Here is a 288,358-nt window from a genome sequence, read left to right as displayed (position 1 = left end):
TGTTCTTGTACATGCATCTAAATAGCGACAGCGTGACATACTGCAGCTACAGAAAGCAAGACGAAAAAATGTATACAATTTATTGTTCTAGTACATATATACATATACCCATATATGCTTACAGGGATACATCTCAACTAAAAGGCTACTACTTTCATTTAGGTACTTTTATGCATATGTCCATAAGTTTAAGTGGCTGTTAAGCAGAGCCCCCATAAGTTTGACGGTGCGTTATCATGGTGCAAAATTCACAAGTTGTTTTTTCCATAAATCCTTCCTTTTTGGTGAATTTCAACACCGCGATCATTGTTTTCTTTTTTGGCTACAAACGACGGGATTTTTTTGGTCTTGGTTCAGTGCTCACCACTCAATCGCCTGATGTCTGAATTGTGTGTCGTACTCGACAGCCAAAGTCTCGTCTCCAGTAATGATAGGTTTGGCGAATGTTGAATCGGACTCAGCCTTAAAAATCATGCCTTTGGCGATATCAACGCGGCCTCTATTTTGCGTAAAATTCAGGTGCTTTGGGAACAACTTTACAGCAACATAGCTCGCACCCGAATCATTGACTACAATGTTCTGAATGGATTTAAAAGCAATGTTCAGGTCTTCAGTCAGCTCTCTGTTGGGTAATTTGCGGTTATTGATCTACTTTTCTTTCACTTTATTGATGCTTTCATCAATTTATGATGTCGCCGGCCTGTCACTACGCAGGCCGTTCGTCGTCCCCGATAGGCTCATAATCTCTCTGAAGCGTTCATACCACTCGTTAATGGCTGTTATTTTAGGATATTATTACCGAAACAGTTTTAAAGCAAAATTTCATGCAAACACATTGTGGTGAATTCTAATCTATTTTTAAAACTGTAGTAAATCGAAAATACTTGCATAGGTAGATTTACTCAAGACGGCGAGACTTTTACAAATTCAAGCAATTGCGATCAAATTTTGAAAGGAATGTTAATCACAGATGTAGCAACATAACAAAAACAGAGCTCAAATCAGTTGACTTTGAGCGTCAACTGGCGGTTGTTCCGGGTACTTTTAGATCAAGGTGGTATGTAGCATATTGTGATGGCAAGCGCTAGGCAAGAATATAAGTACATTTCAAGAAAAAGTCAGCTCAATAGAAAGATGCACTCAACAGATAATCAACAGAATGAGCGCAACACAAATGAACACATCCATAACAACAGAAGCAAAGCTTTAAAGCTTTTCTAGGGATAAAGATAAATATGCTTAAGTCGAGTGATGCATTAGGAGAAATACCTTGAATCCATGAAAGGACACAATATGTATTTCAGGTCGCAGTGCCAAGCCCCTCATAATAATAAATGGAACAGAGGTTGGTTAATGCAAAAAAGAGAATGAAAATCTGGAAACTAGCACCTAGAGTACTCTTATAATATGGAAATATTGCTTATCATTGCTATTGAATAGAGACACTGGTGACGCGTGTGATAGAGAAGTGCTAAAATCGATGTGGAAGTATCCAGCTCAAGTTCTTCCCCTCGACAAAGACAACCTGAGCATAGCGAAGATGTGTCAAAGACAATAAGACCACTGCAGCCAAAAATTTGATATGATAGCAAATACTTCAATATTAGAACCTAAGTGCACTCAGCCTAATATACATGGAAGGTGATCCTGCAGTTAGGCCTCATTGATATCACCTAGAAAGTTTTATCGCTAATACTGTGCATATGCAGTCAGTTCCTGGCAATGAGGAAAGGGATACTCCAAGGCATTCGAAACTGAATGAGGTATTAGATTTGATCGACTTCTTCAATGTAATATTCATGACACAGAACATAGTTGGCCTAAACAGATATCTGCGCGGCTGACCACTACCTAGTATGAAGAAAGAAGCAAAAAACTTGACTTAACGGTTAATGAGAGCAAGGAAAAGTACCGTGTACCTACCTATAAAATGCAAAGTGCTTCGATGTATGAATTAAAAATCATCTTTTCTGTTGAAATTTTCTAGCGGAATTAAAAACACGCATCGTTTTATAATATTTGGAAGACAACGTGATTTGTGGTTTCCACCTATTCCACGATCCCACCGAATAAAAATATTTGGCGTCGGATTTCAAATGTAATCAAATGTTTCAAATGTAAAGTAAACGAATAAATCGTCACGAAATTAGTGTCACAAATTTAATGCTTCTACCGTTTTTTTTATTTGTAGCTTTATGCCGTTGGTCTTTTGTGCAACTAAATGGGTATTTTTTAACCGATTTTTTTACAAATTCAGTGAAAACTTATTTTATAATTCTATCAAATTCCTATCTTCACAACAACACATCAACTTTTAAATCTTGTGCATAATTTATTTAGTTTCTATTCAATGTTACTGAATTTTTATTTTATTTATTTAGCATCCCGTGGAACGAAGTCTCATGCAATATGTCAAACGAAAAACGGTTGGTTTTCAAAACTTCTACAACCGTTCTTACAATAGATGCTATTTCTTTTGGTATGGCTTATAAATAAAAGTGATGCATATAAAATTCCTACAATAGCACCATTTAAAGGTTTACATAGGCTTACAAACATTTTTTTTTATTATGCTTTTGAACTGTATAATGTATCCAGAATGCTTTCCCGTAGCTCTGCGTCAATTAGAGTACAAATTTACGAGATAGAGCCTTAGAAAATTGCCCTAACTAGGTCAAATCAGCGTGGGGAATGCTTGTATCACAATTTTCTCAAAGCTCTATTTGCGAAGTCTACTTTGAAAAAAATAATAACAGATTTTGCTAAAATTGTATACATTTTTTTAAGATGAGTTTAACAAGTACTTAACGATTTCCAGCCAAATCGCCATTCATCAAGATAAAAGCAAAATTTATAATGCGAACTCTAAAAGAATTTATTCACGACAGATACTCGTATTAATAGAAAAAATTAAAAAAATAGTTTGACCTTTTTTTTCTTAAAATATTTTCAATAAACAAATGAAGAGTGTGATTATAAAGGGTGGTTCAGTTTCAAGGGCTGTTGATTTTGAATCAAATACAATTTTTTTAGGAAATTATTATCATTTCTCTTTATTATGATAATAGTTGTATGGCTCAATTACGATACTGTTGGTATGGAACAAAATATCGGCCAAATTGCCGCCCCGGCCTCGGCGGCACACGTCCATCCGACGGTCCAAATTTTCAATGAGGCTGAGGCATAATTGAAGTTCTATGCCGTTAATGTGCCGAACTATCTCATCCTTTAGCTCTTAAATTGTTGCTGGCTTATCGACGTACACTTTTTCTTTCAAATAACCCCAAAGAAAGAAGTCCAACGGTGTCAAATCACATGATCTTGGTGGCCAATTGACATCGCCGCGACGTGAGATTATTCGGCCATCAAATTTTTCGCGCAAAAGAGCTATTGTTTCGTTAGCTGTGTGACAAGTGGCACCATCCTCTTGAAACCACATATCGTCCCCATCAATATCTTCCAATTCGGGCCATAAAAAGTTCGTTATCATCTCACGATAGCGAACACTATCCACAGTAACTGCCTGACCGGCCTCATTTTGGAAAAAATACGGCCCAATGATGCCGCCGGCCCATAAACCGCACCAAACAGTCACTCTTTATGGGTGCATTGGTTTTTCGGCAATCACTCTTGGATTATCATTCGCCCAAATGCGGCAATTCTGCTTATTGATGCATCTACTGAGGTGAAAATGTGCCTCATCACTGAAGATGATTTTCTTCGAAAATTGGTCATTCAGTGTTGCCATTTTCTGCCACCATTTTGACCATTGACGAAGCCTGAAATGATCAAGAGGCTTTAGTTCTTGAGTCAATTGCACCTTGTAAGCGTGTAAATGCAAGTCTTTATGCATAATGTTCATCGATGACAGAGGTGCAATTGTTGGGCACGACGACGAGTTGAGGTGGACGGCTCTTCAATCACACTATCGCGAACAGCAGCAATATTTTCTGCAGTACGAGCTGCACGAGCATGCACTGGTGTTTTCACATCTCCTGCAGACCCGGTTTGCTCAAACTTTTACTCAATTTTTCCGATTCACGAAGTGCGCGATATACATTTTGATTTGAACGCCCGTTTTCATAATAAGCCTGAATTACTTTAACGCGTTGCTCGATTGTGTATCTTTCCATGGTTCAAATTGAGTTAGTCTGAAATTGAAAAATGTCAAATGAAATGCAGAAAAAAACTTGACGTTTAGCTGTGGTTTACATTCAACATCGGCCCTAAAATTTCACCACCGTTTATAGTTTTCACTTTTTTTCAAGATATTCTTGCCCACAATCACTGCTACTTGTTCTACAGGGGAATCTAAAACAATAACTGTTTGCTAAAATACCCGTGCAAAAGTATGGACAACGTTTTCTAATGCTAATTTTTGCACATCCTGCAAATGGCTTATTTTATTATGGAGTTATGTAGCTTTTTGCCAGTAATCTTTATTAGTAAGTAGAAGCTGCCAACGTAACACATCGTCTTCTTTAGTTTTTACTGTGCATTGTATAATTTTCCAGAAAGCGTTCGCCACTCTGCGAAATATTCCAATTTAATGTTTTCCGTTTGTTCATCTAAATTCGAGGTATTTATAAATACATACATACATCGGCTAATGAAAATAGGAATTTTTTTAATTTTAAAGAAATTTATCATGCATTACACTGATAACGCAAGCGAAACTGTCATACAAACTGAGGTCCTAAAAGTAAAACTTTTTAAAATTTGCAGCAAGAATATAACAAAATATTTGTCAATTAGTTAGCTTTGATATACTGAAAAATTGTTTCATATATTAGACAGAGTTTTTCTAGAATATGCTATTTTTGCATTCGATACTTGGGCTGCTAAAATAAATAATAATAACTCAGACGCAGGAAAAAAATATTTAACATTTTACTGCATGAATTAATAAAGCGTTAAAAAAATAGTAACACGCTGAAAATAGCTTCATTTAGTTATCAATAAGATATAATAAAAGAGAAATAATGAAAAAGATTTTTTATTATATTATGGTTTTTTACGGCAACTTATATAAAACCTAATTGTAAAGTATAGCAAACAGTTGAAAAGCGGAAAAATTATTATCCATCGAGAAAGATCGGCACCATGATAATATTTTTCTTTGTCAAAAAGTACTTACGTTTTAATCTGTTATCGTTTTTTTAATGAATGAATCCCTCACACTTAAATTCTGCTTTTTCACCCACTTGGACAAAAGTGAGGTTACTTTGAAATGTCATAAATCATAGAAATTTGTGTATCCGTTTTATTATTGCTAAATATATTTTTGATGTATAAAAGTAGTTTGAATTATTTTATAACACTTAGTTTCGAAATAAAATTGAATCAATACTGCAATACCATATACGGGCTCTTAGTCGAGGGTCAAATGCTTGTCATTACAAACTGCGCCCCACAATAAACGATACCACATCAATACTATTAACAGTTTGTCATTTTTATTTTTAATGTTCATTATTTTTGTCTAAAAAAAAAAAGATTCCAGGTCAAAATCCCGAAAACACATGCCCGAATGGACATTCACCCGAAACCCAATCACCCGAAAATAATTACCCGAATAAATTTGCCCGAATACGAATACCCGAATCTTATTAATTTTCCCGAAAAATGCCCGAAAAATGCCCGAAAAAATAAAAATAAATTTTATATAAAAATGTTAATAAATAATTAAAATTCAAAATTAACCTTCACTAATTCCGCTTTCGCTGTATCCTGATTGGGCGGATGTTCATGAGGAGATTTTTTAGGGCCTTTTAAAACTATTAACTCAGAAACTGTCTGCAATGTAATTGCCCGCGCTTTGCATTCTTTTCTTCGAACCAATTGACAGTCCCAATAGAATTGATTATTTTTCGACGGTTTGGATCTGACATAAATGTATCCTCCGATTATTAATTTTTTTCCGACAAGTTGTCCCACTTCCTCAATTTCTTCCATTTTTATGAATAATTAAGAACGAATGACTGACTGATGAATTTGACACAAGAATTTTGACAACATTTGTTATGAATAAATAAAGGAATAGCACTCTTTTGTTCTTTTCTTGCATGTACTTCAAGTGTATACTAATTCTTAATTATTTTAAATTTTTTTTTCTTTTCGGGTAAAAGGATTCGGGCAAATGGGTTCGGGCGAAGACGTTCGGGCAAAAAAATTCGGGAAACTGTCAATTCGGGGAAATATACATTCGGGCGTGTGGATTCGGGCGGGTGTTTTCGGGCGTTTGGGCGTAAACAAAAAAAAAACAAATAAATCCAAATTTATATCAGAATATGAAAAATTTGAAAATTTTCACAAACTTTTCAACCCAATTCTATATTTTCATTACCATTTCTAAGAAGATTTTTAGTATGTATTGTAAATAATAGGACTATTCGTGCGGTTTTTTTTCGAAATTTGAAACTTTATTGACGTAAAATGGTTACAAATTTAATATTCAAAGTATTGTCCATCGCTTACTACTACTTTTTCCCATCTTTCTGGCAATTCACGGATTCCCTTTGTGAAAAATTCGGTCGGTTTTGCCGCAATCCACGAATCGATCCATTTTTTGACTTCATCGTAATTACGGAAGTGCTGGTCAGCCAGGCCATGTTACATCGATCGGAAGAGATAGTAATCGGATGGCGCAAGGTCTGGACTATACGGCGGGTGGGGTAGGACATCCCATTTGAGCGTTTCTAAGTATGTTTTGACCACTTGTGCAACATGTGGCCGAGCATTGCATTGTTGCAAAATAACTTTGTCGTGTCTATCGGCGTATTGCGGCCGTTTTTCTCGCAGTGCTCGGCTCAAACGCATCAATTGTCGTCGGTAGACATCCCCCGTAATCGTTTCATTCGGTTTCAGTAGCTCATAATACACAACACCCAGCTGGTCCCACCAGATACACAGCATAACCTTCAGGCCATGAATATTCTGCGCCGACGTCGATGTTGAAGCATGGCCAGGGTATCCATACGTTGCCCGACGTTTTGGATTGTCGTAATGGACCCACTTTTCATCGCCAGTCACAATTCGATGCAAAAAACCCTTTCTTTTGTGCCGTTGAAGCAGTTGTTCGCATGCCATAAAACGGCGTTCAACGTCTCTTGGCTTCAATTCATACGGCACCCAATGGCCTACCTTTCGGATCATTCCCATGGCTTTTAAACGTTTGGAAATGGTTGATTGATCAACTCCCAAAGTTTTTGCAACCTCTTCTTGCGTTTGAGCCGGATCTTGATCGAGCAATTCCTCCAATTCGGTATCCATGAACTTTGGCGGCGCACCCTCGCGTTCTTCGTCTTCCAAGCCAAAATCACCACTTTTAAAGCGTGCAAACCACTTCTGGCACGTTCGCTCAGCTAGAGCATGCTCACCATAAACTTCCACCAAGATACGATGACTTTCGGCTGCTTTTTTCTTCATATTAAAATAATGAAGAAGAATTCCCCGCAAAAACACATTATTTGGCACGAAATTCGACATTTTCAAGTGTGGTAAAAATATTGTTGTTTACGCTTCAAATAAAAAACTTATACTGACGTTTGTGCCTTACGACAGTAGCTCTCCAATGAATGTTTGGAAATGTGGATCGATGGAATAATAATCAAGTTACGCCATCTGTTGTAAAACCGCACGAACTTATTCATAGTCCTAGCTTATTAAATAAAGTGCGAGTTAGAAATTGCTACAAAGTCCCGTTGGCTTTTTATATTTTTCCCCCTGACGGTGTTGTGCATTTTTCCTATACAAAAAACTGTGATTACGCGACATTATTTATTCATACAAAATTTCAGAATTGGATTCATTTAATTTTTATTAGACAAGGAGCTACATTTTTATACAAATATAATGAACATTAAAATAAAGAAAGCAAAAAAGGTCAAAGCTGTTCAAAATATTGATGTGATATCATTTATTCGGGCTGTAAATTTCAATTCATATTGGAGCTAAGAAATTTTTTAGAAATAAATACGTCAAACACGTTTGAAAGCAATTTTAATACATATAGTTGTTAAATGTCGCCTAAACCAAGATAAGCTTAGCACTTCCTTGATCATGTTACACAATTATAAATTAGTTAACAAATAGCATTGAAATTAGGCACTTAAAAGAAAAAAATCACAAAAAATGCGTAGGGTAAAATAATGTAAGGAAAAGTTGCAAATCTTTAGTAATAAAAAATCACTTTGCTCCCAAAACAAGCGTACCAAGAACAACATTACTTTTTGTTGCGAGCGTATCCTTTTTATTTTTGTTTTTTTTTTTTATTATATTTCGCTAATGCCTTCTCACTTTTTTATCTTGTTCCTTAACAAATGCTTCTGTAAGTCTAGTTGTTATTTCGCATATCGTTTGGGCGATAAAATATGTCGAAATACCGGAAATTCCGGTACTGACTTGTTCTAACCTAAACGCCGTTGCGAGCTGTCAGTCTAATCCCTTTACTTAGGGCAATTAATTAAATCTGATAAAGCAAACAACAAAAACATTTGCAACACAAACGCAAACAATAGTAAAACATGCACGACATTAAGAACGACATGACGAACATTAAGGAAAAATGCAAGAAAAATAAAACGAAAACCATATAAACGTCGCCGAAAACCGAAAGGGGTGCGTCAGCGATAGATAGATACGGTCAAGCGAATTCTTCAAAAATGGTAAGGCCAAGCCAATCTACTTGTGCATATGTATGCATGTATGTATAATGTAAAAGCAATGTGCGAAAAGGGACTGCAAACAAAGTAACGAACAAAGTGAGAGAAAAAGAAGGGCGAAATTTGCATAGCGTGCGCCCCTTAGAAGCATGTAATAAAGGAGTGTCAAATGGTTGAACATTTATTAAGTTTTTTTATTGCCACATTCCCTGGGTAAAGGTTATTTGAGAATTTTTCTGTAAATAAAAAGGGTAGTCCAAATACAAATATTCCAATTATTTTTAACTCATATCTTAACTCATTAAAAGTGGGAGTCGTAGTACTACGATTTATCTCGACTGCCTTATCATTGACAAAAAAACCGAAGATGTAGAATAGATGGACATTGAAGAGCCACGACCTGGTATATCAAACACGGCACCACGGATTCCACAATATAAAATTAATCCGAATTGGACGTCTTTTGCTAGACATTAAAAAGCACAAATGAATTCGGATAGAAAATAAAGGCAAAAAGCTGTATGCCAAACGAAACTACGCAGTTTGTGGGGCACATAAAAAATGAAAGTTAACTTGCTTCAAATGCGAGTTTTGCAATGCAATTGCATCTTCACCTTGGCGAGTGTTATCAACATTATCACATTCATAAAAAAACTAGATTCGTTTTATAAATATGAACTTTAAAACACTTTTTGTAATTAGTGTTTAATTCTTTTACAATATTTCTTATAGTTTTAAGAGTTTAATAAACTTTTCTAAGCTAAAATTTTTTTTATGATTACACAAAATCTCGCCTGTTCTAGGATGAAAAACGAGACGAGAGGGTCGCCGCCTCACTTAGCATACTTTTGTCAAGGTCCCCCGCCTTTAATCTGATAAAATTACCAGAGCCAAAAGTCTCCTTCTCCGGGCACCCCAAAAAGGTGAATGGTAGGTAATCTCCTGTTAGGCTATGTAAAAGAAAGCGCTTTCCTTCCAACTACACGTCTTCAGGCTTTTTCTAATGGGAAAAAATTATTTCTAGCAGCATTTTGAACAAAATGATCAATCCAAAATCCTAACGAAAATGTCACTTCCTATGTATTTATGCACTGCTTATACAGAATTTTTATTTTTCAAAATGGTTGCTGATACGAAAATGTAACTCGTTAGACCAGACAATTTTTCGAATAAAGTCGACGTTCAATTCGAGTTGATTGAATGCCGAACTGGAAAGCTATAGTATGAAAAGCTAATGGAGTTTTGCTTTCAATTGCTGAGTAAATATCAGCGCGTAAGCAAATGTTTAGTTTCTGAGGTTAATGAGTAGCAGATCGCAAAAGCAACATTCTGCTAAGAATTGGAAGCGTCCATATGTGAAGTCCTCTAGTACGCGAGTCCTACAAGCTTTTGACATAAATTAGCGTACAAAAACTGCTATATATACTTGTATAATATATATACATATACAAACTTATATAAACTCATATATTATATATAAATATGAGTTTCCTATTTTTAGTGCACGCCTTAATGTTTTCCCTACCGCAGAGGGTTTTTTAAGAGCAGCTCTTTCATTACATAAATACTCTTGGAAGCCATTGGCTGCCTGTAGCATTATTAGAAAAAACAATTGTAATATCATTTGGTGTTTTACGCCCAAAATACGAATAAAGAAACATTTTTCGGGGCTCAAAGTTCAAGCTGCTAGTTTTTGAGTAACCCTTTACACACTTTCACTTTTAAGCTTGCCCTTAAATATAATAAAGGAGAATTATTTGCAGAAATAATAGGAAAAAATGCATGAACACACTCCTTGCTCCATGGTATACCCAAAAACGCAAAGTATTTTTTACCCAACGCTGGTATACGCAGGATTGTTCAAATTTTTCCTGCTAACACTAAGTGTTTACCAGATGTAGCAGAAGGTGTACTCGTTTTAAGAACAGTTATAATAAAGAAATGTAAAATATAAAAAGAGGTAATAGAATGGGTTGCCGTAGCCAAATGGTTCGTGCACTGACTACCATTCGTTAGACCCCGGGTGCGAAAATCTAGTTAGAGCTGCCTCCCGTCGACAGACAATGGCAAACTACCGAGAATATTTCTACCTTGAAGAAATCCCCACATAGAAAACTACTTTTCGTTTTAGTTTTCTTACTTCGATGTTTCTTGGATGTTCTTATCGCAGTTAGCTGATGCTGTATGAAATCATTTGAGTTGATTTTGCCAGGTGCAATCGAGAATAAGACACACGAACTATAAACAACCCTGCAGTGTTATTAACTTTTTTTTATTCACCAGCCGAAACACAATTTCAAATTCCATAATTTGTTAGGTTGGTCAATCCTACCTAAAGAAACTCATAAAAATCCAACTAATCTCATAATGATCGCTCCTCAGGCGGCGCAGGCATCAGGCGGCTTCCACATACTCTACCCATTCATATACATATTAAAGGTATAGTAAATCTGCTTCCAGAATTAAAGCAGCAGGCCTGCTACAAGAAAACAGGCATGGTCACGCATCAGTTCTACTAGTTGTGGAATACTTGTAAGACGCATTGAAAACAGACCATCTGGTTCTTAAAACAGATCTGAACAAAGACTATGAAATAAGAATACCCGACAGGAAGGATTGACAGACCAGAGCCATATCACATAGTGAACACCACAAATATACTGATGGCTCAACGAAGAACAATGGCACTGGATTGCGAGTGTAGTCGGAACAATTATACTCCCAGTCGAGTGTAGTGTCTTCAAAGCTGAATCCTATGCTATAGACAAGGCAGTAAAAACGAGTAATACTAATGGACTTTCCTGCGGCAAACCTTACCATTTTCCTTGATAATCAAGCAGCGATCAAGGCACTGATAAACGCGTATCATGATAATTCAAGATGTGTTAAAGAATGCAAGAGGTCGCTCTCGCTTATCCAACAACACAACACCATACTTCGTTGGGTCCACGGCCACTCTGGCGTGGAGGAAAATGAAAGAGCGGATGAGTGTGCAAGGTAAAGGCTCTGAGCTTGACCTTCAGGGAATGGTGGAGGGCATTAGTATTCCTCCAAACAAACTGTATGCTGCAATTGACTTGAAAAGCACAAAATGTATGCTTGGATTCAACAGATTACAGCACACTATTGGTACCCTAGCCAATAAAATTGATGTACTTCACAATGAACTCTACAGGATTTGCGGAGATAAAAAGGAAAGTAAGTCGATATCACACCTCTTCTTTGAATGTCCTGCACTTCAAATAAGCCGTGCTAAATATCTTGGCGATTATTTCTTTCAAGGCCTGGGAAACTTGCAAAATGCCTCACTGGTGGGACTAGTTATATTTTTAAAATGATCCAAGTGAGTAAGCAAGTAAGTTAGGGGATGAAAATCAAATTCAGGTATCAATTAGTGGCAATGGGCCTCAGGGCCACCAAGCGTCTTGTCATAGACAAGTGACCGGGCTAGCCCAACCTAACCTTTGAAATATCCTTTAGACTACATACAGGCAATAAGTGGAATTTCAGTTTTATGGTGCTCCGCACTCTTTCGATTTCAGCTTTTCTAAAAAGATGGACAGAAATAAGTTGCCATATCTCAGGTAGTTTGTGACCCTATGTTTCTTAAGTTCTATTGTTTCTATTAGTCGATACTATTACCTCCTTAATTATTTTACATTCTTTTTTTAACATCCTGTATATATCAATACCATTCGGAGTTCACACAGAGAACGTAGGTTCAAACCTCGGGGAAACACCAAAATTAATAAAAGCACTTTCCCAACAACGGTTGCCCCTCGGTAGGCAATCGGAAATCTATGAGGGTATTTCTGCTATGAAAAAGCTTCTCATAAAAAAAGCCGTTTGAAGTCGGCTTGAAACTGTAGGTTCCTCCATTTGTGGAACAACATCAAGACGCAAGCCCCAAATAGGAGGAGGAGTTTGCCAAACACCCGAAAAGGGTATACGCGTATATATAATATGTATGAATATACCTATTCAAACCTTCTCCGTTCGCTCAAAGTTCTATCCTATAATACAATAACTGGTAAACATTTTTTGTTTTTCAACTAAAAGCGGTGTACTTAAAAGTAGTTAGGAAAGGAGCCCCACCTTCCTTCCTTTTAGCGAGTTAGAGTTTTTATGAATTTTTCTTCGGTTTTTATGAAATTCGTGACAACTAAAATAAGCTGCCTTATAGTTTCAATATATTTGTAGAACCTATGCTAGACTACAATACACAACTTAATTTTCCTGACATCTGTTCCTCAATCGATTTCACCGCGCCGTGTCGGAGTAGTGCGTTCAAATTCAGCTTCCCGTTCTTTTCCACCATAAAAAATTCATTATAATTTCAAATGCAAAATTCGAAGTCTTTATCAGTGCGAAAGAAAAAATACTCAAAGCTGTTGAAATTAGAAAAAAATTTTAAAAAAGTTTTAAGCAAATTTTCTAATTTTTTTTTTCTGAAAGTAGAGAAAAAGTTCGGTAATAAAAACTAATTTCCTTATCTCTTAGACCGACTATTATGTATTTGACTTTTAACTCAAAGAAAGAGGGTTGGCACAAAACCATTACAATCCGGAAGGTAAGTGCCGAAAACTCGCGAGAATGCACTAAAAAATTGTGTCGACGGAATGGGATATCATAAAGCTCTTACTTTAATGAAGCAGTGTTTTGCTTCCAATAAAAATGAAAATCATTCAAAAATTATGAGGCGTTTTTTATTTAAAACCGAATTAAATTTAAATCCAAACGCTAGATGGACCACCTTATATACACCCAAATACGTGTTTGGCTCAAAAAGTGTTATTATAACTATTTTCAGCTTTACGTACTTATTTTGATTACACTTACGGCTATAAGTCCACCGAATTTGTTAGATTTTGCTCGACTTTGTACCATATTTATAGTTCTTTATCTGTGAACTTTTGGCAAAACAGTATATATCGACTGAGCACTTTCTAATGATCAACCATGATGATGATCTGGGTTTGAATACAGCATCTAAAATCAGAATAAGTTGCTAAAGCACAGTACCGTTTTTGGAAAAAGTTCACAGACACGTATGTAAGCTACACACACATTCGTTTACTCATACTTATACTTGTATATACAAATGAATGGAATTAACTACAATCTTGATTAATACTACTGTTTTTTTTTCTATTTTCCATACACAGGGTGCTACAGGGAAACCAGGTGAACGTGGTGCCCCCGGTCCCAAAGGTGACCGCGGCGATAGGGGCGATCCTGGCTCCCGTGGACCCGAGGGTCTGCAAGGCCATAAAGGCGAGCCTGGCGTCGACGGCATGCCCGGCGTGCAGGGACCACCTGGCCCGCCGGGACCGCCTGGCTTGCCCGAGAATTACGATGTAAGTATACATTTGTGGTGATTTATTCTTTAAAAATTATATTTATTTTGTACCGTACATCGCTTAAAAATTGCTTGGCTATTTAAATATAACTTTATTAGTTACTTTAAGTTTCTGTTTCAAAAATTTCTTATTTTCAACTACATACTACAAACGCACCCTCAAAATGATAAACTTAATTACTTATATATTATGGAATTTGAATACAAATAAAGGCACTATCTTTGGTGTTTATTTCACACTCAAAAGTTAGTAAAAGCGATTACTGAAGTGAAAAATTAATAATAATAAGTGAAAAATTAGTAAGACAGAAAATCTGAATAAGTGCATCTTAAAAAACGGTTTGTTTAATGTAAACCATGTACTGCACTTTACTCTACCAGCTATTACTTCTCTGTTAAGGAAATTTCCTATTTTCTAGCTTCCGATTTGGATTTTTGCTAGTGTTGCGATAATGTTGTGTAGAATCAGTTGTTCAGGTTGGTGAAAAGAAATATGACTGCTTACGTAATGCGTGACTATCAATCGGTAAGACCCGGGCTCGAAGCATTGTCCATGAAACACTATCCAGTACCAATCATCCCTTCGCAGACAATGGCAAACCTCTGGGTGCTATGAAAAGGCTCCGTATACAAAAAAATCATCTGTCCTCCGATTGTAGAAAAACATCAAATCGCATACCTCAAGGGTAGGAGTAGCTCGACCAAACACCTAACAAAGAGTGTATTCGTCTTTTGTACGCCTATTTATATCGAGAACTTGCTTTGATTATTAGAGCTCTAATTAGCTTAACGATATGTCTTCCTATTAGCTTCAATAATTTATTTTCTGTCCAATTTCCCTGTTTGATTTAGAGTAATCGATTTCTCGTATTTGTACCAAATATTTTTCATGTGGCCCAAACTCAAAGCCTTTGAATTGACGCCGAAAGCAACCAGATTTCTATTCATTTATTCGTCACAGTCTTAAAGGCTTAAGAGCAATTAATTTAGTGATTTCAATTTAAAGTTTACAAATTTAAATAACACTATAACTTTGTTTGTTTTACTTTTACACACACAGTGAAACCTCGAAATAACGAGCCTTGATTAAACGATAAACTCGAAAAAATTTTCAAATCAAATTTTTCTTGCAGAACGAAGATATAACGAAGAAATCTTGAACTAGCAAAACTTTCGAATATATTGACGGTTAGAATCCCTTTGGCAAAGACCTTCATTTAACGAAGTGTTGATTCATGCTGACATGGAGAGTTCTGAAATGTAGCGAACACCACCAAGCCTTCTAAACCGCATTATAATGTATTTGAGGATTTGGCCTTTGTGAGAAAATCGATTGATTTTTCTATTCAAAAGTTGCTGCATCCTGTACTTTATGTAGATAAAGTTATAAAGATTTGGCGGCAGGCTAATCGCCTACCCTGTGAGAAATCAAATAGATTAACGAAACCAACGCAAGACTGAGTCTTGTCGAGACCCTGTGCTCCCGAGTAGAGGGAACAAGGAAAAAAAATAAATAAAAATTTCTTTCGATAAAAAATAGAGATTTTAAATATTTACCCCTAAATAGTTCCCCTGGAAATCCCTCTAAATTAAAAAAGAGTTTAAAGTTATAATATAAAAGCAGATATATTCTACAACTTTTTTTATTTCTTTATCATTTTTTCAACATCTTTGAAGGGAAAATAAAAGAAGAGGTGAATCAGCAAACATTATATTTTATTTTGACTTATTTATTTATTTAAAGTGCACGTTTTCGTAAATAAAATAAATAAATAAACCGCGATAATTGAATGGTGATTTTCAAAGCATTGGCGGAAAGTAAAGAGTATTTCAAAAGACACTCCGAGATGTTGTTTTAAAATAAAACAAGTAACAATTTCCGGTTATACTATTTTTATTCCAAATGTGGCTCTCAACAATTGTATGTGCAAAATGACATCACTTAAATGTCGACAGTCATAAGAGAATTAAAATTTTCAAAGACTCGCTCATGCATTGAACTCAGCAATCTCGCTCTCAATGTTCTGTTTCAGCTCTATTGTTCGATGTTTTTGTTTTTGTGGATATTTTTGAAAAGCAAGAACTATGTGAATAATTGAAAACAAAAAATATGGGTAACTAATTTGTTTTGGACATGAACAACTTTAGGAAGTAGCATCAATAAGAAACGTTTGTTTGGTCCACCCTGATGTGTACTCGTATATACATGTATATTTAGACTTGTACTCTAAAGGACTTCGGAGCAAGGAAAAATTTAGTAAACAAACTGCTACTTTGTTTTCAGTAGAATTTTCCAATTCTTGCTGGAAAGCTTTTTAATTTAATTTAAAACCTTACAAGCAGCAAATCTTTACCAATTTCATTTGGTCTCAAATTTAAGTTAATCTATATCTCGATGTCTCGAAAATTTTAGTGTAATCGTTTTAAAGTCCGAAATTTCAGGACTTGGAATATATTCTCAAAACGAGCAGATTAATTATAAAGCGCTTGTGAATCCATGACTAATTTATCAGACTTATTCAAATATGATATTAATCACTCTTAAGAATAATTTAGACATCAGAATAGACCCACAGAATACTCGTAATGCCGCGTGTGAAACTTGCCCTTATTTATTCTTTAAGTAAGTATTACCTTATTTTTATCGCTACATATTTGGTTATTCGAACTCAATGCGTTGTGCGTTCGTCTAACTCTCCATCCTGAACTTCAATGTACATAAATGGCAGCTGTCAAGCAACCACGCCACATGGCTTACACGGCAATCGGTCCTACGTTACCGGAACTACACGAACTTATATCTGGCTAAAAACTGTCATTCCATGTATGGTGAACCGTACATGTATGGAGAACAACAACAACAGACAAAAAAACTAGCTACAAATCAAAACAGCGGTCCTAATGAGACACGCTATATATTAACAGATACAGTGGTTACACAGTTTATTCGTACACTCACAGTTTATAATCAGATACACAAAATTTTGATAAGTTCGTAAAAAATAACATATTTATTCAATATTTAAGGAACAAAAACTTTCAATTTCATTGCTGGAATTAGAGAACTTAAGGCAATAACGAAATAAGGCACAATTTTATGCAAAATATTATTCATACTATACATAGCCATATAAGGAATATTTTATTAAAAAAATAATGAAAAAGAGTATTTAGTACTTTGTTGGGTCGCCTTTAGCTTTAGTAATTGCTTCGAAACGTCGTTGCATACTTTTTACCAATACCTTGGTTTCATTAGCTGCAATTTTCTCCCAATCACACTTAAAGCTGTCTCTAATGACGCCTTTGATGTTATTTTGTGCTTCCTGATTCTCCTTTTTAAGAGCTCCTAGACATGCTCAATTGGGTTCAGATCCGGTGATTGAGGTGAATATTTCAGCTGCTTACAGTCGTAAATAAGCCATTCTTGCACGAGATAAGATGAGTGTTTTGGATCGTTGTCTTGTTGGAACAAGAATTCTCTAGCATTCAGTCCAAGTTTAACGGCACTATCATGCAAATTATTCTTCAAAATGTTTACAACATGTAACACATCTGTAATGTTTGTCCATTTTATCATCAACAAAAACCATTTTTCCTACTCCAGATGAAACTATGCACCCCCTAACCATTGCATTTCCTCCTCCATGCTTAACGATAGGGATACGATTTTTTTCATTATGTTCTGTACTTTCTTTTCGCCAAACTTTTGTAGGTCCATCTGATCCGGAAATATTAAATTTCGACTCATCACTGACTATGACGTTTTCCCCATAACTGTAACTGTAAATCCGCACTTCGTCCCATTTTGCAATTTTCAATCGAGATGAAACTGAATTGGCAATAAAAACTAAGAAAACACAATCTTATTTCGTTTTCAACAATATTACAATTTTTTTTGCTACTTTTGTAGCAACAATATTATGAACTAAAAGTGTACGAATAAATGTTCTGCAGCATTTTTCTACGTCGGCCCGCTTTCCTTGGAATCCCTCAGTGTCAGTTGAAATAACGGGAGTTTTGTTTGCAGCAATTTATCAGGAATGTAACATTCTTACACTGACCAAAAAAAAAACATTTATTATAACAGCAAATATTTTGGGCAAAGCTTAAGTTTTTTACGTACTACGCAAGGTATACGAATAAATTGTGTCACCACTGTTTATATATACATACATACATTCTTTTGCACCTTATGTGACTCTGCAACAGCAACTTGGAAGCTTACCTCACAAACAGAAAATGTTACATCGATTCCAATTATTTTGCTACAATTCTCACAACATTCAGCAATCCTTTGCGTAAATGATGATGGGCTTCAGCTCTCACATATTGCATATACAGTTTTTCGAAGTACGGATCGAATGTAAATGATATTTTGTTAAAATTTCACATTACCATGAACTTAATATACAAAACTACATCTGCAAGGTCCCAGCCAAGCAGAAAAAAATTAGAAAATTTATCAGAGAAATGCTGCCCAGCGTAGGAAAGTGACTGGCTTATGCGGCGCAGCGGAAAATAACAACACAAATCAGGTGGGTGATAATACAGTGCAAATCAATAATACTGGGTTTGCTCACTCCCTCAAAGAGCTTTGGCAATAGGTGAAGGAAAATAGTATTAAATTACACCAGAGCTCGATACTTGCCAAAATTTAATCAACGGTATGCCACCCAGAATACATGTGCTTCTAAAAGCGAATGGTGGCTGGCTAGAAAACACATTCGGAATCAAAAACAAACAAAAAAGTATTAAATTTGAATTACCAAATTCTAATTATGCTTTATACTTGAAAAAAAAAACTACTTTTTCATAAGCGCGCGTATTTGTGCAAAGCATAGACACCAAGTAAGGAAGTGATAAATTCGTTCCGGACCTAACTTTAAAATGTTAGATAGTAGCCGTGTTCCAATCGTCAATGATCGTAAATTCTATTTAATTCATTTAAAATAAGAAAAAAAAATTCTGGAATAAACTCAGTGAAGCAACAATTTAACACTTTTCTGATAAATAATAATTTTGATTAATTATCATAAGAGGTATTTTGTAGACTTTGTCTTGAGTCTGGCGAAGGTTATAAGATTTGCAATTATTTCTGTGACAAAAGGGTTTGAGTGCGATTGAAGTCGTGTGTTGTGTGAAGTGGTGGGTACTTTGAGATCACGATGAATTCGTGCACTTGTGCTTTAAAACGGGCGTATGAGATCATGCTGGGGGTTTTCGACATGAATCTTTAAAGTATTTTGATATTGGAGTTAGCTGCAGTGTACCAAAATAGAATGACATATGCCCATTTATTCCTAGAGTCTTCCGTTTAATGAAAATTTAGATATTATAAGTAAGTTTACTATCAAGATGCATGCCGAGATATTTTGTGACGTTTGTTTCGGGGATTATTATATAAGTAGTATTGAACTTAACGGGTGGACAAGTTTTTCGATTTAGTGTAAGAGGGACTTAGGAACGTTTTGTATCTTCCAACTGTGGTTTCTTCAGAAGATGGCAAGTAAAAGGATGGGCACGTAATGCGGCCTTAGGGCACAACAACTGAACTTTCACAAAGTTCAGACTGTTCGTTGCCTTGTTTGACAATAAATAATAAAAAACAACAATAAACAAAAATAATAAAGCACCTATTTTCGAGGTAAGATACCCTTAATTATTTATCACTAGAAAAAAAGTTAAATCTCACAAGGTAAAAATTCACAATTCAATTATCTCCTTCTCCCGACTTGGAAAGTTGAGAACTTATTGCCCCCCCAGACATCCTCGTACTCGCTTATTTTCTACTTATGACATTTTTTTGCTGAAAAAAAAACAGTATTGCAATATAATAAAATAACAGTATTGCACCTATAATAGTGCAAAACATAAATCTTGCACTGACTTTAATATTTAATAGCTGCTGTTCACCGAAAAACGTTTATTTATATTTATTTATTTAACTGTGGGACACAAAGGTTCAATTTCCTCCGCAGAATCTTTTCCTCAAATACTCCAAAAGACGACTTATCGGATATTGTCAATTTTCAATAATATCAACTTTGACATTATTGAGTTCAATTAAGACTCGCGCAATGGGTAAATTCTTAGTAAAATTGAATTTGTTCAATTACATATGAAAAACGTCAAAATAGTGTAAAATGGTGACCGGTATATTGAAAGGTAATCTTCCAATTAAAACGCATTTTATATAAAGAGAAAACGATCTGTTTTGATCTATAAAATTTGAACCTACATCTGCATATCTCGGCATCTTATTTAATGTAATGGGGTTATGTTATTTATCGAGAAGAAAGTATTTTCTTTTGTTTGCTATTTAGTTAAAATATGTATTATAAAATTTAGTATGAAACGGGATAAAATTTTTTTAGTAGTTTTTCTTTTTTTAGTAACCTCATAGCTTAGACGAGTTTCAGTTTCGTTTTTCAGGTTCCAATCTTTCCTCAACTCATTATTGGCCATCATGCAACTACTTTATAAATATGTGCAGTTGTATGTATGCATAGTAAACAAGTACATTTCTTAGACGACATTTGTGTACTTTAATAGTCACTTGGTTGGCTCCACAGTATGCCCAACAAAAATTTATCGAGCATTAGGTCACCTGCCGTGACCAAGAAAAATGCATATCTGTTTGTATATTTACATTTAACTACTTGAAACAAACCGGAACCCCAACAAGCTCTATCGTAGACACCAACTGGCTGCACCTCAGGCAACCAAGCATTCGTGTAAACATGCCACAAAGTGCGAATATGTGAAAGCACTTGGTATGTACTACGTGATTTGAGCAAACACTTGTTCCTGCAGCCATGCAGGCGTTCGCTCTGCGCGGCAGTAAATCGGACTGTGCTCAAATTAGCGCAGAACAAATTTGTGTATTTAAGGTCGGCACCAGTTTACACTCAATTGCCGTTAAATATCTACAACTGGGTAATAATGTTTTACACTTCGCCTACCTTGGAATTAATTTAGTGACAGTCTCAATACATGAGCAGGTACATACAGGCATACACAAGATTTGTGTTGCGAAACCAAGTAGCTAATATTGCAATCCATTTACGTTTTGCAAAAACAGGAGGCCAATCGTGAAATGGGTAATGTAAAACTAGTTATTTTTTAATACTTTCAAATATGGGATGCTACTGAAAGGTACATGACTGCAAGATTAAATGGCTGTAGAGGCTTTGGAAAACCAAACTGCTAAAATGAAACGTTTGTGGATCCAGGCAGTGTAGGTTCAAGTGCGCTTTTCGGTGGCTTTTGCATTTAAACTTGAGGTTTTAGCAATTATCATTATCAACCTGATGGCATGTTACCAACTACGCTACCGTTATTCGCAGAAGTACACAACAGAGTAAACAGCGGAGTAAGCAACCAAGATAACCGCGACATAACTGTAATTTCCTTGTGTTGGCGAGTTTAAGGCTTGCGTGCAAAGCGCGCTTAAGGCGTTTCCTATTGTTTCTTTTTTTTGGTTTTTATTTTGTTGTTTAGTAAGCAGTGTTAACCAAGTTGGCGTGAGTAAACAATGCAACAAACATTTACATTCAATTTAAATTTGTCAGTTGCTTGACATCGTCGCTCCCTAGTCAAAGACAACAAACTTAAGCTACCAGAGTAGGTTGCCGTGGTGTAGGGCACGGTTTGTAATTTTGTTTGTTTGCATGCGCCTTCTTTATGCCAACGAGCTTAACGCATAGGAAGTTACTTACAAAGTTGCTACATTTCTGGTTTGGTTGCCGCTGGTTGTAGTCGCTACAAATTTGCGCCCTAAAATGGCAAGATTGCAATTAAATATTCTATGCAGTTTACCCCTGCACTGATCTTATTTACTTAAATCCTTTTTCGACATATTTAGTCTACCCTTTTTTACTAGCTCATGCGTCCCATTTTTCGCTTAAAATTCCATTTATTTTTACATTTTTTTTCTTACCTATTTGAATAATTTTTGTCCCTTGTCAAACCGTAACTAAAGCTACAATGAGGTCAACACAAGTGCTGTCAGTTCATCTTAAAATTCTTTGTCGGCCATTTGAGTCTAAGGTAGCGCTTACACAATATTTGCGTTTCCTTTCATAATTTTTTTTTTACTTGCTTAAAGAAGAAATAATAAAAGGCGGCTACTAAGAATGAAGAAAAATGCTACTAACTTTTTTTCTGGCTTATGGAAAGTTAATTGTGCGACAGCGGAAAATTCGCCCAGTTTTTCCCCCTCATTGATTTAATTTCATTTTAAACGAAAACTACGTTTTCTCCTAATTTTATTTCATTGTTGTTTCCGCCAAATTCCTTTTTAGATACCTGCATTCATTAACTCTGTTGGATATATATTTGCATATTCTCGGCACTTGGTTCATTATCAGTGTCCGCCGTAGTATATCTCCATATGTCAGGGGTGGAGAATGGAGTGAGTTTTGTTAAGGAGACATGTAAAATTATTAAGTTACCTCTCTAATTTTGCTCACCGAATAATGAAACGAGTGCCGATAGTGCAGATATAAAAAGCTACATTAAAAATGATTTGCTAATGATAAAAATGTATTACATAACTATTAGAGAAGGCAAGTGCGGATTTTATCTTCTAAAAATTATTTCCTATAAATGTTAACTGTTACGCCGCATGCACTCTTAGAATCGGTTCTCGGGATGTCGGGATGCCAGTAACCTCACGGACGATACTTTTTTTTAGTGCTAAGATGGTTGCTGCTTTTGCTTCCTGCGCTTTACTTTTGAGAAAAAAATTCACAGGGGTGTTCAAGTGACTCGGGAGTCCAAGATATATCCACGAAATGTTTTATCAATCTCTCTCTCTCTTTCTCTGATCATGTGTGGTATGGTGCCGTTGTTGACAGAAAAAAATGATCTAGAAAAATCGCCTGGCCTCAAGGATTGCAAAATTATTCCATTGCGTGGCAATGCAAACCAAACCGTTACTTTGGGACTGTGAAGTGGCTGTTGTTGTATTAATACTGGATTTTTGTCCTTTATGTGGCCAATAATAGCAATTTTGTTTATTTACACTTCCATTTCAATGATAATGGGCTTCAGCACCCCAAAATATAGTATTTCCCTTACGAAACCGTACCAATATTATCTTAAAGAAATTGTTATCGCTAGGCGTAAGGGCTTTCACGATTTCAATTTTGAATGTGTGAGGCCCAGGATCCTTCCTCAATATTTCATGTACAATAGTTTTTGAAATTCCTAGGGCAGCCACTCTCTTGAACTTGAACTGAATATATCGCGAATACGGTAGATGTAGTAGCAATTCGAAGTTAACTTAATGTAGTTTTGCCATTGTTTTGATTGACTTAAGTCAATAGTGAGCAAACGCGGCACCCACTTTTAACAGAGCTTTCTCACAGTCAAATTTTCATGCAATATAAACCAACACGTTTTTTTGATATCTTTATGATGTCAGTTAGCTCACACATCTTTTTTGTGTATTTTGTTTTTTTTTTTGATGTTTTCTGGTATGCCTATTCGGTGTTCCTACTACCACGTACTAGCCGAATGGCTTAGTGGGTGACTACTATTCGGAATTCAGGGAGAACGTCGGTTCGAATCTCGGTGAAAGACCAAAGTGAAGAAAAAGTTATTTCTCAAGTGGTTGCCCTTCGGCAGGCAATAGCAAACCTCTGAGTGTATTTCTGCTATGAAAAAGCTCCGTTTGGAGTCGGCTTGAAACTGTAGGTTCCTCCATTTGTACAACAACATCAAGACGCACACCACAAATAAGAGAAGGACCTCGGCTAAACACCAAAAAAGTATACGTTGCAATTATATATACGTAATGGTCTCTGGAATCGTAATTGGACTGGAGCAGCGAAATTTTACTTCATTGATGCATTAACGATATTCGAGCTTTCAGAGATCTTAAAATGCGTAAAAAATTTTTATACTTTATGATTTCCTAGGAAGTTTGAATGAAGTGAGTTTGAATAATTTTCGCTGAGGATCTATTTTTATTTTTACAGAGACCACCCTGTTTTTGCATGTTTCTGACAAGTACAGAGGTCTGCGTTGGTTGTCCTCTTAAAAACGAATTAACTAAAACGAAAGCATAAGTGGGTTTCAAACACTTTTGCTCGATAATGTCTCGAGTCTGGACAATAGTATGGCATGACTTAGAAACAAATTTTAAGAAAGTTCGGATGGAATAAATCTTTAGTCAAAAATAATAATAATTTGCAAAAGAAGTCTAAGGAAAGGCCAAATATAAGTTTCAAAGCCATTGAACAGCGTTAAAATGACGAATGAATGAAAGATGAGTCCTGAATAAATGGATTATATAATTTATTGATTTCGAGTTTTTTTCTCGCTTTGCCGATCACTTTCAAATATCTTTGGATAAAAAGGAAAAACTTTTATTTGATTATACTTGCGGTATCCCAGCTGTTGGACCGCCGAGCCATTAATAAAACATAATTCATTTAGTTTAAATTTTTTTTTTTTTTTTTTTTGTTTGAAACAGAAAAATACCAGATTTTAGAAATGCAATGGCAACTAGTTGTGCTGCATTGTAAGAATAAAGTAACGCTTTCTGTACCAACGGCCACGAGCAAATTAACAATTAAGCAAGAGGTCAATAGGGCATGGAGAGAGACCGCAAATAGATAAGCAGAAGACAAGGGAACTGCTTAAGCTCTCAAAAGAGAATATATCTCGAAGGCGTGCCTTGTATAACCAGCCATTGGCTACCTGGTAGGCATTTCTTTAGATTAGGAGTTTTCTCCAATGAATATTGTAGGAGTTGCAGAGATGAGGAAGAGAAAGGGAAGAAACAGTTGAGCACTTCCTTTGCAATTGTTCAACCTTAGCTAAAATCAGAGCAGGTTTTCTAGGTAGATACTTTTTCAATTCAACTACAAGTGATGAACAATATGAGTGCTCTTAACTATACGTAGATATTAAGGTTGTGGGTAGCAGATACCAGGAAGGGTGGTGCGCAGGTATAATGTCAGACTATTTCTGGTTGTTGAAGAGAGATGTAGCGGTTAGAAAGCATACGAAAAAAGATTGAATAGAAGTTTTAAATTTGGTACAGAAATTACCGCAAGTCTTGTTTAATTAACTTAGGGGTACTAAAAAAATAATAATAATAATTAGCTCTCACACCCTTTTTTTGTGTTTAGTCGAGCTACTCCTTCAATTAATTATGTTCGTCTTGATATTATTCCTCAAATGGAGGAGGCTATAGTTTTATGCTACATCCATATGGCAGTTATGTTCTTATGAGGAGCTTTTTAATGGCGGTTTGTCATTGCTTGCCAAGAGTCGACATCTATAAAACAAACACTTTTTCTATCATTTACTATTTCATGGTCCGAGTTTCGAATTACGTACCCAGTCATTCAATACGGCTTCCTAAAATACTTAAATATAATTACAATAACTTTTGAATAGAAAAAACTTCTGCATAAACTAGTTTTCGTGTACAGAAATTTAAAATGTTCGGTACATCAACCGGTAGGTAATCTCACAAACAAAGAAAAACATACAGAAGATATATTTGAATCAATATCCGTTCTCTTAAACTCTTAACTCTATACTTAATTTAATTTTCCAAAATATTTTATGTATGTAAAGTGGGACTATTCGAATAAGAAATATCCCAAGAATTTGTGCCTTCGAGTTTTTTTACATTCCTCAGCAATATTTCCATTTCATACAACATAGAAGTTATCCCATTGCTTTCTTTTACACCAACGACAAAAAATCCGTTTAAAAAAATACTTTTGTTACGTTAATTAAACGCCACAGCTTTGACCAAAGCAGCGGGTCAATGCACTCATTTTCAGCAACTAACGCCACTTTGCTAACCAACTGCGGGCAATGAATGGCTGCCACCGCAGCTGTTACCATATCGGGACAAAGAAGGAAGCCAAAATTGCAAAAAATTTGCAACTAATCTATTTTTTTCTATTCTATTCGCTATATTTCGGCCTCCGCCCTAATTGCAAAAATTTTAGTGCTGCAACAGCAGTTTAAAATATGTAGGTGTAATTTCGCAGATTTCAACTTGCCTCCAAAACTCTAAGATAAAAATATTCTGTGGTCGAAAATTATATTTGTACATACATATATATGACTATGTAATATATTTTACACTCGTTTTTGTTTCCCCTTCGTAAAACTGATTGGAATAAGTGTAGAAGCAAAGTGTGTTAAAAGAGTTTAAGTTGAATATTCTGAACGTTAACTATATTCAGCAAATTTTAAAAACGTCATTACAAAAGCGTTGTTCAGACTTGTAAAATGATTGCCAAACTTAATAAAGTAACTACTGAAAAATAAATCCATTCTTATAGCAAATGCACTTTAAATCTGTCTAGATATTGTACTTGATCACATAAAATATACAAAGGTAATTAAAAATTAATAAACCACCAGATTCGAACACCATTTATTCACTGCATTAAAAAGTGCTGATTTTTTTTATACTTATAATCGAAATACTACGTTTTTATACCCGCATGGACTTGTAAATAAGGGTATTATAATTTTGTTCACGTACGGGTTTTATGTAACAGCATAAAGAGACTGAGATATAGACATATACTAGTATTTTAATGAAATCTGCTACACATATTACTCATTGTCCGAGGATGATTAGTATTGAAAATCGTCAAAATCGGTCAATAGCCATAATTCAAAGCTATTGACTAGCTCAATAACAGTAATTTTCAGAAAGCAATAAAAACGTGATATACCTATTTCTATTAACAGAAAAACCAGAATCAAAAAATCGGACCTTTGGATTAACATTTCAAAGAAGTTGACAAATATTTTTTTAATAACCTTTGAAATCGGATATCTCGAATACAGTAAAATTTTTGGTATCACGTCATCAATATTAATCAGAAAATACTTAAATAAAAATGTCCTTAAGTATCTTGGACGACCTTCCTGGTAGTCTGCATAAAGTTCGGTCCGAAGCATTCGGCCGTACTGGTTAGAACAGGGCAGGTTTTGGTGATAGTCGGGTTAGAGTCGCCAACTCACTTAGACCATGTATGTAGGTCTTTTGTGGTACCGCTATGTAACACAATTAGATGCTCTTATGAAGCGTAGGGTGGGTTTTATTCCAACACCAGATTGTTCCATAAAAGAGTAAAAATAATATTTTCCTAACAACCTTGCTCTACTCCTGGCTAAGGCTCGACAATTCTCGTCCCTACAACTTCTACAGTATTCATGCGAAATTAGAAATACTCCAAGCCTATCTAACAACCAATGACTTTCCAGATGTTTTCTCCTGAGAGGTTGAATCATTCTTCTGATTTCTTCTTATCTATTTGCGGCCAACTTATCCTGGTTGTAACAGAAGTATTTTCTTCTCTCCATTACCTATTGGCCTCCTGGAGAATATTATTTTGTATCCCTAATTTGGAAGTTGCTAGAGATATCCCAATATTGCTTCTGTTTTCAAGCAGTGGAAGATTAGTACCCTTTCTGGCCAGCTCATCGTCTCTGAAATTTCGTTCAGTATCTCTATATGTATATCAGAACCCAAATAAGGCTGACCTGGAACACGATGCTAACATCATTTACAGCTGGCAGGATTTCTTGAACAACTTTTGACCTCAGTATAACTGCCTCAGTTGATTTAATGGCCTCCTTCCGAAAAGATATTTAACGTAGTTTTTATTACGCCGTGAGTGTTAAGATACACAGTTACCTCCTTTATGGCCAAGACTTCTGCCTGATAGACGCTATAGTAGCCCGGTAGTCAGTCAGATAACCCGTATGCTAATTCTTTCGAAAACACTCCATAGCCTACTTTATTTTCTAGCTTGCATCCATGCGTGTAAAAATTGATTTCCCCCCTTGTCCATGGTCTTTGAGTTTTCCACTCTCTTCTTGACGGGATGCTAGTCTTGAAGAGGATGTTTAAGGTGGTTTTAGGGAAAAAGTAGCCGATTTCTTGATTATAGCACCTCGAGCGCTTTATTAGGGGTCAGCCCTGAAGCGCCGGTGATGCATAAAAACGCAGTTGATGGCCACCACACAAGTATTCCATACAGTTAAATAGGCTAAAGTGTCGAGGTGTGAAGCTAGTGTGTGATTTGAGGTATTAATTTCCATTTGATTTCGACCGCTTTTTTGCATGTGTGCAATGCAATGTTGGGCTTTTGAACCCTTTTCTCAATATTAGATATCAACGTAAGTGTCCTGTCCTGCGCTGCCGTAATATGAGTTCTAAGTAAATATTAAACATTTCCCTTCAAAGGAATCTCCACAACCTTGAAAATTATCGGGGAGACTGTTGGCGGTCTATGTTTCCTTTTAAAGATAATTAGTTCAGTTTTATCGGGGGGTATTCTGAGTCCTCTACTCTCTGTTAGAGCGCAGAACATCAATGAGCGTGCTTGGATATTTGTCACTAACCGCGTTTGCCAAATCGTCAGCGTAAACTGTGGCATGGCAACTGCCTCTCTTTAGGGGCCTCTCTTTAGCAGCAGGGAGTTCAGTCTTTACTTGTTACTCTTAATGTATAATTTTACAGTTCGTGACACTGCTACATTGTAAATTTTTTATTTTATTTGCGTTATTTTTTTATCACAGCTTGCACAGACGTAAGTATATATGTATAGATGGTACAACAGATTATTTGTCTCTTCGCTCTGAGCAATGCCGTCAAACCTCTATTAGCAAAATTTCTCACACCCTTTTCACATTCCTTGCTTTCACTCGACTGGTTTTGCCTTATTTTCCTTTTTCAGTTTTTTTCTGCGCTTATTACATTGTAATGCTCCCTATTTTTTCAATTTCTGCATCCATTCTTTGATTCAATTCCCTTGTGGAAGATTCGTACATTGCAGCTAATACGAAAAGGAAATTGTCGAATTGCTAATAAGTACATACATTTAAGCCAAATTGTGGGCTTTGCCTGGGGTAGGAAATAGATAGCTGGCAGACCGGTTGGCCGAAAAATTGTGATAGAAGCAAGCGCAAATCTTTACAGCAATAACGGTACGGACGGGTGGCCAAACGCTATTTAAAATCTCAAACGAAACTGAAAGAAGAAGGAAAACAACTAAAAAACGATCGAAACATTGTTTGCAAAACAAAAACAGGAAAAAACAATCAAAAGCATTGCGTTAAATTAATTCGAATTCTTTGCCTCGGAAAGTGTTCAAGCAGAGAAAACGTGTATTTTTACCCGGTACCGAAAACATTTTTCAAAGTGATATTTTCACTTTTATTGTGATGTTTAAAGTTCAGTGCGAACGGAAACCTCCCTGGCTTGTTACTATTGGATCAAAGTATCAGCGTGTTCTCCAAATAAATATGTATTATGAGGGAGGGTAAGAAATGGAGGAGTAGCAAACGCGAAAGGCATTTTTTTCGATTATTGCCTAGAAACCAAAATTATTTATAAGCGACATAATCAGGCAAAGAACATGGTTAAGTGAAAACAATTAGCGGACAGGCAGACTGATTAAGTTGCCATCCCAAAAAACATTTCCTACTGATGAACGCTTGAAAAATTAACAAACAGCAGAGGTGAAATGGAATATTACCTTTCATCATTTTGGATATCACCCAATAACATTTCGGAAAGTCTGCCGCCTGCGCTATATGGGTGTCGGGAATGCTCACACCTCACCAGAATACTCACACTACTCAAGAAAACCCAGGCACGTAAAATCCGATCTAATATAGTAGCATTCTAGTACAGAAACTGGTATTTAATAGACCAGTTGGTCATTGACTGTATTAAAAGCAGTAGCAAAATTGTCAATCTGTCTACAAATTAGTTGACAAATTAGGTAAAAAGATTTGAAACTCGCGATGTTTAGAGGATTATTTAAGGGTATAGAAAATACCGAATGCAGGTATTCTAAAAACACTATTTCAAAGTGCATCATTTTCCTACAATTTATGTACTTTATGGTATATGTAGTCTCGCATCATAAGTCAGTAAAGTCAGATTTCTGAAAAGTTAAGTTGAAACTTTCAAAGCCAAAAGAAATAATTATTTCACGCCATTTGCGCATGGGAAACTTTTTCGCAAACACTCACAACTTATTTACAGAAAAATCCTCGCAGCACGGAATCCATAAAATATTAATCTGAAATTTACATAGCATTAATTTTAGTTGTGTTCCTAAAAGAAATACCTTAAACTTTATTTATTAAGCTTTTTTTTAAGATTTGTTTGGGATTACTTATGGTGTAAGTAAGCAATAGAAAGACCTCTCAACTGGCATACAATGAAGTTAATGGTAAGAAACTCAGCTAAAACCTAAGACTAAAACTAAGACTGAGGTTGACTGGACAATTCTCACAAAAACTTTTTGGTCACAGCAACATTTATGGTACAGGCGCCCGCCGTAGCCGTATGGGTTGTTGCGTACCTAGCATTTGGGATTGCTTAAGTTCGAATCTCCCTGCATGAACATCAAATAATACTTGTAGTAAAAGTTTTTTCTAATAGCTGTCGCCCTACGACAGACAATGGCAAATCTTTGAGTGTATTTCTGCCATAAAAAACTCCACATAAAAGCCATTTGCCATGCGGAGTCGGCTCAAAACGGTAGATGCCTCCATTTGTGCATCAACATCAAAACGCACACCACAAAGTGTACGTGCTAATAATTTATTTTTTTTGTTTTTTTAATATACAGGACATACCTATACCGGAACTACCTTATTTTAGAAGTAAACTTTGGCAAGATGCTTGGTTTTGTAAAAGAACAGAATGGCTGGCAGAAGGGCTTAGAATACAGTTACCACCTATATATAATCTCTTTACATAGATCAAAAATGACGAAAGGGATAGAATCACCTGTCTTTTGCGCTCAATTTAATGTTCAAAAGTCTTTGGCTTCCCAATCACTCTAACATATTTCAAGCTGAGATCTATGATGAAACCAAAGCAACTGAATTAGCCTTGAAATTTATTTCTCTGGACATTCGCACAAACATCTTCATCGATAGTCAAGTTGCTATTAAAGCAGTAATAGCTGTAATGACTATGAGTAATCCGCGCAATACTGTAGATTCAAACTAGATGAGCTCTGCGGGAATAAACAGGTCACAATTTAATGGGTAGCAGTGCACAAGGGAATAGAGTGAAATGAAAGAGTTGACGAGGTTGTTTACTTAGAACTCGAACATATATAATCCACTTTCCATTTTGAAGACGAAACTAGACAAGGAACAAGGAATTCTGGAAGCACAGTCTATATGTGAAGCCGAGACCTCCTACAGGATTTCCAAAATAATGCTACGAACTTACAACACGAAAACAACCAACTGTATTCCATCACTCCTAAGGAAGAAATGTAAAATACTGATTGGAATATTGATAGGACAATGTCTCACTCCATATCACGCAGCTAAAATGAAATTGGTCCAGAGCGAAGCATGTAAGTGATGCGAAGGAAAAAGGGGTACATTACAACACCTCCTTTGTCACTGCCCTGCTCTAAGCAGAACTCGTTACAACTGCCTTGGATCGGTAAACTTTTCTTATCTGAAGGATATTGCTGACAAAAGTTTAGATTGTTTATTAAAGCTCGCGAAGCCATGTATCATGAACTATGTTTAACACGACGCAACAACAACAACTGGTCACAATACGGACCCTTGTGGTCTATGTGAGATCTATTGGGATCAGCCGGATATACCTAACCTAACCAACTAATATGTAGTTTACATAAGCCCGAAACGGTTTTTGAATGTTGAATCAATTTCCGTACCTGAAAGAAGTTTGAATTAATTTTTAGAAATAACTGTGCACTCTTTTAGTACTAAAATGAATAGTTTAAATCTTGGAAATGGAATGGACGTTTTTTTATATATTATATATTAACTCGTCCAAAACTGGTTGTTTTAGCTACATACCTGACTCAATTTTTTTTTATGCATGATGCAAGATCGGATAATTGGCAATTCGAGGGAGTTCGCTGTATCGCGAATACCACTTACTAGAATGGAAAATAAAGTGAACACGAATTAGTTGAGCTAGAATTAGTTGACAGTATTTTAGTTACCAACTAATATTTTTCCCTGCAGAGGCTGCGAGTGTTCATGGGAGTTCTTAAATCTGTGTAGCGGGAACAGAAATGATTTTATCAATCAATTTAAAACAGAAGACGAAATGAGAATTCATCACTATGAACCCACGTCTAAGCAAGAGCCTTGCCACACCAAAAATGATGCCCCCCTTAAGGAATTCAAAGGGACACAATCGGCTGGGAATATGATAGTCACTGTTTATAGTCTGAAAATTATGTGAGAATACTACGGCAATTCTACACAGGAATGAAAAACACGTAGATATAGTCCAAATTTAGACCCATCATATTATTGTTCGGCCGCCGTAGCCGAAAGGGTTGGTGCGTAACTACCATTCGGAGAACGTATCTCCGGTCCGAATCTCCATGAAACACAAGAATAAAGAAAAAGTTTTTTTCTAATAGCGGTCGCCCCTCGGCAGGCAATGGCAAGCCACCGAGTGTATTTCTGCCATGAAATAATATCTCCCATTCGGTGTCGAGTTAAAGTTCTTCATTTCTAGAACAACATCAAGACGCACACCCCAAATACGAGGAAGACCTCGGCCAAACACCTAACCGAAGTATGCGAGCCAATTGTTTATTTATTTTATATTATTATGTATATTTTGAAAAATGAAGAACCAATTTGAAAACCAAAGAAATGGCTCATCCTAGTATACAAAAATTTATATTTAACTTTTAACTAACTTTTTAACCAACCTCTTGTATATATGTAAATGTATCCACTGCACTGAATTTTGCTAATTTATTTTTTTCACGGTCATTGATTTTACTGAAGAGATTTTAGATAATTTTCTTTTCATTTAATATGATTTCATTTCCTCTTTCCACTTGCAACATCAATTCACAGCTCACGTAATCAGCGTAAATGTGTTGGTGCATATCATATACATACATACATGTATTTATATATTTCAGAGAAAAGAGAAGAGTAAATATTTTGTTAGATAATGAGTGGGTTCAAAGTTTTTGCAGCTATGACGGGGAGTGTTATTTGTTTTTCTCCATTTGAATGAACTGAATTTGTTGGTTGATTAGTATGCGCCCGCCCAGAAAATTGGTAGTCAATCGCACTTCGAGTTCGCAATTTACTTTCACCCTAGCTGGATGTTCGTCTCTTTGTTGTTGTTTTTGCACTTTCGGGTCGATTGCGTTAAAAGTGTTTTCATTGACATGTCTTTTGCATTTTTATTGAAAAGAAATTTCCACTTTCATTGCGTGTCATTGCAGATGTAGGATTTTATTACGATTGTTGTTTTATTGTGCTTAATGAGCATTACCGTTAAATTATGCAAAGCCGAAAAAGGTCAGCCATCCGTGGGTGTATTTTAATAGTTTCAGTTGTCGGTGAAGGAAAAAACAAAACAAAACAATTTTTTTGCAATTTGGGATTTTATTATAGTAATACGTATCAGATTTAATGGTGTAAACTCAGAGAAAGGCAATTGACGTGCGCAGTCTAATTGGAAAATATATGTGCATATGTCTGCAGCGTAATGTTTTTACACATAAGTATATGTATAAGTATGTGTGCTTGCAAATATTCTGTACAGAGTCGGTGATGAAAACTGAAAGTTGTATGAGTATATGTGAAGTAGCTTTTTGATAATTAAATAATTCAGGCGCTTCTAGAACGTAAGCATTCACATATTTGTTTATTCAGATGATGCAGAATACTTTCTTTCAAATGGAATATCACTATATGTGCTCTCGATATGCTATCGATGAATATAGCATCGGTCTTTCAAATAAATATAATATTTAACGAGATCGGGTGGCTTGTTGCCACTCCCCAAGGAAACAACAGTTTAGATAGCGTTGTTGTCTTATGGCAACAGCTATGCAGTGGCAAATGAAGTATTCAGCGCTCCCCACCTCCTCCTCGTTCCTGCTGCGACAAAAGTGATTTGAGAGAAACCGCATACGTTTCTCTCGTGTTTTCAATTAGGCAGTGCTCGCTGATGATACCAATATCTGTACTAATGAAAGGTGATCTAGATTGATGGGAACCCAGTTTTGTCACAGTTATGTTTGTCTAGTTCTCCCATCAATGGGATCCGTGGTCCAGCTACTGTTGCAGCTTGCTTGAGGATGAAGCGATGCCTACATATTATGTAAGATTGATTGATTTAGGTTAGGTTAGGTTAGGTTGGTATGGTTGCCCAGGGTATGAGCACACTTGGTGGAAGGGAAAGACGGATGGGATGCAGGGGGAGGGCGGGGAGAGTTGATGCTGGGATGGTTAGGAACGTGCAGATTACGAACGATAACTATGTTTGCGTCAACCGCTTTGTGCTGCTAATGAAATTTATCAGATTTTTAATGCCAGCGCCAGCTATATCAGCAGGCGTAGCAAAGAAGTAAAAACCAAGATACCTCGGATCTTAGCCCCGCCAGAGCAGGGCAGCTAAGGAGAAGGTACTGAGATGAGTCCACCTCATCCTCCATACATCCAGCGCAAAAAGGACTCGAGATGATTCCAAGTCTCACAACATGCATTCCTCGCGTATTGCGTCCTGTGAGAGAACCCGTTAGACTAGAGAGCTGATATTTTGTCAGCCTCAGAAGTTCGCCCGAGCGCCTCCAGTCCACACGTGGTCCGAAGGATTTCGCGACCTTACACGTGTGTGTATTTGCCCAGCGCTCGCTGAGTTGGCACGATGCCCATCTTTTCAGGAGCATACTGCAGGTATTCAGGGGGATCCCAATTCTCTCCCTTCGCAGGGGAATCACCTCACATGTCCCTTGTCTGGCCAGCTCATCCGCCTCACAGTTTCCCGCAATGTCGCTGTGACCAGGAACCCAGATGAGGCTGATATCATAGAATTCGGATGCAGTTGAAGGTGAGGTCAAGCATTCCTTGACCAATTCCGAATGTACCGTCATAGACCCAAGGGCCCTTATTGTCGCTTGGCTGTCGGAGTAAATATTTACTTTCTTGACTGTTAGTACGCATTTGAGCAGCCAATCAGCTGCCTCCTTGATTGCAGCTACCTCTGCCGAGAACACACTGCAGTGGTCCGGTAACCTGAATTTGAGTCTGATGGGGAGCTCCTCGCAAAAGACTCCTCCGCAAACCTTTCCTTCCAACTTCGATCCATCCGTGAACAAGTTCACCAGGCCCTGCCCCCAAGTGTAGCCCTCCGTCCACTCTTCCCTTGACGGAATATGAGTGGAGAATGTTCCGGTTGGACTAAACGAGGGTATACACTGATATGTGGAGGGATGAACTTGAAGTTTCTAAGGATGCTTGAATGCCCATAAGTGAGGTTGAGCTTATAGCTCCAGCCCCTGATTGACTGATTTAAGTTCAGTTTTCCTCTTGGCCAGCTCATCCGCGGTGCAGTTTCAGGGAATGTCTCTGTATTCAGACATCGTTCGCGGTGCACCGCTCAGCCAGCTTCTTTGGAATAGTTCTGCATTCAACTACTACTTTAAATCAAGTATTTGGGTATTTCCGTTTTTTTGTTATTAAAATCTGGTAGATAATTTCATGGTATTTATTTTTGGGTTTTGATAACCGGCATATATCAGTCGCGGATACGAGTTACATGATCTATTCGATCAGTCCAACTTTTGACTACTTCTTCCAATGGATCGGGCCTTATGGTATCAATGGCCGATTTCAGCTGCCAAACCATATTCTCAAATCGATTATTTAGTTAAAAAAGAGCAAACTTACACAACTTAAAAAATTAAGTAATATAAACAAAAAATAAAGTATTTGATTAAATATAAAAAAATATAAAAATTATAAAAATATGAATTTATTTCACATCGGAAGCGCTGCACATAACATTACAATACGGGTTGTTGAATTGACGAAAACCTATACATTAAAGCCTAAAAATAGGAACTGCCAAAAATTGCGTGACCTTTTCGATTTGGCTTGAGGCGTTATACGTGAGCTTAAGTTTTTACGTAACGTCAGGTAAATTTACGTATTTATACATTTTTCTACGTCTAAATTACATCAATAATTTCACACATAGAACTTATTGCCCCAAAAGTACTCTAAAATAAAAATTAAATTTTTATTAAAAGTTCACAGGTTTACTGGGTTAATCAGATATCACAATGGGCCCTAGGCCACCGAGTGTCTTGTCTAAGACAAGAAACATGGCTAACCTAACATTTTACTGACTCAATTTTTTTAATAAATACAACGATTAACCCTTCTCTCTCCCAACTAATCCGTATGGCATACAGATCATTATTGTTTTAACGCCGCACTAAAAAGGCAGTAGTTTGTTAAGCGTCGAGATTTAAAATTGTCCAGCTACAGAAAAAATAAATTACCTGCTTAAGTTTTGAAGTGTGATATTATTAGAGAGGATTGAAAGAGGTCAAAATTGTTTTGTTCACAGTTAAAAGTGAACCCGATATCTCAAAAATGGCATAAGGATCGAAATCGTTTGTTAAGGGTGTAATTTTTATGCATGCATGGTTTTCAAAAAGGAGCCCTAAAGTCTACTTGAATACTTTAGTTTATTTATACGTTTGGCAATTTTAAGATGAAAGATGACTTAAGTAATTTTTATAAAAGTATACTTTAAGTTATTTAGAAGGATTATTACCATGCGTCTCTATAAATAGTTACTGAGAACTATGGTCCAAAATTTAAAAAAATAAAACAAAAAAATATTAATAAGCCTATATTTTGAGGGTGCTGTTTTTCTTGTTTTCCTTGTTTTTTTTCTTTTATATGTAGCTAAACAAAGGTTTCAAATAATGAAAATAATGACACAAATGTTAAATTTGTATATATTTTTTAAACCTTAACTCTTCATTTTGTGCACATGGCTAGCCATATATATTTATATACACTTGATTACTAAGCATCTAATTTTCTTAGACAAGTGATTTTATTAAAATATTTTTATTCAGATTAATTTAACTTATTAACTTTAAACTAAATCTTTCCAACGTCACAATATTTTAAATATCTAAATTTTCTTCGAATCTCTATAAAAAAACACATTCCATAAAAATCACATATAACAGATTAATTGGAACCCCACCAGGACTTTCAAGGTATACATAAATTAACAATAAATCATTCATGTACGGTAAGACTATTTATCAAAAGGAACAGAAAATTAACTTAATAAAATCCTTGCTCATCTAGAAATATGATTACAATTTATGAAAGAAATCGAAAATAAGCAAATCCGGGCACTCGATGCCACTACAACTACTTGAGAAATTAGTGAAGCTATGAAAAGAGTTAATATTTGTAGTTTATTAAGAATTTTTCTTTCGTTTGCTGATGAGTGGTTTTTAAGTAATATTAAGTGAAATTAAAACTGACGGGGAGAATATCTAAAAATATACATTAATATTTTTGGTAAACCTACAAGCCTGCGTCAATAGGAACACTACAAATAAGTTAGTGCTTACTTGCCCACTTACGCTAGCTCTAAGAGCTCATTTGCGAGCAACAGCAAAAGTTATAATATATCAGACATTCATACACAACTTTAAATACATTTTAAGACGTCCAAATAACAGCAAAATTGTAGGTTTAATATATATGTGTATGTATACTCGTCTAACCAAATTTTTTAGTTTATTTTTAAATCGCACACTTCGTGCTGAGCTGTTTTGAACCAGTAATCTTTTAATGCACAAGGCTCCTAACTTCCACACGCATAGCTTGAATACAGGCACAACTATTACGAGCAAATACTTATCAGCAATAACAAGTAGATACCAGATCATGTAGCAGGCATGGGGAAAAGTTCTGATTCCTGCGTGAACTAAGGAAGCACAAGATTTCTCATGATGCCCACAGACCTGTTTTGATTAAAACTAAACATCAGATCATCACATTTTTATACGGTGCCTTGTAAAAGAACAGTTAGGTAGCTAATTATTAAACAAACAAAAAATATATTTCTTCAGTGTATTGGGAAATTTTTCGTGCATGTAGACCTGTTTGATGCTCCATAATGCAACTGGCGTAATGGGATGCAGTCGTCTGCTATCTACTCTTCACACGTGCCATCAATCAAATATAAGGGATGTTCAAAAATATATTTTTCTTTTCGCTATCTTCGTTAAATAAATGAAAATGGTAAATGACAGTCAGCTTACAGTAGCCAACTCACTTAGAGCATGTAGACCGCTATGTAACACATGAACCTTACTATCCATTTTCTTCATGGAACCGGTGAGACTCTCTTATAGTATGAAGCGTAGCAAAGGTTTTATCCCAATACTAGATAGTTCCGAAAAAGAGTCAAAATAAATAGTATTAAATAATAGTATAAATAATTAATAATTAACAAATAGTATAGTATTTTCCTAAAAACCTTGCTCTACTCGTAGCTAAGACTGCACAATTACAGAATAAACGTTCTACTGTTACTTTTCCTCCCTCGTCTCTACAGTTATTCTGCAGTTTTCAAATGAAACTACTTCTAGCCTAGAAGAGTCCCTATCTATCCCTATCAGCCCATGACCGGTGACACAAGCGACCTTCCAGATTTTCTCTCTTTAGAGGTTGAGCAATTCTCCTGATCTTTTCTTATCTATTTACGGCCAAATTAACCTGGTTGTAACACAAGTCTTTTCTTCTCTCTATGACCTATTATTCTTTCGGAGAATGTTATTTTTCAACCTTAATTTGCAAGTAGCCACCGAAATCCCAATATTGTCTCTGTTTTCAAGCTGTTGGAAATGAGTACCCTTTCTAGCTAACTCATCGGCCTTGCAATTTCCTTCAATATGTCTATGTCCTGGAACCCACGCCAGGCTTTCCTGAGTAATCTTTGATCTTAGTATAACTGCCTCCATTGATTTGATGGTCGTCTGGCTGTCCGAGAAGATAGTTATCGTAGTTTTTATTAAGTCGTGTGTGTTAAAGAACACCGTTACCTCCTTTATGGCTAAGACTTGTGCCTGGTAGACGCTATAGTAGTCCGGCAGTCAGACAGACAATTCTTATCCTAATTCTTTTGAAAAAACACCACAGCGTTGTTTAGTTTCTAGCTTTGATCCACCCGTGTAAAAATTTATTTCCCCTCTTCTCTATGGCCTTTGAGTTTGCCATTAGCTTCTTGATGGGATGCTAATCTTGAAATGCCTGTAGAAGGTGGGTTTAGGGAAATAGTAGTCGATTTCTTGATTGAAACTACTCATACTCTTCATTACTATAAAAAAGTTGGCTTTATTCCATAACTTATAGAACACCGATGTCGATGTTTTCTTAGTACATGAAGTAAACAGCTCAGAAAATTTCACGGCTTTAGCTGTCTACATGAATAAGTTGTAACATAAAACCCCATATCTGAGTAATCAGTTGTATGTGTACGATATTTTATAATGGTCTGGCCAGAGAACTCTTAAAACTGTGTTATCTTATATGTCTGGGCTTGCGTTGAAAGAGGCAAATAGGAGAACAAATGGACACACAAACGGACATGGTTAAATCGACGTATATAGTCGTTCTGATTATTTCGGCAAAAATTCGTATGGATACATCTGTTTTTCCTCTTATAATTAGAAATGTCGGATGAAAATTAATATACCATTTCTTTTTCACGAAAGATACAAAAGGTAAAATTTTGTTTAATTTTAGAATCAAACGTAATCTATGAAAATTTATATTAATTTTTCTAAATCTAAAGGGCGATTTTTTAAGAGCTATAGGAAAGTTTTTCAAAAAAACACACGTAAAGTTCAAAAAAAAGCCTGAAATTTTTATTTAAATCGATAGTACAGTCCATATAATTTAATGTTTAAAGATTATTTCATGCAAATGTTGACCGCGACTGCGCTTCAAATGGTCCATCCGCTTAATCCAATTTTGGCATACTCTTTCCAATGTTTCAGTCGGTATCTCACATATAAATGCTTTAATGTCGTCTTCGTTGCGTTATTTGATGCGTTAATTGAAGCAGGCTTGTCTGAATAGACATGAGCTTTAACATAGCCCCACAAAAAATAATCTAAAAGCGTTATATCGTACGATCTGGGTGGCCAATTGACAGCTCGCGAACGTGTAATAAAATGTTCACCGTGGGGCATGTGGCACCGTCTTGCTGAAACCTCATATCATGCAAGTCAAGCTCTTGCATTTTGGGCAAAAAAAAGTTGGATATCATTTCACGGTAGCGCTCACCATTCAAAGTTACGTTACGATTCGCAGCATCTTTACGGTCCAATGATACCTCCAGCCCATAAACCGTACCAAACTGTGACCTTTTCTGGATACATTGGTAGCTCTTACAATTCTTCTGGCTGATTTTCACTCCAAAATCGACAATTCTGCTTATTTACGTACCCATTGATCCAAAAATGAGCTTCGTCGCTAAACACAAATTTTCGATAAAAAAGTGGACCTTCGGCCAACTTTCCAAGAGCCCATTCACCAAAAATTCTGCGTTGCGGTAGGTCGTTCGGCTTCAATTCTTGCACCAGATGTATTTTGAAAGACTTCACACCTAAATCCTTTCTCAAAATTTTCCACGTTTTTGAGTAACAGAGGCCCAATTTCTGCGAACGGCGACGAATCGATAATTGATGGTCATCATTAACACTGGCCGATACAACTGCGATATTTTCTTCAGTTCGCACTCTACGTAAGCGTGTTGGTGGTTTGATGTCCAATAATGTAAATTTGCTTCTAAATTTAGTCACAATAGCTCGAATAGCCGCTTCAGTGGGTCGATTAATCTGACCATAAAATGGAAGAAGCGCGCGATAAACTTTCTTAACAGAACACGAATTTTTATAATAAAATTCAATGATTTGCAAGCATTGTTCGTTTGGTTAAGTTATAGACCAAACTGAAGATGTTTGACAGTGAAATAAAACACAAAACGTGCGTCAGCTGTTTAAACCAACTGTTTAAAAAGATAGTAACTAAAAAATTACCCGTTATATCCATTTAATACCTTATCCAAAGATGTGTTTTTTTTTAATGTGGGTAAACTTCGAAATTTCGATTTCTATAATTTTTTTAGTAGAATGAACTACGTTTTCGTTCAAAACTTGTGAAAAGGAAATAGGAAACAAATAAATTGTCAAATCTTGTCAATAAGTCACAGTGTTATAATTATTCAATGCAGTATAGTTTCTGTTTAAAAGTAGTCACATTAAACTTCAAATTCTGCTACCATCATAAAGCTGGAAATTTCGCATAAAATTTGGCAAAAATTTGATGATTTTCAAATAAAACCTCACACAGTGAGCCCGAATTTTGTATTTAACTAAATGTATTTAAAATTTAATTACTTAATTAACTTGTTGAAATTCTGATCTATGCAAAACTTGTTTCTTTATACGGACCACTTACAATATACAAGGTGGCGTAAAATTAATCACCCTATCGGAAATTTATTTTTGCAAATGACGTCGTATGTCAATCACATTTGAAACTCGTGAACTAGAATGTGTAAAAGTCAAAATAAAGATTTCCTTCACTCAATTAGTGAAAAATGTATTCAAAAAGATAATTGGATGATTCATTTTGCGCCACTTTGTACAATTTTTACATTTTAGTAATGGACTAATCTCCGCTTGTATTATCAAAATAAAAGTTGTTGCCTATGAAATCAGAGACCACGAAACGACCAGGCAATAAAATGGAAAACAAAAGCGTTATGGGTTCTAAAATACGTGTCGGAAAGTGTGTTTAAAAGTGTGCAAATTTACATACTCGTTCATACATCCATACATTCATAGTTTTGTGGCATACCCTATTTTTATATTTCCCATTTGCTACTGTTCGCACTTTAATTTTATATAGGGTAAGTATATTTATACAAGTTTTGATTATGTATGCGTGGAAGTTATGAGGAACGTAGAATAAAAATAGCTTTTTATACTTTTGCTGTTGCTGCAGAAATATTATATCACTCACACATCATATATGCGAGAACGTTTGCGGTGTCAGCGAATGCGGATGGCAAAATGACATAACTGTGGTTGTGGTTGTGCGGCGGAAATGCCATGCGCTATGCCATGCATCTTTATGTGGCTGCAAGTAGGTATGCTTTTGTGTGTAACATGCTAGAAGCTGAAGTTGCTGACAGCCACATGCAAATGCATAAATATACAAATATAAAAATGTGTTTAAGCCAAATAAAAGTGTTGCATCGACGATGTGAAGCTGGAAGCTGTGTTGGCTGCAGCTACATATTTTTTTTTGTTTTTTTGCTACGCTTATTATTAATATTACCATTGTAATATTTGTTGGTATTGTTGTTGTTATTGTTGCCGTTGCGGTTACAGCTTGTAACATCATGCAATATCATTACTATTATTATTTTTGCATAAACGCGTTGTGCTACATATTCATACATATACATATACATATGTAGGTATACATACTGTATAACAGTATAACGTATAACGGCGCTTACATCCCTTGTTTAAATGTTTGGCGAGGGTTCTTCTTCAAGTTATGTTAAATTTGATATATGGAAGGTCCAGCAGCTTCGTATCGTCTTCGAAGAATAGATTGATTTTTTTATGAAAAATTTTCTCGTAGCAGATATGCACAGAAAGTTTTGCTTGTCCGAGACCAGCTAGCCAGTTTTCTTTAATTACATATTTCACAGTGAGCATCGAACCGAGGATCAAGTGAACGGTAATCACTCACTCGCGCATTCGATTTCAGCAAGCACTACACGTCCCAATAAAAATGCAGAGAAAAACAAAACCGAGCGACAAATATTGGAGCGTATCCTATACATGTGAACATACGTACATACATACCCTTTATGAATTTACATGTACTTATATACGTATATGTATGTATGGTTGTGGCATTTGATATTTGCCGCCTTCATATTCTTCGTGTTTTCTCTCTTCTTTATGGCGGTTATTATCCAAACAAATTAACCATGTCTGCTGCACCGTGATTGCCCACATTTGATCTGCCATTCACGAAGTCATTATGGAAGTTTCAACTACCGTTCTTTTTTGTCCTGTCTGGCTGTTTGAAAATTGACTTTGATATGCGTTTATGGCAGAACTGGTATTTTTATACCATGCCCGTTTGTGTACAAGGGTATTAAAACTTTCTTCATATAACGGTTGTATGTAGTCAGTTGTATATGTAAATGAAATAATAAATATACCAGGTGAAGTCCAACACAAACAAGACTGGCGTTATAAAAATGTTTTTGATGGCGTCATCTTTTTAGTGAGTTACTGCGTTGGAAGTTACATCCCTAACTGACTTCCAGTGAAAGCTTGGGGACATTCGATTTAGTGGAAACGAAGTTATTGTGTCTGAAGTGTCAGTATGTTTGTCTCATTGGTACAAAAATTAGTTCGAACAAAGAGCTAATATCAAGTTTTGTTTTAAAATCGATAAAACGTTTACCGAAACATTTGAATTGATACAAAAACCTTGTGATTGTCTGTGTCGTGCCAGAGTTCATGAGTGGCTTACACGTTTCAGAGATGGTTATGAGTACATAAATGCCAATGAACATACGGACCGCCCAAAATCAGTAATCACCAAAAACCCATAGAAATTGTTCGTAAATTTATCAAAAATAAACGGAAATCATCGTTGAAATTCATGGAATCGGAGTTTAAGATATTCAGATCATCGATTTTTTGCATTTTAACTTATCATTTGGGCTTATGAAAGGTCTGTGCACGTTTCATTCCGCACAAGTTAACAGTTCAGTGCTCAGAATTCAACATTCGAAAGAGCTCATTAAAGAGGGGAGAGAAGATGAGAACTTCCTTCACAACATTGTAACTGATGATGAAACGTGGAGTTCCCAACATGAACCTGAAACTTAAGGAGCCGAACAGAAAGCCCCATTCGATCCACCACCCAAAAAATAGCGTTTGGTGAAGTCAAAAATCAAGTCGATGCTCATTTGTTTTTGCGATACCAAGGGAATTGTCCACTAGAAGTTAGTGGCAATGAGCCAAGCCGTCAATGCAATTTTCTATCTTGGCGTTTTGAAGCGTTAGTTGCATCGCATTTGTCGAATTTTCCCTCAATACCACGAGGGAAGAAGCTGGCGTTTAATGCATGATAATGCACCATCTCATTGATCCACTCTTGTAATTAATTTTTTGACTAGAAATCGCATTTTAACCATCAATCACTTACCGTATTCTGAGTGATATGGCTCTCTGTGATTTCTGCCTATTCGTAAAACTGCATTTGGTCTTGAAAGGAAAACGTTTTTCGTCCATACAGCCCATCCAAAAGGTTTGTACCGACATCCTGAACGACATTCCGGTCAATGACCTGAAACACTCTTTCGGAAAGCTTTTAGATCGCGCAAAACAGTGCATCGAGGCCAGAAGGGAGTATTTTGAATAAATAAACTCGAAGTTATCATGCTAAGTATTGATCATAGATAATATATTTACTGCATTATAAATAGCAGTAGTTAGCGTTGCGCCCGATCACAGCGTGGCTCTATAGACAGCATCTTTTCTTTCTGCGGCAGCATGACATTCCTCGTTGTAGAAACTGTTTTTTCGGACTCGTCGGAATCCGATTTCTTCGTAGGCGGCGGTACGTAGAGAACCAGAAATGTTGCTCCATTGCTCGTGCATGCCGGTCTGTTGGGCAGTACTCCCTGAAAGCAGAAGTGAGAGTCGAGTGATGAATCTTCTGGCTGTCCGTTGTGATTGCAGCTTTTCGTTTTGGATCCTCGGATCGTGCGTACATCTAATACACTAGAAGCGTGTCACAACATGATCGATCGGGTTTCTCTCAGGATAATTTCATGATCATTCGATCAGGAGACATCCAGGTAGATTGGTGTATCTTTTTATGCTGGAATTTTTTCATGCTGCAGACTAGCATGCTTCGCACCGTCCAAATGAGCGAGATGTTAAAAAATCGCGCTTTGATGCGGATTATTGAGAGGCGCTGGTCCACCGGAGTGAACGACAGTACGAAGTCTTTCTCCCACAACAAAACCAACACCGAATTTGCGCTTCCTTACATTGCAGCTGTAGTAGACGTCACAAGCTCCTATGTTTCTCTTGCCTTGCCCCGTCCATCGCTTCTCTTGAATGGCAGTGATGTCGGCCTTTACTCTCACGGGGACATCAACCAGCCAGGAAAAGGCACCTTCCCATCAATGGACCGGACATTCCAGTTGCATGCCCTCAAATCGTAGTCCTTATTTCGTTTGCAGGGGTCGTCATCAGTGTAGGAAGTTCTCATCCGAGGCTTTGTGTATGTTTTCATTGGGAGAATTTTCAAGTGGTGGGTCCCAAACCCAGCGCAAAACCAGCTACCCTGGGATGATTCGCCTTCTCACGTTGACTCACTCCCGAACGGGTGTTCGGAAGCTACTCAGAGAATACTTGGGCTAATCCCGGGAGCTGGAGCTGCTTGGAACAAATGCAGAAGAATCGTCCTGGCCACTCCCAAGTGAATGGCGATCAGTAACTTTCCCCATTGCGTGGGCTGCTACATATGGAACCATCCTCCCAGTCAAAGATATTGATGGTGGTTTATTTTCATTTTTGCTTAAGTATGTAAACGCATTTATAATATACTAGCAAACCCGGCCCCCTTCGCTGGGCACACTAAAATAGAATAGATATGGTTTAGAACAGAAAATATATGGTTTTCATATTATTTATTTCTTTATTCTTTATTCAAGCGCTTTGGCATAAGCAATATTTTTTGTTTTTCTATTTGTTTTTGAGTGAATATAAAATATAAATTGAAAATCAGGAAAAAAGAAGATTGTTTTTAAATTTCAAATCAACGCATATGAATAACTAAGAAACAATCGTCTTTTTTCCTGATCATCCATGAATTTTTCGTTTCAATTTATATGTTTTATTAAGCATTGGAGCTTTTTTAACCATTATTTATATTTTTCAAAAAAAAAAAACGAAAAAAATTGTTTTTTCCACGAACACATAATTTCATTCGGATTTCACATTAAATTCTCAAATTTCGTAAGAAATTATTCACTGTTCCAAAATCCACTCCAAAAAAATTCACAAACAATTTTTACATGTTGCACTTACGTTTTTTCCTTATGGCATCCAAATCAGATAGAAATATTGACACATTGTAACTCACACTGCCAATTTGACAGTTCAGTTCCGCCCCAAGCGTTAAAAAAGTAAGCGACATTATGGCTGGCTCAAAAGAACGCTGTACCCGTTGCCACTGCTCCGAATTACAACCAAACTTTACGAAACCTATTTTCAATACTTACTTAACAATGTGCATAAGTTTGGTTTAATTCGGTGCAAAGACACGGCGGGTCCACGTTTTGGCATATATTTCGAGACCCTAGTCATCAATAGGTATGAAAATTACCCCGTATTAAAGCACTTATCAACAGCTTTCATTTGATACCCATATTGTACATACACGTCCGAAGGTTACCCGGGTCCACGTTTTGACCTATATATCGAGCCCTATCCACCGATAGGTATCCAAACTATACGGAAACCATCTTCAATACCTTCTTAACAATGTGTGTAAGTTTGGTTTAATTCGGTGCAGACACGGCCGGTTAGCGAACACACACAAAAAGTTGACTTTATTTTATATATAAGATTTTTTTCAGTTTGTGTCCGAAAAATCCAAATATCTTACGGAACCCTATTTTTTTCCAAAATAAAATCTAATCCATGTTACTTGTGGATAATGTAGTTTTCGAATGGTGAAAGAATTTTTAAAATCGGTCCAGTAGTTTTTGAGCCTATTCGTTACAAACAAACAAACAAAGTTTTCCTCTTTATAATATTAGTATAGAAAATATTTACTTGCCAAATCCGTTGTGATGCAAATTTAATACAAAATTTACTTGGTTCTTGTCTCATATACTAGGTAAATGTGCAAATTTGCACCTGTGGGAAATAATTGTTCAACAAGAGAAATGTTTTTTTCTTGTAAAAAATGCATAACATTGTCCATTTGATAGAACCCACTTTTTTCCAACAAAGGTAGAAGCTTTCATTTCTGTGCAGTTCCTAATATAATTTTAAATATTTTTATGTATTACACTGCACAACAGCATTTCTGATGATTGGGTTATGATACATGTTTTTAGTCCAATTTTTAATGACAATTTCAAATTCCTGTATCAGCTCTATATGACTCTATATGACACATTTGACTTTTTGTAATAAAACACTATAGATTTAAAGATTATTTTATTTTATTGCCTTCTTAAGTTTAAAAAAATTTTCTTTTATATGATTTCCCTGCTGAAGTTGAAGGCATAGAACTGTGGTTAATGCTCCAACAATAGTCGGCCATCATGTGTGTGTTCCAGTAACCTTGATAGCGTTCCTCCATTGTACGAAGGTCCTGGTGGAATCACTCGCCCTGTCCTTCGCTGAGATCCCCAAGATTGGCTGGAAAATAGTCCAGATGGTTGTGAAGAAAGTTTAACTTAATGATCATATTACATCCAACCCTTTGGAAGTGAGCCATTAGTTGTTCGACGTGCTGAGAATAGTCAGAACTTTTCTTATTTCCTAAGAAATTTTGAACAAGCCAAACAAACTCATTCCATGCCATTTTCTCAATAGTGTCTATGAAATTTGAGTCTTTTATTAACGACCTTATCTGTGGCCCGTCAAAAATACCCTCTTTTATCTTTTCTGCACTAAATTTTGGAAACTTTTTAGACAGAAAAAGAAAACAATTTCGATTTTTGTCAAGAGCTTTAACAAATTGTTTTATAAGCCCCAGTTTTATATGTAACGGAGGTAAAATTATACGATCCCTTGATACTAAAGGTGGGTTTAAATCATCTTGGTTAAATGGTTTTGGTGTTCCCAGGTCACAATCAAAGTCACTATCGCTATTGTCTGTTTTTGCCTCAAAATGTAAAAGTTCTTCCTGTGAAGCACCAGGTTGAGGTTCAGATGACATCGTAGGGCTCAAAACACGTCTATGTGCCGATCGTATGGAAGGATATTCCCATTTGCCTCGATTTTTTCGGTTAATGCCAGTTATTTTTATCATACAAAAATAAGAGTCGTCGTGGTGGTTCACAGGTTCAATCCAGATCATAGCAGTGTCGTATCTAAATGTATTCCTTTTCTTATTCGTCCACAAACGTAGAAACTCAACGCACGTTTTGCATACCTTTTGTGGAATCCAAGGCTTATTTTTCATTTCCATTGCGTGACCGAAGTAATTTTTATACGCCTTATTTACGAACGATGTCACATTCAAACGGTTTTCTTGAAACATATACTCTCCGCAAATAAAACAAAAACTATTCCGGTAATTTATACAAACTCGTCTTGACGATGCCATAACAAATAATATTAACAAAACTTAATATTTGTTTAAATATTCGTCAATTAACACTGAAATATAGTGATTTTTTTGTGATAGCTATAACTCGTAAACAAGAGCTGTTACAAAAAAAATTAGGGTATATTTAGAATCAGCGTTGTCAAATTAGTAAACATCAAGTATCAAAAGTCATTCATCAGACGAAAAGTGCGATTTTGTTTTTTTGTGTTATCAAAGAAAGAGGGCTCCTAAGTTTTCCTTCAAATACAAGTATTTTTGCTAATGCTGTTAGATCATGGCTTGCTTTGAAAGTTATACTTATTCTTCTTTGTGGTCTTCCTTAGTCAATATGACCACTTGGTATATGTAAATACTCATATACCACATGCCTACTTCAGCAAAAATAATAATAATAAATATAAATGTTAGCAATGACTATCGGATATATAGATAAATAATATTTTTCAGATTATTACAGCAAACATTATAATTTAAATTAAAGGAGAAAATTAAGGAAATAATGTTTAAACCTATCATTTTACTAGTTGGTGATGATATCTAATGCGGTAACGGTTAAATGCGACATAAATAAAGGGTTATCCGATCACACGTGACTACTGTCAAACTAAATGCATAATTTTTTTCGGTATTAAACAACGTTTACGAACCCTACAATTCTATTACAAAAATCGACGCTCTGTGAAAAGTGTTCATTGCGTGCTCAGGCCAACTTATGGTGTACAGCGATGTGGCCCATTTTTGACTTATTGGAAAGGATTATATTTAAAAAATTAATGTCATGAGTGGTTCTACACAAAAGTAATACAGATTGCCCAATCAATTTGAGTTTTCGTTGCTTAATTTCAATTTAAAATCCGATATCCTTAAATTGATCACCCTTTATTAATAAGATCGCAAAAAATACCACGCTTTTTTTATATGTTACCACTAAATTTCCACCCGTCCGCACGTCTGATGCTACAACATTGACTACTGACATTTACTACGCGCTTGTCTGATTTGAAAAATTAAAAGCCAGTCCAATTGCCGAACCGCATTTAGGACTGCCTTACTGTTTTTTTCCTGCGAACGGAATATTAAAATAAGAATATGAATTGACTAAAATTAAAAATCACCATAGCAAAAAGTCAAAGAATTGCAGAAATAAAAAATAATAGCAGACAATTGAATAAAAATATTTCATACTTACCTGTATGCAGAATAAATTTTCAATTCCATGCGCATTGTAGCCCCATGTCAGCTATTATGGCTCAAATATGCATATGTATATAAAGTATACATATATATACACCTACACAAAGCTGTACCTATATGAGCTCTTCTTTGCCAACCACCAATGCTAATGTGATCGTTAGTGTCCACTAGAATTTGGAAAAATCAAACTAAAATGACAAACAGGAAAATTCGCCACTTGAACCCATTATAAAAAGGCTTAATTGTGATAGGTTTGCACACAAATTTCCACAGGGAATGTGAACTTTTTTCCCTACCATAAATACCTGATTATTTCCCAAAAGAAAGTCACAAAAAACATGTAAATCCCTCAGCACAATTACAAGGGCAAACACATTCATATTAGCAGCTTTGTAGTTTAAAATTAAGCGTCATTCCCTTGTCAACAGGCGGGCACACACAATGCGTTCCATATAGTCCCTGCAGGAAAAAGCCGAACTTGTGTGAAAACATGCCAGCTGGTATTGGTTAATAGATAAAATCATACCAGCTCGCTATTGATTAGAATAAAATCAATAGTAAAATGAGTAACGTGTCGTCTGCAAATTGGTTGATTTCTTTTTTGCTTTTTAAGACAAAAAAAATTTAAGACTCCTCTGCGGATGCCCTGATGACTGACAATGATTAGATAATTATTTATAAATAAATAAACTGATGAATATTAATATTTGAAGAACATTATGTCGAAGTCTCTCATTAATATTTGCATTAAATGTATTTACTTTATAAGCCACATCACATCAAAAGTCAGTAGGATTAGAGGAACGGATTTATAATAGTTTAAGCTTTAAAACGTCAAAAGCAATAAGTATGTATTTCACACCATTTACGTACGAAGTGCTTCCATACACTTTTTTATTACAATGTAATATTCACTATTTTTGCCACAGCTATAGTTCTGTTTTGCAAGCACTGGAAGCAATTTAATTCTATACTTATTCGCAGAAAAATTCTTGTAGCAACTGAGCACTTAATATTTAACTAGCCGACTACCATTTGGAGGTGCGTAAGTTTGAATTGAAGAAAAACTTTTTCCTAATAGCGGTGGATCATAGGAAGGCAATAGCAAACTTCCGAGTGCATTTCCGCCATGAAAAAACTTTTCATAAAAAATATATGCCGTTTGGAGGCGATTTAAAACTGTAAGTCCCTCCATTTGTGGAGCAACATCAAGATGCATACCACAAATAGGATTTACTATAGTGTAAGTTTGAATCGATTTTGAATGTTGAACCAATTTCTGTACCTGAAAGAAGTTTGATACAATTGAACGCAATTCTGTGTATACCATTTATATGAAATAGAATGTTTTAAAGCGTTAGAATCGAATAGAATGGACTTTTTTATATTTTAACTGGTCCAAATCTAGTTATTTTAAAAACATATTGCACTAGAAGTTTTTGTCTAGTACTGGTCGGAAGTCAGGTATCTTGATATAACATGATACTTAACCCCAAGCTCCCTTGGAAGCTGCACATTGAAAATCGTGTTGGAAAGGCCAGTATAGATTCTAGGTTCAGCAAAAAATGGGGTCTCAAGCCACGTGTCATACTCTGGATGTGCAACTTAGTGGTTCTACCAATTGTGTGGTTGCCTCGTTTGGTGAGTAGCTCTTCGGAAGGGTTAATAACTACTAAACTTAATTGGAGAGAGTTCAGAGGTCTGTATGTATTGAGATCACTGAGGTGTGTAGGACATGCCCCACTGCCGCCCTTAGCGTCAATCTGCACTTACTTTCCGTTGATATTCAAGTTCAGTGCATTGCTGTTCAGAGTGCTATTAAGTTGGATATGGTAGCCTTTTGAGGAAGATTTCTTCTTCCACCTCTGTACTTCATACAGATCTCTCCATCCGCAAACTGGATTTTGAGGGTTGTGCTAGGGCTATATTTCCAAACAGTCTGAATTGAAAGAAGGAAAGAGCATGACCGAACAAAGGTACCTCTGTTTTCACCGGCAGATCCAAGTTGGAATCAGCCAATATTTTAGTATCCTTTAAACTGCCGAAAACTAGTAGTATTTTTCAAGTAGTCTTCACGAACCTGCGCCATGCAAAATGCTAAGGGATCGTTGTTGGAAGGCGGACATAAATATCTTTTCCAATAGTCAAGCATCGATCAAGGCCTTGTCGCTGCCATGTTACAGCTCTACTCTGCTCAAATCCTCTAAGGAGAAGTTTAAACGTCTCGAACATTCAGGAAACATTTCTCTTATCTGAGCTCAAGGGCATATAACATAGGGAGAAATGAAATTGGGATGAACTTGCCAGGAAGCGGTCAATGGAACCGGTTTCAGTTTTCGCCATCTCAGACATCGGTGTCCTCTTAACCGCTGTTAAAAAGAAACTTCTTAAGAAAGCGTAAGACACATGAAGTTATGTCTCTAAAAACACTTTGGCTTCAGTACGGCAAAAGCAGGCCGCTCAAAGTGCTCGCGATTCCCCGCCATTCAATTTCCAAACTCATAGCGGTGGTTACCCTCACTGGATGATGGGAACTCATGTAGAGAAGCTTGAGCGTCCATACAACCGCCATTGCAGACGCTTTGGGGATCATTTAGGGAGATTATTGGCCACTTTTTTTGCAAATATCCGAGTTAGACGGCTAGGCGCTTGAGATTCCTTAGGGTGTCTTTCAGGGTGCAGCTCTCCAGCCTAGATCCCTTTTCTTTCCTTCGCTACATCAACAGCACTGAATGGCTGTAGGTGGTTTTTCTTAAATTAAGTTTTAGAAATTCTCGCAGGTAGTGATCTACATTATGGTATCCAAACAGCACTCTAGTGCTACTTGTAGTGTACCTGTGATACTCCTACCATCTAACTGCCTACCTACTTACAGGTACTTAGCTATTATTTTGCTGTGGCGTGGCAGAACAATTGACATTTCATAGGTCATTTAAAATAGGACATAAAAAAGAAAGAACACGAAATGCTTGTGATAAAAAGTAAACTGGTAGTATTCTAGTTCACAACAGATATTTTTCCCTGCAGGGGTCTGCCAGAGTTGTGATACTCGAGTCGGCGTATCGCTGCTTATGTGTACTTGTATGGATAAAAAGGTTTATTGGCATAGTTTGCTCGGTTGGAGGCAAACGAATTTTAAAACAAGGGCTATATGCTTTAGCTCTGAAAGGTTGCTAAAGTGATAATAACAACGGCAGCAAAAACTTGCTGAAATAGTAAAGAGAGATTTTCTTGTGAATGCGGCATCATTAATCAAAACGTGCTTATCGTATAGCACCGAAGAGTTTCTTCGAACGAACAAAAACAAAAAGAAAAAAATAAAGCCTCTTTGAGAATCAAAATTTACTAATAACAGCAACAAAGACCACAGGGATAAAACATAAAACATTGCAAATAGGTAAATAGGTAGTAAAGCAAAAGCCGGTAAAACCGGTAAAGCCGAGGATGGTAGAGATTATTATAGCAAGGAAAACCTCAAAGCATTGGTAGTACGATGCTGATATGTATGTATTTTAGTGTATGCGTACGTATGTATGTACAATAGGTTAAAACGACCTATACCACAAACTTTATTTTACTATACTAATTCGTGCACCTGTTGTCTAGCAAATTGTACTAACATATTTTTCTTATTATTCTACTTTCCCAAACACACACCTACACACCGGCACACGTATCCTGCTCACACTTACAAACAAACCAACAAAACTATACAGGAATCTTTAATGGGCAATTCAATGCGTCCGATGCGTAGCTCCTCGCCTGGACCCAAGGGGCCACCTGGTGATAAAGGTGATGGCGGCACACCTGGCGAACGTGGCCAACCGGGCCAGAAAGGTGAACGCGGGGACCCCGGAATGACTGGCGAAAAAGGTGATAGGGTAAGTTGAAAAATATGCCAACATTTATTTGTGTTTATGAGAGTATGCATGTATGTCATTGGCGTGAGATTATAATATGCGTGTGCTTATGTGATTGACATATTTTGATTCTACTTTGCTCGCTTTATTTGAAGGTTTGAGTTTAATAAGAGGCAAACTGTAAGCATTTCAGGAATTGTCTAATAATTTGTGGATTAGTTCAGTGCATAAGATGATAGTTTAGAGTTTTTTGAACTGAAAGAACATCTTCGCTTTTGCTTAATATTTTTATGAAGAGAAAACTTTATTACTGCGAATAAAGTACTTATATAAAAAAATATTTGGGAGAAGAATCGCTGCACGTTCATAATGGGATCGCTTTAACATTTCGAGTTATATTCATATATGGGTGAAAACGGTCAGGCCATTTAAAAAAATCATCGAAATTGTTTAAGAAAAAAAAAATCAAATAAGTTTTTTACTATAGATACGTTTAATTTTAAAAATCTAAAAACAAACAAAAATTTGTATTTATTAAAAAATAACCCATGGTATTATTTTACTTCAGAACACTCTATGCCAAAATTTTTAAACTTGAGTAAATCTCAAAACTATTAATTTGTTCTTCAGTTAACACCTTTTCTTTACTAAAGCCTATTAAACAAACCAATAATTAGAAGAATCGGCGACAATCTTCAATATACTTGGTTCACTTGATATGGAATTACTCATACAAAAACTACCTCTTATTTTTCTGGTATTACACAAATTAGCGGCCGCCGTAGCCGAATGGGCTGATGTGCGACTACCATCTCGAAAGTGTGTAGGTTCGAATCTCCGTGCATGAAACAGCAAAACGATAGAAAGTTTTTTCTAATAGCGGTCGCTCCTCGGCAGACAATGGCAAACCCCCGAGTGAATTTCTGCCTTGCTATAAATTATGTGTCAAAATAAATTCCGTTATTGCTGCTTTTGTTCGTATGTTCGATATTTTCTTATTATTATTATTATTATTATATTTAGTTTCGTGGCAAATTTCGCTCGTTAACAAAGGAGTGGGGAGCTTGGAAAATCGCATAGCAGTGATTGCATTGTAAATATTTTACATCACTCAAGTAAAGATTTACATCACTCAAACACACTTTTTTTAGTAAAAGTAAAAAAGTTATTCATAAAAATTAAAACAAAAAAAAAATAATAATAATTTCAGCTTCGAATTAGAAGCAGCTTCGCCAGATTGTTTAAAATATGAGCTATCAGAAATTTTTCTAATAAATATGGGGAAAAAATGCACGATAAAATTTTTCAGAAAAGTATGCTTAAAACTCGCAATTATGCCTTAAAAATGAAAATTATGTAACTTTTTCTGGATATCTAACATTATAAATTTTTCGCAAAATATGTCGCAATATGCTCTAACAGGGTTTATTCTTTTCGATTTGAGTTACACTGCCGATATGTATGGATATATATGTATAATTAACCTTGTGTTTGTAGAGGAAAAACAAGTGTGTATTTAGTATTTACCGCCTTTATTGGGTATTCAATCGGGTTCCTCCTCTTGTTTGTAGTGTGCGTCTTCATGTTTTTTTGCCACAATTTTACGCCACCTCCAGATGACTGTTGGCTTTTCGTGAGGAGATTTTTCATGGCACAAATACGCTCAGAAGTTTGCCATAGCCATAACTGAAGGGCGACCGTTATAAGAACCCGGGCACTACCAAATGTTAGCCAAACACCTACCCACTTTGCTACGGCGGCCGCCATGCATTTGCAATTTTCGCCTTGCCGTAATAATATCGTAGTGCAATTGTTTCGAGTTAGACGATAAAAAATAATCGCGAAATCTCGGGATTAAAATAATGTGATTCGGAAAATTTTGGTATCGCAAAAATTGAAAAAAAAATCACATTTGTATTTACTACTAACTCTTGATTCCATATCTAGTTATCATAATCAGAAAAGGTCATATGCAAGGCAATCAAATGATGGGTATCACTCGTAAATAAGTCGTAAAAACTCCGATTAAAAGTTTTTATTACACAGTGCGATGAAAATCAATTTTTGTTTTTTGTTTTCCAGGGCTAACCACCGTATTTTAAAGTACAAAGCCGGTTATTAGTTTTCTTGGAAGCAACATATTTTGTGCATTTTTAATTTTGCAGGTATAGTAATTCAGCACACTCGACTTCTAATTTTCTTAACAATTAAATTTTTCAAAAGGCCCTTAAATTTGAAAGGATTAAATTTTCAAGAAATAGTTTTAAAGAGCACCATTTTGTTCACTTTTTACCAGGTCAAATGAATTTTTTATAGATCATCAACTATCAACTATTTTTTATACGTTTTTATAAAACAGCAAAAATAACGAAGTTGAGACATGTATCACTATGTATATGTACAAGATATATCCATCATATTTGTCCTGCAAAAAAAATACGCATTTTTTATTATCTGGGTATTTACTCTTTCGATTGACATCCATATTAATATCAAAGAGTGAGTAAAAAGTATTTGTGACTGATCCCCGCGGCGTGAATTCGTCAGAAATACTTTTTTAATGCTTTGTTTATTCGCAGTATGTACGAGTATGTACATATGTCCCGCTGACCTGACTGATCAGAGAATAAAATTTAAAGCTCCGGGCAGCAGTTCTCTATGGCAGACATACGGTAATATAAATTTACAGTTTATGTCAGAAGTAAAGAACCGGTTTTTTCTTGTAACTTCAAGATATACTTCGTTCTGTTTTTTGCTGCGTAATAGTTCTACTCAAGGGCTACGATGCCAGTGCTAACTCACGTTAGTGTCGTTCGAGACTTTCCCGTAAACGCAACCAAGCAAAAACGAGTGAGAAGTACGCGAAGCGCCTCTAGAGGTATTTTTATGCACGCATTCAAAAGGACCGAAATTATATTACACGCGGCTGCAAAAGTAATTAAAAAATCAAAAAAGTTTGTTGTGATGTGGAATCAGCGGTATAAGGTGTACAAAAATGTTGATGACTTTTTCGAGCGCGGCTTGAAGCGGGGGACGACAACAAAGAAGAATAAAGTGATGGTCCAACTTTTTAAGCACGACCCTTCTTTGTGACTCAAATAGGTGTGAGCCACACCCATTGAAAATGTGTGGGAAACTATGAAAACGCATCTTGTCGGAAGGCGAATCCATGATTTGAAGCAACTTGTGCGTAAAGTTCGCAAAATCTAGTCCTGTTTGTCGACGAGCTACACAGAAAAGCTGGTTCAAAGCATGAAGAAGATGCCAGGCTATACTCGACATCGAAGAAGACTACACAGCTTATTGAGTAATTGCGACTCGTAGTTTGTACATACTTTCATATAAAAATTTTTTAAATATATATCTTTTATACTTCAAGAATAATCACGGTTCCTTTTTTCTGACACAGACTGTATATAAAAACAGCTCCAAATACAGCTCAAAAGTGTGTATAAAATGTGCAAGTAAAGAAGAATACAAAATACAAAAAAATTGAATTATCCAGCTTACTTGCTCATACACATATAAAACAAATCCCAATATTACATTGCGGGAAATTTAAAGTAGCAAATCACAATGAATCGCAGAGAAAAGTGCATATGTACAGCGGCAACCATAACTGATTGCAATGTTTTTCTAGTAAGAAATTTCTTGTTTTTTTGTTTATGTTTTTTTTTTTTGTACTGTGCATTCTTCCAAGAATATACAACAATTTTTGCGCTTTATAAAAAATTTAAAGAAATTCAACAAGTTTACATTTAAGTTTCGAACTCTTTAACTGAATTTTTCAGTTTGTTGACCAAAATCATGTACTGAGTGAATGCACAACCATCTATTTTAAACAGATTTTTATCTACATCATTTATCTTTAGCTTTGCACAAACACAATTTCCGGCTCACTGAAGGTTCAACTGTTTTTTTTTAAATCTCCATGAACCATTGCTAGTAGTTTATCTCGGCGAATAAACATAATCTAAAGCTATATTGCGGAAATTCCAATTCAATGAATTGTAAGAGCTTCCTAATAAATATTCTAGCTGCTAAACTAGCGTTTGCTGGAAGACATCATAATAGTTCGAGGGAGATGAGAATTATACCTGTGACAAAATTACCAACTCGAGCTGCATGCGAAAGAAACATTCTTCTAAATATTAAGGAATAATGTTTCAAATAAAGCGTTATCAATTTAGATGTATCGGATTATAAGTTCAAATAACACGCCGAAAATTTTAATCAATTTGGCAGTCTTTATTATTTTGGTGTAAAGCCATTTGGGGCATTTATTTTGTAATGATAATAACTTTCAAATGTTGCCCGCAACTGCGCCGTAATTCGGTCATCCGTACACACTAACTTTGAATGACTCGTTGGAGGACTTCGGTCGGTAACTCGTAAATAACTTTAGTAATGTTGGCTTTCAATGTCTCAATAGAAGCTAGTTTATCCACCGAAACGACGACGCAGCAAACCCATGATTTCACGGGCTGTATGGCAAGTAGTGCCGTCTTGTTGGAATCAAATGGAGATCACAGGCTTCAATTTCGCCATTCATTGTTACATTGGCGCTAGGCTCCTCTTTGAAGAATATAGGCCGCATATAGATGTAATGGCTATTCCTGAAAGGACTCGGGTTGCTCTTCAGCTTTAATACGGCAATTTTGCTTATTGACATAGCCATTAAACCAAGAATTGGCCTAAATATCTCTGCATTTTCTAGGTATAAAAAACCTTTCTCACAAACAATGACAAGTGATGTTATATGTAAAGTTTTAAATAGCAACTTGCATCTGACACAATTAATTCTTAGTATGGTTACCCTTGGCATCTAACAAACATTGTAGGCACTCTGGGCAGGTTATATATAAATAGAAGGCACAACTGCACCCTATTTTCCTTTTGCTTCAGAGTCTCCTACTCATATGTTTCAGATGCAACCCGATATCATAATAGACAATTTTCCAAATTTGACAGTCAATTTGATGTTACGACTTTCTAATGCTGTTAATGTTTTGCGCCACACTCTTGTCGGTTCGTCGTTTTAATATAACATCATTTTATTCTCATCACAAAGTATGACGCCATCCCAATAGTTCATTGGATCAGATATTAGCATCGCAGTAAACGCAAAGGGTTTTTTAATATTTTGTGTAGATAGCAATGGTTTCTTACATCTTGAAGAACATTTATGATGCAATACGACCTGGATTGCAGTTATGTAAGAAAAAACAACAAACTTTTCTTTGAGTTATCTCGCAAGAATACTGGTTAAAATCTGAGAATTCCGTACGTTCGATTATCTTTGGTTTAGGGCCACTTCCATGCTTCGACTTGATTCTACCTTAATTTTCAGTGCGATTAATGGCATTATATCTTGTCTTCCGTGCTACAGAACAGATTTCAGATAACTCTAATATACTTTTAGCGAAAGCATTGAACACAAAAGGATGATAGATTGTAAGGTTTGACCATACGAAGCACACTTGTGAGAGTAACTTTGGCTGCCACGTCTTAGGGAATTCCGCCTGCTCATGTCACATGTATTCTTACACTCGTTGAATTAGTGTTGGTTCAGACGGCGAAAAAATAACATGAGCAGTGGTTGCGTCGATTTTTTCGTATATAACCAACCCAATCTCAGTTCATGCCGACCTCTGTTGTAAACAAACCGCCTTCTATGTCAATAAATCATTTGATTCATTCAAATCGCTGAAGGCCAGCTAATGGTCTGTATTGGCCACACCTCTCCAAATCTTTTCACCATGTACTCGTATGTGCCAAGTGGAGGTGGAGATGTAATAGTGGCCGTTTTCGATTCGCCATACATTAGCGAGTGACGAATAGATGAAGCAACTGGTATAAATAAACATATGTTATTAGCACTAAAAAAGTTGGCAGTTATTTTCCACACTAGTTAGGGAAACATTACTTACTCGCACTCGTTATTTGTGATGCTCGTGCTCTGCCAGTACCTTTTCGTGTTTGCGTTCTACTTAATATTGTTGTTAACTGTAGACTAAAAGCTAAACAATGGTAAGTAAGGCGGGCGCCACTAAAAGATAATTCCCTGTATGAACGCGGTCTTAGGAAATTTGCCTAATATCAGAAAATAGAGTTGGCAACATTGAGAATAGTGAGCTGTACCAATTTTATGAGGCTAGGGGCGAATTTTGCTTGATAACTTTGGTGTTGACTTCTCATGTAAATTATTCGTCAAGCGAGCTGATCCGAAACATAGCGAACAGAGAAGTAGAGAATCGATTGAGATTGACACAGCCAAAGCAATTGCACAATTCCTTGTAAATAGATTTATTTTTCATTTAGCCGCTATGACCGGCGACGAAATCAGATCTCAGTGAAAAATATAAACAAAGTTTCTTCGTAAAACAATATTTAAAACTTTGATATGTATCGATTAATTAATCGAAAAAATTGTGTTTTCATCTTTTCACTTTTGATGCGAGTTTAGTGTTGGTTCTGTTTAACTTGACAAAATATTGTAACAAAGGCCATCCGATGGCCTCACTCCATCCGATAAAGTTCGTTCAATTTTTGATTATGTTTATAATAGGCGCCTTCGATTCATCACTTTTCTGCTCCGTATTATGGTGAATCATGACAACGATTTGAGAAATCTAAGACTGGTGGTGATATACCAACAAAAAATCAACACAGCCTACGCTAATGTTCTTTTATTGCCGTCTGAACAACGTCTGGTTGGACGAGTACATAAATACGTTTTTAATGAGTGGGCAGAATTGTGTTGCCAAGTTCCAAGTGGCGTGGCAGCAGAAGTCGCTCAATTTAGTTTTTCACTATAGCTGAAGGCCAATCCTAGTAATCTATCGTTTTTGCTATATAAGCACTTATACGCAGCGCTGTAAAGTTGTTTGTATGCAGTTTGTTCTTACTTTGCAAAAAACAAAAAACAATTTTTTACTAGACAGTCCAGGATAAAAATGTATCTACTTCGAAAACACCTAGTACAGCTACTGCGGCAAAGAAATCAACGTCAACATTTGCAGCATCAGTAGTTTTATTGTTGCTGCTTCCATGTAGGGGTGGGACTATTCGAATAAAAATTATTCGAATAATAAAATCTTTTATTCGAGAGGTATTCGTAATTCGAATAATATTTATTCGAATTTTTTATTCGTTTATTCGAATAATGCTATTCGAATAGTTCATTATTCGAATACCTTACTATTCGAATACCTCACTATTCGAATAGTTTACTATTCGAATAGTTTACTATTCGAATACCTCACTATTCGAATACCTTACTATTCGAATACCTCATTATTCGAATACCTTACTATTTGAATACTTCACTATTCGAATATTTTTGGTAAATATTTACTTAGATAAGCGGACTACTAATCGGTTTCTGTACAAGTGCATGTACCTATGTATGCAAATTCAAAAACCACGCAAAGGCTTATATTAACACGTTCCCTGTCCCAATACAAAAATGCAAAATTGACCGTCAAGTCCAACAGGGTTTTTTGAAAAATTTGTTTTTTTGTAGTCATAGGATAGCTTTAGTAATAATAATAACTAAACAAAAAAAAAAAACGGATGCAGGGTATTTCTACCTGAAACACATATGGTACATGAGCGTAGAGGGACATTTTTGCTTCTGTACGTTCCTGAAACACATGGAACGTATCAGTGCTTATCAGGCGCACGTTTACTGAACCATATGTGGCTAAGCGTACAGGGAACGTGTTAAATGAAAATACTACCTACTTTTTATTGTGTCGGCGCTTTGTTTTTGTTTCATATTTTGGTAAATATTTACTTAGATTAGCGGACTCCTCTTGCTTGAGGCATGAAATTATTTTCTTTTAGGTTTTTTGCTTTTCGCAGTACTATTATATGCACATATGTACATACATATACCCATATACTCTACCTGCTACTGACTGACCTAAGCCCGATAAACGAGTGCAGACAGTCCTACGACCATGCATACGCTTAGGTAACTGGCGATGAGAATTATATATGTATATGGACATTTCAGGCAATAAACTGCATGTGACACTGAAATACGTAATCTATTTCAGACTTCTTTTTAAGAGAAATAAAAAATATATATTTTATTATCGAATTAAAAAAAATTGTTTACTTTAAAAGGAAGAGCGTTAGCAAAAGCATACGTACATAAATACTTCAAAAACCATTTACTATGATAATTATTTATCACAAATAGTGTCTTATAACTAAATATACAAAGAAATATCTACCTACTATTGACCACTCAGCAGGGTAGGTACATGTACATATACATACATATGTCATGTATGTATCTGTTGTTGTTGTCATGTATCTGTTGTACACACATTAGCAACAAAAAGTAAGTGATATTTTTATTTAATTTTTTCTATCGCGTAATTTTTTGAATTTACATACATACATAGATACATACACACATGCATTTGCGCATCAATCCAATTTCAAAGCAATCTGCATGTGTACATAAATAAGTACATATATAATTCTATCCTATTATTGGCCTTGAATAACTTCTAAATCTGTAGATTAAGCAAAAGAAGATTTTAAGGCTCCATATTTATCGTTTGAGAGAAAACCATTATTTCGATCCGTTACCGAGAATGTTAAAACCGATGCGGACATAGAAAATGTGAAATCATATTTCTCCATAGAATTTATATGGGAAATTGAAAAGTGCGGTGCGGGCCACCCTAATACTAATATTAAGGCGTCTAAGCACAAGAATTGTTACGAGGGAAAACCAAATATTTTTTTAGAAACGCTCTGATGTTTTTATGCACATACATATAAGTATGTATACCTGTCGATGTTTTATCAAGAACAATACCAAAGAAATATTATCATATTAGCTAATTGAAACATGAAGCGGTCAAATCAAAAAATCACAATGTTCAAAATTCGAGAAAAACTGATTAGCACCATGAGAAGGGCCAATGTAATTTTTATATTTTTAAAAGCATTTTCTCCCTGATATAAATGAATATATGTATAGTGAGGTATTCGAATAGTAAGGTATTCGAATAGTAAAGTATTCGAATAGTGAGGTATTCGAATAGTAAGGTATTCGAATAGTGAGGTATTCGAATAGTAAGGTATTCGAATAGTAAACTATTCGAATAGTAAACTATTCGAATAGTGAGGTATTCGAATAGTAAGGTATTCGAATAATGAACTATTCGAATAGTGAGGTATTCGAATAGTAAGGTATTCGAATAATGAACTATTCGAATTATTTGAAACGAATAGTATTATTCGTTTTATTCGAATAATGTTTATTCGAATATTATTCGAAAATAATCCCACCCCTACTTCCATGGTTCGATGCTTGCTGCAGATCTTATGCTCTTCTATTCAATTTCACAGTTAATTTGATAAGCGTCCAAAGTGTACGTTTCGCTTCACTAGCAGAAACATGTTTCCACATTTATGTATCTGTCTATGTACGAGTATATGTCTGCAATATGTCTGCTTATGCGTGCTTATGTGATGGCATGCGTAGCATATCTTCTTTGCTTATGATAATGATTTGTTCGGCTACGCTGCATCTGAATACTTTAGTGATTTTTCTGCTATGTCATGTTTGCTCAGTTATCTATGTATGTAGGTGTGACCATTTCAGGCTTTACTGTTAGCGCTTTCCCTTTCATTACCTATGCATTCTTCTCCTTGTTTATTTTTTACATTTTCCACACAACAACACTGATGGTGCGTCTTGCATGCTTAATCACCCAATAGGCGTATAAAAACTTACTTTACCGTCTGCTTTGGTTTGGAACTATGTCCTGCTGGAGAATGTGGCAACAGTAACATCAACAACAAAACTAGCATAATACTGCTAAATGGAAACGGCTATAGTAGGACGAAAGAAAAAAACTTATGTAAATACAAAAGTTTGCGTGTTTGCTAGCTGAACTTTTGCGTGCCTCTATTTGCAGGTCCGTTTTAGAGCCTTTTTCAAAATAAAACAACATCAGCGAATGAGCTGTAGAATAGCCAATCTACTTATATAATCAAGAACAGGGTGCAAACCAAGAAACATTATTTAAGCTTACCGATCACTTAATAACAACAATTTTCGATATGATATTGCAGAATGTGCTTGTGTACATATGATCAGGCGTGGAAGTTTTTAAAGTTGATAATAATATATCTTTCTAAAATTTCATTCCACATTTGAGGTGCCAAAATGTTGGTATGAGGAAAAGTGCTCGTCCATCCCAGAATTAATTAAATGGTAACCACGCCTAAGTCCACTCAGCTATGAAGGCTGACTTATCATGATTTATGTATTATATTAACCTTCGGTACACACCTTTTTTTAAGCAAACGACACCCTGGGGTAAATTTCACCCCAATTCATAAATTTTATTCCACAAAGAGTTAAATGACAAGTTTGTATTTACACTTTGTATTGTAAGTTTTTTGATAAAATACATTGCTAAATTTAATTTAATTTAATCAAAAATATCAGATAATATTTAATTTATTTGGATTTTATTCGCACAAAGAAAACATTTACCAGAAATAGGGCTTGCGTGCTAAAGAAAAAAAAAATATATTGCACTATTAATAAGTCACAAGAACATGAGAAAGTAAAACAACAAATTCAATAATTAATTTAGTTGCATTATACGGTTTTTACAATGGTATGAACTATATTTTTTAATAAAATTAATTGGAAATTAAAAAATAAATAGTCAAAACTTAGTAATATGTGCCGTACAATTTCCTTTGATGCTGACCCTACTCCGCCCCCGTAAACGAGGTGTCGCTGCTGATAGTATTTTTGTGTTCGCTCTTGTAATACATTGCTGATTTGGAGGTGTGTATGTGTGGTCTCGATCGCAATAGTTGACATTCGTTTTAAATGTAAAAATCCTTTTTTATCTGACGTCAAAAATGTTTACGTTCGTCCCGAAAAAACAGCATTTGCGGGAAGTCGTGCTTTATTAGTATGCTTTAACGAAAAGTGCAGCTGAAACGTGTCGTATATTGATCAATAGTTGCGATCACCACGGTCGATCAAATACATCTTATAAAGAGTGGTTTCAACGCTTCCAAAGTGTCACCGAAAAAGATCGAGGATACTCAACTACAACAATTATTGGATAAAGACGCATGTCGAACCCTTGTTTGTCTAAAAGGTTGGATGTTGACAGATCAACCGTCGGTAAACGTTTGCACATGGTGGGAATGGTCCAGAAAGCAGGTACCTGCCACACCAATGGAAGGAGAACGATATCGAGAGACATTTGGTGACGTTTGAGATGCTTCTTGAACGGTAGAAAAGAAAAGGTTTTCTGCATCGCATCATTTTTGGCGATGAAAAATGGATCTATTATGATAACCCTAAGCGTCGAAAATTTTGGATCCCGGTCCATCGACAGCGAAAAAAACTATTCATGCTTTAAAGATGATGTTGTGCATTTGGTGGGATCAGATGAGTGTCATCTATTATAAACTCCTTAAACCAACTAAAACCAGCACTGGCGATCGTTACCGACTGCAGCTAATGCGTTCAAATCGAACTCTTAAAGAAAAGTGCCAGGAGTGGGATGGTAGACCTGACAAACTGATTCTGCAGCATGACAACGCCATGTCACACGTTGCTAAATCGGTTCAGAAATATTTAGAGGGACTGAATTGGGAAATCTCGCCCTACCTGCCGTATTCCACAGATATTGCACCTTCGAATTACCATCTGTTCCGATCAGTGCAGTCAGACTTTATTGGAGAGCGATTCATTTCTTCAAACTGGCGCAATAAATAGATCTAGTCAAAAAACTTGAATTTTTCGTCAGAGTAATCCGTATACTGTCTGATAGAGTTGCAGGTTCCAATGGCACATACTTCACATAATATCATGCATTATTTAATTGTTTACATAATTCGTAACTTTGGCTAAGAAAAGTCGGAACCTTATCCCCATACCCAAGATTTAACGTAGTTTTATCAGAAGGGAATTTTTCCTCATGATTCTATATGTAGAAGTCCATTCCATATGTAGAAGCTGGGTTTGTGGCCCGCCACTTAAAAATTCCCCCCAGTGAAAATATACCTACACAAAGCCTCGGATGAGAACTTCTTACACTGATGACGACCCCTGCAAACGAGCTTAGAACTACGATTTGAGGAAATTCATCTGGAATGACCAGTCCCTTAATGGGGAAGGGCCCTCTGCCCGGCTGGCTGATGTTCTCATGAGAGTAAAGGCTGACATCACTGACATTCAAGAGTTGCGATGGATGGGCACGACAAGAAAACCATAGGACCTTGTAACGTCTACTACAGCTGCCATGTAAAGGAGCGCAAATTCGGTGTTGGATTTGTTGTGGGAGAGAGACTTCGTCGCCAAGTACTGTCGTTCACCCTGGTGGACGAGCGTCTCACAATAATCCGCGTCAAAATCCATTTTTTTAACATCTCGCCCACGCCCCGACGGAAGAGAAGGACGATGCGATCAAAGATTCCTTCTATGAGCGCCTGGAACACTCCTATGAGCGCTGCCCCCGCCGCGACATAAAAATCGTGCTAGGCGACTTCAACGACAGGGTGGGCAAGGAGGGAATTTTTGGTCCCACAGTCGGAAAATTCAGCCTGCACAACGAAACATCCGGTAACGGACAGAGGCTGATCGACTTCGCCAGGGCCCGAAACATGGTAGTCTGTAGCACCAGATTCCAGCATAAAAAGATCCACCAAGCTACTTGGCTGTCTCCTGATCGAAAAACGCGAAACCAGATCGATCATGTTGTGATAGATGGAAGACACGCTTCTAGTGTATTAGATGTACGTACGATCCGAGGATCCAACATCGACTCGGATCAGTACCTTGTTGCAGCCAAACTGCGCACCCGTCTCTGTGCAGCAAAAAACGTACATCTACCTACGCAAAGAATGTTCAACATCGAAATGCTGCAATCACAACAGACAGCCAGAAGATTCGCCACTCGACTCTCACTCCTGCTCTCAGAGACCACTGCCCAACAAACCGGCATACACGAGCAATGGAGCAACATTTCTCGTTCCCTACGTACCGCCGCCGAAGAAGAAATTGGATACCGGTGAGCCCGAAAAAACAGTTTGTACGACGAGGAATGTCATGCTGCCGCTGAAAGAAAGGATGCCGCCTATAGAGCCACGCTGCGATCGGGCGCTACGCGAGATATGTGGGATCGCTACCGAGAGCTAAGAAAGGAAAAGAAACATATTATCTGAAAAAAGAAACGAGAGGCCGAAATACGTGAGTACGAGGAGCTTGAGATGCTGGCCAATAGGAACAACGCCCGAAAATTCTACCAGAAAGTTCGGCGGCTTCCAGAAGGTTCTGGTGACTGACATCCAGAGCAATCTTAAATTACCTTCTCGAACCTGTAAAATATTTATAGCTGCGCATGTCAGAGAGAATGTGAAAATCCCGATACTCCAATCGTTGATTACGGAATTGTCGTTCCGCTACCCGACCATGACGAGGTGAGAACAACGCGTCTAAAGAACAAAAAAACCACGGGCGCCGACGGACTGCCGGCTGAGCTATTCAAACATGGCGGCGAGGAGCTGGTAAGGTGCATGCATCAGCTTCTATGCAAAATATGGTCGGATGAAAGCATGCCTGCCGATTGGAATTTAAGTGTGCTCTGCCCAATTCATAAGAAGGGCGATTCCGTAATCTGTGCCAATTACCGCGGGATTAGTCTTCCAAAAATAATGTCCGAACCCCCCACCTTATAACTGTCATACAAATAGTACTATTTTGGTAGTCACGCACGCCGTAGACATAATTAAAATAGGCATAGAGAAATACGTGTACCAAGCTTCATTGAAATCTTTTTAATTTATGTTCGTGTTATCATACACACGGGCGACAGAGATCGACTTACCTCATCATTCTGAGCATTTGGGTCCATATATGTCTACGAGTTTATCCCTTATAGATTCCCTTATATTGTTGCACACAGCCGTTATGAATTATTATTGCCTTGCTCACAAGCGCGTAGGTGTAAAAGTCCTGCGGACTTCCTTGCTATTCAAATGTATGAGCGAGCAGGAGCAACCGCGAACTCGTCAAAAGAATAGTTCGAATTTGTTGACTTCTGCAGCTTTTTTGTTTAGTGTAAAATAAAAACAAAGGTGTTTACAATAGTGAAACTTTAATCATACAAACTTTCAGGAACATAAAAGATTGAATTACATGTACTGAAATCTTTAAAACTGTGCTCGTAGCTTCATATGGAACACAATTTTGAGCTAATTCGATCAATCAATGTTTATGTGGCAGCACCATTCCGATTCCAAACTTTGTTGTTTTAGAAAACGTGTTCAAAGTTTGTGCTCATAGTCGACTCAATGCAAGATGTCCCGTCCATGGGTTGTAGTTCTTAAGGGGTTATATTCAGTTGGGCCGAAGAAAAGCTAATTTCCCAGAATTTTTTCTGAAAAAACTTTTCAATTTATTGATCTAAAAATTTGTACACATATTATGTTATCTTTTAGCTGTATTTTAAGACTTTGCATTAGTAAAAATATCCATTTGGAAAAGAGCTATAGCTGATCTCCGGGAGCTCTTCTCAAAAAACGATGTTTTGCGGTGACCACTATGTCTCTGGACTGGATCCTCGGAAATTAAAAAACCAAACAGATTTCGTTAAAGTGATGTTAAATCTAGTAATTAATCGAAGAAATAAGCAAAATAAATTTTTTTGAAAAAAAAAATCAATTTTTGACCAAAATTTGATTTTTAGCCAAATTTTAGACTAATCGGTTTAGCCGTTTTCGAGTACTGTTTGTCACCGACTTTGAAAACACAATTTTGAGAAAAAGACGTTTAAAGTTTTAAAAGCAATTTACTTTACTTTCAAGCACTCTGAAATGCCTTTCCAAATAAACGTGTTACTTTGAAAATATTCACCGGAACGATATTGAATTTTCTGTGTGTATTATATATATATGTGGATTAAGAAAAAAAATAAAATAAAAATGATTTTTTTGAAAATTCTAACTGTATATAACCCCTTAAACGGCTTTGAATTTCGTCTTTGGATTTCGATTTCCCTGGATTCACCTGGTTTGGACTTACGGTATACAATTTTTGGAATTCGCTAGCCAAAAGTGCATCACCTCTACCCAACGTCTCCAAAACAAAATCCTGCGGATCATTCTAAACGCGCCATGCTATATGAGGAGTACCGACCTTCGTTGGAGTCTTTGCCCAATAAAGTTAGGAAAATGGTTAGGACTCGTTTCCTTCAAAGATCTGAAAACATATTGCCTTACTGTATTCAACAGACAATAGGTGACATCCCTGGTATTGCCGAACGAGAATTCCACGTGGCATGTAATAAAACTCAGTCCCAGAAAGCTTCAGACCCGAATGGAATACCAAATAAGACCATGAAAGTCATGATTGACATATTCCACGGATTCACGGTATTCCAAATCTGCCTCAAACAAAGCTCTTTCCCAAAGAGGTGGAAGATGCAAACCCTATCAATTACGTAGAGGAAATAAGAATTAGGAATAATTGAGGGTAAGAGATGGTATGGCGGGGATAGAGAATACAGCGCTGTGGTAAGTCTGGACGTTAAAAATGATTTTCACACAGCTAGAAAGCCTCATAAAAATAAGGCTTAGTTATATTACCAGAATAATTGGAAAAAATTACAAAAGCCATCAGATTCGCGGCTAACATCGCGATGATAATAGTGGAAATATCCATGTAATATACAGTGAGTATTACCAGTGATTCAGTAAGTAGGATCAAGGCTTGGTTAATGGCCATGAACCTGAAATTGGGTCTAATAAGTATCAGGAAAGCGGTGATCGGTAGATGGCCACCAATTCCTTTCAGACATTTTTGGTGTTAAAAAAATGTCGATAATGCCTATAAAATCAATGAAATAACTCTTTTTTCTCTCATAGTTTCACTCGTCTTTGGCTCAAATTTTATGTATAAAATTTATATTTTTTATATCTGCATATTTAATGCTAAAATATAGCCAATAGTTGTTGGGTTGGATATTCACAACACAAAATTATAAAACAAATAACAAATCTGTTTCCATCCTTTAGTCTGGATAATGAATTTAACTGAATTATTCCCGTGTGTTATTTTCACTGGTCTCAAGATTTAACATTTTATTTTCAATTTAGGAAGGTTTGCTATGTAAATATCTTAATAGATACCCTGTATGGTTGTGTGAGAAAAATAAGCCCTTATCCTGTGTACGTGTCAATGCGTCATACGCCTGTGCGGCTTTATCTGCACAACCACGCACCACTTCAAATATATCTGTGGAGTGCGTGTGTTTATTATCCAAATGAGCTTTTCATTTTAACTTTTACGGCCTTTTAATGTTCCGTTTACTTTGCTATTTTTATGTTTTGTTTCTACTTTAGCGCCAACATTTCTGGTTTAACTCGCCCTTTGGTGGAGAGCAACTGTCATTTGTGATCTAGCATTGTCTTGAGACGCGCTTGATTGCTGGCAGGTGTTGTAGGCACTTCGCATGCTTTCTTCAAGGACACAAGTGCAGATACACATAAACACAAACACAATGGCATAGGCAGTGTTTTGAAATTTACTTTGTTTTTGGTTTTTGTTGAATTCTTTACGATTTTTCTTCCTCGCTTTTGCTGGCAAAATATATACTTTTTCTCTGAAAGTAGAAAACATTTCGTACCGGCTTTAGCTGTATACATTTGTCAGTGCTATTATCGTCTCTCTTGCGGTTACCACAGCCACCACACAATGCCATAATAATCATTGCAGCTCTTAAGTTTCACTAAATGGGCGTGAGTTGACTTGCAGTTGTTAGCTTTGCTTCCACTTCAGAAGTGCCTAGATATACTCGTATGCTTCATATTTTAATGTATTTTCACGCCTTCTTTGTTTTGACTTTTTGCTTGGTTCTTCTAAGAGCTTTTGGTCAAATATGCTTGCCACTCGCAATTATTATGGTTACTTGCTTATCTGGTAATTTTTTGTCCGTGGTAGAGAATTTTGTTGGCCACAGCTTTTAACTGCTGCTATTTATAAAATATTTCATTTTTTCCGTGCACAACTTTTTCGTTCCTAGCCGTAGCCTTCCACTAGTTATTTATGCTTAGGGCGTTCTAAAAAAATCCCCCAGCTGTTGTGACATCTCAATCTTAATGCGACATCATGGAGGAAGATTTATTTGACCTTTGTCACGTTATTTATTTCACTTTTTGGAAAGTTTAAAGTTTAATTCGTTGCTCCACCCGCAATATTTTTTGTTTGTTTTTGGAACGGTAGAGATTTAGGTTTGTCTTTATTCCTGCGCCACTTGGTGGCAGTTGTTAATTTTTTAAAATTAAGTAAACATTAAATTATTGCACTTCGTTTACGCAAACTTAGTTGACACGAATTGAAATTTAAATATTTGATTATGACAATTTTCGGGCATAAACGCAATTATGTTGGTAAAGAAAGTGTTGTTTAACACTTACATCCTTGCGTCGCGTGCTCTTCATCCTTACTACACAAATATATATAAAACTGAAGCTTGAAATAAAATTTTAATATAGGGATAAATACTATTTAGAGGTACATAAAAAAATATTTTGAGAATCTTCCGAATTCATTTTCAAAAATTCCTGCATCATAGTGGGGAATGAAACAACTCTCAGATAAGCGTAAAAGCCAAAAAAGCAATGGCATTAAGCAGTAACTAAGAGAAAAAAGTGTATCCTAGTGCTGTTTTAGTACAACTCTGGAATAACTTCTTACTATTTACTATTTGCACTTCATACTATTTTATTTTTAACAAAATAAATTCACGACAAAGAAGCCGTAAAACGTAGTTCACTCAGAGTTAATACAAGGTGGCGCAAAACTAATAGCCTTATTGGAAGACTCATAATTTTTGCAACTGGCGTCGTACGTCAATCATATTTGACACTTGTGAATAAGTCAGTTGCAATATTCAAACAGGCAGGCAATTGAGCGCTTAAAGGTCAAAATAAAAAATTTCCTCATCACTAGAAATAATTTTTTTTATTTAGTAAAAAAGTTATTCAAAAACAAAATTGGACGATTAATTTTGCGCCGCCTTGTATTTATACTCTTAGGACAGTTTCTGGTTTTCAGTTTCTTTGCTTGGAACAAACAAATTTTAAAAAATTTGTTCGCAAAAGTACGTGGAAGAAAAAAGTGATAATGACTTAAAAGAAAATTCTCTGCGTTGAGAATACACACTGTTAACTAAATTTCACTTGAATTTTGTTTTTTTTTTCAATGCTTGTACTCATATATCCGAGTATGTTACAGTAGATCTGTAGCAAAAGAAAATTACCAGCCTCTGCTTATGTCGTTTCATTGGTGTCAGATCAATAGAAGACACGAAACTCTTTTTCTCGTGAGAGCGCTGAAAAATGTGCATTTTTCATAACATTCGTCAGTAATGTCACACCGGAAAAAAATGGAGAGGGCATTTTTTAAACAAAAACTAGGATTAGGATAATTTAAATTATTACGTTTCAATCGAATTAATTTAAAGAAAAATAATTATAAACATTTCAATTGCATCATATTAAGCAAAAACGAACTATTTTCGTCAGTTATTTCTGGCGCGTTCTTCTGGTAGCCCGCCATTTCGCCTATCAGCTGTTCATCATCCCATAATGTGTGAAATGTGCCAAATTTGGAAACGAGCTCATGGGCGCGCTATCTCTCAAAATGAAAGAGTTTCGCATACCATAGATAATCAGCCCTATCATAGAATCCATCATAGAAAATCTTCGAATACGAATGTCTACTACGAATACGAAAAAATTGTAATCGTGGGCTTCATGTGAACACGAAAAAAGTGCTGCCAAACTCAAATGTGAAATTTTAATATTTCGACAACAGCTTACTTCAATGTAAACAATACAATTTAGCAAATAATCCTTAAGTTTTTGTCAAGTTGGTTGAATTTTCAAATTAAAATGTATTCCTTGAAGGAAAGTGAAAGAAGCAAAAGGAGTCTCTAAAATGAGCGAAAAATATTGAGAGATGCAAGCAGCCCTTTCGATATGGACGAATGTAAGTGCTCGCCTTTTTGTTAAAGAAAAATTTTACTAAAAACGGTTTATCAAAAGTTACCGTTTAAATAAAGCTGCATTTACATGTGTTTTGAGTTTTATTGAAGACAGCGCAAGCTCAGCGAGGTCGTCGTGCAGTCCTCCGACTATCCTCTGTTTTTATGGTTTGTTGCGGGCAGTCGACATTTAGCTATGTACTAAAGGGCATATTGGTGTCACTACAAACACGATTGTGCCCTCAGTGCTTAAATCTCAACATGAGTGCCAATGAAAAACGACAAACCAAGATGGAATTCTATCAGAATCATCATTTTGTGTGTGGATGGGACGCACATGAAAATTATTTTCTCCACTGAAGAAATATTCCTCTACTACAACCGGAGGGGCTACTACAGTATCAATGCCACGATTAATATCTCTTTTATTAGCTCTAACAAAGTGGCATACGCTGCCGTGTTGTTACAACTTTACACCTGTGAAAGTCATATAAAAGTGCATATACTATACATACTTCAAAACATTCTTTTTATTTATAGTTAAGTTAATATAGGACTTAGATTTTACAGTGTTTTTATTTGTTTCCTTTTAAATATTCTTTTTTTTTACTCGTTCTAATTTTTGTCCGTTAGTCTAACGTCGTCGCAGAAAAATTGTACGAAACTCTGCGATTTGACTTAACGAGTGTATTCGGTGAATGTCACTCTACGAATTTCGAATGTACGTTCGGAGTTATTCGAATTATATGGTTACAATTTCTTAGTTTCTACGAAAAACAATCTACGATGAATTGCATTATAAGGCTGAATAAGTATGGTCAGAACAATGACTGATTTGAAGAGCGTAATGCTGAAAACAGTGAACGACGTACGCAGTCCCTTACCGCAACCCCTAACGAGCACAAAAACTCATCCCGTGAGAACAACTGCGTTCTTTTAATTACATATTTACACAATACATCGGTTTGTGTGTGTATGTGTTTGGTTGTATCTACACAATGTTGCCATTGATATTTTTGCTTACACACTTTTTCACACATCCGCGTTATCAGTTACAATTTTTTATTGTTTAATAAACCAAAGCCAAAAACCAACAAATGTAAATAGTTCATTTATCCATAATTAGCATTATTCAACAGTATTTTTAAGTTATTTTAATAAAAATTATAATTTTTCTGAGTTTATTTTGTAAATGATTTCGAAATGTACTGCTTGGCAACATTGTGTGGTGAGAGAGCAATCAGCTGCCAGGGTTTTATGGGAATTTTGAAATGTCGTGAAATAAAATCTACTATACTACGATACGGAAGCAAGGAATGTTTCGTTTACATGTGGTTCTCATTAGTTTGATCGTAACAGCTGACAGGGGACTGCGTTTATGTCGTTCTCTGTTTTCAGCATAAGAATACGTGTATTGAGTGTACTGCTGTCACGAGCAAGCTTTGCCGACCTCTAATATATGGTGCCCACACTCACCGAAGGCACATATCAGCTGACACGATGAAACAACGATCTATGATACTACGGAACGCAACTGTGGTGAGAATTGATTTACATGGGGCTCTCATTAGTTTAATCGTGTCAGCTGATACGGGCGTACGTTTACGTAAGATATTCAAACTTTGATACCACGCATTTGCTCGATTATCATGCGTATAATTATAATTAATTATAATTAAAGAAAATATGGGCTCTTTAGAATTGTTGGTTTCACATAATTTTTTTTCAAAATGTTACTGTAATATGATCGCTCCCATACTCTTTCTGTCCAAATGCCTTTCTTATTTCATTGGTAATGACATAATTGACGTCTGTCATTTCACGAGCTTCCCCATGCATGACATAAATTCCTATATTAGACATATCATTAGCATGAAGTCTACAACATACCTTTATTGTCTAGAACACGCAATACATAAACCTGGGCTGAGAAGAAAAAACGCCTAAGTCTGATTTGGTAACTTTTCAGGAAAGAAAAAAAGTAGATCATATTTCCGATTTCGTTTAATTTCAGAATATATTTGGAAACAATATACATTTTAAGACACGAGTCATAAAACTTCCGCGGACATGAGTCAGAGATGGGACTTGTGGGCTAAATTTTTGGCCCCGATAAGCTTTAAAATTGGGAAATTTTCAACTACTCGATTCCGCTTATACCGCACTCGTACCATGTATATATAAAGGGTTTTCCAATAAGGGGTGTTATTTTGATATTCAAAGAAAAATGCTATTTTTTAATATAAAGGATCCATAATCGAATTGCAAAGTGGCGGCCCTAAGTCCTCGAAAGCCGCACGAATTACATCTTTGAGATCTTGAATTGCCATGGGCTGTTGGCGTAGACCTTCTCTTTCACGTCGCCCCAAAGAAAAAAGTCACAAGGTCGAGAGATAAAACGGTTAATCATCTCTCGATAGTGCAACCCATTTACCTGTATCACCTGTTATTAGAAAGCCCTTTAGTATACTTAAATCATTTCTCTCTATCAGTACTTGATTTGTAATCTAAATCGTAATCTAAATTACTTTCACTATTTTCAATATTTTGATAATTAGTTTAAGAAAATTTCAACTACATAAGCGTAATAGATAGATAGATGGACTGGTAGTGACATCCAGGAATTATTAGGGTAAACTATTCTTCAAGCACTAACTGGGCCATTTCTACTTTTAATATCAATCGTATTTTCTCACTATCACTATTGGAATACATCGATTTTTTTCTCTCACTAAATCAGGAGTTAATAATACAAACTAACTGTGCAACTATTAGAGTTAGTGATAGTTAACAGTAACTCACTCAGTGCACTTTATTCCTTTCTGACGTAAACGCGAGAAAACGCTGCAGAGGAATTGAGCCTTGGGAGAAACATCCAACCATTTTTTCCCCCCGATTTTTTCGTATATTAATCACACACCCTTAGTTTTTTTCGTAAACAAACCGATTTCTAACCCCGGCTATGTCAGACCATCAGCTGATTCTATCAAATTCGCTTAGAGCCAAATTATGGCTCACCTTTGACATCTTTCACCATGAATTTGTAATGAAATTTTATAAAATATATAGTGCATTATGTACTCCAAACCTTCTTCAAAGGAATACATGTATATGTACCAATGTTCATTGTTAAAGAGAATTGAAGTACATTGGAACTCATTGGCCTCTATTAGGAGACTTTTTCTAATCTAGACTTTCATGTACTTGGAGTTAAATCACCAATTTCTTTGTCTGTCTGCTTAGGATGACAGACAAAGGTTATATGACTATTAGGTCACGCAAATCTTTGACCTAAAACTAACAATTTATAAGGCTATCATCAAGCCCATCCTATGGTGTGGCGCAGAAGCTTGGACGATGACAATATCCAATGAAGCGTTTCTAGGAGTGTTTGAGAGATCGATTTTGCAGAAGATTTTTGGACCTTTGTACGTTAGCGACGGCAAATATCGCAAGCGATGGAATGATGAACTGTATGAACTTTACTTCTTCTAACTGATAAAAACGCTCCAGGCCTGAAAATTTTCGATGCAATACTAACTGGTTATAGCAAGGGAAGATTAAGGTGGAGAAGGGCTTTACTTCACTTGGTATTTTCAACTGGCGTCGGTTAACACGAGAAAGAAACGACGGGTTAAACTCACTTAAGCTTTTATCACGCCAGTCAAAAAGAAGAAGAAGAAAATATATTTGACCATAACTACGCTATTCGCTTCCTAGGTAAAAGTGACTTGTATTTTGTACTGCCTAAAAAAAGGCTTCTCAGTTTCTTCGACAAACATCGCCAATCTATACTAAACCTCGGAATATGGTGGTATTCCATGATACCGGAAAAGCAGACGAAAACGTAAGAAATCGAGTTGAAATATATAACTGGGATTAAGGTGAAGGCGGAGTAGATCACCTTCTCTCTTGTCTCTTATCTCTCTTGCTCTTTGGCCAACACTCGCTGAACGTAACTTACAGGGACACTCACAGACGAGCACACGGCTTATTATGGTAATACTCCTGAGCATAACAATGGGCTTTCGTAGCCATTAAATGAAATGGTTTTGAGAAGAGCCCATTGCACAAACCATGCCCGCTGACATATATGTACAAGTTCTTGCAAAAACCGTTTTAGGCATTTTTTGCTTTTAAAGCATTTCAAAATAATCGACATTCATTTGTGCGCCTAAAGACCGTTGTAGTAGGCAATATTAATGCAAAACTCATGTCAGTCGTGTATTAAAACTTCCATGAAACAACAAAATTTCGCGCACTTTTGCATATTTCATGGCACATTTCATCAAACCGTCAACAGCGTCAATACGAGCAGCGTTATTGCATTCATGTACACACAAGGCTCTAACTCCCAAACACATAACATAAACAGTTCACTCTGCTTTTGAATAGTTCAAGCATATGGATCTTAATGCCTTATGTTTTCGTTTTCGGTTTTGTTTACGCTTTTTGCATTTTGTAAATAAAGTACTTAACATGTGGCATTTTGGACTGGCAGCACGACTGAACGGCAATCAGAGTGGTTGAGTGGCTCATAGACATATCTGTCAGCACTTGGCGCGCAAAACTTTTATGTGTTTCGTCATATTTGCAAGGCAGCGGACGAGGTTGGATGAGGACATATTTCAAATAGTTATACCCGCGTCCATTCATGCACAAGGGTATTATAATTTTGTTCACATAAGGTCTGTATGTAACAGCATAAGGGAATCTAGATAATAGACATATTTAGAGCAGAGTGCTTAGAATGATGCGAGGAGTCGATGTTTGTCGTCAATGTCTATGCAAACTCGAATATAGGTTAAAATATTCGAAATAGGTGAAATCGGTCGCCCACCTTACATACAATGATAATATTTATAAAAGTAGAAAAAAGGTGATATCTCTATTATGAAAGAAGCGAAATTATGCGGATCTGTTACAAATTATGAGCCCATAAATAGAAATTAGCCGAGCCACGCCCACTTTTTCATAATTACGTATATCGCCAGTTGTAGTTACTTTTAACATATCAGAGGTTGGCGACGCAGGCTTAGATGCAGCAGCAGAGCGTATTCAGCGTATTGTTCTCATTGTGAGCAGGCGGACACCGAACAGAAAGAGGAGAGAGCGAAGTGTTCTCATCATTTACCAATTTATTTTCATTTGCACTGGCGAGAATATTGGCAGAATTAACAGCAAAGTTTTTAAGATTTCTTACCCCAAGAGTTAGTGTGGAGAGCGTGATATCTTTGACTTCATTCTTAGAGTGTAAAGAGCGAGTTTCTGCAATGAGGTCATCTGAGCAGGCGGACACCGAACAGAAAGAGGAGAGAGCGAAGTGTTCGCATCATTTACCAATTTATTTTTATTTGCACTGGCGAGAATATTGGCAGAATTAATAGCAAAGTTTTTGAGATTTCTTACCTCAAGAGTTAGTGTGGAGAGCGCGATATCTTTGACTTCATTCTTAGAGTGTAAAGAGCGAGTTTCTGCAATGAGATCATCTGATTTTTATAACACAATAGTTTTTTTTTTTGGTCATGTAGGACTTTTACAGTAGATAGTATGCGATCAGTTTTTGTTCTAAGCGCAGCTATTTCTTTGACAACAGCAAGAAATGTAATCTGCTGCTTATTATTATACATATTTGTACTCTCACATTCATTATTTTTTACTGAGAACGGAGGAAGGAATAAAGTTTGAAATCGAATAGATGAACATCTACGGTTTATCAGATGAAAGCAAAAAATCTACATCTTCCTGACGATATTTATTTAACTTTTACTTTTTTGTGGTTTTAATTCAGACTATAACTAAGATTGCTCCTAGTATAGCTCAAAGTCACTGCCTTATAATTGATTGAGATCGACACTACAATGTTATTTCATTTAATAACAAAACCACTTTAGAAAAAAAGAAATGCAGAGCGATGGGAAACACGTCCGATTAATAATCAATATAATAATCAAATCCGTTCGTCTCTCTGATGTTGCAACGTATAACTCACATTATCGCGGTCAGATCAATTTAATTTTACTAAAATGTGATCAAGTATTTGAAGTTCGGTCCGAACCGAATTGAGCACATCCTTCTTGCATTTACGTGAACGCCAATAAGTATGCAAGTGTATGTATGCCGCTTTTCACTGTTGCACACTGCCATTGCATGCTCACCCATACATATCTACGTACTACATAAAATGAAAAGTATTCCATACTAAATTCATAAGTTTCCACTGCAAACGCAACATTCAGCCCACAGCCATTCAATTCGTCAAACTACACCAAGTCATTCAGAGCAAGCGAAACCTGCAACTTGCAACATGCATACAGCGGATCAACAGCAACACGGCATACCAAGGCCGCAGCATAAAGCAAACTACTAACTGCAGCCTAACTTCATTGCCAACATTAAAGTTTGCTGGGATGTTGTTTTTATTTTTTGTTAGTGCGTGTAGCTAACGGTGTACGTTGCTGTTGCAGTTGCAGTAGCAGGTGTTTTTGTTGCCGTTGCTGTTGTAAACATTTTGATGGCAGTTGCATGTAAATTAAAATGGCAATCCGACATTGCTGGTTCGAGTAATAACTATAACCAACACACGCATGCACATACACACACGCACATCCGAACGCATTTGAAATACACACACACATAAGCACTTGCTTTTATGCATTTACAAATTTGCTTGTTTGTACGCTTGTGTGCACTTTGGCATGTTAGTGACAAGTTAGAAAATGACATTAAACTTTCTTCAAAAGTAACTAAACTTTAATTTACGGAAATTTGTTGCTAACTTTTCATTGGTGTGCTTTGAAAATGTTTTGCATACATAAAAGTTACTCATATGCCATGTTGGCGGCTAGTTGCTAACGAATTTCTTTTAATGCTTGGCTGCTTATTTTGGTCAATTACTTACAGAAGAGTAATAACTTGCACAAGCAAGTAGTGGGATCACAATTATTTTGGGTTACTAAAATATTATTCGTTGGCTCACTTTCTTAGTAAAGCAAAAACTCTAAATTATGATCTTATAGGTATTCTTTTACTAAATTGTTGCCAAATTTTTAAATACAAAAACCTTTACATTCAGTCTACTTTAACCGTGTAAACAAAATCAGTAAAGGGATTAAACAAGTGTCAAGTTGCAACTCCTAGTCTCAACTGGCGAACATTGTAAAGAAATTTGCCTATTAGTCGCATGTTAGGACAGGACTGTCTGAAAAGTTTACAGCAAACGCAATTTTAACAGAAAAGGTTGTTTATTGATGTAAGCCAATATGATAAGTCGACTGCAGTAGCCGAATGGGTTGGTGCGTGACTACCATTCGTAATTCACAGAGAGAACGTAGGTTCGAATCTCGGTGAAACACCAAAATTAAGAAAAACATTTTCTAAAGACGGTCGCCCCTCGACAGGCAATGGGAAACCTCCGAATGTATTTCTGCCATGAAAAACCTCCTCATAAAAATATCTACCGTTCGGAGTCGGCTTGAAACTATAGGTTCCCCCATTTGCGGAACAACATCAAGACGCACTGTGGCAGTTAAGAGGAGAAGCTCGGCCAAACACCCAAAAAGAGTGTGCACGTATATATATATATATTATATATATGTATATAGGCGACCATCCAGTGACCGGTAAGCATAGGTACACGTTTGGAAATTAAATGGCCTGGAGTTTAAAGGCCTTTCTGAGCCCTCTGTGTATTGTACTGGGGCCAAAGTGTTTCCCAGCTCCATCCTTTCCTGAGAAATAATGTTTGCAGTTCCCCTTTAACAACTATCAGGGGGATGCTGCTGACCTGGTTGGAGGGCTCTGAGTCCCTTTCTGGCAAGCTAATCAGCAATATCATTTCCCTCTATGTTCCCATGTCCTGGAACCTAGATCAGAGAAATGTTACCTGCACACTCAAAAGATTTGATCTCTTCCTTACAGAAATTTACTAGTTTCGTTCTGCACCATGGCGTAGTCAGAGCCTTTATCGCGGATTGGCTATCGGAGAAAATTTTAACATCTCACTCTGTCCCACATTCCCTAAGCATTTTGCATGTCTGAAAAATAAAGTATTCGGTACTATAAAGAATAAAGATAAATTGGCTGATTTAGTGAAAACCCCTGTTCCGACTCCGGTTCCATCTTGGAACCGTCAGTTAAAACAGTAGTGCAAGCTTCGGTGCAGACTTTACCCTCGATCCAATCCTGCCTATTTGGAAAGATTGACTTAGCATGACCTTCAAACTCTAGTTTGCGGATAGAGAGATCTATTCGAATTTGGGAGAAATGCCACCATGTCCCTTGAGGGATTGCTTTCAGAAGCCAAATTCCTTTAACCTGATTGCACTTTGAGCTGCAATGGAAATAACGTAAAAGTCGATGGAAAATAAGTGCAAAACGACATTGAAGGCAGCACTGAGGCAAGTTTTACATTATTCGGTTATGCCAAAGCATGCAATCCTTTGCGCCCTCCCCAGTTTTGTGATATTACAGTCCCTCGGAAGAGCCTCCCACCAAACCAAGCATCCATACGTTAAAATTGGTAAACCATTACATTGAAAATCCACTTCCTGTGGCTTAAGGGGAAGTTATTTTTATGGCCTTTTTGGTAACGACATCCAACTGAGTATTCCAGAAGCGAGTTCTATCTCGCACCACACCTACATATGTTGCTTTCTAGAAATTTCTGATTCTTGTATTCCCTAAAGTCGGTTTTATCATGAAAAGTTACCTTCTTAGGGTTAATGAATCTTTTTTGTACTTATAGAATCTCCTTTATTGTCACACCATTTCTGAATGAAACGCCCATATTTCCCTGAGGTGTGTAATCCTGTGTGTGAAACTCTTGGTCATTCAACATGTATAGGCGTTTGTCTATAACCTGTTCTTACATAAAAGGAGGGAGTGCACTCCATGAGAGCATCCTCGGCCATTATTGATCTGTGTCCCTTCATTTGCTCATCCTTGAGTTTTCTCGTTGCGAGCATGAATAACACCCAGTGACTAAGACTAAGATTTGTGCACCCGTTGAGCATGGCTTATTGCGCTGCTTAATAAGACGTGTGACCCCGAAAACTCCCGAGAGGGCAATGCAAGCGTGCAGGGACTAGACTTTAGAGTCTTTTCTACTTTTATAGTATTGCTTTGCATTGCAGTCTCTTTGCCCGATTGGTACGCAAACTGGTTCATGCTGAGATATCGGTCCTTCAGATTTACCTCTATAATGCGTTGATCCAGGATTTTCTACATTTTTTTAAGAAAGAAACAACTGAGGCTAATTGTTTAATGTCTACTATTTGTCCTGGTTTCCGTGGCTTCAGTAAAAATACTCCATTCACTTCTGCCCCTTTTACGTATACAATCCAGCAGAAAAGGTGCTGTATATACTTTGGCTGAATATTTGATCTTCTGCTGCAGTAATAGACAAGGCTATACCACAAAGTCCTGGCGATTTCTATTGACTGAACGTAGAAATAGCCTATTAACTCGCTCTACCATGGCTAGTTTAGTTCCGAAGCTCTTTTTCCGTCTGAGAAGTATCATGGATCAACTGATGAGCTTCGATTGGGGAATGTTGCTCCAGTTATAGTTTGAACGAAAGTAAATATTTTTCCTTGATTTCAATTTTTATACGCACTTTAAACTTGACATAAATATTGGTCATAAGAGCAAAGTTTGTAATTTGCTTTTGTCTCATCGCTCATCCATTGAGCCATTGTCAAATCGAACGATTCATTGCTTCCGCAAGCCAGCGCTCGAATATCAGTTTGTCATAACTTTTTATCAACTGACCCAAACACAAATCAATTCAAATTGCTTTCACAGCTTCTATGCTCCCACACAAATTTGTGTAATTTTGCTTGCATTTTGCGCTTTACGCTGTCAAATTCCGAACTTTTTTCCATTGTTTAGTTCATAGCTTTACCATTAAAAGCGATTTATGGTTTATTATTGGTTACTTTTTTTCATCCACCCCATTTGATCAAGCGTTTATTATGATTTGACTCAGTCTTTGAGCGTGTGTTTAAATGATTGTGTCTTATTCGCATAAAAAGTTTTTATGACTTTTTGAAACCATAGCGCGTAGCGAGCAGCGCACTTGAGATACACTCATTCATCACTTCCAGCTCTTGCTTGGCACTCGTAAGCTATTCTGTGGCTCTTTAAATGCAATTCTCAGCAAATACATATTACTTTGCCATTTCTACTCTTGTTGTTATTGTTTGGTACTTAAAACTACATTATTGCGGAATATAAATTGTCCCCTTATTTTTTTTTTAACTCGCAGTACTGAGCGTTATTTATTTTATATCAACAACGAAAATATATTTTGCAATTTATAAGTGATTAGAAATTCATCGACATTTCCTTGCTCCCACACTCACATAGATATATTGCGATTTTATTCAGAAAGTCTTTGTGCAACAAGAAGGGGAGAACCAGTAATTAAATTAAACGTCCATCAAAGAAATTGCGTCGTTCGTAGGTGAAATGGTTGAAGTACAGATTGGCCCTCCCCAAGTATCACTAAAGGGTCATTTTGATACCGTTTTGAGACCTCCAACGAGCAGATATCTGCGGCCAACCAGAGCAGTTAATGTAACGGAGAAGGTTGACGGCATTTAGGTTAGACCACTACCCCAGGCTGTGACCTTAACCGTCCAGCTGCCAAACCCGGACATTTACAGAGAATGCTTCAGTGATGGGGATTGAATAGTAAACTTAACTTTGTAATATAGCTACCAGTTTGGAAATTTAAGGCGCGGAGTCCTCAGAACTTTCTGGGTCTTTCATCTATTACACTTGGGCCAAATTATTTTCGAAATAGCACACCAAGAAATTGAGCTCCATCTGACCTGTGCTTTTTTGATAATTTGTTCGATTCCCTTTTAATAGCAGTCAAGGGTCTGAATAAGAGACCTCTGAGACCAATTCAGACGAACCGTTCTTGGCAAGCTCATCAGTAATTTAATTTCGCTTTATATTTCAATGTCCTGGCACACTGCATACCCAAGAGATTTGATCTCCTCCTTACAGTAGTTTACCAGTTTGGATATAGACCAGGCATCGTGAGAGGCTTGATCGAAATTTGACTATCGAAAAAAATGTTAAGACCTCCCTCGTCCAGTGTTCCCTAAGGACAAAGTCCTTTAGTCTGATTACACTTTGATCAGCGATCGAAATAACGTAAAAGTCGATGGGAAGTAAGTACAAAAGGACATTAAGGGCAACACTGGGACAAGTTCTATATTCTGTGGTGGCAGCAATACTAGCACTCCTTTGCATCCTCTCCAATTTAGTGATATTATAGCTCTTCCGAAGAGCTTCCCACCAAACCAAGCATTCGTGAGTTAACATTGGCAGAATCGCAACGTTGTACGTTCAATTTACTTAGGTATAACTTGTGGCTTAAGTCCCAATTTTTTGCCGCACATTGATTTACAGGAGTAGAAAGCTATGCTAAATTTTATAATTCTGGCAAATTTATCCAGAGAAACGCTAAAAGAAAATTTTAGAAAACGAATTTAAGAAAAACCAATTAAGGAAGCTTATTTCGCGAGAAACCGACATTCCAAAATCTATAAAATATTATAAGTATAAATTGTTATTTTCTTGGTAAGAAAAAAAATTTTCATTTCCAGAACATAATTTAAACATTTAAATTTTGCTGCAAAAATTGCAAATCTGCCATGGCAGCACCAGCTTGAAGCACCAGATGCAAATAGTATAGAATTACTCCACAATTATTTTTTTTTAATAATTTTTTTTTTATTTATTATTAAAACTTTAATAACAAACTAATTGAGCAATGACCCAGTCCAATTTTACCTACTTTTTCTAATAAGTCTGAATAATACATTAAAATGAACTTAATCAACGAATATGTGTGAAATGATAGTCATTTGGCTTGAATTCTTGCACGAGCTGTATTTTATAACGGGTAATTTTTTAGTTATTATCTTTCTAAACAGTTGGTTTAAACAGCTGACGCACGTTTCGTGTTCGTTTCACTGTCAAAAATCTTCAGTTTGATCTATAATTTAACCATGAATCTTCTTACAAACGAACTTCGCTTGCAAATCATTGAATTATATTATAAAAATTCGTGTTCTGTTAAGAAAGTTTATCGCGCGCTTCTTCCATTTTATTGTCAGTTTAAGCGACCCACTGAAGTGGCTATTCGAGCTATTGTGACTAAATTTAGAACCAAATTTACATTACTGGACATCAAACCACCAACACGCTTACGTAGAGTGCGAACTGAAGAAAATATCGCAGCTGTATCGGCCACTGTTAATGATGACCATCAATTATCGATTCGTCGCCGTTCGCAGCAATTGGGCCTCTGTTACTCAACAACGTGGAAAATTTTGAGAAAGGATTTAGGTGTGAAGTCTTTCAAAATACAACTGGTGCAAGAATTGAAGCCGGACGACCTACCGCAACGCAGAATTTTTGGTGAATGGGCTCTTGGGAAGTTGGCCGAAGATCCAATTTTTTATCAAAAAATTGTGTTCAGCGACGAAGCTCATTTTTAGATCAATGGGTACGTAAATAAGCAGAATTGTCGATTTTGGATTTTTGGATTTTGGACCGTACTTCTTCAAAGATGCTGCGAATCGTAACGTAACTGTGAATGGTGAGCGCTACCGTGAAATGATATCCAACTTTTTTTTGCCCAGAATGCAAGAGCTTGACTTGCATGATATGTGGTTTCAGCAAGACGGTGCCACATGCCACACAGCACGCATAACAATGGACTTGTTGAGAGGCGAGTTCGGTGAACATTTTATTTCACGTTCGGTACCTGTCAATTGGCCACCCAGATCGTGCGATATAACGCCTTCAGATTATTTTTTGTGGGGCTATGTTAAAGCTCATGTCTATTCAGACAAACCTGCTTCAATTACCGCATTGGAAGACAACATTAAAGCATTTATGTTTGAGATACCGGCCGAAACATTGGAAAGAGTATGCCAAAATTGGAAATTGGATGGACCATTTGAAGCACAGTCGCGGTCAACATTTGCATGAAATAATATTCAAACATTAAATTATATGGACTCTACTATCGACTTAAATAAAAATGTCATGCATTGTTTTTGAATTTTACGTAAGTTTTTTTGAAAAACTTTCCTATGGCTCTTAAAAAATCGCCCTTTAGATACGTAAGCCAAATCCCTATGTAAAATTCTTCACAACCTCTTCACAAGCAATACGGAATGGCCCTCAATATTTCGGCTAATTTCTTACTTTTCTCCATGGAGTTCAGCGCGACCCAGTAATGTTGACTAATGGTCTGATCTTCAGAATTCAGTGGAAGTACACAATAACAGGAATATCGAAAGAAATGCAACAAGCAGTCCTTTAAAAGGGAGGGTTTCTAAAAAAATTGGAACGTGTTCAGTACGAAATATGGCAGTACGAAATTTTTTGCAAGCTCTGTATTGATTAAATGCTCGTTGCTCTATTCTTACGCGTGACATTTTTCTTGTGAAGCACTGTAAATACGCATGAAGGATGTGGCTATTTTGATTTGTATGGAAAAGAAGGATGTACTGCTTTCGCCAAACTGCTTCCGGTAACTGGCTTCCTGGCATTCGTCTTGTTATTTCATTGCCACACCTCGTATAACAGTTTCAGATTACCGTTCAATGGAGCTACCTCATAAATAGGAATTTATAGTATCATTCAATTTATTTTAAACAAATTTACGCTTGATGGTTATTGAGTTCTTTTTTTTTATTATAAAACCATAAATTACCTTAAGTTTATGTAATACATGAACGAGTATTTTGAGAAATAATTCATATATTTAACGACTAGCAAACCCGGCCCCCTTCGCTGGGCACACTAAAATAGAATAGATATGGTTTAGAACAGAAAATATATGGTTTTCATATTATTTATTTCTTTATTCTTTATTCAAGCGCTTTGGCATAAGCAATATTTTTTCTCTTTCTATTTGTTTTTGAGTAAATATAAAATATAAATTGAAAATCAGGAAAAAAGAAGATTGTTTTTAAATTTCAAATCAACGCATATGAATAAACAATCGTCTTTTTTCCTGATCATCCATAAATTTTTCGTTTCAATTTATATGTTTTATTAAGCATTGCAGCTTTTTTAACCATTATCCATTTATATTTTTCAAAAAAAAAAAAAAAAACGGAAAAAATTGTTTTTTCCACGAACACATAATTTCATTCGGATTTCACATTAAATTCTCAAATTTCGTAAAAAATTATTCACTGTTCCACAATCCACTCCAAAAAAATTCACAAACAATTTTTACATGTTGCACTTACGTTTTTTCCTTATGGCATCCAAATCAGAAAGAAATATTGACACATTGTAACTCACACTGTCAATTTGACAGTTCAGTTCCGCCCCAAGCGTTAAAAAAGTAAACGACATTATGGCTGGCTCAAAAGAACGCTGTACCCGTTGCCACTTCTCCGAATTACAACCAAACTTTACGAAACCCATTTTCAATACTTACTTAACAATGTGCAATAGGTATGAAAATTACCCCGTATTAAAGCACTTATCAACAGCTTTTATTTGATACCCATATTGTACATACACAACCAAAGGTTACCCGGGTCCACGTTTTGACCTATATCTCGAGACCCTATCTACCAATAGGTATTCAAACTATACGGAAATCATCTTCAATACCTACTTAACAATGTGTGTAAGTTTGGTTTAATTCGGTTCAAAGACACGGCGGGTCCACGTTTTGGCATATATTTCGAGACCCTAGTCATCAATAGGTATGAAAATTACCCCGTATTAAAGCACTTATCAACAGCTTTCATTTGATATCCATATTGTACAAACACATTCTAGGGTCCACGTTTTGGTCTCTATCTCGAGACCCTAGTCACGGAGCGGATGGAAATACTCTGAACTAAAGCATTCACCAACAGCTTCCATTTGATACCCATATTGTACATACACAACCAAAGGTTACCCGGGTCCACGTTATGACCTATATCTCGAGACTCTATCTACCAATAGGTATTCAAACTATACGGAAATCATCTTCAATACCTACTTAACAATGTGTGTAAGTTTGGTTTAATTCGGTTCAAAGACATGGCGGGTCCACGTTTTGGCATATATTTCCAGACCCTAGTCATCAATAGGTATGAAAATTACCCCGTATTAAAGCACTTATCAACAGCTTTCATTTGATACCCATATTGTACATACACAACCAAAGGTTACGTACGGGTCCACGTTTTGACCTATATCTCGAGACCCCAGTCACGGAGCGGCATGAAAAATACTCTGAACTAAAGCATTCACCAACAGCTTCAATTTGATATCCATATTGTACAAACACATTCTAGGGTCCACGTTTTGGTGTATATCTCGAGAACCTAGTCACGGAGCGGCATGAAAGATACTCTGGACTAAAGCATTCACCAACAGCTTCCATTTGATACCCATATTGTACATACACATCCGAAGGTTACCCGGGTCCACGTTTTGACCTATATCTCGAGCCCTATTTCCAAAATAAAATATGATCCATGTTACTCGTGGATGATGTAGCTTTCGAATGGTGAAAGAATTTTTAAAATCGGTCCAGTAGTTTTTGAGCCTATTCGTTACAAACAAACAAACAAAGTTTTCCTCTTTATAATATTAGTATAGAAAAATGTCTGCCTTCATACAATCACAAATTATCTTATTTCTTGATTTACGCTGATTGCAGTATCAAATTTGCTCTTGCCAGTACTGCAGAGCTTGGGACTGTAGATGCAACATTATTGGCTGCCGCGTTATCGCGCTTCTTTATATGGTTTATTAATAATTCGTTATTAATAATTGATGTGAAACCTTCAAAATCACCCACGCAAACATGGATGTGAATGGAGGAGCAATGGGGTATGCATATGTATGTAGGTGAACACTTATACTCCAACGTACAGTCGGCTTTGCTGATACGCCGCACCCTGGTGTAGGTAAACTAACCACCGCTACAAATAGCACAACAAGGCAGAAACACTCTCACGATGATGAAAGGATCATAGGATGGCTGGTGTGATGCACGACAGAAGAATTGACTACGTATTCAAGCCAGCACACATATTGATGTTTACATACATACTCATGTAAATGCATAAGTTATATACTCGTATACATACAACAACTTATAGGTGCATGTGTATAAATGAGTTGCCAGGCAGCGGACGTGTGTGGATTTATGGCAAGTCATTTGAATCATGGCACTTGGACGATATGTAAACTACCATCACTTACTCTCTAACGAACGTTATTTGCTACACATATTTAAATACATCGACTATATTTCGACACATAAAAGTGTATTTATGTACGCAAGTGTGTGCGGATGATGAATTTTGGTTTTTTTCTATTGTCGGCAAAACTGTACGGTGCTCATACATTCTGTACTCGGTCCTCTCTCTGTCCCCTTTGAAATTTGAGCATACATTTATTTGTGTTATATCCTGACCGGAGTGGCGTGTTTGGGATGATTTGATTTAAGCAAGAGGAAAATTGAATTTGAAAATTACACACGTTGCGCGGGGGGGGGCGGAGGGAATGCGCTTTTGTTGATATTATTACACGGGAGCGAGGAATCAAGTGAGTGTTTCTGAGTGTGTAAGGTTAAATGATAACAATAACACATTTTCCCAAGCATCGATTTTCATAAATACATTAGACCTATTTACATACATACATACGCATGTGAAAATGTATTTATTGATGTACATATGAATGTACATAAGCGTGCATGGTTGTGTGAGTGAGCGCTTGTTTGGTGATTTATGCGGCGTTGAGCATGAAAACGAGCAAATGAATATAAAAGTATTTGAACAGATGTACAGCTAATTTTTTTCTAGCCTTAAAAATTAAAATTTTTAAATTTTCTCATTCTAGGGACATCCAGGCGTGCATGGCCCTAACGGTCAGAAAGGGGAACCTGGCCAACCAGGCGTACCGGGCATGGCAGGTGCACCAGGTGCACCTGGCCTGAAAGGGGATCGGGGTCTACCTGGTGAATTGGGTCCCATTGGGCCGCCTGGTCCACCCGGTGAAGTTGTATATGCGGATAATTCTTTGAACGGTACAAATGCTGCAGCGGGAGGACAGTGTCAATGTCCAGCCGGACCACCTGGTCCGCCGGGAATGCGTGGCCCACAAGGCTATGAAGGACCACCCGGTTTGAACGGCGAGCCTGGTCCAGCTGGGTCGAACGGTTTGACCGGCCTGCCTGGCTCCAAAGGTGAGAAGGGCGAAAAAGGTGTGCGAGGCCTGAGCGGCCCGAAAGGCGATCGCGGACCCGAAGGACCGCCAGGGCAGGCCTTTTTCGCTGGCGGTTACGAAGGCATGGCTATGAATGGCACCAAGGGCGAAAAGGGCGAGAAGGGTATGCGCGGGAGACGCGGCAAACCGGGCCAAGCTGGACAAATAGGACCGCCGGGCAAACCAGGTGCAATGGGTGATATCGGGCACTCGGTAAGTTGAATTAAAAATATTCAGATTTTTACCATTATTTTAAATAAATATGTAAACAACAAAATTTTTTGTATCTCTTTTTTTATTTTTTTTCTTTTGTATAATTCCACTAAACGTGTTATTTTAAATAAACATTTAAACAACAAATTTTTTTATATTTGTTTTAATTTTTTTTTTTGCAATTCGACTAATGTGAAACAAACCTTCATAGTTTAAAAATAACTATACTATTGATCTCATGCCTCATTTGACGCGGACCATACATATGAGATCATTGGGCACTGATGGAAATATAGCAAAAAATTCACGTTGCTCATCTGCCGGCTTCAACACATTTAATTTGCAAAACACTTTGTCGGCTACAAGTCAAACTTTCAAATTCACATTCAGCTAAAGTGCTCCGAATATGCCATAGTTCTCCAATAAAATTCATGACGCTTTCACCCCCATTGCCACAATAGACTAAGGCACGAGGCTCAGGAACAAATGCAACCACTAAAACCGGCAACTCCATTGCATAATTCCGCACTACTCCAGTTCAAAATTTCTTTGCTGCCGGGCAGCAGTACAGAAGTTATTCTTTTTCATATTTTTATTTACTGGCAGCTTCGACCTATTTTTCGATTTATTTATTTTTCACTTTCAACAATGAATTCATGAAACTTGTTTTCACTTAGCTCTTTCTTTTTTAGTTTGGTTGGAAACTTTTTGATGCTACTAACCACAGCCGTTAGAACTGCGTTTGAGTGGCTTGCAATTCCTTTTTATTTCACTTTTCAACATTTGCCTTTATTTTGTGGCAAAACCAGGCCGTTTGGGACAATTTGTATCGGAACTTGCAAACAATTTGTTTTCTTTGCTGATAATTGAATATTGTTAGAAGGAAAATGGAACAAATATTCCTGAATGGCAGGCGAAAGCCATTCTACTGACATCCAAATACACGTAATCGAAGAAATGAAGCATTTTATGAATAGTAAAGGAAAAGCTTGCAATTTAAAAATTTCCACTATAATTTTTTCATATTTTTATATATTTAAATCACTAAACGTATTCTAATTTATCGCTTGCAGGGACGACCTGGACTTCTAGGCCCCAAAGGTGATATGGGCATGAAAGGACAGAAGGGTGAAACTGGCGGTCGAGAAGGCGTAAGTACATTTTGCTTATTTACTAGCAATCTGCACCTTCTTTCGCAAAGGTTTATCTTACAAAGAAACTAATTATAAGTAAAGAATTATAATACAAAAATATTTTTTTTTTAAATGAATAATGAGCTCCAGTAAATCGTGCTTGAAAACACCAAATTTAAAAAAGTTTTTTCTAATAACGGCAAGCAGTGGCAAATTTCCGAGCGTATTTCTGCCACGCAAAAACCACTCATAACTAAACATCTGCCCTTCACAGGCGGCATAAAACTTGAAGTCCCTCCATTTTTGTGAAAAAAGCATCAAGGAGCACACCACAAATCAGCCTTGTGCTCGGTCAAACACCGAACATAAAAGGATGTAAGCACCAATAATATATTTTTAAGGTCAATGTGCCAAGTGCCTATTTTCAGCAAATTGTTAACCAAAAGTACATTACACTTCTGCAAAAAAAATAATTCCCATATATTTTTTAATCTCCAGTGTATTCATATACGGCCAAAGGTGAGATATTTTCAAGAACGCGTTCACCTTCTCAACAAGTTGTAGTATTCATTCTTGCCCTTACATACATACGTACACCGTGAAAATAGTGCTTTTGATTGGAATTTTCATCAGAAAATTATAGCCCATTCTACTCGCAATGCATTCCTAAAATACAACGAATATTTGTCTAGCACAAAGTGCAACCAACAAGTGCTGCAAGTCTCTTTTTTCTATTCGATTTAATTGAACCTTACTGCTTTTCAATGCGGTAAAATGACTTTGTCTGTAGCAACACAACAATAAATTAGCAGGCAAAATTTTTAGAAAATTGTTTTCCCTAATAACACTAAAACGCAAAACAACATCAATAGAATAGAAATGAAAAATCACAATTTCGTGACAGCGTCAAACGCAAAGCACGAAAAAGCAGAAACAACAAAGCTAATTGGGAAATGCGTGATCACACATTTTTCATTTTTGCTTTGCCTGCTTATTCCCACTGAACAAAACTCGGCACATCTGGCACTCAGCGAACATACACACAAACAGATATTTTATTAAAAAATGTCAATTTTTTTCCGAAAATTGTTGTTATATTAAAACATTGTCAACTAATGTTATTGATGTAGAACAAAAGCAAATTTCAAAGTTTAACACAAAGAAGAAATATTTCAATTGAATGGTTAGCTTTAGATGAAAGACTCCTTCAAATTGTATTAAAATTAACCTTAGACAGAAAGAAATGGAAATAAATAAACTTTAATATGGAAAAATCCTACAGTTTTATGCCGTCTCCGAAAAGCAGATGGTTTTTTATGAGGAGCTTTTTTATCGGAAAAATTCACTCTGAGGTGTGACATGTCTGCCGAGGAGTGATCGCTTTAAAAAACAAAACTTTTTCTACAATTTGGTGTTTCGAGCCTGGGGCTTCGAACTCATGCACTACCAAATGGTAGTCACGCACCAAACCAACCAACTGGTTCAACGGCTGAGAATGGCGAACTGTGTTGATATTTCTGTTTCGTAAGGTTTAGTAAGCCATGAATCGTTTAATACCAGAGCAACGCTTCCAAATTGTGGTAATTTATAGATTGTAAGTATACATATATATTTATATTGCGCAGGGCCATATAACGAATATAATAAATCTTCGCACAAATGATGCAATTTTGTTTGTTCCAACCGATTATTAAGTAATGCGGGCATTTAATAATTAATTAAGTTAATTAGATATTTGCTCCTTGAAATATTCACAAATAAACCGAAAGTATTCAATATTCACAATTTTTTTAAATTTATTTTATTTTAGTAGTTTCAAATAAGCATTTGATTTAAATATCCGCAAACTGCAAATGAATCCTTACAGAAATGAATGAATCCAAGTAAATCCTTACAGAAATAGGAGCAATTTTTTCGCTTTCTATTACCTAAATACATAATCATCATAATCATCCACTACTTTTTGTTTTAATTTAAGCAAAGAGAGTTCTCACTTAGACTAGAAAAGCGTGCACACAAAATACAATTTTCACTATTTCGCAAGCCAAACTTTATTCGTAAATAAAATATTGCTCTGTAAGCAAACCACTACACTAAATAGATGAGCAGAGGAGCGTTCAAGAGTCGCCGGCAAGCGAGCGCACAACTAACCCAGCAACAATGTGAGCGAACAGAGCGAACTTAATAAATGATTTTAGCGCTAATGTTTGACCCCAACGAATGCAGCCAAGCCCATTCTACTCGCAATGCATTCCTAAAATACAACGAATATTTGTCTAGCACAAAGTGCAACCAACAAATGTACCACCCGCAGGCGTTGAAGTTGCAACTGAATTAAAGTGCCAAGTAAGGGGCACTATTCTTTGTACATACTCGAAAGTAACTATTTCAGTTCAGAGCGCTTCAGTCTATGGGGCGAGAGATCTGCTGTTTTTTTTTTCAGAAAAAGTGCCAATTTTTAAATTAAAAATACCCGAAACTTTTTTTGTTATACACAACTTGTTGAATTGCCTATTTGGTATTTTTTGCTACAGCTATAAAAATAAGAAGATAAAGAATTTTGACCCAGTGTTGCTATTGTCGTGTGTCGTATCATACTAAGTAAAGGGTTCTTCAAAAGACGCACCTCGATGTTGTTTTAAAATAAAGCAAGTAAGCATTAAGAATCCTTCACGTTTCGCAATTTTTTTTTTAACGGCTCTTAACAATTTCGTGTGAAAAATTACATAATTTAATTGCCTACCATGAGCACGCACACAGATAAAATCCGCCAAACGCGAATTAATCAATGCCTAAGTATTAAGAACATCGAGATATGGATATTGGAGATTGCAAAGCATCAGTTGATGGTACAGCAAAATATTCTCAATAATATGTGCTACCGTTTTTGGTCTTACAGCTCTTTTTCTATTTCCGACAGTACTAGTGTCTTGAAACTTTTTCACAAACTTGTAGTTGTTAATTCATTCGGATGATCATTTCCACCATTAAAATCCCGATTTTTGCGATGTGTTGTTCTTAAAGATCGTCTATTTTCATAATAAGTTTCAATAATTTTATTGCGTCGTGTAAAAGTGTAAATCTGTCTACTTGGAAAATGTCAAAGATGGCCCAAGAAATAAAGAAAAGTTACCGTTTCACTACTAAAATCTAGGCGCCACCTTTGAAAAACCCTCTACTATTATTGCAATTGAGGCAAGCGTTAAAAGGCGCAACAATGTAGAATTCATTGACCAGCAAAACCGTTGGGCAGCACTTAGCCCAAAGTAAGTGAAATTTCCGCAATACAGAAATATAATATATATAATATGTGCATATGTGTGCATATATATGTGTGTACAACACGGAAACATGCAAATAGCCGGTGAATGCTGGCTTTCATGAGTTTATGGACGTTTATGAGTGGAAGTGGTTATAAATATAATGGCAGCTGCTTATAAACAAATAACAAAACACTTGTATTTATGCACATATATAAAAAAAGTTAAAAACCTAGGAGTTCAAAGGATTCTTTTCGAGGATTTAGTGCACACCATATACATTAAATATAAAATTGAACCCTGCACACTTTTTGGGTGTTTAGCTGAGCTCCTCCTTTTTGTTGCGTGTGTTTTCATGTTGTCCCACCAATGGAAAGAAAAACAGTTTTTAGCTAAGATCCAGCAGTTGATAGTAAAATTGGTTTTAAGCAAATTAAAATCAAAATAAATTTGCGAGTGTTTGTGCACTCAAATATTGAACACTTATAAAACGTTTTCATTTTCACGGTAATGAAATAAGTTTTGATATAATAAAAGATGAATGATTGTTAAGGCACTCTTATCCGAATGAGTAGAATAGAAATGTTGTTTATTAACAAAAAAAAAAAAATTATCAAAAATATTCGCGGATTTTGAGCCACTTTAAATTGCCACTTTTTGATTTTACACAAAATTCAAAAGGTTATACAACTGCATACTTGAAAACTTTCTAAAAGTTCTGATTGAAAAATTTGAAATTTTTATGAACATTTTTTAAACTTATTTTTTTTTTTAATTTCATTTAAAGTGTGAAACTTTGCATATATGGTCTTCGATGTTGTATGAACTTTATTTTTATAAAAAATTAAAAAAAAAAAATTAATAAACATCAAAATGACAATCGACCATTTTTCGCAATATGTCACGTCGCTCTTATTGTAAACGCGGATTATATATGTAGCGAACGCGTGCGCGCTCTTCGATGTGTCGTTTTTTTTTTTTTTTAATTTTCTTTTTTATAGCATTTTTAATTCCGTAACGTTGTATGGCGGACCCTTTACATACATAGTACTTGACTTTACTTTAAGGGGGGAGCCTGCTTTAGAGGCTTGAAAAAATCGATTTTTTTTTTGCATAAATGTCTTCCCAAACTATCCAAAAATGTGTCCTCAAAATTTTAGAAGCATATTCAAAAGATTTTCGGAGTTACAGAAGAAATTGTGAGCAAGCGTCGAGCAGGTATACGAGCAGCCGGTATAATGTCGAGACTCGATAGCGGTAGATCTAATGGAAATATTGAGGGAGCTTTTGCTCTCTGTATCATAAGATAGTGGCAGGGGGGTTGCCACATATATACAATACATAACTTTATTTGAAATTTACTTTTCCTCTTCTGCCGTTTTAAGTTTTCAAAGCTAACAGGAAAACAAAAATATTTGAATGTAAAGGTATAAACATAGCTCTAGAATATAGCAGATTTATAGTATATCAAACCTGGTTCTTATTATAACATAGTATCGTCTATTTTTTAGCTGCATGAGAACCATCGATATCGATAACTATGGTTTAACAGCCAAGAATAACAAACTGAGTTGACATTTCTGTTCAGTTAAGTGTGGCAAGTCATCTTGAATCCTTTAATTCCAGCACAATGCTTCCAAGCTGTGGAAATTTACTTTGAAAAAATCTATTTCATAAATCAAATAAACCAATCTCATGGAGAACTTTGCCCCCTTTTACGTATGGCTTGCACGCAGGCCACATCACCGGTTTTTATTTCTTTCAGAATAAAAAAGGAGCTACCTTGTGTATGGTGAGCGCTATTGAGCCATGTTGACGACATTTTTCTTTCCAAAAATAAATCAACTAAACATCGACGACAAGACGCTTCAACTTACATACATAAGAATCGATTTATCGCATTATTCAAGTCACCAGTGACGCCAGATTTACTGAAAAAACTAGTCAAAACTTAGACTGATCGGATGGAGCATGTAACTCGTGACTCAAGGAGACTCCCAATTTAACTATACTAGTACAGAAAATAAACCCAGTTCCAAATATTTAGTCCTAGTTTAACTTAATGCGGAACTATGAATATGCGGCAAGATGTTCGCCTTCTCTGAAGATTTTAATATCGCCCGTCCTCCTATCCGCCAAGCTCTCTGCACAGCAGCGACCGAATATCGATTTTAAAGGCCGGACCTAATCGAAACGAATCGAAGATTTTCATGGACTAAAGTAATAGAGAACCACAAGCTTTTATGAATTAAGTATGCTTTATTAAAGAAAAGCAAACAATGGTACATAAGCATGAATTACATTAATTTCAATAATTTGTAAAAATAATAAAAAAGATAATAAAATAAACATTTTTACATGTAAAAGGTGGCGCACAAATAATCATCCCATCGGAAGATTTATAATTTTTTCAAATCGCACTATCTGTCAATCATATTTGGCACTTGTGAACTAAACAGCTGCAGTATGCAAACAGACAAGTAATAGAAAGCATGAAGGTCAAAATAAAGATTTCCCTCCTGTTTGTATTTTATTATAGGTTTGCAACTGTTTTTCTTCACACACAATTTACATATGTATGTATGTGCATGCATAAAACATTATGAACATAAAAAATGTTTTTATTTTTGCACTTCCTTTGATATTGAAACCCAGTTTTCTCTTTGGTGGACAACCCGGCCTCGGCGCTTACACCTTTTTAGTGGGTATTTGGATGATCTCCTCCGACCTCCACCGAGCTATTCATTGCATTATATTTTGCACTAATGGAGGGATCACACCACTATAAGTATATATGTAGTATATTGTTTATATATTATATATGTATTAATCGTTAATATCTGCTACCATCTATCGAAAACAAATATTGCGATTGCGCATTACATTTTCAAAGTATTATGATGTTAGTCGCATCCAACTGCTCATTGATAGCTGATAATATTCAATCTTCCCCCATACATACATACATACACACGTGAAAATAGTGCTTTTGGTTGAAATTTTCTTCAGAAAATTATGTGGGAAACCAAGTACTGAAAGTTTCACTTTTCCAATTCGATTTAATTCAACCTTACTGCTTCAATGTGGTAAAATGAGTTTGTCTGCAGCAATACAGCAATAAATCAGTAGAAAATCACAATTTTGTGGCATCGTCAAACGCGAAAAATGGAAAAGCAGCAAGCAACAATGCTAATTGGGAAATGCGTGATCACACATTTTTTCTCATTTTTGTTTTCCATGCTTATTCCCACTGAACACAGCTCGACACATCTGGCACACAGCGAACATTCACACAAATAGATTTTTTATTAAGAAATGTCGCTTTTGTTCCAAAAATTTTTGTTATATTAAAACATTGTCAACTAATTTTATTGATGTAGAACAAAAGCAAAGACAATTTCAAAGTTTAACACAGAGAAGAAATATTTCAATCGATTGGTTAGCCCTAGATAATTGTACTACATTTTTGCATATTGTCACGTCTCTTTTAAAGACTGTTTAAAATTATATTAAAATTAACCTTAGAAAAAAAATCTACAATTTCATGCCATCTCCGAACGGCAGATAGTTTTTATGAGGGGCTTCTTCATGACAAAAATCACTCGGAGGCTTGCCATTGTCTGCCAAGGTACGACCGATATTATAAAAAAAAAAATGTCTATGATGTGGTGCCCGGGATTTCAAACCCGTTCACTTCAGAATGGTAGTCACACATCAACCCATTCAGCTACGAGGGCCGCCGTACTAAGTTAATATTTTTCTAAGCTTCTAATAATCGAGTGCCTTTACTGGATTCCATATCACGCGTTACCATGACAGCGGGATAATTATTCACTTGAGTTGGGGATATTGTAGTTGCTAAGTTTCTTACCTATCCAAAATAGATCTGGGCATATTTAGCAGAACATACTGCATGTTATCCACCCTCTTTCTTTAGTCAATATACAACCTGTACAATATTTGAAATTATATAAAAAGTTTCGTGGGTCTGCTATTAGCAGGGTTTGTGTAATGCTCAACAAACTGAATTTGTATGTGGGTAATCAATGAGCGGAAAATGTGAGCTACTACTATGCGGTTGAGCTTGTGCTCAATGTAGATATGAGGCATCACATTATACTCGTAATAAGAATTTGGTGGTCAATCACACCACGGCGTGCAATGGCAAACCACCGATGGTATTTCCATCTTGGAAAATATTCTCATAAAGGTAGTCTTATGGCCTGGCCAACACCTAACAAAGTATCTTTAGCTAACTAAATAATGCGAAAGAAAAATAAACAGTATTTTTGATTTTAAAATTTCAAATTTTTAACCGTACCATTCATTAAAAACACGCAGACGCACCTTACAAAATCGTTCAGTTCGACCACGGTGTAGCTTTTCTTTCCTGCAAGCTTTTATATGTCAAACTAAAAAGGCGATTTGGAACATAACCCAACAATTGGATAATTTGGAGCTACCTTTATTTATATATATGCATATCAGCGTGCCCAGCCTTTTCCATTGCCGTCATCTCACTGAAAGTTTGCGCGCTGCGCTATTAAATGCAGTGACCTGTATACGTATAGATTTGCTTTTACAGAAGGAAGCCTCAATGACGGCAAAAGTGACAACGTTGGCAAGCAAATGCATAACATTAATTAGTGCAACTGAAGTAGCTTTTCACTTTGGTTACTTATCCCTTTACCGCCGCATGCCTGCCATACTTCACGCCACTTACAGTGTTCCAAATTAAAATTTCACCCCTCTAACGTCTCAGCCATCGTATAAATTTCTGATGCTTTATGTTACTTTTATGCACTTAAATATCTGAGTCAGCAATAAATTTTGCTTCATTGCACGCTTTTGTTGAGCAACTCAAAGATGGGCAGCCGTTAAAGGGATTACTTTAGTTGCTGCTGTTCGCATTTTACCTTTGCCGCACAATCATACTCAGCAGTGAAGCCCTGGAAATGTAATTTTATGTACTCAACTCTTTTTATTATTATGTTTTTCCGTCATCTTTGCTTACTTATTCCAATGCTTTTGAAATTTCGATTGGTTTTGCTTTTGTAAGCGTTTGTTGATCTACACAACAGTTAAAGATAGCGTTAGTAAGTACTACATTTACTACTACTATTAGATTAACTTCTTTTATCTTGTGCGTATTTAACTGCAGCTTTCTAGCTTTATTATTCATAAACTTAATGTTGATGTTTGCCACGCGTACTTTTGCGCATAGGACTACTATAATTTTGCTCGTATAACGGATGTATATAACAGCATAAAGACATCGAGATAGATATATGGAGATATATACTTATATATACCAAAATGTTCGGAATGATAAAAGGACTCGATCTAAATATGTCTTTCGTACATCCATCCGTCCATCAATCCATGCCTACGATAACTCGAGCAAAAACTTATGGATTTCAGTAACGCTTGATGCACGTTTTAATTTTCTTTCAAGGCAGGTTCGTATTGAAAACGTTGGAAATCGGTCAAGCAAAAAACAAACCGGATTTCTCCCTTTTAAATTAATCAAAATTGCATAAATTGAAGAATTAAACACAGAAATAGCTTATATAAAACATGGGCTGAAAAGTCACTTGCCTAACAAAAAAAAAACACTTTTGTTTTGTTCAAAATTAGCTTCTTCCCATGAAAAGCAAAGCAATCATTCCAGCGCCGCTGTAACATTTCAATACCACTTTTGTAGAACGACTTAACTTTTAGCTTTTGCCGCAAAATAGGCCTCAGTTACAGCGATAACCTCTTTATTTGAGCGAAATTTCTTCACGCAGAACATTTTTTTAGGTATACTAATAGTCAGCAGTCGCTGAGCAATTCAAAGTTCAATTCATGTGGTTTTGTCATTGTTTTGATTGACTTGTGGTACTGTACATTGTCTTTAAAGTGAGCACCCACTTCGAACAGAGCTTTCTCACAGTCAAATGATCATACAATATAAAGCCAACATTTTTTTTTTTGATATCTGTACATTGACAGCTAACTCACGCAACTTCACTTTTCGATCACTCAAAACGATTGCGTATATTGTTTTTTTTTATATTTTCTGGTGTCTCATTTGGACATCCACGGCGTTGTGTATCATCGGTGCCTCTGGTCGTGGTCGCACGTTTGAAGTCAGCAAACCATTTTTTTATAGTTGTTTCAGATGGAGCGGATTCCCCATGGCACTTTTCAATCCATTCATTCGCTTGAATGGTATTTTTCCACACCATGGAACAGTGTAAAATAACTACATTAACGTCACTCTTAGCATAATCCATAAGGAATATCATGAAATTACAACAGCTCTCTTTTTAAGGTTAGTAGATGCAAGAGATGAATACAATAAAACCAGTGGCAAAAGTCAAAGTCAAGTCTTACAAGATCAAAAAGTCGCATGAATTCACACTAAAGCAGCAACAAGTCAGACTTGAGAAAGCGAAGGAGTTGCTTCACTTGCCCGAAAGCGGTAAACTTCCAACCATTGTGTTTTCTGTCGAAAAAATGTTTCAAATTGAGCAATTCGTAAACTACCGAAACGATAGGGTTTATTTGACCGACGATACGATGATACGAGAATTTGAGTCATCGATTGGACACCAGAATGCAGCACCCGGCACAGGTGATGGTTTGAGCCGCTGTAACCGCAGATGGGCGATCTCCAATCGTTCTCATCGAGCCTGACGTCAAGGTAAATGCGAAATATTATGAGGAAAGTATTCTGGAGGTTGCTTTGTAGCCGTAGGCAGCCAACATTTCAATGGCTGACTATGGACGTTTCACCAGGACTCGGCACCGTCTCACAAAGCTCAAGTGAACAAAGAATGGCTAAAAAACAACGTTCCGAACTACATAACGTCCACGCAATGCCTCTTAAATTCACTAGACGCGAATCCGATGGACTATTCTCCTTGGGCCATTTTGGACAACAAGATCTGAACTAAAAGATTCAACAATCTCGAGGCGCTGAAAAAAGTCATTGTCCGCGAGTGGACCAAAATACCTACGAGTCACTTTTGGGTAGTTTGCAATTCGTTTCTGGACCATCTCAAGTCCCTAAGCGATGTAAAAGGTGGTCAAATCGAGCAAAAGTAAATAGATTCTTAATTTTCTATTATTTTTACAAATTGTTTTCTTTGAATTGAATAAAAGTAATTTTCCGAACTAAATTTATGGCCGTTTTAATTGGTTACACTTCGAGTGCCGGACCTGTATAATGAATGGGTGAGCATCACTATTATTATTATTATTAGAAGGCCATTACGCACTGCGACCAGAGCTGATCTATTGTGAAAGGCCTATTTTGTAACCCTAGAGTTTTAGGCTTTTTAAAAATTTTAGCACAATTCTGGGTTTGTTGTTCCAAAGATTGATTGGAGATACTACGATACCACTAAGGTGGTAAAGTCTCTGTCTGCCCAACGCAGGACATTCACAAAGCACATGTTCTGAGCTTTCTATGTCCATTTCGCAAAAGCGGCAGACATTGGTCTCAAATAGACCAATATTATTTAGATGGTACCTCAGGCTGCAGTGACCTGAAAGGTATCCTGTTAAAAGACGCAGATCTACTCTGTTTAGTGAGAGAAGTTTGTCAGATATTCCTTTGTTGGGACTTAGGAATAGTTTGGCTTGACGCTGACCGACACAGTTTAGCCAGTGTGCGGCAACTTTTCTTTCTTCCCATTTCCTAAGGAATTAATTAATGTGGCCTTTTGTCAGTCCACAGAAAGGCTCAGGACCAGTAAAATGCATATTTCCTCCTTGTTTTGCAAGGTCATCAGCCATTTCATTTCCTTCATGTCCCGGAATCCAGCATAGTGTTACTATGTTGAGGTTTCCTAACGTTTAGGCAATCATTTACCAATTTAGAGGTGATAGTTGTTGATAGAAGGGCTTTTAGAGCCGTTTGGCTATCTGAAAGTATGTAGATGTGGGTACCTCTCATTTTCCTGCTAAGGCATTCTCTCACATATTTCAATGGCATGTATTTCTGTCTGGGATATTGTTGGATAGGATCCCATCGGAATCGATTTTTTGAATTTGGGTCCATTGTTTCCCGCCCTTGTTCTACCATTTTCCAATTTGGGCCCATCAGTAAACCAAAGCTGGGAGCCAGGTTTGAAAGTGATAGAATTAGTTCTCCAGTCTGTTCGTTCATTAATTATAACTTGGAAGTTCCTGAAGAATATTGGTTTGGGTGATAGTATATCATCCCTATGAAGAATGGGACTAAATAGGAAGTCTTCCAAGATCTTTAAATGTCCTTTCATATCCCCACTTTTAAGTTCAGATATACCTTTCAATCTTAAGGCACTCGAGCGAGCTTCCCTTTCAATTAGAATTGGAAGCGGTGGCATGTTCAAGAGCACACCCAATGCATCCGTGGGTCATGTTTTCATAGCCCCTGTAATAGTCACTAAGTTGACTTCTCCCATTGTTCTGAGAATTTTGGTATATATATTTATCGATATCTATCTAGATTTGTTTATGTTGTTACATCCAATCGTTTTATGAACAAGATTAGTATATCGTTGTGCGTAAGTAATATAGGACTATGAATAAGTTCGTGCGGTTTTTTTTCGAAATTTGAAACTTTATTGACGTTAAATGGTTACAAATTTAATATTCAAAGTATTGTCCATCGCTTACTACTACTTTTTCCCATCTTTCTGGCAATTCACGGATTCCCTTTGTGAAAAATTCGGTCGGTTTTGCCGCAATCCACGAATCGATCCATTTTTTGACTTCATCGTAATTACGGAAGTGCTGGTCAGCCAGGCCATGTTGCATCGATCGGAAGAGATAGTAATCGGATGGCGCAAGGTCTCTTCTTGCGTTTGAGCCGGATCTTGATCGAGCAATTCCTCCAATTCGGTATCCATGAACTTTGGCGGCGCGGCCAAAATCACCACTTTTAAAGCGTGCAAACCACTTCTGGCACGTTCGCTCAGCTAGAGCATGCTCACCATAAACTTCCACCAAGATACGATGACTTTCGGCTGCTTTTTTCTTCATATTAAAATAATGAAGAAGAATTCCCCGCAAAAACACATTATTTGGCACGAAATTCGACATTTTCAAGTGTGGTAAAAATATTGTTGTTTACGCTTCAAATAAAAAACTTATACTGACGTTTGTGCCTTACGACAGTAGCTCTCCAATGAATGTTTGGAAATGTGGATCGATGGAATAATAATCAAGTTACGCCATCTGTTGTAAAACCGCACGAACTTATTCATAGTCCTATTATTATTATAACAAAAAAACTACAACGTCATGCTACAAACGATCAACATTTAACGTGCGAGTACATAGAGCGACAACAATAAATCGTACAACTTCATCAAAAACGAATAACCACAACGGATCGCTTGATAATTCATAGTAAAGTTTCAAATTACTCAGCAGTTACTTACCGCGCTAACAGAGCCAAAGATGGGGCGAGTAAGGCTGCTGTGACTCTAATTCTCTACAAGTACATTATTGCTCGGTTGGTTAGTTTGTTGATGTTGCTGGCGCACTCGAATTGCAACATTGTGAATAGAACGTTTAAGCTGTCCGTAGTGCGAATGATGATGAAATTCTTGACGATAATGGCCAATATTGTACGCTTTCAGTAGACAACGACACTCTGGGTCACAATAGTGCCACAAACTTGCCCCATTATTATTGTCAATTAGTATGTAACAAGCAATGTTGATAGCGTATGTATGTGTATTTACTTGTACATATCTACGCCGGCAGCTCTACGCAGATGTTGGCCATTTAAAGTCTGTGCAAATGTAGCAATCAACATGCATACATATTTCTTTACAAGTTTGTGCGCATATCAAAAAACCAACAACGCAGTGTCCAACTCAAACTGAAAGCGGAAGCATATTAAAGCAGCAAACAATCCAATGTTTACAACATTAGGAATAACATAGTGCAAACGACAGCACAAGTGCGTCACTCCATAAAATAATCTTCATAAAAGTGCCATCATTATTAACAGACATACGTACAAGCAGACTCCCAGACTTGCAGTAAAGACCATAGCAAATTGAGATATTGTACCAACAAATACATGCATACGTCTAGACATAAATATTTAGTTTGTGCTTCAGAAGTAGGCAAAAGCGAGCTTAATTTGGAGACGTCTGTTGAAACTTAATTTCTCTAAGTAGGATACAATTTTGCGCGTCTATAAGTGTATTAAATGTTTCTCTTTGTTGTCAGGATAGACATGACAAAAAACTAAAAGAATTACAAAAAATATGAAAAATAATCTGTTCTCCATTGCGTGCACAAGTATTTAAATAAAATAGTTAAAATATAATGTCCTCTAATTGTCATTTTCTTCGTTCACTTTATTTTCTTTCATTTCCTCACAGCCAAAAGGCGACAAAGGGGATCGAGGTCAGGATGGGCGTGATGGTTTACCTGGTCCGCCTGGACTACCAGCAGCAGCCGGTGAAGGTGTACAATATATACCAATGCCTGGACCACCAGGACCGCCTGGTCCACCTGGTCAACCAGGCATGCCCGGTTTGTCTATAACCGGCCCGAAAGGTGAGCCTGGCATGGATTCGCGCAGTTACTACGGCGATGCGTCTTACTATGGACGGCCGGGTATGTTATTATTTTTCGCGTTTTTATTTTTATCATTTACTTCATTTACATAGCTATTAAAAGTTACTTCAGGTTGCAAACTCAGTAATAGTCATATACACACAGTAAAGTTTTGCATATATATATTGAAGTAATGTAACAGCTTTGTTTAACGTAAAAGAAGTTTAAACACCTAAGGGCCTAAATGGTGTAACTTACATACAATTACTACTATTTTTATCTCAGTGATTAAACAATGTTTTGTTAAAAAAGTACTGCGTTTAATCCAATGCCAATCAAATCCATTACTAAGTCTTTTATTTCTATTTTTTTTTGTTTCCAAAAAATTTTTGCTAGTTCTAATACCTAACCATGTATATAAACGTTTCCACATTTAATCCCATAATTTTAAAACAATGCCTTTTAAAAATGTAAATGCTTGGAATGACTCAACAACAAATAGCAAGTGGACGCTCGTCTCTTGATGAAATCAAAGCTTTGCGCGAACTACAAGACTTAAGAGATCGTCCAGACAGCACATCTGGTAAAATATTAAAATAGCTAAAATCTGGAATAATAGCACGCATTTTTGAATAGCTTTGAACTTCTTTTTGTAGTTCTTTTTCAAATACTTCCTTCTTTTATTTACATATTTATGAGTAGAAAAGTTAATAGCTTCCATTCTTATGCTTGCCCATACTACCTTCGCTTATTTATAATTACGTAGTAATACACTAAACAAATATATTAAGTATTTACAAAAACGTAATTTTTATTACACCGAGGATGTTACCTATTACCAAATCCCACATAGGAAGTCGCATTTACAACAACTAAGCAGCTTGTCCGCTTATATTTTATAGTATTATACGACATGGCGTATGAGTAATATTTTGACACATGGGAAAGTTTATACTATAAGTAATTTAGGATGGAAATTACTCTGTTGAACGCGGCAAATTCCACTGTAGAACAAAAAACAAAATAAGACTAAAAAAATTGATTGAGATAGGGAGGACAAAAAAATATATGTTCATTGGCTATTGGAAGCTCACGTCTGATTTTTTGTTGGATGTTAGGATGTACAAAGTGATTTACTTATTTATCTATACGAGGTGTGTTCAAAAAATATCGCGAATTTTGAATTTTCGCATGTTACGTATATTCGAATTACGATTTTTTTGTGGCGATATGTTGGGACTCATGCCGACGAGTTCGGCCATTTTGAATGTTCAGTTAATTGTTGATAGCTGCTTTGCTTGCACGTGTTTCGGCTCCTCTTCTATTTTTACCTATTCAAAAAGATGGCTCAAAGAACCTGTACCAAAATTTGTGCGCGGATGCATTCCCAATGTTGACTGTGTCATACGGAGAAGCTACTTTGGACCAAAGCAACGTTTATCGGTGGTACAAAATGTAATATACCAAAGATGTGAACGAGCACATATGAATGGCTAAAAGCGTGCCGGACACCCGAGCCCTTCAACTCGACGAAAAAATGGATGAAGTGAAGAAAATGGTATTGGCCAATCGTCGAATCACCATTAGAGAAGTTGTTGAGGACCTAGGCATATCGATTGGCTCAATCCATTTGATTTTTTTCAATTATTTGGGCATTAGACGCCGCAAAATTCGAACAAAACTGCTCAATTTCGACCAAAAGCAGCATCGCATGAACATTGCTAATGAGATGTTGGACTCTGTCCGCGACGACCCAAATTTGCTCCAGAGGGTCATAACTGGTGACTAATCGTGGGTTTATGGTTATGACGTGGCAACCAAAATTCAATCATCTCAATGAAATCTGCCGGACGAACCAAGACCGAAAAAAGCTCGCCAAGTTCGGCCGAATGTAAAAGTTTTGCTTACCGTTTTCTTCGATTGCAGGGGCGTTGTGCATCATGAGTTCTTGTCACAGGGTAAAACGGTCAATAAGGAATATTTCCTGTTTTCGAGAAGTAATCCGCCAGAATCGCCCGAATTTGTGGAAGAACAAAAATTGGCTCTTGCACCACGATAACGCCCCTGCTCACACATCGTACCTTGTGCCCGACTCTTTGGCCAAAAACAACACACTACTGTCGCCAAAGCCACCGTATTCCCCTAATCTGGCCCACTGTGACGTTTTCTTGTTCCCGAAGCTGAAGGAACGACGCTATGTTACGATTGCCGAGATAAAGACGGCATCGAAGGAGGAGCTGAACAAGATAAAAAAAAGGACTTTTTGAACTGCTTCGAAGATTGGAAGAAACGTTGGCACAAGTGCATAATATTTCATGGGGATTTCTCTGAAGGGGACAAAATAGATATTAATGAATAAATAAATAATTTTTGAAAAAACACAAAATTCGCGACACTTCTTGAACACACCTCGTATACTTATACATTTATATTCAAAAAATAAATGTCATAATTATATAACCAGATAATAATAAAAAAATTCCAACTATATTTCTATTTTGTTTTATCACTTAAAGTTCTAAAGCTCTTAAAATACACGCCACACAATGAAATAGTTTGAATTTGAAAAGGTCGAGCCAAGGAGCACCAGGAGATTTGGTGGCTCCTAAAACACTCAGGCTAAAAAGCCCACTGTATTTAAAGCTCTGGAAAGGGGGTAGATAGTCAAGGAGGGAGGGAGAAAAGTATCAGAGAAAGAGATAGGAAAGAATAGAGACAGAGATAGAGATAGTTAGTCCTGTGAGAATTTTCCAGATTCTTTGGCGAATCTGTAAATATCCTCCAGTTTTAGAGAACGAATATCACTCATTCCCATAACATCTGAACCCAATACCCGTAGTCGCGCTCTAGCAAAGGCAGGACACTCACAGAGAAAGTGCTCAGTGCTATCCGCCTCCTCCAAGCAGGACAGGCATACCGGGTCCTCGATGATTCCAATGGTGGTCATATGCTGACCCCATGGGTTGTGTCCCGTAATGATGCCGACCATCAACCGAATGTCTTTCCTTCTAAGTTTTAGTAGAAAGTTTGACAGTTTTCTGTTCGGACTTGTCACAAAACACTTTGCAGTTCTGCAGCGTTCTAGACCGGACCATCGCTCTTTATGTAGATTGCCTACATAATCGTTGATCCAATTCTTGATTCCTGCGGGACTGATTCCGATTATTGGCTCTGGCCCCTGTGGGGGCACCGCTGATCCACGGTTGGCCAATTCGTCGGCGATTTCGTTTCCTTGAACACCGGAGTGTCCTGGAACCCATATAAGTACAAGCCTGTTTTGTCTTGCGACAGAATTAAGCTTCTTCTTACATTCTTGAACAATCTTTGAGGTTTGCTTCGCGTTCTCCAGGGCCTTCAATGCAGCCTGACTGTCACTGAAGACTCCAATCTGTTTCCCGCTCCATCTCCTCTCGATTATCCATTCGGCTACTTTTAGGATGGCAAAAACTTCTGTTTGAAAAACAGTTGCCATTCCCCCCATAGCATAGTGATACTTATAACTATCGTCTAAGTGCCATCCGGCTCCAGACCCTATTTCAGTCTTGGACCCATCGGTAAAGAAAATATCCGTCAAACCTCCCTGCATGCATTCTGGATTGCTCCATTGCTCACGCAATGGAAATCTGACATCAAATTTCCTTCCGAATGAAACTGTGGGTATCAGGTCATCTTTAGGTGCCAAAAACAGTGGATACTGCTCCGACAGCAACTTAAAGATTTCTCTGTGTCCCGTAGTTCCATCTTCGTGCCAGAAACCATATTTATGGAGTCTACACATTGCTTTTATTGCTTCCTGTTGTATCTTAAGATCCAGGGGGAGCAAATTAAGCATAGCATTTAGGGCATCACCAGAGGTTGTACTCATGGCACCCGTGATGCATAAACATACACTTCTTTGCAGCCTGTATAGTTCCCGGATTGTGGACTTAACCATGCTCCGTCGCCACCAGACCACAGAAGCGTAAGTGATGATTGGTCTGATAAGTGCCGTGTATATCCATAGGACCACAGCAGGTTTCAGGCCCCAAGTTTTGCCAAAGGCTCTACGGCATTGCTGAAAAATCTTCAATGCACGATTCACCTTCAGTGAAACGTGTGTCTCCCAGGTCAGCTTCTTATCCAAGATTACTCCTAGATATTTAACTTCGTTGGAGAGACCAAGTGTCACACCTTTCAGTGTTGGAAGACTGAGTCCATCCAATTTCCGTTTTCTCGTAAACAAGACTATGGTTGTTTTGTTCGGATTAACGGAAAGACCTTGTCTCATGCACCAATCATCGATTTTGTCAAGGATCCTCTGCACTTTCGTGCAAAGCCTCCTTAAGGATTTATCCGATGTTAGCGCACAGACGTCGTCCGCATATGCTTGAACGTGAAATCCGAGTTCCTGCATCTCCGCTAATAGGGAGTCTACGACGAAGCACCACAGCAGCGGAGAAAGAACACCCCCTTGGGGACATCCTTGCTTGGCCCTGACTGTGATTTGCTCGTCGCCGCTCCCACCAGCGGTTAACAGCCTCTCAGAGAGCATGGAGTATATCCATTTTATAATGGCTTGATTAACTCCATGTCGTTCGGCAGAAGAACATATCGAGCCGAAAGTGGCATTATCAAAAGCCCCCTCAATGTCCACGAACACGCCCATTGTGTATTCGTCAGCTTCCAGCCCAGCTTCAATCTTGCTAACAAGATCGTGTAAGGCTGATTCACATGATTTTCCACTCTGGTAAGCGTGTTGGTTTCTACTAAGTGGACTTCTCGGCAATACCCCCACTCGAATATGTTTCTCCACCACTCGTTCCAGACTTTTCAACATGAACGATGTCAAACTGATTGGTCTGAAACTTTTTGCTAGGGAATAGTCATCTTTTCCTGGTTTTGGAATAAATACTACTCTTACGCGTCGCCATTGGGATGGTATATAACCAAATGCAAGACAGGCTGTGAAGATCCTTTTCAGGGCCTCAATCAGCCTGTCTCCTCCTTTTTTAAGCATTACTGGATATATTCCGTCAGGTCCAGGGGACTTAAAGTTCTCAAAGGAAGATAAGGAAAACCTTATCGATTCCCTTGTCACTATCCGACTAGCAATATACCAGCTGTACCTAGAGGTTCCACCGTTGCCACCGTCATTGTTCATGCCACTCTCAGCTTCAGAGAGAGTTCTACTACCCGGAAAATGGGTTTCGAGTAGAGCATTAAACGTTTCCGATTTGGAAATGGTGTATGAACCATCAGGTTTTCGAATGGAATCCAGCCTTACTGAGCGGTCTAAATGAAGGACCTTACAAAGTCTCGCTGTTTCCCTCATTTCTTCGACGTTACTGCAGAAATTTCTATAGGATTCAAGTTTGGCTTGCCGTACTTTTTTCTTATATTCTCTCTGTGTAAGTCGATGATTGGCCCAGTCCTCTTCTGTTTTGGTCTTCAAGGCCTTATTAAGAAGTTTCCTGGACCGTACACGAAGCTTCGACAGTTCAGGGTTCCACCAAGGAACCGCTTTCCCCTGTCTGCTTTGCCTGAGTGGACACAGTTCCTCAAAGCAATTGATTAAAGTACCTTCTAATTTCTTAGTAGCATCTTCAATCATTTCTGCTGATTTGAGTTTTTTCAGGTTTGGTAACCGCCCTGTTACAAGCTCACCATACCTGTCCCAGTCCACATTTCGAGGATTCCTACCGGAAGGTATTGATATTGTGTCAATTCCCAGTCGGAATTCGATAAGACGCTGATCAGAAAGAGAGTCCTCTTCCAAAACTCGCCATCGGTTGATTTGATTTCCAACTGACCTATTGGTAAGTGTTAAATCAATCACCTCTTGTCTCCTTCTGGTCACAAAAGTTGGTTTGTTACCAGTGTTTTGGATGACCAAATCGGATGACAGGATAAAATCCAGTAACTTGAGACCTCTGGGGTTGCATTTGCTGCTTCCCCACACAATGTTCTGTGAATTTGCGTCACAGCTCACTATTAGCCCCAGATTATTGGATTCTGCGTACTTGACCACTTCTCTTAGCTCCCTCGAAGGAGGTGGCTGTAAAGAGTCGTAGGGTAGGTAGGCCGAAACTATGATAGCTTCGACACTGTTCCCACTTTTCAAGTACTTTATTTTTGCAGCAACGATATCTCCAGAGCATAGCTCTTTTAACATCGTGTGTTCGATCAACCTCGGCATGATAATACATGCTCGCGGTCTCACATTCCCTTCACAATGAAGTATTTGTCCCCACGACATAGCACTTAGACCACAGATACGCTTGTGACATACCCATGGTTCTTGTATAAGTATTATGTGTGGGTTTGTTTGCAGTTTTGCATGCCTACGGCACAAGAGAGCCGTAGACGCTTTGCTATGCTGCAGATTAATCTGTGTAAATATTACTTCAGTCATGAGACTGAGTATATTTACGCTTTGTCCTCCACCTTATCCTGGACGCGGAACTGGATCCGCCCCAGATGTAGGTGAGGACGGCACCCGTACTTCGACTTAAGCACCTTGAGGGACCCAAGATCGATACCCAGTACCAGGTGGGAACCCGCCTCCGAAGTGGTAGCGGATTTCTGCCTGGTGCACGAGTATACTCTCCAGAGAGTCGTGTCAAGATCCTTATTCTGAACACGGATGCGTTTGAGGAGTTCTGCTGAATTACAGGAAGGACCCGGAATCCAGACACTCGCTCGTACCAGCCTTTCTTTGCTACTCTCAACAAGAATAAACTTGCTGTTTTCGCAGGCTGGAATCTTTGCTATAGCTTTTTCTAGCCATTCTCGGGAAAAAGCATTGGAACAGTGCACCTTTACGATGCCGTCCACCACGCTTTTCCCCTCGCGTCTTTCGACTCACCGATAGCTTTCCAAAGATAGCTGTCAAGATAGTCTTGTTGCCCTTTGGACAATAGACCATCTTGTTTGTCGGTGTGTATCTCCACCGTCATTGCCTTTGCTGCCATTCTCGCGAATGTTTCGCCAGACGTTGACGGAAGAGTGTCATTCGACATTTGAGGTCCCTTAGCCTCTGCCTTGTCAGGCAAAGGTTTGTCTGCCTTGGATTGGGTCGAGGATGCAGGCATTTCCGAATTCCGTCTCTCGACTTTCCTCTTCTTTGCCTTTCTCCTCTTCCCGGTCGTTGGCACAGACCTCGTTTCGTTTCCGGAAGAGCGCAGCGCTACAGAGGAGTCCTCTGTTCTGCCACGCTTTCCCGTTTCCGTTACAGGTGTCGAAGTTGACGGAGCTTGAGTCTTTGCCTTAGCTAGTGCTTCGGCTTGCCTCGCCTTCTGTCTTCTTCGTTTGATCTGCCTTGCGGTTAGACCAACACCTGCGTTCGAATCTCCAATAACTTCGGTCTTTTTACCGTTACTTACCTGATTCGCACCAGGTTTAACCGTTGTCAATGACTTACTCGGTACCAGAGATCCGTCTGAGTCTACTGAGAGATTGTCCGCCATCTCCACATCCTCCGCAACTTGTTCAGTTGCTTCCGATCGTTTCGACGGCGGTGTATCGCTCACACTCGCTCGGCTCTCCATTGGCATAGCCAATGTGCCATGTTTCACCACTAGTAGTGCGCTTCCTCCGGAACCCTGGGTGTCAGTTCCGGTCATAGGGGACTGTGGGGTTCGGGCCTGCACATCCGATGCCCGAGCCGTCGATTGCTCGACGGGAGGATTTCCCAAAAGTGGGTTACCTCGTGCAGAAATATCCATGTTTAGCCTCCACATTAAATAAAAGAAATGCATTTTATCCCTCCTGCCAGGTTGTCGGTACGGTACTCTCCACATAGTACTTGGGTGGCCACCAATTCCGCCGTTCCGCGGATGAGTGGATACCCAATTCCTATATGAAGCTGCCCTCTTAGTTCGTGGTAGGTTAATCTCCATAGGATGGGGTTAACTCGCCACTTAAGCCTCATCCCCGCGGCAAGGAGACCGACATGATAAGGATGAAATAGTTTAATAAGACATTAAATATGTAGGCTTCTGATGTTTCGTCTTCTAAGCAAACTTTTAAATTGTCGCTGAGTGAATTATATAAATAAATATGAACCATTCTCGTTAAGTATTTTTGTTGCAATCTGTCAGAGATCTTGTGTGACTGAATTCGCTGCGACGTCTTGTCACGAGAATATGCAAACAACAGGAAAAGGAATTACTTTTTTGTGAAGAGGAGAAGCAGGCGAAAGCAATAGAAACTGCCAAGACATTATACACACACACACATAAAATTTCTTTCACATATCGTGGAAAATTTTTCATATTTTTACACCTACAAAAGTTAAAATTTTCAATAAAGTTAAAGCGGAAAGGTAAAATGACTAAACCGACATTCCATGAACATAATCTTTAAATAAAATAAATTAATTAATTATAGCTAGTAATAGTTGCGAGTCTGTGTGGCAGTCCGTGACGTTTGTAAGCGCCTGTGGCTAATCACATTTTGATCGCTTATCGCATCTTATGGTTCGAAGAATCTGGTGGGAAGAGACTTGGTACTTAATGATTTCGATTTAATATCTCACAAGTCACTTGCGAGATTTAGTAAGTCTTTTGAGAGAGAACGATGCAAATGAAATGGTAGACAGGATAGTTCAAGACGAGAAAGAAATTCAACACAGCTCTATTATTATTCTTCTTAATTGGCACGATAGCAGCTTCGGTTTGGCCGAATTTAACAAAACGCGCCAGTCGTTTCTTTCTCCCACGCCAGTTGGATACTCCAGGTCTTTCTCCATCTGATCTGCCCAACGTAGAGGAAGCCTCCCGCTTCCTCTGCTACCACCAGCTGGTACCGCAACGGATAATTTCGGAGCCACAGCGTTTGTATCCATTCGGATGGCATGATCTTTATTCGCTGCGCTATGTCTATGTAAACGTAAAGCTCATACAGCTCATTATTCCATCGCCTGCGATATTCACCGTTGCCAACGTGCAAAGGCTCAAAAATCTTACGCAGAATCTTTCTCTCAAACACTCCAAGCGTCGCTTTATCGGATGTTGTCACGCAGCTCACTTAGATAGGTAATATTATGCGCTAACTACGAAAACCCGTCGGGGAACTTGTTTCGGGTATCGCACTTTTTTTTTGTAGCTTTCCTACTAACTATAAGTTTTTAGTCAAAATTTGTCTCAAAGTGTTTTTGCGTTCTTGACATTTTCAGTAAGATACGCTTGCTTTAAGCGAATAATTATAATCAAAAACTTTCACTTTGGTCGCAAAGACGGAAATAAAATCTGTATAGTTAAAACAGGATAAAAGAAAAAAAAATCCGAGGAAATAAACAAATTGCATTGGGCTTGTCCTCTCTGATTAAACTTTGTTTTTGTTATTGCCAACTGCATTAACAAAATCATTATCATTGTTCTTAACAGTGTTGCCGCACAGCCAACAGAATTGCAAACAGTCATGATAAAGTCATTACATTAATGAGTAAATGGCATTTGCCGCATTCCCGACGGAACTTCATTTCTGTTGGCGGCTTTAACGCCCCGATTCATCGCCAACAACTACATTTGTGCACTCACTGCCCTTCGTAGTGCTCTTTTGCTTTTTCTGCAGCTCTCGCATTTCCTTACTTTTAGTTTCTGCATACAATAATAATGTTATTGTTGTTGCACTTCCGCAACGCTGCACGATTACAATCACTACTGCCAGCTGGTTTATGCTTCTCCTTTTCGTTTTTCATCTTTCTTTCTGCAGCAAAGAAGAAAGGTCGTAAAGCACATACAATGCAATAATTTAATTTATAAAAAGGGAAATATAAATACAAATATACATATTTATAAAGAGAAATTAAAATCGCAATTATTTCGAACAAAATGATTTTTTCAAGATGGTGAAGAAAAGGAAGAAGCTTTGCATCAAGCATATTTTCAAAATTAATTTTTTCATAAACTGAAGTGAGTTAATACAGTCACCGCCATTAACTACAGACTCATATAAATATCTACAATATTTAGCAATCCCTTGGTCACCAATGTCTGGAACGGTTGTTACGGAACTCTGGTTAATTGTTTCTTCTTTCTCTCATCTATATTTTGCCTTGCTTACAAGGAGAGTAATCTATTTATTTGCCATTTCATAAGTCAATTGAGAGGTGCAGAGCATGTACAGGCGAATGAAATGGTAATTCCACGAGCGAAGAAAGCTAAATTAGGTCTGAACCGAACTTTCTTTACCTATCCGTTAAAAGAACGGGCGGAGATTTAATCTTGACATATAAAAAGTCAGCAAGGATTTTATCCAATTTCCAAAACATTTATCCACTTTATTTCTTCTTTCTCTAGTGAGTTGAAAATTTTATCTCGCCCAACAGATGGAATCAACTCATGAAAATATTCGTGCTATCGTTTATCACGATTTCCTACGTGGGTTATCTAAATAGGAGTGCATTGATCGACTTAATTCGATTTATGGCTTTAAAATGCCACACTTAACCACTGTGAGACGAGTTAGCTACAACGAGTTCAACCGTGGCCGTCGTTCCTTGCAAGATGAATTTCGTGAAGGCCGTCCAAACAAGGTTATTGTGCCAGAAACAATCAATGTTGTACATCAATTGATAACGCAAGACAGAGGCATCCTCTGGCATTAATCAGGCGAGCATATATTCAATATTGCAGGCACATTTGGTCGGTAAATTTGTTCTCTTTGAATACCGCATAATTTGACAATTACTCAAAAACGGCCTCGTAAAAGAAATGCTGAAGAAATTCAACCAGCTGATGTAAAGTAAATATGTGGCATCGTAACAGATGACGAGTCTTGGATCTATACATGTGAGCCGAAAGCAAAACGGCAGTCGTTCTCCTTACTGTTCCAAAACGAGTTGAATCCAAGAAAAGTGGTTTGCGGAAGAAGAACCAACCGCAAAGCAAATGTTCGCTTCGTGTCTGTTTTATTGAAAAATCTGGTCATATCGCAACTACATCACTAGAGAAAATTAAAACAGTCAATTCTGATTGGTACACAACCATTTGTTTGCCAGAAGTATTTATAAAATTAAGGAACCGCCAAAGACGAATCGTCACCAAGACAATGCGAGCTCTCACATATCGCTTCACACAAGAGAGTGTTTGAGTACTCAAAAGTTTAAGTTAATAAGTCATCCGCCTTACGGCCCTGATTTGGCAGCTAATGATTTGTTTTTGTTGCCACACATCAAAAACAATTTCCGAGGTCAATATTTTTCATTGTTTGAAGAAGCTGTAAAAGCCGTTAAACTTGAAGCTCGTTGTGAAAGTATCCCCTTCTAAGAAGCAAAAGTGCTTTTGGAATTAGTTCAAGCGAATGCAGAAGTGTATTGGCTTTCAAGGAGATTATTTTGCAAAACAGTAAGGCCTTGTTCATTATTATTTTGCATTGTGAAGCACAAAACTTAAAAGATAACCCTCGAGCCTGTGGATACCTTTGGTTGACTAGTGCAATAACATTTGCAAGCTTGGAATCAGAGTTTACTGCGGTCTGTAAAATAGTTCACGAAACAGTTGGAGGTAGACTAATTCTGAGTATTGCTGAATTTCTAAATATTGCTGTTGTTTAATGGTGAACCGTTGATTATAAAGGTGACTGATTATGGTGCATTTTTAAAAAAGCTATTTGGTAAAATTCAGAGTCATCTATATAGTGGATTATGTTTAAAAATTCAAACAAATTAAGGGAGCCTGTTTTAGAGGCTTCAAAAAATCATTTTTTTTTTTGCATAAATATCTTCCCAAACCATCCAGACATGTGTCCTCAAAATTTCAGAAGCAAATTTAAAATATTTTCGGAGTTACAGAAGAAATTGTGAGCAAGCGTCGAGCAGGTATACGAGCGGCTGGATCGCTCGAAGTGCGATTCCTCGGTTTTTTATTTTTACGATTTTTCCTAACTGGCGGGAAAGATAGGGAAAAAGTTAAACGTCCTATCGGAACGACGAAACATTAATTGTATTTGGAATTAAATTCTCATCTAGTTGCACCTAAAAAACCTTAAGAAAGTTATGATTAACCCACTTTTTAAACAATCCAAAGTGAATTTATTTTTTCAAAAAAATTATTTTTGTTTTAGTAAGCGAAAAATTGTTGAATTTCTCACTTTTTTTTTAATTTTCTTGGTTTAACTAGAAGCTGTACTATACTAAAATAAAATTTTTTTGGTGTTTTTGGTTTGAAATGAAAATTGCGACCTGCATCTTTCTCGCCGCACGACACATGCACACTCGAAGCGCCTCGGCAATATGCTTGTACCAGGCATAATATGACATAAATTTTAATGAAAAAATGAAACTGTTGAAATATATAACAACAAAACCTGAAAGTTTCGTTTCAATCGAATATTTCTTTCCTTTCCAAAAAAATCCACGAAAAAATCGATTTTGTGAACCCTCTAAAGCAGGCTCCCCCCTTAACAAAAAAAAAACCTTTTCAATATATTTTTGATTTATTTGAAATAACAAACATTCTAATTATACATGAAACACGATTTTTTCATGTGGCTAAAATAGTAGTAGCGTACTCTGTTCACTCAGTTAACTGAGATCCTAGTGACGCTTTCTGGAATGTTTCCAGATTTCGCGAATTGACTGCTCGTCATTCGTCTTAGAAGCGTAAATCGTTAATCGAGGCATATCTTATACGATGGGTTGTGGTGTGGGAATTTGGGACTGGGAACTTCGTTGCTTAATTTTTGTAGGAGCCAGGTGTAGAGCTTCACGCATGGAACATTTAATTGTTGGGATTGTTACCTGAGCAGTTTGTACATAGCGTGTGCGAAGAAGGAGGTAAATTGGATGAGGAGATAAATTCCATGAAATACCTTTGCACTAATTGCTCTTGTGGCCAAGGCTTTGGCAAATCTTACACCGCATTGAGTTGGTGCAGTAAGGTTGCATTTTGGCATTTCGCCAAGTTACTTCCGCTCTTTCGGGTCAGAAGTAAGTAAGACAACTTCAGTGGATTGTGAAACACCTTCTAAAGTTTCAGAAATTTATTGCACTCCGACTGCGCCTTATTGCCTTATGTTTTCGATTATTTCTTCATTACTCACTTTTTAGAGGCAATCTGCATAAATTGTTGCCTTTACACTACCAAGCCTCACATGATATTTTATATCAGTATCACAAAGGCCAGTTAACTTTTTAAATGATTTAATAATTTTTTACCAGCAGCAGAAAATAGCCGGTGCGTGGCTCCGATATCAAAATAGCTGATGTCCCATTTGCAACACTTTATGCAAAGCGAAAGTAGAATATTTAGAAATCGATAATAAATTTAGAATTTTCGTTTTTTGTCTAAGACTACTCATGAAAATTAAGTGGGGTATAAAAACATGGCTATCTTTTTGATTGAAACTCAAGTCCATTATTCTTGAGATTAAACGTGCACCTTTGCCGGATGTCTACTATACGAAATAGACAAAAGCGAAACAGTAACTTAAACTTTAGCGAAAACACGTCTACTCAGATCGAACACCTATCAGGAGCTGATGAGCAATCATACATAAATGCAAACTGAAATTTATTTAAATATTAAGTAATGAAACAATACGACTGAAGCGTAATCATATCTTAGACTTGCCATTTCTCTAATTTTGCTGAATTAAATTATTTATCCAACACTAAATAAAAAACAAAATACATAAGTTCCTATATGAAGATAAGCAACTCATTAGTACAAATGAAATTTAATACATTTAAAATACAAATATCGTAATTTTATATGTGGTTTTGCATTTGTGCAAATACTACCGCTGCTATTAGATTATAAGACCTAATTTGCTGAATATCATTGTATTAAGATAGATTGCAAATAAAATATTTACACAAAAAAGAAACAAAAAAAAAATTATTAAGTTAGGTATTATGTGTGTATGGCCCCTATTATGAGTTGCATTCGATCTTCGATATTCGCTGGTTGTCGAAGATCGAAAATCGAATGTCAATTTGGTATTATGAGCGGTGCAACCCTATCGAAATTTTCGTTGTTTACCGAATTTAGAGTCGAATGCAATTTTGCTTTCGATTGTGTAGCGTATTGTGGGAAAACTTGTTAAAGTGTAAGTTGTTTGCGATTATTTATGGTTTTATAGTAACCATATAATAAATATATACTAATTTTGTTAATTTTATGCAGGTCGAAAGTCGTGAGTACCAAACAACAATTAGAAAGGCGAATCCACAATTCGCAAAAGGGATTTGCACCAAAGTTCAAGCAGCAAAAAAATGGGAGGAATTTACAGGAGCTGAATTGCTTGGGACCACCAGTGAGAACGGCAGCAAAATGGATTAAGCTTAATAATCGTTTTTTTTTGTGATGTTTATAGAAATACATTTTTATTTTCCCTTGGTAGGTATGGGCTGAAATACGTAGAGGAACTGAAATACATATTTTTTCGAATGACGAATAATTGAATAAAGAAAATTTATAACAAAAATAAAACAGAAACTGTGGCGTAAAGGTTTCTATATAATACTTTTTAGATTTTTCTATAATATTCTCAAAATTTAATTTGTTATGTTTTCTACTTCTCCGTTATTTGGCTCCACTTCAATATCTTCAGCATCATCGTACACAGTGGGCTGAGCAAGTCTTAGCATACCTTGATTACCAATACTCAATTGGTACGATCCCTGAGCACAAAATCGCAGAACTGTGGCTAGCTTTAAAATATTTGGAATCAATTTGGCTCGGGTGCACTGCTGCAACTGGTTTTCTGTACTGGACAGTAGGTTCACCAACGCCTCTTTAGATAATCTAAAGTTCTTTAAAAATCTGTAAGGAAATTTCTGTAATATTAAGTACGTCAATACATTTTGAAAATTCTAAATTTACTCAGTGGAAGCCATTTCTATGGGGTTGGATGCGTCCCTCAACTGTTTTCTACTTCTAGCTAGTTCCACTAATCTTTCATGGTCCGATGAATCGTCGCACCACAACTCCGTTGTACTCATTTTCACAAAAAATACTTTTTTTAACTTTTAAAAATAATGTTAGCAAAGAATTTCAACATAATCGGTTTTCCTTTTATTTTAATTTGCTGTATCAGCTGAGAAAAAATTATCTATTGTAAATGCATCGAGCGATCGAAATTCACAATAGTCCTATTCTTCAACGAATGAGCACCATAATACCAAATGAAAATTCGTTCGATCAGCACTTTCGACTACAGTCGAAGATCGAATGTTGCTCATAATAGGGGCCTATATAAATATATTACAAATGTGTATATACTTTCGCATGATCATTATTTGTACTTTTACTCTCACACCTACATTAACAATCAATCAATTACATACGAGTACATTATTAGTATTATATTTTGCCACTATTACGGAAAATTTTTTTTTTGTAACATTTGTTTTTGATTAGCTTAGTTGGCTTTATGATATTGCCACTAAAATAATTTTCTTTATTTACATAGATCACATTTTGAATTATTCTCTTGTTCTATTTTCCTCTCAACTCAATGCAACCCTCTGCTTGTCAACGTCTGTTTATCTGAATATCTTAAATGGGTAATAAAAATAAAACTTCATAGGTCCACCCGGTCCACCAGGTCCACCAGGCCCACCCAGCCACTCGCGTCATGACGATGAGGAAACACCATATTTTTCAGCATCATCATGGAATATGCGAATTGTACCTGGTGCGGTGACATTCCCGAATATCGATGAAATGACAAAGGTAAATATCGTAAAATATTGAACAGAAATTTTATATTGAATCAAAAAATAAATAGGAGAACATTATTGTAGAACTGTAACTTGTAGTACTTCCCAAAAATTTAATTCTTTGTGAACTTAGTTCGCTTTTAGCTCCCATCGCTTAGTCTGTATAGCGCATAATACTGTGTTCAGACATGCACCTTAATTTCACAATTAGGCACTTTAACAATTAGAGCCTTAGTTGAGCCCAAATTTACGATACAAAATCTTAATTGCACATAAATTACGGCAGACTTCTCAATTAATTTTGTGTAGTGCATTTAATGAGAAAAGTCTGCTCCAAAGATTATGTAACGAAAAAGGAATCGGGAAAAATAAGTAGTTGTTGTAAATGTAAACAATTTTTATATAAAATTATACGAAACGCATACCTCTAAGGCGCAGCTCTAAAGTCAATTTCGAACCTCCTAAATTTAGAAGAAACTAACTTTTATTAATGCAAAGCTAATATAAAGGCTCGAATCTTCGTGTATGAAACACCAAAATTAAGAAAAAGTTTTTTCTAATAGCAGTGGCCCCCCGACAGGCAATGGCAATCCCCCGAGTGTACTTGTGCCATGAAAAAGCCCCACATAAAAAATCATTTGCCTTTCCGAGTCGGCTTAATCAGTTGTCGATCAGCCCAGGCATCGGCAATTCTGCCAAGTATTGAAACAAGTTTCAGGGTGCGCTCTCATACAAAATGAGAGAATTTCGCATCTTACTCGTATTATCTATGGTTCAGACGGCAGTGTAGTATCGTGAAAAATGGCTGCATTGATGTTTTTCGTATATCACCAACGCAATCTCAAGTTATTCGTAAGTAAACCACTATCTTGAACCCGATTACGTCAGGCAATCAGCTCATTCATTCTTTATTAGCCGGTTAACGGCCTGATGTTGGCCACACCTATGCAATCTGTACATCGTGAATGGAGCCGTTACGCTTTGCTTCCGTATGCTGTCTGTAGAATAAATGAATGAATTCGAGTAAAAACAAAAAATTCCTCAGAGGAAGTTTGAAAGGCTTAAAATATTCATTAGTTTGTCAAAATGAAAGCAAAATTAGCTCATTAGAGCGAATCCTTTTTTTTTTTTTGTTTTTACTTTTGCGTTAATATTTGGTCCGATTAAACTGTGTAACTATAGCGTGACTATTATTACGATTTACTTTTATGCCTGTATGCCTGTTCATCATTTATCCGCGCGACAGATGTAGTTTCATATGGAACAAACAAAATAACATATGTTCTATAAGCGTATATACATTCATATACAAACACACAAAGTACATTGTGCATATGTATGTTCATAAGAATAAAATATTTGTCTTTTTCCGCTATAGAAATCAGCAATGAATCCACCAGGCACATTGGCCTACATCACGGAAGAGGAAGCGCTGCTGGTGCGCGTCAACAAGGGTTGGCAATATATTGCGGTAAGAGTGTGTGTTGGCGTTACATTTCTGCATTCGTATGTCTGGTATTTTTTATTATTATTATTATTTTATTTTTTTGGCAAGAATGGCGGTAGTTATGTACATTCATAAAAATTACAAACAAGAAAGGTTTTACCAGAAATTGGAGACAAAAAATTTAGACGTGCAAATAGGAGAACTGTGCCAGAAACACAATATGTGGCACATTTATATGTTTATGACGTTTTGGCGCCTATGATATGAAAAAAAATGTATATGCAGTTGTTTGCAGAAAAACTATATGTACATATATATGCATACATATATGTACATATATATTTAGTTTTTTATGATTTTTTTATATGTATTTTCCTTTGAATAGGAAACACCTGCTCTGATTATTTTTTGTATACGGCGATACGCAGAAAAATTGTGCGTGAAAAACTTCAATAATTAACAAAAGTAATTTTAATTTGTATTTCAGCATATTTCATTGACAACGGCGTGTTCTAAAAATATTATCCTTTTTTTTAATGCCTGTTATTAAAAAAAAAATAGTACTGTTTTTTTAATGCTCCACATTTTTTGTAATGGCATTTATATAGTAAAATGCTGGTAAAAATTAAGTTGTCGCGTATTAGGGTATTCATATTTGTCAACTTTCGGAAGGTAGCTGCGTCGTTCCTATTACTTAGCTATACATTTTCAATATTTTTTGTAATATACAAATTAAGTTTTAGAGGTCGCTACTACATATCAAAGTTTGAAAAAATAATAATATGCTTTCGTACAAATAATTATATGCGAAATATTTGAATTACTTATATTTGTCGCTGTGGTTAGTTCTTCTCCCCTCCTCCATAAAAATTGGCACGCCCCTGTCTGCTCTGTTCTGTCGCACCCTGAAAAAGGGGGTAAAGAGCACGCGTGTTTTGGTTTTCCGAGCAGTGAAAAATTGCAGATAAAGATACCCAAATACAGAGAAATCTATGCTATTACCATAAAAGACTGATCTCTTTGTATATTGTTCTTTTTTAAATTAATAAAAATTCTGAATGTAGTACCATTTGAAATTTTTTTATTTGCTAGAAGTGACCCCGAAACATGACTATAAAAAAATTATTTGTCGGCTGCCTATGATTGAATTACAGAATGTCAGGTGAGTAGTGACGAAGGAGTTTTGCAAAAGGGCAAAAAGTTCTCCCTTTCTTGTCTTAAGGTAGTAAAAAAGTACGTAAGCTAGCTAACTAGTACTGTAAAAAAAGAAGTGAGTGTATTGGTTATATAACCTGCATTAAAACAGAAAAACTATTGCTTTCTTTTAACGCAAATGTACGAGCGGACCTTTTTCAACTCATATTCCCTGGCATGGCAACCATGTTCACGGATGGCTCGAAGTTGGACGAAAGGGTTGGCGGGGGAGTATTCTGTAAGGAGCTTCCCATCAAACTCAAATTCAGGCTTCCGGACCAGTAGTATTTTCCAAGCGGAGGTATCCGCAATTAAGGAAACAGTAGATTGGTTGCTCACCTCCGTAACTATCGTTAAGGAAGTAAATATTTACTCCGATATCCCAGCGACAATTAGAGCCTTGGGCTTGTTGTTTGTGCCTTCCATATTGGTCGGGGAATGTCTGGCTTCTCTCTCGATTGCATCCGAATACTTCGACATCGGGCTCATTTGGGTTCCCGGTCACAGCGGCATAGAGGGAAACTGATGGGCTGATGAGCTGGCTAGAGAGGGAGCTTTGGAGACGGTTTCGTCGCAAAATGAGAGGATTGGGATTCTCTTCAGAGTCTTTGGTCTACTCCTGGAAAGATGGGCCTCGAGTCAACTCAGCGACCGTTGGGCTAGTGCGCAAACGTGCAAGCTTGCGAGATCCTTCTGGCCACGGGTAAATCGGGGACACTCGCGGGAACTCCTAAGGCTAACAAAGCCCCAGCTCCCGAATTTGGTGGGTATCCTTACCGGACATTGTCCGTTAGGTGTTCATGCGGAGAGACTTGGGATTGCCTCAAGTCCGTTCTGCAGAAGCTGTCTTGAGAAAGAGGTGGAATCATAACAACACCTTCTTCTCAGCTGCCCTGCTCACGTCTGGCAAAGATTTAGACTTCTGGGCTCTAATTTTTTCGCTACGCATGCAAATATGGCAGGTCTAAATATGTATCACAAATCTGGTGAAGTTCATCAGTAGCTTGAAGCGGCTAAATACGAACGTAAATCAGCCACCGTCGGCGTCGTCGTAAACGCATGGTCATCATCGTCTCTAATCCCAAAGCTCCTTCTTCCTTCTCTTCTCCTTTCTCCTCTCCCCTGTATGGCATCACAACGGACGAATTTTTGAATATGTGCCGAAGTGTGACCTAGCTAGGGCTGCCTTTTAACCTAACCTAACCTAACCTAACCTAACCTAACCTAACGCAAATGTAATACTTACAATATTAAAATTTTTTTCGATTTATATATATCTAGCAGTATTTGTGAGCTTGGGCTAGTAATTTTTCGGTTGCGGTGTAGCTGGACGATATCTTGTGATGCGAAATAAAAATTTACGTAATTTTAACGCAATCGTAGCAGATTAGTGACTATACAGGAGTAATCTATTCAGGTCGCACTTGTGTGGGTGCTGAAAAAAAGCCAATAAAAATTACTCGCTTAAGCTTATCGTTTTTTAATACTCGAAAATACTAGCACGCGATAAATATGCTGCTTCTTTCAATAAATTTGAACATCTGGTCAAAATTTTCTATGTTTTATGTGAAGTTTCACAACGACTCGTTGCTTCACTAGATTCTTACATTAAATTGTCCACCTAATCGAAAGACTAAGGCTAACAAGTTGAAAACAACGCTGAATCGACATTTCAGCGTCATCTTCAACACTTCGTTCTATGAACTTAACAAACAGGTTTATTTTTCTCAAAGTGAATTTCCACAATTTTGAAGCGCAGTTCTGGCTTTAACGATTTCTGATAACTTGCCAAACCTTACTGAACAGAAATGTCAACACGAGTTGCCATTCTTAGTTGTCGAATCATAGCTATGGATATCAATAGTTCTTCATGCAGCGAAAAAAAACAGCTGATACTATTAAGCAAAAAGAAGAAACTGCAACAATAATTATTTAAAAACAAAATATTAACCTTCGGAAGATAAACTTTTTCCACAAATAGAGTTACATTTTATATTTAGTCTTTTTTGGCTTTAGACTTTGATGGCAATTTCATAAATATTAGTTAGTGAATGAGGTGGAAAATTTTTTATCTGATTTGGATGATGAAATAATGGATTTTGATGACAGTGTCGTAGATGTTTCCATATAAGGTGTACACTTTCTTCTGAAGTTGACTGTATATGCAAACTACACACTGGGGTAAATTTAACACAGTCACTTTTTTATCTGCATAAATTCGGTGCGCATCATTACTAAGATTTACTGCATAAATTCGAAGAAGAAAACCGGTATTGCTAAAATACAGCTGAAGGTATTCTTAGTTCTAGGTGCAGATGTTAGATATAAACAAACCGCAACCCATCAAATATTTTGTATGGTGAATCACACCCCAGTGTGCCTACCGAAGGTTAAGTGTCAAAAATACTTCCTGGTGCCTACACACTTACTGACTCCAAATCAATGACAAAGGAAATTACAACAATTTAACGAAAACATATTAAATAAAAATTGCTCCCAAAGGCTGCATTACTTTATTGACAATTCAGATGATTTGACGTGCCGGGAACGACAAAGGCAGCAGCAGCGAAAAACAAACAAACAAATAACAAGCAATGGAATTACTGTAAAAGTTTGTAAAACATGTGAAAAAAAAAAAACAATATAATGATTTTGGGTGCTCAACCCTGTATACAAAACTACACATCCTACTATACCCAGCTCAAAGTAACCCCCCATTCAAGTGAAATTTCTAGTAGCGCACGCTTGTTGACTTGTTGTATCGATAAAATGAACAACATAGCGCTGCTGGCGGCAATAAAAACAACAACATCAAAGGCTATAATAACCAAAGATTGCCTTGACATAACGATTGCTGTGATTGCTTGAAGATTTTTATTTGCTTATCGACTACACTTGAGAAAGTGAGCACCAACATCGACTTGAAAAGACTCAAACGCAATGAGTTTTTTACAGTTGAACATACTGGAAAAAAATGTAAATAAAAATAACGATTGAAAAAATTGCCAAGAACCTTTTACGCTTCCCTCGTGTCAGCGAGCATATAAATTGACAAACATTGTAGTTCGATGGCTTGCACATTTTGTGCAAGAAACAAATTTGAGTACGCAAAAAAAGGAAAAAGTACACAAAATAAAGCACTTGACTTAGAAGCGTCAAACAGCTTTCCATTTTAGTATCTACACATTCAATTTCCTACTTTTCTAGAAAATGAACTTAGGAAATCTCCGGAAAACTGCTTTAATCTCAAGTCACTTTCGTTCTTCGTTTTACTGCTATATATACTTGGACGAAAAGTTTATATTTTCAATCATGTCATCTTTATCCTTGACAGCCATCTCTTGAAATCTCAGCGATCAGCCTATTGACTGCTATTTGCTCGTTTTAGCTCAACTTGGCTATTGCTTATTGCACAATAAAGTTGACATTTGTTACTTAAGTGTCAATATTGTTTGTGTCCTTGCACTCGATAAATGCCACTTGAGAGCAGCGTGACGCTTTTCTCTGCTACTTCTTCACATTCTCAATAAGTTTTCCAGCAGTTACAATACTACTTCAAATGAAAACATACACACACATGCTGCACGAACCGAAAAGTATTTGAGTAGTAATAAGTAAAGCCAAGATGGTTAGGTAGTTTCGTGACTTTTCCTACAGCAAACTACAATAACCACATAATCAATTAGTTGCATTACAACAGCAATACAATGCAGCTATAAAAACAATAATATGAAATTCAAAAATACGTAATTCTGCGAGTAAATGAAACTATTTAAAAATATCCACCTATTTCATGGCGGTAGTGGTATTATATAAATTCGCTTAGCTTAGAAAACTCACTATTTAGATAAATATATAACATTTTTGAACACAATGAAACTTGGAATTGATTTGTGTGATGCAGTAATCAGGTCTAGTACATCTGTCTGCGTCTATCATAAATTAGTAGTACAAAATACTAATTTCTAGTTCAAAGTATACCGATAGTCGGTTCTTCGTTACCGGCCAAGGACTGTCACTCCAGTAGCACTCCTTTAACATCTATGGGGCATGTTTATGCTGCTACAATAACAGCAACTAATTTCTGGTTCTCTCAACTAATATTTTTGTTACCGAGAATTTGCCTTCTCCAATTCGCTCATTCAAATTTTCCATGCCGATAACCAGTTAGCTTCTTATGTACGCCGCGTCGTATGAGTAACATTCGCGTTTAGCTTCGATAGAAGTGTAAAGCGCAGCATAAACATCACCTCCATGCTAACTGACTATGTAACTATTTTATGCTAACTTCCGAAATGACTCAGTGACAAACTGTCTTGGCAGCTGGTTGACTGCCTGAATGAGCTGCTACAGTCGCCAGCAACCGATTGTGAGTGACAACCCACAAATATCTAACCAAAAGAATCATACAGCATTTTCATTTGCTGCTTTTGCCAGTTTATTTCCATGCCACATGATTTTCTGCCATTTTCACAATCTTCGTATTCTTATTATTCGCTTTGTTCGCTTAGCTTACGCTTGGATTCTACATTCGATTTCCGGTTTTTTGATTCATACAATCGCTGAGTCGTCAGCGCATCGTCGGTTATGGTATGGGAACAACTGCGCTGCAAGATGCTGCTATACTTATTTTTAGTTGTTACTTTATGCCTTGAGATTTCCTATTTCATACAGATATATATGTATGTGTCTATATTTTCCATGCTGTACTGCCATATATTCGTTTATGTGTAATCGCACTCGATTGCTCGCTCTGCCTATTCCTCTTTCACTTTTGTTACTACCACTACGTTCAACACGTACGTGTGCCTCTGCTCTTGTGGAGAAGAAAACACACTGCTTCCTGATCTTCTTTAAATTTTGCCAAAAAGTTCACATCGATTGTCGTGGTAAATTTGTACGTTCGTGCGTGTTCTTTATTTTGAGGTCTTCTCAGTCATTCTATTGTATGTTTATGTGTATGTGTCTAACCTTGTACGCGTATCAAGGAAACTACAGCGGAAATTATTTCTAACGCAGCAATTTTCTACTTCATTTACTTCATATTTTTTAGATATTTATAAGTTCTTTCCTTTCACGTCGTAGTAATTTTTGTTTGGTTTTTTGTTTCTGTTTTTTATTTTATATTTTTTATTTCATCCGACCATTCATATCATCCTTCAGGCGATAGAATTTGAAAGCCATGAGGAGTTTCATAAGTATTTTTTTGAGAAAACAAATCTACTATAGAAACGTAATTTTCTCGTATTCACCATCTTTTGCATGGTAGCTTAAATTCGAACTAGTTCTTTGAAGTAATGTATAGTATATATTTCAGCTCCACAGCTGCGATCTAAGCATTTGATTTTATTTTTGTGTGATGTTTGTATGCTTTGAAGTTAAATAACGAAGAGGAAAAATCCTTCAAATAATTCAAACTTGGGGCACTTGCATATTCAGCACCATTTGCAATTAAATAATTCACGGCTGGTCAGATCGGAGGTACTTTTACCAATAGCGTTTTTTGACAAATCACGCGTGACTACTGTCAAACTAAATACATAATTTTTTCCGTATTCATTAATATTTTAGCATGGAAAGACTTACGCCTCAACAGCATTTACAAATAGTACAATCGTATTATAACTTGGGCGATTTTAAGCAATGATTTTGAAATCGAAACCATTCAAACACAACCATTGAAAACAACCGTTTGAGCGGCCTAAGAGTTGAAGGAATCATAGGCCCACATTTCTTCAAAGACGAAGCTGGCGCCAATGTCAGAGTGAATGGCGAATACTATGGCACCATGATAAAGAACTTTTTGACACCGAACACTGAAGCCCGTGATCTCAAAAAAAATTGGGTCCAATGAGACGGCGCTACTTACCATACAATGGATTTGGAACTGATGACACAGTTTCGGTAAGCCATTTATCTTTCGCCTCGGACTCGTGGATTGGCCACCAAGACCGTGTGATATCACACCTTTAGACATTTTTATGGCCATATGTAAAGTCTGAATGATTTGCGGAAAACCCAGCTCCGATTGAGGCAATGAAAACCAACATTACTAAAGTTATTCACGAGACACCGACTGAAGTTCTCCAGCGAGTCATTCAAAACTGGTGCTTATGGATGGGCGATGTGGCCAACATTTGAAAGAGATTATCTCTACAAATTAAATTTTTGAATGGTTCTGCACAAAAAAAAGATTGTCCAATCAATTTGAACTTTCGTTGTTTTATATCAATTTAAAATCCGTAACCTCTAAATTGATCACCCTTTATAATGTTCAACCCATTTTCTCTCAATCGTCATGAATTGAACTTTTGAGTAGCAGTCAAGCTGCACTGAAAGCCGCTGCTCTTCGATATTAGTCGGTGAATTTAAGACAAAACTGAACATTGTTGCAAAACATAACAAAGTTTGTCTTATTTGGGTGTTTGGACTCTGCTGTATTACAGGGAACGAGTTGGCTGACAAACTAGCTAATGAAGGCTCTGCAACACACCACTGGACCCTGAACCCTTCCTAGGGGTTAATTCTGCATCGGTTCAATTATGGATTGAAGATTTTATGAGGTCTACACATAGAAGGTGTTGGTCTAAGTTGGACTCCTGCAGACTAGCCAAGTGTTTGTGAAAGAACCAAACAGGAAATTAGCGACCTTTCTCCTAAAACTTAGCAGAAAGGTCCTGAGAATACTGGTAGGTGTAATCACAGGGTACAACGATTGTGGTCAGCTTATGGCTAACATGGGAATGATTGACGCCCCAAAATGCCTGTTTTTTTGTGAAAATTAGAACACTGCAGAGCACTTTCTTTGTAGCTGTCCGGCGTTCTCTAAAATCGGACTTAGGCTGTTGGGGTGCGTATTCTGAGCATGGATAAAGTTCATACTCTTTCTCTTCCGGTTCTCTTAAGATGCATCAATCAATCCAAAAGATTCGCGGAACAGTGACCCCCAACTAATTTGCCCGTCTTACCATCCATGCTGTATCTATCCTGTATCTCTATTCCTTCCACTGTAGTCTATCCGGGTGTAGTACAATGGTCTTCCTGACTGAGTGCTTGGACATGTCCAACACCCCACAAATTTAATCTAATCCTACTACCGCACTCTACTGTCAATCAGAAGTCAAGACACTATAGATATGTGTATGTCGCTTTAAGATAGATATCGCTGCCCCAGCTCGCCTTAAATCTTTTCCGAATTTGCCTTGACCCCCTTTTATATTGTATAGTTTGCACTTTTCTCTTATAATTAGCTTAAATTCCAAAATTATCAAGTAACAAAAGTTCCACACTCCTTGAAATAGCTCGTCGTTTTAGTCAGTTCAGCAATGATTATTTCTGTCCTCCGGGGATGTATTGCAGAGAGCAGCAGACTGCAACGCTTAGATTTACAATTTTGATGAAATGTATCAAAAACGAGCTATTCTTGTTCTTCGCACAAGCGCATTTTTCAAATTCCTTGCATTCTCCGCGCCTCACCACTGCATAGTTTGTTTCTTATACTAATTTCTTTAGTGCAAACTTAAACACCTCAGCTGTTTACTGGCTGTGGCATCTTTTTCGATATGCACCGCCAAAAAGTTAAGTCCTTGCATAACGGTAATAAAGACCTTCACAAGTCATGATTACGATTTTATGAGAATTTTGTGGATAATTTTTAATGCTTTCTAATATGCGGCCTCAAAAAACTTTCGTAACAATTTCTAGGCAAATCTACACATACCAAATTTGTGGGTTTTCGACCTTCTTATACGGATTTTTGGTTAACTTGAAAACTGACAAATGTTATTTTATTTAGTTGAGCAAGGCAAAAAAAACACACCCCCAAACTGCTCCTGAGCTTTGCTCAACTTTTTGCAAGCAAAAACAAAACAAACACCCAAAGCTAAGCAGAAAGACCAAAGCACGAGTGTGGTTATGCAAATATGTGACAACTAAATTGCATAGTTACTGAAATAAATTGAATGACAACTTGTAAAAATGCAAATTACTTCTTAGTTTGATTGTCCCATCACAACAATGTGCGTGGGCTACTGAACCCAAATGTTTCCCTTAGACTCAGAGCTTACAGGAAATTATAGAAAAACGTTTTCGGCCCAAGGTGATAACCTCAGTGCCACTTTGGGCTAACTATGCGTGTAGTAGTATTTGGATAAGAAGAACGTGAATAAATAAATAAACAAGGCAATAGCCAAATAAGCAAACTTTCATTTCCGTGGCATTTGTTATTCAAATCACATTCGTTATTTAAGCCACGCTATTTGTCTATTCAAATTAAATATCGAGGCTAGCAGCCAGTGGTCATAAATGAGCAGGCAAAATGCTGATAGAAAAGCATACTCGGATTTATGTATTTTTCCCCTCAAATTTTAAATATTTTCTACGTGTATTTATCTGAGACATTACTAATTAATTCAGCTGAAGTTTGCTAAAAAAATTTAAATGGTTTAATTCCAAAAATGCATGAAAGTATAAATAGAACAGTGTGATAAAAAATTTAGGCATTTTTTTGGAGCTCTATTAGAATGCTATGGAAGAAATTAACTACATTAGTTATAAAAAATTGCGTGAAAACTACTCAGCAAATTATTTTAAAAACTAGTTTTCTCTTTACGCGCAATGAATTCCAAATTTTTTGTCGTACATATTTGTTGCGAGTGTCAATTTACAGTGAGAGCGGCAAATTTTTTTTCCTCAAATAATTTTTAGGACAACCACAACAGTATTAGCGTAAAGTGCAAAAAAGACAGAAAAAAATATTTAAAAAACGCAGGTACTATCTGCAACGCATGATGCCTTCGGCCTTAATTCACAAATTATTCTGGAAAACACGGAAATAAAATTTCAATTACCAACTAAGGTATGATTAAAAATTAAATCGAGTTTAATTTGCTCGGATCACAAAAATTATGCTGCAACAAAAATATATTATATTTTACGAAATATACGGTATACTCGTTACTACCAACCAGTAGAAAACTAAAATTAGTAAAAGCTCCTATCATTCCTCAAATAGCCTACTTTGAATTGGCTAGCTAAATTACGAATTAAAAATAAATTAAATTCAGCTTTAAATAGCTGCTAGATTTATATATTGTAAAAGTAAGTTTGATCCCATTTCGTCGAACACTAAAAAAGTTCTTGGTTTAAGCTTTGGAAACTATCTTATTATTTCTTTTTGAAATTATTAGATATCACCAACCACACTACCTTTTCCGAAAAATAAGCTTTGTTCAATTTTCTCACACTCATCACATTGTTATCCCAAAATAGCAAACACTAATGGCATCGTGACTATTCCTTTTTAGTGCTATTAGACTATGGAGTTCTTTAACAATTTGTATTAGAAGGTTGAAATCAGAACTATGCTTCCAAACAGGAGTTGCATATATATTTGATAATAACCTACATAGAACACATGGCCCCGGGCCTAACAAAGAAAACATTTTTTTTTTGTTAAAAATTATATTTATTCATTAAGTTAGTTCGTGAGTTATAGCGAGTTATAGCGTCGCAAACATGGAGCAAAATAAAGAGAAAATACGGCATATTTTACAGTACTACTACGATAAAGGCAAAAATGCATCTCATGCTGCCAATAAAATTTGTGCAGTTTATGGACCCGATACAGTTTCCATTTCCACCGCACAACGATGGTTTCAACGTTTTCGTTCTGCTGCAGAGGTGATCGAAGATGCACCACGGTCCGGAAGGCCTGTCGTCGAAAATTGCGATAAAATCGCTGAATTGATCGAAAGAGACCGGCATAGTAGCAGCCGTAGCATCGGCCAAGAGTTGGGCATGAGTCCTCAAACCGTTATAAACCATTTGAAGAAGCTTGGATTAAAAAAGAAGCTCGATGTATGGGTGCCACACGACTTGACGCAAAAAAACATTTTTCCCCGTATGGATGCAGGCGAATCGCTTCTGAATCGCAACAAAATCGACCCGTTTTTGAAGCGGATGGTGACTGGCGATGAAAAGTGGGTCACTTACGACAACGTGAAGCACAAACAGTCGTGGTCGAAAAGTGGTGAGCTGCCTAGACGGTGGCCAAGCCTGGATTGACGGCCAGGAAGGTTCTTCTGTGTGTTTGGTGGGATTGGCCGGGAATCATCTACTATGAGCTACTCCCCTATGGCCAAACGCTCAATTCGGACCTCTACTGCTAACAACTGGACCGCTTGAATGCAGCACTCATGCAGAAGAGGCCATCTTTGATCAACAGAGGCCGAATTGTCTTCCATCAGGATAACGCTAGTCGGAAGTTGTCCACAAGAGAGTCCTGTGAAAATTGGCTCTCCGAGTTTTTTGACAATAGGGAAGCGAGCTTCTATAAGAGGGGCATTATGAAGTTGGTATCTCGTTGGGAACTCGTCATCGAACAAAACGGCGCATATTTGACTTAAATCGCATTATTATAACCAATTTTATGAAGAATTGAAAATTCAATAAAAATACCGCAAGACTTTTTTGACAACCTTATATATGGGCATTTCTCCAATGTCGAATGCGACATTCGTACGCATTCAAAGTGAAAAAAAAAACATATACCAAAACATTATTTTATTTTGACAAAAGGCGAAAGCTATAGCACTTGATTAGCACTATGATTGGTGCTAAGGTTGATTTTGGGAAATTGTTCGTTTTCAAGATAATTACAAAAAATCAAGCCATTCGCATGCGACAAAAACAGAAGTCGCTTTCAAAGCAAAAAAATCAAACACTTTTTTCAGCGAAACCTGAAGAAATATATTAATGCGACTAATTTTTAAATGTTATGCATTGATGTATCTTAATAATGCTTTTTATTTTATTCAAAAATATTAAGTAGTTTATTTTTTATTTAATTTTAATCACTGTCGCATGCGACATTTTGTTCCATCATACTTTTTATATTTATTTTTTTACTTTTTATGTAATTAGACATGCAAAAGATGATTAAAAATGATTTTTAATATATTCAATATATTTATTTTCACAACCAAAATTATAAACTTAATAAAATATCTTCAATAAAGAAAAACAAAAATAAGTATATTAATCTTATATACTATGTAAAAAAAAAGAACGGAAACTAACTTAACTGAGAATATTATTACTAATGTCAAATAAAGTTCTTTTAATGGAATATGCAGTCCTAGCTGCTTCTAACTGTTGGCCATCGCAACAAAACGAATGCAACTAGGATATACCTGGAATATTTTTCACTTCCTTCCATTTTTCGTCCAACTTATAATGAAGAGACAAATTTTCAATTTGAGCAGATGGCATCAAATACATTTTAATTCCATTTGTGTTTCAGAGTAAAACAAGAAGATTCATATTCATGTCTCAAACCAATCAAAGCAGGGGTTCCCCAGGGAAGCGTACTTGGCCCTTTATTGTATTTGCTCTTTACATGTGATCTGCCATGCAATTCAAACTGCGTAACAGCTACTTTTGCCGACGATACAGCTATTCTTTCGATAGGAAACACGGAAAACACATCGACATCACAATTACAATTAGCGATAAATGAAATATATGACTGGACCAACAAATGGCATATTAAATTAAATGAAAGCAAGTCTGTGCAAATAAATTTCACCCAAAACAAAATCAAATATGTTCCAATATATTTAAATGGTAGACAGGTTCCATACTCAAATACTGCAAAGTATCTGGGCATAACTCTAGACGCCAAGCTAAGATGGAAAGCCCATGTAAAGAAAAAGAAAGAGGAAATGGAATTAAAATACAGAAATATGTATTGGCTTATGGGAAAGGAATCAGCACTATCCACCAATAATAAAATGATTGTATACAAACAAATTCTGAAGCCTGTATGGTCCTACGGCGCACAGTTATGGGGTTGCTCCAGCCAAAGTAACATTCAATCTATACAAAGGCTCCAAAACAAAATTATTAAATGTGCAGTCGGTACTCCGTGGTATATCCATAGCTCCGATCGTGAACGCGACCTAAATATTGACTCGGTGGTAGACACGATAAAAAAGATAGCAAAAGCCCATGATGAAAGGTTAAAAAACCACGTCAATACGGAGGCCACTATTCTCGCTAATCCAGCTAATTTGAGAAGAAGACTGAAACGCAGAAAGCCTAAAGACTTTATGTACTAACCACACCTTAGCATTAACTGTTATATATACCTTATTTTCTAAATTCTAAACACATTGCTCGTTAGTTAATAAAATTTTTTGTTTGTAACTAGTCGCAATGTAAAATAAAAAAAAAAAAAAAAAAAAAAAAAAAAAAAAAAATTTGTGTTGTTTTGTGCACATTGATAAAACGATAGTGCATCTGGTAAAACAACGTTTTTAGATTTTGTTATTTGCCACACTTTTCTTTTAATGACGGCTCCAACTCCATCAACGGCTCCCTTTCCGTGAGAACTGGCATTACTAGTTATTAACATAAAGCGCTTAGCTACTAATTGCCTTCAATTATAATGTCGTCTTTTTTTTCCGAAGCTTGCACACTAATATTATCATTCTGATAAAAAGCATTGATGGCATTAATTAGGCTTTCTGGTACGGTTCTGTTGGATTATTTAACGTTTTTCTTTTCTTCAAACTGCTTATATTTTTTTACCAGGACTTCAAGAACTTTTAGCCTTCTGTGCATGTCTTTTGGCATCGCTTTCTCCACTTTTTTAACAGCTTTCGCCAAGGTTTGTCTACATTCGTAAGATGCGTTTTGGCTTTGACGTGCATATGACATTTCATTTTCTAAGAGTTTTTGGCGCCTCTCTCGTTGTCGTATGCGATTATATTTCCGTTTTTCTTGAATTATATCTTCTTTGCCTTCAGCCAGTGCTCTCCACGTCTGTCTAGCTTTACGCATTCTTTCCTTGTTTCTTAAGGGGGGGGTAAGGGATAAAAATCGATTTTTTTTTTTGCATGTTATTGTAGTAAAACATTTCAAAAATACCGTGTTAAAATTTTAAGTCAATCCGAGCAAAACTTTTTAAGTTATAGAGCATAAAGCCGAGCCGCCTCAAACATCTGCCGAGACGCAACAGTTGCGCGCGTAGTCCGTTACAAACTTTAAACGCGGTTTTCTCGAACCTTTTCTTTTAAGTGCGTAGTCATTGACATTTGAAAACAACTCAACCGATCCTTTTGAAATTTTGCACACATATTTTACATATAAAAAACCTCTCCACAACGTTTTTTTTCGCCATTTTTTTTATATTAAGGTGGTTTTACACCTACAAAATGGCGGCATTTTTTCGTCAAAAATCACTTTTTACTTCAAACGACTACCAAATGGCTGAAAATGAAAATAAATCGTCAAAATAAACGTTGGGGGAAGTTTAACTCATACTTTAACTAAATTATTCGATTTTTTTGATTTCAGATGATTCTACGCTGAGATATGCTGACTGCTGCAAAATGTATTTTTGAAAAGACGTCTACGTAAATGTGCTCTCATTCGCTCATTTTGCAATATTTTTACATGAAAATTTTATCAAATATTCTTGAAATGTTACTTTATAATATGCAACAACTTTTAATAAACTGACTTGAACCGTTTCGCTACAATAAATTCATGAAAAAAGTGTTTTTTTTAGCGTTTATCCCTTTACCCCCCCCCCCCCTATAATATATCTATTTGTTACTAATATTTGATGCAAATTGTACAACTATGTACCTTCGACTCACTGATAACAAATGTTATTTTTCAATGTCGCACGCGACATCGAGTTATACGGTAAATCAAAGAAAAAATTTACCGTAATTGCCAATCGCATCGTTCCTTTTACATTTTTCTTACATTCTTTACATATAAACCGAGATTTAAAAAAGTAAATGTCACGGCATAATATATCTTATCAAGATCATTAATTAAAACAAAACATGCAACATAAATGTTTAAAATGGAACTTTTGCACTGGTTCGACTTCGCATTTGAATATTTCAAAATGTGGTTTGTACAAATGTAAAATTTGTTTACATTAGTTACATTTGATAGATTCCCTATAAAAATATGTTAAAACAACATAATTTTATAGACTTTGAATTTTTTGGCTTCGGTTGACATTTCTGTGGAAATGCCCATATACTCTTTCATAACTTAACAATAAATCTAGCATATATGTAGTGGCGAAGGTTGCGGAAAAGTAATAATTTCTGCTCTGTAAGTTCGGCAAGTCATTCGGAATCGTTTCAACCTGAAACAATGCTTCCAAATTGTAGAAATTTACTTTAAAAAATCTGTTTGCGAAGTTCATGGGGCAATGGCGGCAGCATCGATCCCTATTTCTTTCGAAATGAGGAAGGAGGTGCCGTTCCGATGAATGGCGAACGCTATCGACCCATGCAGACTGAAATTTTGTTACCCCAAAGTAATCAGCAAAACATCGACAACATTTGGTGCCAACTAGACGGCGCAACTTGCCGTCCGACGCCATTAACAATCGCTTTATTGCAATATTGAAGCCACTATAAAATGTAGGCCATGTACTATATAGCCGCGGCGAGCACATACCGGATATTTATTCAAAAACAAAAGTGACATGAAATTATCTACTATATTATAATAAAAAAAATTCATTTGAACAATATTTCTGTTTTTATTATCAATTTGAGTTCCCAAGCTTTTAAAAAACACCCCATATGGCGAGCAAACAAAAAGTGGTACAATGAATTTTCTCGTGTTCACTCTTCGCCCACCGACGAATTCCTGAAGATCGTTCAAAACCATTTTGATGTGCAAGAAAATAGCAATGGTGTGCGCGAAATTATTAAACAAGACGAGTATGGCATGTATTTGCATCTTATCCCACACTACTTGAAACACGCCCTAGAAACACAACTGGACAAAGAACTTTGAAAAGTGGTTCTAATTGATGCAAGAGTGAATTGGTCCTCATAGAGAATATTTTGAAAAACAACGCAACCGTTTTCAACCGTCAAAGTTCCTTTGTTAGGCCAAAAATATAAATAAAAACCCTCTTGTGTTACCAGAGCTACTTCCGCCTAAACTAGGATTGTTTCATCTACATATAAAATGAGTTCCACAGTTCCATCTTCGAATTTTTTCTAAGTTTTTCAATAATAACTTATTAATTTATTCATTGTAAATGATTAAAACGGTTTTGATGACCTCTAAATATTTACTTTATTTTGTGTTTATTTTGCACATTTCCGAGCGCCTAGTTAAAAAATGCCAGTCCGTTTCGAATTAAATCCAAAAAATGTACCAAGAAACGATATATGGCATTATTGACTAATATCACCTAAAATAATGGTTTGGCAAAAAATAATACTAGGAACACTTTTATGAAAAATAAAATCACGAATATAAATACTTAAAAAAAGTTGTCAGTTACATAAGCTTTATTTTGTTTAATGGAATGTTCAACATACTTTCATTAAATATATTTCCTTCTAAAATATTACAATATATATAAATTTTTGCGACCATAGGAAAAACTCAGAGTGAAAAAAATGATATTAAATTTTTTTCTTAACAAATTTCGGGAATAATTTAGGTCAACAAAACTTTACAACTATAAATTATGCATGCAAAACATTAAAACTATTATCGAAATATTTTTTTGCTGTTTTTCATCTAAAAAATTCGAGCATGAACTGTGTATCAACAAAAACAAATCTAAAAAAAGCAGTGTTACTGTGTATTCACGTGAAACTTGCACTTCGTTATACTAAAATTCAATGGACTATAAAACTGGAAAGCTAAAAGAATAAAAACTGAAGGTTACAATGAAAAAAGGCCAGCCCCACTATGTGCGCATATTTGAAGTGAAACTTCTTAATTTCTTGATTAAATTTAAATATTTTAATGAGGATTGAAATTATTTTTTAAAAATTTGCATACAATAATAGTGGATAATATTATTATTCATTTATTTCAGAAATTTGTACATTTGTCGGTGCTTCAATAGCCTGAACATTTTGTATTGATGGTGCAATAGCAACAGTCAATACAATCGGTTTGTGGTAACTGAAATTGGATATATGTATGTATTTGTTTTTGACTCGATTGTATCGAAATAGCGGGAAAATACGGCATCTATCGTTGTTCCTCATTTGGTTGTTGAAATATAGCGGTCATTGCTCATTTGTAAATTCAGTTGATGTTCTAAAAATTCTATTAATTTCATGCATGTGTCCGATGCAAAATTTACACTGAAATCTCGAGACGATAACTCGTTGATATGTGAATTCGGAGTTACGTAGACACCTACAATTACTGTGTTTTGTCCATTTATCGCACGGCACACTGAAATACAAATATCACCGACATCTTCTACTATAGCTGCATTTGTTGGTGACTGTACGACGGTAAATCGTAAGTGTGGTGTGAGGACATTCACGGTATCATTTTTGCTGTGGTAGATAGCGACTCCTCCGGTTCGAACATTACTTCTTTTACACTGGATGATGCAATTAAAATTCGGTTAACTGATTTCCTCGCCTTCGCACAACCAAGTCTCATGAAAAACTACCACATTGCATTTTCCATAACTGGATTCAATACGTCAGTAGCATGAGCACATAGACTTTGACAATGAAAAGACTATATCGGCAATCCTTCTCTTTGTTGTCTAAATTGAATCATTTCTTGATCAAGAGTTTCCAAACAATTCATCGACAGTCTTCGAAATTCTGCTAGCAATGATGCCATTGTTGTTGATGATCTCCGGCCATGGTGGAATCTCAAATCATCATTGTGTGTAAATATAAACAATCCATCAATGGAAGTAACACGTGACAGTGCAACATAAACTAGCGATTGTGACTGCTTTTTATAGCATACATAGACTATTTCAGAATATATACGGCCCTGAGATTTATAGTATGTATGGTACTGGCACATGCACAAACTACAGGAAAATGTGTACGTTTTGCATTTATAGTTTTATTGTGATTTAATGGTATTGCAGCTGATCGTCTAGCTATCGGTACTGCTGTTTTACTAATATTGCTAGTTATCAAATGTGCACTGCATTTCTTTCGAAGTTTTTGCCCCGCTTTCGGAGTATCAGGAAAGTCAAGCCATACAAAACTCACTTCTCCAGCGTTGTCATAATCTATATGCAGTAGTTTACCAACGGCTACATCAATGCTACGAAGCGGAGAAAGAGAATAGCTTGTATGCCGTAGTCTTATACATTGTGTGTCGATTTTTCGTAACGCTAGGTCGTGTGTCGCGGCCTTGAAATTATACTCTGTCGCGCGTAAAGAAGTTTCACTTCAAAAATTTAAAAATATTGTGTGAAGTTTGGCACTTTGCTTTATATTATTGAAGTATGAACTATATTTTTATATACAAAAGTTTACAACGGCTATATGCATATATGAGAAGTGGTTACTGTGGTCAAGAACAAATAGTGGTTACCGAGAGTTTAAACATTTTTGATACCATATAACTAATAAAAATTAAAAGTTTGAAAGTGTAATGGCATATATGTGTCACGGTTTGCTTGAATCACGTTCAATTCGGAAGCTTTCTAAGCCCGGATTTTCTTTTGGGCATCTGTGACATGATTCTGCGTCATCTTAGAAATATTTTTCCATCAAAATCACAATCGGCGAACGGACTTTTTGTAAGAAAAGTTGATTAAATCACCGAAGAATCCATAGACATATCTAACAGCAAAATTATATATTTTTTGTTATCTAAACAAAAGGGATTGTTACCATAGCAGACGAGATGAAAATGCGCTTCGTGCAGAAAAATCAGTGTGATTTCTTTGCAATAAATACACAGTTTTGGCTGCAAAACATTGATTTTGGAAATAACTTAAATAAAATAAAAAATAATAAACAAATATTGCAATTTCTCAAAGTTGTCTAAGCTTAAAGCGATTAATTTCGTTCGGCAGGGTATCACACTCACTTTCCGTCAAGATTTTCAGCGGGTTACTGACATTAGAAGCAACGTATTGAGAACAACAAATAATAAGTTTTATAACATCAAGTATGTTTGTAGTTTGAAAAAAATAAATCCATTATTTTTGCGTAACATCTTAAACTCCATGGCAATGCTACGACTACTAACATGGCGGTCAACTTCGTTTATTTCTTTATTGACATTTTCTTTAGCATCAATAATGGCTGAACGGAATCGACGAAAACCAAATTGCACGTAATTAGCTGTTATGGTATCGGCACCATAAACTTCATTCACAATTTTAGCGGCCTGGCTTGTGTTTTCGTCTCTATCACAGAAAAACTGCAAAATGTACTGATTTTTCTCTTTTTTGACTTCCGTTGTTAACACTCTGTAACTCACAACTAAATGGAACATAAAACAAACATAAAACAGCTAAATAATTTTTTTAGTGTGAAACGTCGCCTTGCCATCGAGCATAAATTTAAAATGAATGATCGGTACTTTACGAGATACTGACCTCTTCAGCCATCTACCGAGAAAATAACGAATTTATTTTTCCCTAAACTTATATATTAAGCCTCCTCAAACTTTTTGGAGTAACATAACGAAAGTATATTTTTCAATAATTTTTCAATTCTATATTGGGGATTCAACATAATCTAAAATTTAACTCAAGTCTTCGTGCGATTCACTTCTCTTTTATCCAAAAACGTGAAAATTTTCAAACGGATAAACAGCATAAACATTGAAGTCGTTCTCTTAGCATCATCAGCTCATAGTGAACATTAAACTATCGCTAAAAATAGTAATTTTAATAACAGAAAAGTGGAAGATTTTGGCTCACAAAATTTGCATAACAAAAAACTCATGCAAAAACAAAAGCAACGAAAATCAACACCAGCAGCAGCACAACACAAAACAAAACCTCCAATAGCCAATGACAAACGAGTGAATATTTTACGAAATTCCCGCAAAAAGTTAACAACAAAAATTTACACAGAAGCATCCAGAAGCGAAAAGAGTGAAAACGCCATTTTCACAGGCGCTTCAAATTATTTTTAGGCTAAGTAACCTAATTAAATGCATAGCACGAGTTAACGGCTTTAACTTTTATTTCGTATTTTAGTTTGAGGTTCTTCTTTTATTTTCCGCTTTATTTTATTGTTGAATTTTGAATAGTAATTAAAACTTTTATCGTCATTTTAATGCAACCGAAAACTTTAGTTTACCCATACACACGCAAATAATACAACACAATTTTATGATTTATTTAAGTTTTCGTTAAACTATACAATACTTCATCTAAGCATATATACATACTCCTAAGCTGGGCACATAAATATCATACTGTTTGGACAACTCAATGGCGCTTCCTTTTTACTTCTATGACTTATTATGCTACCGTAGCTTATGCTCCACGTATATCAAATATTTGCACAAAGTTTACCTAGTCCTTTATGGCTTCAAACTACTGTTTATTTAGTAGAATTGCCATGAAGTTTCAACTCACACGCAGCAATTTTCTTGGTACGTGATAAATTCGCTGTTGGATAGGTTGCTATGGGCTTAAGCTTGTTGGTCGACTTTTCGTATCATCAAAATCTTGGCAAACTTTCACCATACTATTTAATTTCCAAATGTTAAGCAAATAAGGAAATTAAAAATTTTGAGTATGCTTTTAAAATTTTCTAACTTCCAATGCTCGAGACTATGTTGCCGCTTAAATATTAGTAACAATGAACTGCAATTCCCAGTAACTTAGACAATTTTCTTATATACCAGTATATTAAAACAGAGAAAGGCGTGTTTTTGGTAATTTGCTTAATCTATTCGGATCAAAAGACATTCAAGCGAGTTATTTTTAGGCCTTATTTGCGCTGTGTGAAAGCCTAGTTTCATTGATAATTCTCACAGGTTGCAGAATGACACTTCTTATGGATTAAGCAGAGCGTTAAGATTCCAATCGGTAGGTATGTATTCTTTTAATTGTATTTTACTCAAAAGCATGCACTTTTGAAGCTCTTCTTCGCCGTACTTGAATATCTCAGCAAGCAGTATGGCATCCCCCGTGGGTTTATTGCTCTTCATGGTCGGTTAACGGAATGGCCGTTTTATTTCCAGCGGTTGGAAGACCGGAGTCTTCATCTTGTATGTAACACCTGAAGCATTGAGCAAGTTCGACGATTATTTCTTCACACTAACTCCTCCTCCTCCTATATACGAGTACTTATGTTACAAGTACTTTGGAACCATTTTTGATGCAAGGTTACCTAGACACACAGCTCTACTACTTCCTTATCACTAATTCTCCGTTGTGATGATATAGTACATTCAGATCAAGGAAAATCACTCTGTGTACATTTAGGAAGATAAAATTCAGCTTGATTCAATAAAGCCGCAGACTTCGTTTTTAAATGAAACGCAACAAAATTTGTCGAAATCATAATCTTTTTATCATATTTTGTAAGTCCATGGCATTTATGTATGAAACGAAATATCACTTAAGTGCCTACCGCGGATCCCCTAGGAACACAAGATTTCATAGTAAAATTTTTCATGACTAATTGGCATAGTTCGCATAAATTTCTGCTCTGGAATCAATCCCAATGGTGTCAAAATATATTTAAAAATTTTGTTTCCGCTGAGGTATTGCGCACTTTCTTCCATATTTTTATGAGATATGGGCCAGTACGATCGTGTGCTGCTTTTCCTTGCTTGTTAAATACCTCAGCTGTTTTCCAGTAGATAGGAAAATACTCATTTAATATTTTAATTTGAGAGTCGCGTTCATTACTTTTGTTATCCTTGACACAATATTTTGAGGGAGTTTCTTTAGGATTCCGCTGGTGATTAGATCGAATCCTGGACACTTTTTTATTTTAAGCTTTGTAATTTCTTCATTTACTTCAGCATTTGTTGCCAAAAGGAGTTCAGCCTTATTATCAGGATGGGAAGACAAAAATCTAAATTCAGCTGCACTTGATGTATTGTACGGTTAAAAATGTCATCAAGACATTTCGAGAACGTATTATCTTTTTCTTGGTTGTTTTTAGCCCACATACTAACACCTTGCTTTATTGGTACGTAATGCAGTGCGGGTTGGAAAAAACAAGTAGTCAGTTTTGTGAGTATTACTAAGTTCCCTAAGGTAATCCCCTAGAGCGTAATTTTTAAATGTTTTTTCTATTTGAATGCTCGTTTGCTAGTTCACTCAGCCAACTTTTGTCAGATGAGGATCTCGTTTGTTCCCACCGTCTTCGTACTTTACGTTTTTCTTCAACCATCGTTGTTTTTTTTTTTTTCTTAAAGTCTTCGTGTCCTGCTGTAATTGTTCTTTTTATTGTGTATTATTCCGCGCTTCATGCTGAATGCTGTTTGTTACAATAATTCGTTGCCATGCCACACTGCGAATGCAACAATCGAATTTCTGCAACGAAAATTCCCGCGCCGTCTAGTGTCAAAAAAAGGCGACATCAACTGGTCCCCCAGATCACCTGACTTAACCCCCGGACATCTTTTTGTGGGGTTATCTGAAAACTAAGGCTTACGCTAACAAGCCGCAGACTATTGAGCTTAAGACAAACATTCGTGTCGAAATCAATGCCATAGAACTCGAACTGCTTGACAAGGTGAAGACAAACGCAGAAAAAAGATTGCAGTTTGTGATTGCTAATAAAGGTGGCCACTTGATTGATATTGTATTCAAAAAATAGTTTTAATAAAATGTAAATAACCAAACCAAATAAAAATACCTCACCTATACAAATCAGTTGTTGTTTTTCTTTTTTTCAAAGTTAGTTATTCAATGTTTTCATATTACATAAAAGATGGCGCAAACTGTAAATAAGGTGGGGAACAATATGTGTACCAAGTTTTTTTTTTAATTGGCGCGTACACCCTGTTTGGGTGTTTGGCCGAGCTCCTCCTCGTATTTGTAGTGTGCGTCTTGATGTTGTTCCACAAATTAAGGGACCTACAGTTTCAAGCCGACTCCGAACGGCAGATATTTTTATGAGAAGCTTTTTCACGGCAGAAATACACTCCGAGGTTTGCCATTGCCGCGCACCAACCCATTCGGCTACGGCGGCTGCCGTGTACCAAGTTTGGGCGAGCTTTATTAAATCGGTAGCAAAATCCACGTATTTATTTATATAAAAGTGTATATAGCACCGCTTATTGTTCAAAATTGCACTTTCGTCTTTTTTGGGTTCTTCTTGTACCAAACTTGAGTAATTTGGCTTAATTTATTACAGGGATATCGGTTTTTTTTCCTTTTTTGATCACCGTTATTTGTGAGGTGGACGTAGTTATTCACCGATCTCACTCGTTTTCAATACCAACTCACCTTAGACAAAGATAATTATATGTGACAAGTTTTATTGAAATATATTTATTTTTGCTCAAGCGCTCGTACGTACGAACAGATGGACGGATGAACGGACAGACGCTAAATCGACTCCTATCATCATTCTGAGCATCTCAGTAGGCATATATGTATGTATCTGGCTACAACTACTTGTATATCAAATCTGTTATGTGAACAAAAATACAAAAATTCATGAATAACATTTAATCATTTACCGCAAGAGTTTCATAATCCGAAATGTTCAGAAAAACGGATTCGAAGTTTACAATTTGCAATGCCTTCCTAAATAAAATTAAAGACAAATTTTCATCTAATGAGTCACTGTTAATTAATATCGCCAATAATTTGTTTACATAGCGTAAAAGAAGAACTGAAGATAATATCTTCACATGTCTGCTTCTTCTCTCCCTTTTTTTCTTTGGATTACGGTTTATTGCCCAATATGAGGGTAATGTAGTTTATGAGATCTGGCATTACAGGTATACAATTCACAGTAGATGTTCAAAAAGGATAAGATAAGGTAATAAGATAAAATTGCGAATTTCCTAGGATGCTACAGAAAATAAGGTCAGCACAAAATGAAACACACAAAAAGAAGAGGATGCCTAAGCGAAGGCAGATGGAAACTGTGAACCAAACGGAAGTGTGTATATACACAAACACTTTCTCTCCGTGGCGTCATCGTTAATAAAAGTAATAAATAATAAAAGCAAAAAATGAATTAAAAAGTTTTATTTTCATTAGTGTTTGCTCAATTAAACATGCAGCACTTCTTTTTTATTATTTTTTAAATTTGTAATTTTTATATTACAGTATATACATAGCCATTAACTGAATATTCGTAAGCGAGAGATTTATAAAAAGAGGTTTGTTTATTTTCTGGGAATTTCAAAATAGCCAAAAATAAAGTAGCGGCTTTTGGAAAGCGCCACCTTATGTATTCTTTACGTTGCCGTAGATACCCATTCTTTTACAGGGTACATGAAAAAATGATTAACTATTTTATAACCTGCTATAAGATGATGTCTTAATATAATTTTTTTGCCACTTACATATATTCTATGACTACCATTCGGGAGTGCGTAGGTTTGAGTATCCGTGCATGAACATCAAATAATAAAAAACGTCTCTTCTATTAGCGGTCGGCAATGGCAAACCTCCTGCCATAAAAGAGCTCCCCATGAAAAATATCTGCCATTCGGAGCCAGATTCGTGAAACAGCGTCAGCCGCACACCACAAATAGGAGGAAGAGCACGGTCGAACACCGAACAGAAGTGTATGCGCCAATAATTAATTTAGTTATTTTACATATATTCTAACGGAAACTCAAACTTTACAATAAGGGCTAAAAGTTGAAAGTCCAAAAAAGAAAAAAACAACAAATCAAAACAAAAACGTACTAAATATAATACCGAATATTCTCTGTGTGCATAAAAACCTTCTTGCAACTGATGTTCACTCAGTCGTAAGGCAGGATCGCATTAAATTCTTAGCCAATGTTGTAGAAAATTCGGTAAAAAATTGAAACTTCAAAGTGTCAAGCAGACAAGCACTATGTTAGACAAGCAAGGAGTCCAGCATGGGCAGGCATGATGTTATGTACTTAAATATTGAAACGTATTTTCAATAATAAGGAATTATTAAATTATGCGCAGTAAAGCTATAATGATCAAAATAACGATGTCCATCACTCAAAATTACTATAATTTTTAGTTTTTTTATTGTATACAAAAACGAAATTGGATGATTCATTTTGGGCCATACATTCATTTGAAGCTGCATATACCTACATATATAACTCTTTTATTTATTTGTTTACAACATTTTATATATTAACAAATTACAATATAAACTGGCGATACTTAAAAATTGCATAACTATAAATATTCTCATTTCTCTCCTTTCTGGGATAATTTTTCCATTGTTCGAAGAAAAGTTTTTGCGAAATTACTATTTTTGTGTTCACTCTAGTAATACTCCGGTGATTTGAAGGTGTATATATGAGGTCTCGATCGTAGAGTTGACATTCGTTTGAAGCGAATCGACTTGTAAAGAGTGGTTTCGACGCCTTCAAAGTGGCAATTCCGATGTGAGTGATAAATATCGCGAAGGGGCACCGATTCGAAATTCGAAGATACTCAACTACAACAATTATTAGAGGAAGAAGAGGGTTCGTCTCTAAAGCCAGAAAGCAGCTGAGTGCCACATCAATTGAAGGAGAAGAATATCGAGTGACGTTTGGTGACGTGTGAGATGTTTCTTGAACGGCAGAAACAAAGAGGTTTTATGCATCGCATTGTCACTGGTGATGAATAATGGGTCTATTATGATAACCTCATGCGGAAAAAAACTTGCACCCTGCCAGATGAACCAGGCCCATCGACAGAGAAAAAAAATATTCATGCCGTAGAGGTTATGTTGAGCATCTGGTGGGATCAGAAGGTTATCATCTATTATGAACCCTTTAAATCATCCGAAATCACCACTGGCGATCGGTACTGACTTCAGCTAATGCGTTGAAATGGAGCTCTCAAAAAAAGCGGCCGAAATGGGTCGATAGACATGACAAACTGATTTTGCTGCATGACAACGCCAGGCCACAAGTTGCTAAATCGGTCCAGAAATATTTAGAGGGACTGAATTGGGAAATCTTGCCCCGCCCGCCGTATTCCCCAGTTATTGCACCTTCGCATTACCATCTATTCCGATCAATGCAGTCAGCCCTTATTGGAGAGCGGTTCACTTCTTACGAGGGCATCGCAAACTGACTCAATGTATGGATCAAGTCAAAGAAACTCGAATTTTTCGTCAGAGGAATCCGTATGCTGGCTGAAAGATGGAGTAGAGTTGTAGCTTCCCATGGCAAATACTTCACATAATATCATGTATTATTAAATTCTTTAAATAATTCATATTTTACGAACACACCAAAACAAATACATCTTTCGAGGGAAACCCCCAATACAAAATAAATGGCAAATACCTCCACGAGAAAAATACATGAGACTTTTAGGATGACTAGAGTTCAAAAAATCACACTTGGTTCACAGCCCAATGCAACTAATATGAATTGTCGTTATCGCGCTGATTCCATCGTTTCTTTGTATACATACATATATATGTACCGCTCGTCAAGAGGGGGTGTGAGCAAGGTGAATCTATTAAAGGTGATTGCAGAAGAACAGCTGGTTTGTTTTTTCGATTTCTTAGGATGCCAGCATAAAATGAAACGACGAAATATCCATGTCTTATTATCAAATTGAGAATTACACAAGAAATTACGTTGTTTGGCGAATTTTTTGAGAAATTTATATTTAAAGGGCATTTCATAAATAAATAAAAAGTTAAAAAGAGCGCAGTTTATTAAAAAAGGAAGATGAGGGCGCAAAGTAAACATTTTTAAAGGTTCCAATTAAGGAATTAGAATGGTTGGTAGGGTCCAGATATTGTGCATATGACACCTAATGACACACATAAATTTAAGCAGTATGATTGCATAAATGGATATAAATAAATTTATTATGAATATTTTAAAATCAAATGTGAGCACAAAAATAAATTAATTCTTTTTTAAATTTGCCTTCATAATGTACCAAAAGTTACCGTTGTCATAGTGCCACCAGCTTTAATGAATTTCCCTTGCGTCTGAGTAAATGATGTAAAATTTAGAATTTACGACTTTCACTCTTCCCTCTCCAATCGGGTTTTTTTTTATCAGCAGTCATCAAAAGTGTTTTCGACCTACCTCCTCATAGACGAAACACTGTGCAGCGTTGGCGTTTCACCTTCATCGTTTTTATTTTTCTCCAATATTGTTTTTCACTTAGCAGCCATTTCAATTTAAAACTTGACATGTACCTATCATCTTTGTTGCTATGGCGGTAAAGAACCATACGCCTGATTGCTTTCACTCAATCTCATCTTAGCCTTGCCTCCTTGTTTTTAAGCTGATTTTGCTACGGCAGCTGCGGCGGCCATAGTGGTTGACTTAGTTCATCCTCAGTGCTTATCTAAGTTTACAATTTGACCCAATTACGTGCGACTAGGGACAAGAGTACTTGTTTCACTGTTTACTTGTTATAGCAACGACAGCAACTGCACTATCAGCCATTAGCCGGATGATATGTTGCATATGAGTGGATAAAGTTTGGTATATTCTGAGTTAAGTACAATATTTGTAAGTATGTAGCATAAATTATAGCTAATACTTCAGTTTAGTATATCATCAATTGCGCATTAAAGGTCGAAAAGTTCTTGATATTCTACTGATTGCTTTGTATCTTTTTAGCGCTATAAAAGTTATAAGTACACCAATGTTTCCATCATTACCTGCATATCGCCATTAAATACAGGTGTAGTGGGTATTAAATTGAAATTTAGTGAGCAATTGTATGAAAAAAGTTTGCGCTTAAGTAGGTATATTTTAAAGGATTAAGACTTGTTGACTAGAATGCCTGTTTTGAAAAGAAAGAGCTATTAAAATTTATTTTAATGCAAACGAGTTCCCATGAATATTAGCGTAAGTTTATGTTTATGATTGTTGATCTGAACCATTATCTAGCACAAGAGGAAATGCTCAAAAAAGTCCTCTGGTTAAATCCACCACTGTTTACTGGGTAGAAGGCTGCTCTTGAAATGACTGGGCTTGCAATTTAATTCTGCAATTCTACTTATTCCTTCTGCATGTAACATTTGCTTGAATTTTGTAGCTAGTGCAAAAAAGATTCAATTTTATGAGTTTTATATTATTTTATATATTATATATTCGCAACAAATATTTTTTTTTACTTTTTTTTATTTTATAAAAGTGTACATAACAATAAAATTATTATATAAACTGATAGTAGTGCAGCGCTAACATTGGAGGCTTTCGCTGCGCAACAAATATATCTTTTGTTATTGATCAAAATGACTGGTGCAAGTTTCTATATGATGAAAATACGTTGGAGCACCTACAACAATTGATAAGTACTACAACATTTTTTCAGGACAAAATATGATATAGGTATAATTCCGGTTAAACTATGATTATTATACAGCGCGTTCAGCAGCCCTTTCTTTTAACTTATTTTTATATATAGTTATCGTCTGGCCCTAAAAACGGCAAATCGATTGAAATCTTGCGTGTTTTGGAAAATGTTTCTTCTTCCTTGATGATTCGGCTCTTCAATAACATAGGAAATGCTGAAATATAGAAAGAAGGAACTTTTTCAATTACTAGCATCATTGCTCAATGTTATCTATCAGTCATCCGCAATACCTTTTGAACGGAAAACCAACTTATATAGTTCAACAGATTGCTGAAAAAGCTGTGGAATTCAACTCTGCTGCATATAAGTGTATCGTCGATGTAAAGAAAGTTAAGTTAAGTTTCAAGACGTTTTGGAAATACTGACAGAAAAGTCAGTACCGATGCAAATTTTGAGTGCAATCAAAAACTAAACAGTGGATGCAATACAAAAATTAGAGCAGGTGGAGAATATGTATATTGATGAAATACCTTGTATGTCTGGAATTTTCCACTTAGACCAGTGTTCTGGTGGACCAGATAATAAATCAGGTCAAGCAATTAGATGGTTATCGAAAGCAACACTTAAGTATCCCCATAATATATATGCGGACGGCGCTGCTTTAATAGCCAACTCAGAGGATGACCTCCAAGGTCTATTACACAAATTTGTAGTATCGACTGAAAAAAAACAAGATTAGTAATGTCAAAAAATGCAAATGCGCAAACTGGAAATAGATCGAACTGTTATTGAAGAATTGATGAAGTTTAAATACTTCGGGGTGGAGATCTCCACTGGCCGTCCATTATTAAGGACGGTTATTTTACTGCCTATCACAGGAAAAACTCGTCTAGATTGCTTAAGAAATGAAGTAATAAGGAAGGAAACGAAAGTTACTGACTGCAAGGCCATATTATCTTATATACCTTTTTGTTTCATTGAAATAGAAATTTATGCCGATATTGCTATTATACCTGTGAATCACCTATTTTTATTTAATATATTTATTTAATTTTAGTCAAAAAGCACAAAAGTTCTTACCCACTATTGACTTAGTGTTAATATATATGATTTTCTTAATAAAATAACAAACAAAACGAGCTAAACCTAAAACATAACTTGATCAAAACAATAACTATTATATTAGCATATTAAATTATTCATTCAACTGATTTTTAGCAAGTATAAAATCTAACGATCTGGAATTCGAGATCCCATTAAATTCGAACAAAGTCCAAGCAATAGATGCATTGGTCTCGAAGTTCATTTTAAACATCTTGAGATAAAAAGTAAGAGCTTTGTGAAGCTCTCGCCGGAATAAGAAAGTTAATACCTAGCAAAAGAAACGCAAAATCAATATCACCTTGAATTAAATTAATCACAAAATAAGCGATAGAATCGACCTTCTGTACTCAAGCGACTTGATTCGAATTAATAACAAGCGGGAGCCCTAAGAAGGAATTAGGACAGAAAAATTTAAAGATCTTAACCCTTTCAATACGGATTTTTTAAGGGGGAAAAATATTTAACCATGAAAAGTTATTACTAGTGATCTAAATAGTATGTCCTCTTGTATAAATAAAGAAATTATTTCTAGGAATTGAGAAAATGTCCTGGGAAAACATTGTCCCACCCGTAATGAACACTCAGTAGATCTATAATTGTCGTTTTTCCACTTACTGACCTAGCACGTGCTACGATTTAACTACGACTGCAAAACATGTGTAGAGAAAAATACAAAGTATAACGGGCCATACGGAGCATAATTGATGGTATATCTCGTAAAAAACTGATGGGAAGAAAATACACAGCGATGCAAAGAAATATTTGACATTTAGTAAAACGAAAACACTCATTGGGACGTATGTGTCCCGTTAGTATTGAAAGGGTTAAGGCATATTTAAAAAATACCTTTTGGACTCTTTTCATTCTTTTTTTTTATTTTATTTTTTATTAAAAACATCAATACAATATAAAATACATAACAATGTTTGTTCACATTGCAACTAGTTACAAATAAGCTAATGTGCAATACAATTTTGGTAACATTAAGACAATTTTACGAAGATATTTCCATAGTCCCTTTCCTAAGTTCCGTAAGTTAACATATGGTTGAACTCGGTGAAGTCGTCGAGTTAAGACTGAGGTGTTGAGGAGTTTGCTAGCTTCTTCACCGACCGTAGAGATCTTGAGGCCGCGATGAATATCCTTATTGTGAATGGGTCAAAATGAATTCAGGACATTTCGAAGGATTTTATTCTGAAGTCGTTGAAGGATATTTATATTACTTTAACTGGCACGACCCCATAATTGCGCGCCATAGAACCACAGGTCTATTTATGGAAAACTTTAATATTCGTACAATTAGCCGTTTTTTTTTATTATTTTCAGATGGATTTCAAGCCGTTTAAGTTTTAGATGCTCCTTCCCTCGAAGTTTATCATCGAGCGTTATGCCAAGATATTTTTCAGTGTTTGTATGTGATATTGCGGCACCTAGAACTCTTGGATAGTGATTAACTTTTTTGCTGATGATGAATTGACTTGGCATTGTTCAATCTTATGCGTCAAGTCTGCGTTTATTCTTCAAAAGCGTTTGCTGCAATTTGACGTTAGGCTGCAGCTTCTTCGGCACTTTTCCCAGTTTCTAAGGATGGTGGTATCGTCGGTGAAAGGGTCAGTCAAGCCATTCGGAGATATCGGCAAGTCTTTGGCGTATAAGAGGTACAAGAGCGCACCAAGAATGCTTTTTGTGATAGCAAATTGGTGAAAAGGCCTCTTAATAAATGAAGCATATTCCAACTTAGATCGAACAAACGCGATAAACAGTAATTTGATCATGTAAAGGTCTGAGAAGCTTTCACTATTTCACCCAAAGCCTAAGATAGAGTATAATTTTCAGATAATATAATTGAAATGACTTGAGAATGAAAAACTAGAGTCAAAAATAACTCCAAAGTCTTTGATCTCATCCTCAGATTGAAGGACTATTAGAGATGTATGTGTGTATGAACACCAAGAAGGTTGTAATTTATTAAAGTGAGCGTGGAACCTAAGCACATCATATGAGTTTCTTATTGAGCCAAAAACATTTAAATCGTCAGCATATAATAGGTGCCTTAAGAGCATCTGCTAATATCACTTAAAAATAAGGCAAACAGTTAGGAACCAAAATATTATTCTAAGGCTCTTAGAAGTTGCAATGAAGAAGGCAGACGATTCACGCTCAATTGTATCGAGACTACTCCTTTCTCTTTTAGTCATAAAAGGAAAACCGAGTGAAAGCCAAGGGAGCTCAGTTTATACAAAAGAGTTCTATGTACCACAGTGTCAAATGTCTTGGAAAAATCAATGATTTAGGATCAAATTAGTCAGTTAGTTTGGAAAATTACTTTTATCCAATTCAAAGTGCAGGGTGGACCAAATAAGTCCTACTAATGTCCATACTAAGGTCCATAGTTTGCCTAGCAGTATGCGCAATTGCTCCATCTTGTTGAAACCACAAATTAGGATACTGCTCCGCCATTGGTCGCAATAAATTTTCAAGAAATGTTCTGTAAGAAGCTCCTGAAATCGATTCCGACGTTTCATCCTCCGCACCAAACAGTACATTTAGATGAACTGATGTTGGTGTGTTGCCCTTGGATTTTCAGAGCCCCACAATCTACAGTTTTGTTTTTTGACATAACTATTTAAATGGGAATGCGCTTCATCCGACATATGCCGATATTTACGCTACGTTAAAACAATTGATAGTTGACAAGAATAGAAAAACTTGATAATTTTAACGCGTTGTGCTGTACTATAGGGTTCCATAATAAATTTCCAACAATTCAATTATACAAAAAGAGAAATATAAATATGTCAAAAAATAAAAAAGTTATTTGTGCTTATCATTAGTAGGTCTTATTTGGCCCACCCTGTACAATACGTGTGAGTGCCGGACCCTGTAGTGCAGCGAATAAAGATCCAGCTAGTTCCGTATTTGATACCGAAGGAAAAAGAAGGACTCTAGGGTGAAGAACTTCGTTTCACTTGGCGTGTCCAACGGGGCACGTTTTTGTTAAACTCAGACAAAATTGCTTAATCTATTATGACGCTATTCAAAAATAAGGATACTTTACTTTTTTAATATTAACGCGTCAGCTCCCTAATTCTTCATCACGCATTGATTTACTTTCGTTACCTGACTCTGCCTGAATAATATTATTCATTTCTATTATCGTTACACTCTTTTTTGATTGCTACTTTTATTTCTTATTCTTATTATTTACAAAAATAAATGTAGAAGCAATCACAAAACGCTTTGGTATTGTAATTTTACATTTAACTAAAATAAAGATAGTAGTTGCATGATGAAGCAATTGTAGTACTTGTAATTAGTTACACAGAACCTTCAGAAAAATGCATTTAAAACCATAGTAGTCGTATGGACTAACTGGGGTAGAGGTATAAAAATATAATTCGTTATGCAGGGTTGGACTACAGCCAGCTATTGGAAAATAACTATTCAGCCGTTAGCAGTATTCAAAACATAATTTAAATTTTCCATTTAAAATGTGAATATTGTCACTACAAAAATTTTCATAAAAAATAAAACCGCAAAATATAGCAAATAAATCTTTTTGGTGTGCAATGTGTGCACATTTCTGCTTGTTAAACTTTCCGCAAAATTGTGTGGACAATGTCCACCGAAACTTTACTACTGATGTTGTTTTTGTTTTTGTTGGTTATGATTTGCTTTTAGGTAACGGTACTTCCCAACTGTCAAACATAGGAAAACGAAAGTAATCTAATCTTCGGGGAATACCACAAGCTTTCAGTTTCAAAATTTCAAACTATCACGACAGTCAAACAAGAAACAAGAAAAATATTTCGGAATTAGTAAATTTGAAGTATTTCAAGGAAATGCCCAGAATTTCTATTTTGACCGCATTTTTAACACTGTCATAGCTAGCCAAACAATGGGCATACATTTACAATATTCACAGCAAATCTAAAATTACGGCAGCTTCTTACGGTAGTAGCCCTGAAGCACTCCCTGATGATTTGACTCAGTTCTAAGGCGTACGATGCAAACGGTGCCACGGGCCGGTTCAGAAGTCTGAAGAGCTTTCTTAGGGAATACAGTTTAATGAATAATTTTGCAAAAAGCTCCGGCGACGGAAAAGAAAATTTTTGTGAACCGTCAATATAAAAACATCAATGCCAACTGCGTAAAACTTTTAAATACTATGAATAATATAGTTTTTACAAACTTTCTTAACTTCTGCGGCTTGAAAAATGCTTTCGTGTACGAATCTATTTTTTCTTTCGTCCATGTGCCTCTGTGTTGTATCATTTTTGAATACTTACCTGCGTCGGTTGTTAAATACCATTAAATCTAATTAATTACTCAACATGTAGTGTTTGTGTCAGTAGCAAGAATGTAAATTTCCTATTTTGAGTTAATGGGTTTGTTTAGTTCACCTTTGGATATTCTATTTTATATATTACCAAAAACCCGGAATACCATGCATAAAAGGCAACCACAAATAAACACACAAACTTTCTGATTTTCATAGAGCAACGTTTTCATTTTTACACATTAAAGTTTCCTTCGCAGAAAACATAAATTTAGATATGTGGTTGATTTACATACGTGAGTGATTTCTACTACTTTTACACAACCACATTGACCTATTACTAAAAGAAGTCTCATCAACTTATTGCTTTGACATAACTAAAATTAAAGTTCACAACAAAAAATTAACCTCTTTCATTCATCAAAAATTTAAATCCCTACACTTGGCCGCTTACACCTGTTACTTACAATTTATTTCCTATTATAAATTTATTTCATAAAACATGGTTTCTAAAGTTGTCAAACATTTTTTGTTTTTTATTTTATTGTGGAAGGGTGATTAAAATGTCAAAAAAAATTAATTACAAATAGAATTAACTACTAATCTCAAGTGGTGAATAATAGCTTTTAAGTGGTCTTGTTGCAAATGCATCTACGAGTTTCTACTATCGATGATTTTGTATAATACCTATGAAAATTTGTTATTGTAAGTGAATGGATTGGAACACCAATGAAAAGGAAAACTGATAACAGTTGAAGACAGTGGATGTAACACATACATACATAAGCATAAAATCATTCACCCTGCGGGAAAAAGCCTATCTTGTATGGGCATATTCGAGCTCAGATACTGTTAACAGTTAATAGGCGAATTCTTACGAGTTCGCCACTAACTAGAATAATATCAGTAGTAAAATGATGAATTTTTATGCGAATTATACGAGTTTTTTTTAGAGAAGAAAATTTAAGACTCGTCGATGAGCACACATCGCGATGATCAGAGACTTTTTTTTAATCAATTACTGTACCTGAAAGAAATTTAAATTAATTTAAAAAAATTATATGTTTTGTATACAATTTCCCTATCGGAAAAAAGTTGAAGCGCACCTATTGAACAACCCTATATATAAAAATTCAGCCGTTTTTCGCGTTGTGATGAACTTTACGGGGAATGGCTCAACCGATTTTAACCAAACTTTGCCACATTGAAGAGACACATGTGGAGAAGGTTTGTGTTTTAAAATTTTAAGAATCGGATTCCAGGGTCTCGAGAAATAGGCCAAAACGTGGACCCGGGTAACCCTAGGATGTGTTTGTACAATATGGGTAGCAAATGGAAGCTGTTGATGATTTCTATAGTATAGAGTATTTTTCATACCGTTCTGTGACTAGGGTCTCGAAATATATGCCAAAACGTGGACCCGCCGTGTCTTTGCACCGAATTAAACCAAACTTACACACATTGTTAAGTAAGTATTGAAAATAGGTTTCGTAAAGTTTGGTTGTAATTCTGAACACCGGCAACACGTACAGCGTTCTTTTGAACCAGCCATAATGTCGTTTACTTTTTTAACGCTTGGGGCGGAACTGAACTGTCAAATTGACAGTGTGAGTTACAATGTGTCAATATTTCTTTCTGATTTGGACGTCATAAGGAGAAGACGTAAGTGCAAGGTGTAAACATTTTTTGTGAATTTTTTTGGAGTGGATTTTGGAACAGTGAATAATTTCTTACGAAATTTGAGAATTTAATGTGAAATCCGAATGTTCAAATGAAATTATGTTTCGTGGATTTATTTTTTCGGTTCATATGCGATAAGCTACGATACACCATGAGTGAAAAAAATGGTAAAAAAAAATTTAAAAACAAAAGAAATTGTTAGAGTATGCAAAAGAAAAGCACGAAAAATGCGTAACTTTGATGAAAAAATTAATAGTCTTATCATGCAAATTGTCAACAATTTTCAGAAGAAAAGAGATGATTTAAGAAAATCACAACAAAATAAAATAATCCTGACCATGTGGACTTGGGCTTTTAAACACATATGCATCGAAAATATAATCCACAAAATTGAAAAAAAACATGTTTTAAAATCTCAGAATACCATAATTACAATCATGTTTATTACAGTACAAATGCCAAGACAATCACATAATCATATTGGTCGTTGGACAAATAATAATAGGCGCATGAGAAATGCCCCGAATAACGCGACATCAGAAGAACGTCAAAAACAAAATGAAGTAGTCAAACGATTGATGAATAATGTTATCCAAGCAACTATTTTAATTGGCAATTTCAAGAATGAAGACGTTCTAATACCAAGAATTCCAATGATTCCACCTGAATTGCCATTTGAATTCAAGCGTTTGCAACTGCCCATTCGTTTAGCATTTGCAATAACTATCAATAAATCACAAGGGCAAACTTTAGAAACATGCGGGATGAATTTAGAAGAACCAGTATTCACCCATGGTCAACTGTACGTTGGCTGTTCACGTGTTGGGAAGCCAACAAATAGAAAAACAAAAAATATTGTTTATGCCAAAGCGCTTGAATAAAGAATAAAGAAATAAATAATATGAAAACCATATCTTTTCTGTTCTAAACCGAGCGGGGTTTGCTAGTATAAAATATATTTTTTTAATGTTGGACTGGAATGGAATGGATGCTTTTTACATTTTAACTAGTCTAAACCTGGTTATGTTAAAAACATTTTTTTATTCCTTTATTGTTTCACTTGGGCTTCAACAAAAGATTTGTATCTTATTCTATTATGCTAACTGCTGTTCTCGTTGTGACATCTCACGTTTGGTTAACTGATTCTAAATCAAAAAGGTTAGAACGCCTCCAGGCATTTCGTGGTAGACCAGGACGTCTGTGTGCTTGAGGGTTCCACCCAAAGCTGTTCTGCTTTTGATTTCTCTGTCCTTTGAGTGTGCCTGATCCATTGACATTTGCGACCTTTCATCACCTTTTGAATTAGTTCTTGCTCAGTGATCTGCCACAAGTCTGCATTTCGGATAGTGTTAGGCCAAAAAACTTTACATATAATCCGAAAGTATTTGTTTGTAAAGCTTTGTAATTTCTCGACACCAACCACGTTTTACTGCCATGTAAGGGTAAGTATTTTCGACATGCGTTGAATATTCTTTACGCAGTCGAGTTTCTGCGTCTTCTCCAACTACTCCGTTAGTTGATACTATACTACAAAGATAGCAAAAACTATCAACATACTGCACCGGTTCTCCCTCGATTACAATATGTATTATTGCGATTTGTATTATTGATATGGCCTGCATGTCGGAATGTCTGTGTAAAAGCTGGTCATGTAATCCAGGTCATGTAGTTGACGAGATAGCATCCAAGTGATGGCATGGTTTCTTTTTTCCACTGTCTGAATTACTTCCTCAAGAAACATACGGGCCTAGAATATTTTCTGATTGGTATGAACTGGTATTTTAACAGGTGGATGTATGACTATTTTTAAAACCCAAAGCATGCAACACCAAACGATAGCGGCCACCCCTCGGCACGCAATGGTATACCGCCAAGTGTATTTCTTTCATAAAAAAGCTCCTCATAAAAACCCACCTACCGTTCGGAGGTAGCGTAATACTGTAAGTCTTGCATTTGTGGAACAACATCAAGACGCGTACCACAAATAGGAGGAAGACCTCTACTAAAAGCCCAAAAAAGATATAGGCGCCACTTATAGTAATGTTTGTAAATACTACCTACTAACTTGGAAAAAAAACTGTAATACGAGCTGGTTACGAGCTGAAAAGTGAACTGGTAGTATTTTGATTCACAACTTGCATTTTCCCTGCAGGGTACATGCATACACAAAAACATGTAAATATTTTTATTGATGTCATTCATTAAGGTTTAATTTATCACACAGCTTTAAGAAATACTCTAACACTGTCATCACCCTGCGCATGGTGTCCTGCTGACTGGACATGTTGGATTACTCAATTTGCAATGTGGCATATTTATGAGTAGTTGAAAATAGTAATGCAAATTTTATATATAGTTTACTAACTTGCATGAATAACAAGATTAAAAACCTATTAGGCGATATTTCTTTTCAATTTCAAAGTAGAAAAATTACATAACCATATCGATGTATACAAATTTACTTAGCGTTAACAAGAAAATAATTTTGTAATCGCTTGCTCATAAAATGGAACGAACGAAGTGACCATAGAAGTATATACTTATGTAAGTGTATAAGTATGTACTTCAAACTTGTGCACTCACTTTCACATATTAGTTGAAGTATTAGCAAAAAGTTCTAAGAAATTTCGTTAGGTGTTTAATGAGATGTGTTTACATCTCACGATGCACAAATCGTATTTGAAGTTGCGTATTTGGTACAACTTATAGTGTGTTGCCAAACACCCAAAAAGGGCGTACGCGCCGATTATATGTATGTATATATACAATAGTGTGTTGCAGCATTTTAAAATGCAGGTAAAAAGAAAAAATTCGATGAAGTTTTCGGTACTACGACCACTGTGAAAACGCAGAGCAGGAGTCCAAGTCTGCTTTTAGATCTAACGCAGTATCGAATGCAATACCAAAACAGTAGCTGATGCTCTGTTTATATCTATTTGAATATTATAGATGAGGCACGCTTTGGATTATGGATCTCGGATTATAGAGTTATTCCATTAGCCAGGAACTGAAGATAAGCGGCAAAACAAAATTAATCTGAATCGGATAATCCTCTCTATTCTCTCAGAACTTTTCACATCACAAAATATTTATCTAATAGATGGAGAGCATATCTTAGTCTCCTTTTTTATTTCGGTTAACGTTTTAAACAACTTTATATTTTGTTCCCCTGTATTTTTTTGAGCATAACCTACTTTTAATTTTGTTTTCAACGAGCTAAAACTGAAAAAATCTCTTGGCGCTATATATAAAGTACATCTTACAGCCTTTATTAGGTGTTCGGCCGCAGTCCTTCTCCTATTTGTGAAGTGCGTCTTTTCCCACGAAATGAAAAACTAGTCATGAAAAAGTCACCATGCATATTCTCGAAGAAAAAAATTGGGAATTGGGGAATATTTGTATCATGAACAAATTTACAAAAATTTCAAGTTTGTCTCATGTTTTATGGTTAGGGAATAAGTTCGTAGCGTTTTACCGAAAACTTCTATTTAAAGAAATGACAATAATTATATCACTAAATTATTCAGTTATATTTACATATATTCGCCGTTTTTGTTTAAAACCTCTTCCCACCTCTCGACGAATTTGTTGATGCTATTCCGCCATAATTCGCCTGGTCTGGTGCCAAAGAAGTTGTTGAGCTAGTTTTTAAATACCTCTTTGTTATCGAAGGTAACGCCATTTATATACATAGTTTGAAAAAGAGCGGAAATGATGGTAATCGGTCGGTGCAAGATTCGTAGAATACGGCGGATGCTGAAGGACCTCTAATTCGAGCTCTGGGGGTGAGGCTTTGATGACTTATGCAATATTGCACCTGGCGTTGTCGTGAAGAAGTATGGTTTGACCCTGTCAATCAGGTATTTTCAGTCGAATAGCGTCATTCACGCGGTGTAACAATAGCAATGTAGAGCTCCTTGTTGACCGTGGTATTCTTTTCAAGCATTTCCCAGTGCACCATGCCCTCCCAGTCCCACCAGACACATATCATGATCTTCTTTGGAAGAAGATCCGGCTTAACTCTTGACTTTGGCGTATCTTCTGGAGCCACCCACTCCTTTCTTTGCTTTATATTGATATGTAGGCACGATTTCTTATCTTCCGTGATGTTTTGGTACAAAAACCGTTGTGCCGAGATGCCGAGAAACAATTTGAAAGCGACTCTCTTTGTTTTGTTTTTTTGTTTTTCGTTGAGCTCGTGAGGCACCCAGGCTCCCAATTGTTCAGTAAATCCCACTGAGTGAAGGTGACTGAGAATCGTTTTATGATCGCGGTTCGTGTTTTCCCACAATTCACGACTGGTTTGGTGACCGTTCTTCTTCAAAAGTGATTTGAGACATTCTTCATCGAATTCAGAAGGTCTTCGATTACGGGTCGTGTCCTCGATGTCAAATTCGCCATTTTTGAACTTTGTAAACCATTTCCTTGATATAGACTCAGCTCTGAATCCTTCTCCATACACGAGCAGGGCAGATAGCGAAAATGTTGATTTTTTGCTGACTGTGTACTCCATTTCTAAGCCCCAAAATAATAAAAAATTAAATAACTCAAAAATACAATAAACACAGTTTTGTAAAGCAGAAATATTTATTCTAATATTTATTAATTATCTTTCGTAGGAATACCTAACCTTTGAAAAACAAAAAATAAATCGTTGTAAAATAAAAGAAAATATAAAAACGCTCTGAACTTATTCTCCAACCCAATATATCTGGTACTATTGAATATTGAACATTTTCCCAGAAAGTCCGTTATATCATCTGTCTCATCCAAATTACAGTGCAATTGTATTAAAGGTCCACATCATTTTATATGCCTCAAAACATTCTCTTAAATGGGTTTTATTAATACAGTGATCGGGATCCTTAAATATACGAGAACTTTGTATCGGACTATCGGACAATAATTATAACTTTTGGAAGCGGCTGAAGGAAGGCCTCGTAGCCAGTGCTGCGTTTTGATATTTATGTAATTAAATGGTTTTGTTATATAAATTTAATAAAATAAAATTTAAAAAAATAAAAAACTTTTGGAAGTAATTCAATACTGCAGTTATCGCAGAGAAATATTTTTGAGAAACAAAGTTACTCAGAAAAATGTTCTACTTATCAGTAAAAGTCCCTGCAAATTCGGTTCATCGGTTCTGAAAATGTTACGTTCAGCAGACAGACTTTTTTTATTGGCTTTTCATATTATATTACTCTCCTTACAGCTTTATCCTTTATTCCTTATTCTTTATTGTAATGTTTTTTAGCTACATAAGAACTATCGATATCGATAACTATGGTTTGAAAGTTGAGAACAGCAAAGTTTATTGGATTTTCTTTACAGTAAGGTTTGGCAAGTCATCACGAATCTGTTAACGCCTGAACAACGCTTGCAAATTCTGGAAATTTACTTTGAAAAATAAATCTGTTTTAGTTCATAGAGCGAAGTGTTGAAGAAGACACGGAAATGTCGATTCGACGTCGTTTTTGTCCTTCAACTAGGTGCAAAATTTTACATAAAGACCTTGGCTTATATGCTTATAAAATACAGCTTGTGTGAGACTAGAAGCCGAAAGACCATAGGTTGGCACTTTTGCTGATTGAGCTCAGACATTATTCAGATTTATTGGAAAAAGTAGTCAAAATTCTAAAAATAAATGTCAAGAAATTATCTACCAGATTATAAGAACAAATGCATTTCAACAATATTTCTGTTTTGTACCATCATTTTCAATTCTCAAGCCTATAAAAAACACCCTTTATATATGAGAACTAGATTTAGAAAAACGTACGCCTACAAAATTCAAATGTATCTGATTTTACTAAATAAACTAGTAAGAACTTGCCTAAATGATTTATCACTTGCCGTATGGTGTTCTATCATTCCGCCCAACAGTTAATGGATTTTGTAAATGAAATTCCTAAAAAAAGATGGTGCTACAGAAAAAGAATATGTAATAACTAAAGTGTGCCAGGATTCTAAAGAAAACAATAATATACTACGGAGAAAACATGCGTGCACAGATACAACTATTGTACATACGTACATACTCTTATTCTCATGTTTCTGACGCATCTAAACGTATAACAACCATTAATCATTTGCACAATTACGAGCTGGAAATGAAAAACTGCAAGCTACCTATTCAAAAATTTTTACTTTTACTTTTCCCTCAGCTTCACTCACTTCATTCATTCACAAGCTCAAAGCAATAGACATTGCGCTCGTATTGCCTAATGTTTTTTTTTATAGTCGGAAAGCCTCTGTTGGCTTCATATATAAATATTTGTACACAGATTATTTGAAATACCCTACAAATGTGCATAAACAAAATTGCTCATTTTGAATTCACGTCGCCTAATGCATTGCAGTGAAGCAGTAGTTAGTGCGTGGCGTATAGAATTTTACTTACCACACAAAATATTATATAATTTATAATGTTTATCGCATGCATTTAAACTAAGCGCTTTAATCATTATAAATATTTATTTCCAGTCGCACTTCATACGGTTTTATGTATATTTCTTTCTTTTTCGGTGCTTTATTGTGCTCGGATATTAACCCGGTAAACGAAAATTCCCCGTTTTATAATTAGAGATCCTATAATAGATCGATGTTATAAAAGATATTAAAAATAAAATTAAATCACATATAATTGCTTAAGCCCCACGGAATCGCAACATATAAATATGTACGATCAATATTACTGAGCAATATTTACAAAAGTTGCGTGATATAAATTAAATGCCTTAATAAAGATAATATTGGGAGTATTTTAAGAACTTGAAAACTTAGAATTATAATACAAAACAGAAATACCGTTGAAATTACCTTTTTTTTATTATATCATAGTATATATTTTACATTGCGTAACTACATTCGGAGAGCGTAGGTTCGAGTCTCCGTGAAACACCAAAATGAAGAAAAAGGTTTTTTTCTAATAAGCCAGAATATCAAGCTGCTAGAACAGAGCAGTATTTTCGAAGCGGAAGTTTGTGCTGTAGGGAAAGCTACGGAGCTAGCCAAGAAAACGACATACAAACCGTTAAATACAGTATTTAACGAATTTACGACTACATGAAAAAGCGAGTGAATGCTAGATGTACCAATCTGACCACATGCAAAACAGCAAAAGTCATGTGTAGCCCAATGTATAAAAAACTGACTCAATTCGTGCTTATGCTTTTACGAAAGGACTGCAGAGCTATCATAGGTATGCTACTGACCAATAGGTATATGCGTGGATTAATTCCAATCAGGCTAACCTAACCTAACCTCTTTCTAACATGCAACATAAAGATCCACACCACAAATAGGAGGAGGAGCTCGGCAAAACACCCAAAAATGGTGTAAGCGCCAATAATACATAAATATACATATAGACGATTTACAGGGTACATTCCATCAGTCCAATTTTCGACTAATTTTTACAATACATCTCACCGTAGGGCGTCACTGGTGGCTTGAGTGATGCAGTAAATAAAAAATAAATTTCCATAATTCGGATCCGTTGTTCTGGCATTAAACGATTCATGATGGCTTGAACAGAAATGTCAACACAATTTACAATTCTCAGTCAATGATCTACTTCATAATGGACAAAGAAGAACTCTATCATCTAATCGTCATTTCGTGCATTCTTGGCTTTTCAAGTATTCTCATTTATAAGAATACAAAAATATTGGTTTTGCATATACACACATACACATATACATACAAGTATATAGGAGTGGTATAATTTATATTACTCTCGAACTATTATGACTTCTTCCATTAATACCACTCATGAACGAGCTGCAAGTGGAATGTTTGCTGAGTAGTTCGGCTTTTCACTACTGGGTATTTTAACTTAATACGATTATGGGGACATATAAGTGATTATGTGTGCGTGCAAATGCAAAACCGCATACATGTATATGCTTATTTGAATAATATGAATAGTTTTCAGTTCTTGCAATTGGATTGCAAAGCAAATTTATTTGCCAAATTTGTATCTCCCACTATTTCAGTCTTTTTTTCGGTATATACAGAGCGTTTCATAACTATAGCACAGGGAATTAATGACAAGATTTAGCAATTTGTTTATTTCTTTTTTATTTTTAAAATATATTTTTTTAAGCCATTTATAAGGAAATCAGGCACCCAAAGTTTGTTCTATTAAAAAAAAAATCATCAATATTGCAAACTTTTTCGAATTTAAAAAAATTGTGTATGCAAAATTATAGCCCATTAAATTTTGGTACAATAAAGTGAAATGGCTCAAAATTTCGATGGTGGCTGTTTTCTTCCAAATAATAAAAATTTCGAGCATTGGTGATTTGGAGAAAATGTATGAACCGCAACACAAATTGTTAAAAATCAACATTATATTGAACTACTTGAAATTGCACTTTATTCCACTAAAATAAAATGGGCTATAAAACTGCATAGTCTTTTAAAATTGTGATTAGTTTTAATTTTTATGAAAATATGTACCACTTTTTTTTTTTTTATTTGCACTAAGTATATAACTAGGATTTGTATGATTTTTGTAATTGAATAAATTATATTTTCATAAAAAAATATTATAAGTAAAATTAAATAAAAACTTGTTAATAAGTGCTATGTGCTATGCTTATGAAACACACTGTATATTTGCTTACATTAAGTGCTGAATTATGAAAATGTAGCAACAATTTAATAACAAATTTATTGTAGCATAAGTTTGAAAACGCAATTGCATTTGTTTTTATACGCAATGTTACAATGGTACGCGTAAGCGTACAAGTAGTAGTTTGATCCACACATCTGCCCACGCACACAAATGTTTGTAGGTGCATATAAACTTTTGCTAATGTACATGCGCTCATACAAATATGCATTTTGTTTCACTCGTTTATAAAATTTCTATTTTCATTTTATCTCTTCCAGCTTGGTACTTTGGTGCCCATTGCCACACCCGCCCCACCGACCACTGTCGCACCACCGGTTCGCGTTGATATACAATCATCAAATCTGCTAAACAATCTGCCGCCGCTTTTAAATACGCCAACGGTAAGTAAATTTAGGAAATTCAGTATCTCATTTGCTTTTATTTTTTTATTAAAATATTTTCCATGCGAATGTCTCCAATTAGTGCACATTTTGAATATTAAAAGTTTTTCGTACATAATTATCTTATATCTTGTAAAACTTGTAAATTGAATTTTAACTCTACATACATAAAAAAAACTGCAAAAATCACTAGGCACACCTATCACTTCACTCGGAAGAGATGAGCCATTTCGATAAATATAAGAACGCCGGTTTCAAATATGGTTTCAAAACTTTTGTGTATTATTGAATGAAAGAATTTGGTTATATTCTAAAGTACTCACTTTGTGAACCAGGAAACCTAGAAACTCAGAATTCAGTATAAATTCTGTTAAGGCTTCTTAATTGATGCAGTAACCACCTAAGGGATTTTAGCCAAGCTCAATAAAGGTGAAACTGCTACCAGCTTGCTAACCGACGACAATTAGTAAGAGCAAATAGAATATATTTCTCTACCGCAGTTCAGGACTTCCTTTCAACACTAAACTTACTTTTTTAGCCAATTTGGAAAAGGCGGAACAAACTTGGCAGTTATAAAGACCAATACTGATGTCTTCGGCATACGCCAGTATTTGTACGGTTTTTGTAAAAAATGGTGTCTTAGTAATTGAGTTCTGAAACTCGAATAATCTAATAATCTGTTCCAGTATCACATTCTATTGGAAATATTTTTCCCCCGCGATACTGTACCTATGATATATTCAAAAACTCATTTAATAGTGCCTGCTAGATAGATTGAAAATTTTTCTTCAAAAACTGAAGCAACTGTTAAATTTTTTATGTATATCAGGCGCTGTCAGCATGAAAGTATTTACTTTATTTTTTAGAGAAACCCTATATATACACCCTAGAAAAATTATAAGACTAGGGCTAATAGTTTATATTTTTGATATTTAAACTTTTTGTTATAAATTTTTTAAAAATATGTTGAAATAAGCACACATTTCACGAAACTTAAATTAGTTATTCAGGAAATTAAAATGTATGGAATGCAAAAGGTATAAGACCAATGTTATTGTATATAAAATAAGCAAATGGAATTCTCGGGATAAGTTTATAATTTCGACCTGAGTAATTTCTATTGGATCCTCCTTTGATTATAACTTGTTGAAGGCGTCGAGGCATCGATTTGATTACATTTTTTATAATATTTTCATCAAGTTTGGAACATTTGACATTAACTGCTTTTCTAAGGCTTTTAGCGCTATCAAACTCTCTACCATTTTTGAAAACCAATTGTGAAAGAATTACCCATATACTAAATTTTCGATTGGGTTAAGATCAGGGCTGAAGGCAGGCCATTCTAAAATTGATGATATTTTATCGCTGCCAAAAACTCTTTTGTTGCTTTGGAAGCATGAATGCCTGCGTTGTCTATCATCACTATCATCAAAAGAAGTAATAAACACGTCATCCACAAGTTATACTTACTTCACACAATTCATTTTTGCGGATATGAAAGATTTAGACGTTTTGCTTTTCACACTAATGGCTGCACAAATCAAAATAGAGGCGCCTCCGAAATTATTAGCCATTATCTCTTCCTTTATCTTACGTCTATTATGCCAATACATTTGGGAACCATCTGGTCTACCTAGTTTTAGTTTTTTTCTTAGAAAATATTACTCTTTCCCATTCATTTTTCCAGAATTTATACTTTTCTGCAAATGTTAATAGGGCGTGCTTGTGTCGTGTGGTTCACTTAGGCTTAGGTACTCTTTTACATATTCTAGACTAGAGTCCGCTTGACAAATTTATTGGCGGGTAGTAACTTCTAAATTGGGAGTGTGTATAATTTAAGCAGTCATATTAGATTTATTTAGAGCTAAACGTTTGATTTCCCAAAAATCTCTATCTATAAGTTTTGGTTTTCTACCACTCTTCTTGGTACATCCGTACTTGTCTTTCGAATGGAAGTACTGCAAAACCACAGTTTTGCTTCTCCCCATTTTTGAAGCAATCTCTCGCATTGTAGGGGCTTTCTCTCTCCATGCAGAAATTTGTCGCTGTCCAAATTCAGACAAAGTTTTTCCGTTCTAAACCAAAACAATCACATAAGAAAACGAGATAAAACAATGAAAAGTAGTAAAATTAAATTAATAAAAGTAAAATTACAAGCAAACGCTTTTCGTCATATAAATATTTAGTTTTGCACAGAACAAGAATTTGCACTTTACTAAAATACCAGCATTAAATGCGGAATAAAATCCGTTATGAGATAGCATTTTAAACATTAAACGAACGAAATAATATTGAGATACTTTTCTATTGTTACTTCTCATCTTGGTCTTATAATTTTTGCGTGGGGTGTATATAAAGGGTTTTCCAAAAAGAGGTGTTATTTTGATATTCAAAGAAAAATGCTATTTTGTAATATAAATGATCGGGTGTTTATTTCATTATAAACAGAAAGGTATGCCGTTAATAGTGGCAAATAACATCAGGCAAATGACCACCACGACCACGCTTACAGGACTATATCCTTATCATGAAACTTTCCATAACCGAATTGCAAAGTGGCTGCCCTATGTCCTCGATGGCCTCACAAATGCCATCTTTGAGGTCTTGAATCGACCCTGGGCTGTTGGCGTAGACCTTCTCTTTCACGTAGCCCCAAAGAAAAAAGTCACAAGGTGCTAAATCACAAGATCTCGGTGGCCAATTGGCCACAATTTATTACAAATGCGTCTCCGATTCAATTGTCAAATCTGTGCGACTTTCAATTATTTCTTTTGGTACTTGACTATCGAGAAAAGGACTTCAAAATCAGAGCTCAAACGAAAAGCACAAAAAATCGAATCGGGTGCAAGAAAATCTATCGAAAAGGCTTATCAATTCCCAGTGATATCAAAACATTAGAATTTCAATAACCAATACTTCAGTGCTAATGAAATATGTGTTAATTGCAACATTTTATATTATTATTCTAATAGCATATGCATATCTAAATCATAAGTATAATGTAGCACATACATATTACTTAAATTACTAAAACAAACTTATATTAAGAGCAACAGCCGACAAAATTTGCCATAAATCACCCGCGCATACTCATTGCACTTCCACTTAGAGTCCAACACTAAGCCTACTTTTTTATACGAACACCGACATTTTATTTTTTAATTTTATTATACAAACTTTTATAAATATTTTTACTTAAAAGGGGTTGTCAGCCTCTGAAAAGAGATATTTTAATTTTTTCTTACAGCACAAGTAGCTGGCTAATTATTTTTTGTTCTTAGTTTCATTTATCTTGCCCGTCGGAAATTCTCTTTGTGTTTGCTTCTTTCACTCAATCCCCTTATAAGTGCAAATTGTTTTTGAGATTCTTACATTTCTCAAAAAATTCACTTAGTTTATTTTAACATTTATCTTTTCTTTAGCTCTCTAAAACTTTTGCTCTAACTAAACTTTTTTTGTATTTGAGCGGTTTCAAGGAAATCAAATAATAATGTTTTTATAAAAGAAAAGAAAAAAATATAAAGCTATATTTGATTTTTTTCTTTCTTAACACTCTTAGCTTTCTTTATTTTTTGTCGCTGCTGCTGATTACTTGAATATAGCAGATATTTTTTCTTATTTTCTTTTTTAATTTTGTTTCACTAAAAAGTGGCTCTGCGCTGCTATTATTTTCATCCATATTCGCATGTATTCTTGGGTAACTTTTAATGTGAAAAATGCCAATTATTTTTGCGTTTGAGGCATTATAAAGTCAAAAAAAATTTAATGCAAAAATTAAAAACGTTGTTTAATTGACATGAAAATGTAGTCCCGATGATTTTACTTTAAAAAATCATGTAGTAGAACTTTAGTTGCTCAAAAGGGGAATAAAAAACATTGCTGGCAATAATTGTTTAATAAATGTATCGTATGGCATTGTCTAAAAAGGCCTAGTTAAATGTTTGAAGACATTAAAACATGCACTTTTTTATTTTAATACACTTTGCAAAATCATTTTTATCGATAGTTTCCTTGGTCTTTTTGGGGCAAAACGATGAGTCTATCAGTGTAGGTCTTGCGAAAAATTGCAACGGCAACCCATCGCATTTTTCTATTTCGCATTCCCACATTCGCAATTAGAAGTGTCAAATTATTCTATTGCATTTTATTTCTGGATTGTTCAAGAGCGCACAGGCGCCGCAGATAAAACAAAATATTTTAGCTACTATTCGAAAGTAAGACTCTAATATTGTTTCAATTGCAGGCCGCCAATTGCCAGGACAACAGTTGGGTTTAAGTTGTTTCAAGCTGATGCAAGGGCAATTTGCAGGTCTCTATTCAATTCAACTTTGCGCACTAAAATTATACGAATAATACGGTCGCCGTAACAAAACGGATTGATGCATAACTACCATTCGATAGTATCGGTTTCGAAGCAGCTTCGGGATAGAAAATGTTTTTTTTTGTCAATAGTGGCCATACCTCGGCAGCAATGACAAAATTCCGCCCTTATCTCTACCAAGAAAAAGCTCTTTTTTTATGGAGGTGGCAAAAAGCATTAAAAGCCGAAAAGTGTGGGGCTTGTCTTTCGACTCACCCACTAAAAAACCCACCCCAGCCCCGCTTCCCTCCCGCGGGACAACCGTTAAATATTACTTCACTAGAGGGGGAGCGGCATATTACCTCTTCCTGAAGAACTGCGCTGTTGTTCAGCGCGACGCAGTTTGGTAATTACTATTATTGCCTTGTTACTGACAGCGGACCAATTCCCTTCTGAGTCTAGCACAATTTCGACTATCTTACTAACCATTATGGGCTCTACAACCCTAATACTCAATTTCTCCCTTTCGAGCTTAAAAGAAAAAAATTTCACAAAAAGTACTTACATCTATGCTTATGAGATTTAAAGCATCCATGTCAACTAAGTACTTGGGTCAGGTAAGAAGCCTATCTGTCCATTTTTTCGATTTATCCATTTGAAGATATTCCGAATCAATCGATTTGTAAGAAAAAGGTACTTGCAATAAATCATCTGTCATTCATCCCTCCATGAAGAACATCGAGTTGCACACATTCGGCCAAGCACCCAAAAAGGGCCAATTATATATGTATACATCAAGAGTTTATTCGGGTCCATTTGACCGCGCCGCTTAGGTTATAGTCATTCATCGTAAGCTTCTTATAAGCAAAGGAGGTTTTCTGTAACACAAAGTGAAAAATTTACATAATCTTTTATTACTCTAGTATTAAGAAACCTAGAAAGCTGTATTCTCAAGTTACGTAAATTGAAAGCGGTGAGAGAATCATGCAACCATACTACTATTTTTTTAAATTCAATAAGCTTTCAAAAAGTTGTTTGTAACATAAATTGTTTACATAAATTAATTTGATATACATACCTTTAAAAACTACATAAGCAGTATATTGTAATGTTATTAAGCGTACACCCTTTCTGGGTGTTTGTCCGAGCTCCTCCTCCTATTTGTGGCGGGCGTCTTAATGTTGTTTCACAAATGGAGGGATATTTTTTATGAGGAGCTTTTTCATGGCAGAAATGCACTCGAAGGCTTGCCATTGCCTGAAGAGGGGCGACCGCTATTAGAAAAAAGCTGTAAAGTTATTAGGTCCAGGCTAATTATAAACGATATGTTTGCCATAAACCTAACCAAAGCTAGATGACACATCGACGGCATCCGTTTTTGCGTTCACGTTGAGTCAAACATTCATACAAAAAATTAAACATTTAATTTAAAACATAAAAAATTCTGGATTTACACATTTTACAGTACAAACATTTCACATCAATTTCAAAAAGGTGTCGTCGGATCGAAGAGGAAAGGCTTTAGGGTATAAAAAATAAGAAGTGCAATCTTGGGCTTGAAGTATTGTTTAGCTGAAGGAGAACAAAACGCAAAATTTTAGAATTAGTTTTATTATTGAGGTTAGATAAAAACCTCACTCACTTTTTCCCACCCTCAATCTGATTTTACTAGTTAAAACTCTCATTTTTATGGGTTGGTTTGATTTTAAAAAAGATATACCAGTCCACGTTAAATTCTACTAAAATCTGCGCTTGTATGTGTATAAATTTCGGTCCCGGCTACAAAAATCTGCGCTGAAGACTGGCACTCAAGAACATTTCCCAATTAACAAAAAATGCATACACAAATTTAATTAAGGAGGTAGATTAAAAAAACGTTAAACAGTTATTTGTATAATATACTAAACATAATATGTAGGAGTTGAAGAAGTTATTTCATATTATGATTTCCCGATAGCATTAAACCCTGAACGAGCTAGCGCAGAATCTGACGGAAGTTGAAGCAACATTTGCTTAAATTAATTATTGCTTGTACTTATGCAGCACACTGCACTTTTTTTTCTCATTTTATTCGCTTATGAAAAGATAAAATTAAAGGGTACCCTGCGTGCATAATACAAATATGACGACTCTGAAAATGAGCCCGGCAAACACTGTTTTCACATTTTCACGGATGGCTCCAGGGCCGAGCACGGTTCCGGCTCTGGGGTCTACGTGGAATACAGCTGGACAAAACTGCACTTTGCTCTTGGAATGCATGCATCTGGGTTTGTTGTTGTATGCTGTTCAAGAAACTTTGTTGAGGAAAACAGATGCAGAGGCAGATCTATAAGTATCTGCAACGACACCCAAGCTGCGCTCATGGCCTTAGACAGACCCCCAACCACGTCAGGGGTAGTCGAGCTCTGTAAATACAGGCAGAACTATGTCAGTAGACATAATATCCTGGTGTGGGAATACGTGAGTATCGTGGGTAACGAGGCCTCTAACTCCTTAGCTAGGATGGGCTCTGAGGCCAACTTCTTTGGCCCGGTGCCCGTTCTGCCACTCTCTTCTGCAGCCATCAAAGCCATGGTTAGCAAATGGGTTACTACAACCTACGAGCTTGGCAGGCTGAGAGAGGCTGCAGATGGACTAAACTGATGTTACCTGTCATTTTCGACGGAATGTTGCAAATCCTCCTCTCATTAAGCAGAAGGCACTGATTGGACTGATAGCGGGCCACTTTCTGTGGACGAAGCGCATGGAAAAGGTAGGCATCTCAGACAGTGCACTCTACCCAGCTTGCGAAGAGGAGAATGAGACGACGGACTCGAATCAGGTTTGACGGCTTTCGCACTGATGTGTTAAGAAACGACCACCTTGGCGCCTTCGCACCACAAGATCTACTCAGATTTTTCCGGAGGTCAGGTAGATTTAAAGAAAATTAAAAGGGAATACGAGTGCAGTACAATGAAATTAATTGTGTCTGAGTGCTGTGTTCGCTTTGTCCTGACAAACCAATACAAAACAACAAATGACGACTGCGCATGGCGCATCGCATCACCATATTATTATCCTAAGAACGACACCGTGTATAGAAACTCAATAATTTTGCCCAAAGGTGCTTAACCGTACCACACAGCTGTACGCTAATAAATCTTATGAGCTAACAAGTTCATTAAATAAACCCGTAAGGAAGCTCGCAAGGAAACTCCAAGAATACTCGCTTAATCCTCGGTTCCCGCACTATCCCGAACGCTAAACACATCTTCATAATTTGTCTAGCACTATATTTTCTACAGATTCTTTCCATTTCAATTCAACCGGGGTATTCGGGACATGTTCTTCGATTTAGATGTAACTCAAATATGTTGCTCTCTGATCAAAACAATGAGACACGTATTTTTATGTTTGCCCGAAAAAATTGTTTGGAAGATTTATCCGCACTTTTGTTTTTCGGCTCAAAGCCGATTTTTTCATAACATAAGAATTTTTTTTTTTAATGCTCATAACTTAGTCAAAAATGAACCGATTTTAATGATTTTGGGTTCAAAATGATTTCCATTACTTGAACGAGTGAATTCATGTACAAACAATAGCAAAACAGTAGTTGAAGAAAGATCTTTGGCCTAATAAGAATGGATGATGGTACCTATAGAATTCGATTGAACTCGGAACTGAACGATCTTACTCAGAATGAGACAGCTGTGCGTTAGGTTAGAGCGTAGCGCATAAGGTGGCTAGGTCATGTGATCCATATGCCTGTTGACTGTACCGTGAAGAAAGCCTTGACAGGAAAGGTAATGCGCGTGAAGGCCAAAGGCAGACCGAGGAACCGTTGAATAGACGCAGTGGAACACGATCTTAAGAAGCTGGGAGTACGAAGCAACAGCTCAAGATAGACCGCTTTGGAGGAGCATTTTGAAGGAAGCTTTGGCGCGTTGTAACGCTATAAAAGAAGAAGAAGAAGATTAGAAACCCTGTTCCACACTTTTTGGATTTTTGCAAACTAAAAAATTTCCAATCACTTGTTTGCTATTGTTTGTACATGAAGTCGCTTGTGTAAGTAGTGACGATCATTTTGAACCCAGAATCATTAAAATCGGTTCGTTTTTGACTAAGTTATGAGCATTAAAAAAAAAAATTCTTATGTTATGAAAAAATCGATTTTGAGCCGAAAAACAAAAGTGCGGATAAATCTTCCAAACAATTTTTTTCGGGCAAACATAAAACTACGTGTCTCATTGTTTTGATCAGAGAGCAACATATTTGAGTTACATCGAAATCGAAGAACATTCCCAAATAGCCCGGTTGAATTGAAATGGAAAGCATCTACATACTTAGAAACTTCAATTCGTATGTATGTGCAGTGTGGCATTTTTACTCCATTGCATAATGAATCACTCTATCACGCATACTTGATTTCTTTGTCGATCCCCCATCGCAACATCAAAGGTCATTTCCACAAGTCTCTCTTTCTCACTGTTTATCGGGTATTTGTTTGAGCTTCAGAACTTAAAATGATAACACAAAACGGCTATTGTTGGGTTGATTTTATTTTATTATAATCCGGTAGATAATTTCATGGTATTTATTTTTTAAATGTGATATCCGTCATATGCCCACCTCGGCTGCAAGTTAATGCTCTATTCGGTGAGTCTTATACATTTTTTGTTAAGCGGGCTGTATGACAAGTTGCGCCGTCTCATTTGAACCAAATTTCTAGTTTTTTGAAACAAAGTTTCAGTCGGCATGGTTCGATAACGGTCGCCATTCACCATAACGGCAACTTCTTCCTTAATTCGAAAGAAATAAGGACCGATGATGCCACCAGCGCGTAAATCACACGTAAAATGGACGGAGTGGCTTATGAACTTCTCGAACAGCTTTACTTTTAAGTAAATTTGCACAATTTGTCAGTTTACTAAACTGAAATGTCAACATAGTTTGTGGCTCTCAGCTGTCAAGCCATAGTTATCGCTATCGATAGTTCTCATTCAACTAAAAAAAAAACATCCGCTACATACAAGCCCATTCCATAAGCTTTGGCGAGTGCAAGTATTTTCCTAATTAAATTTTCCAAGTCCTATACATACACATTATCGCCGCCATGCTTCCCGCACGAATTCTGATCAATATGTCAAAAGGTTAAATCACTACAAAAAAGTAGACCAAAGATTAAAATTGCAACCGCGAAGCAGCAAAACAAGGATTGTGAAAAAATTAATTGAGTTTTGTATGCCACAGCATAATTTATAATATACATACAATTATGTACTATATGTATGAGCATACAGGGACATATATACGTATTTAGGTTGAACTATTAACTAAAAAGAATGAGAAAAGTTCATACGCATACACATGGCGTTGATAGCAGATATAGTAAATAGAGCAGAAGCCAGCGAACTAAAATAATCAATTACTACTTGAATACAAGGTAGGGCAAAACTAATCACCCTATCGCGAGATTTATAATATTTGCTTATGGCTTGATGCGACAATAATTTTTGATAATTGTGAACTAGACTAGCTGCAGTACACAAACAGACAAGTGTAAAACTCAAAATAAAAAAGTTCAAAATCAGTTTGTTTTAGCAAAAAAGTTAATCAAAAATCTAATTTTAGATGCTTAATTTCGCGCCACCTTGTGTGAGTGCATGTAAGTTCGTTGAATCTCAGAGTACGAATGATATAATAAAAAAAATGCTGGTAGCAGAGATTGAAGGAAATATAATACTTTAAGCGTCGACGTACACACACTCTAAGAGATATTTAAAAATCAGGTATAAAAAGTTAGCCTGCCGGAAAACAGTTTTTTTTACCTGGTGATATTTTTCCACATACGACTTTTTATTATTGCACATCATACTTGGGTGAGCAGTTTGAGAACGATATGAAAAGAAATTGAAGTAAAGCAACAACATTGTGCAAAATAATTCGGACCTTATTTTGAAGCTGCATTCATGCGGTTATTTAGGTAAGATGGTAGCCAGCTGCCAATCCGTAAAGTGTCACCCTCATGCCTGCCAAAGACAATAACAGCGGTCAGTAAAGGAGTAGTGGGTAATGGAGTAGTCATTTCAAAATCGCAGTAACAATAAAAGGAAAGCAATAGAGTTTAGCTGCAATGAGTGGTGCCGTAAGCATAACGCCATAACCATAAACATAGCCGTAATAGTACAGCATGTGTCGATTAGTCGGGCCATAACTATAAATAGCTGACATGGAAAAATAATTAATAACAACATTTGCAATAACATCATGAAAACACGGATAATTTTCCACTAAATCAATTAATTTTTCATCGCTCATTTCTAATATTCAAATTTGTATCGCAAATACCAAAACAAGTTTAAAGTATTTCGCAGCAGCTGGAACTATGGCGAGGCAAGTCCAACCGTTTACAGTGAACCCATATGTTTGATTAGAGTAGCTGATTGGTATGGTTTCGGTTGTGGCTAAGATATAGCACCACTAATTGCAAGCTTAGATGAAAAGTGGCAGTCGTAAGAAGTTATATTAATCGGTAAGCCGAATATTGCTAATGTTTTTCAAGCAGATGTCTTTGCGATACTGCAGGTACGCAAAATGCTAAGGGAACGCGGGAGCGAGCGAAATATTAACATTTTCCCCTATAGTTAAGCAGCGATCAAGGCTCTGACGGCACCATGGTGCAGAACGAAACTAATAAACTCCTGTAAGGAGGAGATGAAATCTCTTGGGTATACAGGTAACATTTCTCTGATCTAGGTTCCAGGACATAGGAACATAGAAAGAAATGAAATTGCTGATGAGCTCGCCAAGAAGGGGACTAAATTGGCCTCAGAGACCTCCTACCCGGTCATCGTCATCCCCCTGACAGTAGTTAAAGGGGTACTGCATTAATTATTTCTCAGAAAACACATACCAGAAGGAGCTCCATTTCTTTAGGTGATATTTCGAAAACCCTTTAACTGCAGTACAATATACGAAGGACTGAAAAAGTCCTTTGGACTCCTCGCCATTCAATTTCCAAGCTCGTAGCTATGTTTACTGGTCACTGGACGATGGCACACACGCGGAAAAGCTAGGGAGTTGTGGAGCTGTGGAGCTGACAATTTGACTTTGCTAATTTATATTTTTCTGTAGCTACATTTCACTAGTCTAGCGTAATACTAATTGTAACGCAATATAAGCCTATTGATAAAAACACGCATTACATACATATATGGAATAGCACCTTCCGCCAGAGTATTTAGACCCGCACGATCGCGGAAGCCAATTTATGAACGCGGGGCACTATATGACAAAGTGGTTAAATATCTCCATCACATCTTCTAGCGTTGCTTCATTTCCTATGTGACACGCACAAACATACTCCGTTACTACAGCTGAGAGTGTTACTAATTCCCTGACCACTAAAATCCTACTCGTAAAAATGAGAATACAAAAAATCGCTGTAATGCCCATACGTTCATGTATAATTGCAGCATATGTTACAATTCTATGGAAAACTGAAAAAAGTTTAAAATAAGGGTATGTAGGTATACATGCAAATATTTTTAAGTGGGCCACAATTTGCATTGAGTTTCTGAGGATGAAAAAATGGTTACGGAGGATAATACGACTTCCTAGGTAAAAGTAATGAAGTCATAGGATTAAAATAAAAAGTTACACATACAACTAAACGCACATAAAAGTATGACAAGGATTCTATCCAATTGAGGTCACAGATCAAATAATAGTTGGATCACACAAGCGGAAATGCATGATTAAATAGCTGAAATCCCGATTGCTTCTACCTACATAGAAACATACCCTATGAAAAAAAGTAAGGAAGTTCTATACTTGATCCGAACCGAGCTTTTTATACCCGCGCATATTGAACTTAAATTTATTTATTTTCATTTTTATTTTACAAAAGTTCGCATAATAATGCAGTTATTACACAATATAGATTTATAAACTAACGCAGCACTAGCAAATTTAATTTGGGCAGACTGCTAGTTTTTGGAATCAAACCAAGTCATAGATAAAGAAAGTTATAGCTTGTAACATCAGACGGTCGAATGGAAATTTTGTTTTAGCACATAAAAGGTGGGTGAGGTTTTTATCAATAATATTTACATCGAATCTAAATAATGTTGGGTTAGGTAGTGATTTCTGATCTGCAAAAAGATCGCACTTAGACCTCTAGGGAACCTTGTGTTACCAGTGCTATGTATTTGGAGTCGAAGATATTATTTTATGTAATTCTTAATGTAGGTCTTCGCAGGTTTTAAGAAGCCGTTCATTCTTAGAACATTTGTCGAGTCTTACAAAGAGCAGAGCAGTGGCAATTATGTATTCCAGAGTACCCCTAGCACTCACTTTATTGCGTGTGTGGGGATCAACACGCGTTTTATTAAGGCATTTTTGAGATACAGTCATTTTACACATTTTTTTTGAGTTCGTCATTTGTATTAAATTAGAGAAACTTTTCATAGTTTATAATAGTAATAAGTGTACAAAGTTGTATTGAAATATATTTATTTTTGCTCCAGCGCTGGTGCGCGCGTACATACACGATTAAATCAGCATATATATATGTGACTATATCTATCTCGATTACTTTATGCTGTAGCATGCAGCCATTAGTAAACAAAATTATAACACCCTTGTAAGCAATTACATGTGGGTATAAAAATGTACGAGTATATGCACAGATATTTAGTAAGGATATGGTTGCTTAGTTGAAGGCAAAGGTTAACATATGAGTAGCGTTGTTGGGTGGATAAATGGTGTTAAATCTAAATTGAAACTTGTTTGCGCTCAATTTGAGTTCAAGTAATTTCACTGAATGCGAAATTTATTCACCTGAAATATTTTTCCCCAAGCAACTCATAGATGTGTGTATACCTGCGTACATATGTACTTACAAATTGAATCTATTCAGTAGCATACATATGTATGTATGTATACGTACAGTGCGGTGCACATGGCTACGTATCATTTGGTCCGCATCCTTGCTTTCAATCAACCAGTCTACTTTTGAATTTGCGTACTGGCATTAAAATTTCAGGAGCAATGAACAAATCTTCCCAGCCAACGATTTACCTTATTCTGAATTTTTCAACTTTAGTACCTTATAATGGTACCTCTGTGTTTTTAAGTATTTTCTTACTCGTATCGGAGCTTGCAATTTCAATATATTTTGTGTAAATTAAAATCTGTACCCTTTGTCCTCGTCAATCGATAATAAACTTATTCAATTGATGTTGCCGGTTTTTAGTGTTTTACTGATAGAAGAAAAAAAAGTATGTTAGGAAACGTAGTCAACTTCCACAAATAGGTGAGATGGTAATAACCATCGATTTTCGTTGAAAAAGTAACAAGAATTTGTACGGGTTTTTTGAAATTTTCTTTAAGAAATCTGTAATAATAAATTATAATTAATAATTATGTGCTGTTGCAGTTATGCTAGGGATGGATTAAAAGTTTGTTCAAACCCGCTAAGTGGCGTAGGATTAAGGATATTTCGAAAAATCGCATTGATGGCCCAGTTTAATTCGGGATTTGAATTGGGTACCTAAGAAATAATGTCATGTACATTTGGTCTATGAAAGTTAGCAATTTCACGGAGTACATTTCTTTCTTTTAATTTTTTTAAGTTTACGTTCGTATTATTATCCCATTTTTTCCTTAGACTTACCTGGAATGCCATCAAATATGCTATATATAGATAGATTAATGGATGACTTCGAGGTTAGCACTGTGACCTCGTGGTCTTTTGCGTCCTCTGCTCATCACAGTACTTCATCCAGACCCTGTTCCCTTATTCCACTCAGTATAGAACTGGGTTGAATTGAACGTATGTCCCTTTCTTCTGGCTACAGTTGGCCTAGATGTCTCAAACTTCTCCGCGCTATAGCGCCGCATTCCAGTAGAAGGTATATTGGTGTCACCTGACATTGGTCGCAGAAACGACAAGGGTCCGTAGACCAAGTCCCGATCATGTGCAGACGGCTACGTTGTCTGCAGTGGCCTGTGAGAATGCCTGTAAGCGTACTCAGTTTGTCCTTGGGGAGGGTTGAGTTTTTTAGACCCGAATTAATATGCTGGGGCCTAAATTAGCCGGATGTGATTTTGCGTTCCTAAGAAGTTGAGTTTCTCGATTCACTCAAGGACTAGTGAGCACTCAGACTCACAGGATGATAAGGCCTTTAGTGCCACCTGACTGCCGCTCAGAAAGGCAATTCGCTCAAATCGATTATATCTCGAAAACCCATGCTTCCCACACGATCAGTTAGATGTCGCTTGCTCTCGAGTGTGAAATCCAAATTTTGTTTTATTTTTATAAAAAATCAAAAAACATACAATGTAGCCTATCCTAAGGGGTTGCAACAAAATACTTTACGTACCGCATTTTCATCAAAGTTTTACGCTATTTAATCACAATTTTTAGAAAAATTTCGAGCATGCAGTTTTATAGCCCGTTAAATCTTGGTATTAAAATCGTATTGCTTTTTGAAAATTTGTTTTTGTTGACGGCGCTGGGTATTTTCTTGCTTATAAAGAAAATATTGAGCATTCGGGGAAAACCGGGAAAACCCCAATTTAATTTCCCTATATGTTTCATGTTCTGGAATCTAGATCATAGACATGTTATCTGCATACCCAAGATATTTTATTTCCTCCTTACAGAAGTTGCGTTTAAAGCGTGTTTAAACCTAGGTCATATTCCAGATAGTTGGAAACTAGTCAAGGTCGTCTTCATTCCAAAAATAGGCAGGAGGTGACATGAATCAGCGAAGGACTATAGGCCAATCAGTCTTTCGTCTTTCCTGTTAAAAACCTTTAATAGACTTTTGGATATATATCTTAGAAGCTCTTTGGAGAGCTCTGGTATATCTAATGTACAACATGCGTACCTTAAAGGCAAATCTACGGACACAGCGCTTCACGAGGTAATCCGAACAATAGAGGGCTCTCTAGAGAACAAACATTATACCATAGCGGCGTTCTTGGATGTAGAAGGCGCCTTTAACAATGTTAGTACAGATGCGATCCAACAGGCGTTGATAGACTTAGAGGTGGACAATTGCATCAGTAATTGGGTCATCTCTATGCTAGAAACCAGGATCATCAAAGCTAATATGGGTAATATCAGTATAACCAAGAAGGTTCACAGAGGCACCCCACAGGGGGGAGTATTGTCTCCACTTCTCTGGTTATGCGTTATTAGCAAAGTCTTAACAAAACTTAATAGAGGTGGGATAAAAGCGGTGGCGTACGCTGATGATGTGGTGTTAATGGCGTCAGGACTGTGTCCTAATACGATCAGTGGGATCATCCAAAGGGCGTTAGTCGAGCTTAATTCTTGGGCCACAGGCTGTGGCCTAGGTTTAAACCCGCGTAAAACAGAACTTATGCTTTTCACCACCAGATATAAGGTACCAACTTTTATCCTACCAAATATTAACGGACAAACTCTCTCACTATCACCCAGTGCAAAGTACTTAGGGGTAATTCTGGACTCCAAACTAAGCTGGAAATTAAATGTTGAAGAACGGGTAAGCAAGGCAGAAATTGCTTTATATGCCTGTAAACGTATGCTTGGAAGAAGATGGGGTCTTCAACCTAAGCATACATTATGGCTGTATAAGGCGGTTATACGACCCATTTTATGGTATGGTTCGGTAGTTTGGTGGAAGGCTCTAGGGAGAGAGTACAACACCAAACTATTCGGCAGAATACAAAGATCAGCATGTGCAATAACGGTCGGTGCAATCAGATCATGTCCTAGAGAGGCTCTCAATGCACTGACACACGTTATTCCAATAGAGCTACATATTAAGAAGATGGCAACCATGAGTGCATTTAGGTTAAACGAAGCGGGTCGCTGGAGAGAAAAAACTTATAGTCATGCTATTCTATTATTGCGACAAACTCAGTTAATCTCGGTGAGAACTGACTACATCGTCCCGACGGTAACTTTCAATAGGAATTTTGCCACTCTCTTTCCAACTAAGGAAGAATGGGATAAGGTATTCTCTCTAAACAACTTCGACACCACAGTCTATACGGATGGAAGTAAAATGGGCTGCGGTGTTGGAGCTGGGATATATTCTCACAGACTTAAAATTGAGAAATCTGTGCGTCTCCCTAATACCTCTTCCAGGCGGAAGTACTAGCAATTGGGAAAGCCTGTAGGCTACTAATCGCAGATTTCTCTTTTAAGGGTAAAATCGCTATTCTCTCGGATAGCCAAGCTGCAATCCAGGCACTGGGTTCGGCCACAACAACCTTCAAAGTGGTGGAACAAAGTAGGAATAGCCTCACCATCTTGAGTGAACACCATAAAGTTACCTTAATCTGGGTCCCGGGACATCGGAACACTGAAGGTAACGAAAAAGCAGATGAACTGGCAAGAGGGGGATCTGCCATGAATAACGCTCTTGCAGAATCGGTACTCACACCATTAGGTGCAGTCAAGAGTACAATTTCCCAAAAATACCTCCGAATCGCGGACTGTAGGTGGAAAGTGCAGACGAAATGCAAAATTAGCAGAACGTTATGGCCCACCTACAACCTCAAGCAATCGTCGGCATTAATAAGAATAAAACGACGGGACGACTGGAGACTAACGGCAGTCATAACTTTTGGTCTATCGGAGAACAAGCAGCCAAAATGGGTATCCCTCACAATACATACTGTCACTGTTGCAAACAACCGGAGAAAATGGAAACATTCTTCCATTTCCTCTGTGAACGCCCTGTCCTATGGAAGGATAGAATGTTAACCCTGGGCCAACCGCTGTTCGAGAATCTCGAACAACTATCTGGCTTAGACGTTAACAACCTAATAAGGTTCCTTAACCGCACAGACTGGATATAGTTATGCTGTAAATAACCGTTAAACAAGTTGGTAACGAGGATGTGGCAACAAAATGGCGCGGAAGTGCTAGTTGGATTCTGGAAGAATCACCACTTTAACCAACCAACAGAAGTTGACGAGTTCTGCACCACGGCGTAGTCAGAGCCTCGATAGCGGCTTGACTATCGGAAAAAATATTTATATCTCTTTCGCTCCCGCGTTCCCTAAGCTAGAATTATCGCAAAAACTTCTGCCTGAAAACACTATCAGTGCCGGTAGTTTTAAGGAAATAGACAAATTGGGCGATTAAGAGAGAACCCCTGCTCCCAGTACCGACATGTAACAGTCTCGGCACAGAATTTCTCGTCGTTCCAATCCTGTCTACTTAGAAAGATTGCCCTCAAACTCCAGCTTGCGCATAAACAGATCTGTCCGAAGCTCAGGGAAGTACGGTCTTAACTGCCCTAAAATGCTACCATGGCCCTTAAGAAATTGCCTCCAGAGACCAACCTCCTTTAACCTGATTGCACTTTGAGCAGAGATGGAAGTAATGTAAAAGTCGTGTAAAAGAACATTAAGAGCAGCACTGACAAAAGTTCTACATAGCCACGGTGATGCCAACAGATGCAGTGGCAGAACCACTACGTAACACCCTATTATCAAAACATACCGTGAATGTTTAATTTAAACAAATCGCGCACGTAGTTCACCATGAGTACATTCCATCGGGCTAGACAGTCAATAAATCATATTATTTATCCGTTTTGAAGCGTTTAAGAGATGTTGTACGACTCAAACGGCCGGAAATGTGGGCAAACAATTCTTGGATTTTGCATGATTATTTGACCAAACACCAAGTAAATATCATCGTGCAAGCACCGTATTCACCTGATATGGCTCCGTGCGACTTCTTTTTGTTTCCGAAGTTGAAGTTACCACTTTGTGGAAGGAGATTTCAGTCGATTGAGGAAATCAAAGAGAATGCGACGAAGAAGCTGAAGGCCATCCCTTCGTCGGCCTACCAGAGGTGCATGGAGGACTGGGTTAAACGTTGGCACATATGTGTTGCTTCAGACGGGTCATATTTTGAAGGAGATAAAATAAATTTACCTGAAATTTAACTTTGTTTTATTTTATTTAAACACTCCCGATACTTTCGAATCACAGGGTAAATCCCTTCCCTGTATATGGTTTGAATCCCTATTTTTTGCCGAGCATAGATTTTTATGAGTAAAAAACTATGCTAACCTTCTTTACACAGTTTTCAATGTGTAGCTTCCGATGGAATTTGGAGTCAAGTACCACTCCTAGATACTTAACCTCGTTTGAAAGCGGGAGAACAGGGTTATTTAATCTAGGAGGCTGCTGGTCCCAATATTTTTTTCGTATTCTAAAATAGTTTTGTGACAAATTTGCTTCTTTGAGTACTTAAAGAATCATATTTGAGTTAAATGATTTAAACCCTTTCCCATCTTGAGCTGTCCTCTGCCTTCTCTGATTATTTTTAAATAGTGTTAAATAGTTTTGATCTATGATAAATAGGAATGTTATTTATTTGGTGAAAAATTTTCATACAGTATTTTTGCTTCTAATATCACAAAAAATCCCATTTTACGTCATTTACCTTCGTTTGATCATCCTTCTATGCCAGAAGTCCTGATAAATAGTCCTCATCTCATTACATATACAAACTTGTACACATAAATAGCAGCAGCTTATATTTCATTTTCAGCAAACTGTTCTATAATCTACATACAATTTTCATTAGACTTTTGAAATTAAATGAATGCTTATGCATGAGCAAAGTAGCATAGTAGATGGGAAATCTGCTCAAAATGAATTTCCATAATGAGCTTTGTAATGAATTGATACAAAGCGTATCACAGCCTGATATAGAAGTAAATTTTGATAACTTTGATATGTGTTGAGAATTTCAAAATCTATGCAACGAGAGATGCATTTTCATTCTTGTTAAGATATATTCATCAGAATATTAGTACAGCCTATGATAATTTGTTCATATTCGGGTTTGCGACTTACTAAAGTATGGGAAAAACTCAAGTTACAGTTGCTAAACATGATTTAAATAGACCTACGTTGTCCCCTACGTGAAGTACTATATTCAGTATCATTTTGTGGAATGTGCTGCTGTGTGACACACATACTATGTCCATAATAAAATTTTAATAGTAGGCATGATTTCTGATATTTAACCCTGCTTGATAATGTGTATTGCAAATATGGTGGTAAATGGACGGTGTAAGTGGGAAGCAATCTGATTAACAACTAATATCCATAGTCAAATACCAGGTAGTAGCCTGTAAAAGTCGCTAAATGAACTTCAGCAATAAAATGCAATCGTTTCCTTACTCCTCCCAAATAGTAATCGCTCTACACACACATATAGCATATATATAAGGTTGGCCAAAAAGTCTTGCGGTATTTCCGTAAGCTTGTCTTTGCAAGCGCGTAGTTCTAGTTGTATTCGTTGCATCGGTTCACGCTAGAGCTTTTTGGAAAGCTCTTTTCTCGTGCTAACACGTGTTTGATTAATTGCTGTTTGCTTTTAGTCGTTCGTGAGTTATAGCGTCGCAAACATGGAGCAAAATAAAGAGAAAATACGGCATATTTTACAATACTACTACGATAAAGGCAAAAAATGCATCTCGTGCTGCCAATAAAATTTGTGCCGTTTATGGACCCGATACAGTTTCCATTTCCACCGCACAACGATGGTTTCAACGTTTTCGTTCTGGTGCAGAGGTGATCGAAGATGCGCCATGGTCCGGAAGGCCTGTCGTCGAAAATTGCGATAAAATCGCTGAATTGATCGAAAGAGACCGGCATAGTAGCAGCCGTAGCATCGGCCAAGAGCTGAGCATGAGTCATCAAACCGTTATAAACCATTTGAAGAAGATTGGATTCAAAAAGAAGCTCGATGTATGGGTGCCACACGATTTGACGCAAAAAAACATTTTTGCCCGTATGGATGCATGCGAATCGCTTCTGAATCGCAACAAAATCGACCCGTTTTTGAAGCGGATGGTGACTGGCGATGAAAAGTGGGTCACTTACGACAACGCGAAGCGCAAACGGTCGTGGTCGAAAAGCGGTGAAGCTGCCCAGACGGTGGCCAAGCCTGGATTGACGGCCAGGAAGGTTCTTCTGTGTGTTTGGTGGGATTGGCAGGGAATCATCCACTATGAGCTGCTCCCCTATGGCCAAACGCTCAATTCGGACCTGTACTGCCAACAACTGGACCGCTTGAATGCAGCACTCATGCAGAAGAGGCCATCTTTGATCAACAGAGGCCGAATTGTCTTCCATCAGGACAACGCCAGGCCACACACATCTTTGGTGACGCGCCAGAAGCTCCGGGAGCTCGGATGGGAGGTTATTTTGCATCCACCGTATAGTCCGGATTTCGCACCAAGTGATTACCAGCTATTTCTGTCCATGGCGAACGAGCTTGGTAGTCGGAAGTTGTCCTCAAGAGAGTTCTGTGAAAATTGCCTCTCCGAGTTTTTTGACAATAGGGAAGCGAGCTTCTATAAGAGGGGCATTATGAAGTTGGTATCTCGTTGGGAACTCGTCATCGAACAAAACGGCGCATATTTGACTTAAATCGCATTATTATAACCAATTTTATGACAATTGAAAATTCAATAAAAATACCGCAAGACTTTTTTGACAACCTTATATATGGATGTGGCATATACTGAAGTAGAAACTGTAAATATTCTTTTTTTAAAAAAGAAGCTCGTAAAATTTAAAATTTACAAATCAATTTTCTAATTCAGTGAATTGTATAATACTTTGATTAAAAAGTTCCTGGAATATATTTAGAAATTTGCAAACCCATGTTTATTCCGCAAAAGTGGTATTATCGGCTTCAAAGTACTGCCCATCAACTGTAACGGATTTATGCCAGCGTTTAATACAGCTCTCAAAACATTTCTGGAGGTATATTTTCGGAAAACACAGTGTTCGGAAATTGATCCCCTTGGGCCAAGCGAGGCAAATCCTTCGCTCACTCAATTGGAGAGAGTCTGACTTGTTGCTGCTTTGGTGTGAGATCAGGCGCCTTTTGGATCCTGTAAGGCTTGACTTTGAAATAATTTTTTAGTATGCGACGGATGCTGCTACGGTCTGATATTTTCAGTTCCTTCGCCATTTGATTAGCATTTCGTCGGGGATTTCGTTCAATCGCTTCTTCACATTTTGAACCATTTCACGTGATGTTGCAGTCTTTTGATGACTACCTCCATGACGTTTCGCGATGCTACCAGTATCATTGTAACAAGTAATGGTGCGATAAACAAAAACTTTATTTACTTTAAGGTACTCGAGCTGATGAACAACCGCTGAGGGTGATTTTCCAGCCAAATATAATGCAATCACACTATTACATTTGAAATCCATTACTAATTTTCTTTTTTCGCGTTTGCTCTCGGCAAAATGCTTCCGCATGCTTGTAAACAATACTCTGGACCGTCATTTAGCCAACCAATAGATAGCTGATGTCCGTGCATCAACTGCGCGAGCGGTCTGAAGTTGGTTACACCTCGAGTGCCGGACCCTGTACAATACCATCGTAATCCAAAAAGACGTGAGCACCGCTTTCTTCTTTGTTGGTTCCAAATAACCTGAATTTCATGCAAAAAAGTGACCGCGTCAATCTCGCCAAAGATATGATTTCCAAGTCTGAGTTCCACTTCACATTCATCAAACACATCATTATTAGAGACGAGACGTAGGTTTATGAGTCCGATAAGAAAACTGAATGAAGCTTATCGGACTCATAAACCTACGTCTCGTCTCTAATAATGATGTGTTTGATGAATGTGAAGTGGAACTCAGACTTGGAAATCATATCTTTGGCGAGATTGACGCGGTCACTTTTTTGCATGAAATTCAGGTTATTTGGAACCAATTTTGCAACAACACGGCACAAACTAAAATCATTAACTATAATATTCTGAACTATAATATCTGCCAACTTTTGTGCGCTTATTGATTAACTTTTCTTTCCCCTTAATTAATGTTTTCATCAATCTTCGATGGCGACGGCCTGTCTTAACCACTAAGTTTGTCACCCTCGATGGGCGCACGAGCTCTTCTGAAGCGTTCTTGCCACTCGTAAATGGCTGTTTTCTCTGCAGTATAATTACAGAAACCGTTTCCCAACACTACTACTATTCGCACCATTGAATTCAGTTTTTACGCAGCTTTTACGTTGTTGCTAATTCAATTCCAATTTTAAACTGTAGAAAATCGGAAGCACGTGCACAAGTAGATTTACTCAATGTTAAGCGATGGCGACAAAATTTTTGTAAAATGTTAATGCAGATTTGGCAAAGTAACAAAAAAAAAACTCAGACCAGTTCACTTAGAACGTCACTTGACGGTCATTCCGGAAACCTTTTGATCAAGCTGGTATGACAGTAAGATACAGTACACGTTCCTTTCAAAATATATCTGTGTTCATTCAAATATTCTCCAACGTTTGGTTTTTTATTTTTATTTATAAATATTATTACAAGTAAATTTTGTTTTCATTTCGAAACACACAAACAAACTTCCCACATTTCGATACACAATAAACCAATAACTCCATACAATTTCGCATGATATCCAAATACAAATAACTTAACAACAACAGCAACAATAACATAAGCACAATATTGAAGCAGCAGCAGACAAAATCAAAACTCAGTTATAAGCCCAAATCGAGGCATAAAAACATTTTCCACTAAACAACTAAAACAGAAAATTACTGAACAATAAATTCAAACAGGAAAAACTAGCACAGGTTTTTATTAAGCTTTTTAAGTATGAGCTAAAAAAATATTTAAAAATTTAATACTAACAACTTTTCTGCTATATCCTTCGTCAAATACAGTTTACAACAGCGCCAGAATATGAGACGGTAAATATCTAGTCAACTAAAGAAATTATGCTAAAATTTATTGCAATTTTTGTAATCGTTGTTGTTGTTGTTTAATTTACTTACAACTTTATATCGTAGCATCGAACTTTCGCACTAGAAATTATGTTTTAAAAAATATGTTATTTAACCTTTTTTCACTTGCACCATTAGATTAAGTTAACCAAATTTAACTAAATATTCGGTAGCATTTTTCATGTCGCAGTCAAAAACATGTACTTATATATGTCATTCATCTGCAACTGTGCATAAAAACTCGATTCATCATTTTTATTCACTGGAACTTAATATGCAAACTCATGCTTTTTTATATACGAGGGGTGGTAAAACAGTTGACACAATGGAGTGGTTGCCGGAGGAAGGAGATGAAGGAGATGTGTGTTAGCTAGGAATACTTAGAGACTATGAACCTCGAGATATTAATTTTTGGTACTAACTTTCAGTCTAAATAATTTTGAAATTGACTTAATTTTTTGAATAATGATTTTTGAAAAAGTCGAAAAGACACACTTGGAAATTAAATCAACGAAATTGATGTAGTGTCAGCCCCGGCTACAGTTTGAAAAGTCCTCTATGAGCATTTACACTCAGTTAAAAATCTGCATAAAGAGTGTACGCTATTGAAAAAAGCAAAGAAAAATAAAATAAGCGCAAGTATGTGCTTCTTTTGAATAATAATGCTCCCGCTTAAAATCTTTATACAAAATACAATGGCTGCAATACAGAAGTGTGGCTTCAAAAAACTGAAAATAACCATTCGGCATTTAATCCAGATTTGGTTATTCAGATTTTTATTTATTTCTAAAACAAAAAAAAGGTATTTCGGGGAAAAAAATTCCTGACGATGCTAAAGTAAAATCAGCTGTTTCTGTCTATTTTCACAGTGTCAAATAAATGCATAAAAAACTGTATGAAAGATCTGAGATATGAGGCGCAACTTTAACTGGCATATTTTGCATACAAATATTTAAATACGAATTGAACTAAATTCTGGGCCAAAACTGACTTGATCGAACAATCATTTTAGATGTATTTTGTGCTATTTATGTTAACTTAAATTTTAAATATTTCAAATTAAGTGTAAACTAACCGATTATACTTACAGATAAAGTATTTTTGGTAACTGGAATTGGCAATTTGTTTGAATTTTAACTTTTAATATTTAGCAAATGAATAAGGTAGGAAATCTATACAAAAATATGCTAAAAGTTATTCAAAATGTATGCCATCAATATTGTGATATTTTATCTATCGCTTCAATAATTTCAAAAAGTGGCATCTTTATGGGAAAAAACCTGTAATGAGGTTAATTTAAGGAATAACACCTGCTAATATAAACTTTATTATAAAGTAATTTAAATTTATAAGTCCATCTGATCTATTAATGCAGTTTCCAAGAAATAAATGAATTTATAGAAATATATATTTTAATATTATTTAGGACTATTTTGCAAAACCACTTTTATACGAGAATAGTTCGTTTGAACTTCAAAATAAGGCCATAGTTTCATATTTAAATCCAAACACCGTTCTCCTCTTTCTGCGAACTTTTTGACCTACCTTCGTATTGTATCAATCCCATGCACATGGGGCTCACCATGTCGTATGAGCGACACTTAATATTCGCATTTCTTGCGTTGCCCTTTCCATATTACGCGCAAACCTTCATACATATGTGCGAGCACGAATAAACGTAAAATACTTTTTCCGTTTGCAATACACCGAAACTCATTGACACAAACACCATCCAGCGCCGGTTATTGCGCACATTTTTTGCTCGTGTGAGAACATTTTTTTTCTGTTTTTTGTTTATGGAAATACCTGCACACAAACTGGTGCGTTTACCGGTGTGCAAATGCAGGACGGCATATCTTTGCTACATTTTTATTCAGTTGTGAGAGCACATCATTTCATATTATTTCATTTCCCGATGATTTTATTTAATTCTTCACTCGTAGTTTTTATAAAGGAACGCCGTTTTTTTTTCGTACCATTTTGTGCATTTTCCTCTGTTTTGAGCACCTCCGACATTTTTCTACAGATGCAGTGGTTCGCATATGCATTCGTTATATACCAATTGGCACTCTTCTGTTAAATGTTCGTGTCAATTGTCATTCAACGGTATTAAGCAATAAATGCTACGCGCTCAAATTTAAATAAATTTTCCATAGTATTCAAAGAGTTCGCAGCGCAAATGGTGGTATCATAAAAGTTGTCGATAACTATATTTTTAATGGTGCTTTTGAATGCTCTTTAAATAGTGAGCATTCTGTGAAATACAGGCAATAATAATCCCAAATTTTACGCCGCGGTGGTAGGAAGTCAATTTGTTTGTACTTAGGCATATATGTACTTTTGTATTAACAATATGGCGGCCTCATGAGATATTTTTCAGATTTTCGAGAAAAAAACGACAACTAATTGTTAAAAACATTCAAATTTGTGAAACAAAAAAATCCTTGCATCAGGCACGAGTTTTTTATGTTTTATTATATATATATTTTATTGCAATCTACCAAACGGTTTTTAAGTTACAGTGATTACCAGTTCAAAACATAGTTTTGAGAAAAACGCATTTAAAGTGTTGCCACTTGCTTTCGAACGCTCCGGAACGCCCGAGCGCTCTTTGTTATTTGTTGAACAACTCGAAAAGTATTTGTCAGATTGACTTCCAATTTTCACACAATGTTTTTAAGATACTTTAAAAAAATGTGAAAACAGAATCCAATTTTTTGTAAATTCTGACTACTCCTAACTCCTTAAAATAATAGAGTAAAATAAAATTGCCTGCCAGCACCAATCAAGGCGAATATATTAAAGGTAATATCGTTAGACCAGCTGACTTGTTTTTTTTCTTTCGCCATGTGCACTCGGATGCCAGCATAAAATGAAATGACAAAACCCGTTCCATTCGTCGCATGCTTCTAGCTCAAAGTTCTTATCGGCTTTGCAACATAGTTCGTCCTTTTATTTTTCTTTTCTTGAGATATTGCTAATGATCAAAATGTTGTTGTTGTTGTAGAGCGACTACCTTTAATGAATGTCCCTTGGCACAAGTTTGTTAGATACTTCGTATAATTTTACCCAAAACGCACAATTAGAGCAACACAACGACGAGTAAAGCGCTTCACAAAAATCTTCAAGGTCTTTTTACCACAGAAGAATATTACCCTTAGAAGGTACTGAGTGCGACTCTAAATGTGAAGATTAAACATGAGTAAGGTTTTTTTTTTCGAGCAGCTCGGCAGGCAGCTAAACGCTAGTTTTTATTTCTGACATGAAAAAGACAACCGCATTTTCAAAAGCGATATAAATCCACGAAACGAATTATAAATAGCAAAGAGTGAATTAATAATTGAACTTATTTTCGATTATTATTTGTATTTCACTTCAACTTGGGCTACGGATTTCTGGCTGAATTCTTATTTACTGAATTAACTTCTAGTGCGCAGCTGTGAAAATTGATTTTACTGATAAATTTATATTATATTAAATCTGCTTTCGTGTGTACTTTCATGGTCTACGACGTCTAACAAAAGCGAGAAAAAGTCAGATCACGTCTGAATGACATTTGCACTTAAACGCCTACAATACATTCAACGCGTACACATACAGATATATTATATATGACATGATTCTGCTTGAATTTTAATGCGTTTAAATCTGCGTGAATAACTTATCCCAGAACATTATTTTTATTTTGCACTTCAAGTAACACATTACAGCAACGCTACGTTTTCACCTCACCTCCACCTCCACGTTCTACCTCTACTCATAACTCTAAATGTTTATCATTTCCTGGCTTGCGCACAATTTTTACACTTTTTCTGTGGATTTACATTCTCAGCACATTATAAATTCCCTAATAAAATTTTATTCTATGCGTTAGTTGTCATCGTAAATAAAATGCGTAGACATTTTAACCTTTTTATGCATTCATATGCACTGACGCACAATGAGTGTGTATAAGCATTGTTCATACGTGCTACATACGTACACATACACTAGGTTGTTCGACAAGTTTTGCGGTTCGATAATAAAAGCACAATTTTATGGTTTGAAATACATTGTCTGATTCTCCCTGAACATGAATCCACTTGTTCCAATGAGATCCCAATTTATGAATTCCATCCATGAAGCGAGAATCTGGAAGGGCTGCAAAATTCACATGAATTTTTTTAAGTTTGGAAACGGAAGGAAGCCGCTAGGGGATGCTCTCTTGTGGCACGGTGCATTGTGTTGATGAAATTTGTTTTTTTCTTTTGCGAACTGGGTCTTATTTCACGAATTTTTTCTCTCAGCTGATTTAAAAGGTTTCATTAATATTCAAGTTTCATTGTTTTACCAGTTTGGAAGTGATCCACAAACAAAATTCCTTTCGCATCCCAACAAAACTGATGCTTGACCGATTTCTGGACACCAACTCTGCAGCACCCATTGTGCACACAACTTTCTGAAACCCAATACTTCCGTCATAACTTTCATTGGTTACTCTGCCCAATGAGATGACCAGGACTTCTACTAAATCTCTTTCAGTCACTCGAAGATTTTCCAGTACAATATCTTCTATTTTTTCTACGACTTCTGGTGTTGTTGCTGTTTTTGGACGTGCTTGACGTGGACCGACTTGTACGACCACATTTGAATTCAGCAACCCATCTTTCTACGGTACCAATTGTTGGTGAAAAGTTCTTGTACATTATCCACACTCGTTCATAAATTTCCTTTCAAAAATAAAAATTCAATCGTTGCGCGATACTTGATTTTTTCGATTGTAGGAAATACTGTGACACGTCGGTGCTAAATGGCATGTAAACAAAGAATGAATGATATACCATATTGGGGCAAAACTTCACAAACGTTCATATGAAGAGCATACCATAACAAAAAAATGTAGGCTATTAGCAACGCCCTCTCTTATTGAACAGCAAAACATATTGAACAACCTAGTAGGTGTCAAATACTTAAGAGTTCATTCATTTACTGGCATACTACCACACCATTACTTTATTAAAACTATTCAAATTAATCACCCTTGTCACAAGATTTATAATTTTTACAAATGTCAGTCATATTTGACACTTGCGAATTAGACAGCTGCAGTATACAAGCAGACAAGTAATGGAGCGCGTAAAAGCCAAAATAAAGATATCCATCTCTCAAATTCATTTCGCCGTTTATTTAGCAAAACAATATTCAAAAAAATTGGATGGTTAATTTTGCGCTACCTTGTACAAAACATGATTGGTAAAAATGGCGTCATGTACACTCATACACGCGCGCATTGGCATCTAGCCTTGAAATAATATTTCGGCCGAAGAGCGACAAAAAACGAAAAGAATGCGTGTCATTCACTGACACATTTTGAAGCACTCAAAAGAATGTGCATTTCAAAAGCTTCTCATTACAAGGTCATAATACCAGCACGTGCGTATGGCAAAAAGCCTTGAAAATATCTTACACTATGTATGTCTGTATGTGTAGGTGTAAAAATGTGCTCCCGTAAAGAGCAGTGTCAGAAGCCATTGCGTTGAACAAGTATTATACATGCAACTCATTTTATTATTTTTAGCCGACTGATCGTTGTGGCTCAAAGGTTGAATTTTGAAGTACTAATCGAATTAATTTTGTTCACTGTTTTTCACCACCGCTATTTCGGTTCGATGGGTTTTGCAATTACAAAGTAGAAATCTTCGAACTAACCGAGAGATAAAGCAAACGACCATTGAAAATATGCACCGGCAAGATTTATGACCCACGCATGGTCTATGATTTCGTAGTTCAGTAGTGTAACAAATGGGTATATTTTTTACACGTGTTACACCTAGTATTAAAAATGAGGCTTTGGGCTTCGATAGGCCAACACAAGACAAACGGCTGAAAGACAAATCATAATTTTTTTATATTGAACGATATCATCCTTATTTACTCAGGAAATACACACATGGAAGTCGGAGGCCCTTGGTCGTAACCCTAATCCCATGTCGATGGGCTATTCGTGTCTGGGCAATTCGTTGAGAAATCATAAATTTCTTATGAAATTACTGCACGGCAAACGACAAATCGACATGGGATTAAGGGTCCATAGGGAACGACATGGAATTAGGGTTAAGAATGGCTTGGGAAGGTTGTACCCCAGTATGTATTCTATTCTTGGCATAAATCATAGCTGTGGTGTCGCAGTTGTCGTTATTTTAAAGACTGAATACAGAAACCACATTTGTAAGTATCAAAAACAAGTAGACTATAGGGTGGACCATGTAAAATTTGCTTTTTGAATCGGCTATAAAAAAAAACTAATCAATATTTCTTCAAATTTTTTTTTTTATTTTGAAGATTATACATTGTCATTTATGAATGAAAAATAATATCGTTCCAATGACTGCCACGACTGGCTTTACAGTAGGCCATTCGATCAACCCAATTTTTAAGCACACTTTCGATTGTTTGGTCTCCAATTTCATGAATGGCAACTTTGATTTCGTTTTGTTTTAAAGCATCAATTATCTCTGGATGGTTTGCATGGTATTTGTCCTTACCGGCTCCCCACAAAAAATAGTCCAACGGGCTTAAATCACAGCTCCGAGGCGGCCAATTGATATCAGAATTTCGGCTGATTATTCGGTTTTCAAAAACGGTAGCCAAAAGTTCGAGTGCAACTTTGGCAGTGTGACAAGTTGCATCATCCCGTTGAAACCAAATGTCGCCCATGTCATCCTCTTCAATTTTTGGAAACAACTCGTTGAGCATGTCACGGTAACGCTCGCCATTTACTGTAACCGCGGCTTCTCGCTCATTTTCGAAAAAAATGGCCCGATGATGCCGCCACACCAAAAACCCCATCAAATAGTGACTCGTTGTGGATGCATTTGCTTTTCTACAGTAACGTGTGGATTTTCTAAGCCCCAAATCCAACAATTTTGCTTATAGACGTAGCCACCGATGTGAAAATCAGAAAAGAAGAAGAAGACTCACCACTTTGGAAATAGGTGTTCAATATTTCCCAATTTTGTTCAAGCGTATAGCGTCCCATTTCGTAAATGTCAAACCTTTAAGTAAATTATGAACGCATTTGACATGTCATTTGTGTTACCGTTCTCAAAAAAATAGGTGGTTCAGAAAGCAAACGCTATATGTAGTTTGTTTTTATTTTATTAAAACATTTTATTTTTTCTTATAATTGTTCTATGCAACAAAATTTTCGAAATCACTTTTTCCCCACTCCGGTCGCTATTTTTCTTCATGATTTGTCCTTCAATCAGTCGGCATTGGTGTTATTGACCTGACTATATTGACCTATTCTTGACTATATGCCATTTTAAACAGAAATACTATATAAGACATTTTCGGCAGACTCTTTGCAATTTCTCAACTTACTTTTAACTAATGCCAAACGCAATCCATAGGCCGACATTGCGAATTTATTATTTTTGGGGCCAAATAAACATTAAATGAAGTTAGTTATGAATTCCGTGTAGTGAGCTGAAGCTGACCCTAGTAAAGTCTTCCATAATTTTCTCTTCGCAATCGTTTTTTTTTTTAACACTCTTTAATGCAAATTTCTATGTTCATTGTGCCAATTTTGTACAAACGAGAATGCGCTTTTGTGACTTTGTCACAGTATGTGCACCAAACTTTTCAGTATTATCCACAAGTGTTGCGTCTTCAACTTCGTGTAGTACCTACTGCAGTCCTAAAAGTGAGCTGAAGTTCCCTATTTCAAGCTCTCAGGTTCGTTTTCTGCGTATTTTTCTGCTGCTCACTAAACTGTTTTTTGCTTCTTCGAATTTCTGGGTTAGTTATTTTCTACTATCTCTCTCTTATGGACTGACTAGTTCCATTTTTTTTTTGTTTTTTTTTGCTACATCTCCAGAGGGCATGCTACAATTTACAAAGTTTGATTTCGTGAACCCATTTTGCCAGTACTTCTAGGACATCGCTCGATCGTAGGCCAAATATTATGTAGTTCAGTAACGAGTCCGCAATACATCGTGCCATTTCTAGATTCGTTAAATGTTTTAGCTTTTATAAATGTTCATCGTATTTACCAATAATAAATTTGCGGCGCCGTTTTTTATTCATTTTTCACATAAAAATTATATGTTTTAACACAAAATAAGAACTGAGATTGCTTGAAGGAAAATATTAGTGAAGCAAACAGAATTTTTTGGCTCTTGGGATCTTCGGAATTTGCACATTTCTTTCGTTTCAGTTCTCACATGGCAAACTCCTCGAGCTATGGTGGTGGAATGAATACCATTCGTTTGGTATGAGTTCGAAAGTTCATTTCTAAAATGAAAACATTCCTATGAGTATATTTCTATTTATCTGTGGGCAACATTTTTTCCAGCCGCATTTTGGTCGCCGCCGTAGCCGAATGGGTTGGTGCGTGATTACCATTCGGAATTCACAGAGAGAACGTTGGTTGGAATCTCCGTGAAACACCAAAATTAAGAAAAACATTTTTCTAATAGCGGTCGCCCCTCGGCAGACAAAGGCAAACCTCCGAGTGTATTTCTCCCATGAAAAAGCTCCTCATAAAAATATGTGCCGTTCCGAGTCGGCTTGAAACTGTAGGTCCCTCCATTTGTGGAACAGCATCAAGGCGCACACCACAAATAGGAGGAGGAGCTCGGCCAATCACCCAAAAAGGGTGTACGCGCCAATTATATATATAACATTTTTTCCCGAAATAATTTACGGCGATTATTGCGATTTTCGGTGCACTTAAAAATGGATCCTTTGACTTGCCGTAGAATATATTGTTCATCACGCCGAGAAAAAATTTTGTTATTTGCAACTTTTAATCTATTTCTAAAACTTTTATACTCTTTGCACCGTTTTATGATGTACGATGTAACGTCGATTGGCCTCGATTTACAATTTCAGATATTTTGGTTTTTCGTAATGATGAATTGCTAATTTTCACATTTCAACACTGGTTTGTCCTCTTTGTCTGCCCATTTCACTTTTTTATTATCCTTTATAAACAAATAACACAATATTCAACATATGGCAAAGAAGTTTAACGTTTGCGTTGAAAATTGCCACATGTTAAATAATTTATTTTTATTTTGTTAAATAAGGGAGCATTTCAAAGTTTGCTTTTGCCATTTAATGCACTACCAGTCCCCTACATTTAATGTAAAACCAAATATCTATATAGGTGGATGTACGTGATTCGCTTGGAGCTACTGTATATTATAAGTAGATTCCTAAAACACGAAGCCGATTTTCATGAAATTTTGATGAGTCGTCGTGACTATGTTTCTGAATGTTCGTAAGTGCTCTCACTTTCTTAGTTTGTACCAAACGTTATTATAAACCCATTTCTACCAAACCGATATTTTTTTTAAGGAAAGTTTTAAATGAAATAAAATATGTTATTATTTCATTTCATACTAATAGTACAGGGACATGAAATATACATCTATTCTCACAAAAAGTAGTATAATTAATTTGTTATTTAGATTTTGTTATTATTTGGATTGCCACAATTTTTACATACAGAGGTTTTTTGCAATGTTCATTTAGCATATATATTTCTTTTTACAAAAAAACACATATATTCATAGTTTTATTTCCAATTTGGCATTTCTCATATTTGGCAAGTTTTCCTTATATGTATTAGAACATTCAAGGTGTCATTCAAGGTTTCCTGTTCAGATAGATGTTTGTAACTTGCGAATAGTTCTTCTGCTAATTGAAACAAAAAAATTATTTGCGATATATTTTCACCGGTTGTTTTGTTAAGAATGTTAAGAAATACTTGAAGAGGCCATCTCCGAGATCCTAACTTTACAATATAATTTCTGACATTTTAGTCTCTTCACCCCGCAATTAGTCTTATTATAAAATATAATATTTTCTGGTCATTTTTTCCGTCTTTCTCAGTGTGTGTTGTACATACTTTTTTTTAGATGGCTTTCTTTTATTTACCATCAAAGTACAATACAATTATCAGTTTTATGACTTTCAGATGCAAATCGCAGTAAACTATTTCTTTTTTTCCCCCAGTTTCGGAAATTATCTTTTATTTCCACGAATTGTTCCATCTAAAATGAACTGTTTTTTTTTTAATAATTTTAATGCTAGTGATTTGTTGGGAAACATTATCAGTTTAAAACTTTCTTCCCGCAACAGTAAATGGTTCCATTAATTTTAGAAAACAAACTCATTTAACGGAATTGACGACTGTCTTGTTTCGTCCTTTCTCATGTGTGCGAGTCCATTTATAATAAATTTACTTTGTAAATCAGATACCAAGCAAAACTTAATTCCAAGCTTGTCGGGTTGGCTTGGCTTATATTGCGTAAATGGGCATTGGTCGGAAATAATTGCACATCGATAGTGAGGTCTTGCCCCGGTGCGTAGCAATTCTAGATTCCGTCCCTAAATTTTTTAACTGGACAAAAATATTCTAAATGTATTTTCCTGAGAAAAAATATATTCAGCACAATTTTTTACATAATTTTTCTACTTGTGTCGCATTTCGGCTACCCTTCTTTCAATCGCACTTATTTCAACCGTGTACAACGACTACCAATAAAAAAATAACTGAATACTATGAGCATTTGAAATAAACAAAATAATCTAGAATATTATTAAATACATGAAATTAGAAAAAGTCATAATATTAGCACAAAATATTAAATGAAATTTAAAGACCGGTTAAAAAATTTCGAGCTGTCGATAACACTGGTTTACAGCCAAAATGCACCAGAGACGCCGTTATGAAATTCCTATGTAAAATCACCGTCTGATTCCGAAAATCAAGGTTATTTTTTATTCTATGGTAACGTTTTCGAGAATTTACGAATTACCCTTATTTCAAAAAAAAAAGAATCGACCCACTTAATCATATATATCTCGAAAACGAATTGAGGGATTCCAAAACCGTTTAAAGCTTTTAAAAGGTAATAAAATTTGCTATAAACTGTGTGTAAAACACTTTTTGCTAGGCCCTGCAGATTCAAAGATAACGAACTATCATAACGGATTTTTAAATTTTTTTTTGTAATAATATAAAAAAAATTGTATTTTGAGAGAAAGGATTTTTAAAAATTTTTATTTTTTCCTATATTTTTTGTTTTCACTCTAAGCTCTGTTTTATTACAAAAAAATAAACTTTGATTCAACAAAATCGATGAACTAATACAAAAGTTACAAGCATTCAAGTAAATATATTCATATAGTAAAACTTAAGTACCCTACAAATAATAGCATATGTACATATGATTCTGTCTTAACTCTATGATCTTATTTTATAATTGAAAAAGTTATGTGTCTTGTTTTGACGTTTATTTATATAAGGATCGGTTTCTCTTATGAGAAACCAACAGTAGTCACCCATCATAGCGACATCCCAGAATCCTTGATACTGACTTTCAATCATTTTCATTTGCTGGTGAAACCTTTCGCCATGCTTGTCACTTTCGTCGCCAAAATTTTGCGGGAAAAAATTTAAATGGGAGTGCAGAAAATGAATTTTTAAAGACATATTTACTCCTGAAAGAAAATTAAAAAGGGAATTAGATAAATATATAAGTGACACATTAGCATATAATTTTCTTAGGCTGGATTAATCTTCCAATTCAGAACAAATTTTGGTCACTCTTGTTTGTTCGAAGCAGGGCAATAAATTCAGATTAAGGGCTATATATTCTCATATAAATTTAAAAATTTGCTTTAAAATTTTTTGTTTAGTTTTAAAGTTAACTGAGAAAACGGTCTTATATGTGTTTTTTATTTACCTATTTCCGCATAGTTTTTGATTAAATCGTTCACTATCCGCTCGAAGTTAGGACTTTTGTGTTTGCCTAAAAAAGAAGTAACGACCTTTTCAAAAGAGTCCTACGCCGCTGCATCCACTGGTGGCAATAGTTCTTTGAAATGGCTATTGGCCATTATTTTCCTTATTTGCGGCCCCACAAAAATCCCTTTCTTTATTTTTGCTTCTGAAATCTGTGGAAAGATTGTTTTCAAATAATGAAAAGCTTCGTCTTCTTTGTCCAAAGCCTTGACAAAGTTTTTGATAAGGCCGAGCTTGATGTGGAGCGGAGGTAGAATTATTTTTTCCTTCTTTATAAGTGGTGAGTATTTTATGTTACCCACAACAACTTGAAACGCGATTCGTTCTAGCCAATCCTTAATGATGTAGTGGTCTTGACGTGCTCGGCTATCCCATTTGCATAGAAAGCAACAGTATTTTGTGTATCCAGATTGTAGACCACATAGCATTCCAACGACTTTTAGATCGGCACATATTTTCCAATCATGTTCTTCGTATTTAATTAATTTAAGCAATTTTTGCATTGTCTCATATGTTTCCTTCGTATTTACTGCATGCGCGATCGGGATAGATGGCTTTTGGTTGCCAATATGCAATAATACGGCCTTTAAACTTAATTTATTGCCGTCTATGAACAATCGCCACTCTTTTGAATCATATGGTTCACCAAACTGTTTAAATAGACCAGCAATGTTTTTGCAATAACAAACACTGTCCTTCTTCGTATAGTACTGGGAGAATTGTTCGTGACGAGTCCTATAATATGTTACCTTAACATCGGATGAAACAAATTTAAATTGTTGCATACGACAGGCGTGTAGTTCGGCCTTTTCTTTTGACAATTCCAAATCCCTTATCCAATCATTGAGTTGTGCTTGTGACAAAGGGTTTCTTTCGTTTTCCGTTTGCAGTTCAGTACAACATGATGTCGCGTAATCAGATACTGCTGTTGACAATGAAACTGGAGCCGGAACTAAAGTTAAATTTGATTCTGGCAATGTAGCTTCCGTTGAATTTAGTTCTGGTAATGAGACTGCAGATACGCTCGCATAGGTTAATTTTCTTGACTTTCCAACCCCAAATACTTTTGTAGTACAAATATAGTAGTCCGTTGAATGGCAAGTTGGTTCCCTCCACTTCATTGGTGTAATAAATTTCATATGTCGCCTAAATAGATAGTTTAAGAAATTAGTCAGATATGCATTAAAAGAGAGCAAACTCCTAATTTTTACGATGTACCTTTTGGTTCCGGTTTCCGAAAATATCAATTCGACTCGACATGTGGTGCACACAGTATTCGGTGTCCATGGTTTTTCATTGTTTCTAGGCTCAATTCCATAACACTTATGGTATGCAAATTTCAAAGGATTTGAAAACACACGTCGCATCCTTTTAACGATAAATTCCCCGCAGATGAAACAGAACATATCTGGATCATTTTTACACTCAAACTCTCTCGCCCTTTTATTCATATTATATTTTTAAGTAAATGACGGATTATAAACTGTAATTATAAAGTGAACAGTATCCGGCGATCCTTGCAGAAATTATGAAGGAACGAGGCACATGTACTATTATATATACCTATGTAAGTATAAATCAGCTAAAAATGCAAGCCTACCTATACAAAAAGGTTCCCTAGTTATACATAGAAAACACTACCTGCCTTAAACATATGAACATGCTTGAAATGTATCTGTGTTTGAGATAACGACACTAACAATTTTTTGTATCTAATAACCCTTCCAAAATCTACCTGTGACTAACTGACATGCGAATACTAACACATATTACCAGTAGGGTACTTAAGTATTAAATGGATATATTTACTTGAATATTTGTAACTTTTGTATTCGTTCATTGATTTTGTTGAATTAAAGTTTATTTTTTTTGTAATAAAACAGAGCTTAGAGTGAAAATAAAAAATATACGAAAAAACAAAAAGTTTTAAAGATACATTCTCTCAAAGTACAAATTTTTTTATATTTTTACAAAAAAAATTTAAAAAATCCGTTATGATAGTTCGTTATCTTTGAATCTGCAGGGCCTAGTAAAAAGTGTTTTACACATAGTTTATAGCAAATTTTATTACCTTTTAAAAGCTTTAAACGGTTTTGGAATCCCTCAATTCGTTTTCGAGATATATATGATTAAGTGGGCCGATTTTTTTTTTTTTTTTGAAATAACGGTAATTCGTAAATATCTCGAAAACGTTACCATAGAATAAAAAATAACCTTGATTTTCGGAATCAGACGGTGATTTTACATAGGAATTTCATAACAGCGTCTCTGGTGCAGAAAAAAAGTTGAAATTTGTGATCCAGTGTAATTCTAGTGCTACATTCGCTAAGTAGTGCTATATTCCAGATAATCTTTCTTAATCACAAAGCAAAACGGCAACTCAGGTCAGTGATATTTGTTCTATGTTGAAGAGTCTGCGAGTATTTAAATCTGAATAATGATTTCGAAAATAAGTTTTAGCATTTTGTAAACGATGCAGCTGGTAGAACTCTATTTACAGCTGTTCCTGCTGTTGAAACCTTAAGTTCCTTAACAAAGAAAATAATTTAAGTCGCAGCTAGAGAAAAAATTAGCAAACGAAAGGCGGATAATTATCTCAGTAGTGGGATGTGCCGGTGTTGGGAAGTATTTTCGTTTATGCGAGAAATAAGGAAAATGCATTATTTATAAATCCTAATAAAGATAACCAAAAATAAAAATAATTGCAGGGTTACCTCCCATAAAAACTCTTCAAAATATATAGTAAAATACAAAGCCTTGATTTGACGTGTTCTAGTTTATTGGTTTCAAGAGGAAGTGAAAAAATGCAATACAATAAATAGAAATTTAGTGTCTATATCCTATGGTATGCCAGATTTGTGATATATTATTTATTTGAACAAAAATATCAACATCTGTTGTCACCAACAATACCACTATAAAAGAGATGATGACGTAAAATGTAGCAGAAACGGTAATGTCAATACTACGAGCATAAAAAAATATTTTTCGAACTAATTTACCTGCGGAATTTAAACGAGAAAACCAAAAGCGTACAAGCTTTCTTATTCCTCCTCTTGATTGGCGCAATAACCATTTACGCGATTTTGGCATAGAAGCTTTTATATTACAGAAATAAAAAAAGAATCAAATAAAACAAATATAACAAGCAATACTCATTTTCTCCATACATATCTTTTTTATACATTCTCACGTGTAGTATTTTTATTATATAGCCCTAATAATTTTGCAACTGATGTCGCATATTTATTTTGTTCCCTCCAGCCATCAATAACCAAAAATTTACGATTGCAATCAATATGACCAGAGACACATTTCACAATATTAGGCAACCATAATTCAAAAATTCGTTTATTCTCATAGAAGCAGTAGAAATACAAATGCATAGGATATTATTTATTCACTTGCACGCATACAGGGTGTGCCATGTTAACCTAGTCAATGGAATATTTGAATAACTTTGGCTTGCTCGATATATTTAGAATAATGGATAATTTTTTTGAAAACTTACCCTTTTGTAATTTATCTTAATTAGTTTCCGAACACCACTTCCTTTCGAGGGTCGTTTGAAATGTCCGTACTAAAATAAAAATTACTTAATTCTTTGGGGTAAAACTATTTTTATTTTTTGACATAGTCTCCTTTTAGGGTTATAAACATCGTCCAATGCAGTTTGTTAATTCCCTTCGAATAACAAAATTTGTTGAAGTCTGGAAAATAGCCATTCGTTTCTGTAATCACCTCCTCGTTTAAATAAATTATTTTTCCCGCCACCTTTTTTTAAAGTTGTGGTCCTAGGAAGAGATTCTAGGGAGCCCAGTCTGGAGAATAGGGGGAATGTGAAACGAGTTGGAACCTTATTTTCATTAATTTTGCGACCACAACTGCTGAGGCGTGTGCTGGTGCATTGTGGAAATGGAAAAGGAAAGACCGATCTGGTTGAAACTTGGTTTGTCACTAACTAAACATAACCTCAATACGTGACAGTGGTGCCACCTCTCTGAATTTGCACGGACTTTTCAAACGACCCTCGTAAGTGGTCACCGTTGTTAGTAAGAAAACAGCGCGTTCTTTTTTGCCAGTCCCTCGAGCTTTACTGCTGCCTATTGTGCTCCCATGTTGCATTTCAGCTCTTCCATTGTTATTTGGCATATTAACAAGGACTCTCTAATTGAAAACCCTGCATAAAAATTATCCAGTCCATCTCGGTAGGGTTCACTACTGCGGGAGATAACATATATTATGTCACGGATATCGATAAAGAGGAACAATGTTCTGTCATATTGTGTTATAGTATTTTTTTTTTGTTGATGCTTTTCATAACTTGCAGATTCTTTTATACCTCTGCCGTTTCGATTTCTGCTATGTTCAGACCACCAGTTTCATCAAAAACTTGTCGAGGAGCCACTTTTGGAGAAGATTTCGACACATTTCATAAGGTTTTCTAGATAGTTGGATTTGCTGGCTTAAAAATTCAAATTCTCGACGTAAAAAAGGTGGCTCAGCCGGCTTCTTCCAGAGTGTCTTGGCTTTAGCACAAAATCATGTCCTGTTTCATTCATCAGATGGCTTAAAAGATTCGCCTTGGAAGATACCATTTCGAATGCTGATTTTGCTTCCACTACATTTATATATATTGAACATTTTCAGAGCCGGGAATTTTTATTCTTGTCCTCTAATATTGCATAATTTTGTTTTTCAGAAACTGTATGATATCGGGGTTGAAATTATGAAGAAGAATTACTTAGTCACTATAAGCTATTACTCAGTCAATATAAGCTGCATAGAGACTTCAGTTATGCTTTTTATATTGGCCAAGGACTACTTGATCTGTGATCAATTTCTCTTTGCCTCCTTGGGACCTGAGAGATCTACTCTGATCCCTTTATAGATTCAGAGTATTTCCTCAATAAATTTTAGTATTTGTCCTATTTTATTTAGTTTTATTTCCTTCTCTGGTAGAATATGTTTGCATTAGTGTTTATGCCGCTTATGCTCTTATCCTCTTGCGCTGGAAATTAGACTGTATCTTGTAAACCTATTTATAACGTGTTCTTACCTGGAACTATTTCTATTTGAGCTTTTAGCAGAGTGTGCATGTATAACAAACGTATGTACTCCCAATACTTAAATAAATATAAATAAAATTAAGAATTTTTGAAAGACTTTTATTAACAACAATCAGGAATGTGTAATGCAACAAAACATTTCTCAGATTCCCATACAGTTTCACTGCGTTTATTCTGTTTCGCGCATACCTGACGCATCTTCGGTGACGCTTTTATCTACTTTGTGTAGAAGGTCCTTTTCGTGGGAAATTGCCCACTTTTTTGCCTGCAAGCGCAATGACTAAATGCTGTTGTCTAAAGAAATCTTTCCTCGTGCTGGATATTCAGGAGTATTAACATTTTGTAGAATTTTTTCTACAATGCCCAGCAGTAATTTTGAAAATGGACATTTCCTAGAATTTAGAATTTATTTTGCTTTTCGATATGAACCACATGCTTTTTAGTAATTAATTCAGCAGCCGTACATTGCACGTTATTGCCGGCCTAGAGCAGATAACCAGTCTACGTGCAGTAAACGTCTTTCCAGCGTAAGATGTTAAAAAATCCTAATTCAGAGCAGTAAAAGTTATTCAATAACTCCTTTGGCCTGATTGCGATGTCACACCCTGTGTATATTTGGGTATTATTTATTATTTTAAGCGATGACAGAGTTGTTTGTCAATTTTTCTGCCTCTTCGTACTTACCGTTGTGTGGCCATCCATGACAAATGCATAATACAGTAGTTTACTACATTTATTTTAGAAAGTGGCAAAAGCAGAAAATAATCGATTATCTAGGTAATATTTTTTTTCGCTACATGGTTGTTTTGTCTGCCTACTTTTCTTTTTTGTAACATTTATATTTCATTCTTGTTAACATTTTTTCCTATTTTTTTTGCTTCAAAGAATATTTCCAAGCGCTAGCCGGTCAATTGCAGATGACACACCTGCAAATACAGGAAACATAGATTGATTAGTTGCCCTTAAGAGATGAGAAATTATTTAAGTCTATGTGTACATGCATAAATATGTATGGGTATTCTACATATACATAAGTATATCCATTCTACCCTGCGTTGGGCATTTTATTGCATAACTCATAAAGCTTTCCAGCTGAATAATACGAGTTCATATGTAGTGTGCAAATGTGATACATACGTACACATAAATTTATCTGTTGTATGTATGCATGTATACATATTTATATAGAGGTACATTGTATTTGCACTTATGTAAGCCCAATCAAAATGCTATTGCTCAATTGCTTACATTGCATTACACATTTACATTTGAATAATTCGTGTCATAAAGTGACAGCAAATTAAATACGTAAACAAGATTTTAATTAATACAATTGTACATTTGATTGGTTATACAGCCTGCTAAAAATATATGGCGCCTTACTTTTACACCAGTTTCAGCATTTAAGTTTTATATTTTTTTATTTTGAGCTATTTTTAAAGTAAATAAAATAAAATAAAAATATGGTTAGTGCAAAACTTACAAAAATTCAACAAACTTTCATAAATATTTATAAATTTTTAATCAGAATTTAAATAAAAATTTAGCTGCGCAGTTTTATAGCCCATTCAATTTAAACACAATCAAGTGCAAGTTGGCAAAAAATTTTTGTTGATTTTCTCCATGTCATTAATTTGCCATATGAAGAAAATGTGCAACAACGTATAAAATTTCAACTAGATTTTCTAGCAACTTCTAACTTGTATCAGATTTTTGTCAATTGTCAAAATATATATGTCTGTATTTTTATTAATAGCTCAAATGCATGAACGTAAACACAAATGTAAGGGTTATTCAGTAAGAACTTTGGTTTCCAATAATTCTAATGTCATGATAATTTTGGCAATTGATTTTTCGAAGAAGCCATTTACATATTAAAATAAAAAATCCCTACTATGAAAATATTAGATCTATAAATGTTACATTTCTTAAAATTCATAATACTTTCGTCTGAAAAAGCTATTATGAATTTGGTTATTAAATTTGAGTCCAATACCAGCACGTTTTCGACCGGGGCCTTCGCAGCTGTGAGCTAAAGTGTTGAAAAAGATACCAATTTGTCACTTCTTTGCCATTCTCAATAAACATTTTAGCAAGTGAATTTCGACCTATTATTTATAATATGGATATCACCTATACGGTGCCACTTATAACACAGCCACCAAAACAATGAATTCATTGCAAACCAAATTTTTGGACCACATAATTTCAAGCAGTTCAGGTCGCCTAATTATACGACTTAATACCATTGGACTAAGTTTTGTCGAGCTATGTTAAAGAAAAAGACTATATAAAACTCAAAACATGTGGCCTGACTTCAAAAAAGATCCGTCATTTTGCTGAAAAGTGATTCAGGTTTTTGAGGACAGAATCGACTTCATTAGCCGTGCGCGTGGTGGGCGACTGTAAGTAATTGCCAAAGCGTACACTTGAATCAGTGTATGGAATTGAGGTTTCTTTTCGACCTCATAGCCTTTATGCTCCTCAGTCATCACAATGAGTTATCCAGACCCAGTTCGTTTAATAAATTTAAAATAGAGCTGGCGTTTGTGTTTCTCTTCTGACTGCATCTGGCCGCGCTATAGCGTCATATTCTTCTCGAATGGTGTGTGGAATGGCACGAGCAAGTGGAGCATATCCCAATCCTGTGCAGCTATCTGCAAAATCTGCAATGACCTATGACAATTAGCCTGTGAGCACAGAAAATACTACACAAATTTTAATTATTTCTTATGCATTTTTCATTTAATTTTGTTTTGAAAAACAAAGCGCTTGTTGAAATGTTGCCTGCAGGTTTTCGCTTTGTGCTAGTATCAATAATATTTATATTAATAAAATTTTATTTAAATGCACATTTATGTTATTTCATTTTTCATAATTTTATAAACATTAGATGAGATGAAAATAATTTTTGCTATTGTTGTTGTGGTGTCCTTTATATGTTCAAAAAGAAAAACTTAATTGAATTTGATTTTATTATTATAAAAAATTCAACTATTTTCTCTAACAAAAGATATTCTTTTCTCTTTTTCCAAAAAACAAAATAAAAACGACCACCAAATTATTTATATAATTAACGCTCAATGGATTTCTATAAAAATATTTTTAAATGCAAAAAAAAAACACAATTGCGAAATAATAATGTCTAAATTGCAATAAATCGCCGTTTTCCGCTGGCCGCACAGTGGTATCCACGCATGGTGAGTTCCAAAGTCGACACAATCTGCAAACAGAAAGTAATCAATGTTCAAAATGTTCATTTCATTAAACAACTTGAATTGCAAAATTTTACTCATATCTATTTTTACACGTAATTTATATACTTTTTATTTTTATTTTATTGCTATACGCGTAGCAGATTTATTTCAATTTCATTTTTTTGCGTCCAGCATTGCTTTAATTGCTTGACAAATGATCATAATTATGTGGTGCGAAGTTTTTAGTTGATGGGAAATAAAAATAAAAAACATTTTTTTATGTACTTTCACATACATGCATACCTACAATGCTCTTACATATAGTTTTAATTTAATATTTATTTATTTTTTTTTTTCATTTCAACATTTTTTATAGGCAGTTCTTTTTTTATTTGTTATATTTTTATGGACGCAATTCATTATCATTAACTCAGGCTATTGCACATCATACATATACTTGTATGTATGTATGTATGTATGTATGTACATATATACTACAATCATTGGCAAATATGCAAATGAAAGTGCCAACAAGCATTTAAACCTGCATAGTCACTTACTACACTTAACTATGCAAACACATTTTAAATTATGTACTGGTTGATAAACAAAAAACCAAAAACAACAACTTTAGTACCATTGTGGCATTAATTTCAGTTGCAACGCGCAACTTTCATGCGACGTTAACTAGTTGCCACTTATTGATTCAAATAAGACTAGTATGTATGCAAGTAATTATGTATGCACATGTACTCCTATGTATGCGAAATGGCTTGCCCTCTCACCCTTAACTAATTTGTTTCTTTTCACTGCAGCTTCGCGTTGCTGCACTCAACGAGCCGTACGTTGGCGATCTGCAAGGCATACGAGGCGCTGATTTTGCCTGTTATCGTCAAGGGCGCAGAGCCGGTTTACTGGGAACCTTCAAAGCTTTCCTGTCATCCAGGTAATTTACAATTTTTGTAGAATTTTTTTTACTTTTAATTGTATTTCGTTAACGCATAATTTATTCTGATAAATTGCAGAAATTTATAACAAACCGCAAAAACCGAAAGAGATATATGCTTTAATTGTTTAATTTAATTTTGTATTTATTCATTTATGCATTAAAAAAAGCAAAAATGGTAAATAATCATGCCACTTAGAGATATAAAGTGCTGATTGGGCGGGGTTGGCTTTTTTTTGTAAAAGTTTTTTTAATGTAATTTTTTGGTGTAATTTAGATATCTAAATATAAATGCATATATAATTTCAGTGCTTCTGTCATCAGTCATATTGTCATATGCTGCAATTTATTTAATTAATTTGGCTAAGTTACTAATCGTTTTTTGTTAAATAAACGCCGCATTCTTTTTTATTGGAATACAAACCATCAATTTGGGCAATGAAATTTAATTAATAAATGCACACCACTTATAAAAAAACACACAAACTCATAAAAAAAATCATCTAAAACAAGGTAATATAATAAATAATAAACATAATTTATTACCTTCCAGTTTTACAAAGACAAAACCCAATAATTTACCAATTTAATAAAAAATAAAAAATAAATGTATTTTTGAATATACAGGGTGCATACGATCTTTGTGAACATACATTTGCGTGATAAGATAATTAACTCACAACGACTTATAGTCCGGGAGCCAGGGGTCGATTTTGGACTGCGTTTTTATACCGTTAAATTCTTGACTATACTTGTGACTTAGCTTTTATGAATAACGAGAGTGAATGTCAGCTGGCGCACTCGCGGTGAGTGTGATTGTGGGAGCGTACGAAGCGTGTCGAAAAAAAATTTCTACTAACTCATTTTATACCGGCTGAAATTTTTTTCATGCATTGTTGACATTTAGTAGAATAAAAAAATAGTCAGCTGCGCGGTAGAGGGGGAAAATGCGTCAGCTGAACGCAATGATACATTCTTGCTTCGGCTGACGGTCTTGCCACCGCTATAAACGCAGCTGACTATCATTATTATATTTTCATATGTGTCCAAAACTATGTAAAAAAATTTTAATCGGCATAAAGTAGTTTTACTTTTCAATTTTTTTTTTTGAAGTTCACCTGTTTAGCTGACGTGTTTCCCCTCCTATTTTTTTTTTTATTCTACTAAATATCAACAATACATGAAAAAAATTTCAGCCGATATAAAATGAATTGGTGGAAATTTTTTTTCGACACGTTTCGCAGCATCCCACGCACGTACCCACCGCTATTGGACCAGCTGACGGTTGGTTTCGTCATCCATTGGATGGCGTCTGCCTCCAGTGTAATTTTATTAAGTGCACCCGTTCATAAGGTTCGCCGAGTATGGAAAACATCAGGCGGCGATGCAGAATCTGTTGCAAAACGCAAAAACACGACACTGTCCGATCTGCAGAATTTATTCAACAAGTGTAAGCAATCGTTGGCAAGGTCCCTTCAAAATCAATGAGAGCTTAATTTTTCTGAGAGTCCTATCTGTCAAGTTGTCCATGAAGATGTCCGCAAAAGGCAGATTATGTCAGAGCAAATACGAGAATGGTGTGTAGATGTCCGTATGTAGATGCCACGCAAGTGGGTAAAATGTATGTTTGCCATTCACTTGGGAGTGGCCAAGACGATTTTTCTGCGTACGGTTCAAGCAGCTGACAACCTCTAGGCTTCGCCCAATCATTTTCTGGGTAGCTCCCGAACATCCGTCTGCGAGCAAGCTAATGTGAGAAGACAAAGCATGCCAGAATATCTGGTTGCGCGCTGGGTTTGGTACGCGCCACGTAAAAATCATTCCCCAATGAAAACGACAGCAAAGCCTCGGATGAGATACAAACGCTCAGGCTCTGAAAGTATTCGGTGCGTAAGCAGCTGGTAGTAGTAGAGGAAGGCCTGCTCTACTTTGGCAAGATCAGGTAGATAGAAACTTGGCTTCAGTTGTTTTTTCCAACGACTGGCGCGCTTTGTTAAACTCGGCCAAAATCGCGTAAGCGGTTATCGCACCAATCAAGAAGAAGAAATACGAGAACACCAAGTTATCTGCTCAAAACGCCTTCTAAACACAATTAAACACCCTATATCGCCTGAGATGTTAAAGTTGTTTCAAATGAAATACACTTTGATAAAGACAAACAGAAGAAATTACAGATGGCTATATCCCGCACACGAAGTTTCCAGTCACTATTATGGTTTTAAGGGGGTGGTAGGGTTTAGCGCTAAAAAAAAACACTTTTTTTTTAATTTTTTACAGAAATATGGCTTAAGATACTTTAATAAAATCAGTTGCATGTTATTGTACATCTTTTCAATAAGTTTTTAAAAAATATTAATAATAAAATATTGACAAATAAGCCCATGACAGAGTTTTTTTGGAGATATGTTTTTCGAGAGGTGCTCTGCGGTGCCAATCGGCATTCGTCGTAGAATCATCTGAAACTAAAAAAGTCGAATTTTTCAGTTAAAGTATGACGTAATGCTGCGTTCATCCCCCTACCCTTTTTAAATTCAAGGGACCACCTGTGAATTGCAGATAATGAGGTTGCAAAATCGTCGTTTCTTCGACAATGGTTTTTAACTTTCCCCTATTTTTTAGGAATATAATCATAGCGTGGTGCTCGATTTTCTTCAACTTTAACTATTAAAACTGTAACTAATTATAAAATTATTTACTACTACTTTTACTATTTATAAAATTTGTAAATTACCACTTCACTTGTAAAATACCCCAATACCTACCCACTTCTCGCAGTTGTGGGAAGGTGTAGAAGCGAATTATACATTTTCTGTAGAATAATTATAGTGTAAACGCAGTGTTCCTGATACTTTCCTAGTATGTTTTCAAACCATACATACTTTCTTGATTACCGCACGGTTTACAAAATATCAAAGAATGTGGCTTCCGAAAACCGCTACTTGGTTGCTCGAGATTTTGATATCGGTTGAGGTCATGACTTGAAATAAAAAATAAAAATAAAAAATTTTGAGAAATTACTTACCTGTAAACATTCAGTGAATGGCTTGGTGATGTAGTGATTTGAAGATTTAAATTAAACAAACTAATAAAAACGAAGTGTCGTTTGTTAAATTGTGAAAGCACATATTAATAACAAACCTCCAAATTCAGTTTTTTTGTACTTTTATGCAGATAGCGCCGTGGGAAGAAAGTGTGTGTATATGTTCCGTTTCTTGTGCTTAACAGTTTCTATGTATTCCTTCGTCTACTCTTTTTCTGCACAGACAAGTAATTTCCCTTGCTTTAGTTTGTATATTCTCGGGGTGTGAAGTCACAGCGAATTCGGAAGGTGCATTCTTCTATTCTAATATTCTTGGAAATGCACGATTTCTTACGGACTACAACAAAAATACTTACATAATTCACTCAGCGACAATTCAAAAGTTTGCTTAAAAGACGAAGCAACAAAAGTCCAAACATTTAAAGTCTTATTAAATTATTTTATTGCATTGGGTGTTTTTAAAAGCTTTAAATAAAAGAAAACAGAAATATTTTTGGAATAAAGGCTTTTTTACAATATTATAATCTGGTTGATAATTCCATGGCATTTATTTATTGAATATGATATTTGGCATTTGTCCCCCGGTGCCATGAGTTACATGGTCCATTCGATTACCCCAATTTTTTAGTACCACTTTTTCCAAAAAATGTAAGGAAATGGCGGCCGCCGTAGGGGAAGGGTTACGTGTGACTAACTTCGCGAACAGATTTTTTTTTTACAAAAAAAGTTTCTACATTTTGGAAGCGTTATATTGGCGTTAACCGATTCATGATGATTTGCCAAACCTTACTGAACAGAAATGTCATTAGAGTTTGCTATTCTCAGCTTTCAATTCACAATTATCGATAACGATTGTTCTCGTGTAGCTAAAAAAATACCCGTTACTAAGTACCGGAGCATAAGAAATATACACCATTCTAGTCCGCTCCAAAAAGAATAAATCATTATTCCACAATTTTTTCGTTGAGTGCGAAAATAAATGCGCTTCAAAAGAAGAGCAGAGTCAATTACACCGCTGATTATATCAGAGTGAAAGAATACTCGTTGTGTTTTGTGAAGAATTAAAATTTATTAAGGCAAATCTTGTATCATACGACAGAATTGGATAAACAAAATCAGCGATCTGAGAGGGAAGCGAATGCAATTAATTTAAATTCTTTCAAGTCCATTCATCTTGCAAAGCGGTTGCGACTTCCATATAAAGAAAGGATATTCAAGCTTGAATAGTAACTTTAGCAAAGTGAGCTGAACCAAAGCGCCAGACGAAGGCTAGTGTAGAATATTACTTAGAAGGTATGTAATTATAATGACTGAAAAATGGTGACACGCAATTCCTTAATTAATTATGATGTAGCAAATAACTACCAAGAATTAGAAAACGATATTTCAAAATATTTTCTTGAATTTAGGGGGAGGAGATTTTTATAACAGCAAGCTGCAGCGGTATTACGATATGACTTGAGTTTACATCATTTCTTCGACTTTTTCGAAAAGAAAAACAAAAACGAGCTAACTATTGCAGACCTGAACACGTTAGACATGCAAACGCTGTCTTAGATATTCTGGCCTAAAACCATAAGTAACACTGACTTATGGGATATTAATAAGCAAATACCTATCTTCCTCGATGTACGTCATAACAAATTGAAGTGGGTCGGCCAAACACTGCGTAAAATACTGGATGGAATCACAAGAGCTGTGTTGGACTGGAATCGCCAAGGCAGTTGCACACGATAATACTTAGAGGCGACAGGTGGTCCTACGGTTAAGGTCCTATGTTCCACCCAAGAACCATGGGAAACTACAAACCCATCGAGTGTCACTAGATAGTTATACTTTAAAAAAGTATTAACAAAGCTCGGACTGGTCGAAGTTAGTCATGCAAATGCTGTCTTGGCTCATTCTACAGTCATTTTCTTCGTACATTCGGTTTGTATAGGGTGGGCCATGTAAAATTTACTTTTTGAATCGGCTATAAAACAAAACTAATCAATATTTTTTCAAACTTTTTTTTTATTTTGAAGACTGAACATTGTCATTTATGAATGAAAAATAATATCGTTCAATTGACTGCCACGACTGGCTTTACAGTTGGCCATTCGATCAACCCAATTTTTAAGCACATTTTCGATTGTTTGGGCTCCAATTTCATGAATGGCAACTTCGATTTCGAGTTTTAAAGCATCAATCGTCTCTGGATGGTTCGCATGGCATTTGTCCTTAACGGCTCCCCACAAAAAATAGTCCAACGGGCTTAAATCACAGCTCCGAGGCGGTCAATTGATTTCGGTTGATTATTCGGTTTTCAAAAACGGTAGCCGAAAGTTCGAGTGTAACTTTGGCAGTGTCACAAGTTGCACCATCCCGTTGAAACCAAATGTCGTCCATGTCATCTTCTTCAATTTTTGGAAACAACTCGTTGAGCATGTCACGGTAACGCTCGCCATTTACTGTAGCCACGGCTCCTCGCTCATTTTCGAAAAAAAAATGGCCCGATGATGCCGCCAGACCAAAAACCGCACCAAACAGTGACTCGTTGTGCATGCATTTGCTTCTCTACAGTAATGTGGGGATTTTCTGAGCCAAAATCCCACAATTTTGCTTATTAGCGTAGCCACCGATGTGAAAATCAGAAAAGAAGAAGAAGACTCACCACTTTGGAAATAAGTTTTCAATATTCCCCAATTTTGTTCAAGCGGATAGCGTCCCATTTCGTAAATGTTAAACCTTTAAGTAAATCATGAACACATTTGACATGTCATTTGTGTTACCATTCTCAAAAAAATAGGTGGTTCAAAAAGCCAACGATATATGGCCCACCCTGTATTTAAGTAATAGCACGAACCGTGTTCTATATTAATCGTAATATGGTTGCCGTATTTAGTTGGAATGTAAAGCGATGCATCTCGTATCGCGAAATTATAGGATTGATCAGGAAATTCCTATCAGAAGTATTGTATTCAGGTTGGAAAATGAATTTCACATAAATCAAGCAAAGGATTCTAACTATTTCTCGGTATCTCTGGCAGCAGCTTCAGCAAAATACACATGGCTACAGCAAAAAGCAAAATACTAGCATTATTCAGTGAAAAGGGATATTCAGTCGCGTGAATTACATATTTAGCAGAGCCTTCCTGCATTTTTGGGCACGGTTTCGCACATCACTTGCAGCTGTAAAGTTGAAACACATACATAAGCAACGCCAAACTTAGAGATATTGAATATCTGACGACTTTTATTACCAGAGCATCATCGAATCGAGTTTTAATGCACCGGATATGTTTGTACTTATTTCACATGCAACCAAATGTAATTTTGGTACCGTAAACAAACATTGGCCATAATTTTTACTACTGCTTGTTGTAATGGTTACCAGCAGCAAAGGAAGTAGAAGCGAGAAAAATAAATTGACAACTACTAAAAAAGCTAGGAAAAAACAATTTGCAAGTTGAGCAGTGTTTACAAGTACCGTCATTATTTTCAATTACAACGCTTTCCACTTCCGTCTACTCATGATTTCGTTGTTGCAAATTGCTATTGAATATATGTATGCTTGTTTACCTTATAATGCATAGGCAGCAACGCCAAGGGGAGAGAAGTTTATTCGTAATGTGAAAGACAGATTTTTAAAATGCCCCGATAATGCCACGAATATTGACGTCAGTGCTATATTAAATTGAAAAACAAATCATCATTTAAGATTTTGATGAAATTCAGATGGAAGCACAAATATTTTATAAAATGAAGGGCGAGGAAAGACCAAAACTAGTTTGCAAAACCACTGAATTGTGCATAAAGGATACACTGCTGAATATATGCAAACATATTTAGAAAGTACGATGTCACAAGAACGGGTAAATTGAGCAGCACTTCTTCAAATCTATAGCGACTGATTTCCCACAATGAGAAGAATTTCAGAAAAGTTTGCTGCAAGCATGTGGAGATGCCATTATATTTGTTTATTTTCATGCGACTAAATGTTTTTGTTTTTTTAGTGTGATTTCCTTTTTTTTGTTTTCTTAAAAAAAAAAGTTTTTAGTGCTAATTTTTTAACATTGAAAGCATGTTTCCTCTTTTCCTTGAAAGTATTTCTCCACATATCTAGTTATACCTGTACCTGAATATATATATATACATATGTATATATATATTCAGTATATATTTCTAAGTTTTCCTCACTTTTTATAAATATAGTATCGTAGGAAAGCCTACAATTTTTTATTTATTCTACGTATTCATATACATGAGGGGATTTTATTCCAAGCCGCCCCCTGAAAATTTCCTAGTTGACGCCTGTAAGTACCCAAGCACCAGCCAACTATCAGCGTTTGGTCAACAGGTGCTCCTAATGGTGACTTGACTTAAAGTTAAGTTCACTGTCCTGTTCACTTTTACGTTATCAAGTATGACGTGGCTACTTATAATACTCTCAGCTCATACCTTACTTTCACTTTTCATTTTTATTGTTACTGAATGTTTTACTTGACTTTAGCAACTTTCTTAACCGACTCACCAACAATAGCAAACTTTCCGCACCCTACGAACCTCTTAATACGCACTCATTTCGCTAAAAAAGTTAGCTGTATAGTACCGTGGCAGTAGGTAGCACAGCATACTCGAGCGTGCAACAACGCGGCCAAGGACAAGTATGGCCTAAAGTAGCAAAGTGGCGCAGCAAATATAATAAAACGCAGCAAAGAAAGTTTTCTGAGAAGCGAAAGTGCTTTTGTGTTTTTCTTCTACTCGATCTCATTTGTGTTTGTTATGTACTCGTGTACACTCAATAGCTCGGTGGTCCGCCTTGCTGTCTGCTTTCCTCTACATTAGCCGGTCTCTTTATCTCTCTTACTCTTACCATCTTGCTGGATTTAATATATTATATACGAGCGCGTAGTTAATTTGGCTTATTAGAAATGTTAACCCAAATACTGAGCATACACGACACCAATTGCAAGCAGTTTTTCTTCTCATCGACACACAGAATGTGCGACTATGCAAACGCCCAACCTGCTTATGATAATTTCTTAAAATTAAGCGCTTCCTGTGCGTTACAACCAGTCTTGCGTGCGCCTACCTTGCCTCTGTTGCCAACTTTCATTGTTGCTTTTGTCATGCGTCAGCATAACGTTGCTTTACATAATTTAGTGTAAATTCAACAAAGGCAGTATGCATGTGCGCAATACAGCATTACAACAGCAGCTTCGAGCTTCATTAAAAATGGCAACAACTGCAACGCCATCAACAACTACCATTTCTGCTATTGGGGTCAAGTTGAAAAGTAAATTCCGCATGTATTATGCAGAAGCTTCCATAATTGCAGCGCAGCGCCTCACGACACAACGTCTGGCCCCTGGTATATGTCTTGCACCTATGCATGTAAATGCCAGTACGCCGAGGCGTATGCGTTACGACTGCCCGAATTCGTAGACAATCTTAACTATCAAAGTTACGTTTGTTCACAAATAGACAAAGTTCATAGTGTATATGAATCTTCTCTCCCCATAGTTGCTCTTTACGTACATTAGTATATACAAATTTATGTATTTGCACATGCATGTGGGTATATATGGATGTGTACATTTGCTCATGTTCATGCTTGTCGTAAATTCATGGGGTTTCCTTCGGCTCGCCTTGCAGGAGCTTTGGCATTACTAGTTTTCGCCTAGAGTTACAGCACTGCATAACATACTTGCACTTTCTTGTGTACCCACATGCAATCATACACATATGTCATATATACATAGTGCCCATAACTTCCTGTTTGTACAGCATGCTGCCTTCCGCTAACCAGTAGATTGCCGCAGTTCGAATCAGCTGTGCGCTTCACCGTCACTCAGCGCATTTTTATTGCATTTCCTATTACTTACTATGAGTTCATCTGAGACTGATTGTGTATATATATATAAACAGAGGTGCATATATGTGTAGATTACGCAGAGTTCATTTATTTGGAGCACCATCCCGTTTTCTTAACGTCTCTTGCTGCTACCATCTCCGATTTCTACTGCACGTAGGTACACACATATACACTCTTATCTCAAAGTTCCACGTGAGTATTGCATAAACTCACCTTCTAATTAGTTGGCAAAACGTTGCTGCTGCTCGTCTGTCTGTCACCTGCATTTGATGGCAATACTCTTGCAAATGAGTACTGCTCTATTCGCCAGCGCTCTTTTAACGCACATTTCTTTACATTTCATATTTTCACATCTTTGCAGCTTTGCTTGCATCTTCTTTTAGCTGCTCAGCGACCTAACTTAGCTTTGTTCTCCTTGAAAATAATTGCTGCAGCTGTGCGTATATGTATGATTTGACATTTAATTAAAACAAACAAGTGCTTCGCTATTTTATAAGTCGTTTGCAACTCCTCTACTGTTAAATACTAAAAATCATGGGCAGACTTAAAAGCATACAAACAAATGTATGTTTGAGATACTTGCTTAAACTAACTTAAATGTATGAAAGCAACACTCAAAACTTTTCCTTTTTATTTTCTTATAAAAAAAAATAAATAATTGGCGCGTACACTTCTGTTAGGTGTTTGGCCGAGCTCCTCCTCCTATTTGTGGTGTGCGTCTTGATGTTGTTCCACAAATGGAGGGACCTACAGTTTCAAGCCGACTCCGAACGGCAGATATTTTTATGAGGAGCTTTTTCATGGCAGAAATACACTCGGAGGTTTGCCATTGCCTGCCGAGGAGCGACCGCTATTAGAAAAATGTTTTTATTAATTTTGCTTTCACCGAGATTCGAACCAACGACCTCTCAGTGAATTCCGAATGGTGATCACGCACCAACCCATTCGGCAACTTTAATTTCAAGTTGACTAAAAATTCAAAATAAAAATATTTAAATAATAATAATAAGTTGCCTATATTCTTCATAAATGTTTGTTGAAGAGCTCTAGAGTGTTTCGTGACCCCCCAAGTACTGACAATCTTTCTGGTAAGCCTTTTTATAGCAGAAAATGTACCCAGAAGCAGCGAATGCCGACCGATTTTAAAAATATTTGTTTCATGAAAAAATTTTCCCACAGTTCTAAGACTTAGCAAAAAGTTACTTATTTTACTTATTTTCAGCTCTTGTAAAAAATGTATTTTTTTATACTTTTTAATTTTACAAAATAGTCAATTGCCCATTCATTATTCGGTACTTGTAAACTGGCAGATGGTTCCGAACAACAGATGGCCCTTTATGTGGAGCTTTTTCATGGCGGAAATACTCTCGGAGGTGCGCCATCGTCTGCCGAGGAAGCTGTGGGGACCGTTCAGAGAAGGAGACTGTTGAGCACTTTCTCTGTAAATGTCCGGGTTTGGCTGCTAGACGATTAAGGTCACTGAGTGCTTCTTTCTTCGACAACCTGGGGCAGTGCGTCAACTTAAATCCCCTCAATCTTCTCCATTATATCAACGGCTCTGGCTGGCGGTAAATATCTGCCTGTTAGAGGTCTCATAATGGTATCAAAATTGCGCTTCAGTGCTACTTGAGGAGTGGCAGACTGGCACCTAAACCATTTCATTTACCTACCTATCAGCCCATATGACTACGGCGTCTAGATTTAATTTATTTGAAATAAAAAACTAGTTTCTATAGACTTGTTCTATAGAAGCGTGACCGGCAAAATTCAAATTTAGAGTTGCGTTATAAAAAAATTGAAATCCTCCTAACCTACACCTTTTGCAATATGTCTTGTGCAATTTTTTAGTTTTGTTGTTTTACTGAATGAGTTCCGCGTATTAAAATACTTGCAAAAGTCGAAGACGTTCATAAATAATTGGGTGTAACCGTATAGACCTGTTAAGAAAGTAGCTGATTTCGCTGGACGAGGTTCAAAAAAATATGCCTTTCTAGAGCAAGATCAGAAGATTATTGATTTGTGTATGACAAAGCTGAACTTATCGTTGAGTTAAGTTGCAACAGTTTTAATGAAAAATAGTGCTAATATATACAAAGACACGATTCGAAGACTTCATGTTCAGAAGGCTCCAAACATTGAAGAAAGTCTTGAACAGGCTAAGGAAAATTCAGAATGGAATTGGGCAAACGGATGAATCTTCTTTTTGGGCCGATAAGTTGCCCACGTCGGTCCTGGTGTATTACTGTAATCGACAATTTCAACGCACAGTGAAGAAACCAGTTAAGGTTCATGCTTTAGGCTGCTTCACCACAAAAGGATTTGGCCATTTATTTGTGTTTACCACCGATTTTAAGGCACTTTTAGTGAGTAAATCTCACCAAATAAGTTACTTTCAGCTGTGACGATGTTTGGAAAAAGAAGGCAACGATCCCAAACATCAAAGCCGAAGGTGTATAGAGTGGAAGTAGCAAAATGGGACTGAAATGTTGGATGAGCGCTTACAGTCGTCTGAAGCCAACCCCTTTTGAAAATGTGTCCAACCAACTTCTTCATGTCCTTAATCCCTCGTGGGACATAGAGCATCAATCACGCCTACGCGCCATCTTGTGCGATTCTTAGCAATGCACATCAATTGGTCCCAGCTATTTCCGATGCTCCCAGCTTCCCTTCCAACTGTTCACCTCCAAGTTTCCCTTGGTCTGCCAGGCTTGCGATAAACCTTCGTGATACCAATAACTTTCATGCGTAGATTTTGCCCAATTTGCTTCATTTTTGGCGTTTTGATAAGTTCGACTGGCTCCAATAGATCTACGTTGGAAATCGTTTTGCGAAAGATGGATTTGCTCACTGTCCATGTGCAGCAAGCATAAAATACAGGGTTGCCCATATTCGACGGACCCATGTGTTTTTTGGGCCCATTCAAATCGACGAGGAATTGTTCGCAGGCAACAATCCTTGCGTCAATTGAATCTTATACGCGAATAAATGCAAATCAATGTGGATAATTCGTTGTAAAGTGGTCCGACCAATACCCAACTGCTGAGAACGGTGATTTTGGGATGTCCTTGGCGATGTATCAACACTGGCCCGTAGAAGAGCAATATTCTCATCCGATCGCCTTGGTCGCATCACCAGTCGAAAACCTTTCGTACAAACGTTTAATGGTGTTCTTAGAAGGCGCACTTTTCATATTGTTTAATTTTTTTATATGCACGTTGAGTTTTCACAATTGACTTCAATTTGAGAGAGCTCGCGTGGCGCGTACTGTTCCATGGTAAAAATCTACTTGGACTGACGCTTTCAATGCGGTATGTCATTAAGCGATCTGACGTATCTATCAAAAGATACAGGGTTGCCAGATGGGTCCGTCGAAAATTAACAACCCTGTAGAACCGATAATACGATGGATTTGAAATTACTCATTTTTGTGTGAACGCTGATGTTCTTATTGCGCCACACACAAGACAGCATACCAAAGGTTTTACCAATTAGTTTTACCAATGCGAAATTTGACATCAGTTTGTTAGAATCGAATTGGTTGAATAGTTTCTAATTTAAAATACCTGTTTCATGAGAAAACCGCTTTGCTCATTAATATTAAAATATAACTTATTAAAATAAATCAGATATGAAAATAAATAAATTACAATAATTACTGGGCTTAGTTGGACTGTTTCAGCAGCTACAGTAGCAATTCAGTTGCAAGTAAGCATGACCGTATCAAATATAAAAATACGTCCTTCTTCGGGTTACATTTCTTTTCAATTGGCTTATTTACTTAAAGTGAAAAAATATCAAAAATAGAGATAAGGTCGAAGTTCACAGTTTATTGTGCCCTCTGCGCCTTACTGGTCTGTGCTAAGCGTATTTGCTTCTGGGGGTCAATTCTCGTTCTGTGTAAACGTAAAGTGAAAAAAAGTTTTTGTTTTCACAGACACTTTTCACTATGTCCTTTCACAAACGAGTATTTTGAGATTCTCGTTCGTGTCATGATAAAAGTGTTTCGTTTCCACTGTAGCCATGAAACTTTTGCAGGTGTGGTATTTCAAATGGCATTTGTTGTAAAGCTAAATTTAAAGAAAATGTGTCGGAAATAATTATTCCACTTGATTTGCAGCAAAGAGTTCGTGATGAGAGAACTTATTTCCTCACGTTAAAACTACAACACAAAATCCCTTAGTGATGAGGTGAGGGACCTCATGTACATGTTAGTTCCCTGACAAATATTTCAAGTCGTGATATTTTGAACATTACTAGAAGACAACTTTTGCAAATAGGGAAAGAGGCTTTTACCAACAACATTCAATTATAAAATGTATTCATATTCATATTTGTTGTAGCAAAACTCCACAAAAATTGCTCGTTAGTATATATATGTAATGTTATACTAGTTGCAATAAAAATACTAATAATAAAAAAAAAACAATATTCTTTTATTTTTTTTTTTCATTCGTTTTTAACAAACACGTTTGTTCATAAGCTGCGTTTGTTTAAAACTATTGCTTAAAGGTAACGCAATTGTATTAAAAATGTTTAAACTAAAAAAAATACTTCAAAAAAGCTCTTTTTCTTTGATAAGGAATGTTAATCATAAATATTAATTAATTAAAAATATATATACAGTGGCTCCGAAACAAAGTGGTCCAGCGTTACAATATTTAATATATTTGTTGACGAGACCGCCTAAAAAAACTACCAACAACTTGCGCACACACCAGGAAACAACTTTCCTCACGTTCAAGCTACAACAGAACCCGAAAAACTGATCGGAAAAAGTACGCCTAGATAGTGATAACTATAAGAACCTAAAAAACTATTTTTGAAAATAGTATAAAATCTATAACAGTTTTTCAAATAAATACTGAAAAATAATTTTAGTTGATTTATGTAATGTAAAAAAGCTAGGATAAAATGTGAACTCCAAATTAATAGTTTAATTTAACATTAATTTCAACAACTTCAAAGTTTAATTTAATAACTTAAAAATCAAGTCGGAAGCACAAAAAGATCAAGGAGTCGACTTCATATTGCCCTAACATTGGCCTTTACAAAAGTAGAGTTTATTCTACAACAATAACCATATAAATCCTAGTTTAAAACTTTATGCAAGTTAAAAAAATATCTCTAATTTTCATAAAATTCTTCAATTTTTTAAACAAAACTTTTCGGGCATACAGAGTAGCCACACAACTATAGTCACATATGTACGCTTGCCACGAACCTCCTTCTCCATTTTTTCACACACAAATTGCCATTGAAAACAAAATTTCCATATGAAAATATTTTGACGCTTCTTTTAATTTGTTCACGGAAAGCGAGTCGAAAGTGTGATGAAAACGGGAGAAAAACTTTTCATTTCACGGTTACATAGAACGAGAATCGACCTCCTGTACTTTTTCTCCTCGATATGGCTTCGTTTAACGGTCCCACGCAGATGATTTCGCAGTGTGCAGTAACCAGTGAGAGTGCAATTTGTTCTTTTTAGAGATTATAATTTATATCTAAATTGGGTTTACTTTGCAAATAATTTTTTAATATTTTCTAAATTTAAATTTGTTTATTTCGAGATGCAAAGACTTAGCTATTATTCACTGAGTATCTTTTTCACTTAATTTTGAGGTCAGTAAAATTTGCATTAACGTAAATTCGTTGAAAAAAAGTGATTAGGTTAGCCTTACCTGGTCATCCGTTTTGAAAAATGATACGTAGATTAAAAGCTCCTTCAAATCAGCTCCCATGATCATTCCATGAACACCCAATGAAGGAACTAAATTTTTGCTTGAATTTTTTTATCTCGATGCCAAACGATGAACAATTGTATAGTCACAAAAGGAGATGAAGAAAAAAGTGCATGTGTTCGACTACAACAAAATTCATTAATTTTTAACTCAATCAAAGTAAAATATGTAAGTAAATAGTCGGTTGTGTCTTCATATTTCCATATGTAATAATAACATTCTTCACGTGAAACACAGCTGATGAATAAATTGCATACTTTCTTTCATTTTCTTATTTTTTTATATTTTTTCCTAAGTTTGAACTAAATACATATAAATGCGGATATGGGTATACAATTACAAAAATACATCAAAGACGCATAAAAGTAAAATGGTATGGCAATTACAACTTAAGTCCAAATACAAAGTGGGAAGCAGACGTGAAGGCAATGTACTGCAGGGAGCAAATGTTAGGTCAGGGCAATGGTTACACAAGTCGGATTATGTGGCATCGTAAATCTTACAAGCATACAAATGAACGCAAAAGATGCTGCCACAATCGTAAACGAATGAATGCGGTTAAGTAAAAATAAGTCGATGAAAGGGAAGTAGGGAGAAGGAGTGCCAAAGAGCACGAAATGGGAGAGTTCGGTTCAAATGGTTTGAATGGCAATAAGAATGACAAAGGCAACGGCATGCCAAGTCTTAAATTATGGCAAAACAATTTTCATAAACCACGAGCAGAGTTAAGAGCAGCGATGAAAAGCGCTAAACGACCCATAAATACACATAAAAGCCAGTATGAGGGGAAAGAACTGAGAGCAAACAAAGAAAAAAGCAAAATGGAATCGTATGTTGCAAGATAAACTTTGCTTTTGTGGCACTTGTATCAATGACTTGGTGCCCGAATGGCATCTGGCAAGTAACAGCTGCCTACGTGCGAATACAAACGAAACAAACAAAAAAAAAAAACAAAACAAACTCACAAGGCGTTTGTGAGCACGATATCCTACATAACATAAAGTGGCGCATCGTGGCGCACAGAGAAAACAAAAGCCTTATCATCGTTTGATCAAATTAAAATAATTGCTCTTAAGCACCTGAAATTATGCTACAGCTTGTTGTTGTTGCTGCTATACGCCATTCAAAGCCATACTCGCGTCGTGTACCCATTTATTTTCTTCATGCTGGTGGTTGTCACTTCCGCTATGCATACAGCCACTGTCACTGACAGATGGGCAAATAAATAGAAACAAAGAAACAGAAGCACATTGAAAGAGATAAGCGTGATAGCAGAGGACACCGCACATGTATAATAGCAAGTGGCTGCCACTTATCTGAAATGTTCTGGTGTTTGTACGCCCTCAGTTTTAAATTAAAGTGTAAATAAATGGTACACATGTACTTGTGTTAAAGAATTTGTTTTTTTAGTTGGAGATGTAGAAAGTTGTTGTCAGATATACTTCACATTCTTTGTGATTAAATTTCATATAAATTAAATTTCGATCATTGCGAAAGCACGCAACTTTTTACTAACAAAGTTATTGTAACTTTTCAGATTATTCTTTCATAACAAAAAGTCATATATTATTAACAAATCCACACATACATATCCCATGTGCGTACAAATTTAATAATTAAAACCCACCTTCTGCATTTTAGAGTGAGCGTGACCAGAGGCGCTCTGATCCTCTTACAAGCCGTAATTGTTATTTCTATACGCGCGCGTATTTGCGTCGAAGTGTGTTATAACTTTGTGTGTTATAGCTAAGATAAATACATAGAAATTAAGGTATTTTTTCATTTTTTTTTTAAATTGTCGTAGAAGAGAATTCAACAATCGTTTTTTTTTTGGAACTTTTTTATGACAACCTACATACCTCATTTTAACAAGAGTGTACGAATCATATTCGCTTGGGTTTCACTTTGTTTCCCCGCAGTGGGTGAAATAATATTTATGCGGAAGGCGTTGTATGATCAAAATTTACGGTATATTCTCTGAAACATTTCTTGCCTGCTCTGAAGTGCCTCAAGGGAGTGCTTTAGTCCCCCTACTCTTTGTGTTATTTGTCAACGATGTAAGCAATTGCTTCTCATTCCCTAATTTCCGTTAAATGCTGACGACATAACCGCGAACAGCCAGTAGTCGCTGGTAGCCAAATCTGGCGAATAGGGTGGATGCGGAGCAATTCGAAGTTCAATTTATTCAGTTTTGCCAACACTTTTTTTATATCCATCATTTTTCGATCATTCAAAACGGTTTAGTGGATTTTTATGGTGTTACCGTCTCATTTTGACGTCCACTGCGTTGTGCATCCTCGGTGTCCCTATGACCACGTTTGAAGTTACCAAAACATGGTTTTATTATTGTTTCTTATAGAGCGGAGTCCTCATGGCACTTGTTAATCCATTGCTTCGCTTGAACGCTATTTTCCCCCATAAAGAAGCAGCGTAAATTAAAAAAAACCAATATTTTTGTTTTTTGATCCATTGTTTTGAGAATATCAAAACCAGCACCACTCTTCGCACAATAACTCACGAACTAATGAATAGAATGTCATGAAATTTTCACAGCTGTCTTTTTGAGATTAGTACTAACTGCAAAAGAGGTGAATGCAATAAAATTAGTGCTATCTATATGTTAGGCCCGGGACTTTTCAGCCCATTATGTGGTGTCAAAAATCACAACTTTGCTTAAATATCGAAAAATGCTGTAATATCACTTTTTCCAAAATCCAATTCTTTTTGTTGAAGAATCCTCAGATGTATGTGTAATTTGGATATAGTCGTTTTTCATTTAACAGTCACATTAATTTCATCTTACCAAAATCATACCACCTTGGTCAAAAAGTTCCCGGGATATATTCAGAAAACTCAAAATACAATTTTATTCTTCAAAAGTGATCTTATCGCCTTTAAAGTACTCCCCAACAACTGCAATGCTTTTATGAACGTTTTGGAATTTTATTTTCCGTATAACCATCACAGCCCTTTTCAATTTTTCCATTACTTCCCTTTGGCTGTGAAAACGCATTCCCCGTTGTGGGTTTTTGACTCTGTCAAACAGAAAAAAATTTCAGGAAAGTGTATCAAGTGAATTCAATGACTCTTTTAAGTGAATTCAATGGCTCTGTGTGACGATACGTGCAAAATCCACGAATTGTTTTCCCACAAATTCTGTATTTTTTGGCGAAATGCTTCACGTAAAGTACTCAAACGCCCAAATACTAGTTCTCATTAACTATCGGACCTTCTCGCAAAAGTTCAATGTGTCAATACCATATAATCCACAAAACAGTGAGCTGATGTTTTAACTGAAAACGACGTAGTTTTGTGGTTCATTCGGAGCTCTCCATTCACTCGCCTGACTACTGAATTGCGTATCGTACTCATAAACCCACGACTTGTTTCCAGTAATGATGCGTTTGACAAACGTTAAGTCGGATTCAACCTTGAAATATTGTATATTTCTCGATATATACCCGGCTCTTTTTTTATTCCAGTCCTTTGGGGCCAACTTTGCAGCTACGCGGCGCAAATCCAAATCATAATTCCAAAAGCAATGTTCAAGTCCTCTGTCAGCTCTCTGATGATTAATTAGAGGGTACTGATCAAATGTTTCCCCTCTATTGATGTATGCATCAGCTTTCGATATCGACGGCCTGCCTTAGCCACTACTCGTCATCCTCGATGAGGATCTCTTCTGAAGCGTTCATGCCACTCATAAATGGTTGTTTTCTTTAGAGTATCATTACGGAAACAGTTTCGCAATATTTCTGCCACCATTCCCATTGAATCCATTTTCAATTCAACATTAACACAAACTCCTTCTTGCAAGTTCAAATCCATTTTTAAAACTGTAAAGGATCATAAACACTCGCAGAGGTAAATTTGTTCAATGCGGCGTAACTTTTACATGAAATGGTGATGTAGTATTGGTAGGAAAGTTCATAACAGATGTAGCAATCTAACAAAAAAAAACCGAACTCAAATCGGGGGCTTTAAAGTGCCACCTGGCGATTGTTCTGGGAACTTCGTGATATTCTGTCTTAAGCTTTGTACGACGGAACAGCTCAAATCGTACGGCCCCTTATAACCTGCAATTGCTGTTTACTGTATACGTGCGCTCTAAGTTAAAATATGCCTCGTTTCTTTTTCGAATATGTTCAGAAGACGTCTCTGAAATTTGTACTAAGATTATTAAAGCTTTCTTATTTTTGAGTACGAATGTGTACGACCGATTTTATGGTAATAGCTATACCCAATTTAGATATATAATTTAGATTTATATATCGTCCCCTTAGTATAACAATAGCCTATGTGCTCATAGGCTATTATTTTTTTATTGAATTTTTGGATTCTCCATCGTCGATTTTATATGTGGTCAAAATTTTGTCAAATTCTAGTTCCACAAAGTGGGTCAAAACGGCAGTCAAAAAATAATAAATATTTACAGACATAACGAGATTTGAGTGAGAGATACTTTCGACAAAAAGTTTGAAATTCATTTTCTCAAAACATCAAAAAATTTATAGGCTATTTTAATACTAAGGGGACGATATTATATTATATTATTATATTCGTTTTGAGAATTTATTAAAACCAGATTTTAAAAGCCACACCATTCGGGCAAAAAAAAAATTGTTCATACAAAAAAAATATTTTTTAAGGCATTTTTAGAACACGTTGACGACCTTTAAAAATACATTAGTTATTAATTCAATGCCGATATTCTTTGTTTCTAGTTGCATTAATTGGGTAATACTACTTATAAATAATTCTTTGTAATTGTAAAGGGTGATGATATTCGAGGGGTTTTTTCAATAGCGTGTTTTTACAGCTTACCTGTGACTACTGTCAAGCTAAATGCATAACTTGTTTCAGTATTCATTGCTATTTCATGATGAAAAGACTTACGCCTCAACAACGTTTACAAATCGTACAATTGTATTACGAAAATCGACGCTCTGTGAAAAATGTTCATCGTGCGCTCAGGCCAACTTAAAGTGTAAGTCATCGCTGAATAATTGGCAAAAAATGTCGTAATCTTCACAAATTTGATGGTTCTACACGAATTGCCCAATTTGAATTTTCAGAATGCGGTCTCCGTACGCGGGTCATACGCTGGAGAAATGGTGACGGGATGTCATTAACGTCGCGAGCGATATTTTCCTTTAGTACAGAAATGATCACTGGGTTTGTTTCATAAAGTTTACTTTTGAAATAACTTCACAGAATAAAGCCCTTAGGGATAAAATCGGGCGACCTGGGTCGCCAGGATATGTTATCGCAACGGCTTATTAGCTTGTTAGGGAAAAAATCACGCAGTATCGCCTCTGGTCCTTCTGGCCGTGAGGGGCATAACGCCATCTTACTGAAACCATGTGTATATGTGCACTGCAGAAAGGGTATTATCTCATTATTGGCAGAAAATAACTTACCATGCGCCGATAAGAGATAACACAGAAACTGCTTGACCTCAACGATTTTCAAAATATATGATCCGGCTGTGACTGTTGATGTTTTAATAGTGAGTTCTGCCCTTTAGGTGGCCAAGAAAGGCTATCGTAAGATTATTTCTCAATAATTCATGTGCAATAATGGTTGAAAATCACAAGGCAGCCACTCTCAGCCCATGAATGAATAAAATCTTCACTTGAATATTACGTAAGTATAGAATATTTTAAAGTGAACAATATCCACGACGAGCAGTTCTAAACGAATCATTGACCTTAAAATATGCTTCGAATACGAATGCCCAACACTTTACCCATCTCTGCGAAATTTTATTTTTCAAAATATTCCTTGAACAATGAAAAAAGTGTTACACAGGCAATTGAACAGACGGAAAGTAAGTGCACCAGGAGGATGGCATAGTTTTTCACCTACTTTATCCGATTTACGAACGGCAGATAGTTTTTCATGAGAAACTTTTTCATGGCAAACATATAAGCAAAAAAACCGAGGAGCGACCTTCTTCTTCTTAATTGGCGCGATAACCGCTTACGCGATTTTGGTCGAGTTTAACAAAGCGCGCCAGTCGTTTCTTTCTCGTGCTAACCGGCGCCAATTGGACATACCAAGTTAAGCCAAGTCCTTCTCCACCTGATCTTTCCAACGCAGAGGAGGCCTTCCTCTTCCTCTGCTACCACTAGCTGGTACCGCATCGCATACTTTCAGAGCCGGAGCGTTTGTATATATTCGGACGACATGACCCAGCCAACGTAGCCGCTGGATCTTTATTCGCTGCGCTATGTCTATGTCGTCGTAAAGCTCATACAGCTCATCGTTCCATCACTTGTGTATTCCCTATTGCCAACGTGCAAAGCTGCAAAAATCTTCCGCAGAATCTTTTTCTCAAACCTTCAAGCGTCGCCTTATCGGATTTTGTCGTCGTCCACGCTTCTGCGCCATACGTTAGGACGGGCATGATGAGAGTATTGTAGAGTGTTACTTTTGTTCGTCGAGAGAGGACTTTACTACTCAATTGCCTACTTAGTCCAAAGTAGCACTTGTTGACAATAGAGATTCTACGTTGGATTTCAAGGATTTCGGTGTTAATGCTGGTTCCTAAATACACGCCTTTACAACCTCGAAATTATAACTGTCAACAGTGATGTGGGTGCCGATACGCGAGTGCGCCGACTGTTTGTTTGAAGACAGGAGGTACTTCGTTTTGTCCTCGTTCACCACCAGACCCATTCGCTTTGCCTCTTTATCCAGTTTGGAGAAGGCAGAACTAACAGCGCGGATGTTAAAGCCGATGATATCGATATCATCGGCATACGCCAACAATTGTACGCTCTTATAAAATATCGTGCCTGAGCGATTAAATTCTGGGGCTCGTACGATGCTCTCCAACATCAGGTTAAAGAACTCGAGCCACCCTGTCTGAAACCTCGTTTGGTACCAAACGGCTCGGAGAGGACCTTCCCAATTCTGATGGCGCTGCTGGTGTTATGCAACGACATCTTGCAAAGCCGTATTAGTTTTGAGGGGATATCAAATTCAGACATCGTGGCATACAAGTAACTCCTTTCCGTACTGTCGAGTGCAGCTTTGAAGTCGACGAAAAGATGGTGTGTGTCGATCCTCCTTTCATGGGTATTTTCCAAGATTTGGCGTATTGTGAATATTTGGTCAATGGTAGACTTTCCAGGTCTAAAGCCACATTGATAAGGTCGAATCAGTTGGTTACGGTGGGATTCAGCCTTTCACTCAATACGCTCTCTAGTATCTTATATGCGAAATTTAGAAATCTAATCCCGCGGTAACTGGCACAGATTGCAGGATCTCCCTTCTTATGGATCGGGCAGAGCACACTTAAATTCCAATCAGCAGGCATGCATTCATCCGACCATATTTTGCATAGAAGCATCTTACCAGCTCCTCGCCACCATGTTTGAATAGCTCAGCCGGTAGTCCGTCGGCGCCCACGGCTTTGTTGTTCTTTAGCCGCGTTAAAGCTATTCCCACCTCATCATGGTCGGGTAGTGGAACGGTAATTCCGTCGTCAACGATTGGGGTATCGAGATCTTCACATTCTCTGTGACATTCGCAGCTGTCACTATTTAATAGGTTCGAGAAGTGTTCCCTCCATAATTTAAGAATACTCTGGTCGGTTACCAAATCTCCGTCTTTGTTCCTACAGGAAAACGCCCCGGTAGGCCGCCGAACTTTCTGGTAGAATTTTCGGGCGTTGTTCCTATTGGCCAGCATCTTAAGCTCCTCGCACTCACATATTTCGGCCTCTCGTTTCTTTTTTCGAATAATACGTTTATCTTCCTTTCTTAGCTCTCAGTACCGATCCCACATGGCTCGCGTTGCGTCCGATCGCAGCGTGGCTCTATAGGCAGCATATTTTCTTTTGGCGGCAGCATGACATTCCTCGTCGTACCATCTGTTTTTAACGGGGTCGCCGGAATCCGATTTCTTCTTCGGCGGCAGTACGTAGAGAACGAGACATGTTGCTCCATTGCTCGTGCATGCTGGTTTGTTGGGCAGTGGTCTCTGAGAGCAGGAGGTGGAGTCGAGAGGCGAATCTTTTGGCTGTCTGTTGTGTTTGCAGCTTTTCGATGTCGAACATTCTTTGTGTAGTTAGCTGTACGCTTTTTGCTGTACAGAGGCGTGTGCGTAATTTGGCTGCAGCAAGTTAATGATCCGAGTCAATGTTGGGTCCTTGGATCGTACGTACATCTAAAACACTGGAAGCCTGTCTTCCATTTATAACAACATGATCGATTTGGTTTCGCGTTTTCGCTAATCCCGGGAGTTGTGAGCTGCTTGAACCATATGCAGAAGAATCGTCCTGGCCACTGCCAAGGGAATGGCGATCAGTAACTTTCCTCACTTTCGTGGACTTCTACATATGGAACCATCCTCCATCCATCCTCCGGGGAGCGATCACTCTAAGAAAAACACGATCATGACCACAAGAGGGCTCGAACTCACACTTAATATTTATTCGAAAGTAGAAAAGTTTCTGACCTATTTTTTAAATTTTTAAAGTTTATTTATCTCGCAAATATATTTCATATAAATTGGCTTTACTAATTACAGAAATATCACAAAAAAAACATTAGCTTGTAGAAACACTTATAAAATTTTTTAACTGGCGAACATTTTACAAGTAGTTAAATACTTTGCAATCTTAAATATTCACATGCACTTACAGCTCTGTTCTATTTTCTCTATTTGCAGAGTGCAAAATCTTGACTCGATTGTACGTGTCGCTGACCGCGATTTGCCGGTGGTCAATACCAGAGGCGACGTCCTTTTCAATTCGTGGAAAGGCATCTTCAATGGCCAAGGTGGCTTCTTCTCGCAGGCGCCGCGCATTTACAGTTTTAGCGGCAAAAACGTTCTAACGGATCCATTGTGGTGAGTAGCCCCTGTGAAGTCACTTATGAAAATACAAATTTTACCATATACCTACACATAGCATACGCCTCCGATTCCTCCTTCACCTACTCTTTATATGCGGATCTGTTTATGTTCCATTTTTTCCTTTCCTTTGCATACTCCATATTGCCACCGACGTCAGATTGTGGTTGTGATTATTTATGTAGCACACCATATCTGTCAACAACATAGTATAAGCCTTATGTTGAAAGAAAAAACAACAATTATTCTATATAAACGCGAAACGTGCGACTGATACGTAAAGATAAGGTCTGCAGCATGCGCGCTCTCAGATCGCAGTTTATTGTTGCTTGCTTTAGCAACATTGTTCGAGGGACCTACAGTTTTAACGAAACTTAAAATTTAAAAAGAAATAATATGAATGAATTTTTAGCGATTTTTATTAGTGATACGAATTTTTGAGGGGCCAATACCAATAATGGAATTTTACAAAGAATACATTTGTGGCACCTTTTAACTCTCTAAGATCTTTTTAACAGAAAATTTGAGATACTTCTCAAATAAAGGGCGAAAAGACCCTCTATTGGTGGCAGTATCGGATTCAGCTATTTAATGAAAAAAATGCTCTTGAAATTTTATTTTATATGGCTGAAGATTATATTTAGCTCAAATTGACACTTTAAATAACAAAACAGTAATTAATTTTTATATTCTAATGCTAAAATCGTAAAATATGGTTATTTGCGCCAAGTAAGCGCAGCATCTTCTAGAGCTGAGTCGCAGCATTAAGCAATTGTACTCTAGCCACTATCGTTGGCGAAGCAGCTAGGCCAATTTTTGTTAAAGAAAATATTGACTTTTATCCGCATTCAAAAATTGTATAAGTACTGGAGTTTCATAAAAAATTATCAAAAAAGAGTAAAGAAATATTCGGCCAAAGTTCGGTCCAATACGGCTTTAACCAAATCGAATTTTTGGGGACGAACTCGGTCGAAGCCGAAAGCAAAGTTCAATCGTGATCCAAAATAATAAGAATTTAACCAACTCACTCATATATTCCAGCTATAAATAACGGTTTAGAAACCTAATCTGTAAAGACTTTCGCTACTTGCAAGCAATTAATAGCAAACTAGTTCTTATTTTCCACTTTTTCACACTTCTAACCAAGTCAATACAAGATATTACGATTTTTACTTGGCGATGACCTAAAATATATCAATTTGCTCTTAGCACTAACACTTCAATGGCATTTATTTCAAATGCAAAATTTTACTTTTCGTTAACAGAAAAAATATGTAAAGATGTGAGCTGGAGAAAAACTTGAATTTACTTCACAAATAGAAAAATAAGCCTAACAGGAGTCAAATAATTGCAGCTACAAGTGCAATCAATGCAACAAATTGAAGTTAAGTGATCACATATGTAATTACTTTATATGGTAGGCTAGCCATCAAACCACAAGGTGTCAAAATACATTATATTTGTGCATAGTTACTACAAGAATGTGTGCATTAGGGTGGTCATGATTTGTATGAGGGGGAAAAGACATTTGCTTTTTGCCGAACATTTTCTACAAATGTACGGTTATCAAAAGCAGCAACTAAATATAAAATTCTTGAGGTTCAGAGGTTTTGATTAGAGTCTCAAAAAAACAAATAGTCCCTACTAATCTCAGAATAAGATTCACATAACTTTTAGATGTACATACGTATATTCAAATGTGTATTACGAATTAGTGAAAAAATTTAGCCATATGCGAGTAATTTTGGTTGTTACTTAATAGAGGATTTGCCAGGGAGAGAGGCGAACGAAATCAGGCAAAAGGTTTAAAGTGAGGCTCGTTGAAAATAATCAGTCTTTCAATCAGTCAACAGACCAACACAATATTAGTTTTTGCTGACCTCTGTTGTAAGCAAAACGCTGTCATAACTCAACAAAGCAACTGATTCCTTCAAAACTGATGAGAGTCTATTTACGGTTAGATGTTGGCCACACTTTCTGTTCTCTCTCCATCTCGGAGAAATGCCGCTCCAGCGATGCAATTGTATGCAAAAGCACTAGTTGCAATGTTTTAGTAGTTCACTTCCATTGTGAAAAAAATTCAGAAAGTGTGGCAAGATCAGACCGTTAACCGGTTGTCAGCGAATTCGGCTGACGTCAACGCGGTCAAGACATCTGAATTTGTGTTGGTGATATACGATGTTACTGTGTTGCCCCCTGAACAACGACTGATTGGACGAGTGATTAAGTGTGAATGAGTGGCGTGGCAGCCATCTATCATCTTTGGTTCACTTCACTGATTCTCTGTTTCGCTTCGACTATAAAATACCATAAAATCGTTATTTATCTCACCACTCTGACCATCAATAAAGTTTCGAAATCGTAAAGATCTAACGCTTCGATTGCAATGTTTTTTTTTTTTAAGTTGTGCTTTAGAAAAATACTTAATTTTCATTCATTATGTTGAAGTTCAAAGTTTTATCGTTAACCGATTGAATTAATCATTCATTCAGAGTTTGATTAAAAAGTAATAAGCCTTCCCGCGCGGAACGTCTGCCAAGCGATCAACCGAACCGGCTGGTAGGGGAAAATGATCGTTGGACCTTCCCCTTCCACTAAAAGCCGGTCCCAGTTCGCTGGCAACAGCGGTGCAGTCAACACCCCTCCGCGCGTGAAAGCTTCTTTAAAAGTGTGTTAGGATTTTGCAGTGGCGAAAATGTAGCGAACGTTTGAGCAACGTTACTCGATCAAATTTTGCGTAAAGCTAAACAAAACGAGTACCGAAACCATTGGCTACTCAAGGAGGCTTACGGGGACCAATCTCTGTCCAGTGCCCAGGTAAAACGGTGGCACAAGTCGTTCAAAGAAGGCCGGGAGGACGTCGAAGACGAAAAGCGATCTGGAAGGCCTTCGACGACGTAAACAGACGAAGATGTGAACCGAGTTCGAGCATTTTTAAACATTGACCATAGTGCTAGTCTACGTGAGATCAGTGAAGAGTTAAATTTAACTTATTACAATGTGCGGGGAATCGTGCGGGAAGCGTTTCGGCTCCATCGAGGCGAGCCGAATTGAAGGCGATTCCGGCGGATGAGTTTAAAAAATGTTTCCTACAGTGGAAGGACCGCTACTAGCGGTGTATTGACGCTAAAAAAAAATAAGGCTCATTACTTTTCAATCAAACCCTGTATTTAGTAGTTTTTTTTGAGTTGTTTCATGCATACTACCACAGGGTATCCCGAACAATATCAACAATTTCACCGAGAAACGGCGCTTACCCTAATGATACTGCTTTGTATATTTATCTGCTTCGAAATGGTGTTATGTAATATAACACAGGCAAGTAACAAAGTTAAGCTTATAAAATTGTATGTCGTTCAGATATTGCCTGGCATCACTTAATCCCACAGCAGCATGTTGTTGTTGCGACTATTTAGACACTTAAAGATAAACAAATGTAAGCACGTATAATGAATGCTGTGTGGTATGTAATTGAAACATAAATTCAAAAGCATGCAGATTTTAAGATGCTCGCAGATGGAAGTTTTGTACTTGCAAAAATGTATTTGTTGTGTGTGTATGCCCATACCTAAATTTACAATATACCATATGTAGGCATACGGGTGTAAATATTATATTTGACTATGCATTTGTTAACTACATTGAAGCCAAGCGCCACTCACATGACTACCTGACTTGCAAACAAATATGTCAAGGCTGGCAAGCTCATGTAACTAATACAATTACATATCATACAACGGCAAGTGATGAAATTTCATAAATGCCGAGCATGGAAATAGTTTTGGAAAATAAATTAAAATTCTCTATACTATTTACTTAATAAGTGGCATAGACGTTTACGTAACGGGTTTTTCAATAGGAGCATACGAATTTTGTGCTCGCACATTAGCGACATTTAGAAATTCTTATAAATTAGTACCCAAATTATGAGTCGTGTAATTCAGCCATAATATTTGTCTAACTTGGCAGGCTATGTTTTATATCTAACGGCTAATACTAACTGCACAATCTACAATGGGTCAGAAGCTTAAGATTTTGGGCAAAAATATAATTTTCAAACAGTTTTTTAATGAGGTTCATATTATATAATTCTCTATAATTTTGTACACAAATATTCATGGAAAACAATTCTGTGACTTCTTAAATATTACAATAATTTAATATATTCTAGCTTTCATTGATTGGTTATCCAATTATATTTTTTTATGCTAACCTTTAATATTATAATGAGTGGTCTTTTTTCGTTTGCATGTAACAAAAAATATATCATTAGATAACACTGTTTATTAATATAAACTAAGTTACACCTAATAAACGAAGTTTTTATATATGATTTCAACGATGACTATGTTCAAATGGAACCCTTCCTTACCTTCCTCTATCAAATTAACAAAATAATAGACCGAATTACTTCTCGAACTATGAACTTTAACTACTTTATGCGCCTACTTTATGGGGTCGAAAACAACTTCTACTATTCCAGCGTCGACGCATGAATACTAGTCTACTTATATAAAGGGAATGTGATAAAAAGCTGAAATTGTGCACAAACTTTTTTAACGTTCTAAAAGTTGTTTCAAAAGTCTCATAAAATCTCATGTCCGCTTCATAAAATATTAAAGGTCAAAAGTCATGAAAACTAGGTTTTCACAAATATCCCGCTTTCTAAGGCACTTTCGATACATTAATTCAGTATTAATTTTTGATATTTTAATGTATTAAACATTTTAGAAATAGACCGTTGAAACTGGCTTCGCTCCCTGATACAAGGTCAACCATTGTTTTTCAAAATACAGTTATTTCCTATGCTACGTGTGGCTGATTCTTTGTAATATTTACTTATTCCAAATCGTTTAGCTGCAACGCATTTCATGCGAAACGCTTATTTATATCGTTTTGAAAATTTTTTTAAACTGAATTCTTTATTGCGATCTGTTTTTTTCAATTACATATTAAAAATATTAATTAATCGCTTATTTCATTTTTTTTTTTGGAAACAGCGAAAAAATAAATTTAATGTTGCAAGTAGAAAAATGGACAATGCAATAATTTGATGAAAGTTTTCCATTATCCTTATTAGGATTGCCAGGATTAATATTTTCTTTTTTTACCTGTGGGCAAAAAGTAAGGTGAATTTGGTTGTAAAATGAAAAATCTTTATTTACATGCATTATTTACAAACATGCCAAATAGTCCATTTCCTGTATAGCCATCAGCACCTTCTTCGATTCAGCTTTTATCTCCTCGATCGACACGAATCGCGTTCCCCGGAGTGGTCTCTTGAGTTTTGGGAATAACCAGAAGTCACATGGACCCAAATCAGGCGAATACGGTGGTTGCGGAACGATATGCGTGGAATTTTTGGCGAAATGGTCACGAAAAACGAGTGCAGTGTGAGACGGTGCATTATCGTGATGCAAAAACCAAGAGTTGTTGGCCCATAATTCTGGTCTTTTTAGACGAATTGCTTCACGTAAACGAAGCATAACGCTCAAATAATATTCCTTATTAACAGTTTGGCCAGATGGAAGGAATTCAAAGTGCACCACACCACGAAAATCGAAAAAAACTGTCATCATGACCTTTATTTTTGAACGACTTTGACGTGCTCTTTTCGGTCTGGCCTCGCCTTTAGCACGATATTCGCTTGATTGGTCGGTTGTTTCAGGGTCGCAAGCATAAATCCAAGTCTCATCTCCCGTAATGATGCATTTGCGCTTGTCCTGACAGTCTGAAAGCATTGTTTAACACACATCAACGCGACGACTTTTTTCCAAGAAATTGAGAGTTTTCGGTACCAAACGAGATTTGACTTTTCGTTGGCCCAAATGGTTTTTCAAAATGGTTTTCACAGATCCTTCTGATATTCCGATCATATCAGTAAGGTCTTTAACAGTCAACCGACGATTTTTGAGCACTAACTCCTTCACTTTATTGACGTGTTGGTCATATGTTGACGTCGATGGTCGTCCGGAGCGCTCCAAGTCATCAACACGTTCTCGACCCTCTTTGAAGTCTTTGTACCACTTATAAACATTTTTCTGCGACATTGTCGAATCACCAAATGCCTTCTGCATGCTAAACGTTTCCGCAGCCGAAATTTCATTCCGCAAACAAAATTTGATGGCACTTCTCTGCTCAATCAAATCAGACATTGTAAAAATCGAAAAATGCACTCTTGGTCGTTTAGTAAACACAAGCCTAAATATATTACTGATAATGACATTCACATGAAAGTTGGCCCAGATGTTATTAACAGTGCTGCCAAGTCATGAAAAGAATAACTAGAGCGAAATTTTAATCCCGCAAACTTTGACAAATAAATTCACCTTACTTTTTGCCCACAGTAGTAGATCTTCTGTAGAAGAGTAAGAAAGACAGAGCTAACGCGCGGTCTGCGCATGCCTGCACTCTCCGAGTTACTCTTACTGATTTCAGGAGTCTACGACTTACTCTTTCGAATTCGAATTTGCTCGGGCACGCGGCACTGCAGTACGAATAGAAGGCTAAAACGTTTTCAGGGTAGTTGCATTCTCACTTTGTATAGTCTTTACACATGCGTAGATACTACAAGTCTCATACACGCAAATTTACTCTATTCAATGTTCATATAAGATGAAATAATTTTCATATAAGATGTAATTTTGTTAATTACAATAAAATAATCAAAACTTATATTTGGAAATTATTTTACGGAACAAAATTTTGGCAAATAAAGAAGGAATTTATCATTACCATAATTTCATTTATAAAATTTTATCGATTAAAGTACAATTCACAACAAAAATGAACTAAAAAAAACCAAACTGGAACTTTACATCTCGTTTTGATTGTGTCAATATAATCCACGGTCTCCTTTTTCTGTGCTGAGAGTATCTATTCTGTGTCAAGGCCAATGCTGGCCTTTTTTTGGACATATAGTCGGTAAAGAAGAAATTAAATATAACACAATTAAATCGGACTATAAATCACTGACTAAATGAAAACAATAATTTTCATTCAGAAAAACAAGATTCGACCTTCAATCAATGATCTATATGGGAAAAAGTATGTAACATATTGATTATGTCAGTATATTTTGTTGTTACCTCTCCGTTTCAGGATTGGGGTAGCCGTTTCTCAGGCTCCCTCCACGAAACAAGTTCTTCATCCCGATTACTTCTTTATCACGGCCGATAACTGCATAGCTTTAGACTCACAGTCGATAAGAAAGGAATTAAATATAACACGAATATATCGAATCATTAATTCACTGACTGCAATGATAACAATAACTTTCATTCATAATAAAAAATAGTTTAAAAAAAAACTAAAAAACACGCTTTTATTGCTAATCGAAATAAAAAGTAGAAAATAAAAAATAGTTTAAAATAACTAAAAAAAAAACACTTTTATTGCCGATCGAACTAAAAAGTAGAAAATAAATTTTAATGACAAAGAGACCTATAATGAAGTAATAGCAAATCGACCGATCAGTCATAGTCAACTACCTCAGAACAGAGTTATAACAAAAATTAAGATACAAATAGAATAATTCAAATTAGAGTTAAAACCGTGGGATGCATTTTGCTTCACTTTCATAACCCTCTGTGCATAGGTAGTTGCCAATAGAATGATTGTAATATTTACTATATCAAGCATCCCACGATTTTAACTCTAATTTGAATTATTCTATTTGTTCGCCTTATAGCAAAAAAAGGACTTGGACTTAAGCCTTATAAACTAAAAAAATGCCAACTGCTCACGGATGAAAACAAGAAAGTAAGACTCGAAAGATGTCGCTCGCTTCAACGTCGGGTTGCAGGTACGGGCTGGGAAAAAATCGTCTTTACGGATGAGAAGCTGTTTACTGTTGAACAAGGTCACAATCATCAAAACAACAGAAATTGGTCTACAGAAGTCCCTGGGCCTTCGTTCATTGTTGAACATCGTAAAAATCTGCGATCTGTCATGGTGTGGGGTAGAATTTGCGCCAGTGGCAAAACTCCTCTAATTTTCATAGACCAAGGAGTCAAAATCAATGAAGAAGTTTACCGTGAAGGCATATTAGAAGCAGTTGTTCTTCCCTGGTCCCAGCAGCACTTTGGTGACGATGAGTGGACGTTTCAACAAGACTCGACACCATCTCACAGAGCAAAAACAACCCAAGAGTGGTGCAAAGCCAATTTCCCCTCTTTCATTCCTTCCCAAGAATGGGCACCCTACTCATCGGATCTGAATCCGCTAGATTTCAGCGTATGATCGATTTTGGAAGCAATGGCCAGTGCAACACGCCACAAAACTTTGGAGTCCCTGAAGCAAGCGTTGCGTCGAGAGTGGGATCGCCTAACGGTAGACTACCTACGGCCTATAGCCCAAATTTTTTTGAAACCTTTGAGGTTGTGTATTCGTGCTAAAGGTGGCCACTTCGAAACTGGCTGAATATAATATTACTCAAACATTGTCTATTAAAATTTTACGATTTGTTTTGCTCTACTACCAATGATAAATTTTTTTCATTAAAAAATTTTGTATACACTTATTTTTTGTCACCCTGTAATTTTAATTTAAGCCTATAGACCGCATTTGCATGTTTGATGTAAGGTTTAGTGAAATAAAATGCTTTACTTGAATTTTTCAGATATAATTGTTTGCATTTTCCCTATGACGTCATTTAGCTACATACTGTACATACATACATTTGTCTACCATATATATATATGTGGTGTATTTGTAAATATCACCAACGAAGTATGTGTAACCTTCATATTACAAAGTCGACAGCTGGCAGATATTTATAGAAATTTTAGAGTAACTTGCCCGCCCTTGTGAGAATATTCATCATTAGTATTTGCTAGTACTTCATATTCACATAAAGAAACTAATTTGATCAAATTTAATGCATAACTTTGCTTTGACATATGTTTGCCCATTTATGTGAATGTCAACCGATGGCACAAGAAAACACTTCGGAATCCTAAGTAGCAGGAAAGATCACAGATGTGAATTTTGAATATTACATTGTAATTATTTCCTATATAACTAAATGAATTCACGTTTATGTTGTATATATTAAATATTCTTCATCGGAGATGTAAGAAGATTTTATTGAAGAAAGTCCATACGTGTGTAACCAATTAAAGTTTAGTAAGTTAATTGATATTTTTGAAGGTGGCGCAAAATATACTTTTAATACTCGTAAATAAAAGCAAAATAGTTTTGATTAGTGGAAATCTTTATTTTGATGCTCCATTGCTTGTCTGTATGCGGCAGCTGTCTAGTTGACAAATGTCAAATATTGTTTACAAAAATTATAAATGTTCCGATAAGGTGATTAATTTTGAGCCGCCTATGATGTGAAGCATTTTGTTACAAACTGAATATCGGGTCAGTGGCAGTACAAAAAAAATTTAAAAGCTCACCCTATATATAGAGTTAAAGTTAAAAAGATTTTGGCACTATAAACAAATAAATATATATTTTTTTATTTCTAAAAACCACCCGAAATTCTTTTATTGTAATAACTTGGTTATTTGTTATCCGATTTTCAAAAACGTTATGTCATTGGAAGGATTAAAAACGCGACTTATGGTTTCTAACTTACTTACTTACGTGACGGTACAACCGTGTGTCAGTTTTGGCCGAATCCAAAACAGCGCCAGCTGTTTCTGTCCTCCGTTCGCTGGTTTGAGTTAGAAATCTACTGTGCTGACGGGTCCTGCAGCTGTTGGTCCTTTCAACAGAGATCTGATCTTTCTCTTCTTCGACTTTCTTTTTGAGGTGCTGTGTCGCAGATTCGCCTTGCTGGAGTTTCTTCGTTCATACATGGCCAAGCCAGCTCTTAACTATGTCCACGTTTCTATATATCATGCTTGATACTCCTCACCAACGCGGAGGGCAATGAAAGATGTTACGGAGAATTTTTTTTCGAAGGCTCCCAAAACTTTCTCATCTGCTGTTGCAGTCGTATATGCTTCTGCGACATATATCAGAACGGGAATGATGAGCGTTTTGTATAGTGTCAGTTTGGTCCTTCCAGAGAGCGCTCTACTTCTTAATTTAAAATCTACAAGAATTATTCTACGTTTGATCTCTTATTTTTGTTGTTGACGCTGGTACCAAGGTAGACAAAGTCCTTCACAACTTTGAATCATTGGTTGCCAACACTGATACATTGTCCAAGACGCGAGGACTCTTTGTGTATTGACAGAAGGCACTTTTTTTGGCCTCATTCACCGCATGACCCACATTGCTCGCTTCTCTCTTTACGCATAGCATCGTTAAGCCGAGTTGGTTTCGCCGATAATGTCAAGAAGTTGGAATTTCGTTTTGTATCGAATGATTCCGGAGGTTACTATGAGTTCTGACGGAGCTTGTGGTAATGCTCTACGTCTACTTACGCAGCCATATTACTTTTGCGAGGAAACCAAACTCAGACATAACGGCATAAAGGTGATTTCTATCTGTGCTAGCAAAGACGGTTTTAAAACCAATGAAGCGAAGGTGTATGCCGAGTTGCATATTGTGAAGATACGACATATTGTGGACTTACCAGGTTTGAAGCGCAATCCGTTTGTTGAGATGAGATTCATTCTCTCATATAATACGCTCGACAGGACTTACATATATGCGTCTTTAAGCAAACTTATCCTGCGGTAACTTGAGCAGATCCCAGGACCACACTTCTCAGATGATCGTTATTTTGACAACTAGATTGAAGTCTTCAGCTATTTCTTTTGATTTATGCGAAAGGAAGGGGTGAAAATATCTTTAAAAAATACGTTTTATGTTTCCTCACCCTGAACTTTCTCAAAATAATGGTGTGATTGGCACTTTTGTCCCCAGAATGGTGTTTAGCATACCAAAACGAAAACGAGTGCCATATATGTACAAAACAACAAAAAAATAAGAAACAAGTGTAACTGTTATCAGGTATGGAACTAGAGACATTTGGGTTTAGTTAATTTGATGGCTTCTAAGCATTGAAACTAGAATCTTTCTACCCTTATCAAATAAACCAAATTTACTTATCCAATTAAGTGACTTACTAGGGGGGTTCAAAAAGTACCCGTGCTAGAAATGAAGACACCAAACATTGTCCCTTTTTAGAAAGATACACTTCTCCCAACGCTCCGGCCTTTTTTTAGCCCCACAAAAAATCAGGTTCGACAACTAAAATACGCGTCTTTCTCGGCGATGACTTCTTTGTTTGAACTAAATTTTTTTCCCGCGAGCCAATTCTTCATGTTAGGGAACAAGAAAAAGTCGCAGGGAGCTAGATCGGCTGAATCCGGGGGTGCGGAAACAATTCATGCAGTTTGGCGGCGACAACTCCGGATGAATGTGCTGGTGCGTTATCCTGGTGAAATAGCACCTACTTTTTCGCCAAATGCGACCATGTCTTCTTCAATTTTTTGTGAAATCGATACAATAACTCTAGTAATAATAACTGCAGTATTGTCCAGTGATCGTTCTTCCTTTTTCTAAAAAATGCATGAGCCACCGTTTGCATCCCAAAAAATCGTTGCCATGAATTTTGCGGCCTATGGGACTGTCTTCGCCTTCTTTGGAATAGATTCACCAGGTGAAATCCATTGTTTTGATTTTTGCTTAGTTTCTGGTGTGTTATGATGAATCCATGTTTCATCAACGGTGATAACTCGATGCAAAAATTCCTTCGGATATCGCTTAACAAACATTGCTCCGAAGTTAACAGCCGCCTCCGCTTGTTGTCCACCGTGAGCAATAGCGGCCCCCATAGAACCGATAATTTTTTCGTCGCCACTTATCATGTAAAATCTTAAACTAACCTATCAATCAGTCAGAAATTTGTTTTGTCTTCGTTTGATATATGACTAACACCAACTTATCTCATGAGCGCCCTTCGTCATCCAGCACGGGTACTAATTGAACCGACCTCGTAGAATAAGATATTGGGTAGCACAATAACGGGAAAAAACTGCGATCAGACCATCTTTTGTATCTTGATATCACATCTCTGATATCTCAGAAGTGTTAATGAAGACTGGAGGGTCCTTAGTAGCCTCATTAATAATATTCATAAGATCGGCTAGACAACAGTCGAAAACAAAACAGTCTAAAACTAGCTCAAGTTGGGCATTCAAAGAAGCCATGCAATTATCGGCAGCCGTGCATCGGACGGCATTCTGACTCATTAAAGTCACAAATCTCTCTGGTGCAGATGCGAACGCATTCGATTATTTCCCCTGAGAGAGACGTGATTAATTTTTAAAGGAAACTTTAATGTATAAGCTCGATGTATCAAACCTGAGAGCCAGGATGTGTATATCAGAGACAAACTATTGAAGAAGTCTTAACTGAGTTATGGAATTTTGTGAACGCTTAGTTGACAAAGGCAAATTTTGAAAGAAGAAAGTTCATCATCATTGTGCTATGTGAAATTCACGTACCTTGGCTTGGAAAACCTCCAGTATTTTGCAAGTCTTTAAACTTTTCACAAGCAGCTGTCATTTCTTGTTTATCTCTTTAAGTCAGTTTATTCATTTTCGCGAACAAGTGGCCTTTGAAGTTGGCAACCGTTTCTGTTCAACCGCCCTTCTGCTGAAATCGAACAATATTATTTGAGCTTTCCTTAAATAATGAAAAACATGCGAAAAATTGTGCGAATTTATTTCACTTAATTTCGAATCTCTCTACTAAGCAAAATCATGGTACAGAAATTTTCAGCTGTTAGGAAAGCTAAATTAATTGTTTAACATTTTTTTGTAAACCCAGTTGAAAAAAGCGAAAAGCTGAAAGCAAAGCGCCAACATAAATGAACGAAAATGAAAACGACTACGATAGAAAGGCAAGTTAAAACTCAGAGATACAGCGAAAAGTGTTTCGCATTTCATTCTAACTAAGCAAAAATGGACGACGAGCACAATGATGAGAACGCATACAAAAAAATAACTAAATGGTGAGTACACAAAGTAACAACGAGCCAAATGAATTCCAACTAAACGTCAAGGAGGAAACTACAATGGCAGCAAAACTAAGACCGGCAAAATTGTAACAAGTGGTGACCTTTCACGGTTATTTCAGTGCCAACTTTTGCCTTAGTTACCAGCGCAGTGACTGCTCGGCTACAAAGGTATGTCAGAGCTGGCGAATACGAGAACTGTGCTGCATAAGAATGTTGACACAAAAAGTTGATTCACTAATTAATTTCGAAATTAATTTTGACATTTTAAGTTCGTTTTCTGTTGAACTTGTAGTATGTATGTACTTTATTTTTCTATCTTCGTCTAGGAATGTGCATGTTCTCGTATGTTCTTGTATGTTTGATGGCTCCTGTTAAGACACTATCATTTGTATATAGTATGGGTACAGAGAAAAAAATACTCAAAAGATATACTGATGACATATCGAAAAAAGTTCCTACTGAGTTAGCTGCAGTACATGTGATATGTTTTTATTTTAAATTTTCATTTCATTTTTCAATTTCTCTAATTTCATAAGTATTTAATATTTTTTAGGTACCTGAGAACTTGGTAATATGCGAACTGCAGGAAACTTATAGGGTGATAAGATGGCTAAGCAAGGGACCTGCGGTATGGTTTCACCATGCAAAACGAAAATTTAGATTCCCTTGACTAACAATGATCTGCTTATAGAATAGATGGGATTATTTTCAACTCAGCGAACGCTGCGTAATGCAATGAATTTTTAGTCACTAGCGGCGCAGAAAGATATGGCCCAATTACAATCATAAACAAACGTCAATATTTGCTAAATATGAAACGAAGGGATGCCGGCAGACTTATGTCAGTGATATCTGGCTTCTGGCCCATAGGGGAGCAGGGAGTCAATATGAGTATCCCTACAATTCATACTGTCATAGTTGTAATCAACCGGAGAAAATGGAAACTATCTTCTACTTTCTCTGTAAATGCCCTGCCCTATATAAGGCGTGGTTGTTAACCGTTAGTAAATCTGTTTTTGAGAACCTCGAAAAGCCAGCTGGCACAGACTTGAACAACCTTATAACAACAAACTGGATATAGTCGGGTATTCTTGATGAATCACCAATTAAACCAACCAACCACTAGTCGCGCTTGGCTAAGAGACAAATAAAGAAACTAACAATACCTCAAATCTCGATTGTTTTTACTACAGCTGTCCAGAGAATGAAGTGGAATCACTATCTCGAAAGGACTTCTTCTAGTCATGGTTAAGGGTGATCTTAACAGTTTGTCAATATCTTTTGAATTGCTTTTGACATATTCAATTGAGTAATTGAGCCCAGAAAGCGTAAAACCCATCTTTGCGTTCGGCTGCTGCCATTATTGGTAAGCCATTTATTCTTTTTCTAACGACTTTAGGGGTTTTGACCGAGCTTAACAAAGCTCGCTAATTGTTTATTTCTCATGGAAATCTGCGACACCTCATTCATTTTGCACCTGATCTTTCGAACACAAAAGAGGACCTCATCTTGATCTGCTAGTAGCGGATGGTATCGCATCGAATACTTTCAGAATCACGAAACCGCTGGATCTTAATTCGCTACATTATGTATGTATATGTCGTCCTAAAGCTCATACAGCTCATTTTTCCATCGCCTCCGACACTCGCCGTTGTTAACGTGCAAAGGTCCAAAAATCTTTCTCTCAAACGCTCCAAGTGACGCCTCATCTGATGCTATCATTGTCCAAGCTTCTGCGCCAAACAATAGGGCGGGCATGTTGAGAGACTTGTAAGGTGTTAGTTTGTTTATCGCCCAAAGTATCACTTGTTGGCAAGAGATATTCGCCATGACAAGAGATACTTCGTGTTGCCCTCATTCACCACCAGACCAATTCGCTTTGCTTCTTTATCCAGCGCGATTATTAAAGCCGATGATATCCATATAATCGGCATACACCAGCAATTGTACACTCTTATAATAATTGGTGCCTGAGCGACTAAGTTATGCGGCTCGATAATATTTTCCAGCATTAGTCTAAAAAAGTCACACCACAGCGAGTCACGCTGTCTAAAACCAGTATTTGAAGTTTATTAATAGCTGTGTAAAGGCTGGGAGCATCTCACAACTAGAACAACGTCGAAGGAGATATGATATGATCCTTCATTATATTTTTTATTTTTAATTTCCATATACCACCACTCCACCTCAAGCAACAACCTTCTTCGTGAGGCTACCAGATGTACGAAATAATCATTGGCAAAACATAATGAGCTCCTGAACCGAAATTATTGGCCACAGTCTCGTGTACATCTAAGTATATTAATATTAATATAAAAGATAAGCCAACAATTTTGCAATTGTTATTATTTCTGTTAGGGGTTTTGTCCCGTCTCAGTTGTTTGACGATTCCTCACCAGAATACGAGCTAAAAAAAATGTTTAATAATCCAAATTAATTTTTTTCATTTGACACATATATCTACTTATACACTAATTTCTTATGCCCAACATAAATTCTTATGTATGTATGTTCAACCACCAGAAATATGCTTGCAAACGAATATATAATCTGAGCATGAAATAATGGACCAAATTTCATAAATACTCTAAAAAGTCACATTTGCGTAATTAAATGCAAATTGCCAAAGAGCGTTTTTTAACTCATGCAAATGTTAAATGTGCTGGTTTGCACAACCATGAACTTTGTCAAGTATAGAATTGTATAGGGTGCTTTTTTAGTTGCATGGGAATGATCAATATCGATAATCGGCTATCGATACAGCGCGCTTAACAATCGATTTATTGCATTATTCAAACCACCATTGACGCAATACGGCCAGATTTATTGGAAAAAGTCAAAAATGGAACTAATCGAATGGACCGTGTAACTCGTAGCCGCGTATTAAAAAATAAATGCCATGAAATTGTATTATTCTTCTTCTTAGCATCACAGTTCTTGATGAACCATTACTTCATTCACCACCACGTGCCAGCTCTCCCAATTCAAATACCCTCATCCTTCCAACGACTCACGTTGAGCTTGTTGTTGTTGTAGCAGCAAAACCATTTCCCATACATATACGGGGAGTGCTGCTGAAGTGATAGTCCTTGGCCGAATATAGCCGGTTACCCTGAACCGACTTTCGCAGGAACGTCGATCTGTCATCTCTCAGTTGAAAAGCTTGGCCACATCCCGCAATTGTGGAAAATTATAACAACTCAAACATAAGCATAATTTCAACTCACGTTGAGCTTCTTAAGGCTGCTTCCACATCTTCAAGCCATCTTTTTCTTGAACATCTTCTTCTGCGGTCTCCAGCCTGGCACAATTCAAGTGCTTTTCGTGTTGCTCGTTCTCTGGATATTATCATAACGTGCCCGAAACATCTTATCATCTGGGACTTAATGAATCAATTTCGTTTTTGATTAATAGCTCTAACGCATGAACATGTATCTACCTCGAAAGGAGCCATCTTGCTACTTTACAGCTCCAAAAATTGAAAAATGATAAATGTTATGAATATATTTACCAGATTTTGATAAAGAAAAATTGATTTCAGATATATTTCTATTTTGTACCGTCATTTTAAGTTCGGTATACTATTCAACCATTTAAAATGGAATTTGTTCTTCGCATTATTCTTAAAAATATTTTTTCTACATTTTCTTTCTCCGGTTATTAAATTTCCATATGCAAATTTTCATCTTCATTGTACGCAATTCCCATTCAGGTTACTCTTCCAGCACACCTGCAATCTAGTCATACTTATGGGTATTTCGCTTTGCATACGAATTTTCTCTGCTTCCACTTCTTATTAAATAGATACGTGTGGCATTTATACGTTAACATTAGCTTGCATCTAAATATGCCCTTTGCATGTGATTGATGCATATGCATACATACATACATATTCTAAAGATCCCGCAGGGAACAGGCAAGCTAGTATGAAAACATTGTAGTTCAGATATTGGTATTTTACAGAAGTAATTATACCAGTTCTGCACTGACTCAAATAATGCCAGTCGGCAAATGCTTAGTTTATCCGCAAATTAGTTGATTTATTTTTTAGATTAGAGAGTCTCGAGAGTCGTCTATGGACGCACTAATGCATTGTGATGATTAGAAGATTATGTGGAGATAGATTTTGATGAAAAGAATTATTTGGAAACTGCTGTAACCAAGTATATCAAATAAAAGCAACAGTTAATTAATGTTTGTAAGAAATTTATTCACATCGCAAGTCAGTAAGATTAGAGGAGCAGATTTATAATAATGTTATGCCAGCTCAGCCTAAAGTTTAAAACATCAAACGAAATAACTCTGTCACTCCACTTACGTATATATAAATAGTTTCCATACACTTACATAGCAATGTAATATCCACTGCTTCTAAACTAAAGCCTTTTTGGAAGCACTCGAAGCAATTTTACTCTATACTACTACTGTCATAAGATGAATCACATGCCGATGCATCAGAAATTTAATTAAAAATATACTTCAATTGAATAAAAAATGTGTTTTCCGAAAAAAACACCGGCGCAGAGAAATCCTCGATATTTAAGTGGTATTTTATTGCATTTTTTTATATGTTTTTGAAATGAAAATTAAAATACTTTAAATTTTATTTCTTTGTTCATTTTTTTTTTTTAAGAATGTATTTTTATTTTTTTGGTAATTACTTACAGCATAGTTTGAACTTTTGTGCGAATGCTTAATCAACACCTGTACCTGAAAGAAGTTTAATTTCACTTCAGAAAGAAATTTATTTTATATATTATATAATTTTGATATGCAATAGAATATTTTGAATCGTTGGAATGGGATGGGTTAGACGTTTTTTTATAAATTGACTGGTCTAAATCTAGTTATTTTAGATACATATTGGACTAGACATTTGTTGGCTAGTATGACCTGGAATTTTAACTGGTGCTTTGATGTTACGTGGCCGGACAACTCACATTTTGAGAGACTCAGCGCTCATCAATTCCAAATGAGATAAAGAATGTAGGAGGTCGCTCTCGACAACAACACAACACCACATTTTGTTGGCAACTGTGAAGTGGGGGGAAATGAAAGAGCAAATTAGTGTGCAAGGAAAGTCTATGAGCTTGATCTTCAGCGAGTGGTGAAAAACATTAGCATTTCTCTAAGCTATATGTATGCTGCATTGACTTGAGTGTAATATCGGAAACCAATAGAAGGTGGTTTCTGACCACTAACTGAAGGGTCCCGAAATGGCCAGAACTGAATCTTAAAGGTACAAAATGTCTGCTTGGATTCAACAGATCAACTACCAGCGTTCTCACAGGTTCTAACGGGTCACTGTATTATTATCACACTTTCAAGTAGAATGGGTGTACGCCACAATGACTTCTGCAGGAGTTGTGGGGATGAAGAAGAAATAAAGTCGGTACAACACCTCCTTTGTGAATGCCCTACTCTTCAAAGAAGCGGTGCCGAATATCTTGGCGATTATTTCTTTCAAGGCCTGGGAAACTTGTAAAATGTGTCACTGGAGCGACTAGTTGCCAGCTTAAAGGAATCTAAGTGGCTTAAACAACTTGGTTAGGTTATGGAAATCCAATGCAGGTATCACAATCGGCCTTAGGGCCACCGAGTGTCTTGTCTTAGACAAGCAACCCTGCTAACCTAACCAAAGCTTATATGAAAACAAATAGCACGAGAATTGGTTAAGCTGAAGAGTGGACTGGAACTTCACAATTACTTTTTTCCCTGCTGGGTAGTTACAAAACTTTGATTGTATGAGTTTACCGACTTTAATTTACTTACTTTGTGTGTTTGTACACGTGCAAATATAGTATTAAGTAGATATGCATACCTACATACACCTATACAAATTTATGTACACTTTTCTGTTTCTTACGTGAATGTATTCACATGGTGTGTGCACACGTACATATGTATGAGTTATTGTAGTTTTGTTTGCCCATTTCTGTATAATTGTTATGGGTTCAGTTAAATTACGCATGTGAAAGTTTATTTGAATTTTCTTATTCACTTGGAAAAGTCGAACTTTTCAACTACCTTATGCACTTGCTCTGTCTCCAACAGCATCTCTTTAACCAACCAACTTTGACCTACAACAGCATCTGTCGACTTACTTGCTGGCAGCACATTTCCCAACAATTTATTTTTGCAAATTTACTTCTCCATAATTGAATAATTTTTTTACGACTCATGTCACATACAGTAGGCAATGAGGTAGATAAGAAGAATGCACATATTACAATTACTAAAAGGACCTAAAAACGCATATGTGCATATGTATGCATGTATGTATGTTCAAGTACCCTGTAGGTTAAGCAGCAAATACCGAGCGGCTGCACTCCATCGTGCACAAGGTTATTATAATTGTGTTCACGTGATGGTTGTATGTAACGGTATAAAAGATTAAAGCTGATAAGTGGAATCGATATAGCTATGTATACCTGTCCGTCCGTTTTGGCATCCGTCGGTGGGTTTGATAACTCGGCGCAAATTTAATATACATATGTCAATGAGACTTGGAGACTTGGAATCTTTATCGAATGCAGGTTGTTGTTAAACGGTATATAACGGTATTTTGAAAAAATCAAAAGAAAAAAACGTCATATCTCTAGCAAAAATTAAGCAGACTCATACCAGTTTAGTATAAATGATGAAACTAAATATTTAAAATATTTAAAAAATTAGGAAGTACCACGCCCTCTTTCTAACTTTCGAGTAAATGCGTGTTCCTCCATAAGGACTTTTTAAAACTTGCCCCCACTAGGACATCTCTCCATCTCATTTACATTCGACATAATTATTAGGCGCCTGCGATTCGCCACTTCTCTTCTCGTTATCTCTGGACTTTGCTCACTTGCACTTGAAATTTGTATGTGAAAGCAACAGGGTAAGTTATAGGACAAGATTCGCCACTAGTGAGTACTGCAAGGTCTTGTTTTATGCGGGTTATTTTTATGCGATTCTGAAGTTGTGCGGTTTGTATTTAATTACTGATTACATTTTCATAAAGGAAAGAGCTACACAGAACGATACTGAAGTTTATGAAAATCCATCGCCTTTACCACAAATATCAATAGCAGAGACAGTCTCTTCTGATGATGAAGGTGATTTGGAACAATTTCGCAAACGGTGCAAACCATTATCAGATAGACATAGTGATTAAAAAATGTGATACTATAATACTTTTTAAAGAAAATGAATTAAGTTTGTATATAAGATTATTTTAAGCTTGTATTTGAATTTCTTTCAGACATTCGAAATAATTTAATATATTAAGCAGCCTTTTTCTGCAAACTTTTTTATCCGATTTTTAGTTTTTGGTGGTTTCATGAGATTTTTTGGTTTTATGAGATTTTAAAAAGTTACGGACCGTATCTTTACTTTTTCACTGAAAGTGAAGTCTTTTTTAATGCAAATTTTTTATATGCGCTTTTCTGTCGAACGAATCCACCGCATAAAACGCATCCACCGCAGTACTCTTATAACTCATGAAACGCATATAACTCACTAGTTTCAATGCTGCCAACTCTCTATAAAGAGAGTTTCATTAGACCGCGTTCATGCAGGGAGACTTGTGTTGCTTCAACTTTCCGAATTCTCTTCTGATATTTCTGTTGTGTTCACACACCTTGCAATTGTTAGTTTTTAGTTTACAGGCAGCAACAACCAGAGCACAAAGGGTGTTGACAGAGCGTGGCACTCACAGGGAATGAGGCAAAGCAACAAAAGTGCTCCACAGAAATGTAAATTTTGGCAGCTCTTTTCCAGTGCTACCTACATACACATGTTTATTTATAACAATTGTTTCATCTTTTCGCCACTTGCTACCACTTGGCGAATCGAAGAGGCCTATTATTGAGATCGGGGCGTGAGATCGAGGCCGTAGGCAAATGAGTTTAAATATGAGTACCATTCGGTTGCATCGGGTTCGAAACCCACTGCAGACATGAACAATTAAAAGATATAAAAAGTTGTTTCTAATAATGTCATTCGGATGGTAGACCGTGTTATGGTGAAAAGGTTTTTAGAGGTGTCCGAAGAATGATAGAGAAATAGATTGCGCCTTCCGAATTCCCTATTTCGTAAGAGTCCATGTATAAACAAACAAAAAGAAGTGGAAAGTAAAAGAAACTACCAAACACAAGAAATTATACACACACACACACACATTTTCTTGCCACGGTACTTCGTTTTCATTAGCTTGATTACTTTAAATCTCACAAATCACAATATTGCGAAGCCATTCACTGAATTTTCACTGTTTCTTTTTGTTTGATTTGTTCGTTTGTTTTGTATTTGAAAGGAGTCTGAAGTCAGACTTGTCAAAATTGCGAAAAATATAATAATCGTTTTTCAAGGGCACCACCTAATTATTTAATTTTAATGGGTTGGTGCGTGGCTATCATTCGGAATTCGGAGAGAACGTAGGTTCGAATCTCGGTAAAAGACCAAAATGAAGAAAAAGTTTTTTCTAGTAGCGGTCGCCCCTCGGCAGGCAATGGCAATCCTCCAAAAACTCGGATTTAGCCCCCCGTGACTTCTGCCTTTTCCCAAAACTTAAATTGCTATTCCGCGGAGAATTGCTATTCCCGTAGCTGAAGCGGATCTCTTCAAACTTGTTTAAAAGGTGCTTTAATGAATGGACTAATTTTTGGCATATGTGTATTGCTTCGCATGGAGCCTATTTTGAAGACGACAAAACAAATAATGATGATTAAATAATTATTTTGCGTTTTATTGAACAATTCCCAGTACTTTTTTGACAGAATGTATACCTCAAGTACTCAATTGGCCTTGGAGGTATGCTATTTAGCAGACTGTTATTCGGGTCTCAGCGAATTTGACTGGTTCAACTGATGGGCTGACATATCTTGGGGTGTATTTACAAAGAAATCAGCCAATGACACTTCGTTGCGATCTGAACAATGACTGATTGCACGAGTGTGTACATAGGTAATGTTCGTGCAGAATTCGGCTGCCGAATCCCCTGACAAATCTATCATCCTTGCGCCCTTCCATTTGTTGAACAACATCAATGCTCACCACAAATTAGAGGAGAAGCTCGACCAATCGTTGAAATGTTGAATTTTACAAGGTGATATTCTTGAAAATATCATTTGCTACTTCGCCAACTCTTTTTCAATAATTTTGAAGTGGTTTGCAAGTGGTTTTGCATGTTAGTTCCGAATCAGAAATTTGTTTCACTAGCGAAGTATTTCCCTGTAGGGTACGTACACACTCATGTATCCATATACATTAAACTTTGTGTACTCTTACACAATTATGCATTTTCAAAAGTTTTATGCTTATACAATTTATACTCAAAACCTTTCTTGCTGTTTGGCTTATTTCTCTTTTTGATTGGACTTTTGTTTGCTCTAATGTGTGTTGGTTGGCATGCAAGTTTCTCCTCGGCAGTGAGATACTTAGTTTTATAGCTCCATTGGGAGCAGTTTCTTAACTCATTTAACATGCAGCTAAGTATTTTTTAACGAATATCTAAGTGTTAGAATTAAAAGTAGAACCCATTTTAAGTTTTCAAATTTTACTGCAAAGACGACGCAACGAAATACATACAGGGAATGTTGTGTACTTTGTATGTATTATTATTTTTTTTTTTGTTTTTACAACTAATATCAAACGGTTGTTTTTTTAAGTTTATTAAAGTAGTGGGAATATTAAATTATACGGATTTGGATATTCGTAGACTGATTTTAGAAATTTTTAAATTAATAAAAAATTTAGATTTAGATTTTATACATATAAAAAAATGTATTTATTAAACGCAATTTTTTTGTTATACCGCACGATTTCTCCCCTTCCCACAGTAGTGACGACACTTAGAGCCCTACTAATTCCGTTCTTCACGAAACACCTGACCTCGGGTACGTTTAAACGTGAACTTCATAAAGTGCACATCATCATTAGTCATACGCCATAAATACGCTAATGAATTATGGCCTTTATCAAAACTGCACTTATGAGAAAGCAGTCCTAGTAGCGCTAACTTGTCTAACGCTTTCGACAAAATTAATCACATAACACTCTTGTAAGGCATCGACAACTAAAATTTTCCACCACCACTAAAGAGGTGGTCGGCAACCATCTCTAATGTTTCGAGGTCAAACATCAAAACAAAGAAGAATGAGACAGTAGATTTCCCAGTATGGGTTATTTTCCTTCCACTGTTCAACTTCTTAATTTCACAGAAGGCCCCCACTGCGTTGCAAGGGACAAGTGAAGATGTGTCTTTACTTTTCATTTTTAATTAGCGTCGGTTAGCACGTAAAAGAAACGAATGCCAGATGGAACTAAATCTGTAATAATTCAATAAATGATTTAAAAAATGGATAAAATAATTTACAAATTGATGTCGGAAAAGTAGCCAAAAATAATAATCGAATCCATTGAACTGCGTGAATAAAATACCCAATTTATCACATCACATACTACATATCATATTTATTACGTAGATTTATTCTTTATTGTGGCCTTATACCGATTTACATAAAGGATTTTCCAATAACAGGTATTATTTTGAATAGCCCGCTATTTCGGTAGATGTCACTTTTGAAGCTGTCATTTTTTAATATTTGACAAGTAGAAACTACACCATTAATATAAATGAACGACACACGCTTAAACAACGCATCGAAATTATTGAAATTCACTATAAAAATGGTGAAAATTTGGCAGAGACGGTTCGTAAAACTCGAACATTTTTGGGTCATGGAACTGTTGGTACAAGTTAGTGACGTGAAGAACAGTCGCTCAATAACAGCCGAAAATATTGCTGTTGTAGCTGAAAGTGTTGAAGAAAACTCAGGCTTGTCCATTCCTCGTCGTTCTTTGGAATTAGGCATTCTACAAACGTCATTACACGGTATTTTGCGTAAAGATTTGGGTCTTAAGGCTTATAAAGTCCAGTTAACACAAGATCTCAAGCCGGCCGGTCATCTTCGCTGATTGGGTCGTTGAAATTCATGAAAATTATCCGGAATTCCATCGAAAAATCATCTTGAGTGATGAGGCCCATTTCCACCTGCGTGGCTTTGTCAACAAGAAAACAGAAAATCCAAGAGTTATTGTTGAAAAACCTCTCTATCCCCAACGTGTGACTATTTGGTGCGGTTTATGATCCAGCGGAGTCACTGGACCTTACTTTTTCGAAAATGAAGCTGGAGCAGCAATTACGGTGAATGGATTGCGCTACCGAGAGATGAATAACGATTTTTTACGGCCGCAATTGGATAGTATTGATCTGGACAACCTTTATTTTCAACAAGACGGCACTACGTGCCACACAAGCAACGAAATCATTGATCTTTTACGGGAATAACACCTCTTATTGGAAAATCCTTTACATCAGCAACTTTATAATTTTTCTCCTCCTCTAGGTAGTTTCTTCCGCGATCTTTTTTGCACCCTTTTATATATCTTTCAGAAATTCAGTCAAGAACCATCCCTCGATCAAAAAGTTCGCGGAATATATTCAAAAAAATCAAAGTAAATATTTAACCTAAAAAAAGAGCTGATGCCCAGTATAGATGTATTTTTTTAATGTGATTTATTGTACTCTCACTCACCGACGTAGACATTCGTTCCGTATCAGCTGGCACGATCAAACTTATGAGAGTCCCATGCAAATCAAAACTTATTTCCGTTTATTTACGACGGTCTCGTGTATCGGAGTTTTTTTAAATGAAACATTTTGATTGTTTCATGAAAAACTTTCAGCTGATTTCTCTGTCACCACACAGTGTTGCCAAATAAATTTATAAAAGTTAAAATTTTTTTATAGAATTTTTATAATTTAAAAACGATGCTTAATAATGTTAATTATAGATAAATCAACTCTTTGCATTTGTTGATTTTTAGCTTTGGTTTATTATACAATGTGGCGGCCGCTGTAGCCGAATGGGTTGGTGCGTGACTACCATTCGAGAGGGCACAGGTTCGAATCTCCAAAATGAAAGTTTCTTTCTTATAGCGGTCACCCCTCGGCAAGCAATAGCAAATAGAAAAGCTTGTCATAAAAACCATTTGGCATTTGGAGTCGCCTTATAACTGTAGGTCTCTCCATTTGTGGAACAACATTAAGACGCCCAACACAAATATGAGGAGAAGCTCGGACAATCACCTAAGGGAAGTGTACGCGTCAATTATTATAATTTTTTTTTATTATGCAATACAAAATTATAATTGATACCGCGAATGTGTACGAAACCGTTCTCTATTGCCTCAGGAGTCAAACAAGGAGATGCCCTCTCAACGCTGATATTTAACCTGGTGCTACATGCAATACAAAATGAAATAAACCCGAGTGGAAGCATCTACAACAAGCCATTCCAAATGTGTGCCTATGAAGATGATGTGCCTGCGTTCAAAAAGCTGGAGGAAAGAATACATCTAGCTGGACTGATAATCAATGCAGAAAAAACTAAATACATATATGGTCCGATCAAACATTGTACCCAATGATCTGGAGTGTAGGGCATACACATTCCAATGTGTAAATGAGTTCACCTACTTGGGCATTACATTGTCAGCCAACCAAGATATGTCGGTAGCAATCAATGACACAATACGGGCAGCCAACAAAGCATATAATGCTAATCTAAACTTGCTCAGATCTAAGCAATTATCTCGTGATCAAAAATTAAGAATGTATAAAGCACTGATACGACCTGTGCTTACATCGTCCTCTTAGTATTAAAATAGCCTATAAATTTTTTGATGTTTTGAAAAAATGAATTTCAAACTTTTTGTCGAAAGTATCTCTCACTCAAATCTCGTTATGTCTGTAAATATTTATTATTTTTTGACTGACGTTTTGACCCACTTTGTGGAACTAGAATTTGACAAAATTTTGACCACATATAAAATCGACGATGGAGAATCCAAAAATTCAATAAAAAAATAATAGCTTATGAGCACATAGGCTATTGTTATACTAAGGGGACGACATATGGCTGTGAACTATGGACGCTGAAAGCTAACGAGACAAAACGGCTAATGTGCTTTGAAAGAAGAGTGCTCCGAAAAATCGATGATTCGCTTAGACTGGCAGATGGCACTTATGACATTAGGCACAATGCCGAACTGGAGGACATAGTTGAGAAATAAACTATAATAAGATTTATTAAGTCTCAACGGCTAGATGACTGGGACATGTTTCTAGAATGCCAAGAGAGCGATCAAAGAGAGAGGCACTAGATATTCGCTCAATTGGAGAAACAAAAAGAGGACACCCGAGGAAAAGGTGACTAGAAGATGTGGAAACTGATCTTAGAAAAATGCGCATGCAATGTTGGAGGGAAGTGGCTGTAAATCAAGATCGATGGCAAGAAGCTGTGAAGGAACCAATAATATGTAAACGAATATGTATGCAAAAATATGAATGGCAAAATTGTGACGATAAAACCAAAAACAAACGAAAGCAGCTGTTTTCTAGGGGCACAAGTTTTGCTCAATTTTGTGTAGCTTACGACAAATAGACAGGGTATGCGGTAACGTCGCTGAGTGAGGGTACCATTAGATTTAATTGGTTTTCTTCAAACACAAATTTTTTGTTGGTTTTATTATTCGTTTTTGTTTTTTAGAGCTTTGAATAATTTTTTGAATACTTATTATAATAATTATATTATAATTGTAGTTTTTTTAGAACTTTATGTGCAATTATGTAGGTATGTTTGTATTGCCGGTCATGTCTATTTTTAAATCAGTCACCGACTGGTTTCTTTCGCGCACGCACGTAGTTAATTCATTCTGTGTTTCTTCATCGGGTCCATCTTACAATTTTAATTTGATTTACGTTTTGTATTAAATAATACTTCCATTCCAACGAATAGATAAGAAAATTATTGAAAACGTGGGTGATGAAGGTATTTTCGCAGCATTTAAATGCACTGAGCTAATTAATAGTAAACTTCAACCCACAGGAGTGGGCCTCCTAACTTTTGACCGCACCACCACCCTGATTTCGTTCCAGTTTCATGACATTCAGCTCGCATAAGATTCTACACATCCAATCCAATGATGTCAAAAGCTTTGTCATATAACCAAACGCTGTAATAAGGCTTCCATTCGTGACTGGGCAAATGATCACCTTTCCTCGTCCAAATCTCATCCTAAATGCATCAAAAGCAATATATGAATTTTACGATGTTCATATGTCTATGGTATACTGATATATATTAGCTGTATGAGCTTTACGGCAATAAAGATATAGTGCAGCGACTAAAGACCGAGCGGCTCCGCTGGCTAGGTCATTTCGTCCGAAAGGATGTAAACGCTCCAGCTCTGAAGGTACTCGCTTGCATTGCAAAGACCAGGTGAATAACGGCTTTTATTAGAGATTAGATTAGACTCTTTATCAGGTTTGCACATCTACCTCATGGTCTTTTGTGCCCTCTACTTATCACAGTACCTCAATCAGACCCAGTGCCTGTAATAAATTCAGGATGCAGCTGGGGTGAATTGCCTTTCTTCTGGCTGCAGTTGGCCAAGATGTCTCAACCTTCTCCACGCTATAGCGTTGCATTCCAGGAGAAGTCGCATTGACCAGGAGAAGTCTCTTGAAAATGACGTAGCAACGACAAGTATCCATAGACCAAATACCGATCATGTGCAGATGAGTTCACAGTCTGGAGTGGCCTGTGAGAGTACCCGGGAACATTCCCGTTTTGTTAAACTCGATCAAAGCGGTTAACGCGCCAACGCGAAGAACAAGAAATCAAATCAATTTTCTAGGCCGAATGTATTTATTTCAAATTTCCCGCGACCGAAGTACCTTTCCTTCAATATATTCTCTTACTCCTCAAAAATCAATGCGATATTAGAGAATTTACTACTCAAGTCAGTCACAGTTCTGTTAAATGCAAACCTCTTAACTTCAAGTTTAGACGTTTTTATCCATAATCCCTACAGTTCAATTCACCCTCCACTTGACATCTGGCGTTAAAAACGCCACAGCCATTAAGATTTCTCGCCAACTTACGTACACATCACTTTACTCGTGTTTTTGCTCATTTGCCGCACATTCACCGTAATGAACTGTGTAAACACGCTACACTTGATTTTTCTCAACATACTCGCATTTTCCGATTATTCTTTCTAAATATTTCTTTTTTTTACTTACGAGTACTCCCATATTCTACTATGTGAATCAGTTGCCTCTTGGGCACGTTTTCATGTAAATGACGCTTTCTGCGCTTACCATGTACGAGTATGTATGTGTGTTCATGGTTTGTTCTGCAATGGCGCGATTCCTTGTTTTTTGGTATGCATGAATGCACACACTCGTTTGAAAATTCCGCTAAGCACCCGTAAACGTATACACTCGCTGACCTATAAATGCATCTGCTGTTGAATGAATAAATAGATATACGCTACGTTGGCTTGTGTCTTTGCGCGCAAGCTTACTGGAGCGCTTCCGCCTTGTTGCATCCACAAATATGCATGGTGGACAACAAGAAAAAATAACTACCAGTCGCAGTTATAGTCGTACACCAAATAAACGTGCTTATGCATATCTGTGTATAGGTATGACCGTAGATATGATGTGTGCACCTTCATTTGATGGCTGACTGACGCTACTGCCGCCAGCGGAATTTTTCGCTTCCGTGCATTCGCAGCGGTTCACCATAAGGACTTAAGTATGGCAGCTGGCATCTAGAAATACAATAATCCTGCTGTTATGGGAAGTGCAATTTCTTACCCGTTGTCATCAAGGTGATGGTACTGCTGTTGTTTTCATCACTCAATATAATACCCAGTATTTTTGTAGTGGAATATTTTGAGAACCTGAATTTTCTTTATGAAATAAAGGAATTTTATGAGAGCAGATGTTTTAATATAATAGTTCAAAAATCGTAAAGTTCAAAAATTCAAAGTTTTCCAAAGTCATCTTTGCTCAAAACATCATTCATCGATGTAAGTTGTCAATTCCGACATGAGCAAATTTAAACTGAATAATTAAAAAAATAATTCGATTATATTTGTAATAAACGAATTTGAACACAAAGCATTTAGACTATATATACCCCTACAAACATGAGTCCATAGATGTGATATAACACGATCTGTGATGTGATATCACACGAGGCGTAAGTCTTTACCTGTTGAAATATCAATTAATATAAAAGAAAATTGTGTATTTAGCTTGACAGTAGTCAGGCGTGATCTGTTAAATAGCCCAATGGGAAAAAGTACCACCAATCTGATCCCTCTTTTGTAAAGCTAGGATTTTTAAAGTCAATGATTAGATAAGCCATTTCAGCGGATCAGCCAGATACAGACTTCACGTTCTGGGGCACGAGTAACCTTCTTTGAGACAAGACATCACCCTATCATCGATGGTCTCATCTATCGATAGTTTGACAGCTCTGCTTCACTTCTTTAAGGGAAGATTTTGAAAGCCAAGGAATCGGTGTCTTTTTAACTGCATGATATCCATCGATATCGATAACTATGGTTTGACAACTAAGAATGACAAATTGTGTTACAATTTCTCTTCAGTATTGCCAAAACACCGCTTCCAAATTGTGTAAATTGACTTTGACAATAATAAATCTGTTTGCGAAGTTCATAGAGCACTTCGTTTATTTTATTCGAAATTCATATTTTTTCGAAATGAGGAAAAAGCTGTTGTTACGGTGATTAGCGAGTGCTATCAAACCACGCTGACCGAATTCTTCTCTCTGATAATTAATCAGCTAAACATCGCCCACATTTAGTATCATCCAGATGGCGCATTTTGCCATGCGGCGCGCTTAACAATCGATTTATTGCAAGATTCAAGCCACCATTGACGCCATACGGCCAAATTTATTGGAAAAAGTAGTCAAATGTTAGACTGATCGAATGGAACATGTAACTCGATACCGCGGCGAACATATGCCGGATATCATAGTAAAAAATAAATGCCATGCAATTATCTTTTTCTGATTATCATCACAGTTCCTGATTAACGCTTGCTTCATTCACATACTTCATTCACTCTTGTCAGCTCTCCCTATTCAAAGCCACATCCTTCCAACGCTTCACGTTGAACTTTCTAACTTTTTCGCATCATGCCGGCGATTTGCAAGCCGGCAAAATTCAAGTGCTTTTCATGTTGCTCGCTCTTTGAGCATTCTCATAACGTGGTCAGGTCATCTTCACCTCTGGGAATTAATGAACCGTACGGTTTCGTTTTTGTTTAATAACTCCCACTCATGAGCTTGTATCTACCCCAAAAGGAGCCATCATGCTGCCTTATAGGTCCAAAAATTGATAAATGTTTACAAATATTACTGTTTTGTATTATTCTCTTAAGTTCTCAAGCTCTTAAAAACCCCCATTGTAAACATACGAAAATGCTATAAAAATAGGTTTGGCAGAGTGGAAGCCAGCCGTGGAATTCATTTGAACAAAATTTAGTTCTACTTGTATGTTTAATAGGAAGGTTTACTTCATCGAACAAAATCGAATTAATTGAAACGTGTTTATGCTTATTTCATTTATGGCCGAATTAAATTTAATTCCAAATGCTAGATGGACTGCTCTGTGTCTATATTATTAAGAAATTCACTTGCAGTATCAACTCTACAATTAATATCATATTTTCTCTAAAGACCAAATCTATTTTCATACACTCGTATATGAACTTCAGTTATGTGTTATCATCGAAATATTCTCTAAATATCTTAACGACCTCAATGACTCTAGCTACTATAAGCAGGTATTAAGTGTATTGCAAATAGTTTCTAATATCAAAGCAAAATTATCAGCAACATACGAAATCTTAGATGTTTTCCTCAATATTATATGTCGCCCATAAAATAAATAAATAATTGGCGCGTACACTTCTGTTAGGTGTTTGGCCGAACTCCTCCTCCTATTTGTGGTGTCCTTCTCCACAAATGGAGGGGCCTACAGTTTCAAGCCGACTCCGAACGGCAGATATTTTTATGAGGAGCTTTTTCATGGAAGAAAAACACTCGGAGGTTTGCCATTACCTGCCGAGGATCGACCGCTATTAGAAAAATGTTTTTATTAATTTTGCTTTCACCGAGATTCGAACCAACTCTCTGTGAATTCCGAATGGTAGTCACGCACCAACCCATTCGGCTACGGCGGCCGCTCATAGAGGGTTAGTAATTTGAATAACCTCTAAAGTAAGCCAACATACATAGATATACACGTATGTATGAATTTCGATTGAATATAAGTGGCTTGCAATAGGTATGTATGTTAAGAGTATGCATGTGTGTATGTATGTAAATGTAAGATCGCTTTGATAAAGCATCGATATATAGGTAATGCCTCATTCATATGCGACCATTGCATGCATGCATACATAAAAGGATACTTAGTTAATTGTTTGCTGCTGCATTCACTCGTTAATGGAGTATTAATATTAAGATACTCATAAAAAATATCTGCCACGCGGAATCGGCTTAAATTTGTAGATCCTTCCATTTGGGGAACAACAACAAAATGCACGCCACGAATAGGAGGAGGAGCTCGGCCAAGCACTCAAAAAGGATGTAATGACCAATTATACAAATATGGGAATGGCAATGATGACAAAACAGCCCGAAGGTTTTTCGGAAACTTTTTAAAATCTACCGTATTGAGCCGTTCTGTTAATCCTGATGCCGTTCCGCGTAATCCTTGAAACATTATCAAGAGTTTTGTAAATCGATGTTGAAAAAGCTTAGGCCGGGGATACCAAAACAATATTTATAAAAATCTATCCTATTAATATTTGCCATGCACACAAAGATTCTAGAACACGCGGGAAAAATAATTCAAAGCTGCACAAATCATAGCGAATGACGAATTCGACAGAATCAGCAAATGGGCTGATGTAGCGAAAACACTAAGAAAGTATCAGTGATATACGAAAAAATTAACACCATGTTACTTCGTTGCCGTCTGAACAACGACATATTTGACAAGTGTGTGAATATGTGTGAAATTATCGTGCACATTTCGGCTGGCGAATACTCCTGTAATATGGTAGCCGAGGTTCCCTCACAATTTTCTTTCTCACCATAGTTATTGGCCAAACATAGTAATCTATCATTTTTCACCAAAAGCAACATCCAACTATCGCACCTAATTCAGTATTACCTCGCTTATAGATGTAATACAACTCTATTAAAACATCTACACGACAACCCATTGACGCTTAAAAACTGGACAGTCGTTTGTTGTAAGACGAAGTGCGAGAACGAGACGCGACGTATTAGCCTTTGTATCATTTCAGAATTAAATATTAATATAAAAAAAAAATAAATATTTGGCGCGTACACTTCTGTTAGGTGTTTGGCCGAGCTCCTCCTCCTATTTGTGGTGTGCGTCTTGATGATGTTGCACAAATGGAGGGACCTACAGTTTCAAGCCGATTCCGAACGGCAGATATTTTTATGAGGAGCTTTTTCATGGCAGAAATACACTCGGAGGTTTGCCATTGCCTGCCGAGGGGCGACCGCTATTAAAAAAATGGCGCAAGGCGCACACCACAAATACGAGGAGGAGATAGGCCAAATACCCAAAAACGGTGTACGCGCCAATTATATATATATATATATATAATATATCGAAAGAAGCCCAATCAGCAAAAACACTTCAATTCTTCCACGAGCTATATTTTATAGACACGTAAGCCAAGATTCTTACGTAAAATTGTCCTCGTGGTGGAAATACAAAGGCCAATAAGTTAAGAACGACGTCTTCTTCAATACTTCGCTCTCTGAACTTTGCGAACAGATTTGTTTTTGTCAAAGAAAATTTACACGATTGGAAAGCGTTGCTCTGGCCTTAAACGATTCATGATGATTTGCCAAACCGTACTGAACACAAATGTCAACACTGTTTGCTATTCCCAGCTGCTAAGCCCAGGTTATGGATATCCATAGTTCTCGTGCCGCTTAAAAAATGTGAATAGTGAACGCGATTATCATTATATACGGCACAAATGTGGATTCTAACTTTTCATTAAAATGTTTCAAACTGTTTTAAACAATGGAAGATTATCATGGAGCAGTGTAGTGATTGAAAAGGGGTTTATATAATAATATATGTATATCAGTTGATTTATAGATATATGTATATATGTTATATCATATGAAATCAAAATACATAAAATGTTTAGCAACGTCAGTATTGTTATGTAATAGCCATACCCTGAATTGCGCCTTCACATACAATCAACTGCAACTGCAGTTAAAATTTCGTTTAATTTTCCAAACGGCTTTCACACATAGTTTTTTATAGGTATACATAAATTTTCACATCGCCCGCTGAAAGCTTCCGAGGCTAGGGCTGCGCTAATTTTAGTTTATATAATATAATAATTTTATTGTTATGTAAGTACATGTTACAAAAACACAAACAAAAATAACACATACTAACATTTTTACATGGGCAACCACTTCTATTAAACGCTCCTAATTTTATTTACGAAAACACAATTTATGAAACTAATAAAGTTGAAATTAATTAGAAATATGTAAATGAATTCATTAGTGCTAAAATTTTGCTTTTCAGGAATGGGAAATGGTAGAATGGATGTTCGTTCAATTTTCCTATGTAAAATACTTGTTACTCGAATAATACGAACTCCTCGCACACATACATTTATATATACTTGTATGAGCACTTGAACAAAATGTTTTTGTGGTTAAATCAGTGTAGATTTCAGGCCTCAGTGCGTGTATACCTCTGTGTATGCTCTCACTTTGCTGTAGGGCAGGCTTATGTTTTTTCAGTTGATTTTTTTAGACTGCAGACATTTTTTTTTAATTGCTCTGATTATACTTAAATAGGTTAATTTAAAATATGGGCCTATTGATTGTGGCTGAAGATGAAGATGTGTTTAATAAAATATTTTTTAGCGGCTACTTTCTATTTTATTGGCAATGCAAAAACTGTGTTATAGCTTAAGTGAACTATTCATGGTTTCACTTTCAATTTAAAAAGATCTTTATGAGTAAAGTTGATGAATGAATGGACGAATCAATAGGTTAAAAAAACTCAACATATTGTATTGAGCAATCGGTCGGTTGGCATGTGGAAGTGATGAAGAGGATGCATCAGAAGAGTTGATGGAAAGAGTTATAAATTTATGTCTTGATTTATGTTAGCTCTGTATGATCCAAAAAGGCTATCGAACAGGCCATAATGGAATTTATTTGTTTATTTTATGTATGTAAAAAACACAGTTTTTTAAACAACAAAATTTTTTGTGTAGATTTTAAGAAAATATTTGAAGGCAAAAGAAAAGCATAAAATATATCAAATTTTTACTAAACTACCAGGTACCCGGCATAGTGAAAATAAATGGGTAAAAGTGTAGCCAAGATCAAGCCGTTAACCGGCTCTCAGTGATTTTGAAATAATGGCTGGAGTGACATGGGCCATGATAGAGGTGTGTTTAGGAAAAAACTGAGATTGTGTTTGTGATACACGAAAAAAAGTCAGCACAATTTCCACGCATGTGGCTTCGTTGCCGGGTGAACAAAGCTTGATTGGACGAGTGTGTGAATGTGGAAATGAGCGGGCAGAATTCTGCTGCCGAGCACTTGGTTATGTGGCAGCTGAAGTTAGCAAATGGTCAGACCTGATAATCTAACATCCTTGGCTACCTGGTTATTGCTACTTTAAAGAAAGTAGTTGTAAAAATATTGTTTGAATTGAGATTTGATGATGAAGCTTTTAATGAAAGCGAAATGAAGCCGAAGGTGACGCAACGACAACAACCCCTGAAGACCCTATTTCTAGAGTTGGAAAAAAATCAGTACTGATTTTTGCGGCCATATCTTGACGCAAAAGAAGTGAAGACTTAAAGTTTTAGAACTAAATATTTCTTAGGTGAAAAATCATTTAGAACACAGACTTGATTTAATGCTGCCACCTTCAACTGGGATATTTTTCAAGTGCTTTATAGTGGGCAACACTTTTTTGTTGCCCGACTTGTGGGTTTGCATCACGTAATAAGCCACGTGAAAACACGCAAATTCTAGACACACAATTTCTAGATGTAATCAACACGCATGTAGCGATAGTCTTTGAGCCTTTTTAATGGTCATAGAGAAAGCAAGACGGAAGGAGAACTGCAGCCGATTGAGATAAAATGAAAACTGCATCTACTCGTATTCATCCGATTTTCAAATCTGGTACCAAGAACTACATCATCCTGTAGCCTGTAGACCTATATCTAAACTCACCACTTGCTCAAAGCTTTTGAAAGCTGTGCATTTTATCGCAAATCTAAAAAGTGTTCGTTGTAGTATTCGTTCCACACAATTACTTTTAAAATTTGTAGAGCCTTAGCCATGCCAGAGACGTCAAAAATTTTACAAATTGGTGCCTCCAGGAATGCAAGTTTAATGGTACTTTGAGTGCCGAATGTATTGTTCTTCGACAAATAATAATGTATCAGATCGCTATATCAGTTGGAAAAAGAGGCAAAGCAATTTCCCTAAATACAAGACATTTCGTTTGTTGCTGTACAATTGAACTTATTTGAGTTTGATATGAGTCTTAATATGGGTCTTGAATGTTTTCCATAATAAAGGAGATAATCCATCTCCTATCGACCAAAGTCAACATTTCTCTTTCTGATTATTGCTTTCTGAACTCTATTTACTGATTTTTGGAATCTTATTTATCTCTCATCTCCAGTTTGTGTTTATTATTAACCCTGCAGTGAAATTGTAGATTCATTGCTCCGCATGTGCCATACACCATGTTTTCGGCACAATATCAAACTAGATCACATACCGGAACCAATTTTTTTATTTCCATTTTTGGCACTATTGCCGTGTTGACATATGTAGCTGAACATCGGTAGCATCATATCCCATGACTTTGAGATATCAGGGGCGCCCCATTCTAACAAGGAATGCTCAGGAGTGTGTTCTTGTATTTGTTCAAATACTGCATGAAACAGCCATGTCCAGTTAAAAACTGTGTCAGCATGAAATTAACGTTTCCATGTGTTCTCCGGATCCATTTCTGTATATCGGGAATCATAGTGAAAAAGGTTCTTCCTTTCCCACTATCGTTCCATTTGGCCTGCCACTTTGGATGAGTGATATCATCGATCCTCTATAGGGCGTCCCTCAGTTAAGCTTTGTTACCAGATATCTGCCTGCTATTACCTCTGCTGCTTCGTCAGATATGGTCTTGTAGCCTCTAATGATTCTAAAATTCCATAATATGTACACTCGTTTAGCCTGTCTCAAGTAGCTGGAATATTTCACTACGTCGCCCCACACTTCCACAGCATAAAACAGGATCGAGTTGCAGCCCTTGCTAACAATGCTCTCATTTGTTGTCTTGGTCCACCCACGTTTGGGCATCAGTTGCTATATAAAGACGCGCAGGAGTTTGCAGCTTTCGAGCTTGCATATTCCAGATGCTTTTTAACACTGAGTCTTCTGTCGATCATCACCGTAAATATTTTATGGTATCCGTTGATGTTATATTGTGACCACCAACCTTTGTTTGAAGATTTTCAACTTTGGTGTCTTCTACCCTTCATACATGATGTTCCACATAGCCGAGCCTAGTACAGAGCCTTAAGGAACTCCTCCGGTTACCTTATAGCTTTTAGAGCCTACGTCTGTACTATACCATAGGGTTCTACTATCAAAGTATGAAGCAATTAGCTTTATCAGATAGTTCGGCTTTATCAATGCCCGGTGTTTTTTGCAATTTAATCCTTTTGAAGGTCAGTTCTATTTCATCGTGGTTCTCTTTGCGCACTTCGTCCTCGTTGTCAGTGAGATCCCTTCTGATAGAGAGTACACCTTGATCCGGGCAGCTTTAGGTTGGGAATGCATTTGTGCATCCAACGTCTCTTTGCAAAGTTATTCCACCTTGTTTGCCACCCCTCGATGCAGTTTTCTCGAAACGCCACACAAGTAGGCAAGCTTATAGGCCTCTGTGTTCTCGCTTTTTGAGCAGCTACCATTACTAGTATATCACAACTTGTTAGTGTGCTTATTACTGATTGCTTTGTTGTACATTCTCCCAGACTACTGTAGATCATCGTATAGCTGAGTAGGTCATACTATAGGTCTAAGTATAGCTGTGTAGATCTAGCAACTCAAGCCCATGTAAGAAAATTGGTTTACGATGCCTGCATTTGTATTGCCTTGCGAATGGTGCGATGGTCGTTTCTACTGAATTTATGTTCATCCTGACCTCAACACACCACTTTTTAGTTAGTTTTAACCCTAATTAAATTCTGTTACATTGAGTCTCTTTGAATTTTCCTCTACATATTAAGGTATGAAAAAACAAACGTTTAATTTTGTATTAGATTATTTTATTAAACCTCCATGCGAATAAATTCATTTTTAATTTCACTAAAATCTAATTTTACTAAAACATTTTCTTACGGTTGTCCTTCCCAGCATCACAGGCATACATAATTAATTCCTTTCAAATTGGTTGTTTTTTTCTTTTTGTCATTTACAGGCCACAAAAACTGGTTTGGCACGGCTCACTACCCAACGGTGAGCGTTCGATTGACACATATTGTGATGCCTGGCACTCAGGCTCCAGGGATAAGTTCGGTTATGCCAGCAACTTGCTGGGGAACAAACTGCTCGACCAAGAGCGTCAAACTTGCGATAGCAAACTAATTGTGCTGTGCGTGGAGGCATTGTCACAGGATAGAAGGCGAAAGCGCGATCTCAGCGGCAGGTAAGCTATATAAGTATGCATACCAATAAATATCATTTATGTATGTATGTAAATATGCTTGGTTTAGAGGTTCGTATTCCGTGGGGAGATTAAGAAAAGGAATTTGCGTTATGGGATTAATACATGCAAATAACCGAAATGACAATAGCGTACAATCAGCACAACACACTGGAGCCCAAATAAGCGCAAACGCATGGAATGGCGGATATGCGGTTCTTATGTCATGCATGTAAAACTCATGTGCGCAAGTGCTTACATCGTAATAAATTGACGATATTTGACTATTGTACGTTTATATTTATGTATGTACTAGTATATGCACAAGTATTTACGTATACTATGCACACATATGTGGGAACAATGTATGTACACACAGCCCATGAAGTCAGCGTTCACCAAGCAATTACTTTTATTAAATGGACTAGAACCACAATATAAGTTCATATTTCAAAAAATATTTTATTTATTAATTCCTTCATTATATTCTTAAGTTACAAAAGCAAGAAAATAACGAGATTCTTCCCTTCAATTTTTACAAAGTGGTAAATAATTGCACCAACATGTAAATATAGGAACCTAAGCGCCTGCGTTCAATTTTAAAACTCGTGGAAAAAAGCTTTATGAATAACAGAATACAATAATGAATAGTACAAACCGAAAATACAATTTTGTTCTATAGCTGTGATGTTTTAGAACTTTGCTCGGTCTATTTAATATTGAGTTTACAAATTTCTCTGCTTCCTCAGTTGTAATATTCGCCCAATCTGGCCGCAGAACACCTCGCAAGACTATCAAATTCGTTTGCCATACCATAAATCCCAGATATGCTCAATAAGATTGAGATCCGGCGACTGTGAGGAGTTTTGAACTGATTTGAAGCATTGTACCAGAGCCAAAGCTTAACGAGCTCGGCAATGTGTTTTGGGTCAGTATCTTGTTGGAACCAAAATGTTATTGATAAGCCAATATTTTCGGCACTCTGTTTCAATTTCATCTTTAAAATATTCAAACACCTTCATTTGTCCCCTGGAGGCTAATTTACATTCTATATTTATTAGTGAATTCGTTAACCTTTGCCGTATTGATTATGCTGCACACTTCCGGGACCGATAGTACTCTTGGACGGCAAGACCTGTTAAAAAAATTGTACAGTACGCATTGGACAGAGGAATATGTTCGCCTAATAGTTTTTCCAATATTTCGGTAACTAAAGGGTGTTTTTTTTAGAGGTTAGGTTTTTAAGATGAAATAAAACGTATATAATTTAATGTTATGGCCAAGAATTTAGCTTTATTATAAAGATAAGGGTTTGCCATTATGTTTTAAAAATGATTTCGGGCAAGTGGCCGCCGCGGCTGGCTCGAATAAATTCCAGCCGAGAGGCCCAATTTTCGACCACTTTTTGCAGCAATTGGGGCCGTATGTCAGCAATAACGCGCCGAATATTCTCTTCCAAGACATCAATCGTCTCGGGCTTATCTGCGTAGACAAGCGACTTCACATAGCCCCACAAGAAATAGTCCAGCGGTGTTATATCGCACGATCTTGGAGGCCACGCCACAGGTCCACGGCGCGAGATAATGCGCTCACCAAAAGTTTCCTTCAATAAATCGATTGTTGCGTTGGCTGTATGGCATGTAGCGCCGTCTTGTTGGAACCAAAGGTCGTCCACATCAACATCGTCCAATTCAGGCACGAAAAAGTCATTAATCATGGCTCTATAGCGCTCTCCATTGACTGTAATATTATGGCCGGCTTCATTTTTAAAGAAATATGGACCAATGATTCCCTCTGCCCATAGAGCACACCAAACAGTGACTTTTTGAGGATGTAACGGCGTCTCAGTAATGGCTTGTGGATTATGTTCACTCCAAATGCGACAATTTTGCTTATTAACATACCCATTCAACCAAAAGTGAGCTTCATCGCTGAACAAAAATCATTATTTTCGAACCGCGCGAACCGAACCATTATTTTCGTAATAAATTTGCACGATTTGCAAACGTTGTTCAGGTGTAAGTCTATTCATTATGAAATGGCAAACCAAACTGAGCATAAATCAAGTGACAGCTGTCAAAAAGACCATCTACGAAAAAAGTAGTGCCAACTTGAAAACCTAACCTCTAAAAAAACACCCTTTATTTCCTTCTTTCCAAAATTTTGAAAATATTTTTCTTTCCGATGAGCTAATTTCTTTTCCTTTGGTGGTCATGAAATTATTACCACTTTTGAATAAAATTCGCAATTGAGTTTCCTAACCGGTCAATAAAAATCCCATAAAATGAAATTTGAGCAAAAACGAGAAAAACACATAATAAAATAACAGTATTATTAAAAGCAACTAAGAATTGAAGTGTATAATTTCGTTGCTTTTGTAACTTAAGAATGCAATGAAAAAATAAATTAATAAACTATGCTTTGAACTATAAAAACACAATGTAAAGTCTTTAATCAACTTAAAAATATTTGTAAGATGAACTTAGACTTTATGGGCTGCGTATTCAATAGAAATTATTGAAGAGAGACGAAATGTGTTGACTGTTTGAACTTTCGTAAAGAAACATTTATTGATTAGTTTTTAATATAAATTTACACACGCCCACTCTAGTTTTTTGTTTTTAATTGTTAGATAAACCTGCATAAAAAATAAAAAAAAACTAAAGTTGAAATGAAAATTTCACCTTAAATAAGTAGACTTTGACACTGTAAAGTTGGATGCTAGTTTTTATAATTTTAATGTACGAAAATTAATAGTAGCTTTGAGGTGAGAATCAAGAGACGTCAGTTGTGTTGTAAGGGCTTTTTGGAGTCTTCATCTGGCACAACTCGTTGGCCCAGCGAATAATAGCACCTACGCGCATAAATAATGAAACCTTAAATAAAGCATGCGTCAGCAAATGCAAAAAAAAAACATCTTACAAAAACCCATACAAAAAATTCGAGTACAATGCTGATTAAGAAGCTGAAAAAACTCTAAAAGGCTACCCCCGTTGCAATCAGTGGAGTGCTGCGGCGCACTTTAACGCTTAACATAATGCTAAATTTGGCACTCACATATATCTCAGACAAAATTGCTGATTATACTGCCAGGCCGCGATTAGGATGTGAGACATGAGCTTAAGGTTAAACGTAAGCCACGGACAGTCCAGAATTCTCAGAAACTTCGAGTGAATTCCAGGACGAACGCAATATCTAGAAACAGGGGTCGGTAAACCTGCTCGCGTAATTGTATTCCGTGAGCCAGGCTGCAGACAAACTCAATTGAAGAGACTGGGAAAGTTGAATAAATATCATTTTTAAGTTAAGTTCTTCTTCATTCTCCGAACACCGACGTCTTAGACTTCTTTTTAAGTCTCAGTGGTAGTCGGACTCGCATGTCTCAGCATATCAAAAATATTTAACTCAAAAAGCATACAGTGAAGGACTTATGTCTGCATAAAGCAGCATATCTTCTCATTTCACAAAAGGTATACAATAATTAAGAAAACTGTTAATGTAGCTTTTTTTAATTAATATTTATCCACAAATTTATAAGCATTAAATTTCATTTGATTTATAACAAAAAAATTAACAGAAAAACAGTATAACAAAGTCTACATATAATTCAATTAGCTTAGAAAAAAAATATATGTATTTTAAAACTAGCTTTTTTGAATACTTTTCGTATTTAGCTCCACTGCTTGCAAGCGTCATGGCATTTAATCCTACTAGTTGATAAAGCTCTTCCCGTGTTATTTGGCTCTGTGCCATCAACTCTTTTCTGTCAATTCTGTGTCAATTGCCATATATACAGGGTGGCTGATGAATTTTGCTACATTAAGAAACTCAAATAACTTTTTTTTTAGTGTATGGAATTCATTTATTTTTTTTTTCAAGTTGAAGGTCATTAAATTTTATTAAATGTAGCTTAACTAGTTTTAAAAATAATTGAATTTAAATGCCCCCCATGCTCGTTGACACAAGTGCGGCATCTTAGTAAAAAGTTGTTCATTGCTGCTTTGAGAGTTGGGACAGGAATAGCCGCAATTGTTGCCCGAATGGATTGTTTTAGTTCATCCAAATTTGTTGGCTTTGTTTTATAAACTTCTTGTTTACATAAACCCCACAAGAAAAAGTCAGGTGCAACGAAATTCGGAATTTCTTGAAATCAGTTTATTGGGAAATTTTCGTCGCAACTCTGTCATAACAGTCTGGGCTATGTGAGACGTTGCCCCATCTTGTTGAAACCACACAGAGTTGAAAGGAATTCTCTTTCGGCGTAGTTCTGGATAGAAAAATTCTTTCAGCATTTTCAAATAACGGTCTCCAGTAACCGTAACGGTGTGACCATTTTCTTCAAAAAAATAAGGCCCGACAATACAGCGTGAAGAAACCGCACACCACACTGTCACGCGAAGAGGATGCAATTCCGTCTCGTGGAGTATCTGTGGGTTAGAAGTACTCCATATTCGACAATTTTGTTTGTTCACATTGCCGTTTAAATCGAAATGGGCCTCATCAGACATGAAAAGGCAGTTTAACATGTTTTGGTCTTCTTCCACCATTTACAGGATCTTCTGGCAAAATTCCAAGCGAATCGGCAAGTCTGCTGCATTCAGTTTGTTAACCATTTGAATTTTGTAGGGAAATAAGTCTAAATCTTTGTGCATTATTGTTTGCAAAGACTGTCGGCTGACACCAAGTTGAGCAGATAAGCTTCTTGTTGAAACCCTTGGATTGCTTTGTATAGCTGCAGCTACAGCAGCGATCGTTTCTTCCGTCCGAACTGGTGGGTTTCGATGATAAGGCCTTCTTGCGACTGTTCCTTGCTCAGCAAAATTATTCACCAGTCTCATTATGGTCCATCTGCTCGGGGGATCGCCGCCAAACATCCGCCTGTACTCTCTCTGTACCAAAACTACGGACTCCAGTACGTGATAGCGGCGGACTATCCAAATTCTTGTTTGCGTGTCCCAGTTATCCATTTTAATAAATTTTAAAGATCAATCTGCAAATTAAAACAAAAATGGAACAGATAACTTAAAAAGAAAAAAAAGTTATTCAATTTTTTTTTGGTAGCGGCTTTCATCAGCCACCCTGTATATATAATTGGCGCGTACACCCTTTTTGGGTGTTTGGCCGAGCTCCTCCTCCTATTTGTGGTGTGCGTCTTGATGTTGTTCCACAAATGGACGGACCTACAGTTTTAAGCCGACTCTGAACGACAGATATTTTTATGAAGAGCTTTTTCATGGCAGAAATACACTCGGAGGTTTGCCATTGTCTGCCGAGGAGCGACCGCTATTAGAAAAATGTTTTTATTAATATTGCTGTTTTCACCAAGATTCGAACCGACGTTCTCTCTGTGAATTCCGAATGGTAGTCACGCACCAATGCATTCGGCTACGGCGGCCGCCCATACTTTTCGATTTTTTCTCTCTAATCGATCCCAAAAAGGCTCCATCGTACTTAAATCCGGAGACTGCGCCGGTGTATTTATTTATCCTTAGAATCATTGTCTTGTTAGAAAACTCAACCTTGCCCAAGACACAAGCATTCTACTGATGGCTTCTAATGTTACTCTAATAAGCTTTTATATTTATATCGGCCCATAGTACCTCGAATAAAGGTTATCTTTCCAAAGCCAGATGCAGCTATAGCTTCCCAAACTATTACACTACTACCGCCGTGCTTGACAGTAGATATCAACTTCTTCATTTCCATATCCGCATTAATTTCCCTCCATATTTTAGTCCGACCATCACTTGCACATATATATTACACTACAATTCGTCAGTAAATAAACCTTTAGACCAGAAATCCTTTCGCTTGTCAAGCCAAAGGCGACGGTTTTTTTTTGTTGGTTATTTTTGTTTTTTATGAAATCAAAGGATTTATACTTGGTGTCCTGTTGAAATATCCGTTATTATCAACATATCTCTTAATATTTCTTGGATGAACAAATTTTTCCGGATGTCTCTACGATATGTTCAACCAATATCGAAGCACTAATTCTCAGATGTTGGTCGACTTCTCTTAAAATGAATCTTACATCTCTTCTGGGCAGTTCTTTGAGCGGCTGGTTCGCTTTTTATTTTTAACGAATGCATACGAATTTCATATGTATATACGAGGTGTGTTCAAAAAGTATCACGAATTTTGAATTTTCGCAGGTTACGTATATTGGAATTTCGATTTTTTTGTGGCGATATGTTGGTACTCATGTCTCTCATTCATTCCGACGTGTTCGGCCATTTTGAATGTTCAGTTAATTGTTGATGCTGTGTTTCGGCTCGTCTTCGATTTTTACCTATTCGAAAAGATGGATCCAAGAACCTGTATCAAATTTTGTGTGAAAAACGAAATTAAGTGCGCGGGTGTATTCCGAATGTTGACTGTGTCATACGGAGCAGTTACTTTGGACCAAAGCTAGAAAATGGTATTGACCAATCGTCGAATCACCGTTAGAGGAATTGCTGAGGACCTAGACTTATCGATTGGCTCGTGCTATTCGATTTTTTTCAATGAGTTGGGCATTAGACGGGTCGCCGAAAAATTCGTACCAAAACTGCTCGATTTCGACCAAAAGCAGCATCGCATGAACATTGCTAGTGAGATGGGATTACTTTGAAGGGGACAAAATAGATTTTAATGAATAAATAAATAATTTTTGAAAAAACTCAAAATTCACCATACTTTTTGAACACACCTCGTATATATATGCAATAGCAATGACGATTTATCTACTAAAATTTTTTTAATAATTTCACGGTGCTACAAAATAAAACAAATCGAAAGAACTCTTCAAGTGATATAGTACACGTTTTAGGTCAAGACCAGTACAACACAAAACTGTGTTTAGAAAATTCAAAACACCCTCAAATTTTTTATTTATTGTTAAAAAACCGATTTATGGTCTTTTTGATGAAGTAAAAATACATAACTAACCCATTTTCCAACCGATTTTTTATTTCAATGTGGGCTTCGGAAGGGGAGTGTATGTGCGTTATGAATGTATGTATATAGTTCTAAGATTGAACGATTGATGTTCAAAAGAAAAATTCTTCCACGTTTTTTTCAATGTGATGCAGTTTTTTGGCCACTATTCTCCAACGGGCACCACAAATATATACATATTTTTAAACTCCAATAAAATGTGCTCGAAATAAGCTATTTTTCACCTTCATACATTAAAAACTGTAAAAGTTACGATTTTTTTTTTCTTTTAATTTTTTTCCACATTTTTAAAAATCCAGCTGAACCGAGACTGCGAGAGAATACCGTATGACCGATAGTGCTTTACTGCTCATTGTGGCTAATTTTGAAAGACTGCAATAAGTTTACATAACTATGAATGCATCTAATATATCATTTTTGATCGGTTTTTCAAATTAAATGCTCTTTACATTCGGAATAGACACAGCTACAAGACTTTCTACTAATAAATAAACCTTTCATTTCAATATTATCGACAACATCTCGTTAAACTCGCAAAAATTGGAAAAATTGACTACAATTTAAGTGTTGTGTTGAAAAATCAGTGGTTATTTTTGCTTAGCGTGAAAAATAGAAAACATACGTCAGAAGGACTAACATTTACCTCAACAAAACTGTTTCAAGATTGGAACTCGGATAAAATGCAGACGAGCTACGAATTTTTAAGTTTTTTTTTTTGAGGGTGTTAAAAATTTTTGTGAACACGGTTCTGCGTCGTTCTCAGCTAGATCTACAGTTCTCATCATGTCACTTCAAAAGTTCTGATTCACTGTAGCACCGTGTTTTCAGTGCATGCTTGAGTGAGCCAAAGCAGATGGGTGTATGTTTGCCATTCCGCTTTTTTTATTGTTTTTCAAATTTTGTTATTATAAAACAAGTCAAATAATTTAATGTTTGTATACCTTCTGCGTTAACAGTCTTTTCCCATTATTATATACCTTCTAGGTAATAATAATATATGCCACTGTACAAGGACTTAAGTCCTTCACTCTACATAACTTAGTATATACATATTATACAACATTCATTACCATTGGACACACAAGCTGTTGGTTCAATTTTCGCTCATAAGGAAGGGCCTTGGAATTTCTTTCAATGTTATATTATATTTTCTAATGTAAGTGATTATTTCAAATTGAATAACAAAAAACTTTTTTTAAAACTATTGCAGCGAACCAGAGTTCCATACGGCGGAAGCATATGCGCGCCACCTGAAGGAAGTGTTAACTTGAAATTTTAATTTACGCACATATTTGTCACAAAAGCGCGCCATCAGGGGGCATGAACTGCGCCAAAAACATTTACGTCACTATAAACCAGTCAGAAATAAGCAACTACATGAACAACAACGACCGAAACAATTTTAAAAGGAAATCGTAAATCGAGTGGCGATGCCAAACTACAAAATTTATGATTTTGTCTTTAAACCCCCTAGAAAGCAGAAAACCAACGACATACAATAATTATTATTACATACTATGAAGTATTTCATCCAATTTTGTTCATCTCATACTGACAAAAAGTGAAAATACAGGATGTGCCATCTTGCGTTTGGAATTTGATTCAACTCTCAACCGGCACTCAAAAAAAGTCACACATAAATCCTCACATCTGAAATTTCATTCATTCAATACTCAATGGCAAATAATTTGAAATTTATTAATTATTTTTATTTGTCAACAATTCAAAATGTAGGAAGTAACAACATAAGTTATTCAATTAAATATAATAAGAATTACTTCCAACTAATTTTGTGTTTACCGCAGATGAACTTTTCATAAGAATTGCTTGCAGAACACGATTTACGCTCTTTTTACCGAAAAAACTCGCACCTAGAACATATCACCCGTTTTTTGAAGCATGATGGTTCTGCAGACTCTAATTATGCCGATAGAAGCAGCAGGCAGGAGGCGTTCCCTTTAGGTAATACTTTTCTGTGCATTATCTCTGGATTCACCAATCTTCCAAAAAGAATCGACGCTTGGCCGGCAATTATTCATTTCGAGCCATAAACCATATGCGTTAACTGCCAAAGTAAATTGCAACACAAAAGCGTAGAGCCAGCGATTCGTTTTTCTTTCGATGGAATAATTTACAATACATTTTTTTTTATTGTAAAGGTGTATCCTTTTTTTTGCAAGTAATACTGTTTTATTTCTTTGGACCTATCATACCATAAACTTTATTGTTGAACAAAAATTTGCTGGAGTAAAATGGGTGCTGGCGAACTTCCGCTATATTGGAATTAGACAAAAACATTTTATATGCCCGAACTGTCCTTGATTGGGACATTGATTTATTTCCCAAGTTCGAAAAAGGAAAAGAAATTAGCGCTAATTATACTTCGTTCCTTTAAATCCATCACAAAATCCAAAGAACCCTTTGACTTTTATTCCTTTCAGGAGCATCACAAGGTATTTTGCCAGCAGACGCTTGTATATTCTAAGTAAAGCAAGCATTTTTGTCATCAAAGTATTTGAAGGGTTTTAGAGATATCGCAGAGCGAAATCGGTATTTCTATTACGACCTCATTCCATAGATCTTCAAGAGATTCTACGCTCCATTTATAAACTTCACTCGAAATCAGAAGCAACATATGCGCGAATCAAATATCGTCAATTTTCTTCCAATCAGCACACAAGAACTCAAAAACTTGTTTCATTGGTTTTATCTGAAGTAATTCTTAACATTAATGGAGTGCATGACAACTCAAATGCTGCAAAATTGTCATATGGATGAAATTTCACTCGAAAGCTGCTTGTGTAACTTTTTAAATAGCAGGCAACATGTTGATGTAAATAAAATTATCAGGTTATTTTAAGATTGAGGAGTCGAATTAAAATAAATAGAATGCTTTTCAGTAGCTTATAAAAAAAGATATAAAACGTTTACTGTCGCAAACTTTAAATTGAGTGATAAATCACCCGATGGACGGATAAGGGTTAATTTTGAGAACAATATATATGATAGAAGCATGAATACTTTTCAATTTTATTTTTTTTTTAATGAAAAAGACTAAGACTTACAGTAGCAGCTTCTGTCAACCCAATGTTTCAATACATTTTTGCTGGTATAGCTTTTTATCACTTTAATGGTATTTTCATCGAAAACATCATGGATGCTATTTTAGCTGCGAAAGTCAAAAGCATCTATAGTTCAAATTCCAAACGCTAGATAGATCACCCTTTATTCAGCATTCTTAGATAATTGTGACTACTTACTAAGTAACTAAATGCATACATAAATAAATTTCCATCTATGTGTGTGACTTTTTCATTGCATCTAATATACACATACGTACATACAAACATACTCATGTTGCTACATCTAAGATATATTTATGTGCAGTAGTTATTATATTTTTTTCTGTGTAACTATTCTAGCGAAGTAAGTTCAAAAGAAAATGAAAATATAATTTTGAAATTATAAAACTAAGATTTTAACTACAACTTAAATGTATGTGCATGATTTTGTAAATATTTATATATAATTTTTTTACTTATAAAACGAGATAAAATAAATAAATAGCTTCCTAAGAAAAACAGTCATAAATTAATAATGCAAAGCAAACAATAACACAAACAGACAACCATTGAAAATTAAATAGAAGTATAGAAGGGCAATAAAATAGACACAATTTTTGTTTAAATACGGCGCTGTAAACTAGAATGCAAAAATGTTGAAATCTTTCAACTAAACTAACTCAATCAACGCAGTCCGTATGTAATTAAATTAATATTGTCATGCGTGCAGCGTGTCTATAACTTTGAAGAAATTAAACACAAACTAGAAAAGCATTTGATTTTATATTATTTGTAATAAATATGCATATATGTATGCAAATACTTCACACAGAGAATTTCAAAGAAACCTTTGGAAAAGTAAAAAGAAAATTCAGAAATAACATATACAATTTGCATTTACGAACTACATTTTGTGCAACAGAATTTGTTATCAGAATATTATCAAAAATTATTAAAATTCCTTGTGACGGTGCCAAAAGGTGACAGCAACTTGAGAAATTAGTTCGTTTTGAACAGAAAATTATTTCCTATTTCCACCGAGTCTTAACTACATTGGAATATGGCATTTAGGTGCCCAAATAACCAAGCAACCGTTTTTGTATCGTAAGCTCACTTTCAAAACGAAATTAACTCTACCAAGCCCAGCAACTTCCAGAAAAGGTTATGCATATTAACCGTGAGAACCACATTTTATATGTAACAAATTTTTTTTTAATATATGCATGTACTTTAAAGCGCAACTGGGGCCGTAAACATACAATTAAAAGACATATAATTTATTAAATTTTTTTGTGGTAGAATTTTCCCTTACTAAACTACCTTTCCCTTTATTTTTATACATATATATATACAAATACATCGTCCACTGCAAAGCAGCACAAGTTTCGACTGTTCATTAATTTATTTTTATTTGCTTACAAATATCACATTAATCCAAGTTTCAAAACTTTCCACGAGATTTATTAAAACTTTCAAAACAAATTTTCAAAAAAGCGTAAGAATATCAAAAAAGCGTCAGAATTTCTAAAACCAAAATTTTGGTACGTTTTCTACTGCCCATTAAAATTTAGTATAATCACGTACAAGTTTAGAGCAGCATAAATTTTCAGTGATTTTTTTTTAATTTCCTCTATGACTGTGTTCCACATTTGCTCCATCTAAAAAAACTGTATGGCATGCGCTATATGGAAAAATGCGCAACACCATCAGAGAAAAAATGCATTTACAATAGGTCATTCAAAAAAGTTCTAAGCCACTTCAAACTTGCGCTTGCATACTAGAATTTAAATACGCTATAAAACTGCGTACCCAAAAATATTGTACAGATACTTAAGTGAAAATAAAAAAATGCCCACAGCTGAGATCACACGATTGCGAAACGCTCTTTTACGTGCATAAAAATGATTGAATTTCATAGAATATCGTAACAAAAAATCTAAAAAATTTCGTGCAAATTTAGAAATATATTAAAAATATTTGTTATAGCAAAATTTCCAAGTCGATGTAGTATTTTATTGTCCATATTCTATTGCTTTTAATGTTGCTATAAAAATTTTAATCTGGCATAGCAACCCCGCCAATACACTCAAGCAAAAAATTCAAGCACTCACACTATTACGCAACTAAAGAGTCAAAAAAATAGGAAGAAGAAGAGTCTTTCTACTTTTATTTCTTACAATTCCCAAAAATTGTCGGAAAATACCGCATATTAGGTAGAAAATTTTGATGAAAATTAGATGAATGTTTAAAAATGTTGCATAAAATAACGCAAAATGTGCATGTAAAAAATTAACGCAAAATATGCATGGGAAAGCAACAATAAAGTTATGGAGTAAGATTCGCCGTAAGACAGCTCATTAGGCCGCACTGCCTTCCCAGGACATGTAATTTAAGGCAGCTCACTTCCCGCGTTGCCGACATATGTTCATTTGCTTCCTCTATTCGCTACTTGCTAAGTCTTGGTGCAATTAAAAAAAATTAAATTTAAAATTAATTTGAAAAAAGTTTTTGTAAAAACTTATCAATATGTTGTGACATTATAATTATGTCACTGAATTTATATTATTTTAATATTTTATATTTTCTGTAATAATTGAGCTAAATACACCCATTACATGCGAATAAAAATGTTAAAAAAGCATGAAAATTTTATGCTTGCAGATTCAGATAAAAATACGCACAACTTTGTTGTCCTCAAATCGGATATATAGCGAAAGTAGCTGTCAGCTATTACGATAGGTATGCTATGTATTTCCTAAATCTAATGGAGTACTTGACTACCATTAAACTCTTGGTAGAAATATACTTTTATGTTAGACTCAGCCCATAACTGAATATATTCGAAATATAATTTCAACGAATTTTGGGTGGATGGTACGTACAAGCGATGTTCATCAGTTGTTTCTAATATTTCGCCACAAGTCTTAGAATATGGCATTAATTTATGTATAATCATATTTAAAATAAAAGCTCAAATAGCTGCCTTTGCCAGTTTCTTTTACATGCGTAGCAAAAAACTGTAATCATACGTCACAATATAATAAATGCTAATTATTTCTGCCAACTAATAAAAATAATGTACGTAGATTCCAATACAGATATTGTGCAGATATTAAGCATAACAAATTGAGCGTCAATAACACGGTGATGATTGACACTTCGGAATACCTTTGAAGCGCGCGTAAATTATAGTACAGTGCGATCTCAGTAATCGCAACTAGTACAAATTAAAGCGACTGCATTTTTTTGCCGTTGCTTCCTGCTACGTGTCGAATTTCTTATTTCTGTTGTACTCCACTTCACTTCTTCCCCCATTTCCATCCCAGAGTGAATTATTATAAATTAAGCAGACTAAGAGCAGTTACCATTTACGCGAAAGCTGTTTTCTACGTACTCCAAAATATTTTCTATGATATTTAGGCAATGCAAGCATCTTGACCTCACTTTTCGACAGGTCTATTCCAGTCACGCATATAAAGGTCCCATAAAGGGATCACTTTCAGGCTTATCCGTAGTACTATTTTGATATTATTTTCAATTCATATGCCTTTTTGCTTAGTTATGTGAAGTAAAAATATGAGCACTGAAAAATGAATGACAAATTTGCAATACGATTTCATAAAAGAGAACTTGGTTTTAAACAAGTTTTCACATCTAATTTAATATGGAAGATATACAAATTTTTGAATTTATGATATATGAAAGTAAATACATTCATATGTACAGGGTCTTTCAAAAGACGTGCCTAGATGTTGTCTTAAATTAAACATGTAAAAATTTAGATTCTTTCAGGGGTTACTATTTTTATTCCAAATACGGTTCTTAACAATTATACTCGTATGTGAAAAGTTACATCGTTTAAGGCACCTTTCTAGTCTAGAGACGTGAAAATTAAAAGCATTGAAAATTGAAGAAAAACAATCGGTATCAATTGAAAATGGGTTTTATTCATTATATCAATTCTTTATTTCCCAAAAAAAAATTTTTTTTTTCAATGACAATAATAAAAAAATTGCTTCCCCTCACATAACACATGCCACTGGTGCAACTGATTGGGCTGCGCAGGTACGTCTGAAAAAAAAAATCGGTCGATTATTCATCAGGAGATATGTCGCTATGGTGGGTAGCAGATTTACAAAAAAAAATTGTTTCTAGATATTTTATCTGTTTACTGGAAATACGCAAAAAAAGATTTTTTCACCTTCTCGCTCTTAAAAAAAAATAGAAAGATTGGTTATAATTCTGCTACCCGCGAGAGCCACAAGTCTACTCAATAACATATTAAAAATTCAAATCTATCGGTTCAGTACTTTTTGAGAAATTACCAACGCCAACTTAGAAAACATAGTTTCGAGAAAAACACGGTTAACGCGCATTGTACTCCAAACCGGTCCCATTTTAAAGGACTGTAACGTCTAAACTACGACGAATTTCAATATAAAAATTTCCAAGTATATTTTTGAAAGTATAAACTATCATACTCGTAACATAAAAAAACATCGATTTTTTCGAAATTCTAGACCAGAAAGGTGCCTTAAATGTCCACCAAAAGAACGTCTGCAGGTAAAATTCGCCAAGCACTCGATTCATAAACACATAGGTGTTGAGAACGTAGAGATGTGGATGTTCAAGGTTGTCCAACAATACTTTGCGCAACAGCAGCAATATACTCAACACAACGTTCAGTTTTTCGTCTGGCAGTCGTTTTTCTAACCACGACAGAACCAGTTTCTTGAAAATTTTCACCAACTTTTGAACTCTCGACTCATTCAGACGATTATTTCCACCGAAAAAGTTACAAATTTTGCGATATGTTGTTATTAAAGATCGACCATTTTCCTAATAAATTTCAATAAATTCCATGCGTTGTTCTATCGTGTAAGTATCCCTGGTTAAAATTGTATGACATAAAAAAGGTACCATCTGGGATTTATTCAATACTGATATCTAAGCGCCACTTTTGAAGGACTCTAGTGCGAATTTTGCAAGCGAAAACTGTAAAGTGAAAGTGAATAAACGATGAAGAGTTATGCCAAACGCAGTATTTTAAAATGGAGCTTTTAATATGAATAAATGAGTTATAAGCGTATAAAATTAAGTCAAGTTGGCACCATTATTATCAAAATTACTACAAACTCTGTTGGCATATGGGAAATGCTTTATGTTGTTGCGACAATAACAATAATAACAAATCTATTTCTTCAAAAATCATGGAATACAAGAATGCGCCTTCCGAATTCGCTGCGACGTCATGCCCCGAGAATATACAAACAAAAACAAGAGGAATTACTTGTTCGTGCAGAGGAAGAGTAGGTGAAAGTAATAGAAACTGGCAAACACAAGAAAGTTTATATACATACACACTTACTTGCCACGGCGTTATCTGCATAAAAACGCAAAAAATTGAATTTGGAGGTATTTTTATAATTCGTGCTTTCATAATTGAAAAGGCGGCACTTCGTTTTCATTAGTTTGTTTAATTCAAATCTTCAGATCTCAATATCAAGCCATGCACTGAATATTTACAACAAGTAATATCTCTTCCTTTTGTTTTTTATATTTATTTTTTTGGTATTATTATGGTTCCTGACGTCAGCCAGTTGTCAAATTGACCGAAAGACAAAAAAACCGAAAACAGTGGTCGCATTTGTTGCCTAATAAAAACTGCGATGGTTTTATATATATTTATAAATGTTATTTCTCATTCAACTTTGACTTATACTCGAATCAGTTAATGAATTATTTAAAATTCGACACTGCCTATCTTTTTTTTAAGACACATCAAGTTGCCATGGTTAATACTCTTAGCATAATCATCATTGGATCACAGTAGTTATTTAAATTATGTACTATTTTAAGCACTATTACGAATTTCTTCAACGTAATAAATCGATAAAAATGAGGTCCAAATTTTTTATGTAAATATAAATTTGATATATGTACATACGTAAGTAGAAAATCACTTTTTGTAGAAAATTTTGAATAAAATCGAAAACATAATAGGGCAATTTACAATTAAGTACAATTAGCCAGGCAACCTAGCTTTTCTAAATTATTATAATTAATATGCATACATACATACATACATACAATTGTATATATGCACAAGTAAGGCGCATTCAATAAGGAAGAAGTGGTAACTCAGTCGAACTCTCGCATGCCTGACTATTATGGGAAAAAATTGTTAATCCAACTGCAAATAAATACCATACCATTTGAATTCAAAGTATCTGGAATTTAAAATTAGCTTCGTTTTAGTAGTTATTGCTTTTTCCTTTTAATGCATGTGTGGAAAGTCTTGTGTCTTAAATAAATTAACATACTAACTAAAATGAAACACATTTATCCGTTTTGATAATTTTCTTATTTTTATTCGCCCATTTTTGAGCATTTAATTTGTTAATCAAAGTCTTAATTCTAAAGCACATGCGACGGTGCTAAAAAACTCTTTTGATTCTTTATTTATAAATTTACAACACAACTTTATTTCAGCAGTTTACCTATTAAATGTTTACCTATTGAAATGTTTCCTATCTATTAAATTTATTAAATTACTTAAATTTTTTTTCTAATTTCGCCAGAAATTCTCCTTCAAGTTGTTACAGGCCACCATTTCAAATTTGATCTATCCATTTATAAGAAGAGGAAAGTTTCTCTTCATATTCGATAAATTATAATTTCGTGTAATGAACTCAATTACATACGAGGTATGTAAAAAAAATTAGGCAAATTTCATATGTATTAAAGCCCC

At 36.2% G+C, this 288,358-nt stretch overlaps 1 protein-coding gene across 1 annotated transcript; it reads left to right on the top strand.

The window, feature by feature from the left end:
- Window positions 1–53,221: 53,221 nt before the first annotated feature.
- On the top strand, window positions 53,222–280,538 carry LOC129241509 (collagen alpha-1(XV) chain-like). Its single transcript, XM_054877885.1, has 12 exons — window positions 53,222–53,378; window positions 89,306–89,884; window positions 90,958–91,035; window positions 104,651–104,888; window positions 120,342–120,487; window positions 121,853–121,945; window positions 166,279–166,401; window positions 209,534–209,548; window positions 210,361–210,491; window positions 233,806–233,985; window positions 271,382–271,609; window positions 279,756–280,538. The coding sequence occupies exons 1-12, from the start codon at window positions 53,223–53,225 to the stop codon at window positions 279,814–279,816; spliced, it is 2,028 nt and encodes a 675-aa protein (XP_054733860.1). The 5' UTR covers window position 53,222; the 3' UTR covers window positions 279,817–280,538.
- The last annotated feature ends 7,820 nt before the right edge of the window (window positions 280,539–288,358 follow it).

The sequence above is a fragment of the Anastrepha obliqua genome, chromosome 3 (genome assembly GCF_027943255.1).
Source record: "Anastrepha obliqua isolate idAnaObli1 chromosome 3, idAnaObli1_1.0, whole genome shotgun sequence".
Taxonomy (NCBI): domain Eukaryota; kingdom Metazoa; phylum Arthropoda; class Insecta; order Diptera; family Tephritidae; genus Anastrepha; species Anastrepha obliqua.
This window is presented reverse-complemented; position numbering and strand designations above follow the sequence as displayed.

Coding starts and splice junctions, on each gene's coding strand:
- LOC129241509 (XM_054877885.1), top strand. CDS start 53,223: ATGGGCAATTCAATGCGTCCGATGCGTAGCTCCTCGCCTGGACCCAAG. Junction 89,885..90,957: donor TGGGTGATATCGGGCACTCG/GTAAGTTGAATT, acceptor TATCGCTTGCAG/GGACGACCTGGACTTCTAGG. Junction 121,946..166,278: donor AGGGTTGGCAATATATTGCG/GTAAGAGTGTGT, acceptor TATCTCTTCCAG/CTTGGTACTTTGGTGCCCAT.